Source organism: Pongo abelii, chromosome 13 (genome assembly GCF_028885655.2).
Source record: "Pongo abelii isolate AG06213 chromosome 13, NHGRI_mPonAbe1-v2.0_pri, whole genome shotgun sequence".
Lineage (NCBI taxonomy): Eukaryota > Metazoa > Chordata > Mammalia > Primates > Hominidae > Pongo > Pongo abelii.
In genome coordinates this window covers 92,580,044-92,868,401 of record NC_071998.2, presented here as the reverse complement: position 1 = coordinate 92,868,401, position 288,358 = coordinate 92,580,044, and the positions used below count along the sequence as shown (strand labels likewise).

Genomic DNA, 288,358 nt, shown 5'->3' with positions numbered 1-288,358 from the left:
TTCCTGCATCATTTTCTCCTCCCTTTGGTAACATGGTAAATATATTGTCTATGGGAAGGTGTTAAGCTATAAAAAGGGCAAATGATACTGAGCAGAGGGAATACTCTAATGCAGACTCTATACCTGGAAATGTTTATGAAAGTGTAGGGATGTGGTTTCCAAAAGTTCACTTATTTATTTATTTATTTATTTAGCAAATAGTTATTTGTAGATGTAGCATGACTATTCTTATACCTCTCTATCTACTGAAGAGGATCCTACTCTTCAAGTATAAACAGTGCCATTGACTTCCAATCAATTAGTTTTGATAATATTCAAAAGAGAGTAATCAACCTGACACTAGCCTGAGTAACCGACATCTTACTGGCCGTATTACTAATAATAATAGCATTTTGGCTCCCACAACTTAATATTTATATAGAAAAATATGACCCCTATGAATGCAGATTCGACCCAATAACTTCCGCCCACCTACCCTTTTCCATAAAATTCTTCCTAGTAGCCATCTCATTCCTCTTGTTCGACTTAGAGATCACTCTACTACTACCGCTGCCATGAGCCCTTCAAACAACCAACCTGACACTAATAATCAGCACAGCCCTTATATTAGTTACCATTTTAATCCTAGGTTCATTTATTATGTGCCAGATACTGTGCTAGTTATTAAAAATACAAAGAGAATAGGGTAGCTATTTTCAAATCTGCTTTTGGATTAGCACCTAAATATTTCCCTAGAAAGTTACCCAAGTATACTGATTTATTTAAGGTTCAGATTCCTTACAAATTACAGTTTCTGCTTTTGTTAATGGGTTGGTAAGATCTTCATTACCTTCTAATTAGCCACATATATTCTCTTTCCTGTTCATATTGATGAGCAATGGAGTCATTATTGCCTCCATTTTAGAGTCATTAATTTTATACTCTTCATTTCTTGGAATAATAGAATGGAATGACAGAAAGCAACTTTAAATGTCATTTCAGTAACAATCTATCTGATCCTTGAATATTATACAGCATCTTGACAACTGCATGTCCAGTCCATATTAAATACCTTCCGTCATGGGCAACTTCCTCCCTCCAAGGGCAACTTGTTCAGTATATTTGTCCAGAAAAATACTTATGAAACCACTATCACAAGTTGAATATGATACTAGATGCTGGATATTCCTTGGAGAGTACAACACACATGGTCCTTACTCTCCAGGAGGAAGCAGACAATAAACAGGAGAAAAACTGTAAATATAAATGGTAATGGGTGTTTAGAGGAAGTGAGCACGATGCTCTTATAGTGAAAAGCAAAGGATAGTTAGAAAAAAACTCTCTTCAGAAATAGCATTTATGTCAAGATGTGAAGGATGACAAAAAGCCAACCATGCTAATAGTGAAGTAACAGAAAATTGTTTAAGGAACTGAGAGGAAGCCAGTAATGACTACAGCAGAGTTCACAAAGGAGTAGAGTAGCATGAGGCAAAACTAGAGAAGTAAAGAGTTCTTGTTTAGAATTGAAATTGCTCTCCCTGCCTCCCCACTCATGAGGCCATTTGTCTCTCTTCGGACCATTCAGAACAGACAGATTCAATCTACTTCTAAGAGGCAAACTTTCCAGGATTTCCTGGGCACATCTCTCTTGTATATCACTCCACTAAACTTCCTCATCCTTTTATCCCTCCTTCCTATGAATGGCAGACCACACTTTCAGGGTCAAACTCTGATATCTGCTACATAACAAGCAGGAGGGAGGGTTGCTTCGTTCCTTGGTTTTAATATTCTAGTTTTCCTTTAAGCATCCTCTTTACACCTGGGGATTCCCCAGCTCTCTCCTTACTAAACCTCCCCCCAACAGGATTAGCTTCTATAAAGAGCACCACCCTTATCCCTGGCACCCAAAACTCTCACTCCTTATTTTGTATTCTGTTCCACCCACTCTTCTGCACCACTTCAAATCTCCTCTCGTCTGTGACCGTCTGCTGCCCTCTTTTGACCATAATCCATGCGAGCTGCTGACAAGACACAACCCCTCTGCACCATGCATCTCCCTAGACCCTGAGCCTGGCAAATTTTCACCTTACTGTAAAACATGTCCCCTTAGCACAGTCACATAACAGTTCTTCAGATAGAAGGTGCATTCCCTGCAGGATATTCCAGCTCCACCCACATACTTCAAAAATATACGTGTGTGGGTATGTGTGTGTGTGTGTATGTGTGTGGGTATGTGTATGTGTGTGTATGGAAATATGTCAGTCACTGTGCTGGATTTCTGAAATACATCAGTGGATGAGAAAACTCATGTCCACTAAATAGTATGGCTTAGTGGAAGATATAGCTATATAAACTAGAAATAATATATCTTGACAAGTGCTCTGATGAGGAAATTTTATGATATTATAGAAGCACTTAAAAGGACTATGTAACTATGACTTAAGGGACAAGGAAAGCTTCAGACCTCAGATTGTGATCTGAAAATTGAGATGAAAGGTGTTCCATGTAGTTCAAAGGTTGGCACATAGAACCCAACATTTATTTGCCACTCTGGAGAAAATTGCATCCCTCATGTAGGTCACGCCCTCAAACCAGACCTTGGGCTGTTTATCTCACCTCTAGACCTATTCATCTATCAAAGGCTAGGACTATTGGGCAAAGATAATGCCATAAGAAACACAAGAACTCTAGCCACATAAAGGTTAGAGCCAAGATTGATTATCTAGAAACTCTACCAACAGATAAACCCACCTACTCCAAATCCCTGCTATCTTTAGACAGTACCCAAGGAAAACCTTCTGGTTTGCTATCATCTCCCATGTCAGCACACAATATTCTGTGCTGCTTTTTGCTCAACACAGTCACCTATTGCTACCCTCTATCCCAAACTTTTTCATTATGTCAAATCCTAAGTAAAAAAAAAAAAAAAAAAAATCTTCTGTATCCAGTCCTCTGTTTTCTTCACCCATTTCATGCCTTTAAGTTTGTTTCTCCTCTCAAAATACTGTTGTTTCTGCAGTCCTCTCAAAAGGTTTCTCATTTTCTCATGCTGCAAACTCTTCATTATTACCACCATGAAGAATGTGCCATCAAGTCATAGCACACTCTCTTCTCCTAGTCACTATGAGTCAACATAATCTACTTCTACTTCTTTAAAGACCTCGGCAATAACTATCCACCTCTCCACTCTGTTCTTGCCTGGGAAAGTCAAGATCCATACAAATGATGGGAGCTCTAATGAGTTCATTGGTTATGAACATGAACTCTTCTGGTTTTCCTCCTACTCTCTGGCATCTCCTTCTCAATCTCATTACAAGATTTTCTTCTCTATATGTCCCTGTATTAGCAAACCACATGTTGACTTCTTTTCCTCTCACTTCACACCCTCTCCTTGGTAAATACTGTCTCAGTTAACTGTGGATTCAATTAACATCTATCTGCTAATAAATACCGAACCTTTATCTCATCCAAATATCTCTCATGGGCTCCAGAGATGAATACCTAACCGTCTAAACAGATACTTTTTGATGACTCACAGACATCTAAATTCAATGTGTCCACAGATTTATTCATCATCTTTTCCCCAAATGAGTTATTTGCTTTGAGAGTGATACCTAAATGCTCAAGCCAGAAATACAGGTTTCTTCTCTTACTCTCTTCTCCAGTTTCTCTACACACCCACCTCAAGGCAATTTCTATACTTCCTTCTCCATTTGCCCTTTTTCTAACTTGTCACCATTTTATTCCTCAAGTTCACTGTCCTGCACCTCCTCCTGCCACCGCTTCAATCCATTCTTTACACTGCATCCATCCTGACTGTCCAAATATGCATCTGCTTATATCATTACCCTGATTTTTAAAAACAATGAAATAAAATGCTTAGTGGAACCCTTCTACCCTCAGGATAAAGTTCACATGTCCCCGTGTAGCATAACATACTCTTCTGATTTGGTTCCTTATTAACTCTCCAACCTCATCTCTCATCCTCTCAACACCAATATGCCCCATTCATGCCAAACCACTGTGTGACAGGATCCAATGACAACGACAAATTTCATGAAACAGTTATAATTCTACTTGTATCTAAGGTTAAAGGACTTTCTTATTAAGTGTCTGGGGGTGAAGGATGGGGTTTCTAAGGAAACCTATGTCAATGAACCCCATTTGTGTGCATAAAGATAACCAGTTACATGTAGGTTTGATTTCTGCAGAATATAGGTAATTCCCAAGGGGACCGCTAGAGAAGAAGGAAAAAAATGTTAGCTTCACCAGGCTCCTTAAATGATGACAACACTTACACATGACTGGCCCAGAATTTAGGCTGCAGTGAAGCATTTCTAATGGCTCAATTCCAAGGTTAATAGAGCCAAGCAACTCTGAGGATCCTCTATGTCCTCTCATTTTTTAAAACCCCAGATGCAGCACATAATCAATGCTTAACTATGTTGCAGATCCTTTGCAGGGATTGTGCTCATATAACCTACATTTTCCAGGACAATTGTGATTTCAAATATTCTCCTCTGTAAACCACAGAAATGTTTCATAAATGACAATTTTATGAAAATAATAATGGAGAAGATCAAGAAAGTTAAGTATTGTAGTAAAATTTTAGATGTGAAAAGATGAATAGCACAAAAGAACTGAGATATCAGACGCCAAGGAAGCATTGTGATATATTGTGAAAACACAGTATACTATCCCATGTCATATACATCTAGGTATGTAATGTTAAATGTGTGTAACATGTGGCACCCTCAGATAAAAATAAATCATGTTAAAGTGACATTCGGCAAGGAAGCCACTTTCCTGGTTGGCACAATGTGAGGATCAGAATTGAAATGAAGAGTCAGATAGGTATTGTCTTGTTTTATTGTTTGTTTGTTTGTTTATGTTGTGATTCTTGGAACTTCATGAAAAAATTAATGGAGAAAATTGAAAACCTCAGTGAATTACATGAAAAGAAAACAATATACATTTTACTGTGAAGTTATGTGTAGTAATTTATTACAACTTTTACTATTTTGACCACTGCAAGATATTTTGATAGACTCTTGTGACCTCACTTGTTCAATCCTTCAATGAATATTGAGCATCTCCTGTGTGTTGGACACTGTCCTAGGTACTTGGAATGTGAACCTAATAAAACAACACAGGTCACTGTCTTCAAGAAGCTTATATTCTAGCAGTGGACAGATGATACCAATAGGCTTGTAAATTAGTAAATCACATCAGATGTTAAAAGATGATAAATTTTATGCAAAAATAAATTAGTGTAGGGCAGAGGAATTCAGAGTGCCATTAAGGGAAAAGTGTAAGGCTGTAGTATTAATAGAGTGATCAAGGTAAGATTTATTTGGAAGATAAAATTTGAGCAATCACTTGAAAAAGGTGAAAGAATTAAACAGACAGCTGGGGAAGCATGTTCCAGGCAGAGGGGACAGCTGGAGCAAATGCTCTAGGATGAAAGGACTTTTCACAGTTGTGATTTCACATTTGTATTTTGATCATTGTATTAATCTGCCTCCTTCCTTAGACAGTATCTCCAAAAAAGGTAAGAACCATATCTGCTTTGTTCAATTTTCTCTTAGCATCTAGACCAAGAATGCTCAGAAAATATATATACTGAATGATTAAATAAATGAAGATTAATTTGCACATTTTTCTAATGAACTAGGAAAACTCTTCACCTGGTTTGACTAAGATACTTTCTATTCTAGTCTATTCTAGATTTTGCTCATGCATTCACTTGTGGCTGATTCTAGTGTTTGTGTCCAGCTCCATTACTGACTCATACTAGCCTGTAATTGAATGATACTGCCTTGCATCAGCATACCTATTGCTAATTGCAGAAAATCTGTAGCTTCATTCTCTACCTGATAGAACTTCACTTTAAGTATGAGAGTGCTTATAAACCTTCCAATACCATCTAATAAATGTCTTCTACAGATTTTTTTCCATGGGAGTTCATTTTGGTTTCTCCTAGCATGGCTGAGAAGATTCTGTTCTCTGTTTCTTTATTCTTTGGCTGACTGCCTATGTTCTGTAGAATCAGTATTCTGCTCTGCTGTGTGATGGACAGGGGGTTATCCCACTTCTTTTTGGCAGGAAGAGGGACTTCAAGTTTGGCTCTGAGCTGAAAATGAATAACACACTAGAAAAAATAAGGTCACCACTATTCCTCCTGTGTAACTCGCTATTAAATATTTTCTTCGCATGAATTAGCTCAGGAATTTTAGTGTTTAACTATTTTGAGCCCAGTACCATAAAACATAAATGTACAATATGCCAGTTAAGCTCTGTGAATTCTACAGCACATAAAAAACTAAGCAACTGTCATTGGAAAAAACACAAAATTACATTCCTGTAGTTCAAATTTTTATCAAGTATGTTTGAAAATATTTTATTATTGTATTGCACAATACGAAAAAGTGAGCAGAAATACATAAGAGAAATCTTCTAATACAATATGTGAAAAGGTATACTTTTTCTAAATAATGTGTCCATTTTTATCACATTTGACATAATACACAGAGTTATGATGGAAATAAAGTTTACAAAGCACCTACCATGTTCTAAGAATAAATAATATAATGCACGTAAAGTGTGTCTGTTCATAATGAACCCATAATGTATATAAGATATTATTATCACCATGGATTCACCTTTACTCTGCAATCGTCCATGGGCTAAGTGCAAAATAATACTGAAGTAAACTTCATAGTTGAAGAATTTGATCTCACTTGACATATATAATCTAAGAAATACTAGTAAGCCCTGAAATTTGTAATATACAGAGGCTCAATGAGGGTTTGTATATACACACACTATCTAAAAGATGATTTTGGTCTAATGGAGTTTGTACCACAAAAAGAAATAATTCTGCATTGTAACATTTACATTTCTCAGCTTTGCATGTTGAGAAACAGCATATTTATCAGAGGTAGCCTCCTTGAGTTTGAATCTCATGTCCATGAGAAAGTTATTTAATCTCTCTGAGCCTAAGTTTATTTCATCAGCTAAAAATATTGCCTACCTGTATTAGTCAATTTTATGTATCAACTTGACTATGCTATGATTCCCACTTGTTTGGTCAAACACCAGCCTAGATGCTTCTGTAAGGTAGTTTTAAGATGTGATTAGCATTTAAATCAGTAGACTTTGAATAAGGCAGCTTTTCATAGTACAGGTGGGCCTCGTCCTGTCAATTGAAAACCTTAAGAGAAAAGACAGATATCTCAAGGAAGGAATCTTCTGGCTTCTGACAGTCTTTAGACTCAAGACTGAAAATCAGATCTTCTCTGGTCTCCAGTTGCTGGCCTGACCTGACCTGCAGATTTCAGACTTCCCAGCATCCACAGTCATGGGAACCAAGTCCTTAAATTTCTCTCTCTCTCTCTCTCTCTCTCTCTCTCTGTCTCTCTCTCTCTCTGGGCACACACACACACACACACACACACACTGTATCGTTCTGTTTCACCGGAGAACCTGGAGAAACTTACCTTCCTGCTTATTGGAGTGCTGTGAAAATCTGCTCTGAAATCTCAGCTTTCCTGTGATTATTGTTAGTCTATTTCTCATTTTCTATCCTTTTACTTTTATACTATTTCTGTCTTTATATTTAAAGTATGTTTTATTTTGGTAATATATTCTTAGGTCTTGCTTTTTCAAATCTAACAATTTCTGCTCTTAATTGGGGTGTTTAAAATATTATTTTGTCCAGCTCCATATTTCCATATGATTCATTTTCCTTCTATTTAAAGAATTTTATTTCATATTCTTGGAACACAGTGGTCTTTATTTTTGCCATTTTTTTTATTTTAAGTTCCAGGGTACATGTGCAGGATGCGCAGGTTTGTTACATAGGTAAACGTGGGCCATGGTGGTTTGCTGCACCTATCAACCCATCACCTAAATATTAAGCCCAGCATGAATTAGCTATTTTTCCTAATGCTCTCCCTCCCCTGTCCCCCACCTTTATTTTTTTAAGATATTTCATTGAGTATAATTCTAGGTTGGCATATTTCTTCTTTCAAAACATTGAAGACATTATTCCACTATCTTCTCACATGTATTTGTTCCAATGAGAAATCTGCTGTTATTCTTATCGCTGTTCCTCTGTATATCATATGGCTTTTTGTTTGTCAGCTTTTGTTTTTATCTTTGGTTATGATTATTTATTTATGACGTAATTTGGTGTGATTTTCTTCAATGCTTCTTGTGCCTGGATTCCCTGAGTTTCTTGGATCTGTGAGTTTATTCAATTTGAAAACTTTTCAGCCATTATTTCTTTTTTTTTTCTTTTTTCTTTATTATTATTATTATTATTATTATTATTAGACTTTAGGTTTTATGGTACATGTGCACAATGTGCAGGTAAGTTACATATGTATACATGTGCCATGCTGGTGCGCTGCACCCACCAACTCGTCATCTAGCATTAGGTATATCTCCCAATGCTATCCCTCCCCCCTCCCCCCACCCCACAACAGTCCCCGAAGTCTGATGTTCCCCTTCCTGTGTCGATGTGCTCTCATTGTTCAATTCCCACCTATGAGTGAGAATATGCGGTGTTTGGTTTTTTGTTCTTGCGATAGTTTACTGAGAATGATGATTTCCAATTTCATCCATGTCCCTACAAAGGACATGAACTCATCATTTTTTATAGCTGCATAGTATTCCATGGTGTATATGTGCCACATTTTCTTAATCCAGTCTATCATTGTTGGACATTTGGGTTGGTTCCAAGTCTTTGCTATTGTGAATAATGCCGCAATAAACATACGTGTGCATGTGTCTTTATAGCAGCATGATTTATAGTCCTTTGGGTATATACCCAGTAATGGGATGGCTGGGTCAAATGGAATTTCTAGTTCTAGATCCCTGAGGAATCGCCACACTGACTTCCACAAGGGTTGAACTAGTTTACAGTCCCACCAAGAGTGTAAAAGTGTTCCTATTTCTCCACATCCTCTCCAGCACCTGTTGTTTCCTGACTTTTTAATGATTGCCATTCTAACTGGTGTGAGATGGTATCTCATTGTGGTTTTGATTTGCATTTCTCTGATGGCCAGTGATGGTGAGCATTTTTTCATGTGTTTTTTGGCTGCATAAATGTCTTCTTTTGAGAAGTGTCTGTTCATGTCCTTCGCCCACTTTTTGATGGGGTTGTTGGTTTTTTTCTTGTAAATTTGTTGGAGTTCATTGTAGATTCTGGATATTAGCCCTTTGTCAGATGAGTAGGTTGCGAAAATCTTCTCCCATTTTGTAGGCTGCCTGTTCACTCTGATGGTAGTTTCCTTTGCTGTGCAGAAGCTCTTTAGTTTAATTAGATCTCATTTGTCAATTTTAGCTTTTGTTGCCATTGCTTTTGGTGTTTTAGACATGAAGTCCTTGCCCATGCCTATGTCCTGAATGGTAATGCCTAGGTTTTCTTCTAGGGTTTTTATGGTTTTAGGTCTAACATGTAAGTCTTTAATCCATCTTGAATTAATTTTTGTATAAGGTGTAAGGAAGGGATCCAGTTTCAGCTTTCTCCATATGGCTAGCCAGTTTTCCCAGCACCATTTATTAAATAGGGAATCCTTTCCCCATTTCTTGTTTTTGTCAGGTTTGTCAAAGATCAGATACTTGTAGATATGTGGCATTATTTCTGAGGGCTCTGTTCTGTTCCATTGATCTATATCTCTGTTTTGGTACCAGTACCATGCTGTTTTGGTTACTGTAGCCTTGTAGTATAGTTTGAAGTCAGGTAGTGTGATGCCTCCAGCTTTGTTCTCTTGGCTTAGGATTGACTTGGCAATGCGGGCTCTTTTTTGGTTCCATATGAACTTTAAAGTAGTTTTTTCCAATTCTGTGAAGAAAGTCATTGGTAGCTTGATGGGGATGGCATTGAATCTGTAAATTACCTTGGGAAGGATGGCCATTTTCATGATATTGATTCTTCCTACCCATGAGCATGGAATGTTCTTCCATTTGTTTGTATCCTCTTTTATTTCCTTGAGCAGTGGTTTGTAGTTCTCCTTGAAGAGGTCTTTCACATTCCTTGTAAGTTGGATTCCTAGGTATTTTATTCTCTTTGAAGCAATTGTGAATGGGAGTTCACTCATGATTTGGCTCTCTGTTTGTCTGTTATTGATGTATAAGAATGCTTGTGATTTTTGCACATTGATTTTGTATCCTGAGACTTTGCTGAAGTTGCTTATCAGCTTAAGGAGATTTTGGGCTGAGACAATGGGGTTTTCTAGATATACTATCATGTCATCTGCAAACAGGGACAATTTGACTTCCTCTTTTCCTAATTCAATACCCTTGATTTCCTTCTCCTGCCTAATTGCCCTGGCCAGAATTTCCAACACTATGTTGAATAGAAGTGGTGAGAGAGGGCATCCCTGTCTTGTGCCAGTTTTCAAAGGGAATGCTTCCAGTTTTTGCCCATTCAGTATGATATTGGCTGTGGGTTTGTCATAAATAGCTCTTATTATTTTGAGATACGTCCCATCAATTCCTAATTTATTGAGAGTTTTTAGCATGAAGGGTTCTTGAATTTTGTCAAAGGCCTTTTCTGCATCTATTGAGATAATCATGTGGTTTTTGTCTTTGGTTCTGTTTATATGCTGGATTACATTTATTGATTCGCGTATATTGAACCAGCCTTGCATCCCAGGGATGAAGCCCACTTGATCATGGTGGATAAGCTTTTTGATGTGCTGCTGGATTCGGTTTGCCAGTATTTTATTGAGGATTTTTGCATCAATGTTCATCAAGGATATTGGTCTAAAATTCTCTTTTTTTGTTGTGTCTCTGCCAGGCTTTGGTATCAGGATGATGCTGGCCTCATAAAATGAGTTAGGGAGGATTCCCTCTTTTTCTATTGATCGGAATAGTTTCAGAAGGAATGGTACCAGCTCCTCCTTGTACCTCTGGTAGAATTCGGCTGTGAACCCATCTGGTCCTGGACTTTTTTTGGTTGGTAAGCTATTGATTATTGCCACAATTTCAGCTCCTGTTATTGGTCTATTCAGAGATTCACCTTCTTCCTGATTTAGTCTTGGGAGGGTGTATGTGTTGAGGAATTTATCCATTTCTTCTAGATTTTCTAGTTTATTTGCATAGAGGTGTTTGTAATATTCTCTGATGGTAGTTTGTATTTCTGTGGGATTGGTGGTGATATCCCCTTTATCATTTTTTATTGCATCTATTTGATTCTTCTCTCTTTTTTTCTTTATTAATCTTGCTAGCAGTCTATCAATTTTGTTGATCCTTTCAAAAAACCAGCTCCTAGATTCATTTATTTTTTGAAGGGTTTTTTGTGTCTCTATTTCCTTCAGTTCTGCTCTGATTTTAGTTATTTCTTCCCTTCTGCTAGCTTTTGAATGTGTTTGCTCTTGCTTTTCTAGTTCTTTTAATTGTGATGTTAGGGTGTCAATTTTGGATCTTTCCTGCTTTCTCTTATGGGCATTTAGTGCTATAAATTTCCCTCTACACACTGCTTTGAATGCATCCCAGAGATTCTGGTATGTTGTGTCTTGGTTCTCGTTGGTTTCAAAGAACATCTTTATTTCTGCCTTCATTTCGTTATGTACCCAGTAGTCATTCAGGAGCAGGTTGTTCAGTTTCCATGTAGTTGAGCGGTTTTGAGTGAGATTCTTAATCCTGAGTTCTAGCTTGATTGCACTGTGAGCTGAGAGACAGTTTGTTATAATTTCTGTTCTTTTACATTTATTGAGAAGAGCTTTACTTCCAAGTATATGGTCAATTTTGGAATAGGTGTGGTGTGGTGCTGAAAAAAATGTATATTCTGTTGATTTGGGGTGGAGAGTTCTGTAGATGTCTATTAGGTCCACTTCGTACATAGCTGAGTTCAATTCCTGGGTATCCTTGTTGACTTTCTGTCTCGTTGATCTGTCTAATGTTGACAGTGGGGTGTTAAAATCTCCCATTATTAATGTGTGGGAGTCTAAGTCTCTTTGTAGGTCACTCAGGACTTGCTTTATGAATCTGGGTGCTCCTGTATTGGGTGCATATATATTTAGGATAGTTAGCTCTTCTTGTTGAATTAATCCCTTTACCATTATGTAATGGCCTTCTTTGTCTCTTTTGATCTTTGTTGGTTTAAAGTCTGTTTTATCAGAGACTAGGATTGCAACCCCTGCCTTTTTTTGTTTTCCATTTGCTTGGTAGATCTTCCTCCATCCTTTTATTTTGAGCCTATGTGTGTCTCTGCACATGAGATGGGTTTCCTGAATACAGCACACTGATGGGTCTTGAGTCTTTATCCAATTTGCCAGTCTGTGTCTTTTAATTGGAGCATTTAGTCCATTTACATTTAAAGTTAATATTGTTATGTGTGAATCTGATCCTGTCATTATGATGTTAGCTGGTTATTTTGCTCGTTAGTTGATGCAGTCTCTTCCTAGTCTCGATGGTCTTTACATTTCGGTAAGATTTTGCAGTGGCTGGTACCGGTTGTGCCTTTCCATGTTTAGCGCTTCCTTCAGGAGCTCTTTTAGGGCAGGCCTGGTGGTGACAAAATCTCTCAGCATTTGCTTGTCTGTAAAGTATTTTATTTCTCCTTCACTTATGAAGCTTAGTTTGGCAGGATATGAAATTCTGGGTTGAAAATTCTTTTCTTTAAGAATGTTGAATATTGGCCCCCACTCTCTTCTGGCTTGTAGGGTTTCTGCCGAGAGATCCGCTGTTAGTCTGATGGGCTTCCCTTTGATGGTAACCCGACCTTTCTCTCTGGCTGCCCTTAACATTTTTTCCTTCATTTCAACTTTGGTGAATCTGACAATTATGTGTCTTGGAGTTGCTCTTCTCGAGGAGTATCTTTGTGGCGTTCTCTGTATTTCCTGAATCTGAATGTTGGCCTGCCTTGCTAGATTGGGGAAGTTCTCCTGGATAATATCCTGCAGAGTGTTTTCCAACTTGGTTCCATTCTCCCCGTCACTTTCAGGTATACCAATCAGACGTAGATTTGGTCTTTTCACATAGTCCCACATTTCTTGGAGGCTTTGCTCGTTTCTTTTTATTCTTTTTTCTCTAAACTTCCCTTCTCACTTCATTTCATTCATTTCATCATCCAGGGCTGATACCCTTTCTTCCATTTGATCGCATCGGCTCCTGAGGCTTCTGCATTCTTCACGTAGTTCTCGAGCCTTGGTTTTCAGCTCCATCAGCTCCTTTAAGCACTTCTCTGTATTGGTTATTCTAGTTATACATTCTTCTAAATTTTTTTCAAAGTTTTCAACTTCTTTGCCTTTTGTTTGAATATCCTCCCGTAGCTCGGAGTAATTTGATCGTCTGAAGCCTTCTTCTCTCAGCTCGTCAAAGTCATTCTCCGTCCAGCTTTGTTCCGTTGCTGGTGAGGAACTGCGTTCCTTTGGAGGAGGAGAGGTACTCTGGTTTTTAGAGTTTCCAGTTTTTCTGCTCTGTTTTTTCCCCATCTTTGTGGTTTTATCTACTTTTGGTCTTTGATGATGGTGATGTACAGATGGGTTTTTGGTGTGGATGTCCTTTCTGTTAGTTTTCCTTCTAACAGACAGAACCCTCAGCTGCAGGTCTGTTGGAGTACCTGGCCGGCCCTGTGAGGTGTCAGTCTGCCCCGCTGGGGGGTGCCTCCCAGTTAGGCTGCTCGGGGGTCAGGGGTCAGGGACCCACTTGAGGAGGCAGTCAGCCCGTTCTCAGATCTCCAGCTGCGTGCTGGGAGAACCACTGCTCTCCTCACAGCTGTCAGACAGGGACATTTAAGTCTGCAGAGGTTACTACTGTCTTTTTGTTTGTCTGTGCCCTGCCCCCAGAGGTGGAGCCTACAGAGGCAGGCAGGCCTCCTTGAGCTGTGGTGGGCTCCACCCAGTTCAAGCTTCCAGGCTGCTTTGTTTACCTAAGCGAGCCTGGGCAATGGCGGGCGCCCCTCCCCCAGCCTCGCTGCCGACTTGCTGTTTGATCTCAGACTGCTGTGCTAGCAATCGGTGAGACTCCGTGGGCATAGGACCCTCTGAGCCAGGTGCGGGCTATACTCTCCTGGGGCACCGTTTCCTAAGCCCGTCGGAAAAGCACAGTATTCGGGTGGGAGTGGCCCGATTTTCCAGGTGCCGTCTGTCACCCCTGGAAGGGGAACTCCCTGACCCCTTGCGCTTCCCGAGTGAGGCAATGCCTCGCCCCTGCTTCGGCTGGTGCACGGTGCGCTCACCCACTGACCTGCGCCCACTGTCTGGCACTCCCTAGTGAGATGAACCTGGTACCTCAGATGTAAATGCAGAAATCACCCGTCTTCTGCGTCGCTCGCGCTGGGAGCTGTAGACCGGAGCTGTTCCTATTCGGCCATCTTGGCTCCTCCTCTCAGCCATTATTTCTTCAAATACTTTTCTCCATCTCTTCTTTCAGAAACTCCAATTATATACATATTAGGTGACTTAAAGTAGTCCCACAGCTCATTAATGCTCTGTTTATTTTTATTACTATTAATATCCTTTTTTCCCAACTTTTGCACTTGAAGTTTACTATTTTTTCTGCAATGTCTAACCTGACATTAATCCCACCTAGTATATTTTTCATCTCATTGTATAGAAGTAAAATTTAGATTTTTTAAAATATCTTTTTTATCTCTACAGAAGTTAAATTTAATTTTTGTAAATATCTTCTATGTCTCTGTTTAAAATATTAGCTTTTTAGCTTTTGAACATATAGAATGTAGTTATAATAACTGTTTTGATGTCATTGTCTGCTAAGTCTAATATCTGTGTCAGTTCATTTTTCTCCTTATTACAGAATGTATTATTTCCACTATTTGAATGCCTTATAGTTTTTTATTGGATGTCAGACTTGTAAACTTCTTCCTGTCTGTTGCTACATATTTCTACATTAATAAATATTCTTGAACTTCATTCCAGGATGCTCTGAGTTGTTCTAAACTTAGTTTAGTACTTTTGAGCCTTGCTTTTAAGATTTATGGGGCAAAATCAGAGTAACATGTAGTCTAGGATTAATGATTTCTCACTACTGAGGCCAAACCCTTCTAATTACTCTATCCAATGCCTCATGTATCATGAGGTCTTCCAGTCCAACTAGTGGAAACAGTCACTATTGCTGGCCTTGTGTGAGTTTCAGCTATGATTCCCTCTAATCCTTTCAAGTTGTTCTTTTCCCTGTGCCTCAGTAGTTTTCTTCATAAGCATGTGCTGATCAGTACCCTCTTGAATACTCAAGAAGGAATCTCTGCAGATCTCCAGAATTTTCTGTGCAGCTCCCTCCTCTCTGGTACTCTGTGCTGTGAACTCTAGCTACTGTGGACTCACCAAACGTTCCTCTGTGGCTTTTCAACTCAAGAATTCTCACGGGTTATACCTTGATTCTACTCTTCCTGTACCACAGCATAGAAACACTCTCAGTAAGCTAGGGAAATGATGGGGGTTACCTCAATTGTTTCCTAGCTCTCAGAGGTATTTCTCCGCCAATTGTACAATGTCATGAAAACTGATCATATACTACGTCTGCTATTTTTTAGTTATTTCAAGCAGAAAGGTAAATCTCATTGTTGCTAGTCCACTTTGGCCAGAAGAAGTCCAATGTTGTAAAAAAATCTAATGAAAGAAGGGTACTTGGGAGGATCCCATTGAATATTAGCTATTATTATTATCATCAGAGGTTTGAGCCACTTAAAGTGTACTTTTACACAACCCTCTCATTCTATTAACTCAATTTTCATAAATATGAGGAAAGTGTAGAGCAATGAAAATATTAATAGCCAATAATAACTGAGTGCTAACTGCTTTAAATTAATTGTCCATTTAATTTCAGTCCAACACTATAAAGTAAGATAATATTATGTGCATTTTATAGACGAGGAATCTGAGGATAAAAGAGGTTAAACAAATTGTTCAAGGTTAAGCATCTCCTAAGTGGTAGATAGACAACAAAGCCAAAGTCTATCTAACCCCAAAACCCAATTCCTTTGTACATCACTGCCAGATCACTCCTAAGCAACTCTTGAGAAACATCTTTGCTTCATAGACCCAAAGACTTTGGAAAAGAATTGAAAATTGTGTCTTAGTGTTATCATAGGTTTTACTGATGACTGATATCAGAAAGTAATTTCCAAAAATATGTTATAAAAGTGTGGATTTTAGTTTGGCATTCTTGAGCTTGGAGTCCTGCCACATGGGGCAAATAACAAATGTAATGATGATATTTACTCTCCTCAGATTTGCTGAGGTTTGCTCATCAGCAAATCTCAAGTGTCAGATTTGTTAATGAGGCTGTTAGCACGTCAACAGATAATACAGGTTCCAGCTTCAGTAGTGCGAAATATAAAGGTAATAAGAACAATGTCATGAAACTTTCAGTTAACTGCAACAGAACAGGATCAGGGCTAAGAGACAAAGGCCATGTGTGTAATCATCATGCCAAACAGCTCATCAGATGTTTCTCCAGTTGATATGGTAGCTGTTATATTATAAAATATCCCATTGTTTCTATAGATAAACCATATGAAAAATTAAACTCAAGACATTCTGTGAATTTATCTAAATAATGTTCAGTCAATTTTGTTACATGCAAATGTAAGATTTCCAAAGCCCATGCCTTAACCATGAAATAATACCAATATAACACTTATTAGTTATTTCAATATTAATAGAGAACATTTTAAGGAAAAAAGGCACCCATAATTCTGCTGCTTTGTTGACTTAAAAAATTTAATCTACATATGCGGTTTGAAACTTCAAACGTTAAAGAAATATTCAAAAAAATTAAGCATTCTTTCTCTATCCTTCCCCTCAAAAAGCCTCCACTCTTTTCAGTTCTTTTCCTAAAAGGTAATTATGATGAATATTTGTTGGGCTCATTTCCTGAAAAAAATATAGAAAGCTTTGTAGATAAACATATACAGAAACTGCCTTATTAAAAATCTATTGAAAATACCCTCATTATTTTAAGACATTTTTGAAGATATTATATTACCACATACATTCTTGCTTCTACCACTAATTCAGTCTATTTCAACTATAAGTTATAAAATATTCCATGGTAATATTTTCTAAATGTGAAGGCCACCTGTATCATTCCAGAAAACCAAAAACAAATATCTGAGCTTTTGTTGAAATTTAGACATTGTAAAGTGCAAAAGTTGAAGATACATGTGGTTCAGTAGTAATCACTGCAGTTTGCAACTACTAAGCAAGCAAGGAGGTATGGTGAAGTTCTATGGTAATTGAATAAATTTTTCAAGTCATTTAAAAAAATACACACGCACTACCAACACCTTACAGTTGAAAAATTGTAATTAGATAACCTATGAAAACATGACATATTTTATCTTTTTCCTTTTTTCTTATTATTTGCTTGCTTTTCAGTCTTTTACTTGTGGTTTCTAGCAACATGCTCTCATTTAGGGTCTGTCTGAGATTTTTGTGGGAATCTTTAACTGTCTTGCATTTTGTTTTGTGATATTCAATTAATGAACTCTGACATTAAATAACATCATAATGAGATATGATTATTTAGGAATTTCTCCTTACACAATACTCTCAAGACTTGGATTAACTTGATCACTGATCTGAAACTTACACACTTGAACTTATATATTTTGCAAAAATTAAGAAAAAATAAGACTTTGACCAGGCATGGATCCTATGATTGCCATGATTTTATACTTACCATTCTCTCCTTTGAGAACCAATAAGAGATTCTGAGAAGAGAAAGGGAAAAAAGGGGGAGAAATTGAAACATTCTTTTCACCCTCTTCAAGAATAAAATTACAAGAATGTGGATATGGAGGATTTTCGGTGAATAATCTGGAAAGTATTTCAAGAAACAGGCTATGAAAAACTCAGTTCTGGTACTATTTGAAGTCTATAACTGATTAAGAGATATAATTTGTAAATCTCTTTAATTTCTATACTTTTTTCATTTTTCTCTGTATAACATCCTGTAGTAATAAGTAGAACGTCCAAACAAAAAGTATTCACGTGCTTGTTGAGTGAAGACTTAGTGATACTGCCCTACTAGGTAGATAGTTTTCTAATCCAAGTGATTGCCTGGGTTCAAATCCTGGTGGTGTGATTTAGCATTTGTCTTTGAAAATATTATTTAAGTCTTCTAAATTTTGGTTTCTTTGAACGTAAATAAAGATAATAATTTCCTCACACAGTTGTAAAAATTAAATGAGAAAATTCACAGTAAGCATTTAGTGAAAAGGAAAAAGAAAGAAATATAGAAATCTAATGTTTATTATATGTCAACTATTGCCAGATAGTAGGTATGTTTCTTCCCTACATGGCTTCTAATTCTCACACATGGTAGGCATGATACTTTCAGCTCAAAGGTTATGAGCCAAGAGTTCAGAATTGATTACTGATTGAAGTGCACACATACAGCAGTTGGTATAGTTAGGATTCAAGCCCAGATTTTCTAACTCAAAAGGTTTTTGTTTCATTATACTACAGTGCCTCCCAAGCAGGACAAACCAGTTGTGAATGTGGGCTTCTTGCCTTTATAGGGTTATTTGTGATTGTTGTAAAAAGATAAAAAATCTAAAGGGTTTAGACTAGTACTTAACACAGAAAAAGTACTCATCATCACAATCCCATTTTGCTTTCTAAAACCCTGGTGGAGAGTAGAATTCTGTCTTCCATACTCAAAATTGGTCAGTCTCCACTAAGCTATTTTTTGAAGTGTATCAAAGTTAGTCACCTGACCCATAAGGTAGATAACTAGAAATTCTCATTCTGTTTTAAATACCATGCAATATATAATATCATAAGTAAAACAGATGATACTGCTTTCAGTATTTCATTATTTTTTCCCAAATATACACATACCTCAGATTATCCTGTTACTTCAAATGAGCCAAGCCTGCGGGAATATCTCTAAGTAAAGAAGCCACTAGATTATGCAGATTAATATAAAAATATGAGGATAAAAATAGAGAAAGGGTCCATACCATCCGCAATATTTAATATATCTGAATTTGTTAAGATACTAGGCATTGAAATACATTTCAGAGCACAAATCTGGGTTTTTTTTCTTTTTCTTGTTTGTTTTGTTTGATATGATCTAGATCAGTGGTTCTCAACTGGTGGTAACAGTATCCCTCAGGGGAATTTGACAATTCCTGGAGAAATTTTTGGTTGACATAACTTGGGGGATGGAAAGTGCTATAGGCATCTAGTGAGTAGAGGCCAGGTATGCTGCTAAGCATCCTCTAGCACACAGGTCAGCTCCATAACAAAAAACTATCCAGCCTGAAATGTCAATAGTTCTGAGGCTGAGAAACCCTGGTCTAGATCAGTAGTTCTAAACTGTGGCGGCACATGAGAATTACCTGGGGAACTTTTTTAATGGCAATTCTTCATTAACCCCAAACCCATAAATTTGAACTTAAGTGGTCTGCGGTGGACCTTGCATACATGCAGCTGCCCTAGTTCCCCAGGTGATTCTAATGTACAGTGCAACCAGGATTGTGAAGCACTGGCGTAAATAAAGCTAACTAGTTTTAATAAGGAAATGGAAAAAATGGTTACAATGAGAGGAAATCCTTACTGGGATATTGCCAGAAGGATACCTGCCTTTCTCCCTCTCTAACTTACCAGGAAAGTCCTCAATTTTTTCAGAGATCCTACTAAATTCACTATTTGTTGTAGCATTTTCTAAAACAGCATTCTGACTAATAAAAATAAATCTTATTTTAAAAGAGCCAGACTCAAAAAAACAAAAGCAGGAAACTAGACCTCACCCACACACAAAATACCCCACTGCTGACAGCACCATGTATACAGCTTTTATGCACAATCCTTCCTGTGAACAGCCATGAGGTTGATTTTTGTCTCAAAAAATGTTTTTGTTTACCTCTCTTAACTTGGATCTGCAATGTTACTATCCTTCTGCAAATTCATTCTGTCCTTGGCTCTTTCTTCCCAGGTTCTCTTTGACCCACTGCTTCATTATCTCCTGCTCATCACAGAAACAAACCTCTTCCAGCTAGATTTTCTCGTGGGATCCTAAATCAATGTTCAGTAGAATGTGAGGTCCCCATTAAATTAAATATCAGTGGTTCAGAATCTCTATAGGATCTCCTCTCTGTACCAAAAGTAGCTTATTAAATTACCAGTTATTTTTTAATGGAAAGCCAAAAGGTATAGAATAAGAGGTTATTTAATTTCTCTAATTTCAGTTTATCCGCACAGATTGACTTACAAATCTCACCATGCTGAGTGAAAGATTTAAAAATATACTATGGAAGATGATTTCAGGCACATTTGTAGTAGGGTTGATGATTGTATACAATAAATATACAGGTCATTCCTTCCTCTGGATAACAGCTTTGCCATCGGCTGCTGGAAGTCCAATTTCTGCCAGAGAAGGAAGGTTATGCTGAGCTACTTGACAAAATGGTTTTAACACCTAGAAATAAGACAAGATACTTTAATGCATATCAGCTGTAGACTTTACTGCCTTCTCATGTCACATGCTTCTGCAGAGTAAATAGAAAACTCCTACACTATATGGAACTTAGATGTTTTCTGTTTTTAAAAATGGCAGCTAGCCATATGTAGAAAGCTGAAACTGGATCCCTTCCTTACACCTTATACAAAAATCAATTCAAGATGGATTAAAGACTTAAATGTTAGACCTAAAACCATAAAAACGCTAGAAGAAAACCTAGGCAATACCATTCAGGACATAGGCATGGGCAAGGACTTCATGTCTAAAACACCAAAAGCAATGGCAACAAAAGCCAAAATTGACAAATGGGATCTAATTAAACTAAAGAGCTTCTGCACAGCAAAGGAAACTACCATCAGAATGAACAGGCAGCCTACAAAATGGGAGAAAATTTTCGCAACCTACTCATCTGACAAAGGGCTAATATCCAGAATCTACAATGAACTCCAACAAATTTACAAGAAAAAAACCAACAACCCCATCAAAAAGTGGGCGAAGGACATGAACAGACACTTCTCAAAAGAAGACATTTATGCAGCCAAAAAACACATGAAAAAATGCTCACCATCACTGGCCATCAGAGAAATGCAAATCAAAACCACAATGAGATACCATCTCACACCAGTTAGAATGGCAATCATTAAAAAGTCAGGAAACAACAGGTGCTGGAGAGGATGTGGAGAAATAGGAACACTTTTACACTGTTGGTGGGACTGTAAACTAGTTCAATCCTTGTGGAAGTCAGTGTGGCGATTCCTCAGGGATCTAGAACTAGAAATTCCATTTGACCCAGCCATCCCATTACTGGGTATATACCCAAAGGACTATAAATCATGCTGCTATAAAGACACATGCACACGTATGTTTATTGCGGCATTATTCACAATAGCAAAGACTTGGAACCAACCCAAATGTCCAACAATGATAGACTGGATTAAGAAAATGTGGCACATATACACCATGGAATACTATGCAGCCATAAAAAATGATGAGTTCACGTCCTTTGTAGGGACATGGATGAAATTGGAAATCATCATTCTCAGTAAACTATCACAAGAACAAAAAACCAAACACCGCACATTCTCACTCATAGGTGGGAATTGAACAATGAGAACACATGGACACAGGAAGGGGAACATCACACTTCGGGGACTGTTGTGGGGTGGGGGGAGGGGGGAGGGATAGCATTGGGAGATATACCTAATGTTAGATGACGAGTTGGTGGGTGCAGCGCACCAGCATGGCACATGTATACATATGTAACTTACCTGCACGTTACGCACATGTACCATAGAGCCTAAAGTATACTAATAATAATAATAATAATAAAAAGAAAAAAAATAATAATAAAAATGGCAAATGTAAATGGGAGAAGCAACATAGTTAGAAATTTCAGAATTCTGTTGGTTGCCATGAAGCCAAGGTAATCTCAGTAACACATAATAAGGAGAACACAGCATTAAAAATAATGTGATTTGTAGCATAAAACTATTGATCATTAGTGCCAAAGAGAATCTGAGTGTTTGAACAAGAAATAACTTGGAGTAAATAAACACCCACACTCATGAATTACAAAGGAACTATCCTTTTCTTAGCAATTTTATCTCTAAGCTCTTTGAATTGGGTAAACCTGAAAGGTATTATTTTATAGCAAAGGTCTTTTCTGTAAAGGACCAAATAATAAATATTTTAAGTTTTCAGGACGCACTGTCTCTGTCAAAACAACTCAACTCTGCCACTGTAGTATTAAAGCAGGTACAGACAACACATAAACAAATGGGCTGGAATGTATTCCAATAAAACTTTGAATGTGTTCCAGTAAAACTTTATTTATGAACACTGAATTTTGAATTTCATCTAATTTTCACATGTCATGAAATATTATTCTTCCTTGATTTTTTTCCACCCTTTTAAAATGTTAAAATCATTCTTAGCTCACAGGCCATGCAAAAAGTAGTAGTAGACTCTTTGGCCCATGGGCCCTAGCTTGCTGACCCCTATCTTGCAGTATTTATTTACCATTATTGAATTTTTGAAACGTTTATTAAAAGTTGTTGGAAAACACTTATGGGACTTCCACTTCCGGCATAGGAGTATTACAGAGATGCTAAAAATATCCTGACACTGACACCTAAAAATGTGTAGGCAGAATTTTAAATGGTAGAATGAGGGAAAGAAATATGTTAAATAATCAAATGAGCCTACAAGAAAGTAAGGAAACCTGATGAAGTTAGGAATGCAGTGGAAACCTTAATTAAGGAAAAAGCAAGCACAAAAGCCACTGGAATATCCTGAAGAAAAATACAGATCCCTGGGTATACAGAACTTTAAAATATGAGAGAGACTGGGCACAATGCTTCAGGCTATAGAAACTTGAACCAAGCCACACAAAGCTCACAAGTGTTTCACCTTCAGGAAAAGGGAAATAGAAAAGAGAGAAAGAGGCAGTCAGCAAGAAAGATTGACTTTCCAGCCTATACCTGTGTGAAAACAACAAAAAATTCTCCCCAGTAACTTGCAGACACCAGCCTGGACATACGTGGATTTGGGGACTGAATATAGACTATCTAATGGTTCCAAAAACCACAAACTAATAATTGTAACTTGCAAGCTTGAATTAGTAACTGGCAGAGGCAAACACAAACCTTGGAAGTAGAACCCATATTCAGAGTTCACAGAATTCTCATACATGGAACTTCAACAAATAATTGCAATTATAGTAGTTTCTCATGATAAAAAAAGATTCACAAAATGCACAAGGAAACAAGTCACAATAAGCAAGAAAGAGAGAAATAAAATATCATAGATATATATAATACATAAAGAATTCCCATATTCCTAGAAATTATCAGATAATAAAAGATAAGTAATGTTATTAGGTTTAAAGCAAACAAAGAAGGAATTGAAAGCAGGATCAATCAGTGAAAAGAGTCTCAAAAAATGACCAGGAAGTTCTTGAAAATGAACAAAATAGGATTTTAAAAAACAAAAATGTTAATAAACTGAAATTTAAAACTCAATGAAGGGATAAGATACAGGCAAAGAGAATTAGTGAACAGTAAGGCAGATTTTAAGAAATTGTTCAGAATATAGTACAGAGAGACAATAACTGAAAAATATCAGACTGCTATTACGTAACATGAAGAAAGAAGGAATAAATTCTAATAATTATCTAGCCAAAGACCCAGGCTGTCTGGATAATAGATATTATCCCTTTTATTTATGAATCCAAAAGATAATAAAAGTGAGTTTTTTCAGAATTATTCAAAGATATCATTCATAGATTCAAGAAGCCCAGTAAATCTGAAGAAAGATAAACTTTTAAATTCACAAATAGATACAAAATGAAAACTTTCCTAAAAGACAAAATATGAAACAAGTAGAAATCAAAGATAGATGGAATCTAGTGTCCAGATTGTGCTTAGATTTAAGGGTTCAAAAAATTCAACTCTAGCACCAGAAGGAAAAGCCAAGTATATGGGTGTACACATTGGTGGGTGGGGAGATGTGGAAGACGGAACTTGTACAATTTCTATTCTGAGAACCACTCTCTCCATACAGTTGGAAGCAAGGTCACCAATGGAGAGTAAGGTATAGATTGGTGGAAGAATTGGGGAGGGGGTTAAAAAAGTATGGAATTGTTAAAAGAGTTTAAGACTGAATAGAATTGGAAACTATATTATGAGTGCTGGCAGCATTAATAATCTTCCTGAGGTTTGAAGTCATTAATTTTAAGTAACATCATGTAGCTTCAGAAGTACAGGAAGAAAGTAGGCAAAGAACTGGATTTAACAAGGGGTGGGTTTTGACAATGTGAATAAAATGAATTAAGATAGGAATAAGGAGGACAAAGCTGTTTACAATGGAGTGATTATAATGATTTGGCTAGATAAAGAGAAAAGTGAGAACAGGAAATGGGTGAGAGGTAATTAAAATATGACCAAAACTGTAAATTGTAGGTGTTCATAGAGTCACATAATTGGAATCAGAAGAGGAAAGAGCTTGGAAAGACAGAAGGCAGTGGCCAGAAAGTGGCCTACTCAGAACAGTTTATGAGGGGCTTGTAGTTAGTGTTCATAACAAAGAACTTCTAGGAGAAGACTGTGGGGTTGATGAGCTGGGAGGCAAGTTCACTAATAGGAAGAACTGAGAGGCCAAGAATGTTGGAAAAATTTTCTATGTAGATATTGAAAGCAACAAGAACTAAGATGGAAATTTCTGGAGAGAATGACAGTGAACAAGAGGTAAATGTCCTAAAAATGAGAGGAAATGACCTAAGAGATATTAGGTGACTACAGCATAAAAAGACAGTGGATGTTAGAAATAGTTGACAACAGTTTCAAAGCTGAATTTTAGTGAGGAGGAATGGAGAATGGTCTGTATATATCAGTGAAGGCTGCTCTGTGCATTGTAAGATGTTTAGCAGCATTCCTATTCTCTATTGCCTAGTTGCCAAGAGCACCCCCTTTTCCGAGTTGTGACCATAAAAATGTCTCCAAACATTAGCAAATGTCCCTTGAAGAGGAAAATTGCCTCAAATGTTCTATAGGAAAACCTCACACCAAGTTCATCATGCTTGGTCACTTCAATTCTTCTCTTGCTACTTTCTCACAGTTTTCTTATCTGTCACTCACTTCCACCACTCCACTAAATGTGCTTTTATTAAGGTCACTAGTGACCTCCCCATTGCTAACTTCAGTGTTCACTATTTGGCCTCCCTTATATTCCTCCAGGCATTTGACGGAGTTGATCATTCCCTTTTCCTTGAAACACTTTCTTCACTTGATAACAATATGCTTCACTCACCCAATTTTCATTCTCCCTCAGCAGCTTCTCCCTTTTACATTCTTTCTCAAACCTAAACTTGTTGGTGTGCCTAAGATTTGATCTTTTGTGCTCATTCTCTTTTCCAGTCTCACTTTTTGGTGAGCTCTTCCAATCTCATAGATGTTACCACGTACATATTGATGACACCAAGTCTGACGCCTCTAGCCAAGTCTTCTTTACAGCATGGAGACTTATACAGCCAGTTACGTGACATATTCACTTTCATATTTAATTGGTATGTGAAATTATGTCAAAAATCAATCATCCAATATTTCCCTCAAACTTGTCTCACTGACAGCTTTTCCCATCACAGGTAATGGAAATCCCTGTCTTTCAGTGACTCTGGTCAAAAGTCTTGAGTCTTCTTTACTCCTCTATTCTTCCATGCCACCTCCAATCCATCAGAACATTCTGTTGACTTTAATTTCAAAACATCTATAATATAACTGTATTAGTCCGTTTTTCTGCCGCTAATAAAGACATACCTGAGACTGGGTAATTTATAACGAAAAAGAGGTTTAATGGACTCACAGTTCCGCATGGCTGGGAAGGCTTCCCAATCATGGTGGAAGGCAAAAGGCTGGTCTTACATGGCTGAGGCAAGAGAGAATATGTGCAGCAGAACTCCCCTTTATAAAACCATCAGATCTCGTGAGACTTATTCACTATCAAGAGAATAGCACGGCAATAACCCACCCCCATGATTCAATTACCTCCCATCGGGTTCCTCCCATGCATGGAGATTATTACAGCTCAAGGTGAGATTTGGGTCTGGACGCAGAACCAAACCATATCAATAACAAATTTCCACTTCTCTTGTGTCTACTCTCAATCCAACACATCATCTTCTGGGATCTGAATTATTTTAGTAATAACAGTGAGCAATAGTTTCCCAATGAATCTCCCCTCTCTCTACCTCTGCACCACACAGTCTATTCTAAATGCACCAGCCAGAGGAAATCTTTTAAAACTTAACTCAAATCTTGCCACTTCTCTGTTCAAAGCCCTCCTATGGCATCCCATCTCCTTCAGAGCAAAAGCCAAATATGTTACTATAGCCTACAGAGCCCTAAATGATGTAGCTCCTTGTTTCTTCTTGTACTGGGTTGTAGAGTGTTTCCAAAAAATTCATGTTCACCTAGAACTTCAGGAACTGACCTTATTTGGAAGTAGCCTTTGCAGATGTAATTAGTTAAGATGAGGTCATACTGAAGTAGAATGGGTCCTAACCTATGACTCATTATATTAGAAAAAATAGAGAAAAAAAAAGAGAGAGAGAGAGAGACATACAGGTGTGTGGGTGGGGGAGGAAGCTGGGAATGCCATGTAAAGATAGAGGCAGAGATGGAGTGAGGAGTCTACAAGCCAGGAAACACTAAAAATGACTAGCCTCACCAGAAACTAGGAAGGAGGCATGAAACAAAATCTTGCTCAGAACCTCCAGTTAAGGAATTAATCCTGCTAACACCTCTACTTCAAACTTCTAGCTTCCAAGACTGTGAGAAAATAATTTTATGATCCTCGGTACTTTGTTATGGCAGGCTTGAGAAAATAATACATTTCTTTTATCTTTTTATTTTCTCCTCTTTCACTTCCTCATTCTACTCCAGCTGCAACCTACTTGCTAGTCTTTGAATACCTAGGCATGCCTATGTCCCAAAGCCTTTGTATCTTGTGTTTCCTCTGCCTAGAACACCTTTCCCCCAGATGCTTTGATAGTTCCTCCATTCCTTCCTCGTGTCTATTTAAAAGTTACCTTTGCCTGGCTGGGTGCGGTGGCTCACGCCTGTAATGCCAGCATTTTGGAAGGCCAAGGCGGGCAGATCACGAGGTCAAGAGTTCGAGACCAGCCTGGCCAATATGGTGAAACCCCGTCTCTACTAAAAATACAAAAATTAGCTGGGCATGGTGGCGTGCGCCTGTAGTCCCAGCTACTCGGGAGGCTGAGGCAGAAGAATTGCTTGAACCTGGGAGGCAGAGGTTGCAGTGAGCCAAAATTGTGCCACTGCACCCCAGACTGGATGACAGAGCGAGACTCCATATCAAAAAAAAAAAGAAAAAAAAAAAAGAGTTACCTTTGCCTGATGTCTGATATATTTAAAACTGCTACAGCATTCCCTTCCTTCTCCCCACCTTTATTTATCAATCTGAAAGCTTTCACCTCCCAACAGTCTATGTAATTTAGCTATTTCTAAAATTGTCTATCTCCTTTTATCACAATGTAAACATAATGAGTGCAGGGATTTTTGTCTAGTTTGTTCACTCACATATCCCCAATGTTTATAACTGTAAATGGCACACAGTAACATGTACAGACTATCTGTGATACTTATCACTGATGATATTAATCTTAATCACGTGGATAAGGCAGTGTTTTCTGTGTTTTTCCACTTAAAGTTATTTTTACTCCTTTTCATTGTCTATTCTTTGGAAGCCAGTTGCTAAACACAGTCCACATTGTTGGGGGAAGGTGGTGGGAAGGGAGACAAGTTAAGTTTCACCTCCTGGAGGTAATGTACTTAGATAAATTATCTGGAATTTTTCTCTAAGGAAGCCTCCACCATTTATTTATTTCAATCATTTATTTGTATCAGCTTGTACTCATGCAGATGTATTTTATACTGAGTTATAATCCAATACTACATTGTTTATTTTATCGCTCAAAATGTCCTGGTTTGAGCCATCAGAAGCTCTTTCAGGATGGCCCCTGCAATGGACTACATTGTTTGCATTCCCCTAATGTTTATATGTCAAAGCCCTATCCCCCAATGTGATGGTATTAGGTGGTGGAGACTTTGAGAGGTAATTAGGTCATGAAGGTGGAGCCCTCATGAGTAGGATTAGTGCCCTTTTAAAAGGGACCCCAGAGACCTATCTCACCTTCTTTCCTCCTTGTGAGGACACAGTGAGAAGAGAGTCATCAGTAAACAAAGAAGTGGCCCTTACTAGACACCAAATCTTTTGGCACCTTGATCCTGGACTTCCAGCCTCCAAAACTGTGAGAAGTAAATGTTTGTTGTTTAAGCTACCCAGTCTATAGTATTCTGTTATAACAGCCCTTATTGACTAAGACAGTCTCTATGACTTGATAAAATGCCCCTATCCTTTTGTTCCTTACTCTCTAGAACTATAGGATGCTCCAGTGTTGCATTTTCCTTTTCCATTCTTAGAGTCAGCCATATATCCAAGCACAGTGGGAGAATTTCATATATCTCTCTCAATAATTAGAAAAGAAAAAAGATAAAAGTCAGTAAGAATATAGAAGATGTGAACAGTGTAATAAAGATGCTTGATCTAATGGACATATATAGAATATTACAACAAAGAACTGTGGCTTTTACACATTTCCAAGCATGACAGAAATATTTATAAAGATTGACCAACTACCAGGCCACAAATATAGCTTTAATAAAATTTAGATAATTGTATCAAACAGATCACATTTGCTGAACACAGTACAACAAATTAGAAGATTAATTATAAAAATATGACTAGGCAATCTTATACAGTCATGAAAATTCAAAAGCATTCCTTTAAATGACTCATAGGTAAAAGGCGAAATCATAATGGGAACATTAAAACATTCATAGCTGAACAAAAATTAAAATATGATCTATTACAACTTGGATACAACTAAAATAGTTCTTTGGGAGAAATATAGAGCCTTAATCATTTTAAGTAGGAAAAAAATTTCAGAGTTAATGATCTAAGCATACACAGTAACACATTAGAAAAAGAGCATCAAAATAAAGCCAAAGAAAGCCGATCGAAAGAAATAAAAATTAGAACAGAAAATCACATGCTAGCAACCGAACATGGAATAATGAGATCACTAAGGCAAAATGTTATTTTTTGGGGAAAAATGAATAAAACTAAGAAACAAGAATAACCAGAGAAAGTGAAAATGTGCAAAAAAAAAAACCACAACAAAATTTTTAAGAATGAAAAAGGAGACATACCACAGATGCCGTAAGGAATAAACATATAATAAGAAGGTATTAGGAACAATTCTTTTTTAAAACATAGATGAAATAGACAAATTATTTTCAAATATTAACTGGCCAAAACTGATTTAAGAAGAAACAGACTATCCTAATAGTCCTATAACCATTAAAGAAATTGAACCAGCTAAAAATCTTTCTATGAAGAAAATCTTTCTATGAAGAAAACAAGAATTTTAGGTAGAAATTCAGGTGACTTCTAGCAAACATGCAGAGACAGGTTTTCCAGTCTTACACAAACTACTCCAGAGAATAGGAATAAAGCCAGAGAATAAGAAGAAAGGGGGAATTCCCCAACTCACTTTATGAGGCTAGTATAACCTCGATACCAAAACCTAACAAAGACGGAACCAGAAGACAAAATCGCAATTTCATTATGAACATACACATAAAAAAGTTTAAACTTTAGTGAAACAAATTAATAACACTTAAAAAAGATAAATAAAAAGATAACTAATCATGACCAAATTGGTTTCTCTCAGTTCTACAAGCTAGTCTCATATTAGAAATCAAATAATGTAACACACCAGGAATAAATTAAAGCAGAAAAGTATGATCATCTCAACATATAAGAAAATTACTTTTGAAAACCTTATTATCTTTTCAAGATATTAAAACACGTACACACACACACACACACACACACAAACACAGAGAGAGAGACAGAGATAGAGAGAGAGAGACAGAGAGAGATAGAACAAGACTAGAAGTAATCATCTTTAACCTGATCAACGGTAGTTATCAAAAATCTACCATACATAATGGTGAAATGTTAGAAACATTTGCTGTACTGTAAAATCAGCAACAAAATCTACAAAATCAATAATTCTATGCAGTTTTATATTAGAAGTCCTTCAGTTCAGAGTTTAAGATAAAGTAAATAAAAGTTATAAAAATAAAAAACAACCAAATTGCCAGTACTTGCAAATGCTATAATTATTAATAGCTCTGTAAAAAACCTGGAATGAATCTACAGACAAATTTTTGGAAATACTAAAAAATTTTAATAATGTTGCTCAATGTAAAATCAATACACAACAATCAATTGCATTTTTTAATACCAACAACAGTTTTTAAAATGTGGCTTTGAAATACAACCATTATTCTAGCAACAAAAATATAAATAGGAATAAATCTAGGAATAAAGCTAACAAAATAGTTATAAATAGAACTGTAAAACTTTATTGAAAGCTATTAAAAACAACCCAAACACATGGAGTAATAAACCATGTTATTGGATTAAAAAAACTCAAAATCATAAAGATGTCAATTCCCTCAGGTTGATCTATAGATTCAATGCAATTCCAATTAGAATCCCAACAGGTTTTTTTTCTCTCTCATGAAACTTGGCAGCTGACTCTAAAATTCATATGAGAGAGCCAGAAGCCAAAATTATATAAGACATTCCTATAGAAGAAGGCAAGGCTACAGACTAACAACACTTTATCATAAAGCTATAGGTATTAAGACAGTGTATGCTTCAGTACAGCTAGAGAAATAGACCAACAGAATAGGAGAAAGAGCCCCAAAACAGACCCACACAGAGATAGTATTGCAAAGCAGTAGAAAAAGGATAGACTATTTAATAAGTGGTGCTGCAACAATTGCTTAGTCATATGGAAGAAATGAAATTGGATCCTTATTGCATATCATATATAAAAATCAATTACTAGAGGATTAAAAATAAGTGTGAAAAGCAAACTCATAAAATATTTAGAAGACAATATAGGATAATTTTTTATGAATGTGTGATAAGACAGTATTTCATAAAAAAGTAAAAAAAAAGCAAACTTTAAAAATAAAAGATAGATAAATTTGACCATTTTAAAATTAAAATTAAGAACTTCTGCTGATCAGAGATAAAAAATATGTATACATATGTGGGTACACATAACAAACAAAAGTATTAAAGGATAAGTAGGCATAGAATATAAAACTCTCCAAATTGTTACGTAAAAGACAACTAAATTAGGGGCAGAAGGGAATGTGATGAAAACATGAACAGGTGTTAAATAAAAAAGAAAGCACAAATGGCTCATAATTACATAAAAGATTCTCTACCTCGTTATTCATAATTAAATGTAAATTAAAATCACAAATCTAGGCTTCATATTTAATATATTATTTGATATGTATGATAAAGTTCAGAAAAGCTTATTTTTTAAAAGTCACTCAGTAGCAAGGTAAAGAATTTGCTGCAGAAAAGGTAAGCCAATAGATTCACAATATTACTACCCTAAGCAAGAAATAATGAATGACTAAGCTCTTAAGATAATACTAATGAGAGAAAAAGGAGGAGACATGTCAGTGAATGATATTAAGGAAGACGTTACCACTTTTATTCATCATTTATCCCTAGTAACTAGAGTAGTAACTAAAATACAGTAGACATTTAATGGATATTTGCTCAAAAAGCAAATAAATGTAATGATTTATATGACACAAGAAATATAAGAAGTGAAATAACCAAAAGGATATATAGTAATGTCAACTTATTTTTTATTTTGTTACTTTTATGAGTATAAAATTTTACCTCCATACTTTTTGGTTTTAATTTTTGTACCTGAATAAATTAAGATGTTGAACAGTATTCCATATGTTTCTTTTTTTTTTTATTTTCACTAACAATTTTTTAGTGTTTAATATACACCGTTTCTTTTTTTTTTTTATTATTACTATTATTATTATTATACTTTCGGCTCTATGGTACATATGCGCAACATGCAGGTAAGTTACATATGTATACATGTGCCATGCTGGTGCGCTGCACCCACCAACTCGTCATCTAGCATTAGGTATATCTCCCAATGCTATCCCTCCCCCCTCCGCCCACCCCACAACAGTCCCTGAAGTCTGATGTTCCCCTTCCTGTGTCCATGTGTTTTCATTGTTCAGTTCCCACCTATGAGTGAGAATGTGCGGTGTTTGGTTTTTTGTTCTTGCGATAGTTTACTGAGAATGATGATTTCCAATTTCATCCATGTCCCTACAAAGGACATGAACTCATCATTTTTTATGGCTGCATAGTATTCCATGGTGTATATGTACCACATTTTCTTAATCCAGTCTATCATTGTTGGACATTTGGGTTGGTTCCAAGTCTTTGCTATTGTGAATAATGCCGCAATAAACATACGTGTGCATGTGTCTTTATAGCAGCATGATTTATCATCCTTTGGGTATATACCCAGTAATGGGATGGCTGGGTCAAATGGAATTTCTAGTTCTAGATCCCTGAGGAATCGCCACACTGACTTCCACAAGGGTTGAACTAGTTTACAGTCCCACCAACAGTGTAAAAGTGTTCCTATTTCTCCACATCCTCTCCAGCACCTGTTGTTTCCTGACTTTTTAATGATTGCCATTCTAACTGGTGTGAGATGGTATCTCATTGTGGTTTTGATTTGCATTTCTCTGATGGCCAGTGATGGTGAGCATTTTTTCATGTGTTTTTTGGCTGCATAAATGTCTTCTTTTGAGAAGTGTCTGTTCATGTCCTTCGCCCACTTTTTGATGGGGTTGTTTGTTTTTTTCTTGTAAATTTGTTGGAGTTCATTCTAGATTCTGGATATTAGCCCTTTGTCAGATGAGTAGGTTGCGAAAATCTTCTCCCATTTTGTAGGTTGCCTGTTCACTCTGATGGTAGTTTCCTTTGCTCTGCAGAAGCTCTTTAGTTTAATTAGATGCCATTTGTCAATTTTGGCTTTTGTTGCCATTGCTTTTGGTGTTTTAGACATGAAGTCCTTGCCCATGCCTATGTCCTGAATGGTAATGCCTAGGTTTTCTTCTAGGGTTTTTATGGTTTTAGGTCTAACATTTAAGTCTTTAATCCATCTTGAATTGATTTTTGTATAAGGTGTAAGGAAGGGATCCAGTTTCAGCTTTCTACATATGGCTAGCCAGTTTTCCCAGCACCATTTATTAAATAGGGAATCCTTTCCCCATTTCTTGTTTTTCTCAGGTTTGTCAAAGATCAGATAGTTGTAGATATGTGGCATTATTTCTGAGGGCTCTGTTCTGTTCCATTGATCTATATCTCTGTTTTGGTACCAGTACCATGCTGTTTTGGTTACTGTAGCCTTGTAGTATAGTTTGAAGTCAGGTAGTGTGATGCCTCCAGCTTTGTTCTTTTGGCTTAGGATTGACTTGGCGATGCGGGCTCTTTTTTGGTTCCATATGAACTTTAAAGTAGTTTTCTCCAGTTCTGTGAAGAAAGTCATTGGTAACTTGATGGGGATGGCATTGAATCTGTAAATTACCTTGGGAAGGATGGCCATTTTCATGATATTGATTCTTCCTACCCATGAGCATGGAATGTTCTTCCATTTGTTTGTATCCTCTTTTATTTCCTTGAGCAGTGGTTTGTAGTTCTCCTTGAAGAGGTCCTTCACATCCCTTGTAAGTTGGATTCCTAGGTATTTTATTCTCTTTGAAGCAATTGTGAATGGGAGTTCACTCATGATTTGGCTCTCTGTTTGTCTGTTATTGATGTATAAGAATGCTTGTGATTTTTGCACATTGATTTTGTATCCTGAGACTTTGCTGAAGTTGCTTATCAGCTTAAGGAGATTTTGGGCTGAGACAATGGGGTTTTCTAGATGTACTATCATGTCATCTGCAAACAGGGACAATTTGACTTCCTCTTTTCCTACTTGAATACCCTTGATTTCCTTCTCCTGCCTAATTGCCCTGGCCAGAACTTCCAACACTATGTTGAATAGAAGTGGTGAGAGAGGGCATCCCTGTCTTGTGCCAGTTTTCAAAGGGAATGCTTCCAGTTTTTGCCCATTCAGTATGATATTGGCTGTGGGTTTGTCATAAATAGCTCTTATTATTTTGAGATACGGCCCATCAATACCTAATTTATTGAGAGTTTTTAGCATGAAGCGTTGTTGAATTTTGTCAAAGGCCTTTTCTGCATCTATTGAGATAATCATGTGGTTTTTGTCTTTGGTTCTGTTTATATGCTGGATTACATTTATTGATTTGCGTATATTGAACCAGCCTTGCATCCCAGGGATGAAGCCCACTTGATCATGGTGGATAAGCTTTTTGATGTGCTGCTGGATTCTGTTTGCCAGTATTTTATTGAGGATTTTTGCATCAATGTTCATCAAGGATATTGGTCTAAAGTTCTCTTTTTTTGTTGTGTCTCTGCCAGGCTTTGGTATCAGGATGATGCTGGCCTCATAAAATGAGTTAGGGAGGATTCCCTCTTTTTCTATTGATTGGAATAGTTTCAGAAGGAATGGTACCATCTCCTCCTTGTACCTCTGGTAGAATTTGGCTGTGAATTCATCTGGTCCTGGACTTTTTTTGGTTGGTAAGCTATTGATTATTGCCACAATTTCAGCTCCTGTTATTGGTCTATTCAGAGATTCAACTTCTTCCTGGTTTAGTCTTGGGAGGGTGTATGTGTCCAGGAATTTATCCATTTCTTCTAGATTTTCTAGTTTATTTGCGTAGAGGTGCTTGTAATATTCTCTGATGGTAGTTTGTATTTCTGTGGATTTGGTGGTGATATCCCCTTTATCATTTTTTATTGCATCTATTTGATTCTTCTCTCTTTTTTTCTTTATTAGTCTTGCTGGCGGTCTATCAATTTTGTTGATCCTTTCAAAAAACCAGCTCCTGGATTCATTAATTTTTTGAAGGGTTTTATGTGTCTCTATTTCCTTCAGTTCTGCTCTGATTTTAGTTATTTCTTGCCTTCTGCGAGCTTTTGAATGTGTTTGCTCTTGCTTTTCTAGTTCTTTTAATTGTGATGTTAGGGTGTCAATTTTGGATCTTTCCTGCTTTCTCTTGTGGGCATTTAGTGCTATCAATTTCCCTCTACACACTGCTTTGAATGCATCCCAGAGATTCTGGTATGTTGTGTCTTGGTTCTCGTTGGTTTCAAAGAACATCTTTATTTCTGCCTTCATTTCGTTATGTACCCAGTAGTCATTCAGGAGCAGGTTATTCAGTTTCCATGTAGTTGAGCGGTTTTGAGTGAGATTCTTAATCCTGAGTTCTAGCTTGATTGCACTGTGATCTGAGAGAGAGTTTGTTATAATTTCTGTTCTTTTACATTTATTGAGGAGAGCTTTATTTCCAAGTATATGGTCAATTTTGGAATAGGTGTGGTGTGGTGCTGAAAAAAAATGTATATTCTGTTGATTTGGGGTGGAGAGTTCTGTAGATGTCTATTAGGTCCGCTTGGTGCAGAGCTGAGTTCAATTCCTGGGTATCCTTGTTGACTTTCTGTCTCGTTGATCGGTCTAATGTTGACAGTGGGGTGTTAAAGTCTCCCATTATTAATGTGTGGGAGTCTAAGTCTCTTTGTAGGTCACTCAGGACTTGCTTTATGAATCTGGGTGCTCCTGTACTGGGTGCATATATATTTAGGATAGTTAGCTCTTCTTGTTGAATTAATCCCTTTACCATTATGTAATGGCCTTCTTTGTCTCTTTTGATCTTTGTTGGTTTAAAGTCTGTTTTATCAGAGACTAGGATTGCAACCCCTGCCTTTTTTTGTTTTCCATTTGCTTGGTAGATCTTCCTCCATCCTTTTATTTTGAGCCTATGTGTGTCTCTGCATGTGAGATGGGTTTCCTGAATACAGCACACTGATGGGTCTTGAGTCTTTATCCAATTTGCCAGTCTGTGTCTTTTAATTGGAGCATTTAGTCCATTTACATTTAAAGTTAATATTGTTATGTGTGAATCTGATCCTGTCATTATGATGTTAGCTGGTTATTTTGCTCATTAGTTGATGCAGTCTCTTCCTAGTCTCGATGGTCTTTACATTTCGGTATGATTTTGCAGTGGCTGGTACCGGTTGTGCCTTTCCATGTTTAGCGCTTCCTTCAGGAGCTCTTTTAGGGCAGGCCTGGTGGTGACAAAATCTCTCAGCATTTGCTTGTCTGTAAAGTATTTTATTTCTCCTTCACTTATGAAGCTTAGTTTGGCAGGATATGAAATTCTGGGTTGAAAATTCTTTTCTTTAAGAATGTTGAATATTGGCCCCCACTCTCTTCTGGCTTGTAGGGTTTCTGCCGAGAGATCCGCTGTTAGTCTGATGGGCTTCCCTTTGATGGTAACCCGACCTTTCTCTCTGGCTGCCCTTAACATTTTTTCCTTCATTTCAACTTTGGTGAATCTGACAATTATGTGTCTTGGAGTTGCTCTTCTCGAGGAGTATCTTTGTGGCGTTCTCTGTATTTCCTGAATCTGAATGTTGGCCTGCCTTGCTAGATTGGGGAAGTTCTCCTGGATAATATCCTGCAGAGTGTTTTCCAACTTGTTTCCATTCTCCCCATCACTTTCAGGTACACCAATCAGACGTAGATTTGGTCTTTTCACATAGTCCCACAGTTCTTGGAGGCTTTGCTCGTTTCTTTGTATTCTTTTTTCTCTAAACTTCCCTTCTCGCTTCATTTCATTCATTTCATCTTCCAGGGCTGATACCCTTTCTTCCATTTGATCGCATCGGCTCCTTAGGCTTCTGCATTCTTCACGTAGTTCTCGAGCCTTGGTTTTCAGCTCCATCAGCTCCTTTAAGCACTTCTCTGTATTGGTTATTCTAGTTATACATTCTTCTAAATTTTTTTTCAAAGTTTTCAACTTCTTTGCCTTTGGTTTGAATATCCTCCCGTAGCTCGGAGTAATTTGATCGTCTGAAGCCTTCTTCTCTCAGCTCGTCAAAGTCATTCTCCGTCCAGCTTTGTTCCGTTGCTGGTGAGGAACTGCGTTCCTTTGGAGGAGGAGAGGTACTCTGCTTTTTAGAGTTTCCAGTTTTTCTGCTCTGTTTTTTCCCCATCTTTGTGGTTTTATCTACTTTTGGTCTTGATGATGGTGATGTACAGATGGGTTTTTGGTGTGGATGTCCTTTCTGTTAGTTTTCCTTCTAACAGAAAGGACCCTCAGCTGCAGGTCTGTTGGAGTACCTGGCCGGCCGTGTGAGGTGTCAGTCTGCCCCTGCAGGGGGGTGCCTCCCAGTTAGGCTGCTCGGGGGTCAGGGGTCAGGGACCCACTTGAGGAGGCAGTCAGCCTGTTCTCAGATCTCCAGCTGCGTGCTGGGAGAACCACTGCTCTCCTCAAAGCTGTCAGACAGGGACATTTAAGTCTGCAGAGGTTACTGCTGTCTTTTTGTTTGTCTGTGCCCTGCCCCCAGAGGTGGAGCCTACAGAGGCAGGCAGGCCTCCTTGAGCTGTGGTGGGCTCCGCCCAGTTCAAGCTTCCAGGCTGCTTTGTTTACCTAAGCGAGCCTGGGCAATGGCGGGCGCCCCTCCCCCAGCCTCGCTGCCGACTTGCTGTTTGATCTCAGACTGCTGTGCTAGCAATCAGCGAGACTCCGTGGGCGTAGGACCCTCTGAGCCAGGTGTGGGCTATACTCTCCTGGGGCACCGTTTCCTAAGCCCATCGGAAAGGCACAGTATTCGGGTGGGAGTGTCCCGATTTTCCAGGTGCCATCTGTCACCCCTGGAAATGGAACTCCCTGACCCCTTGCGCTTCCCGAGTGAGGCAATGCCTCGCCCCTGCTTCGGCTGGCGCACGGTGCACTCACCCACTGACCTGCGCCCACTGTCTGGCACTCCCTAGTGAGATGAACACGGTACCTCAGATGGAAATGCAGAAATCACCCGTCTTCTGCGTCGCTCGCGCTGGGAGCTGTAGACCGGAGCTGTTCCTATTCGGCCATCTTGGCTCCTCCCATATGTTTCATAGCTAATGAAGTAGAAATCTCCCATATGTTTGTTTATATTGTTTCCCTCTCTTGTATGAATTATCTTTTTATGTCATCTGTCAATGTATTTATTGAACTTATATTTTGTATGATAATGTTGATGTAAATGCTTTGTCTTCCATTTTATGCAAAATGCCTAAATTCATTGATTTTCATTAAATCAATAAATTTATGATGTTATTTTAATTTTAGTCTTACAAATGTTTAAAATGTTTATATAGTTGAACTTGATTATATTTTTCCAAGTAATACATAGAAAAGTATTAGCTTTCCAAAATTTAATTCTGCTCAACTCTAATCAAAACTGAGTGGGTAAGAATCTAGATAGTCTTTGGCCTTTATACTTATTTTATCTATATACTTACACATAAACTTAGGTTTACAATATAAGGTGTGAATCTGAATTTTTACCCAGACTTCCAAGCTTTTCCCAATTCCACTGTATTGTCAGACAAGAAATTATTATATAAAAATCAAAACCATTTTATCCGTTTTCTGTGTTAGTACATTAATCCACATCTTTATTTTTGAACTTAATTGTAATTTTCCAATAGATCGTCTGATACCTGCTCTCTGTTCTCTCTTCTTTCCTAAAACCTCCTCCATTTTGCACTTTAAAATAAGCTGTTCACTACAGCTTTCTTCTCAGCCCACTTATTCATCCTGTGTATTCTCCTACTGTCAATCATATCTTGGGGACACTGACATTAGAATCTGTAGCCTAAATCTTTTTCTGAGCTTCATATTCATGGATCAAATGACCTACTGGGCATTTCTTCAAGATGTGCTAGAGGAACCCCAAGAGTAACACGTTCAAATAAAATCTGTTTTCCTTTCCTTTTTCTGCAAACATCTTTTTTCATACATTTTCTTTTCTGTGGAAGGTAGAACCTTTGCTTCTGTTACTCAAGAGAGATCAAAAACCTGGGAATACACCTTTATCTACTAACTACAAATGTCCATGCCATCACAAAGTTTTATCTATTCTCTCTCTAATTGCCTTTCAGATAGTAAAAACAAAACCAGCAATATATTTATTGAGCTCTAGGTCAATGACATGTTAAGTATTTCAACATATTATTTCACTGAACTATCATAGAATCTTATGACATGGGGATTAATTGAAAAAATTAAGACTGAAAGACTGTGTCAATTCAGTTCCCCCACAAGCTGGCATCAAGACAAGATTAGCAAAGGATTTCTTGGGAAAATCACCTGTGAGGGGGAAAATGGGATGGGAGACACAGGAGGCTGGGAAAGGTGTCAGATGAAGATGTCACTTCTGCAAATGAAGGAAAGAAGAAAGGAAAATTGAATAGGAAATTCTTAATACTGCAGCGCAGTTATAAGAAGGTTTTGAAAAGCAGATGGAGAGTTCCCAACCTAAATTCACTGTCCAGAGGGGCTCACATCTTCAGGAAAGGGCCTGTTTTAGTATCCCTCCCATGCTCAGTCACTGGCCAGTGAAAGCCCAGGGAAATGTGGCCTCAGAGGGAATGCAGTGATGGATTCAGATCACAGTGGCTGGGGCTGCTACCCTCCCTGCAAGTCAGAGATATAGCACGCACATTTTGTAACCACCGTGAAGAGTGTAAATAATTTGCCAAGATTTCACAGATAAAACATATATAAAGCCAATATTCTACCCCATGCAGTGACTTCACAACTCAAACTGACTACCATGCAAATCTCCTTCCATCATCCCCACTTCAAAGGATGTTGGAACACTCATCTAACTCATTTCCCTGCTTCCAGCCTTGTCCCTAATCCATCCCTCCACACAGAAGCTAAGTAATTATTATGAATGCTACCCACCTTCTCAAAATTATTTAATGCCTTCTACACTCTCTCAGAATAAAATCTAAAGTTTCTAACACAGCATACATCCCTAATGATCTGGTTTCTGTCTACTCAAGTCTTATTTTCTGACACTTCCACTGTTTTTCAGCTCTACAAAAATATTCACCTCTTCATTCTTCACTCATCCGCTCAATAAGCATTTGTGGAGCATCTATCATATGTGACGAGTCTGTTTTAACAACAAGAAATTTCTCAAAGTTAGATTATGCCCCTATTCCCTTTAGTGAGATAATAAGTAGCAAAATTAAGAAATTCAGAGAAGGATAAATGCTATGAATCAAATGAATCAGAAAAAAAATTGTTATAGGAGTAACAAGATTGGAAAGATGGTCCAGAAAGGGCTGAATGATCATTTGGAGGGAGAAGTTTCTAGGAGAGGGGATGAAGATAAAGACTCTGAAGAGGAAGGAGGTCAGTACCTTCAAGGAACAGAAAGAAGGCCAGTGTGTCAGAAGGGGAGTAAGCAGGGGGAGAGCAGACCAGGAGAGACAAAAGGGCTTGACATTGTGAAGCTAAAAGAGTGTACCACGCAGAGGAATGACATAAAAATACTTTTATGTTTTAAAAGGAGCACTTTGGTTGCTGGGTCAAGAATGAATTATAGGGAACAAATACAGGAGCTGAATTTGTAGGTTCCTGGGCATACCACGTTTGCTTACTCATCTCTATTACACCTACAGAAAATTTTTGCTCTATTACACCTACAGAAAATTTTTGCTCATACTTGAAATATCAGCCAAAATATTAGCATCTCTGTGACATCTTCTCTCATTCATCTAGGAAGATCTAAATACTTCTTCTTCTAGAATTCCACTGCATCAGGGGGAGTTCTAGCAAACTGCTAGAACCCATTATCCTTTGAAGAGACCAGAGAATCGTGTAGACTTCTGGTATTTGTACTATTTTTCTTTATATACTAGAGAAAATGCTGGTACTGTCACTGTGCACCAGTTAACTCTGGCTCCCAAGTTGTAGTTGGATGAAACAATTAGTCGGCCTTGGCCAGGCACGGTGGCTCATGCCTCTAATCCCAGCACTTCGGGACGCCGAAGTAGGCGGATCATGAGATTAAGAGGTCAAGACCATCCTGGCCAACATGGTGAAACCCCGTCTCTACTAAAAACACAAAAATTAGCTGGGCGTGGTGGTGCGCACCTGTAATCCCAGCTACTTGGGAGGCTGAGGCAGGAGAATCACTTGAACCCAGTAGGCAGAGATTGCAGTGAGCTGAGATCACACCACTGCACTCCAGCCTGGTGAGAGAGCAAGACTCCATCTCAAAAAAAAAAAAAAAAAAAAAAAAAGAATTAGTTGGCCTTTTAAAGAGATCATAATAATTTCTATTAAAACCAACATATATAAGTTAAAAGAACTTACCAATGGTAAATGCTAAAAGAAATGCCTATGTAATAACTAATTTTGATTTTTTGTTTGTTTGTTTGCAGCTTTTAATACTGATTTCAGCATTATATAACAGATGCTGTCTTGGGCATCTACAGGCATTATTTTATAAAACCTTTCCAATAGTCCTGAGAGGGAAGTCTGCCCTCTGTAATCATTACCAAGTTGATTTCTTTCAAATGCATCACAATCTTGACATATTTATAAAATTAATGCTTCCCAATTTTCAAACTCAGTCTTCAGCAAGAAGTAAAGTATATCCTTGATAGCTCCTTGTAGTAGAAATATTTTTCCTCTGACATTTTAACAAGTTTTCTATTTCATTCTCTTGTCCTCGGAATGCTGCCTTGAGGATTTTTTCATCTTCTAGCCATTGTCAAACCCTAATCCTTCTTACAGGCTTCAAAATCTATATTCCAAACCCATAGATAAAAAGCAATTTCTTCCTGAAGTTTCCTGATGGGAATCACGGTGGACTCACAAGAACCCACATTGGGAAGTATTATGGAAACCTATGAGGCATTACATTCTTTCCTCCAAGTCTGCAGAAAGTCTAAAAACAAATCAATACAGGTTGAGTGTCTAAATGCCTTCCTGCCAGCCAGTTTCTTTAGGATTAAAGGGATTCTCCAACCCCCTCCTTACAAAAAACAAGTGAAGAGCTGCACTGAAACTCTCTATGTCTAATTGACAAATGCATTACAGTGGGAATTCAAGTTCCTTGATTAACATGATGCTTCCCTTTCACCTGCCTTCTAATGACTGGGCCATCCATTGCTTCATTGTCGAATCGTTGCAACTTTGAGTTGCCACAAATGAGAAGTCCTTTGCATAAACACAGTTCCCTAAGTAAGAAAAGCAGCATAGACTCACCAAGTTGTTCAGGGCCAGCTGTCAAATCAGAGATGAAATAACTGATTTTTAGAAGTTCGCAGAGCAGATGAGGAAAACACTTTTAAAGTGCTGTCAAGGTGCAGCTGTCCTTGAAGAAATGGCTTCCTGACAGCTCCTGGTGCCTTCCTTCCTGCCAATGTTTAATTTCTCTGAGAGAATGAGGGCTTTAATTAGGTTCCTAGGGCGGCTAGCTCTGTATCTTTGACCTTATCAAGGATGCAGGATTTCAAAGCACAGGCTTAGATAGGTCTCCCTTCATTACTGATCAAAAGTCTCCCTAGGAACCCTCCTGGGCTCAGACTTCAGTTCCTCAGAAACCAAGGCTGCCTTTTTGTGCTTTCTTCTAAACGGTAGTCTTACACCAGCTTCCCTGACATCGCCAGACTCTTCAAGGGAGAAGGAAGTGTTCAGGTAGCAAAAATTAGATGCAATTCATACAAGAACTTTTTACGTCTAAATCTACTCTCATACATCATTGTGAAGGCCTTCTAAATATTGGAGGAGGTTTACATCTGGTTTACTGACTTGATTTTCAAATGAATAACACTCTGAGCTTAAAAAAAAAAAAAAAAAAGCCTTCAATTGAGTACCAAGATTTACTTTCAACCTGATTGAGAGTATGTAATTCCTCTAAAAAAGACAGATGTTGAATTTTAATAATAGAATTTTTTGGCACATAAAATTAAGCATAGAGCATCTGCTTTTACAATGCCAGCATCTGTTTCTTTGACATCTCTGCCTTCCCTTCTGCTAATCCAACTGTGAATTTGGTATAGAACCTGATATGAAAAATAGATAAAATTGTTCATGATATGCTAGATTCTACAGGGCCAGCATAAACTAGGCAATCAGAATTAGACTGTCATTCTAAAGGAATAAAATCTTGTGAGTCACTCTTGCTCATGATACTCAGATTTCCAACTGAAATCAACAAATGCAATTTTTTTTAAGAAAACAGTGACGTAATTTACAAATGACATTGTGTGTTCTGGGGCTTTCTTTTGGAAAGCTTTTTGAAAAATTATTTAAAAGGCAGCAATTTAAGACTGCCATTAATACTATCACTCATTATATGTTATTCACATAACATCAAGAAAATTCACTCAAGGAAACAAAATTCCTTGATGATAATCTTTTAAAAAGGACATTCAGAAAGACTAAAATCACTTAAAATGGAGCATAGTTGTACAGTAAGAAGAAAATTATCATTAGATAACCATAATGATCTTCTATTGAAGGAAAACAAATACTTGGTTTAATAATGATACGCCAGACTCCCTATTCCTACATCTCTTTAATTCCCATGTATATATTTATTCATTAATCAGATGTTATTAAAAACTAATTCTGTACCAGCAAGGTTAGATATTAGGCATATAGAAGCTACTAAGCCAAAACTTAGGCCCTGAATGTAAGGTCCAGAGGGGAAAACATAGACTTCACATACAAGTAAATACACAATTTAAAACTCTGTTATGGGCGTTGAGTAGAAACTACAAATTATTCTGACATAAATTAAAGAGGGTAGTGTATTTTAGAATGATTAGTTAAGGAAGACATTCAAAGAGAAGGATGCTTAACTCAAAACCTGAAGAAGAAGTAAATGTTAATAATTAGGAAAGAGTAAAATCATCAGAAGAAAAAGATTAGAGCAATACTTAAGAAATTTAAAAAAAAAAAATCCAATGCAACCAGAAAGTATAACTAGTAAAGGCAGGGAAGATGAGATGAGACTGGAGAAATACAACTGGATCCACGTAGATTCCAGCAACAGTCTCAATCATGCCCTAGGTTCCAAAGCCACTGTTGTTTTTGGTCTGGGAGAATGAGGAGACCCAGAGAAGAGAATCTCTGGCCCACTGAGTAGTGGCATGGCCTCACTGCTGGACTCACACTATTCATGTGCCCATGGTCACAAGTCCAGCTTTACAATAGCTCACCTATCACTTTCTCCTTAATGGAGTTTTATAGTTAGGATTCTCATCAAGGTATCCAGCCCTGCTTGCCATGAGGTCATCCCAGCTCTGGCAATGCCCCGAGCTGGTCTTCAAACCTTCTACCATGGTTGAGCATTCTTCCACTATTTCTGTTATCAGAAACAGCAATTCATTCAAGTTCCTGCAAGCAATGGAAGTGGCACAGGAAAACCTAGACATACAGGTTTCAGGAACAGCAGAAACAAGAGACTTGTTTCTTGGTCTGTGGCAGCTGTATGAATCTCATGCCTTTTTCAAGACTCGACTAATTTCTCTCCCTCCTGCATCTCCCTGCTTCTCCACTAGCTTTGCTGTCCCCCAGTCCATAGCTTTTCTATACCTCCTTGTGCCTATTATCCATGGCTCCTGCTCCCTCATAACTGCGGCTCTACACGATTCTGCCATTTCCTCTCAGCATTCTCCAGAGATAGAATCTAATACACTCAATTTATCTTCTGCATTCAGGCCAGTTTATTGATTGGTTGATTTTTGGATTAGTCTCATCCCTTAATCCCATTGACTATGTCCCCAGGGCATAGAGCCTGAGGTCAAAAACATTGCTGCCAAGGGGTTATCTATTCAACATAGATTGTATTGATAGCATGGCTGCTTAGAAAGATCTGTACTGATTAAACACTTTTTACCTCAATTTCTTTATTTGCAAAATGAAAGCAATGCCATCTTTATCTCCTTCAAAAACATATTATGATTATAAAACTCCTATACTCGTGCCTACTAGGGAGGCTGAGGCAGAAGCAGTGCTTGAGCCCAGGAGTTTGAGGTTACAATGAGCTATGATCACACTGCTGCACTCCAGCCTGGATGACAGAGTTAGACTCTGTCTTTAAAAAATCATAAATAATTTTTTTAAATGTGATATGGGTTGTAAAATCACTTTAAGAAGTTAAAACTCACAAACTGTAATTCAGGTATTATACCTAAAATATTATTATCATTATCAAATTTAAAATATAACAACAGAATTCCATCATATTGCTATGATACATTAAGGAAGAAAGATATTTGTGGCCTTCAATATCTACTTTCAGCATCATCTCTCTCTCTTTTTTTTTTTTTTTTTTTTTTGACAGAGTCTCTCTCTGTTGCCCAGGTTGGAGTGCAGTGGCAAGATCTGGCCTCCCTGCAACCTCCACCTCCTGGGTTCAAGTGATTCTTGTGCCTCAGCCTCCCAAGTAGATGGGACTACAGGTGTATACCACCATGCTCAGCTAATTTTTGTATTTTTAGCAGAGACAGGGTTTCGCCATGTTGGCCAGGCTGGTCTCCAACTCCTGGCCTCAAGTGATCCACCTGCCACCCGCCACAGCCTCCCAAAGTGTTGGGATTACAAGCGTGAGCCACCACACCTGGTTTTTATATCATTGTTTATATATCATTTATATCATTTACTATAATATAAGTTTATGTCCTTACTTTTCTCTACTAGATCCTTAACTTGGCAAATATTTCTTATTGATCCAGACACTATGCTAGGAAATCAGCATGCAACAGCAGGAAATATAGAATGGTCTGAACTAAAGTTGCTTATTGTCTAGCCAGAAAGAGAACTGAAAAGCCATACCTACAGACAGTGATAAGCACATGATAGCTTTATATGTCCTCATGAATAGAGAGCACCTGTTCATGGAAGGTGATGACCATGCTAATTCCTATCATCATCCCTTCCAGTAGATAACATCGTCTTGTCACCTACTAGGGCATAATAAGTTTAATAAGTTCAACCTTCTGGAACCCAGCCAGGAAAAGCAGAGTCCAGTCTGGAATTGAGAGAAAGAAATCTCAAGGAGAAAACCTTAGTCAAGGTAGAGGCCACTACCAAAGAATCAATTGCTCAAATCAAAGAAGTGATCAACTGGGTAGCCATTTTGGAAATATTGAACAGAAAGGACATAGAAGTGATAAAATAAAGGTCAAACCACCACCAAAAAAAAATGGAGATAATGGTAAGTAGAGGGCATTTTTCAGATTACTAACTCAATACTAACTCAAAACAGTCAAGCGCTAAATTTCTTTAATAGCGTTTTTCTGACACAATATGTGTGTGTGTGTGTGTGTGTGTGTCTGTGTATGTATTCTATAGAGAGTAATAGGCATATAGTAAGTAGTCAATAAATATTAACCATCATTGTTATTAGTAGTAATATTGCCTCTGGACTACAAATATGACATCATAGTGAAGAACTAAGCCAAGCATTTAGAGGCTTTTTACATTATATTATGAAAGCTACAACATAAACTATGAAAAAAAAGCAAATTATTTGACTCACATTATAATTGAATCAAGGCTAAAATGAGATCTCTCCTAGTGGGGGCTACAAAATCATTTTTATTTCCCTGATTGCCTTTGAAAATGATCCTGTAAATGTATGATAGAAACAATTAGGACAAAGAGGGAATGACCAAATGAGTTCTATTTTGTAAAAACAATGAATGCTCATTGTTTTTAAATTTCCAGGAACGTTATACATTGCATAACTATTGTTTTGCTCTCATTGAATTCTATTAAGTTTGGAAGATTTTTGGTTGGTTATGCTGAATGCTTCTCTTCATTATCCTTAGAGCACAAATAATAATTTGATTTTCAAACTACAAATGCTTTCTTTTTAATCAAGCTTTTGCAACAGCAGAGCTCAAGTTCAAGAGTTGTTATTACTTTAAAAATCTGTTTTAACAACACACATCACCATGGTTTCTAAACACTCTATTGCCTCCAAGTCGTGTTAACATGTGCACCCGGAAACTTGGGTTTTGGGCCAAGTCTTATAAATTTAAACAAAGAACAAAGCAAAGTTTAATGACTATAGCTTGAAAAACAAATATTATGAGTGCCCTGGTTTTAAACACTTTTGGTTATTTTAAAGATCATACAGAAAAATGTGAAGATATTTTATACATAATTGTTCTGAAATTACTAGTTCTGAAGAGTACAAAGAATATCTTTATTGGACATTGGCATGTATACTGATTTTTAAAAATTATTTTATAAGAATAAGATCCTCACAATTTAAGAAGACATCATATGAATAATCCTTTGCCACTATTGAACTTGGTTGCATGGGAGATTTTAGGGTAACAGAACTCAGTTAATGATTAGCCTAGGATCTACTACCCAAGTTAATGGTACATTGCATTGCTTTCTCCAAAAATTCAAAATATACTACACCATATTTGACAACTCTATATGATTTTTGACTAACACTGAGAACTTGATGATTCTAAATTCTGAGATTGCAGGTCTCCCTGTGGCATCATCTAGGGTTTCCATTTTATCTGATTCCTGAATCTTCCCCATAACACCTTGAGAGGCAGTCATCCTGCCTCTGTTTCAACAGCCCCCAAAGTAAGGTGATTTCTACTGCTAAAGATAGCTATATCTGAAAACTGTCTCCTAAACTAAGCCCAGAACCTCCAGAGCTTACCTATGGAAAAAAAAATGTCCAAACAGGATCAGTGATTACATCTAGGTTCTCCTTAAGTTCTACCTTTCCCTCTTGGATCTCACCTTTGGACTTCTGCAGCCACCACCATATCAGCTGTTGGAGATCATACTGCTCTCTCTGGAGAAATATAATTGGATCTATTTAGATCCATGCAACTCAGGAATGGATGACAACCCTTCCCTACAATATCTCTAGGATAGCTGAGCAGTATGAGGATTTCAAAATACTCCCTAGTGTACGAGATAAGTGCACAGAGCGTACAAAGGTTGCAGTCTACATCTTTTTACAGCCAGTGCTCTTCCTGCTCCTTTTATACCAAGCCCAATAAGATGATGCTGTCACGTCTTCCTTCTGCTTCCATCATAATAGACTCTCAGGAGCAACTGGACAGCTTCCAATGCCTACAGAATAAAAAGGAGGCCTGTGGGCTATGAGGCCTTCAGTACAACAATCCTACTGCTACAAAGCCAAAATTGGTCATCATATTGAGAGAAGGGGAGAAAAAGGAGAACATTTAATGGAGGACTCAATGGCAACAATAAAATTATGACAATGCCTATAAAATAGTGTGTCATGATCATACTTGGTCTGGGAAACACATGTGTCATTTAGAAGAATTATTTAGGTCACTTTTGCAGCCATGTCCCATATTCTGGTTTTTAATTACCATAAGTATTTCTTGTGTTTTTCTCATCAATGTCTCCAGCATCACTTTCACTGTGTTTCCAGCTTTTTCCCAGGAAATGTCTGGCCTGGAACCTGGGAAACACATCTCATGTTATTCCCACACTGCTTTTTTCTCAGCTATTTAGTTCCCATACCTGTCCATTTCAGTTGACTGCTTCTTCCTTTCCCAAGTACTTGAGTTCCTTTGTAATAGTTTTCGGAAGTTCACAGTATTCAGAAGCCTGCCTGGTCTGCTTTAGAATCATGGTTTGTCCTGAGGTCAGAAACACAATATCATGGACAATCAAAGGGGCTATCAATGAGCTCTCTACAGGAACATTGAAAACTATTAAATAGACCACTGGAACATCCGGAGTCCAAGGCTCAGCCTATTTGGCATTCAGATAAAATAGCCAGGTTAAGGGAAAATAGTAGATTCAACATTTAGAAGGCCAAGCTAGGCAGCAGAGCAATATAGATAAGAACAGTGGGACTTAGGGCTTGGAAAATTATAATTTGATAAAGCAAGTTTCAGCTACTACTCCATTTGGTGTCTACGTGTATGGCATACATGTCCATGTAGAAGTTCATAATGTTGTGTTTCTTTTTTAGCTAAATTGATGCCTTTATTTATCTTTCTAAAATTTGCTTTTTCAAATTACAGTGTATCTTGTGGATTTTCAAATGTCAGCACATGTGTATATTTACCTGATTGTTTGAAATTGTGAAACACATGGTGTTCTACTGATGTGAGCACTATGATTTATTCAAATAATTACCAATTGATGGATTTTTCTCTTATTATTAATGCTTTGGCACACATCTTTCTATTTACCTTCTACTACTGATTACTTCTCTAAGATAGATACCTAGAAGTGTGATTGGCGCTTTGAAGATTATCCATATGTAAGTTTTTATTAGATGCTGCCAAATTGTCATCCAAAAGGGCTGTACCAATTTGTACATCCAGCAGCAAAGCATGTATGGAACATTTCACTCTATAACTTCATGGTTATCAATCTTTCAAAATTTTGCCAATTTTTAGGTGAAAAAAATATTGTCTTGCCTTATTTGCATTGTCCTGATTATTATTAAGGTTGAGCATTGTTTTATATGTTTATGGAGCATTTATATTTCTTCTTCTGAGTCATGATACTTTTTATTATACATTCTCTATTAGCGTTGTTTTTCTCCTGAGAAGACAATAAAAGAACTGGGCTTTGAGGGGAAGAATGATATTTCAATGGGGAAATGAGTTCAGAGAAATGAAGAAGAAACTGTAGACAAACACATCTTTCATTGTTACTGAATTCTGTACCCAGAACCACTTCGACCAAGGAGAGTCAATGTCATCAATGACTGAATAGATTTAATGCACTAATATATAATAGTTAGAATGCTATGTGAGTTTCACTTAGTAGTATTTGGTAACCTTTGACAAATCACTTAATTTCTCCGTAGTTCAGTTATCTCATCTGTAAAATGAAGACAATATTACCTACCTGATAAGGTAATTTTAAATATTAAATGAGTTTGATATGTATAAAGTGCTTGAAATAGTACTTGGCACATAGTAAATCTATAGAAGTATTCATTATTATATTATAATTTCAGAATGAAAAATGTATAAATGTATAAATCACTGCACATACAGATTTTATGTTTTTTAAAAAGGTGATTTAAAAAGAGCAATGGCAGTCAACAAGCATATGAAAAAAGTTCAACGTCACTAATTGTTACAGAAATGCAAATCAAAACTACAATGAGATGCCCATCTCACACAAGTCAGAATGGCTGTTTTTTAAAATCTAAAAATTACAGATGCTGGTGAGGTTGCCGAGAAAAGGGAATGCTTATACACTGCTAGTGGGAATGTAAATTAGTTCAACCATTATGACAAGAAGTTTGACAATTTCTCAAACAGAAATTCTTAAAACAGAACTACCAGTTGACCTAGCAATCTTATCTTTGGGTACATAACCAAAGGAATATAAATCGTTCTGCCACAAAGGCACATGCATGCGTATGTTCATCGCAGCACTATTCACAATAGCAAAGATATGGAGTCAACCTAAAGGCCCATCAACAATATACTGGATAAAGAAAATATGGTACATATATATCACGGAATACTATGCAGCTATAAAAAAAATACATGAAATCATGTCCTTTGCAGCAAGATAGATGGAGCCGAAGGTCATTATCCTGAGCAAACGAACATAGGAACAAAAAAACAAATACCACATGTTCTCACTTACAAGTGGGAACTAAATATTGAGTACACATAGACACAAAGAAGAGAACAACAGACCCAGGGCCTACTTGAGGGTGGAGGGTGAAGATCAAAAACCTACTTATCAGGTACTATGCTTATTCCCTAGGTGACAGAATAACGTGTACAACAAATCCCCATGACACATAATTTACACAAACCTGCACATGTACCCCGAACTCAAAACTTTAAGAAAATAGAAAAATAAAGTTAATAAAGTATTAATAACAAACATACAAATAAAACAAAGCAGAACCATCAAGCCATTTTAGACTCACAGCATCCCTCCTCCTTTTCATAGGCTGGTTTGCCTTCATACAAAGTAACACCCTGGCATCCACCTTAAAATAAATAAATAAAATGTAAAAATAAAAAACAGCAGTGCATGAATGTTAAAAATGTGTTCTTTTAGCAATTTTGAAATACACAATTCATTATTATTAACAATGATCACCGTGCAGTGCAATAACTTATTCCTCCAGTCTAAATGAAACTGTGGACGCTTTGATCTGCATCTCTCCCCATCCCTCCCTCTTTCCCACAGCCTCTGGGAACCACCTTTCTACGCTCTGTTTCTATGAGATTGACTTTTCCTACCATAAAAAAAACTAAGTTGGTGAGGTGAGGGATATGTTAATTAGCTTGATTGACTCTTTCTATAATGATGCATCTTTCTACATAGATCAAAACATCACATTTTACTTCCATAAATATACACAACTATTGTCAATTAAAAATAAATATTTTTAAAAGAAAATAATTTTAAAAAGAAAGAACAAAGTAATGCAATAATGATATAATAATAATATGTATATGTATATATACATATATGAAATTATCATTATGCTAGTGGGAAATGGGGTAGTGAGGAATGATTATGATCCCCTGAGAGAGGAACAGATATCTAAGAAGTCTGCCTGATGCTGCTGTATTTGTCTTCCTGGGCTGCAGGTAGGTAAGTCAGTGGGAGGGCAGAAACAGCAATTAGCACTGGATATCCCAGGGAGAGCCAATAACACGACCAAGCCATCAAAGCCAATATCCTTGAGGGTGACGTGAAAGCTAGGAGCTCCTCAGACACAATGTAAAGAGTAGGAGAGAATCAGTCCAGTGGCAGAAACCGGACAGGAGTTGAGTCAGAACGAGAACAGACAGTGATAGGAGAAGAGGAGGCAGGACAATTACATCAAATTTGTTGGAACTATGTGCTTCACTTTTCTGGGTCAGTGGCTGTTAGGGAGGCTTAAATGCAAAGGACGGAAGGGTTCACCTAAACCAAATGGAGAATGAATGATCATGACATAGATGGACTAAATTAGAACCACTACTACCTTGAATTTGTAGACGGTTCCTTTGTGCAAAAGGTATGATATGCAGCAGGCACTCTGGATTCAGGGCTCTAATGACTCTGAATATGACCCTAAATATCTCTTCATCACACTAGAGTCTAGGGTTCAAAAACGTGGACCAATTTTATCAGGTATCTAACCAATGGAAAATCCTACATTACCTTATTTCTTCTGCTCAAAGGAAATACTCCACCCCCAGTTGAAAAATGTAAATACGAAAATTATTTTAAAGCTGTAAATAATAAGAGGCTTCTATAACTAGAAAAAAATGGATACTAATGAGCGAGCAAGAGATTGTAGTTTCCCTAGGCCATGAAATGAAATCATTATGAATTCTCCCTAAAGTAAGACAAACACAGTGAAAAGTGTGCTTTTATGCCCTTCTCCTGTCACTTCTAGCCTATGGTTTGTATGCGCAGAAAGGTATCTTTTTTATTTTCTTTTTAAAATTCTGTCTTCATATTTCAGATTGACATGTCCCCTGAATTATTTCTAGAGACTCATACTGGTATTGTGACCTTTCACATTTTGACATATTTGTGTGTGATTGCAACCTTCCAGGGGGTTTCCATGAGTTTAATTTTAGTTGTGGAATTAAGTTTGAGTATCAGGTTTATGCAATTGTAAAATTATATCAACAGTAAAAGTTTTAACAGGAACTTGCCTATATTTTGTCAGGGGAAGGAAAGAAGGGACAGACAGGAAGCAGGTTGTAGGAAATTTGGGGTCAAAAGATCCATGATTCAGACAAGTATCAACACTTACCAGCTAGACAAATCACTGAGTCTCTTTTCTTATAAAATGAAGAACTGCGAAAGGGATTAAAACGCTCAAGTGTGTGAAATTTTCCCATAATAAAAGCTAACACTTCGGAGTGCACACTGTGTGCCAGGAACTCAGCTAAGTGCATTACATGGATCATTTCATTTAATCCTCACAACAACCCTGTGAAGTAGGAATTATTAGTTGCATCATTTTACAGATGAACAGCTTAGAGAAGTTAAATAACTTGCCCAAAGTTACAAAGCTTGTAAGCTTAGTAAGTGGGGTTTCAAGCTCAGCACTAACTCCAAAACTAAACTTAATCACTGTTTTATATACTAGTTCCTTCAATGTTTTACTGGCTCCTAATACACATGTCAGCACAAACTAAGTTTTAGCTGCTGTGCCAACTCTGACTCTCTAGAGTTCTATGTTTGGCAAGGAATTTTCTTAATAAACTACTATTGCTCAATAAAATTCTGTGCTAAGGGCTTTGCATATGTTTTCATTTAATCTTCAACAACTCTGTATTGTAAGATTATCCCCATTTTACAGAGGAGGAAAATGAAGCATAGAAAAATTAATTGAATTCTCCCAATCACATAGCCAGTTATGAGAGTACTGTGATTTGAGCCCAAGTTTACCTGACTCTGGGGTCCATTCAGATAAGGAAAATACTAAATGGAGTTACATCTTATCTGGAGGTTAAGTTCTAAAGTGAGCACATAAAGCAAAAATTGGATATAATCAAAACTAAAATTAAAAATCCCTTTAATCATGGATGAAGTACCATGCATGGTTGTATTCTATGCTACATTGGAGACCAATAAGATCAACACCAGAAATCTTCCTCCAGGATTTGAAAAGATTGCTATTTCTTCAATTCACCACAGATAAAATAGTTCATGTTGAAAGGCCATGTTTTGGAAAAGTAAGTATCTTTAACATAAGAATTATACCCAGCTCAATAAAGTGTATATATCATAAGAAGTAAATGGAAACTGAAGTCAACTGACTGAACAGCAAAGTAATATCTCCCATTTCATGCTCTCTTCAGGGCATATAGCCATTGAGTGAGATGGCTTGCTTGTATTACTAAATTTTTAGATTTTAATGTTTCTACTACATTCTGTGAGGCCACATTAAGAGTCAGGGGAAATAGGATCATCATTAATGATTCATGTAGGTTATGAGTGCTGGAGTGGCAGTTTTGGCCATAACTTTAGTAGGTACTTAAGTATTACCTAAATTTGAAACTCACTTTTTCACATAGTTTATGTTTCTCTTTTATAAAATTTAACACACTTTTCTTATTTGATCATAAGTTTAAAAGTGCAGGAACAACAACTGTCCTGATAATCACTTTATTTTGAAGTCCACGAGAATAGATGGAACACAATAGCCCAACTCAAAAGTTTTCATTGGATAATGAATGAATAAACAAGTAAATGATCATGTTCTCTTTTAAAGTTAGAACCACGCTGCAATGTCAGAAGAACCCATAATATTTTATGGAGTTAATCTTCACCCAGTTTGATTATCTCATTGAGAAGTAATAGAGAACACAATCTATTTGATTTCCTGGACCTCTACATATCAAATACACATAGAACTTTATTATAGATAATGTTCAAAAAAGGCAAGAGAACGAACTCAATAGTCAATTTGCCTGTCAGTGTGTCTCAGCATTTAACTGACCTCTACAAGCCTCAGTTTCCTCATCTGTAAAGTGAATGAGACAATAATTATAACTAGTATTTAAGTATAAATTATATGATAGTTTGTGTGTTATTCCATCATAAATGCTTTTTACTATTAAGCTCATTTAACATTTCCAGATACTCTGTGAGATAGTGTCTCTAAGTTTAAGGATCTTGTTCAGGGTTGCACACCTTAGAATCAGGAAGCTATGCTGCTATTTTTTACCCAGGCACTTTGACTCCAAATCCTGAGTTTATAACCAGTTCTTTCTATTGCCTCACACAGTGATCATGCTTAAAGTGGCTAGCTTCATACAGCATTAGGCACAGTGCTCCATGCGTAAATATGTCTCAATTAAATGCATAAATAGGTCAAGTTGTTAGCTCTGATCATTAATAAATAGCAATAATAATATAATAATTGTGTGCTCTGTATTCTACAGGACATGGTAACCACAGGGAATGCTGTGGTCAGGCCATCCTAGTCCTCCTTCAAAACAGAGACCTCATGATCCCAGTGCACTAGTCTCCAAAGAAACAGAACTAATAGGATGTACAGACAGTCCCAACTTACCATGGTTCAACTTCATGATTTTTCAACTTTATGGTGTGAAAGTGATATGCATCAGTAGAAACCATACTTGGAGTACCCATACAACAATTCTGTTTTTTACTTTTAGTATAGTATTCAATAAATTGAATTAGATATTTAACATTTTAGTATAAAACAGGCTTTGTGTTAGATGATTTTGCCAAACTATAAGCTAATGTAGGTGTTCTGAGGATGTTTAAGATAGGCTAGGCTAAGCTATGATGTTTGGTACCTTGGGTGTATCAAACGCATTTTCAACTTACAATATTTTCAACTTACGATGAGTTTATGAGGACATAACCCCACTGTAAGTTTAGGAGCATCTATATTTATTATGAGGAATTGACTCACATGACTATGGAGGCTGAGCAGTCTCACAATTTGCTGTCTGCAAACTGGAGACCCAGAAAAGCAAGTGGGGTAGTTCAGCCCAAGTTCAAAGTCCTAAGTATCAGAAGAACAAAGGTCTCATGTCTGAGGACAGGAGAAGCTCAAGTAGTCAAACAGAGAGCAAAGTCTCCCTTCCTCTGCCTTTTTGTTCTATTCAGGTCCTCAACACATTGGATGATGCCCACCCATACTGGGGAGGGCAATCTGCCTTACCCAGTCTACAGATTTGATGCTATTATAATTCAGAAACACTCTCACAGACATACCCAGAAGTAATGTTTAGCCAAATATCTGGGCACCCAATGATCCAGTCAAGTTGACACATACAATTCACCACTACACCAGCTATCGGGAATGCTGATGGCTGATAACTCATGACCAAGTCACACTCTGAGAAATGGCCTCTGATAAAGGGATCAAAGTTGCCCAAGGCTCACACCCTGTCTCACAAGACAGCCCTTTTCCCGTGTCTGCTTGATAGGAATGGTTGTGGGGAGGAGCAAAGGGCCTATCCACTTGCCTCAATTTGGGCCAACTCTTAATGGCCCGTCCTGTTGCAGAGCTCCCTGTGGGATCTGCTGAGGCTTCTGTTGCACCTGCATCAGCTTCTCCTTCTGCCTAATCCTGCTTCCCTCAACCCCAACAGGTGCTGCTTCTGAGCACATTTCCCAGTAAACTTCCCGCAGGCAAATCTCCATATCAGAGTCTATTTCTGGAGAACCAGACCTAAAACTGTAACAGAAGAACATACAGTGTCTCACAGCTTCCTGAAGCCATAAGGAACTCCATAAATGCACGGTTTCTCACAGAGAACTGTATTCCAGATCTCTTACAGACTAAGGAGAGTGGGACTCTTCTGTGATAGACCAACTATCTTACTGACCTCATCTTTTCTACCTAGCCTGTTACATTTCTACCCAAACACCTTTCCTAACCCACATGTCTCTCTACCCTCATATTCCAATATTGACATGGTCATAAATTTTTCATTGAAAAGCTGATAACAAAAGTATACAAAATTACTTTGAAAGCATAATGATATAGTTTGGATGTTTGTCCCCTCCAAATCTCATGTTGAAATGTGATCCCCAGTGTTGGAGATGGGGCACAGTGAGAGGTGTTTCAGTCATTGGAGTGGATCCTTCATGAATGGTTTGGTGCCATTCCACTTGGTGATCAGTGCATTTTCATTCTGTTAGTTCATGTGAGAACTAGTTGTTTAAAAAGCCAGGCACCTCCTCCCTCTCTCTTGCTCCCTCTCTTACCATGTGATACACCGGATACCCCTTTGCCTTCCACCATGATTGTAAGCTTGCTGAGGCCTCACCAGCAGCCAAGCAGATGCTGGTGCTCTGCTTGTACAGCCTGAAGAATTATAAGCCAAATAAACCTCTTTTCCTTATAAATTACCTAGCTTCAAATATTCCTTTACAACAACACAAAGTGGACTAACACATATAGTATCAATTCATCTACTATAATAAAAATAAATAAATAAATGAAAGCATGCAAAAATTAGTTTCCAAGGTAGTGTAAAATTTTATGCAATTTAATATGTCTTTACATTTGTTTATTAAGTTTGGTGCCTAAATTGGAGCATCATCTTCAAAGTAATCTTGATTTGATGTATGCACAAATATTAGCTCTCATAACTTAAAAACTCAACTTTGTGTTATTAACACAGTTAGTAAATCATGTAATTTTCCTAATTTGTACTGTAAAAACAGAATCTCCATCTCAGATTAGTCCTTAATGGAGCCCAATTTAGGCGGCAATTTTATATAATCTGGGTTGGCCAAGTTGAGCTTCTGTGACCTGTGTTTAGCTGATCATAGAACAGTTGTAACCTGCTACAATTGCTGCAGGTTATACAAAGAGTTAAATATAGGCTAGTGGAATTAACACAAAGAAAAAAGAAAAAAAATCATCATTCTTCAATGCCTGAGTAGAAAAACACAATGATCCACTCTTAATTATGGCTGAAGATTTATGTGAGTCAACACATAATCTTGAGCAACAACACTTGCTCTGGCAAGTGATATAGTTTCACCTGAAAATTGATCAAGTCTGATTGGAATATTAATTTTTAACGGATCTTGTATTGATGTTATTCAGAAAATAAAAAACCTGTGTATTTTTATCTGTATCCAAACACTTCCTCATATGATAATAAAATAATTTTACACTAATTGGCTAACTGAATATGTGATGTGCTGAAGCGATACCAACAAATAACAAACCAAGAGAAAGAAAAGAGCAAACACAAGCTGTCGTCTCAAGATGCACTTTCAGAGAAAATGCAGCAGACATTTGTCCATGAAGAAATGCCCATGGTCTTCCACTTGGGGTAGACCTCAGCCTATTTTTGGTGCTGTTATAAATTTAAGTTGGGAGACACAAGGGACATTTTGCAGAGAGTTCTCACATCTAAAGATCTCTTCTCTAAACATCCCGCGGAAGCTCTCTGAAGGAGTAGTTTAAGTCTACCTAAAATAAATAAGTGAAGCCTTTCTGCATTTCTTTATCAGAGGAAGGGAATGTCACAACCATTTACATATTACTCAAGATTTCTTAGAATGAACTCTTTACACAAGGCAATTCATCTGACAAGGCTCACTGAATCAGGAATTGGATGATTCAAAGGGCAAGATTCTACAACAGCAACTAACAGTCTCAACACAGTCCAGTAAACCCAGCTGTGATGACTGCCCATTTCTACACAGAACCAACCATAACTATCAGTTTTATTTTCACTGGCAGCTACTTTTATGATTCAGATGTCCCCAGTTTCTCAGTTAGGTTTTCCAGGGCTGCTAAACAATCTTCCTATATTGTCTGCAACCTGACTGGGTAGCAGGGGAGGTGGGGCATAAGTAACTTAAAAACCACCATGAACTTTTGCTATCCTTTTCAGCTAAGCATGTACAGGTCATTTTTCTTGGGATTGTTTGCCAAGTTTATAAGTTTTTAAGCTTACTATATTTTCAACTCCGGCCCAAACTCAAATAATAATGAAATAAATTGCTGTACATTTTTTCAGAGTTGATGATCTTAGCAAAGCTTACAAAGGCAAAAATTAGATGTTATTTTTAGACAGCAAATAACTCTTATCTACCAGCACTTAGAGAAATAAAAAGTATTTAGAAACAAGTGGTTTAAATGAACCTTAGGATATTTACAAGTGTATAAATTATGGGAAAAATAAAAGAGATTAAAATACTTTTAGTTAAAATGATTTGATTTGCTGTGATGCACATTATCATTATTGAACATTTCTATCTTAATTTCAGTGAGCCTGTTTTTAATATGCTTATTTATCACAAGATATAAAAAATGGAATTATACTCTAAGCTCTGCAAAATCTTTAGAAAATACTATGCCAATGAGAATGCAAAAGCTAAGAGTCAGATTGAAAATGTAACTAGGTGACCTCCAAAATCCTTTCAATCCTAGCAGTTTAACATCTAGAAGTTCTTTGTTTGCATTCTGATTATTTTCCTCATCAGATTTAATAAATTTAGATAAATGCATAATGTGTTATTTGCACACTTCTTAATTCTAAGAGAATACACAGCATGGAATTGATATATTGATTGACTGAATTTCTGTTTACTCTTTTCCATAAAGGACTTGAGGCAGCTGGCAGTTAGAAAAAGTGGGAGGGGTTGGGGAAGCATGAAATGCAGTAGCAAAATATACATGAATATAAAACATAAAATCGAGAAATTAATACCAAAGGGAAAAAAGAAAAAAATAGTGTCAATATATTTGGTTTACCTGAATTTCTAAGTTGGTCCTGAGCTTCCTGGTAAAGATAGTGAAACAGGTAATCAGAACCAATTATATTGCTCTTTTTTTTTCAGAAAGGAGGGAGTATTATAGTTCTTAAAAGGAAACCGAAGTTTTTTTTAATAAATTATTTCTAAGAGAATTGCTCACAGAAAATTTTGTATTAGCACACTAAGTTAGATAATAGAGAAAATCTTCAACCTCATTTCCAGCAAATGCTTTAGCATATTTTGTCATAAGACATGTGTAATCTTAACTATAATTTATGATGTGCAATTCTTCAAGAGAATGAACTAATGCAATCCAAATGTGCAGACTTGCAGTGATTCAATCTAATTGAAAGGGAAAGTAAACTGATCTTTGCCCTCTATCACACTCTATTGAAATGCAGCGATGATCTCAAAGACTTTTGAGTTGTATAATACAATTTGCCTATACACTGAAGCTCTATACTTTTCACAGTTCTCTTTTGGGGAAGGAGATTTTATGGTATCAAGTTTCTATTTTCAGTTAGTAATAATAATAGCTAATATTAATTAAGTGCACGCTAAGTGCCAATTTGACAATTCAGGAGTTCAGAAGTTTGATCCATTCAAAAATGTGAGCCTTCTCTCTTACCCATATGCTAGGGGTAGGGCCTAATGTTGATATATGACCCATTCCTTTCCCTCTGCACATCACATGAGTGAACTTTCTTGTTCTAAATTTGCCAAAAGTACCAGGAACATTCCCCAGCACTTGTCACCTTAACACAAAGAAATATATATGTATTAGAACATTTAAACCTGTTTGGGTCCCAGCTGTGGCTTAGTTGTCTATTTGGCCATAGTCTTAAGCTCATCAGTGTATCACAAAAGAGAAGACAAGGATGAGAGATTGTCAACATCTGTAGGCCCTGACCCCAGTAGCTTTTACCAGGTGCTTGTTTGTTTGTTGGTGTGGGTTCTTGTTCTGTTGTTGTTCTTATTGTTTTGTTTTTGTTATGAATCAGTTTTATATTCTTGCAGATTGGGATGACGGGTGGGATGAAAGACCAGAACTGGAACCCCTAGTGGTGCTTGTACCTATTCATTCATCATTCCAAGTATGTGGTATATCTATTTTTCTAATTGCCAGAAAGTAAGTAAAATACGGCATATTCAGTTATCACATAGTCTTCTGCAAGCAAGAAGGTCTGAATTTGCCATTAATTGTTGCACGTCTGTTTAGTATCATACACCAGTTTGGAGAGGTACCAAAGAGTTAAAGCTTTACTTATCATCTAAGGAAGAGTGGATCCCATTATCTCTTTAGGCATACAATCAGACCTGCTTTCTTGGAATTAAAGTTTAGCTTATTAAAACAAAGACATATCAGAAATGCAGTACAATGCATTGAGGTAGTAAATGCCAAGGATGTGTGGTGCGTGTGACCGTGTGCACTTGTGTGTGCTGAAAAAAATTAACAGCACCAAATTATTTCCCTAAGCAGACCTTTTGTGGGTCCTGGATAACCTAGAAAATACCAATTAACCTGGCCAAAAGAACCTTGGAAAACATTAAGTACCCCATGAAGCCAAAAGACAGCATGAGAAGGAATAATGCGATGCCTCGAGCTCACTTCAAAGGAGTGCCATTTGACCCAGGTTAATATAGATCACAGAAGTCTTTTCTCATGATGGAAGCTTTTGATGTCCATTTTTGCAAGCCTTGTCTTCTTTGTAAAATCCATGATATAAAGCAGCACCAAGTAAAATTCCAGAAGTTTCCACTTATTGAGCTTTTCTGGCATGAAAACTGGAACTTTTATGTGAAAAATCTCAGTTTTGCCAACTTTTTTATGCCATGACTGGAATGAGAACCATGTAAACTAAAAGAACTGTGAAGACACAGAGTGGCAAGGATATTCTAAAAGAAAGAAATCAATTTCTATACAAATGTCCATTACAGTTATTTTTTCTTAAAACAATTTCAAACCCCAAAGTGGACATATAATAAACTGTTTATTCAATTTGCAAGCTAGAACATGCAGTGAAAGTAAAGAGATTAATTCAAACTTAGAACACCTGTATTTAAGTTGTATGATCTGGGGCAAAGATACTTAACCACACGTATTCTTCTGTGAGATGAGCACAATAAAAACAACTCAAAGTTTTTGTGTGAATGAAAGGAAATATTTCATGTGAATGCACTTCGTATAGTATAAGATAATGTATAGATCTTATTATTATTAAATTTCTGAGGTTTGCTCCCTCTCTTTTGATTATCTTGTTTAATCTCCTATGGTTTAGGAATCATGTTTGTTAGAATGCTCTGAATGAGAGTTGGATGTGTTCTTCTACAAATAAAATGTGTGAACTTCAGAGCATCGACTCCAATGTATTTTTTGGCTCATTTGATATATATTTGTTTATTTTCTAGTTCCTAAATATGTTTTAAATATGAGAAGTAGCTGGGTAACTATTTGCTAGATTAGCTACACTTTAATTTGCTTGTTACTGTTTCACTTTAAATTGTGTAAATGTGGTACTACTAATGTTTAAAAATGGTAACCATTATTTTTATATTAATATTTTTCTGACCTCCATGTGTAAATGAAGAGTTGACATACAGAATTATAATCAAAGTATATGCAATTCATACTTAATTTTTTTCCAAGGTGATTTACAAAAAACTAAAATTTTTATACTTATCATTTTAACTGACTGGGTGAAATTACATAGAACTAAAATGCCATGAATAATTATTCCCCTATCATTAAATATTTATATTGTTGCCCAGTTTTTTACAATGTTTGAATTGTGCTGTTATAAATATCTTTCTATATACACATTTTAGTTTTTTTTTTCTTTTTTTTGTATTAATTATCATGAATAGGGTAATTTTAACAAAAGGGATCAATAGTTGTGGGGCCCTTCACATGGGTTGATAGCTTGATTTTATTATCAGCATGGGAGTATTCCTATTTTTTCAAATCACCAACAATGTAACTCTGAGCTATATATTTTAATGTTTTTATGTGATTATACACAGCTCCTTAATCTCACTGAAGCATATTAGGTAAAAAGTGAGTTTTCTCAATGTTGACATGTAAGCTTCCAAGAAGCAGTCATTAAATGGTAATAACTGTCCCCACTGTTGTTATGCCTAGTGGGCAAGAATTATACTTTCAAATAACACCTGATATATTTTCCCCTCTTGATAATCAATTTTTTTTAGTTAAGCAACCATTCCACCATTAAAACTGGATGGAGATAAAGTTTATTATTTAATTTAAGAGAGAACAAAGAGGATAAAATCATACTATTGACATTTTAGGTTCTGAGTATACTTTTGCAAAATTACAGCAAAAGTGATCACTCTTAAAGCCCAGATTTTAAAGAGCCAGGCTTGACACAGAAAAGTTTTGCTGTTGTATTTGTTTTGGAATTCTACAAACCTTAAAAGATCTAGAACCCAACCCCTGGAAAGGTTGTAAATTTTTTTCATAGATGGATTGAAGAAAGTATACATGATGATTTAGAAGTTAGCTGAGGGAAGAAAAGCATTACCGGCTAACAGGAAAGGGAGAATTAGAGGGGTTATGACTATACATTTTCTGCAGTGGGCCTCCAACTGTCGTCAGTTCTCCAACTCATTTTGGGTTTTGTGGTGAATAGACTTCAGAGTGGCTCCCATAATCCCCACATCTTGTGTCTATGCCCTTGAATACTCCCTCTCCTTGAGAGAAGGCAGGTCCTGTGACTTGGTTCTAACCAACAGAATATAGCCAGTTAACAGGATGTCACTCCTGTGATTAACATTTTACAGCAAAGGTGGTGAGATATCTCTCCTGTGATTAGGTTATATTATGTATTACATAAGGACTGTGTCTTAATAGAGACTTTCCTTGAGGGATTAATGAAATAAGTGGCCATATTGGAGAAGTCCACATGGAAAGGAACTCCAGGTGGCTTCTAGAAACTACTGCTGGTCTCTAGTACCTGAGGACAGCCAGCAACCAACAGTCAACAAAAATCTAAGGCCCTCATTTTTACAATACCAAGGAACTTCATCCTGCCAACAACCTGAATGAACTTAAAAGTAGATTCTTCCCCAGTTGAGCCTCCAGGTGAGAATACATCCTAGCCAACAGATTGATTGGTAACACCCTGAGAAGAGTACCCAAGGAAACTGTACCTGGACTCTTGACCCATGGAAACTATAAGGTAATAAATGTGTGTTAATTTAAGCTGCTAAATTTATAGTAATTTTTTATTACCATTAATAGAAAACTAATACAGGGTTGAAATTTTCAAGGGAGAAACAGATGGACTACATAAATATTCAATTAGGCTAAGAGAAGCCCACATCAGAAAGAACTCTCCTCCAGCAACTTAGAGCACAGCTTATAAGATTGAAAGCCTTGTAGAGAAACCTCAAGTCTACAAATCCCCTAAGCGTTAGAACAGTGGCTCAAGGAAGCACCTGATTGAGGCCTAAGATCAATCTCCTCAAGTTTCACACTACCCAGTGTTGAATTGATGAGTCTCAGAAAATTCTCATCACTCCCTTAGAGAGACGTAAAAGTGACTGAAAGAGCCAATGGCCCAGAGAAGTCAGGAGTTGGAACAGGGAGGATACAGTACTTAAGGTTTCAACAGAAGGTGCAGGCCCACATCAGGAGTCACCACAGCAAACAAAGAAACCTCAACAAAGTCAACTCCCTTCCTTACACACAAGGACAATTCATAAACCCACTTCCATACTGCAGAAAAGATGAAGGAAAATGAGAGTGAAAGAACCCTAAGGGAATTTGTTTAATCCAAACAGACTAAATGTCTTTATATTTATCTATTTAAGTTTTCCACCATCAGTAGAAATGGATATTTGAAAGGTAAATTAAATTTTAGTTACAGAGAAGTAAAGTGGCATTTTTGCAACCAAAAAGGCCATCCACTTGGGGACTATATAATTTCGAAACCACTATATTTACTATGACAAATAGAAAAATATATATTTATGTATGCATACTTTTATTAATGGTATATTTTGTCTCTATTTTATCCTATTATTCTAATTTATGATTTCTGGCCTATGCTGTAATTTTCCACTATCCACCATTTTTTTTTCATTGATTCTTTTATGTTTGACATCCATACAAAGAACCCAATTGCAATTAAGAATGTTTCTTCTATTTCAAACCTTATTCCTTTATTCCTGTTGGAATGATAAAATTTTCCAGCACTAGTGAGGCTTCCAAGCAGGGACCTTTTTATTTATTTCTGAGTTCTATACCAAACATCTATCATCTTCCTAACACAGAGCTGATTTAGTCTCCACAAGTGATGTGTCAACAGTTATTAAATTATGCGTGTTCTCAGCCTCCATCCTAACCCAAGACACTAAGGAAGATTCTGGCTTGAAGTCCTCAGTCTCCTGTCAACTGAATTCAATCCATTCTCCTGAGGTTTGTTATGCAGAATCAGGAAGAAAGCTAGAGACAGAGAAAGACTGGGAGGCCACAGGCTACAGCTGGGGAAATCTTTAAACACGGAAAGGTTTGAAGATTATAAGTAAAGTTTAGAATGAAAAAAAAATGTAAAAGCAGTTGTAATGAGTAAAGAAAGTGCATGAGAGAAAGAGGAAAACTATTTTTAAATTACTGTGATACATGTATTTTTCTTTGTGCTATCTGAAAGTTACAAATAAAAGATTTTCATTTTAAGATTATCTTGTGACTGGATGTGTTTATTCTAAGCTAAATACCACTTACTCTAGGCACTATATGAATGTATGGAATTATTCTTAATAAATACAACATGCTGAATATGTTCATTTCTTGATGGTTCAAGATCTCCATTGTGTTGGGTCATACAAAGATCATGAATCTGCACTGTATAAGGTTACAGATGTAAATATAAGTTCTTGGACTGCACATGGGCCATCTAGAATATGTCATAGAATTATTTGAAGATTTTTTCTTAACCCCCAAGTCTCTGATTTATCTTTGGACTATTTCTCCTAAAAGTGAACAGAATGCATCTAATTAAACCTTTTCCCCATAGATTTATACATGAAGATCAGTCACTTTGCTGCATAATAGAGAACCACAAAATATTGGGGATGTAAAACAGCATTTATTTCTTGCTTACCAGCCTGTTGTCCACTAAGGTCAGTTTGACTTGGATCTAAGCTGCAGTTGGATCCAGGTCTATTTACATGTCTCTCAAGGTCATTGGACTAGCAGCTATCCAAAGAATGTTCTTTGAATGCAAGGCAGGTGCTCAAGAAACAAAGCCCAGCTGTGCAAGTACGTTTCAAGTCTTTGTTTGCATCATGTCCACTAAAATCTTATTGGTCAAAGTAATATTCATTGACCAATCTTCAACTCAAAAACGGAGGACATACACCCCACCTAGCATAAGATTATACTACTACTATAGAGGAATGAAGATGTGAGGCTAATAATTCAACATATAAGTTTTGCTAAATTACATTTTATTATATATATGGCATATTTTTCATTATCTTGAAGTGAAAACATTGCTAATGCCTTTCCTAATATACTCATAGGATTCCACGTAATCTTATCATTATCATCATAATTTCTGCTCTTGTGAAAAATATGGCTAAAGGTCATATTCACTAGTTTTATTTCTTAAAACCATATTCTCTGGCTATAAAAACAAATAAGACTTGTTAGCATTAGCATCATCAGTATAAAATGATATCTACAGAGCCTATAGACATTGTCAGCCTCTTGAAAACTGTATGTAAAGGAAAAAATGCTGTAGGCAACTTCCTGTACCCATCCCATACACCTGTCTGTGCCTGTACCACCAACTGTGGATGTTGCTTCATACTTATTTCTGATCCCCCACTTTTGGAGTGAAGGTGACTTTTGGCATCAGTTTTAAAAAAATCTTTAATAGCAAATTTAAACCCCATGATAGAGAGGCTGATAAACCCGGAAAATCACAGCTTGATTTAGAAAGCAGCAGGGAACTAGTAGGGAGACTTAAAGAGAAAGATTGAACTGCTGGTACAATAGAAAAAGAAGACTGCTTTTGCTAAAGACCATTTTTGAAACTCCACAGAAACATGACTGTGTCACCAACCAGAAGAAGAACTTCAGGAAAAAAAAACATACCAAGGCAGGAGGAAATTGCAAATATCCCGTTAGAAAGCATGAATGAAGATTCAAGCAGATATGGCCATTATAAACAAATGGACAGTCAGTGTTTTTATTACCAGAAAAGCTCAGCCACCAACTTAACAGCATTAAATGTCAGAATCAGACTAGGATCTTGGCTGAGAGCAGATCAAAGAAGAAACACCAGTCTACATAGTACCCACTTCTCTAGCAGTAGTAGCAGCAGCAGGAGCAGCAATAGTAAAGATTGCCTCCCAGTTTTGACTGGGAGGAAATTTAAGTTCTGCATCTGTGGAAACTTGGGCTATCCATTTATTGACTTTGTCTCAGGTACCACCTGTTAATAATTTATTTAAAACTACATAAATAGATTAATATGTCTACCCTCTTCTTACCAGAGAGAGATTAAGAAAGAAATCTGCAAAAACGTATTAAGCTCTTCAAGAGGGGTTTCAGCCCATCTCAGAAGACAGTAATTATTATTACTTACATTCTGTCTCTTCCAAATCTATCTCATTACACCAGTATTTTTTTTAACAGAGGAAAACGTTTTCCCATTGAGTTCTTGGTTGAGTTCCATGTGGTCATAAGCTAACCACTACTGCTGTTGTTTCAGTCTTCTTCAGTCTGCTCACCACTGTGTATGCTGCAATGATAGTACTGTTGGGGTTATGGGTTTTTTAACCCAATGATAGCACCCCAAATGAAAAAGATACAGGGTTTTTTGATGGGATTTCAAATTCGGAAAGAGGTCATTTCTCCTTCAACAACAATAACTAGATGACTAGCTCTCATTTCAGAGTGGCTTGGTTCCCAGAAGATACAGCCTACCCATGAGATTTTTTTCCAGCACCTAGAAATGGCAAGTCTGTTTAGCAAAAGCTCACACTTCATGATATAAAGTATGTCCAAGCTCATTTTTGAGTAAACTAGTTTATACCATGCAAACTCTTCAATCCTTTGATACAGATAAAAGTCTGTCAATTAGAGTATGTAAATAAGAGGCTTCAGTCTACCTTATAGAGAGTAAGGGCTCCCCTAGAATTGAACTTTTTCCAGTGAGAACATTCCAGAAGCACTATCACAAATCATGCAGATTTTCACATATTAAAATATTTCTTCATATCCTGAGTATGTGGTTGCTGCACAGAGACCCTAAGGAAAATAATAAATTATGAGATCATATTGTCAATGAGATTAAACTGTAGCTAAGGTAGGAGTCATCACAGATGAAATGAACAAATGACATCTGGCTGTATGTTTTGTGGCCCAATAAGAAAATAGAAAATGATGATGATTTATGCCTATTTGTATTATTAAACAATAAGGAAAACATTTTCTGAAATCATCTTAAATATTATAACTTTGAGTTTTCATTTGTATACTCTGATAAGTAATAAATAATCAAATAACTTTGTAATTATGTTTATCCCTGTACACTAGTCAGATAATGGTTCTACAGTCAGCCAAGACCGACATAATGGTTCCACTCATGCTGGAAGTAGAGATGAAAAAAGCATGAACTTTGAAGAAAGAATATAAAATCTGGCTTTGCATCCCATTTCTCAGCAAATGAATTGACCTCACCAACCCTCAGTTTCATCATCTATAAAATAAGGAGAGCTGTCTATTCATGAAATTAAGAAATCATGTATGCCAAGTACCTGGCATAGATGTCACTCAAGATAAAAGCTCTAGAATAATGAAGACTGCATAATTCTTGAACATCATCTGAATGTCTTTCTTGAAGTCTCTTTCTAAAGGACTAAAAACTATGTTTCTGTAGACTAAATGTTTTTATACATGCAAGGCATAAGATCCATGAAGGCAAATAAGCTTTTAGAAAATTTCCAAATTCTTTTGGCTGCAGTTATAAAACTAGTTCTGCAAATTAAGCACAAAAAAAAGTCCTTAAAAATGTCCCAGTCTGTGATGGGCCAAGTTTTATTCCAAAGCTCATTTGGATAAACACTAAATTGAAATGATTATCACACACACAAAAAGAGAGTGATTGAGAAAGGCTGCCATATTAGCTTCTCCAATCCCTATCTGAGTTCCCTTTAGTATGTGGTTTAGAAAAGAAATCAGGAAATCCAAACACTCAGCTAATAATCCTGGTGGATGTTGAAAAGGCCAAGCACTTGTCACAGCTGATGACCGACTCCCCGACAATAAGTAGATTAAGGATACCATAATGTGCTTTTTCATAGCTAAAAGGTAAACAACTATTGGCAGATCCTAATTTACAGATAGGTAATAGCCCTGGCCTGAATTTGGTTTCTTGGGTGTAGGGGATTATGTGATGCAAAAGAAAAGACAGTATCCTTTGTGTTTTCCAGCATAAGGTCAAAGCATAGGCAATATTTTGAATTGGACAAAACAGACTAGATTTTTGCTTCCTCTTTGTCACCCTATTTCCTTAGTTTCTAAGGTCCCTTTTCTCCTGTTTCCAGTTTCTCAGTCTGCCTAGAAATTATTCAGGGAAGTTTCACCTGGATCCTGTATACAATGTGCCTGGTATGTAGAAGTTACTTAAGATAAAAGCTCTAGAGTAATGAAGATTTGTTGCACACCTTCTGAAATTCTTCCTTAAGATCTCTTGTGTTCCCAAAATCCTTTATAATGCAAAATAAACTTCTTTCCCTTCTCTTCCTCCAAAAATCCCAACAGGATATTAATTTTATACCAATCAGGATAAAATAATTTATACTAATCTGTGATTGACTGATAGTCCCAAAATCATGACAGTTATTTGCATTTTTAAAAGAGAATAATTGCCGCCAAAATTAATGCCTAATTAGTAGGATGTAGAACGGTGGTACAAAGTATTGAGTGAATGTAGGCTTATTTTTAATTGGGGGAATGAGAAAAATTATTAGGCTTTGGACAGATGAGCCCTCAGGGTCTGCTCCTCTAAACTGACCTAATTTTTTCTAGATTCATTCCCTCCTAAAATTCTGCACCATAGATTCTCTAAGAGCTCCATGTATTTTTTGTTTGTTTGCTTTTATCCAGGAAGATTCACATGACTACAAGGTCCTTGGCAATAGAAAGAAAGGAGCCAATGTGGAAGACAGCATAATTGGAGACTCTGGATATGCACTAGCTAGGGGAGAACACATTTTTCATCTGAATATTGATAAAAATCTACATAATTACTATTGTAAAAAAAAAAAAAGGCAGACCCAGAATTGGGGACATGCCATTTAATATTATGGCCATTTACAAAAACAAAGATAGATGTGAATGCAACTTGTAATAAGTTAAGGTATAGGAAAAAACACAAGATAGTTTTCCAGACTCACCAGAAGCCTCCCATTCCCATGGAACTTGGAAAGATTCACAGGAGGCTGCATACTGTTGCATCTATATAGCCAACTGTCAAGATCTGTCGCCACAACCACAGTACAGAGGAGGAAGCTTCAGCTGTAAGAGGTTAAATGTCATTTCCATAGGAAAAACAATACTGAGAAGAGAATCTAACTCCTAATTCCCACAGCATCCTTTACTGTAGCCTTTCCTTGGCTACCACCACAGCAATATATCTCAGCTTTTAGTCCATCCATTGCTGGTACCAGAAAACACAGACGTGAACAAAAGCACATGTTAAATTGCGAGCATTTGGATTTGTTCTGGTTTGACTCTCCAACATGGGTTCTTAGATCAGTAGTTCTCAATTTGAATCAGATAATAATTTTTAAAAAGCTTCATCTCTGAGTAAGCCAATTTTGAAATTTGACTGATTTTAGCTACCAACCACACAGCTGAGATGAACTTAAAATATTGAAGCCACAATGCCACTCAGTATATAATGATTTTGTGCAAATAACTCAACTTTTCTCAAATTCAATGTCCTCTTCTTTAGAATGGGGATGATCACAGAAACCTATTGAGGTTGATTTCTATGATTTGACAGTAGTGTTAATTTTCATGTGGCTTATTGCAATAGCCTCATCTCCTTTTCTCATCTTCTGGCTTCCACTCTTAACCACTGTTCATCTATTAGTAACAAAACAACTGTAGCGATCCCATTAAAGTATTAATTCTATCACTCTTCTGCCCAATGTCCCTGCCCTCATGCCTTCTCATCTCATTCAGAGTAGACGCCAAAGTTCTTCATTTGGTTACATTGTCCGCCACCTCTTCATTGCCTCTCTGACCTGACCTGCCACCACTTTCACCCTGGATCATTTTGCTCCAGCCACTCCAGACCCCTCATTATTCTTTAAACCTTCCAGAAACACTCAGAGCCTTGGCATGTAGTTTCCCCTGCTTGGGAATTCTTGCCTAGAGTATTTGCATGAATCACTCCCTTACCTCCCTTTACATCTTTATTCAAAAGCTGTCTTCTCCGAGAGGTCTTCCCTGGCTTTCTCACCTAAAATTACAACCCATCCTCTTCCTAATACTTCCTCTACACTGCTTTCTTTTTCTACTTAGCACAAACTAACATACCCCACATTTATTTACTTATTTGTATATTTTGTTATCTCTTTCACACCAGAATATAAGCTCTATGTTAGCATTTTGTTCACTTATTGACTATGTGATGTTGTGGAAAGGGGAAAACTCAACTTTTATAGAGTTTATTCATCTGTTTCCAGGATGGTCCTACAACAATGCTTGACACATGCTAGGAGCTTAATAATTGGTTGTTTAATTTAAGTGAACTTTGAAAATGATCACCCTTGACACACGAAAAAGGTGGACAAGAAGGAGAAAGGGAAAAGGAAAAAGAAGATTTGGGGAAAGGAGAGAGAACAATTTTGTCAGATATGCTCAGATCACCATGATATGGACAAAGAAAACCAAGCAGCAAAAGGAAAACAGGAAGGATACCAGTGAATTATAATGGAAAAGCCCGGAAAGGAAAGAAACAAAAGGAAGCCCAAGAAGGGAGAGCCATTCTTCGTTGTTCACTCAGTATTCACCAGGTTTAACTAGAGTTTTATCACAACCTGGTGCAGTATTATCCTCAGAAACTTGGGAAGGTCTTCTGTGTAAGAGCAGTTCAGTTACTCCCTCAAGGTAGTCGTGAACTTGTGAAAAACCTAATGCATATACAGTGATTCTAGGAGGCTATTAATGATCAGATCAAACTATTCTCCATCATCATGTGTTTTCTTGGGAACCTAATCTGAACATAAGTGTAATGCCAAGGACTAAGAGTACAAGGACTAAGCATGGTCATAACCTAGAATGTTACACATTATATTCTTCAAAACACACACTCGAGTACAGACAAATATACCTCCTTACTATACAATTAGTAGATACCCAATCTTCCTGCAATGCAAGGACCTCAGACTTCTACACTTTTATTATTCAGATCTCAATCAGTGGAATCCTCTGGAACAAGGGGGAATTTCCAGCACACTAGAGGCAGCTTTTCTCCATTCATGGGATGTTGTCTCAGGCTTCAGGAGGGTTTCTTTCCCTCCTCATTCAGCCCGCTGCTATGATTTTCACTTTTCTCTCATGGGAGACTTTTCTTCTCTAGCAACCCAGTCTTGCAAAAACGATGCTGAATGTCTGGTAAATTCGTTCTGAAATACCTTTAAAGATCTGGGCTGGGGAAAACAGCATTCACTTTGCAACCTTCTTGGGATTTTTACTTAACTAGGGTCTCTTCATCCCAGGATTTAAAACATGATGGAAACTTTAGCTCATGAATCAAAACAACCCTCCAGAGCTAAAAGCCAGCTGTATTTGCATAACAATTTAGCAGATCCAAACAGCAGGGCAAGGTCGGGTGAAATAAATTGCCAAGGTCACGGTCCTGAAGTCGTATTAGACTCAGAAAGGCTGATCCCCAGTGCTCCCTCCATTCCATGGATCTCTCCCACCCTCCTTCTAAACGATAATGTGGGATAAAATAAAATTAATCTACTGTGTATGTGCAAACCACAGGCCTGCCCTTAACTCTTTCCTTACCTTCTGGTTTCAGATTATTCAAATCACGGAGGAAAAGATTAGATGACAACACGTTGACTTCACTGTATTACCATACAAATGAAATAACTTAGTACAAACTGTGATCTGGGGACTCTTGATCTAAACTGGGAACTGCTGTTGACTGCATTTTAAACTCTAAAAGTATTTTGAAACCCTTTAATTTCTTGAACTAAAAAAATTGCTTTGAATTCACTTTGTTTTAATTCTGAGAACCTAAAAACAGGGATTCTTAAAAAAAAAAAAAAATGCAAAGGCCCACATGCCAGAGAGAAAGAAGCTGAGGAGATAAAAATGTGTAAATAATTCTTACTTTAATACCCTTAGCTGGAAAAACCTTAAAAGCGACACATCCAGAAGCTCGTTAAGTCACAGCCTCTTTGAACCTATTTCAGTGAATCGCCGAATTTCAGATCCCTCAGGTGCGACTCCGAATTCAGAATTCTCACCGGCTCAGAGTCTTTTTTTCCTTCTTAGGTTTTAGGGAATTTTGCAAACTACGACGCCCAGCCTTTGAGGGGAGAGGACTTTCCAGGGGCGCGGGATGTGCCACTCGGGAATCTCACCAACAGTGGGCATTTAGCGCAGCCAAGCGACAGACAGGCGCCAGGGCTCAGCTACAGGGAGGCGCTGGCTGAGGCGGGGAGAACTTTGGCGCTCGGAGCAGAGCCACCCTTTGCTGGCCAGTCGCGTTGCTCCTCCTAGGAAGCAAGCGGCGGTGGCGACTCGGTGGAAAAATAACGAAAGAAAGGCAGAGAGGAAGTAGAGAGAGAAGAGAGAAAATGAAGTCAGCGCTGGGGGAGCCTGCAGGAGGGTGGCCGACAGTGGAGCAAGGTGGATTTGGCTTCTTTTCCGCACCCCGGGCGTGAACGCCCTCTCCAACGCGACCCCAGGAAATAAGTGGGTCTCGCCTGGGCAGAAAAGGAAAAGAATTCAAGCGAGAGCGCGTCGCTCCTCTGTCACTGCTGCCCCCGAGGAACTCCGGCTGCTTCTCAGCCCGGCCGCCTCGCGGGGCCGGACGCAGTGCCCGAGGCGCCCTGCAGATGGGGCGGGCAGGGAACGGGCGCTCCAGCCGCGGGTGACAGGGGCCGGCCCGCCCGCCTGCCTGCTCAGTGCAGTGACCGGGCGGGCAGAGGATGCCAGGCGGAGGGACCTGGGAGCGGGATCTGAGACTGCCGAGGGCGCGCTAGGCTCCAACTTGCATGGCCTAGAGACCGCTCCAGCTCCTGGGACCGCTTCACCGAGTGGAGTGAAGCTGCGCGCGGGACCTGGAGGCGGAGACCTCAGGCAGCGGCTGCAGAGGGGCGAGCCAGGCGCAGGAGGGGGCGCGCTTTCTCCCTGCGGGTCTCAGTAATGAGGAGACTGAGTTTGTGGTGGCTGCTGAGCAGGGTCTGTCTGCTGTTGCCGCCGCCCTGCGCACTGGTGCTGGCTGGGGTGCCCGGCTCCTCCTCGCACCCGCAGCCCTGCCAGATCCTCAAGCGCATCGGGCACGCGGTGAGGGTGGGCGCGGTGCACTTGCAGCCCTGGACCGCGGCCCCCCGCGCGGCCAGCCGCGCTCCGGACGGCAGCCGAGCAGCAACCCAGAGGGATGAGCCGGAGCCAGGGACTAGGCGGCCCCCGGCGCCCTTGCCGGGCGCACGCTGGTTGGGGAGCACCCTGCATGGCCGGGGGCCGCCGGGCTCCCGTAAGCCCGGGGAAGGCGCCAGGGCGGAGACCCTGTGGCCACGGGACGCCCTCCTATTTGCCGTGGACAACCTGAACCGCGTGGAAGGGCTGCTACCCTACAACCTGTCTTTGGAAGTAGTGATGGCCATCGAAGCAGGCCTGGGCGATCTGCCGCTTTTGCCCTTCTCCTCCCCTAGCTCGCCATGGAGCAGTGACCCTTTCTCCTTTCTGCAAAGTGTGTGCCATACCGTGGTGGTGCAAGGGGTGTCGGCGCTGCTCGCCTTCCCCCAGAGCCAGGGCGAAATGATGGAGCTCGACTTGGTCAGCTTAGTCCTGCACATTCCAGTGATCAGCATCGTGCGCCACGAGTTTCCGCGGGAGAGTCAGGTGAGAGGAGTCTGGCGCGTGGAGTGGAGATGGGCGCTTCTGGGGGCCGGGGCCATTGCATGAGGGGAGAGAAAACGGCTGGGTAAAGTCGAGGGGAGTTGTTGCTTTATAACTTTGATATTGCTTAACGACTGGGCCATGTTCGTAGGTGGTAGGTAGAAGGACCTTAGTAGAAGTAGAATAGAACATTTTAAGCGCGGATGGAAATAAAACGCGCAGTAAGGTCGCGGCTGGAAGGAAAGAAGTGGGGAGAATATGAGTGAAAATCATATTTTGACCGGCGGGGAGAAATCTAGTAGATGCCCGACGGGAAGTAGAAGTCGAGGTTCAGGACCGTGGAGAGCGGTCAAGGTTCTGAAGAAGGACAAGAGCAGGGTATGGGGGTGGGGTATCCCTGACTCCTGGCTAGGTGTCACACTCCCAAGAGGAACTCTGACAGCATGTGTCGGAAAAGCAGCATCTGCTCTCTCTGACTTCTTCGGAAGGTGTGCCTGAGCCTTAGGCAATGGTGTAAGGAAGAAAGCACATCGCTCTGAATTCCTTTGGGTAAACAGAAAATCTGCACCTAGTACAGAAGCCATAGGTAAAGAAGAGTGGTCAATTAGTCTCGGATATTGGAAAGCATTAGAAATATATAAAAGTGTAAAGATGGACGGGGAGATTTATTTGGGGATTGTTTCTTTGTCCCTACTTTCCTTCTATGTAATGTGGACTCAGAGGCTGGTATTCAGTTGCTGTGTTCAGCCCATTTCTCTCCCCATCATCTAAGAATTTTTTTAAAAAAGGAATTAAATGATTTAGTTTCTTATTGATTAAAAAAGCTAAATATACTTTCAATGAAAGAGCTATTTGTGAAGTTGACGTTGACAAGTAATAATGAGGAGATGAATATTTAAGGACAAGACAGAGTCCTTTTAGTAATGAGTTTTCTGCCTTTTATATGTTACTTTTATCATAATCTCAAGCTGTGTTAAGCCTTGCATAAAGTATCTATGAAGCAAATAGGTAACTGGCATGGGCCCATTTTAAAGACTGAGAAACTGAGAAAAGTCCGGGGACTTGATCAACATTGGTCAGTGTACTAATAAAAAAAGTCCACATTCTGGAGGATTTCTGACTCTACATCATTTTCACTCAACTCTTGCAGCTGGAAAAATATGTATTTCCAATCTTCTTCCACTTCTATTGCCGAGATAAAAACTAAAATGAGTAAGGGCAATATACAATGAAAAGTTTGATAGAATCTATGCATAAATTGTCAAGGGAGTACTAAAGATTTCTTTTTCTAGAAAAAAATAAATCTTACATTTTTAATCTTAGGAAGGTTGAGTACAAGCCATATTCAGCAGTTGCCCGGAAGATTCCTAGCCGAACTACAGAGATTTGATATGTACAGTGCAGGCTAATTAACTTTTATATAAAATATTTCTGTCACCTGAACCTGAATGGTGTAGGCAGCAGATGGGAAGGCATGGAAAACACAGGTACACAATGCTGCCAATGACCAAAGTGTTATAAACATGAAATTGCATCCATAGGGTGCATCATTATTAATATACATGCAGAATCGGATCTAACACAATGCAGGAGTCAGCATCACTTGCTTCTCATCATTGCTTCTTTATTACCTAATACTTCGTAAGTGGCCAATAGTGGTCACAGTCTCCAGACTCCTTTTCATTTGTAGATTGTTTGGCAAGAGTCTTAACTAGCAAGAATTCTTCACCAAAATTCGTGTTCCTTAGTTAGAAGGGAAGTTGTGTTCTAGAATGGATGTGTGCAGCATACAGCACATTACAACAAGGGGACCAGAAAAACCATGAAGCAGAATCCAGAATCTGTAAACTTCAAAGCTCTAAGACCAGGGGTGGTGGGGGTAGGAATAAAGTCCTCCAGGGACAAGCTGACAATAAAATAAATACTCTGTCAAGCACATTTGCTTCTGTATTTCAACTCAGAAACATATTTTAAATCACTGTTGTCACTGTTACTTTCATAGCACACATCTTGAAAGGGAGAGATTATTATATTAACTCAGATCTAGTTCGTTCAACTGACTACATTTTCTTTCATCTCCCTTTTTATTTTAAATTCAAACATATCTAACTTGTCTTACTTTTGGTATATCATTTAAATGTCATTCTATAATATTCTGTATTAAGAATGTTCTGGTCAATGCCAAGTCACTGTAATATGTAATTTTAAGATGACCATAATCTGCTTTCAGTGAAAATAATAACTGATCTTTCCCTTGCTTCTCTGGAAAAGTGGACCTTCCTCTAATGCAGTGATGTGATTTTTAAAAACTTTCTACATATAAAAGGATGTCAAACTCATTTTACACGTTAAATAAAATTGACTTAATCTAGCCACCATCCTCGGAGTCTACTGCCCAGTGACTTAATTTGTTGGTTGTGTGCCACTCCCTGAATAAAGGATTCGAGAAGAAAGTGGACTTTTTCACACAACCAAGTAAAATGAAATTGTGTCTCTTACTTAAATCAAAATTGCTTTCAGAGCAAGAGCAGCAACAGCTGTTTTCTCTCACTTTCTTTTGGGCTGCTGATTACATTCATCTGAAGGTTTTAATTAAAGAGCAATAGTTTTGGTAACATCCTGCCACAACTCTTAAATGGAAAGAGCTGCCACTGAGATGGACCAACCCCTGAGAAATGCATAATAGTTTTATTTCAATAGATTATGTATTCAAAATAAGATAATCACATAAGATCATCACCTTCTAGGGGATCAGCTTCTTTCAGGTAGGGAAATTCATTAAAAGTAAGTTAGTTAACTACATAATTTTGGAAAACATATGTATAACTGCATAATAAAAGCTTAATAAAACATTAAACATAGGATGGAGTCAAAGTAGTTTTCCATCAAAAGAATTCTGACTTCACTACAACACTCAAACCCCACTTGAGGCTAACCTATTTTATTAAAATGATTACTTCTTTGTTCTAAATTCTATTCTTATGACCTTCAAATAATGATGCTGAATATGAACCTAATTCCATTTACACTTAAATTCCTGCAATTATACTTTCTTTCTCTCTCCTTTCCACATGACTTTTTCTTCTACAGGTTTTGTGTAGTTTCTTCAAAGTTAACTCCCTAAAGTTTACCTGCTGAAGTAGTCACAAGTATATATTTTTTAAAAAAATATACACCTCACGTTAACTTCATATTGGTTCTATTAGGCAGAGTTAATGATGTAATATAATTGGCTTAGATCCAAATCCATGCAATTCAAAAGTGACTGCACAGCCAGGCATGGTGGCACCTACATGTAGTCTCAGCTGCGTGGGAGGCTGAGGCAGGAGGACTGCTTGAGCCCAGGAGTTCCAGACTACCCTGGGTGACATAGTAAGACCCCGACTCTTAAAAATGTTTTTTTAATTAAAAAAAAAGGGATCACACTACTATTTTCAACACTTTGTTGAATACACCAACCACAACTTTGCCTGCTTCATGAGCGATATGTACTAACAAATTAATATATGCTTCTTTCATGGAAATACAAGTGTCTTAGATTGTGCATTTTCTCTGACAGTACAGGACTAAGCACTGAATCCTATTTATTAGAATTTGGCTAACACAGCACTATTTTTGCATGGCACAGGGATACCTCATGAGGGGAGCAGTAAGGGATATTTATTTTTAAAACATCTACTCTCAACTGTGTTGGTTTTCTTTGACTTGCTCTATGCAAATCACAGCTCTTTCTCCTCTGGGAGAAATGTATTCTGCAATTCATGATGAATAGCTGATAGTCGCATCTAATTGTTGCTGACTTAAAGAGAAACAATTTCAAATTAAATGTCAAGTGATGCAAAACTTTTTAAAGCAGTGATCTTCTACAGGTTCCTCTTGAAGAACAGAGATCTAGCATTAACTTGGAAGTATTTTTTAATTTAGTTATTTACTTACAATATGTATTCATTTTTCTAGATAAGTAGAGCAAAGGAGACTAGCAGGCACCATTTATTGAGCAATTAGTTTGTCTTTCCCACTTTACTTTGTGCTTGCCAGAAAAGTATCACTTAATCCATGAAGAATATATTTGCTCTTGATTTTGTCTGACAATTATATCTTAGAGTTAATTTATGATCGAATCAGCTGAGGTATCTGAAGACTGATGCCAATTTCTAATTCCTCGTATTTTATCTTCTGGTGCTGCAGAAGGCACCATGGATTTTGTACCATTAGATTTTATTTTATAAATAAACCCCCAGTCAAATTCCAACCACAATAGTTAAAAGAGCACAATGTAATGAAAAGCATATGAAATAGTGGCCAAAATGTTCCCAATCTGCCTCTTTCATTGCAGATGTTCCCAATCTATCTCTTACTAGCTATGTAATTTTGGGCCAGTGACTATCTCTGAGCATCTACACTTATCAATCAAAAGAAGGTACTTTACCAATCTGACAAAGATGTTGTGAATCAAATGAGAAAGTAAAAGTACTTTGGAAGAGTTATAGTGTTACCCAAATAACTAGTGGAGAGGTGTTGGTCATTATCTGATAAGAATCACTTAAGTGTTAAAGTTCAACTAATTTTCTATTAGAAATTACTAATCAAAATGAGATATGATTCACATGTAAAATGTTTCCATTCCCCCTCACACCTTCCTCTTTACCCTCTCCCTCATTTTTTTCTCTTAAAAAAAAGTGGGCTTAGAAATAAACAAAAAACTAGGTTCCTAAGTAGGTTGCACACTTGCCTGGAAAAAGAAGACATGCCACAGTACTGTTTCTGTATTAACAGCAACTTTTAACCTATGGCACATCTAACACAGCTTCTAGAGCCTTAAGTCCTGCCATAGAAATATCATTAAGATGCCCAAGATATTTGAGAAATGTTGGTCCTTCACATTGCTCATAAGTTTTTTCTATAGGCAAACTATCATTCAGGAAATTATGACCATACAGAGTCTACCCCACTCTCACTCCTATTCCGCCAACTACACCACAAAGCAAACATCCAAATTTTTTCATAGCAAGCTTTCTTGATAAGGAAAGCAGTGTGTTGATTCATGCTGACCTAAGCTCCTTATCTCATCATGGATATATAATTTACAAACCAGCTACTTTGAGTCCCATTGCCCTAGATAACTGTATACTCTCTTAGGAAAGTATCGCTCATTTTAGTGGCAACAGTAAATATAGAGATGAGAAATCTCATTGTCTTTTTTTCTGCTAGCTCTGGCTATTGCCACATATACACAAGAGTAGAGGACCTATGTAGCACCAGAAATATGATGCCAAATCCATATCTAGGCAAGAAGAAAGAACATCTCTTAGCATCTGCCATATTACTTTTTGAGTGGATGTATGAATGACAAACTAATAGAAATTTTTAACCTCTCAGTTGTCTTTTGCTGATATTTTCTCTATGAGATCACTGGAGAAAAGAGCAATGGGGAAGAGGTGAGCTAAGAGTAAGCCAACTCTCTCCATTTCCTTCTCCTTTCCTCAACCTGACACCTCAGCCAAATTCTCAGATATTTTGTTTAATTGTGTAAGATTCATGCACTTTCCGGGAGACTGTCAACTGTATTTGATCTCCTGCCTTGAAAAAGTGGGTTGATCCCTGACCTGGCTGGCATTATGTCATGAGGAGTAAACTCTGACATTGAAAGGCTGGTGTCTAATTGGCCAGGGCTGGTTTGTTTATGGAGATGAGCCTGCAAGGGTTCATGTGGTAGAGAATTAAGCAGGATGACTCCTTTTTTAGTCAGGATGAATTACACCTCATCGTTATTCATTTGAAGCATAGATTTAGGAAGAATTTTAATCGTATATATTTTTGCAGCATTTATGTTTTTCAAGGCTTTTTCACAAATGTGCTTAAATAATCTCCTAACAGCCCTGTAAAGTAAATGACTATGTATAGACAAAATATGGAGAAATAGAAAGAACTATGCATTGTAGGAAGTGAGAAGCCATCCAGAAGAAAAACAGACTAATAGCACCTTCTTAACTTAGTCTATTTGTCAGCCTTCAAGCAAAAACAGATTGGATCCATCACAGCTTTTGTAATATCCCATAAAAAAAAGGGATAAAAGAGAGAAGTATCTACTTCCAGGCTGGACTATTAAAAGCATATTATATAATAATGTTCAAAACAATGGGAATTTAATTAATTGAATCATAATTTTTTAACGGAGTACAATGTACTCATTCAAAATGAGGATATATTTGACACAGAAAAATAGAAAAATTTTACAAAAATGTATGTAAAGTGTGACCTTGTTCCTGTAAAATATGAAGTTTAGAACTGTATTTATAAAAATCTTAACAGGGATTATAGAGGGTAAAAGTCTACATTTTTCTCTATTCATGCTTCTATTTTTCTAAAAATAATCATTTTTACCTACAGAATTAAAAAATAATAAGAGAAAGAAGATAAGTTGTCTTTATACTTTCTCATCTAGACTTTCAATACTTCAGTATGAAAATACATATTTTAGAAAGAATAAATTGTAGTGTATGTTTAAATGTATCAAAGCCCTCTCTCATCTCTTTTATAATTTTATCCTCACAGTTACTTTGTGAGGAGAGCCAGACAAATATTATTACGGTTACAATGTAAATGAGGTAATTATAACATATGATGGCGGAAATATAAGGTGGGAGTTAAGAGATTACATTTTTGAGAAGCTCAGAGCTATGTTAAAATCTTGGCTGTACAACTTTTTAGACATCCTACCTTGGAAAACATACCTGATGTCTCCATGTTTCAATTTATTAAGTCATAAAATGTGATTATCTTATAAGTTTATGGTGAGGACTGCACCATATGTACCTAGAGTAGTGTGTTCTTATGATGTTGATAATTGTTCTTTTAGCATAAAGTGTTGATGTGGCAAGATTCATAAAAACTAATCAGAAAAAGAACTCAAATATTCTACCTTATTATGCATTCGCAATGTGTCTATAATATTCAGGCTTAGGACTTCCAGCTCCAGCAAACTAACCCTGAGAAAAATGAAAAAATCTGCTGTTTTGAAGTCCCACTTAGAGCTCTGGTTCACTGAAGTGTAGCTGCAATTTAAGTGTGTGCAAAGTAGGTCAGCAAAGAAGTGAACTTTGAAGTCCAGTTTTACCTAGTTGCTCCTTTATATGGGTTCAGGGTGGTTGGAGTTTTGCAGCAGTTACATCAAGGTTAAGAAGAAGCATGTTTTGGTCTATTAGATGATCTTAGTGAGGAACTCATAAGTCTTTCCTATCTATTGCTATAACTTCTCCTAGGAGGCTCTGAGGAACTAAACTCAGGGAACAATAGAACAGAAATGAGTTTCATTTTATTAATAAATGCATTAATGCCCAGTGCCCTGCTGCATAGGTCTTTAGAAAAAGATTGAGTTGGGACATATGACTTGGGCTTCAGGTTTGTGTGGCATTTCTTAATTCTAAATCTTGATCTTCCATCTCAGCAAACAAAAGAAAGAAGTGGCAGAAGAGATGGAGGACAACAGATATGAGCTTATGAGATAGGAGTGAGCTTGTTTTGGTGTGGTAGGGCTGAGTCCCTGAAAGAGTTCCAAATCTGAATCCTCAAAACCTGTGAATATGTTATTTTTTTATGGCCAAAAGGACTTTGAAGATGTGGTTATGTTAAGCATCTTGAGATAGAAAGGGTATCTTGGATTATCCAGGTGTACTCAATGTCATCACAAGGATTCTTATAAGAAGGAGGCAGAAGAAGTCAAGGTCAGAGGACAAGGCTATGTGACAATGTGATAAAGGAAGTGGAGACTGGAGTGACACACATTGAAGATGGAGAAGAGGCCATAAGTCAAGGAATACAGGCAGTCACTAGAAACTCAAAGGCAAGAAAATGGGTTTTCCCCTCAGAGGCTCCAGAAAGAATGCCACCCTTGACTGTAGCCCAGCAAAACATATTTCAGACTATGACCTCTAGTCACAAGTAATAAGAGAACAAGTGTGTGTTGTTTTAAATCACTAAGTTCTTGGTAGTTTGTTACAGCCACAACAAGAAATGAATACAATTGCCCACACAGACTTATGCAGGGAGGAGGTGACAAAAAGATAGAAAGGGATCTAGCCCACCTTATCCTCGGAAGGCAGGTTCCATTTCAGCTTATACACTTTGCATCTGGAGAAAAATGTCGAGCAAGGTTAAGCTTGGTGATTCCACCCACTGGTAAGTACAACCCAGCTGATATCTGGGGATTCTTGTTAGAAAGGGCAGAGTCTACCTGGACATGGATTGAAGGTTCAGCAGTCTCCCCTTTTTCATACGGGCTTTAGCTGTATCAAAGTAACAATATGGCTTACAATAACCCAAAGATTAAGGGAAAGTAGCACTGCTATAGGCCAGGGCTTTCAGAAATGGGACACCTCATGAAGCAAAATCTCCATGTTTTATTGGATGCAGACTATATCAAAATTGATGCACACAACTTCATGGGACTTTCTAGATGCATATTGCTTTTCTGATTATAAAAGCAGTGCCCATGCACTACTACCTGCGCATTTACACAAATTAACCCTGAGTCGCATTTAATGCTTTTTATTCTTTCAAGGATAATGGTTTAAATTTCAGTAACAGTGGAGTAGAATTAAGAAAAACCCTGTTATCACTCTAACTGGGCACTGGCATCAAAGAACAGGAGAAATAAACAAGTAATTTTTTAAAAATTTTCTGAAAATGCAGATTTAACATGGCTTTTGAAACTTGAGCATTATGCTATTTCTATTTAAAAGGCAGGATTTTCCTTTGTGTTTGCAGTCTATATTTTCATCACACTGCAAGTGGCTGAGTCTCTACGGTTCCAAACAATAGCTCAACTTGTACCTTTCAAAAACATTCTGAGGAGTAACTTAGAAATGGATTGTCACTCCTCTCCTCGCCGTTAGGGGTGGTCATTAGCTGAACTTACTGAACATTTGGGGCAGTAGCAAGCACTTTGATGGCAGTACAACCTGCATGCAATCTATGGGTGTTTTTGGATAGAAGGCCTCAACTAGAAACCAAACAGAAGTTGTGTTAATACTCTCCAGATTGAAAAGAAAAGTTTTTGTTTTCATAAAGTTCAACATTCAGCATGTCTTTGTCTAACAGAATCACAATCTGGCTTAGTTGTGGAGTGCTATTTTTTCAGTCCCAACCATACATTCTTAAACAGAGATTCCTTTAAACAAATAATTTGCTTCTATATATTGTAAATGTAATAATGGGAGCAGATATATACACAGATCCACACACAGAGAGAAGTTATTGTGTTGCTGATACAGGAGGAGTTAATTTGAGTCTTCACACATTGTGTTATACACATAAAGAAATGCTTCAATGTGTACCTGAACATGAATGATAAATCTAGATCCGAATTTATCTAATGTGCCTTCACCTGGCCACAGACACAGAGAGCCATCTAGTGGTTTCCAAAATACAGCTTTAGGCTGAAGCATCCTAGGAATCCAGTTTCACAAGACAAGAAAGGATTCCAAGCAGCTATTAGTTCATTCCTGGTCTTTTGACTGTGGAAAATGTAGATTAATTCACCAAAAAGAAGATCTTCTTCTGCCTTCTACTAAGAAGAAGTTTCATCAACTTCTGCTGTACTGCCAGCCTATCTATAATTGCAGTTAACAACTATAAAGCAAGATATCTCAAAGTGTGTCCAGTGGGGTTGGGAGAAAAATGAGACAAATTCTTACTAACTTTAGAAATGTAGAGTCATTAATTCTTAGTAGCTGTATTTGCTGTCACTTTCATTCATAAGGCAAGATAAAGAGATGCAGCCATTTTATTGTGCTAAGCACATCATTTATTCCTTTATTTCTGATTATAAAAAAATCTGTGCTCTTTGTGGATAATTCTAAGATTTAATAAAATGCCAAAGAATTCAAATCACCTATAAATACACAACCAAAAGATCTACTCATATATGTGTGTTATAAAATTGGGGCCATCCTACTTTATGGATTTTCCTAGCATATTCACACATTATAAATGGCTTCCCATATCGCAAATATTTTTATCCATTATTCGTAATGGCTAGATAGTTTGCCTTTGAATGGGTTATTTCTTGATTTGTTTACCTAGCCCTTGCTGTTTAAAATCAGATTTGCTTCCATTAAAAAAGAAAAAAACACTGTTACCGAAGGGATTTTACTACATTCATCTTCCTCAACATTTTTGTAGTTACTTGTGCTGCGGAACACCCTCTACCTGAGTTTTGTGACACTGTCATTGTTTTCCTTGTTTTTTTCCCCTGTCCTTTCATTGTCTTTTACTGATTATGCTTCTTGTCCTTGATCCCTTATAATAATCACCATTGTACTATGCTGTCTAATATTATAGCCTCTACCCAAATATGGATACTTGAATTTAAATTAAGATTACATAAAATTTGAGTCAGTTTCTCAAGCACATGAATCACATTTCAAGTGTTTAAAACATCTTATGTACCCCATAAATATATATGCCTACTATGTACCCACAAAAATAAAAAACTTTTTAAAAATTTAAATTTAAATTTAAAATAAATTTTATTTTAAAAATTTAAATTTTAAAAAATTTTTAAATAAATTTTTTTTTTAATTTTAAATAAAAATTTTTAAATGGGAACATATGGGTAGTGACTACTATATTGGACAACACAGATATAGAACATTTTCATTTCCATGGGAAGTTCTATTGGATTGTTATGTCAAAGGATGTTCTGTTGCAAAGGAAAAGAAACTCCCACCATGAAGCTCAAAAGCAGGGAATTTGTGCTGCAATCTTACAGGAAAATGACATGAAATAGAAATGCATGAAGTATAGCTGAGCTGTACCACCAGAAGGTGTTTGGGTAGCACCTCTCTTTTTCCCTTGCTCTGGGGCCCAATGGCTCTTCTCTCAGTTTCTCACTTCACATCTGCTACAAACTCCTCTCGGGATACCAGCTGATTCTTCTGCCTTGCCATAGCTTCTCCATGGATGTGGTTCTTATGATAGGACTTAGCCTGACTCTATATGACTTTACAACTCTAATCAACTTATCTGACTACATTTCTTATATCTCTTAGTTCAGATTATCCAGATATCTGATTGGTTTAACCCATATTGGTTTCCCCCATCCCAAATTATATGTCCTCCCTTAATCCAATCAGAAATGCCCAGATTCTTAGGTTGCATGCTCAATAGGAGACTGACTTAGAATACAGCAGTAAATAAAATAGCAAAGCCCAGGATCTCAAAGAACTCCCATTCTAGCAGGGAAGATAGAAAATAAGACATGCAAACAAATAAATATGTAATATATTATCATTAGACAGAGACAAGTGCAATGGAGAAAAATAAAGCAGAATATAAGATTAGAGAATGACTACAGCTGGTAAAGTAAGGTCTGTCTGACCATGGCATTTGAGCAGAGAATGAAGTAAGGAGTGACCCATAAAATCTTCTAAGGAAGGAGCATTGCAAGCCAGGCCAACAAAAAATACAAAGACCCTGAGATAGGAATGAGCACAGTAATAAATAATTGTTGAATAAGTGGACTATTCTTAGTACTACCCATAACACAAATTTTAGTGGGCACTATTTCAAAGGAGGTATCAATAGTCAACCAATAACCAGATCTAGTACGCCCTTTCATACAGGCCTTTTCCATAGTGTCAGCTACTGAATTTATCTCTTTGTGTGTGGCAAGGCCAGGAATTTCTAACTTGAAATTGTGGTTATATCTCCAATTCTCACCTTAAGTTAAAAATACTTAAAGATGTCTTGAAAAAGTGTTTTTCTCTCACCTATAACAAGACTTTTCATAACATCTTTGACTTCTCCCTTTTCTTGTTACCAGGTTCTGTTGCTTTCCTTCATATATTTCTCATAGCCCCATTCTTCCTTCTTATTGTCACATTACCTTCTTGCATCAATTCTTTTGAATAGCCTTTTAATATCTAGCTTCTTTCCACCAGACCATTCTGCACACTGCTGCTAGATAAATTTTCTTAAAGCAATTTTTATTCTTTCATTCATTCATTCAAGAAATACTTATCAAATATAATGCCCTGAGCTTCATGCCATTCCCTTGCTCAAAAACCATTTTACTATAAAAATATTCCCTTTCTTTTTCCATGACCCAACACTTCTGTGGGGTGAAATACACACCTTAATAACAATGACTCACTACAGCATTAATTCACAGAATTGGAGTGGGGTGTGCCACACTCAAGAAACTGTATTAAATTATCTAGATTTTGAGAGTATAATTCAATAAAGCATTCCATCTCCTACTGACATGCCAAGATTCAGACATGCTCCCCATAAAGCCAGAGAAATATAGGTTAATAATCATCAGCAAGTTATAGAATCTGGCCCTCAAGGCCATCCACAAACATGTACTGTATTAGTTCATTTTCACATGCTGATAAAGACATACCCAAGACTGGGGAAAAAAAAGAGATTTAATTGGACTTATAGTTCTACATGGCTGGGGAGGCCTCAGAATCACAGCCGGAGGTGAAAGGCACTTCTTACATGGTGGTGGCTAGAGAAAATGAGGAGAAAGCAAAATCAGAAATCCCTGATAAACCCATCACATCGTGTGAGACTCATTACTGAGAGGTGACAGTGTGCTGGCAGTCCTCACAGCCCTCGCTCGCTCTCGGCCCCTCCTCTGCCTGGGCTCCCACTTTGGCGGCACTTGAGGAGCCCTTCAGCCCACCACTGCACTGTGGGAGCCCCTTTCTGGGCTGGCCAAGGCCGGAGCCGGCTCCCTCAGCTTGCAGGGAGGTGTGGAGGGAGAGGCGCGAGTGGGAACCGGGGCTGCCGGCGGCGCTTGCGGGCCAGCTGGAGTTCCGGGTGGGCGCGGGCTTGTCAGCCCCGCACTCAGAGCAGCGGGCCAGCCCTGGGCAGTGAGGGGCTTAGCACCCCGGCCAGCGGCTGCGGAGAGTATACTGGGTCCCCCAGCAGTGCCAGCCCACCCTCGATTTCTCGCCGGGCCTTAGCTGCCTTCCCACGGGGCAGGGCCTGGGACCTGCAGCCCGCCATGCCTGAGCCTCCCACCCCCTCCGTGGGCTCCTGTGCTGCCACAGCCTCCGCAACTAAGGCCACCCCCTGCTCCATGGCGCCCAGTCCCACTGACCACCCAAGGGCTGAGGAGTGCCGGCGCACAGCGCAGGACTGGCCGGCAGCTCCATCTGCAGCCCAGGTGCAGGATCCGCTGGGTGAAGCCAGCTGGGCTCCTGAGTCTGGTGGGGATGCCGAGAACCTTTATGTCTAGCTCAGGGATTGTAAATACACCAATCAGCACCCTGTGTCTAGCTCAGGGTTTGTGAATGCACCAATGGATACTCTGTATCTAGCTACTCTGGTGGGACCTTGGAGAACCTTTATGTCTAGCTCAGGGATTGTAAATACACCAATGGGCACTCTGTATCTAGCTCAAGGTTTGTAAACACACCAATCAGCACCCTGTGTCTAGCTTAGGGTTTGTGAATGCACCAATCGACACTCTGTATTTAGCTCCTCTGGTGTGGCCTTGGAGAACCTTTCTGTCCACACTCTGTATCTAGCTAATCTGGTGGGGATGTGGAGAACCTTTGTGTCTAGCTCAGGGATTGTAAACCCACCAATCAGCACCCTGTCAAAACAGACCACTGGGCTCTACCAATCAGCAGGACATGGGTGGGGCCAGATAAGAGAATAAAAGGAGGCTGCCCGAGCCAGCAGTGGCAACCTGCTGGGGTCCCCTTCCACACTGTGGAAGCTTTGTTCTTTCACTCTTTGCAATAAATCTTGCTACTGCTCACTCTTTGGGTCCACACTGCTTTTATGAGCTGTAACACTCACCGAGAAGGTCTGCAGCTTCACTCCTGAAGCCAGCGAGACCACGAGCCCACCGGGAGGAACGAACAACTCCAGACGCGTGGCCTTAAGAGCTGTAACACTCACCGCAAAGGTCTGCAGCTTCACTCCCGAGCCAGCGAGACCACGAACCCACCAGAAGGAAGAAACTCCGAACACATCCAAACAGCAGAAGGAACAAACTCCAGAGGCGCCACCTTAAGAGCTGTAACACTCACCGCGAGGGTCCGCAGCTTCATTCTTGAAGTCAGTGAGACCAAGAACCCACCAATTCTGGACACATTACTATCACGAGAATAGCACGGGAAAGACTGGCCCCCATGATTCAATAACCTCCCCCTGCGTCCCTCCCACAACACGTGGGAATCCAGGAAGATACAATTCAAGTTGAGATTTGGGTGGGGACACAGCCAAACAATACCATTCTGCCCCAGCTCCTCTGAATCTCACGTCCTCACATTTCAAAACCAATTATGCCTTCCCTACAGTCTCCCAAAGTCTTAACTCATTTCAGCATTAACCCAAATTCAAAGTTTCAAAGTCTTATGTGAGACAAGACAAGTCCCTTCTGCCTATGAAGGTGTAAAATCAAAAGCAAGCTAGTTATTTCCTAGATACCATGGGGATACAGGTATTGGGTAAATACAGCCATTCTATATGGGAGAAATTGTCCAAAACAAAGGGGTTACAGGGCCTATGCAAGTCCAAAATCCAGCAGGGCTGTCAAATTTTAAAGCTACAAAATAATCTCCTTTGACTCCAGGTTTCACATCTAGGTACCGCTGATACAAAAGGTATGTTCTCATGGTCTTGGGCAGCTCTGCCCCTGTGGCTTTGCAGGCTACAGCCTCCCTCCCAGCTGCTTTCACAGGCTGGCATTGAGTGTTTGCAGCTTTTCCAGGCACATGGTAAAAGCTGTTGGTGGATCTGCCATTCTGGGGTCTGGAGGACGGTGGCCCTCTTCTCACAGCTCCACTAGGCAGTGCTTCAGTAGGGACTCTGTGTGGGGGCTCCAACCCCACATTTCCCTTCTGCACTGCCCTAGCAGAGGTTCTCCATGAGGGCCCTGCCCCTGCCACAAACTTTTGCCTGGGCATCCAGGAATTACTATACATCTTCTGAAATTTAGGCAGAGGTTCCCAAACCTCAGTTCTTGACTTCAGTGTACCCGCAGGCTCAACACCACATGGAAGCTGCTAAGGCTTGGGGCTTCCACCCTCTGAAGCCACAGCCTGAGCTCTACTTGGCCCCTTTCAGCCACAGCTGGAGCAGCTGGGGCACAGGGCACCAATCCCTAGGCTGAACACAGCACAGAGACCCTGGCATTTTCCTCCTGAGCCTCTGGGCTTGAAATGGGAGGGGCTGCCATGAAGGTTTCTGACATGGCCTGGAGACATTTTCCCCATGGTCTTGTGGATTAACATTAGGCTCCTTGATGCTTATTCAAATTTCTGCAGCCTGCTTGGATTTCTCCCCAAAAAATGGGTTTTTCTTTTCCACTGCATCATCAGGCTGCAAATTTTCTGAACTTTTGTGTTCTGTTTCCCTTTTAAAATGGAATGCTTTTAACACAACCAAGTCACCTTTCGAATGCTTTACTGCTTAGAAATTTCTTCTGGCCAGATACCCTAAATCATCTCTTTCAAGTTCAACGTTCCACAAATCTCTAGGGCAGGGGTAAAATGCCTCCAGTCTGTTTGCTAAAACATAACAAGAGTCACCTTTGCTTCAGTTCCCAACACGTTGCTCATCTTCAACTGAGACCACCTCAGCCTGGACCTTATTGTTCATATCACTATAAGAATTCTTGTGAAAGCCTTTCAACAACTCTCTAGGAGGTTCCAAACTTTCCCACATTTTTCTGTCTTCTTCTGAGCCCTCCAAACTGTTCCAGCCTCTGCCCATTACCCAGTTCCAAAGTCGCTTCCACATTTTCGGGTATCTTTTCAGCAACGCCCCACTCTACTGGTACCAATTTACTATATTAGTTAGTTTTCATGCTGCTGATTAAGACATACCCCAGACTGGGAAGAAAAAGAGTTTTAATTGAACCTATAGTTCCACTTGTCTGGGGAAGCCTTAGAATCACGGCGGGAGGCAAAAGGCACTTCTTACATGGTGGCAGAAAGAGAAAATGAGGAAGAAGCAAAAGCGGAAACCCCTGATAAACTCATCAGATCTTGTAAGACTCATTCACTATCACTAGAATAGAATGGGAAAACTGGCCCCCATGATTCAATTACCTCCCTCTGGGTCCCTCCCACAACACGTGGGAATCCAGGGAGATACAATTCAAGTTGAGATTTGGGTGGAGACACAGCCAAACCATATCATGTACTCTTTCCAATTCATGGCATTCTGTTGAGATATAGGTACACAGAAAGCACAGAATTTCTTTTGTTTTACTTCTATTTTAAGTTCAGAGGTACACGTGCAGGTTTGTTACATAGGTAAACTTGTGTCACGGGAGTCTGTTGTACAGATTATTTCATCACCCATGTATTGAGCCTAGTTTTCATTAGTTACTTTTCCTGATCCTCTGCCTCGTCCCACTCTTCACCCTCCAGTAGGCTCCAGAGTCTATTGTTCCCCTCTGTGTTTCCATGAGAAAGCACAAAATTTCTAGAAACAGAAATGTGTGTATGATTTTTTAATCAATACATATAAATCATTATATTAAAAAGCATTTTTCTATTATATATCTATATGGAAAGACAGATATATACCCAAGTTGTCACAATTTGCAGATGAATTATGCTCTAATTCAAAATTGATTTTTCCATTGAAACAATGTTATCTGTGCTTGTTAAGACCTCAGGCCAGGCCTCAAAACCCTATTTGACCCATTATATAGCGGAGTTCTGGTATTAATAATTCTGTAGACACTAAACATCATCTGTAACAGACTCTTTCTGTTTGAGACCAAGGGGATATGGAGTGGGGAGGAGAACCAGAGACCTGGTTTCAAGTTTGGTTTTAGAATCATCTGTAGAGCTTTGGGAAACCTCTCTGAGCCTCAGTTTATAAATAGTCATTCATTAAACAGGTTTTTATTGAGAGCCTACTGTGCCATTTAAAAAACTTAATACAGACTTCAGTGAATTAATACACATAAAAGCAGTTTATAAATTCAAATTTTAAAAACAGATGAAAGGCATTGTTATTGAAACATCTTCTTCAGGAAAACACACTCCTAGCTTCAATTCTGGAAAGTTAGGACATATCTTCCTTGGTACTAATCTGGCAATAGGAACAAACCATCCTTGTTTCATCCTTGTTTCAACCCATCGTTGTTTCATCCTGCAATGGACCAACACAGTCAAACTGTAACTTCTAAATGGTCAGCAGCAGCTGGAAGGGGAGGAAAAAAGAGCAGGGTTTCATAATTCCCAAACGGGGACTTAAAAATGTGTTTATCATGGATGCTCCCATAGTCAGGGAGAAGAACCCAGGGTGCTAGGCTGTTCACCTTAGGCCTGAGGAGGAAGAAGGGAGGTTGGGGAGCCATCAGGATAGGACTACAGCCAGAACACAGGTTAAAGCAAGAGACACTTGGGAAGTCAAGTATTAAAGCTAGGATTGCTAGTTTGTATTCATAAAAATATATTAAGATTTAAGATTGCATCAGTTTCTAAATAGTACTGGGTAGTAGGTTGAAATACTGGAAATGATCATATCCTATTCATATCCTATGAAGCTTACTTCATTCCAACTCTGCCTTTAACACTTGCAGGGCAGCAGCCACTTAAAGTCCTTTCCATCTCCAGCTTTCAGAACTACTTCAGGATTTAGCCCTGAGCTCAAGCCAGGGGAACCATTAGGTTCTCCTTGCAGAATGAGAGACGGAAGTAACACTAGGAGAGATCAGTAATAAATCAGTAAGCTTAACCATGGCCATATCATCTCTGCCTACAGTATTTCAATGGCTGCTAACTGACTTAAGAGGCCATTGAAACACTGAAATTTAAATGGCCTCCTAACCCATCCTTTACCACCTTTTTTTTTTTTTTTTTAAGACGGAGTCTCACACTGTTGCCTGGGCTGGAGTGCAGTGGTGCAATCTCAGCTCACTGCAACTTCTGCCTCCCAGGTTCAAATGATTCTCCTTCTCAGCCTCCTGAGTAGCTGGGATTACAGGCACATGCCACCACACCTGGCTAATTTTGTCGTATTTTTAGTAGAGACGGGGTTTGACTATGTTGGCCAGGCTGGTCTCAAACTCCTGACCTTGTGATCCGCCCGCTTCGGCCTCCCAAAGTGCTTGGATTTCAGACATGAACCACTGCGCCCGGCCCACCACTTCTATTCTCTTGTCCCAGCTTCTGTCAGAAAGAGAATCAGTGTACTAATCTGCTTAAACCCTTGCACTACTCCCCTAAATGGCAGCAGTATGTCCCAAACTTCAGGCATTCAGGTACTGCCCTCATAATTTTTGCCATAACTCTGCATCATCTACTGCTATTAATGTTTTAAATTAACTTGTTGTTTTACCTAAATAAATGCACTTTTAAAAATCTTTTCATGACAACATTAATGAAATACCAGTACCACTTGCCGTAAATAGAAATTAACAATAAAAATAAATACACAGTAAAAACTAAACAATTCTAGCTAGGTACCCTTGCCTGCCTGAGGTCTGAATCTAAGTGCTTTTTTAAAAGAGGACATTTCCAGGTGTTATAAAAGTGTTAAAGACACACTGACACCAAACTGAGGCTTTCCACTTGACTAAACAGATGGATTAAATGCTAATTGAAAAGGGATTAAGTTTCTCACTATGTGATTCAGTGTTATATTAATGTAAAGTTTCTGAACAACCTAAAATCATCTCATGAATCACCTACACTCTGCCAAACAGTAACCTATACGGTGAATTCTAAGCAGCTTAGCGTAGCATTCAAGACCCGTCATTATCTGATCCTCACATCACTCCTCTCCTCATTTATTCTTCATACTAACCCTTGCCCTTTGTACTTTGTGCTCCAGTAATGCCTAAATGTGCAATAGTATTCCAAGCGTATGCACATATTGTTCTCACTGCTTGGCATACCATTTCCCCTTGTGTCTGCCTGAAATTCAATCTTCATCCTTTGCTCTTCTGTGCATGGTACACTGGCCACTCTCTCCCTACCACGATTAACAACTTTCACTTCTATGTAACTTTTCTACAGTCATCTTTCTAGATCTGTCACACAGTTATGTAATTATTTGTTAACATGTGTCTCTCTCCTCCTCTCTCACTAGAACAAACCCTGTGCTCCTCACACAATGTCTGGCTCATAATAGATGCTCAATGCCTATTGGTTAAACTGAATTAATGGTCCACTTTCATTCATTCTAGTGTAACCGCTAAATCACCCCTGTGGAAAATCCATCATCTGTCAAGGTATGGTGATGGGAACCTAAGAGAGTGCAAGGCCCTGTGAAAGAGGGTCCTCATTCACTGCGGTGGACAGAACTCCTGACCACCTAGAATTTACCATGTTATAAGATGTAGAACAAAGCTGGAAAAGTAAGGCCTTGGGGAAATTGATTTTGTAATAAATAGAAAACCTGTTTCTACTACCCCATTAAACTTTTCCTATTTCCTTCATTCTCACCAAATCATTTTTCAATTTGCCACAGACCACAAACGACAGAACTTGACATTGTTCTCATATCTTTGAACCACTGCTTTCACAACTCCTCATTCCCCTCTTCTGCCAATTTCTCTATATTTTATAGCCAGAGATTCGTGACATTTAAAATTAGAGAAAGTCAAAGTTGATGAAAAGTAAATTTACTGGAAATAATCATCAGTGAGAAAGGAAAAGCCTGGAATTGTATTTTACCTTGTTATCTCCTGTCAAACAAAGTATCAGGAAATCAGACAAGAGTTCAAATCTTGCTAAGATTAGCCAACTCTACTCCTAACTTCCCATTTTACTCACTGCTCATCTGTCATTAAGTATGATTCTTTAGGTTTCAGCCACCGGGTGTGGTAGCCATCTGTTTGTTAGCAGCACCCAGATAATTTCAAAATATAGATTCCCAGATTTATCAAATCAGAACTCCTGAGGTTGGAGCACAGAAATCTATTTAAAAAGCAAACAAACAACTTCACACGTGATCTGAGTATCATTTGTTTTTTGGACCACATTATCCTAAGAGTGTCATCCAATGTGATTTTCAAAATATGACCAGGAACCACCTGGAAAAAAAAAATCACATTTGGTAGTTTTTAAAGTATAGAATTTTAGCCTCACTGAATTCCACTATATTATATGCTATGACCTCGTATCTCTGTTTTCTTTTTAACAAACTCCTCCAAGTTATTCATATATGCACAGTACAGTTTGAGAATCAATGACCTGGGGCAGAGGTCTGAAACTCAGATGCCTTTTAGAGGCCATGAAGGTAATGGAAATGTCCAAAACAGTCCCAAATAATACAGTAGGGAGTAGCGATATCATATGTCACCGAAGAGTGCCTGGCCTTTCTACAGCAGCCAGCCAGCTACTACTCAGCTGCAACCAGCTGTTGTTACTCAAAGGGAATGTTGCCAGATATTCTGACTTTTCAAGGGAAGCCAGACTGGATTTTTTAAATGTAAAAATCCCCTTAAATGTTGACAACTTACTCACTTTTTAAAAAACAAACTTCATGCCTGCTAGTGCTGGAGGGTTGCCAGTTCAACACTTCCTGGACTAGGAAATATCGAGGGATTTGTAAAGCAGACAAGTAGTAGCCAGAAATGCCTCACTGCCTGGCTGAGTAATGGCAGATGGCATAGGATAGGGCTGTAGTCATAACAAGTACAGTTCCTTTAAGGTACAGCTAGAAAGAGCTAGAATAAGTATATAATGTAGAGGACAGGAGGACACCCTCATGTGAAAGAAAGAGACAAGAAAGAAAAAAGGCTCTAAAAGATAATGAATATAATCCATTCTATTCATAACGTGCCCATAAATGAACCTTAGAAAACCTTACTCATAAAATAGAAATAATGAGATAATGATAACTACTCATAGTGTTTGAGGTATTAATTAAATAGAATAGCTTATATCAAGTGTATTAACGACAGCAGCTGACATTGAATACGTGTAAAATGTATTCAATTTTTTTAAATGTGAGTCCTTTATTTTCTGTTTCCTCAGGCTTCTGTTCCCTCACACTAAAATTCAAGAGGCACTAAAGAAAAGCAATCTCATGGCAAAAAGCTAACACACTTTCTTTATTTCCATGTGTGTGTTTAAAAAAAAACTGACATTTCTATGATGTGATAATTAACAAGATTGTGAAGACAAAGCCATTCAGTCCCCTCACTGTCCTTTCCTCTCTTAATTCTGCTTCTTCCTTCCACTCTTTAGTGTTTCCAAATTCTATGCGAAAGAAGTTGCTAAATAAATGGACTTGAGAATTCTTCCAGATGATTTGGAAAAAGTGGATAAAGTCTGGGCTATGTTGGTCTACAAAGATTGCTTTCATTTTATTGCATTCTTGATATATCTACTTTTTTAAATATAATTACTTGTATAAAAACAATGTAATGGTGATGTTTAAAAATGTATTTACAAGGCAAAAGATTCACAGTTTCACCACCTTAACATATATTTCCTTCCAATTTTTGTTTTTCTGGGAGGTTACTGTTTTCTGTTTTATTTGCCATTGTAATTCAAGGGTCCATTACACTGTTGTGCTCATAGTAATCACTCAGATATTTGTTAAGGAATGAATGAATGAACCCCTGAAATTGTCATGTACAATTGACTTTGTTTTCTGCTTGCTCACTTTCATTATGTCATGAAACTTTTATGAGTCTCCACAGACTTCAAATGAATCATATCTCTCTACCTGTTTTGCTGATTTTTTTCTAATGATAAAAATCAAAAAAAAAGTGAAACTTTAGAAAAGAAATTTTAATCCCACTATCCAGAGACAATCACTCTTAATTTGTTGAGATATTTTATCCTAGCATTTGTTATATAAAACTTTTTCTTTAAACATGGAGAATTTTGAACTCCTAGCCTTAAGATGCTCCCATTTCAGCCTCCCAAAGTGCTAGGATTATAGGCATGAGCCACCATGCCCAGCCTTAAACATGGAGAATTTCTATTTAGATTATTTCATTTAATATGGCATTGCCAGTATTTCCCATGTAATGGGATGCCCATGGTCCACACCATTATTTTATTAACTGCTTATTATTCCAGGCTCTTGGATATGCATAGAGTGTTGACATTTTCTTTTTTTTACCATTTTTGTAACAAAATGTCCCATGATAAAGGTCTTTATTCACAGGCTTTTATTTCCTTATCATACATTCCTGGAAGAGGAAAATAATACTAGTTGATTGAAGAATGTCCAAGGATCCTTCTCATATTGAGTATATGAATGGCATATTTTCTACATCCTTATGTATCCCAGCCTGTCTTTGTTATTTTTCTTACAAATAAAAGACAGATCGACAGGGCATAAAATTCTTTCCCAAATAAACTCAGTTAGATATCACTTTATGATCATTGGACATTTAATGTAGCAGAACCGAGAAGCCCATGATATTTACATTTATCCCTTTGAAGATTACCTTTTTAGTTTTCCTTCTTCCTAAATATTTGACAGTTTTTCTAATTAAAACATTTTGTCAGACATGTCTATGAATAGTTCATTTGCATTGATTTCGTCAAGATTAATTTGGGTCCTTCAAATTGACATTTTTTTAATCCCAGAAAAAAATTTATCTTGATGTATTTTTCACTAGCATTTCTGTTTTTGTAATGGCTTCTTTCTTAGGGGAATAATTCTTAGGTTGGGGATCTCTTGTTTATCCCCTATACATTGGGTGGCCAAATAGTTTATATCCAACCAGAAAAATGTTGAAAATTAAAAGGGAGAAGTGCTAATAATTACAGGGGACAATAGGAATAAAAGAAGAGCTGTCTGAGTTCTAACTGACACACACAGCCACTTTCCCCTCTTTTCTCTCACTGTTTATAGTTGTTGATCCTTTTGTTCTATATCCTGTAAGATTTTCTTAATTTTGTCTTCCACTTCACTAATTCAATGTTTGCAATATTTACCATGACTTTTATGTTTCCAAAGCATAATTCGAAATCTATTATTGGATTTACTTTTCATGTTTCTTTCCATATCACACTATTTCTTTTCATTCCATCCTATTATTGCCTATCTCAGCATGTTCTCTCGTGAATTTTTCATGTTTCATAAAAATCAAATTATCCTGCTTGTTATGTAAATGTCAGGTTTTTTCTTTTCCAGTTTTCTTTTGGCTTCTAAAGTAAATCATTTTCATAATATGTCCTTTATTTTCTTTGCCTTGTTCTACAGCATTTAGTTTCTTTGCCTTGTTCTATAGCATTTATAAAGGGCCCATGTTGCTTCCTTGTTTTGTTTTTAATTTTTATTTTTCAGAGACAGGATCTTACTCTGCTGCACAGACTGGAGTGCAGTGCCACGATCATAATTCACTGAAACTCCTGGGCTCAAGGGCGAATTGTTTGTTTGTTTTTACTTTTTATTTTTATTTTGTAGAGATGGGGGCTCCACTCTGTTGCCCAGTCTGGTCTTGAACTCCTGGCATCAAGCAATCCTCCCACCTCTGCCTCCCAAAGTGCTGGGATTACAGGTGTGAGGCACCATACCCAGTCTTGGTTTTGGTTTTAATTGGCGGGAAGAATTCTTATTCTAAAAACAATAAGGAACCCATCTATACCCACTGTTTACCAACCAATAGGCTACTTGGACTGCACCATCTAACTTAGGATTCACTTATGTACTAGCTAAATCCCCTTCTAATAAATACAGATAGACTCTAAGTTACCATGCACATTGCCTAAACCAAATCTCAGTTGTCAGCAGCCATCAGGCATGTGGTGTGATTCTGCTAACCCAAGCTGGAATTTGTTTATCCTCTACTGCATTGCTTTCTGATACACAGTTCCTCTACCTAGTCATCTTTTACAGAATACATACCTAGGCTCTATCCTAGACTTCCTGGTTCAAAATCTTAGAAAGCATCAGCTTGTGTATGTAACAAATTTCCCAGGTGTTTCTGATATGCCCTTTTTGTTGGGAATCACTGATCTGAACCAATCAAGTACATTTAAAAATAACACAGCTGTCAGTTCCATGTCCGCTGGGGTGAATGTCTAATTCTGCTACCTCCTATGGTGTTTTTCCTGTGGGAATTAAACCTCTCCCAAACACGTTTTTCTTGGAGATGCCTATATTAAATAATAAAAATGTTCATCAGAGCGGGGAAGTGATTGAATGTCATTCTGACTGCCCCAAAAAGCAGAGCCCATGCAGTAGAGGAGCTGTAGTGACTTTTCCAATTGAACTAAATGGACGAAGGAAAGGGATGGAAGTCTTTAAAGGAATTAAGAGCCAGAGGACCCAGATTACCTGGGTTTGAATCCCATCTCTGCCAATTACTAGCTGAATGCAATGGTTAAGTCACCTAACCTCTCTATGCCTTAGTTTCCTCATCCACAAAGATAGGAATCCTAATCTTAATCTTTTCTCATCCCATAAGATAGAAATAATAGGATCTGTCTCATTGAGTTTTAATAAGGATTAAATGAAATAATTTCTATGAAGTGTTAAGAATTGCCTGGTCCATAATAAGTGTTTCCAGGAATATTAGTTATATCATTGTTGTATGGAATAACAATCTCATATTTTTTATTCTGTTTCTACTGGCTGGTAGTTTGTGCAATATCCTTCTGTTCTAGCAATAAGCTGATTATTAGTAGAAGTTTTTAGAGTGGTGAGCTTTCATATTTTTATGTCTTATTTGATATTTTACTGGGAAGTTGAGAGACACTTCATCAGATCAGTTCCTGCATTTTAGTGGAATCTTATGGATGAGTTCTAGAATCGTGATCCATCACTGTAATTTGGGGTTGAACAAGAAGTCAGTCATTTCATTTCCATCCATGCTTTCCTGCCATTTCCTACTCACTGCCTTGTCTACCTCATTTGTTCTTCCACTTAGTTCTGTAACTTTGAAGCAGCTCTGAAGTACAGTGAAACCCATGACCTGGTTTGAAGCTAGTGAAGTCCAGGAAGAAGTTGCACTCTGTAGTTCAAAAGGCTCTTCTGGGTGATAGTCATTAAGAGAGAAATTTAGCACAAAACCAAGATCTTTCTAGGTTTTCCAAGTAATTAATTAAACCATCAGATAGTAAGTGTATTGGTGAGACTTAGTCAGTTACTTGAAGAGCAAAATTTTAATGAAAAGAATTGTTAATTAAGTACAAAGTTGTTAATTAGGTAGTTGGAAGGATAATAGGAGAACTTTATGATATCATGAATTTAAATTCTCCAAGCAGTTGCCATTCATTGAGCTGAGGAAACAACAAGAGACTGGAAATAGAAATACTTAGAGACTTAGAGGGGTAGCCCCATAAAGCTGAAATTCAGGCATATGAGGAAAAGGGGTGTTGCTCAGCTGGTGATGGAATCGTTGAGCTCCAAGGAGGGACCCTGAAGAGCTCAGGTTCAGACCTTTACCCTGCTGGTTGATGTTGGTATCTCCGAGGGCACGGAATAAAGTGGTTCTACAAATATCGAAAAGTAGCTACTGTCTCTCATTAAAGGTTTTTTGAAAGTCGAGACTTGGAGCCTTAATTATCTTAGCTCTCTAGTTTCCATTCACCCATCCCTACTCTGTCCAGCTTTCCAATGCTCATTTCGCTATCAATTATCTCCAGTTTTTAAAGACAGCACTAGATTCAGCCACTGCCCTGGAAAAGAACCACTAACAAGTTGAAGAAGTATTGCTGGGGTGATGCTTACAGGAACCTAGAGCAGTCAGGTAACCCACAGAAAGAAAATCAAAGACAGGCCAGAAGCAGCAAAGCCTTTCTCTTCAGTCTTGCAGTCTCCCCCTAGTGGCCTCTACTGGCAAAGCCCGCCAGAACCAGAAACGTAATGGGTGGAATACAGTAGTCTCCCCTCTTCAAGGTTTTGCTTTCCAAGGTTTCAGTTACCCATAGTCAACCGAAAATAAACAATTCATAAGTTTTCCATTGGACGCTATTCTGAGTATCATGATGAAATATCCCACCATCCCACCCTGACCTATCGGGATGTGTGAATCATCCCTTCGGTCAGTGAATCCAGGCTGTATGCGCTACCCGCCTGTTGGTTATCAGCATCATCTGCCCCTGACATCCAGCCATAGATGTCATCATGGCTCGATGATCCAGGATCTCCCAAAGCAGATGGTCCTCCTGACGTATGGTCAGAAGTTCAGTAGTAGCCTAATGCTCTGTAACAATGCCAATGCCATTCATCTCACTTCATCTCATCACATAGGCATCTTATCATCTTACATTATCACAAGAAGAACGAGGGTGAGTACAGTACAGTAAGATATTTTAAGAGAGAGAGGCCACATTCACAAAACTTTTATTACAGTATATTGTTATATTGTCCTATTTTATTATTAGTTATTGTTATTAATCTCTTCAATTAATTTATAAATTGAATTTTATTATAGGTATGTATATGAGAAAACATAGCATAACTGCTCAGAGCTGTGAAGACTGCAATTTTCCAATTCATCTGAACTAAACAGTCAAAATCAGACAATTCAAACTTTAGCAGAAATCTGTTAATGTGAATGATTTGCTTTAGCCATCTGCTTTGTCATTCAGAGTGCCTAAAACAATGTCTGGTTGCCAGTCGACTCTGTACCACATAATGTCACTGTAATTGTTTGGCAAAATTTCTACCTGGGATACCTCATCTCCAGAGGTTGACTTTTCTCAGTAGTCCCTCCCTTAGGAAAGCAACTTGAGTAAACTGATTATATAATTTTGCCATAAATAGAAATCCCTGAGTTACAATATGAATCCACAGAACAGGGTGGAAATTGGAAGGTATCGGCCTATTGCAGATCTCTAAACTGGAGGAGTTCTCCATCCGAAGACTAAATTATTACCCTTGAATATGGACTTGGGGCATCAGTCATCTGCCAAACCTTAATATATACATTGATGCCACTGATGTCTGCAAAAGATTACCGGTATTTGCATATATGTGACATTCTCTATACAACAATAAGTGAATTTTTATCTTAATTTGTATTTATGCCTGAGGCTCAATGAGAATTCTCCGAAATAGAAAGATTTGTTGGAATACCAAATAGCTACTATCTGTCATTTAAGATTTTTTGATAGTTGAGACTTAGAGCCTTAATTATCTTAGCTCTCAAGTTTCCACCCACCCATCTCTACTCTGTCTAGACTCCCAATGACTATTTAACTATAATTACCTCTCCTGTTCTTAAAGACAGAACAAATCTAATTTCTGTATTTCAAATCTAACCTCTGTATTTTCTTCTCCCAGACCCCAAAATCACTGAGATTCACCCAGAGTTCTCTAAAACAGGATTTCCAGGAAAAACAATTTAGAGAATAACAGTAAAAGAGACCAATTTTATGTAGAATAGGTTTACGTTCAAGGCATCCAAGCAACACTTTTTGAAATGTTCTTTAAGCCATCATGTTGATAGATCAGAAAATGACATCTATCATTCTCTGAGTCTTTCATAACTGAAAAAGGAATAAATGCAGTGTAGAGTCAGGCTAGAGCGTTTCACTTCCTTGGGGCCTTGGGTACTTGTATAATAATTTTTAAAACATTTTTGTACTTGTATAATACAAATAATCACTCACCTTGATATGCATTTTACAATTTGCAAAGTAATTTCAGTCACTTAACCTTGCATATACGTAAAAACCTAAAACAACTTTGAGAGGAAGGTATTATTCTCCCAAATTACAAATGAAGAAACTGAGCCTTGGGTAATTTATTTTACCAAGCAAGTATTAAAATAAAATTTTCTGATTTTAAGTCCAGTTCTCTCTCCTCTAAATCACTACAGATACAGAGGTCCTTCTGAGACCTTGGACGGCAGTGTGAGCTGCTACAACATCAACTTCGGAAATTCATAGGTCCTAACTTCTCTCCTGACGCATTAATAACCAGGCTCTGCTGCCTCCACAAAACCAGGTGTATTCTACCAAAGGTCCCATAAGCAGAAAGTTGTACTCTGTTTCAATAAATGGTTTATTTTTTAAAGCTGCCTTTAGATTACCCCCTTAGCACCTTGAAACTTTATTTATTATCATCTGAAGCTGGTGACATAGATAAATAATGAATCTTATTTCTTACCAGAAAAGGTCATTTGAATTTCTTGAGACCTATTTGACCTCAAATACACATTAACATATTTATCATTAGCTTCCTTTATCATGTCCAGCCTCTAGAAATGGATAAGCATCACATCTTCCTAGAAAAAATCAATTTCAAAAGAGAAGAAAAAAAAACAAAAAGTTAGAATACAGGTTATGGCTGGGAAAATGTGAGCAGGCTGTTTAAAGAGTGAGTCCATTGCCAAGGGTCATAGGAATATTTTGAAATTGCCTGTGTGTTACGATCATTTAGAATCCTTTCCAAAGATTTCTGAAAACATTTACAAGAGTTAAAGATTCAATCTTGAGCTTTCTACTATTGTGTGGGATTTATAAAATATGTCCTATGACATATTCCTATGTTGGAGATTTACTGCGAAATTTTATGTGACAGTCTGCAAAGTTACTTTGAGGACTTTTAATAAACATCTGGGAGATGTTAGCATAGACCTTATAATGTGAAAGGTAGATGCTCACTCATCTAGCATAAAAATGTCAGGCTAGCCATAGAAACGCATAAGACAAATCACTACTCCATTATTTCTGAAGACTTATGCTTTGAACAAAGATGATAAATTTAATTTTGGATCTCTTAGCCAAAATGACCCATTACCATACTTCTATTACTTCTATAATATAAACAGAACCCTATCATGGTAGGGATCATATACGTATTTCCTAGACCACATTAATATCTATGACCTTGATCTCATTTGGGGGGTTGGCCACAAGACACCATCTCTCCTTTCATATAGCGCTTTCTACTATAATGGCTTAGCAATGCTACAAAATAGTCCCCTAGTGCCAATGGAAGAAAATATGCTGTAATTGGCTTTATCTATAAAGCATCACAAAAACCACATTATCTTATTCAAAAAGATATATAAAAGACATGTAATTCCAGTCTCCTCAACACTGGACAACACATTGCTCCGCATAAATAATGTTAAATTCCTGAGAATCATAAAATCTAATTTGGTATTCAAGTCTTAAAATCAAGATCACATTAGTTACTTAGTGATCCATTGACTACTATTAGCATTCATTCACTGACATGGCCTCAGGACCCTTCTGATTGAAAAATATTTTATTCTTAGCAACTAACTCATTTTGCACTCTTCATCTAAATTGTAGCATTGTTCTCATTCTCCTTTTCTCTAAGTCTATTACATATGTGGTGCTTCCGTAGACTGGCCCTTACCCCCCACGGACCTTTTTGCAATAAGGAGTTCTCTTTTTTTCCCCACTTGATAATCAGCAGGGTGCAATGAGTCAACATTAAAAGGAAAGCCTCGCCAAAGAACTATCAAGAGAGAAGTGAGCAACTTCAGCCTTCATGCTCCTTTCCACTCCCCTCCCTAGCAGAAACATTAAGCTTGAAGAATTGTAGCAATGGCCTTTCCCAGGAGAATTCTGAAAGGGAGTATTCCAAAAAGGAAGCCAAACTTCGCTATCCACTAATCCCAAATCCTAATTCCTTAACTGTGGTTGCTTGCCACAATTAAGGGTACAAATAATTGTCTCAATATTGTCTTAACATTTTAGGCATATATAGTGTTAGAAATGTGTTTGTTATTAATGGGAGCAATGGTAAAAGGCTAAATCAAAACAAAATCAATGTTGCTTAAACTATAGAGATGAGTGTATTAAAAATAGTTTACCTTTAAAATAATATGACCCCCCTCTATATTCATTTCTTACTTCTCAGAAGCTGCCAATCTAGAATACTTCAGAGGACATATGAAGAAGGCATTACCAGGGCAACCAAAAGGGAGGTTTTTCTTGACTGTTTCAAATGTATACTGCATCAGATAATAAAGTAGCCATAAAGAAAAGCAGTCAAATGGATGCTTTTTGGAGTTGGATTTGGATTCTATCATTTAAGCTTATTAGATATAAACAATAATTGGTGATAGTAAATTTATCTAGCCAGCATGTCTGCAGTTCAGTTCATTACACCATTATCATGGACAAAGAAGTACAGACATTTCTGCTGATGTAGCTACAACCCTGGGGCTACTTACAGACTATTGTGCATACTGCTACACTCCATAAGAAAAAATACTTACTGCTGGGAAATTTTGCACTACATTTTTAACCTGCTGTTTGCACAGTTGACATTTCAACATCATGATTGTTTACTCTCCTGGGAGATACTGACATCTTTTGCAAATTTTAGTGGCTGTTGAATAATTGCTGTTAGGATGTTTTTTGCTTCTCATTTGCTGATTTAGTCTCACCACCTCATTACAAGACTGTGGTTTCTTTTCTGAAATCTGTGACTTTCATCTGCAAGTGAGAAGGGAAAAAAGAGAGATCAATCTCCTTGACTTGAGAGACTATAAAACCTGGCCATTTGATAACACATTCACTCTCATTATTTCTCTCCATCTCCCTTGTGTGCAACGTTCCACATTTTTAGGTAAGTGCTGGGGTGAAGAAAGAAATCTGTGTCCAAGGAACAAATTGAAGCTTCCTGGTCCATCTGAGAATTAAATGAGTGGTTGCTTGAAAAGAACCTGTGATGACTTCCTCTGGTAGCACGTTCTAGTGCTCTGCCACCTGGACAATGAGGAAGTTTCTCCTAATGACCAACTTTAAAAGGGGAGGCATTATTTCCCTGAAATGGTTTACTATATAAGTGTCATAAATCAAATGCAGTAATATCAGTCTTTCCAGCACGCTGATTGCATAATCTGATTCTGATATTCTTAAATACCTCCAATCCCTCTCTAAACAATGGCTTTATTTGCAAGTGACTAGAATGGGTCACAAAAGAATCAATACTAATATTATTCACATCTTAAGGTTGCTATTGAAGCTGTCAGAAATTCATGTTCCTCCTGAAGACAGACCATGGCCACCCATGGGAGTCATTTAAGTGCATCTGACCCATATGCATTTGTTCTAGCTTCACATTATGTTAAGCAACAGCAGAGACTGATTACATTGCAGGAAGTGGAAAGGTCGTAAGAATGAATTAACTACCAAATTGTCAATGAGGCACCTCTATCTGTATTTCTTTGAAAAGGAAGTTCAAGTAGTATTAGGTAGGGCAGAACAAGGCTAAAGGGAATAAAATATAAATTCATTAAATCATTTCCATCTCAGTTCTGACATCTAAGAAAATCTTCCCTGATTCCCCAGGCTAAGTCACTTCTTATATTTCTTACTTTAGGTCCATGGAACTTATTATTCTAATTATGAATTTACTTGAAATGATTCTTGCTTCTCCTTTTTTTAACAGTCTCACCAGACAGTAATGATTGAAAATATTGCCTGTAGAGCTTGATTTTGAATTTCATCTTTGCTTCTTACCAGTGATGTGGTTTTAGTTTCTTCCTCTGTACAATGGAGCAACTAGTAGTTACTACATCATAGAGTTGTTGTGAGGATTAAATGAATAAATAATTGTAAAGCACTTAGGACAGTGTCTGGCACACCATAAACGTGCATCCAATAAATGTTAGCTAATTTTTTCACACTCTGATCCCCCTTGCAGGACGTGTGACAGGGGTGTGGCTTGTCTGTTCGGTGGCCGCTGTTGCTCAAACCCCTGAGACGAGGGGGAGCACGCAGATGAACAGGTGCCGGAGCCCAAGTGAGTGTGTGTTACAGTGTGCTGCTTTAGTCTTGCCATCTAGGGACGGCTGTTAACCCCCGGATTCTTGTCCGGCATCCTGGACCAATCAGATCACCGAACTGTTTAAAAGGTGATGAATGCGGAGACTTTATTGAGCAGTGGATGTGGCTTTCAGCGGGATGGGGAGCTGGAGTGGGAAGGTGGAGGCGGGAGAGGTAATCTTTGGAGTTCCGCCCTTCTTCTTGGCGGTCAGCGTGGTTCAGACACCTCTTCCCTCCTTCTCTGCGGCGCTGCCCTACTGTTCTCTGCGCTCTCTGCCTCTCTCTTCTGTTCTCCGCAGCTCTGTTCCTCTGCTCTTCTCAACATTCAGCCGCTTGTGTGTGTGCCCGCTAAGGTCTCAGGTTTATATGGGCACAGGATGGGGGTGGAGAGGCGTGGTAGGCTAGAGTGGTCTTGGAAATGCAACTTCTGGGCACAAAAACAGGAGTGCCTGTTCTCACTTAGGTCTATGGGCACAGGCCCAAGGGTGGAACCCTTGCCAGGGACCTAGCCCTTCTCTACCCAGCATTTCCCTGCCCCCCTTCCTTATCAAATGTATTATCTTGTTAATATCTGCCTCCCTTTTGAGACTCCAGGAAGGCAGAGAACATGTCTGTTTTGCTCATTGCTGCTGCATTCCCAATACAGATGCCCCTCAACATACAAAAAGGTTACAACCCAATGCACACACTATAAAATACACATACCATAAAAATACACACATCATAAAACATCTTAAATTAAATTAAAATATCTTAAATTAAATTAAAAATGCATTCAATACACCTAACCTACCAAATGTGCCTAGCCTAGCCCACGTTAAACATGCTCAGAACACTTCTATCAGCCTATAATTAGGCAAAATCCTCTGGAAACATTGCAGAGTATCAACTGTTTACCCTCCTGATCGTGTGGCTGGACTGGGCGCTGCAGAGCTCACTGCTGTTGCCCAGCATGGCGAAAGAGTGGAGAGTATTTCACCTCATATCACTATTGTGGGAAAAGATCAAAATTCAAAATTCGAAGTATGGTTTCTACTGAATGTGTATTGCTTTTGCTACATGGTAAAATCAAAAAATCATTAAGTCAAATCATTCTAAGTTGAGAATTGTCTGTATATGTCACAGTGCCTAGCACATAGTGGGGATTCAATGCATATTTTCAGAACAAATCAATAAATCTAAAATATATTGCCTAGAAACATGAGTTACTCTGGAAGGTAATATGACCTCAAACATCAAAGGATTGAGTTGGGCCTCTGTATAATATGACATGAAGACATGGAATAGACTAGCCCTATTTTACCAGGAAATCCTAAGTGAGACTATTTTAGGATCTACAGGATATCCAATTTTGCAGTAAAGACCTGTCCCATAATGATTTTTTTTAAATAACAGCTAAAACATCTCATCTTTTGAAGAAATTAACTAAAGCAGCAAGCTGCTTGGATATGATGATAATGGTTTCTAATGCTTAGTAAATATAGTTGTTTGCCATTATTATGCTCATTTTAAAGGAAGCCCTTTTGCTTGTGTTTAAACAAAAGAGAAATACAAAAATAAAGCCTCAAAGGAACTAAATGTTTAGATAAAGATATTAGAGACCAAGATAGAGATAAGATCAAGATGGAGATGTTGATAAAGAGACAGTAGTGGAGGTAGAGGGAGTATCAGACTGGGATGGCTCGAGACAGAGGCAGCAAAAAAAGACAGATTTCTACAGGTCAGCCAAAACGGATTAATAATAAACTCCAGAGTAAAGATAATAAGCCCCCAAAACAATTCCACAAGGACAATTTCTGAGAAATGTGTTATCAATCAAAATGTGAGCTCTTTAGTAGAAAGATAAATTTTAATGCATGATACAGAGACATCCTGAGTCAGTAAGTCAGCCACCAAATGCCACTGAACGTTTTCCTAGGTCCTGAGATTATAGTGAGGAACAAGTGTCTGGACCCTCTAGGGACTTACAGTTTAGTAGTGAGGAATTGTTTAGCAAACTCATGAAGAACTAAGTAAGATAATTTCAGCTATTGACCGTGCTCTGAGGAAGATAAAATAGTGTCATAAAAAGAAAATATGCATTTGATGGTGGGTGGTGCTGTGAGGAGATTGCTAATGTCAGGGTAGAGAGCTCTGAAATTTGAGCTGAGACCTGAATGTGAAGAAAGAACCAGCCACATAGTGATCTAGAGGAAGAGGGTTCCAATCAGATGGAGCAGCAACTACCAGGCTCTGAGACAGGAACTAGCTTGAACCTCAAGGCTTTGGGACCATGTGAGTGGAATAAGTGAGGTGAGAACAGTAGGCAAGTCCAGATCAATTAGGGCAGAGAGTAAAGAGCTTGCATTTTGCTTTAGTTGCAATGGGGAAGCTATTGAAGCGTTTTAAGCAAAGGAAAAATGTGAATTTAGATTTTTTTCTAAAAATCACTCTGCCTGCTGTCTGTGTGTCACACTAATTACTGGATAGGCAGTGGTGGAGGCAGGGATACCAGTGAGTCTGTCACAATAGTCTGTCACCGTAGACCAGGTGATAGACATGGAGGCTTACTCTACAAGCAGGGAGATGATGAAAGTGATTGAATTCAGGATATATTTTGGAGTGAATGGGACTAACTGATGGATTAAGGAGTGACAAGAAGAAAAAGAGAAATTAAAAGCTGATTTCTTCGTTTTTGGCCTGAGCAGTTGGTGTGAGTGATGGTGCAGTCATGGTGACTTGAGAAGGGCTTTGAGAGAAGTGAATTTGGCAGGGGTATCTAGAGTGGGGACAGAGAAAAGAAAGTAATAAATTTGTCTGGACTTCTTAAGTTTCAGATGCCTAACAGCAATCCTAAAGGAGATATTAAGAATGGAGTCCAATATATAAGGTCTCTATGTTGAAGAATAAGGGGTATAGATGATATCTAAATTTAGTGAGAGTGCAGATAAGAAGAGAGGCAAAGACAGTGGCCTGTGGGCACACCAAACTTAGAGAAATGACAGACTGGGAAGAATCAACTGCTGAGATCAGAAAACAAGGCCTATGAGACTGAGAAGCCTAGAGGATGAGGTATTTCAAGAGAGAGTGAACAACTGTGCTGAAAGGTATGTAGAGGTGAGTCATATGTACACTGAAAATCAAACTTTTCAGCAAGATTTGATCATTGATCATTGTTATAAAAGTTGTTTGGATGGATGGTGAGTTTCAAGGCCTGATTGGATAAGAAAATGTAAAGTGAATAAATAAAAAAAATTTTTTTTTGAGATCAGAGTCTCACTCTGTCAACCAGGCTAAAGTGCAGTGGGGCGATCTCAGCTCACTGCAACCTCTGCCTCCCAGGTTCAAGCAATTCTCGTGCTTCAGCCACCTGAGTAGCTGACATTACAGGCATATGCTACCACACCTAGCTAATTTTTGTATTTTTAGTAGAGACAGAGTTTCACCATGTTGGCCAGGCTGGTCTTGAACTCCTGGCCTCAAGTGATTCACTCAATTTGGCCTCACAAGGTGAGCCACCATGCCCAGCGAAGAAATGAAGATTTTAAGTAAAGATAAATCTCAGGCTTGTACTGAAAAAAAAAAGTCTGTATGTAATAGAAGCTGAAGGAGGAAAGTAGATGATACTAAGAATATCTGTAAGCTGATGGGAGGTCTCAGGATAGAGAGAGACTGCTGATACAGATTCCAGAACAAGGTCATTGGGGAGGTAAGAGAGAGGAATGAAAAAACTCCTGATCATCTACATAATTGAAAGTTTGCACAAATTTTCTCCTATTCTGTATGTTGTCTGTTTACTCTGTTGATAGTTTCTTTTGCTGTGCAGAAGCTCTTTGGCTTAATTAGGTCCCATTTGTCAATTTTCGCTTTTGTTGCAATTGCTTTCGGCATCTTCATCATGAAATCTTTGTCCATGCCAATGTCCTGAATAGTATTGTCAAGGTTTTTTGTTTGTTTGTTTGTTTGTTTGTTTTCCTAGGGTTTTCGTAGTTTGGGGTTTTACAGTGAGGCCTTTAATCCATCTTGAGTTGATTTTTGTATATGGTGAAAGGTAGGGGCCCAGTTTCAATTTTCTGCATATGGCTAGGCATGTTCTCACTTACAAGTGGGAGCTAAATGATGAGACTACATGGACACATAGAGGGGAACAATACACACAGCAGCCTACTGGAGGGTGGGAGGACGGAGAAGATCAGGATAAGCAAATAATGGGTACTAGACTTAATACATCGGTGATGAAATAATCTGTACAACAAACCCCCATGACACATGTTTACCTATGTAACAAATCTGCACATCCTGCACATGTACCTCTGAACCTAAAAGTTAAAAAAAAGAAAGAAAGAAAGTTACCAGGCACTTCAGAAACTAATTCTGGGCCCACCTCACTTAGATTCATAGTAATCTGAGCTTTATTTCCCTGTGAAAAAAGTAAGCATTTCCAACATATACCCTTAGTGGCAAATCTGGGGCAAGAAGAGGGGAGAAGTTTCGCGGTAGTTGTCCATGTTTCCTTCTCCCATCCTCCATGCCATGAGTAATTGTGTCTCTAACTCCAAGTAAACAGAGGTCTAATTGCTTTCTCTTTTATGCAAAACACTAAGGTACTTTCTAGGATGCGTAATGATAATAGATGTGTTATTTTAGCATTTAAAATCTTGATAAAACTTCTGACATCTTTCTTTGTCTTCTTCTTTCTCTTAACATTTTCTTCTTTATTTACTGTCATTTCCATTTTTAATTCATTAGGATACCATTCTATGTGGATCACTGAAATTTCAGTTATGTCTCCAGTTCTATAATGGTACCTCACTTTAGATAGCAGATAAATAACTGTAAGGTTGACACAACATTGATACATTCCTATATTGAATTATTTTAAATATATATCAGTGTTGAGCATTTAAACAAATTCTATTTTGAATAATTCATAATAATTATATTATGAATAATTTATAAGGCACAATAAATATTTTCCACACAACCATCTTTAGTATAAAGTAAATGAAGGACACATATTGAGTTTGCACATATCATGATTTGACTGTATTTCCAGCCAGTGCCTCAGACATGTATACACTTGAGCAATTTTGTGAATTCTTTCAGCATTCAGGTTCCAGTTTTCTGATTGACATCAGAAAAGATCTGCGCCATCTGATAGAATATGATTTTATGGGAAAGCAAATCATAATTACTCTTGCCTCTAGGTAGAAATCATATTTGTCAACTTGGAAGGAAAATGACTCATAAAAAATAGACATACTCTTCAGCCAAAGGTCAGCCTTCTTCCTGTAAATCTAAACTACACACCACCGTTTACCCATTTATTCATTCAATCAACAAATCTCTTCTGTGAGTCTGTCATTTTCTGGACACTGTTATTTGGAATTTTACTATATAAAACAGCATCTCTGTCTTCTAAACAGTCCAGAGAAGGAGAGAGATGAGTAGGCTGATAATGACTATACCATGTAATAAGTTATTGGAGGTTGTACAGAGGGTGATGGGGCAGAAGATGAAGAGAGACAGGTAATACACCTTGAGAATGAGGCAGGAAAGGGATGTTTAACCACATAAGAAACCTGAACACAGCCTTGAAAGTTGACTGGGAGTTGACGATGCAAAAAAAAAAAGAGGCAAAGCAAGTTCTGGGCAGAGAAAATGACTTACCTGGGGATGTAGAGGCAAGAGAACTTGGAGCACTTGGGGAATTCCAAGTTTTTTTGGAATGGCTTTGAAGGTCATCAGAAACTAAGATATATTTAGACAATTGAACAAACAGGACAAGAAACACCACTGTTGTTCTTCAAAGAAGATAAGCATGACAGCTAGAATACATGGGGATATATAACAGTCTGCTGTGATGGCTCATGCATAGTCTGGGAAGGGAGGCAAGACATCCTAAGTCTTCAGGATCATCCACGACCCGGACAAGAAAGATATAAAATAAATCATCAACATTATGAATTTAGCATTTTGAGATGCTAGACTATGATATAAGGGCTGGTTAGCAATTCTCTCTTTATCCAGAAATACAGTCATGTGCTGTATCACATTCATGGACCACATATACAACAGTGATTCTATAAATCATAATGGAGCTGAAGAAAACCTATCACCAAGTATTTACTATACTGTTTATTGTTATTTTAGAGTTTATTCCTTCTACTCATTTTTTTTAAGTTAATTGTGAAACAACCTTAGGCAGGTCCTTCAGGAGGTATTCCAGAAGGCAGGATTTTTATCATGGGCAATGACAGCCCCATGCATTGTCATTGAAGACCTTCCAGTGGGAGAAGAGGTAGAGGTGGAAGTCAGTGATATGGATGATCCTGAACCTGTGTAGGACTAGGCTAATGTCTGTTCGTATCTTTATTTTTAACAAAAAGTTTTAAAAAATAAAAACAAATTAATAGAAAAAAGCTTATAGAATAAGGATATAAAGGAAGAAAATATTTTTGTACAGCTCCACGATGTGTTTTATACTGTGTTATTTCAAGAGTCAAAAGGTTTTTTTAAAAATTAGAGTTACATTAAACTAAAGTTAATTTACTATTGAAGAAAGAAAACTTTCTAATAAATTTAGTGTAGGCCAGGTGCGGTGGCTCACACCTGTAATCCCAGCACTTTGGGAGACCACCGTGGGCGGATCATGAGGTCAGGAGATTGAGACCATCCTGGCTAACATGGTGAAACCCCATCTCTACTAAAAATACAAAAAAATAGCTAGGCGTGGTGGCATGCACCTGTAGCCCCAGCTACTCAGGAGGCTGAGGCAGAAGAATCACTTGAACCCAGGAGCTGGAGGTTACAGTGAGCCAAAGATCCTGCCACTGCACTCCAGCCTGGGTGACAGGGTGAGACTCTGTCTCAAAAATAAATAAATAAATAAATAAATTTCGTGTAGCCTAAATGTACAGTGTTCAGATATGTTTAGATACCATTATGTTGTAATTGACTACAGTATTCAGCATAGTAACATGCTGTTCAAGTCTGCAGCCTAGGAGCAATAGGTTATACTATGTAGCCTAGGGGTGTAGTAGGTTATACCATCTAGGCTTGTGTAAGTGCACGCTATGATGTTCATATGATGAAATTACCTAATGACAGTACCCTCATCGTTAAGTGACGCACGACTGTAATAAGGATCTCTCAAGGTCCCTGCTTTGTTTGTCACTGTGTGCTCACTGGACTACTCTAGGAAACGTAATAATAGTCTTTGGAAATTCTTTCCATTTTAAAGTCTAAAAGCTTTTGGTGTAATATGCAAGCATCTCAAAGAAAATAACACCAATAGATGCTAAGTAATGCTAACAAAATGAGCATATTAAATAGCAAACAATTTCAGGCAGAAATAATTTCAGGATTCTTACAGTAAATCTTACGTAAACCCAGAAAATGTATTTGACCAGATTTGGACTTTTTTTTGCACTAACTATATTAGTAATTAATGTTTCTGTCCTCATAAGACATGTGATTGTATGTTTGTCACAGTGGAGAAGAAAAATTAGTAACTTCATAAATCAATGTGTTCTTTATTCCTCTCTTATAAATGGCAATTATTTGTGGCTTAAGCATTACAGAGAGGTGTTAGAGTGTGCATGTTTTAGCTAAGCCAGAATCTTTCCTTTAAAATTCAGGAGGTAAAATTAACCACAAGTATCATTTATATGTATTAAAATTAAGTCATACTCATTAAATATTATATTGAAGACAGCCGATCTCAACTCAACAAATTATTAACCTTTATAATAGAAAGAGACATACCTCTAATGCACTCCTGCCCCTTAATTTGTGGCATTCTATAAACTGTACAAGAGTTTGAGATAGGTGAGCTTTAAGTTCCCTTCCAAACAAATGACAAAGTCGTAAGTGCACTAATTGGTTTCTGGTGGATTGTTGAAACTAAATATTTCTGCCCTTTGTGATTATACTGGGCTTCAGGGGATGCAGGCAATGATTTGACAAGTGAGTTTACAACAAGGGCCAGATGCAACCCAAATGTTATATTTGAAAAGTAGCCAACCAGCCATTTTTTTCATTTCTTATTCCGTAACAATGCTCACGTAGACCTTCCTGAAAGACACAGACCTGTTCATTCAGGATTCATTGTCCTGGGCCTGAGGTCATCAGAGCTGCTTGAAGAGCCTTTGAGTTTGATTACTAATTCATGGGAAAGTATTGCCTTTGTGACCAAAGACTTTAAGAACTAAATTCAACATTCTCAATGTCTCTTTACTTTCAGCCATAATTTGAAAGGTACAAAGAGTTAACTATACTGATGTATTCCACAATTAAAGTGAAACAAAATGTCATTGCAGCAAAGTGTGATCATAATTAATAGATCACAAGTTTTTAAATAAGGTGTTAAAATAGAAATGTATTGAGATACTGCTTAATGTCATGCTAATACTATTTCTAGTGTTAAACTCGTCAATGTCAGGTAGCAAGCAATGAATGTGAATCAATAAAAAGTGTTTGAATTCTCAAACAAAATAAGAATCCATTATACAGTAAAGCTGATTTAATAATTATGAAATTATTCTGAAGTGATAAACGAATATATATAAAAGGCATATTACATCACAATTAGTTGAACTGTGATTTTGACATACAAAACATCCTTATATCAATGTTTTAAATGTCTTGAGAGTACGGAATTGAGAGAAAAAGTTTATGTCAACTATGGTATCAGTTCTAGAGGGTCTTTAAAATAAAAATAATCAGCATTTAGCTGAGTTTTCATTCTTAATGCAATAAAGCGAATTAGCATGTGACATATGCCATCTCTTAATAATAGTTGCAGGCTGCATTGACATAAAGTAATCAAATTTCTATAGGGAATTTAACTTGTATGCTAGACAGTTTAATTATCTGGTGCATATTTCAATAGTTCCCATTATAAGAAAATATGTCCAAGTTTGTCACAGAGAATGTCTATAACAATGATTTTAATATTCAATAAATTTTAATTATCTGGTAAATCAACTGCCTGTGTATGTTCCTTCAGATGTTACTTAATTTGACTAAAACCAAGGTGGTGAATTAGGAACTAAAGTCAGTCCTAGAGCAACATCTTTATTCCAAAAGTTCTTAAAATTCAACAAATAATCTTACTCTTTATAATATACAGATTAAGAAGTTGGCATCGGATTTGAAAATTATATCTAACTTTAACATCCTACTGCAGAAATGCCTCTTTCATCCCTGACTGGGTTATTGATTCCACCATTCCTACTGTCCAGGAAACAGATACGCAAATGCATTATGTCTTCTATTTTTATAATATTCTCCGCTTCATAAAGCACTTTCACATGCATAATACCATGTGGTCCCCACATCACTCCGAAGTAGTTGTTTGACAATTAATATTATTCTCCTTTCAAAGTTGAAAAATGCAAGTCCAAGTTCCCAACAAGAGTCCGGATCTCTAATCCAGTCCTCACCCTCCTCAATGCTACTAATGCTGGTCTATTTCGCCTATGAGATAGTCTCTGATGTATTTTACTCTCATAAAATGAAATTGTAACATGCTAGGTAGGCTTTCTCTTTAGTTCAAAGCATATTAAAAGAGACTGCAAGGGAGTAATGAAGGTAGGCACAGTGACATAGCAAAAGGGATAGCAAGTACCTAACACTGGCAAGAAAGAGAGAAAATGCATTTTCTAAAGAGGCTCAAGAGCTCCAGCATTTCCAAAAGCTTGGCTCCACTTGGTTCAGTCGACATGAAAACCAGTTGTCTCTGTAGCCCCTGAGCACATTATGGTCTGGCTTCCAGGCATAATGACTGCTGTTGACATCAGAATACTATGAGTCATTGGGAAAGGATCAATTACGCCAGCACGAAGAAGTCTGCTAATGATAATTAACAATAGTAATAATAAGGCTAATATTTACCAAGCACTTACTACGTGTCAGGCATGTGATGAAGCTTCCTTAATTGTCAGGTTCTGCTGTCACATTTCCAGCCACCTCCTCTCTTTCCACTCATCTATGGTCCTTTGACCTCCACCTGCAGACTTGGTCTTGCTCTAGTAACCAGGGCTAGTCTAAAATGTAGGCTGGAATGAAGATATTTGTCTCAAATCTAAAACTCAAAAACTACATCACCATTCCTTTTAGACTGGCTCAAACTGGGGGCCTTATTTCTTGTCTGCTACTGTCTTATTCCTAATCTTGTCCTCAATTTGTTTCCTGGTGCTGATAATACTGCCCTCTAGATTTTAAAATCCTGAAAGAAAAGACTGTATTGATTATTTTCACTACTGTAGTCTCAGCAATCAGTAGCCAGTGCCTGACACAAAATAGGTACTCAAGTGCTTGTTAAATGAACTGAATGCACCACCACTCTAGCTCTTGCACATCAGGTCTCTTAGTGTAAACTTCCTAATCTCAACATGGTCACCATCATTATAAACTACCACTTTCTAGGTATGACTGTACTGATGCTTTGCATACATGCTATTCAATCTTTACAAAACTTATAAGGTAAACAGTACCATTTTCATTATGCAAAAGAGGAAAATGTTTTTCACAAGGTCTCACATACATAATTGGTAAATCAAAGAACAATAATTCAAATGAAGACGTGAGTGACTCCAAATAAAGTCACCTCCTTCTAGACACTCCTAAAGATTGCAGTGACTCTCTGAAGTTCTGACCAAGGTTTTGGATTTCATTGCTTACTAATAGTCTTTCTTTATGTCAAATGCCCACATTTCTAATGATTATCTGTTCTTGGATTACCCTTCCCCATGTTGGAACATCTTGCCTGAACAGACTGCCCTCCTAAGTCACCATATGACAAATATCTTCTGTAGCCATGCCCTTTGATCAAAGCTCTCTCATTCCCAAGTATGTTGGTGGAATTTTTTAAGCCCCAAAATTTTATTTGTATGGGGCATAATTTATATGAGTGGGCTGGGAGAATAGGACCCAGAGAATGAGTGAGTCAAAGGCTTTCAAGATTACCAAGGGTTGGGTGAGAGAAACAAAGTGTAACCACACTGAACAAAAGGCAGAAATGGGATGATGTGTAGATGAATGAGTTGGGTATCAATAATTAGGTGGAACTATCATGGGAAAAAATCCATGATTAGAAGCTTGGTGCAGGTAGCTTGAGTGATTATCACCAATCAACCTGTTACGCCGGACACTCCTTTCTGTAAATCATCCTGGGGCTCAGAAGGATTGGTTAGCTCAAAGAATGTAATAAGAATGTAATATGCATGCTTCTGCTATTTCTTCTGCCTGAAGACATGCAATTCTCTATGGCCTGGTATATAATGGACTTTAAAATAATTTGTTGTATGAATAAATAAGCTGGCTGTCTTTGAAGACGGTGGTGTTGTGCATGCCAACACTTTCTTCTAATTGTGTATACTCTATTTTAAGAAGTGGGCCCTGTTCCAGATCACCAAACCTTTCAGCCTTTCCAACGCTGCTGCAATGAAATAGACCATACCTAGCATTGCCAGCAATATTATGTCAACTGCACCATGCAGTGATAATCCTGCCTTCTGAAACATTCATTATATTGTGCTACTCTGTTATATATTCTTTAATATATCAGCCACTCAAAAATCCTGAGAGATATGTGCTAAGATCTTTGCTGACATCCCCATATGTGGTGTTTGAACATAGTCTAGAATATAGTTTTGACCACGAAATTCAGTAAAATTGAAATGAAAACTTTAGGTGAGCTTTTCCAAACTTGCTTACTCTACCAAACACAAAACTGATGTCATTAATTATGCAACTATCATTCTTTTTTAAAGTGTTGTTCATGAATAAATACAAGTTTCCTCATTTCACAAGAATTGCTACATATGGGAGGATGAGTGAAGAAAGCAGCTGGGAAGCCATGTGCACACTGGGCAACAGGCTGGAGACTCTCCCTAACTCCCATGGCCCAGACACACAGGGAATGTCATTCTAACTCATGCCTCAGACACCTTAAAAGTGGCTTTATTCCATGGGCCTTTAGGATTACTGGCAAATAATTGGAAATTATTAAATCTACAAATGTCAAGGATCTACTGCACATGTTGCTCTTATCAAGTAGAGGGAACAGTATAGAATAATGGTTAAAAGCACAGGCTTTTGAGTCCAACAAATTGGGGTTTTGAATCCAGGCTTTATTTTCTTTTTTCCTTTTAGACAGAGTCTCACTCTGTCACCCAGGCTGGAGAGCAGTGGCATGATCCTGACTCACTGCAACCTCTGCCTCCAGACTCAAGCAGCTCTCGTTCCTCAGTTTCCTGAGTAGCTGGGATTACAGGCACGTGCGACCACTCTGGGCAATTTTTTTTTTTTTTTTTTTTTTTAGCAGAGACAGGGTTTCACCATGTTAGCCAGGCTGATCTCAAACTCATGATCTCAGGTGATCTGCCACCTCAGCCTCCCAAAGCACTGGAATTAAAGGCATGAGCCACTACGCCTGGCCCAAGCTCTATTTCTTAGTAGCTGTGCCACCTTGGGAAAATTACTCACTTTTTCTGAACCTTGATTTTGTCTTCTATTAAAGGGGGATGATCATTGCAGTCACCTCATGAGGCCATTGTAAGGATGAAATAAAATAATATGCATAATGCACTAGGGACATCAGTAGGTATTAGCTCTTCATTTGTATAATTATTATTTAAATTACAATTTCTGGGCAGGGACTACACCTTATGCTTGTCTGTGTCCTTAATGTAACCATAAAAACAGTTAATTTATTTAAAATCCTGGGCTGCTAAAGGAATAATCTTTAATTTTCAGAAGAAAAAGTCTTCTGTATAATATAGGTCAAATGAGATGTGAGATAATGAGAAACAGAAAACCTCCTGCAGCCTCTTTGGCTGAGGAGAAGTGATAGCTGTGTAGAAAGCCTGTTCTGAGCCTCTCAAATGTATTTAGTAATCAGCAGATGGATGAAAGCAAGGAAATTTCATCTGTGGTAAAAGCAGTGGAAACATTATACTCACCTGAGCTTTTTGGGCTTTGACCTAGCTCATTTGGTACCCCTTTCCCAGGAAAGAGCTGAGAGAATTGCATCTTTTGTCTTCTCTTAAACCCAGCCCCGTCACCTCTTTTATTCTGTCAGGGAATATCTCAAAGCTCTGTGGCAAACTCTTTCCTGCCGGCAATCCTGTTTTTGAAACTCTTACTAATCCAAAAACTAGCAGAATCTGTGCTCTCTGAGAGAACAAAGATTGATGAGGGATCTCCAGGAGTTGGCACCAAGAATTCCTTAACTTGCATGCTGAGTGGCACTGGAGCTTGTTACTAAAGAAAGGAGAGTTGGTGGCGTGGGGAGGACTCTAGTGTGAACATAGTATCTCCCAAATAAACATCCCCTCCCAACATGATACAGAGCACTTCTGTTTTCCTGCTGAGAAGTTGGTGTAATTTACGTTTGTAAAAGGTATCTATTGCTGGGACCATTGTATGAAAATAGACAAGAAAAAGGAGAAGGAGCAAAAGCAAAGAAAAATACTGTATTGCAGTCAGTCACTTCCAACAGTGACTAAACTCTGTAAGTCAATTGTAACAACTACTACTTATGGGCCCTCACTCTGTGCCAGGCACTTTCCACGCATTCTCACGTTCTTACATTTAATTCTCAAAATGAATCCATAAGTTAGGAAGTAGCATTGTCCTCATTTTAGAGATGAGGGAGATATGACTCAGAGATGCTAAATGACTTACAGAAGGCCACATGGCGCATAAATCATGGAGACAGAAATTAAGCAGAGGTTGCCCTGACTACTAAGCCCTAACCACTATACTGCTTCTCAAAAGAGGACAGAAAAGCCCAACTGCTGAAGAAGACAGTGGCCCCACCAGCAAGGAAAACTTGGAACTTAAGGACACTGTAGAACCTGCTGAAGAGAACAATGCAGAATCACACAGGAAATATAGAAGCAGGTGGTGGCTCCAACCATTTATCTGAGACTAGGAAGATAGTACCCAGTCAAAGAAGAACGGATGGTCAAAATGAGACTACATTTTTAGTTAAATGTGTTTACTTTTATAAATAATTATATATATTTACCTACATAGTGATCAGTTGTTTTCAAATAAATCTCATTTTTTCTTAAGTCCCAATTAGAGAATGCTTGTATAGTACAAATACTCGTCTCTCCCAACCCCTACAAATCATAATTACTAAATTAATATTTCCTAGTTTCTTCTTCCTCTCCTAGTTTTGCCGGACCCTATTATTTCATTTACAGTAATTTTCATGACTTCTAGTTACAGGAAGTGTTTATTCATCTAGTTAGTTACATATTGTCTATCTCTCATCCACTATACAGACAACAGGAAATGCTATGCAGAGGTCATAGCTCAAGGTAGGAGCTTAAAATTATTTTTCCTGATTGAATAAGTGTTCAGTAAAGGATTCTATTTCCTTATTGACTAGTAAATGTTCTATACATTTGGTGAACATTAACTCTTTGTCTACTCAATTTATTACTAATATTCTCTTGTTTTTCATGTTCCTTTATTTTTTATGATAGGTGTTTAAAAGTAAAAATAAGGTGTGCTATGATAATTTAATGTTTTCCTTTTATTATAGTAATTTCTGATACATATTTACCTTTTGGTCTATCTTTTAATGATTTGATACTGTACTTTTAGCTCTTTAATGGCCTGGAATATATTTTTAATATATGATGTAATGAGAAATTTAATTGTTATTTTTCTAACTAATCTATTTTCTCAAATTCTAATCTCCTATTTCCTTCCCTATTTCTTTATTATTTTAATTTATAACATAATAATTTAATATATTTAATTGACTTACTTTTTTATACATTAGCATTTGCTCCATTTATTTACCTATTAGTACTTCCCTGTTTTAATTATTATTGCTTTATGAAAATGACATTTTCTAATGTGTTCTAATATCCACCAAAGCAAGACCTATCATTTTCTTTTTCCAAATACTTTTTACCACTCTTGCTGGATTTTTCTGTATATGGAACTTTAATATTTTTACAGTCTGATCCATAGCAGGTTAAGCAATCTTCTCCCACACCACTGAATGATTTTTTGATGCTTTGAACCAACTTCTTGGTGACTCCTCTCTCTCTGCAGCTCTGCACTTACTTGGGATTTCATTCCACGAGTGCATGGCAGCATGCACATTCCCCAGCCATATTTCCTGCCCTATTCTTTTGGAAATTTCAGGCTCTGAAACAATGTCTAACCAGATTATGATGGAACAAAACTCCCAAAATCAATGGAGTAGAGTGGAGTGTCATCTCCACTAGAAATGAAGATTCAATTCAAAGTGTAGAAAAATTACATTTTAAAATCTTTTAAATTACCTATTTAGCTTGACATATATGGTTTTGTGTATACAATATGAATAATAATATAGCTACATTAAAGTATGGATAATACAAATAATATACCATAATATAATAAATAGCACACTCATTTAAGGGAATGAGAATTATCAGTACTATTTAAATTCACATTTTCTCCCTCCCACCTCTCTCTTCTGAGCCTGTATATTTTAATATATATAAATTGAATGTACCTATAAGGCAGTTTCACTCTATCTGCATGATAGAGACAGGCTTCCTGCTTCTTGAGTTGTTCTGTTTCTGGATCTCTGATTTAGGAGAAAAACAATGTGGAAATTACTTTTAAAATCTTTATATCTTCTTTCAGGCCATGAGTTTGCTCTTTTGCAAACAACAAACCATATGTAAGACACAGATTTTCCTTTTCAATTTTACTCAATAGGTCTTGTTTAATTTTTGTCCTGGATTTTGACAACAATTTTACTATCAGGCTTGAATTTTAGTGTTATAAGTTTTCATAATCTTTGCGTGTGTGTGTGTGTATGTGTGTGTGTGTGCGCACGTGTATGCATGTGCATATGTGTGTGCCTTTGTCCTTATATGGGGAGAAATTGGAAAACACTGCATCTGAGGCTGCTAAATAAATAATATATCATTAGATGCTTCTAAACTATCATTTAATAATTTTCTGAAGAAATATGTCTCAAGTTTGCGTGAGGATTAACTTCAACATCTGGAATTTCTCAGTAGAGTTGTTTGTAGGGGTGAGTGTGATTATATGAATTAATCATTATCCATTGTGGGGGTCTTCATTTCACTCCCATGTCTCTCTCTCTCATGCCTATTGGATTTGTTTCTCTGTCTAACACTAAATGCTCAATATGATTAGCTAATTCAACTTCCTATTTAGAAAGAAAGCAACAATTTCATCCCTGACTCTTAAGCCATACTATTGATTTTTAAATCTGTCCTATGGGTGATTCGGAGGTTATGGTGCAGGAGAATGATATGGTCATATTTGTATTTTAGGAAGAAAACTGGCAACAGAATAGGGAGCTGAAGCCAAGAAAACAGTTGGGAATAATTTGTTCCTGCTAGCTAAATGTAGAGCTTGCCTTCCATTGCTTTTTGCTTCTAGAAGAGGATTAAGACAGAGGAGGAAATAAAAAGGAAGAAGGAAAGGAAGAAAGCTAAAAGAGGAGGGCAAAAGAAAACACGGGAGCAATTTATACAAATCAAAATGAGGAGTGAGGAAATGAAGCTTCCGTTTCTCTCACCTCAAGATCCTGCTGGCGGCTCAAGCCTGGACACCCAGAGCTACCTATTGGATCCTGTCTCCTGGTTTTTGAGACCTTTCTCTCTTTTGCCTCTCACATCTGATCTTGTCACTAAATCCTTTTTATTTTATTCTATTCTATTTTTGAAACAGAGTCTCACTCTGTTGCCCAGGCTGGAGTACAGTGGTGCAATTTTGGCTCACTGCAACTTCCATCTCCCAGGTTCAAGCAATTTCTGGCTAATTTTTGTATTTTTAGTAGAGACGGGGTTTCACCATATCAGCCAGGCTGGTCTTGAACTCCTGACCTCAAGTGATCCTGCCTCGGCCTCCCAAAGTGCTAGGAGTACAGGCACAAGCCACCGTGCCTGGCCAATCCTTTTTAATTTTAAAAAGACTGTTTTTAATTACCCTCCCTACCATGAACAGCAGTAGAACACTTAGCATGTAATCAAGATCCTGAGGGGCTTCTAATTCCCCATCCCTGTTGAATGCTTCCCAATGATGATTTTTCCAACGCTCTGTTTTTGTCATTACAAGCTTTGCTCAAAAGCTTAATTTGGAAGGACAAAAGACAAATTCTCAGAACAAATTTTAAGAATAAATTTTAAGACTCCATCCTACCTACCATCATGAGTACCTATGGTCATAGTTTTCCTCCTGTAAACCTCTGTGGAGTCCTCATTTTTTATTCTACACATATCAAAGTCATTTAAATCCTTCAGAGAGTTTAAAGTGCAGCATAAATTCTATTTCCTGTTACACATTTTTTGGTACGTAGGGACAGGCCACACTTCTTTGTTTCATACAAGGGCTTGAGATTTTACTGAGAAAGCCTTCCTCATTTCTCAATGCATATTATTGAATGTTCAGCAAGCTCTTAAAGTAAACTATCTCAAGGACAAAAAACCAAACACCGCATGTTCTCACTCATAGATGGGAATTGAACAATGAGAACACATGGACACAGGAAGGGGAACATCACACTCTGGGGACTGCTGTGGGGTGGGGGGAGGGGGAAAGGATAGCATTAGGAGATATACCTAATGCTAAATGGCAAGTTAATGGGTGCAGCACACCAGCATGGCACATGTATACATATGTAACTAACCTGCACATTGTGCACATGTACCCTAAAACTTAAAGTATAATAATAATAATAATAAAACAATCCAATAGTTCCCAAAATAAACATAGTTAGTTCAACTCCACCAATATTTATTGTGCCCCTAACATATATAAGACATTGTGCTAAACATTGTCAGGATGTCAGATGCTTGCTCTTGAGGACAACAATTAACAAATGTATTCATTGGAAGACTATTTCCACTTCAATTATATGACTAATGATTTGTAACTTTTCAAATAAGTTTCTCTTCTTCCATGAAGTTTGTGAATTCCACAAGTAGATAAAATTGTGATAGAAGTTACATAAGCGTGTTTAATGGCACAGATTTCACTTTTCACAGCAAGAATCCAGGTTCAGAAGATACAGAAAAGTAATCAAGCCTTTAACATTGCACTGCACACTTAGTTTTGATGTATGTATTGAAAATTATTCTGTACTTATTAGAAGTGTCTTCCTCAAGGGGCTGGAAGTTTAGGAAACTATGATGCATCCATCTTTCACATCATCCTTATAAATATACCTGCATTTTGCTAAGATTTCCTACCATTAATTTTAAAAAGAAGCAAAAGTAATTTCTTCTCATTATTCCATATGAGATGAAAGTTTAACAAATGAGGTCTTAATAGCGATACCAAGAAATGGGAAGCCATAAATGAGACTGCCTATATGGCAGTAGATAAGCTTGACAAAAATCCTAAACCAAATGTATGACTGTGTTACTTCTGATATTCACACCAAGAACCATCCGCCCTCTGGTACTCTTAGCAAAAATTATTAGGAAATCAGTTGTTAGGAATCAATCATTCCATTAGACAGGAAGCACAGTTTTCCAAACTGTGGGAATTTTATCCCAGAAGTATGTGAATATCACAGTGAAATTAAAGGATTAAGCCTCATAAGAAAGCAAAAGTACCCTATGTTAAAGTCTTTGGCCAATGCATTCTAATTCTTCTTTTTCGTATCTTTAAATACAGAATCCCCTTCACCTACAACTGAGTTTAGAAAATTCATTAAGTTCTGATGCTGATGTCACTGTCTCAATCCTGACCATGAACAACTGGTACAATTTTAGCTTGTTGCTGTGCCAGGAAGACTGGAACATCACTGACTTCCTCCTCCTTACCCAGAATAATTCCAAGTTCCACCTCGGTTCTATCATCAACATCACCGCTAACCTCCCCTCCACCCAGGACCTCTTGAGCTTCCTACAGATCCAGCTTGAGAGTATTAAGAACAGCACACCCACAGTGGTGATGTTTGGCTGCGACATGGAAAGTATCCGGCGGATTTTCGAAATTACAACCAAGTTTGGGGTCATGCCCCCTGAACTTCGTTGGGTGCTGGGAGATTCCCAGAATGTGGAGGAACTGAGGACAGAGGGTCTGCCCTTAGGGCTCATTGCTCATGGAAAAACAACACAGTCTGTCTTTGAGCACTACGTACAAGATGCTATGGAGCTGGTCGCAAGAGCTGTAGCCACAGCCACCATGATCCAGCCAGAACTTGCTCTCATTCCCAGCACAATGAACTGCATGGAGGTGGAAACTACAAATCTCACTTCAGGACAATATTTATCAAGGTAGGATGCAAGGTCTCGGTTATATCCCCATTCATAGGGCCACGACAGAGAGTAAAATTCCCCTATCTGTCTGCTTTGCAGAAATCTTGACTCTGAGTAGCTTTAAACTTTAATAATATTTCTTAGAGGATTTCTGGGTATATAGGCTAGTATTTCATGATCTGCTATCTGTAATTTGATCTATAAACTTGTAAGTACATGGTATAGTGGGAGTGTTCAATCCTGCTTTTAAACCTTGGTTTAGCTTCTTACTAGCTGTTGTGTTCTTGGAAAGTTACTTAAAAGCTCCAAGCCTCAGTTTTCTAACTAGCAAAATAGAATAATGAATAGCTTGGTATAGTATAATAAAGATACCATGAAATTTATATATGAAAAGTATCTAATACCATGCTTAGCTTATAGTAGATGCAAAATAAATGTTTCTTTTCCTACCCACTCTTTTCCATATCAATAAAATTAATCAAATTTCTCTAAATCTATACAAAGAAAAAAATTAGTCAAGCAAGAAATGGACTTTTCTCTCTCCTCCCTGGCCTTGATGCTTAAGGCAGTATAGAGTAGTAAAGGCAAAGACTCTTGAACTCAAGTTCAGACCATCTGAACTTGAAGTTTAGCTCTGCCACTTACTACTTGAGTGACTTCATCAAGTTACTTAACTTCTCTGAGCCTTAATTTCCTTTGTTCTATATTCATTTATGTAAAATGGATATAACAGTAGATCCTATTACCCATAGAATCATTGTGATTGATGATTGATAGAGATAATAGATCATAGATTGGTAGTAGACAAACAGGATACATTAATAGAACTAAGAGTTCCATAAGAGTATTATATATATGTATAATATTATTTATTTGTTTATACATTCATAATTATATCTGTTTATTTTTAAATTAAATACATTTCTGCTCTGGTTCCTCAATATGATTCAGAAACTAGAATGAAAATGTCCATTTAAAATAGAGAATAACACATCATATGGAAATGGTTTTAGTGATTCCCGGGAAAGGGGGAATATCCTTAAAGGATATTTCATTAGGGCTTAGACTTTCTTCTGAAAAAGGACCACCTGTGGTCAGAGAGGCCAAGTCAGAAGATTATTATTTCTTCAAAGATGAAGGTTTCCCTGTAGACTAGGCCCTGTTTTTAGGCCATCCTGGAACAGTGGTATCTGACTATGTTGAGGACTACAAGGCAACCTCATAGCTTCTTACCTTTAAAAAAGACATGATAAAAGGTCAAGGGGTGCAAATAGTTGTACATTTAATTATATATATATGTATAAATTGAGCACCTACTATGTACAAGGCAATATGCCAAATGCCATATGTAAGGGAAAAGTGAAAGACTGAACACAACCTGTAAACTTAAAGAATGTTGTTAATAACATAAAATTTTTCAAATATATTTACTACAAATTTATTAATAATAAAATTAGATGTTCTATCATCATCTGAACTTTCCCTTTTTCCCATATTATAATTTCCACAAGATTAAAATCCATGCATATTTTATTTTATAGCCACTCTCCAGATTTAATCTACTGTTTGCACGCTAGCACATAATTAAGGTTCAGAATTTTATCTAAGACAAGAAACATTCTCCTTTACAACAAAAATACAAGCAAAGCTTTGATTTATAATTTCAAATAGTCATTGTTTTGGAAGGACAGTCATAAACAGCAGCCAGGAAAAAGCACTTATGAAAACTACATTGAGTTGCTTAGCATCTTTTTGTCTCATGTAAAAAGGAGAATGCAAGAAAAATGACTCTGTTCGAATCCTAAAAACGTTTAGAAACTACAGAGAAGAATATTTGTTGACTTAAGTTGTATATACCTTAGGGTCTCATTTTACCAAGATCAAACTGATCTTTCTGGCTCCTCAAGATTTAATTTATATTAAAATTATGTTCTTCCTTCCACAAGGATCCCATGGCATTTTGTATATAAAATTATATAATGGTACTTGGCCCATTCTATCATCATTATTTGTCTATGTATCTGACTTCTAAGCTAGAATATAAATTCTGTTAAGTGAAGACACTGTTATTCAGCCTTATCCAATGCCTAGCCTATAGTAGGCACTTAATAGATATTTATCAAAATTGACATAGAGGCCAGAGGTGGTGGTTCACGCCTGTAATCCCAGCACTTTGGGAGGCTGAGGTGGGCGGATCACGAGGTCAACCGATCAGACCATCCTGGCCAACATGGTGAAACCCCGTCTCTACAAAAAAAAACAACAACAACAAAATTAGCTGGGCGTGCTGGCACCGCGGCTGTAGTCTCAGCTACGCGAGAGGCTGAGGCAGGAGAATCGCTTGAACCTGGGAGGCGGAGGTTGCAGTAGCCGAGATCGTGCCACTGCACTCCAGCCTGGCGAGACTCCGTCACAAAAAAAAAAAAAAAAAAAAAAAAAAAGAAAGAAAAAGAAAGGAAGAAGGAAGGGAAGGGAGAGGGGAGGGGAGGGGAGGGAAGGGGAGGGGATTGACATAGAAAGAAAGAAAAGTAACTTTCTGTTTTATTTACATCCTACATTATATGTTGCTGTAGAAGAAATGGGTGGTTGGTAGATATTGTCTAAATTAAGTACTTTTTAATTTTACATAAATACTGGATGATTTCTGTTTGGTTTTCTTTCTCTCTCGCTCTCTCACTCTCACTCTCTCTCTCTCTCTCTCTCTCTCTCTCTCTCTCTTACTCTCTCTCTCTTTCTCTCTCTCCTCATGGTGGGATGTTAGGTTAGTATATAAACTCTGCCTTCGTGGCTATTTATTCCACAAACTTTGAAGCTGTAAAAGAAGATGGTGAGGTTTGAAGCCCAGCAGTAATTTACACCAGGTCAGTGACAATATTTTCATCATGATGAATGTGTTTGAGAAATGAACCCAAAGAACTTCAGGAAGTATGCCTGAGACTTTTTAAACTCCTGAGGGATACAGGCAAAGAGAAAGTTTGAAAAGTGTTCAGGAACAAGTCAAGGGAAATGAGCAAAACCCAGGAACGAGACTTTATAATGAATAACTGAAAAGCTGCCTTAAGCCATAAAACATCTGTGGATTTTCCATCATCCTTATTTATTTTGTTTAATACAGTCTTTCAGAAAGTTACTTATTCTCAGTCCATAAGTCACATCTGCATACAGTAATTTTCTTAATTGTTCTTAAATTTTGTAAGGCTGACCCCACTTCTTCACTGCATAATGAAAGTCGGGAGGATAATGAGCCATGAATAGCGGATGTCAGTTATGCAAGTTTTCATTTCTCACACAGTCATTTTCAGTTTGGGCTGACAGAACTGTTAACATCTTAAAATGTTAATGAAATCACCAAAAACATGGCATTTTCAGCTAGGCTTTCAGATGAGAAAAGTCATTTCTCATGGCAGACTATATACACATAATTACAGGTATTAGAGATTTTATTCTTCCTAGGTCCCCACATGCCATAGCAAATGTCCATCATAACTAAATGTAGACGAAACATTCAGGGACCAAGTTCATTGCATGATCTTCAACAATCTTCAACAATATACTTACAAGTTTTTTTTTTTTTTTTTTTTTTTTTTGAGACGGAGTCTTGCTCTGTCGTCCAGGCTGGAGTGCAGTGGCGCAATCTCGGCTCACTGCAAGCTCCGCCTCCCTGGTTCACGCCATTCTCCTGCCTCAGCCTCCCGAGTAGCTGGGACTACAGGCGCCCGCCACCACGCCCGGCTAATTTTTTGTATTTTTAGTAGAGACGGGGTTTCACCGTGTTAGCCAGGATGGTCTGGATCTCCTGACCTCATGGGCCACCCGCCTCGGCCTCCGGAAGTGCTGGGATTACAGGCGTGAGCCACCACGCCCAGCTACAAGTTTTTTTTTTTAAATGTTAGTTAATTGGAGCAATTATTGGTGGAATATTATTTTGAGAATAACTTTATAAGCGCATATGAATGGATGTTTTTGCCTAGCCAATGACCATGTGTTGAACTACGGTCGGGTAGACAAAATGAAGACTTGAATTCTGACATTTAGGAGCTGACTGTCTAGTGAATGATGTCGAAATGTAAGTAAATGGTTATAAAACAATGGGATGAGTGATTTATAAGAATAGAGATATATTCAGATATACAGAGGGAAATAATTAACTCTTCTCAGATATTTGGTGATGAGGGAAAAACACTGGAATTGGATCCTGTAAATGAAAAGGGGTTTTTAGGTTTGGAACAAATTCACAGACAAAGGAAATGACATGCAAATTCACCAAGACCTGAAAGATAAATTTAGTATGGCTGGAGCATTAATTGCATATGAAAAGGATTTGAGATGATTCTGGAAAAGTAGTCAACTTGATAACATACCACACAGAGCTTGTATGCCAAGCTAAGGCATTTGCATTTTATATGCAGAGCGGATGTCAACTGAATGGCAGAACATTAGCCCTGACATATTTATAAAAATCATAATCCTGTTACAAATTAACCAAATAAAGTAATACAGTATAAAAGCTTTGCAAGTAATTTTTTTTAAACATTAGGATATAAACATTGTTTTTATTTCTTAAAATTGGTTTTAGCCTTGCCCACATTTACTCCCTTGCTCCATTCCGAACATCAGACTCTGGGGAAAGTGAATAGGAGTTTGAGAATTTACCCGCTGTTCCCAGGATTACGATTTGCCCATGCTTGCCTAAAGGCCCTAAGTGCTGATAAATTCATTGTTCCTGCAGAGAAAGCTCCATGGATTTGTCATAATCTGGTCATGAGCACTTATCTTTTCTTTAAGAATCCCAAGAGTCTGGACACTGACAGACACCTTCTTGCTCTTGGCCTAAGAAGTGCCTGACCCCTTGACTAATTAACCATAGTTCTGATAGTTTATTCTAGCTTCTAATTGGGATGTAGAATCCTGCCTTTCTTCTTTGAATAGCTTCTGCAGTTCTGTTCTGTATCCCTTGAGAACTGAATCAAGTAGGCAGTGATTAATTCATTCCTTTGTTCACATATATTTGCTGAAGTTAACTAATATGAGGTCAAGCCCTCGTCTGGAGACACAAGGAATAGAATGTAAGAGGCCGTGCTGTCAGGAAGCCAGCAACCCCCTTCTATTCTTCCACCAGGAGAAGACATGCTCATCTAATTATTCACAGTTTCATCCATTTTCCTTGATCTGGCTGTTTGGTTATTTTTCTTCACTGGGATAACACCCTTTATACCAGTGATTACACTCTGCTGGTGCTAGCATTTCTAGGCCTCCCTCCTCAGTTGACCCTGAATTATGATTCAACACACTAGAGACTCTTTTCTCTCCAAACTATGTTTATCTTTATGCTTACACAGTCAAGCAACATCAATACTCACTGGCCTTTTATTAATAATAAATGTTTTCATTATTGATTCTGCATATATTGTGAAGAACCTATTATGTGCCAGGCATTGTGAAGAATTAGAAAATCTTCAAAAAAATGAATCAAACAAATGTCCATTCAAAAAACCCAACATATAAATTGATAATCATCACAATTTATTCCTGAACATTAGCAGAGTTCCAGAAGAACTTGAGGCTGAATGCTATAATTCTAATTTTGGATATTCTGTCCACTGTCACCATAACTTAGTGGCATTGTGACCATGTTAAAGTTATTTAAATGCCATAAACTTTAATTTCTTTAACTATAAGGATACCTATCTCAAAAAGTGAAGTAGTATGCCTAAGGTCATTCAGCTGCTACTTTGTAGGGGAAGATTTAAACCAGTTTATCTAAATCCATATTCCAGGCTCTTTCAGAATTAGTATAAGCCTTCCTTAATTGGGATCCTATTACTTTTTAATTTATATTCTTTCAGCCTGAAGCTATATAAATCACATCTGCATACAGTAATTTTCTTAATTGTTCTTAAATTTTGTAAGCATTCTTGTCCTGAGGACCTCTACCAACACAAACTGGTTAACCCACGTATTTCAACTTGTACTTAAAAGAAATGCAGTTGCATTAAACATGCAAGCCAGGGGTTGGAGGCTGCTTAGCACTAGCTCCCTGGAGTCCCGAGAAGAACACATTGCTTATGGCTGATCCAGTATACCTAACTATTACTCCCAGGTTAACTTTCTCTGCTAGAGCTACTAAGGTGTTGATACTTCTAGAAAAGACATACTGGGGTTCATGAATCTCAGGGATCAACACTTAAGGTCTGTGTGTTCAGATGTTTTCAATAGGAACTCTTGTCAGTGGAATCATTTTGCTGGAATTCTTTGAAATTACCTCTGCTCCAGGTCACTTAAGTCATGCCAAGAGATGAGTCTAAAATTTTCCCTAAGATACCGTGGGGCGGGGTGGGGAGGACTCACATAAGGGACACTGGAAAATGTATATTCCCTCAAGACTCTAATTTGATGAATACAGCTCAAATTTACTTAATCTAGGATTCAGCAGATTTTAAACTGTGGAATGTTTCCCAATTAGGAGAGCTTCCAAGCTTTTATGTGCCCGAGAAGGAACTGTATTCTTGGTTGACTTTTTCACTTTATATGCATCTACTGTAAAATCTGGAAATCTGCCAAAAAGTATGAAACTATGCAGAGTAATACTGAAGCTCTACTCTGATTTTCACATTTATCTCTCAAGACCACTTCAATCTGCATACCCTACAACCCTTAGGATAGATGTTTGACTGGTAAATACTGCATAATGTCTTATTGCCAGGGCTATGCCAAGGCAATACTTGAAGGGAAACCAACACCTTGGCTAGCACTGGGGCCAGATCCAAAGAGCCAGAATGAATTGAGTTGTGATGTTTCACAGTGTGACCAGGAACAGTTCAAGGGCTAGGCAGAGATCATAATTGTATAGAAGAGTCAAGGTTCATACCAAAAAGCAAAAGGTAAGGACAATGATATAGGGGTATGGAATAAATCAAACTGTTAGGTAACATATCAGAGAAGAAAACACAGAGAGAAAAAAGTGCCAGCTTGCCAGTGACAACACATGGAAGCAAGAAAAAGAGATTACCATGCTTGTGTGTTTGACTTCTTGATGTAGCAAGCCCCTCATACACACCAATAGTAACACAGCACAAAACATGTATTAAATTATGACCCCACCACATGGATTAGTATTGTTCTCTTCTTGGTGAAAACTTCAAGAAAGGTAGGAGCTCTCCTTCCACCCTACAGTTTCACCTATAAGTAATAGAATTTTGCAGATATTGACAAAACATAGACCCAAATGATTCAGATATGTGTACATATATGTTTAATAGATTACTAAATTGCTGTTGACCATTAACTGATAGAAATATTTTTTAAAAGATGAGCCTTGTATGCAATTTTAAAAGATGGCATAATCAGGGATTATAGTGTGCAGGGCCTTCTGTTCTGAGGATGGAAATTTAGCAATTTCCAAACCCTGTTAAACTCCTTCTCATCAGAGAGGTTCCCCATTGAACTAACTTCAATTTTTTATACTCTCCATTATTCAGGAGGAAAATGTATTGAAAGTTTAATCCTTCAAACAATTTGCAAATTACAAATGCAAATGTTTCCTGACTTAGTGAGCCCCATTCTTCTGGCAAAGTGATGAAGATCGCTGTAAGAGATACATGTCTGATTTGAGCAGAAGACATGTGTTTAATTGCATTTACCCCAAAACATTACTGAGCAGTTACCCTGGCCAAGCACTGTGTTGTGCCTAAGAGTCAAAGATGACCCAGTGAGATAGGTACTTACATAAACGCTGAAGCCTCTTTCAGCTTGACAGCCTGCAGTGTTATGAAGCAGAGCAGTGGGGAAGGGAGAACAGCAATTCTGTGGAAGATGCTGCTCTCCAAATCTGGAGTAGGTCCAAATCTATGCCTTTGAGGGCCTTATAGTCTAAAAAGTCAAAGATGAGATAAATAAACTGCCAAATTCTTCTACTTTAGGATAGTAAGAGGACAGTCAAGGAGTCATTTTACGTGTAAGCTCAAGAAATCACCCACATTTAATGTTTAATTTGGAGATCTGTCCCATATATGGAGAAGAAAATCAAACAGAATTGGACCACAGGTAAGCTCTGTGGCTAAAATGGACAAATTCATGTTATCATAAAAAGAAGGCAGATACCACAGGGCTCGGCTTTGGTGAAACAAGTCACAAAATAAAGCTGAACTAGTAACAACTCGCCATCAAGTATAGAAAGGTTCCCTAAAGCTGTAAGAAAAGGGAAAAATGGTAAAAGAGACATTAAAAAAAAGGGAAGTAAATAGATGGATCTCAGAAGGCAATGGGAAGGGAGCTGGAATGGCGACAAACAGTAAATTAACTAACGATGGTCAAAGAGCTGCTTTAAGACAAGATCTCCCACTAACAGGACAGAATATTGGCATTTCCGCTACACAAAAACCACTAAAAAGAAAAGGGGGAGAGGGAGGGAGGGAGAAAAACAAAAAATTCAGAAAAAAAAAAAATAAGAGAAAGAGTATTAAAGAAATAATGAGCTAACTGTAGATTAACCCACATGCCAGAAACAGTGAGAATACTGGAGGGAAGGGAGCCAGAGGAAGAGGTGTAAAATGAGAATAATTTAGGAAATCAGAGAGTTTAGGGGAAAGCCCTGAAAAATTAAGAAATATACACATGGAAAAATACAATGTAAACTATGTATAGTAAATAATTCAGATAACTGGAGGTCTGTGGACATTGTGAAATATCAAAATTGGCTGTAAGAGTTCTAAAAGACAATCCAAAGAGAGAATAGCTTGGGGCTCTTGAATGAGAAAGAGCAGAAAAAAAAAAGACTACATAAGTGTGAACTTGTGACAAATGCAAAAGTGTAGAACTCTGGAGAATGTGAGTTTTTAATTAGAAGATTCATCATAGATATGAATCACATTAAGAAAAGATAGGATTACTGAACATGTATCTCAAGTTTCTCTTTCTCCCAGAAAAAAAAAAAAAAGGAAAAGGGGAAGGTTTAAGAATATTCCTTTGTCTCATATGAAAAGGACTTTATTGAGCTGGGTTTTCTACTACATGCCAATAGTTGGTAGATCCAAAGCTAAATTAAAAGTAACCGAGAAGCAAATATTTAAATTCCATGTATAGGAGCAAGTAATCCTGACAAGTAAACTCAGTAAACATAACAAGAATTAGGTGATGCTGGTAGGAAGGGAGTTTGAGGGAATGTTACTAGTAATAATATTCTTAAAGATTCCTAATCAGGCAAAAGCAAAAAATCAAAATGAAGTTCTCACAGAAAAAAAAATTGATAGAGCTTTATGCAGCAGGAGTAAATCCCTCATTCCTCAGGGAGGAAATATCAAATATAATGAGATGATCATGGGAAAAGAAATTCAGCTTAGTTTTCAAGATATAAGAGAAAGAGGATATTGATATGTTTAATGATACAAAGACAGTGCCCAGGGGGAAAAATTAATTTTAAAGCCTTGTAGTACAAAATAGATATTCACATAGACAGATATGATTAATGGAAGGCAATAAATAGGGGGTAAAAGAAAAGGTAATAGGGCAATTTAAAAGAAAAAAAAGAGAGGTAGATATACAAAGAGACAAATTGATGAATGAAAAATGATTGAAGTAGAAATAAATATATGATCTATAAATAACTAGGTCATGAAAGAAGACACTTGAGGATGGTGATGCATTTAAACAACACAAAAGTGATTAATATGTAGCCAGAAATGAAGGCTGAAAACAATGGAATTATTTCAGAGCTATTTCCACAGCAAGAAATAACACAAATTCATAATAAACATAATACTAATAAAACTTGATGTGTCAAATAAGACAAGAAAAATCAGGGGGGCAACAATTCTTAAAATCTCTAAGAAAAGGGCAACATTATTTGTAGTGGAAGATTTTTATTTAACTTTAGCAAATTTTAGAGCAAGTTACAAAAAGTAAAAATAGCACATGACTAATGTAATTAATACATTAAGATAATCAATATTAACTGCAGTTAACATTTCACAGAGAATGTACACCCATTTTGATTAGTACATAGAATATTTACCCAAAATGGCAGTATTTCAGCATCCAAAACAGGCTATAAACTTAAGCAGCAGATTTTTATATGTATAAAATACAATAAATCAAAGCTCAAACCTTTTAAAATCACAAAAAAAAAACCCTTCTATGTCAACATTGTGCCAGGTCTAAATCCTACACGTATTACCTATTTATCATATGTATTCTGTCTCCTTCAATAGAATATAAGCTGCATAGATTGTGGTCTTAATTCACTGCTACATCCCCAGCACCTAGGACAGTGCCTGGCACATAGTGAGTATTGTGGAATAAATAGATGATTGAATGTGTGATGTGTTGCTCATTTTATGATGAATAAATAAGAAAATACTTTAATTAGGATGTCAACATTTTGCATGCAAATATGCCTTCTAAAATATTTCTTAAATATATTAAATATTGATCTTGCTTATACTGTGAACTATCTCAAAAACATTTTCTAAGTAATTTGCAAAGTGCAGATTTTATCTCAGCTGTTATGCAAATCAACACATATTCTTAATCAGTGACATATTGGGAGATTTTAATAAAGAAAAATTCATTAGTAAGCCTCATTCTTTTAAGGAGAATGGTATCTTGGGAGTTTTGTTGATAAAAAAGATGAATACCTGAACTACTTTGTTAAACACTCACTAAACAAGGTTCTCACTCATGGAGTTAGATTCAGGCCCTTATCAAACCATAGCAAAGATATTGTAAGTGGTCTCTTAGTCACCATTTTTCTTTCCTATATGTGCATTTTACTTGCCTCCAGACCAATATTAACTAATGTAGATCTCTGTTAAGGTCATTATGCTACTCAGTAATCTTCATGGTTCCCCTTTTCCTACTAAAATAAAATCCAATCTCATAAAACAGGTACATGAGGCCTCTATAGTCTAGTTTCAACCTACTTTCCCTATGTTATTTTCTAATATTTTTCTACCCTGCTCTGCAATCAGATTATTATGCTTACTACCTCGTCTTACATTTTCCACCTTCTTACCTTTCTTCGTAACATTCCTGACTCTGGAAGATTTGTTTAGAGTTCATATCCAGGCTGGAGCAGTTATCTGATCAGCACAGAGAATGATAGTATTACTGTTCCCTTTGATCCAGGCTCTAAATTTTTATTAAAGGAACTTAAGGTTACTTTTTTATACCCATATTGCTATATGGGCTTACATTGAGTTTATATTCAACTAAATACTAACAGGTCTTATTTATATGACCTTCTGTCAAGCTGAGTTCCACACATTCTTAGTAAAGTTTGCAACCCTGTACATTTGGCCCTCTTAAATCACTGCTTTCCTTTTTGAAGACACAATATCTCTTGATTATACCATCTCCTCTCCATTTCTGCTACTGCCTTAGCCCTTACCACCTTAAGCCCTTTATGAAACTAGCAGAGAGAGAGTAAGAGAGGAAGCAAAAGAAGGAAGAAGCATTGTTCCTCACATATGGACTTATGTTCAGTCCCCTCCTCCTTCCAAACTATGTCCTATATAACTAGCAAGGAAAAAAATCATTGTAAAATTAAATCGAATGATCATGTCTCCCCCCAGACAAATTCCCCTCAATGCCTCCTTGTTGTCTTCACTGTAGCCTCAGATCTGATGTAATTCATTTCCCATCCCCATATCCCTCATTTTTCATCTTTTATCGTCAAACAGCTCACACTCTCTGTCTCTGGCCTTTGTATTTGTATCTCCTTGAGATGACAACATCATTTCCCAGCTTCTCTTCCTGGCTTACTGTAATTCCTTCTTCAAGACACAGCTCTGGCACTTCCTCCTCTAAGAAGCTTTCCTTGGCACCCTATAGTAGAATGTGCAGGTGCTCTTGCTCTCTGTTCCAGTGACACCAGATTTACCTCTATCATGATGCTCATTAGGCAGGTCTGAATTGCCTGCTCACTTTCTCTCTCCCCAGAATTAGACTTTGAGCTTCTTGAGCTCCTTGAGACCAATGAGTTTGTCTTTCATCCCTGTAACTCTAGTGTTGGAACAGTGCCCAGGAGTTTGTCAGTTTATGGTGCCAGTAAAACTATTCCTGATTTTTCTTCTTGTTTATCCAAGAAGAGTAAAGGGCAAGATAAAAAAGGAATGTGATGGAATTCAATTTAAGCAAAATCAGGATTTCAGCCTTTTGATATTTTAACTAATTTAGTGAGCACTTAAATTTTGTTATGCATTGTCATTCCATTAGTACAGGTGACTATAACTAAAGCTTTCATGAGATTATTTTGATTCACCCTTATCGTAAGACTAAAAATGAAGCAGACACAAATAATCTGTCATAAATGATGATTCTCTGGGACCCAATTTTTTGGAGCCAGTAGTGAAACAAGCATTGGATTTTCTGGGCTGGGAAAACTGGAGACATTCAGGTCCCTATTGATTTGCCTTCTTTGGAAAATGACTGGCTCGAAGACAACTGGGCCTTGTCCCTGTATCATGGCCATCTTAAATGTTATTTAATACCAATAATCAGTAATAGGTTTTACTGGAATGATGAAGTTGTGTAATCTCTGGAAATTTTCTGAAGATTTCTAGTGCCTTTTTCTGATATGGTTTAAGCATATATTTGGTCAAAGGTAGTCTCTCAAGGGTCCATCCAGTTAAGAATCTATAATCATTAAGCCTCAAACATTCTTAAAATAATGAAGGGTTCCTCTTTCCACAACTTCCTCTTTACTTTCCTGATCAGTAAATTGACCAGAAGAAATTAACCTACTTACTACTAACTGTTTATTTCTTATATCAGCAAGTATGTATATGTGTGTGTTTTAACAAATCTAAAAGTAGATTTCTTATAAACAAGTGTATCAGCTTTCCCTTACAGTACCTAGGTAATTATCAATTGATTAATCTGTATATTTTAATGATTTGGTTCCTTCTCTAAAGAAGCAGAAAACTATTTCAAAATCTAAGATAGCTGAGACTTCATTACTTGTTGCAAAATAGAATTTAAATGGTAGAATCCCACTGGGGAGTACTAACATGAATAATTACCATTACACACAATCTTCCAAAATGAACAGTTTCACTGCATTTATTGATAGTAGCATCTTCAAATGTGATTTACATTTATATCTCTAATGAAAATTAGTACATACTTCACACTTTCTGATTTTTCTGTGTCCCTTCTGTGGCAACATAATGTCTTATTACTTCTATTTGCATTTGTAAATTATAGAGTAATATTTGTGACAGGCAATGGGTGAATGTGTTTTGCTAAGAGCCTACACTTACATCACCTGATTTTTCAAAATACCTACTGTGTTCCACTCTACGTTTCAATTTAATTTCTTTTAATTTGAAATGTATCTTGAGTAACTGCCATGGATTTATCATAATGCAATACTTTGTGTTTCCAACTTTTAAAATTTTATTAAAATTATTGGAAAAAGTAACCTGGAGACAGCCTTGACTGAAAAAAACTTGAATGACATTAAGTCAGAGTTACCATATCTGGAATATTTGTTCCATGTTAGATGTAGCATGTGCTTTACATAAATTATTTCCAACTCTTGTAATGAAGGAAGTATTTTCTCTATTTTGCTGGTGACAAAACTAAAGCATAGAGTTAAGTAAATTGTTCAAGGGCCATGTTAGCAGGTGGCTAGACCAATATTCAAATGGGGGTGGATCTGATGCCAAAGCCTGGGCTTTTATTCCAACACAAGGCCACAAGCCACATTAATCTTTATTATTGTCATTAATACGCCACAAGCTTATATGTTACCTCTTACTGTCTAGTGTTCCCAGACTCAAGAAAGACAGAGGCTAAGACCAAGCCATATTAGTCTAGTTTTTCTGTCTAGTCCATATCAGAACATATACTGTAAGTGCCCTAGTTCACAGGGTTAGGAATCACTATATTATTTAGTTGGTAATTTTCCTTTCTGTGGCTTCTGGCATAAGCTCTCTCTAGAACCAGGGCCAATTGTTTCTCTCTAATGACTTGGAGGGAGGCTAGCCTGAGGCTATCCTTAAAACTGCAAGTTGATTTATCATCTTTTTCTTTGTTCCATGGATGAGATCCAACATGCAGCTTCAACTAGCCTCACAGGGACAGATATGTTAACTGATTTCATTCTACAAGAAGAAACATTGGTAACAAGATTTGGCTATTTCATAATGTTATGGATGCAGTGTTTAAGCAATTATTAAAGTATATGCATACTTTTTAATCTCATTCCTTGTGCCAAATATCTAGATAGATTGATAGATACATAGATAAATAGAAGGTGTAGCTACAATTGAACATAGTCGACAATAGAAGTAGGATATGTTAAAGATGCTGAAAACCTCCATAGCTGAAAAGTTGTGAGAATATGCAATTAACAGTTTACAACAGAAAATGGTTAACACATCTCTTAACTAGGAATTAAAACATTTGGAGTAAGACTAAGAGTCAAGCACCTGGCTAGAATATTAGAACCTGAGAGTGAAATCTCATTTGCTTAATGCAATAGGACTTTACTCCTATAATAGAGAATGAGTCCAGCTTATTAACATCTGAAGAAATTATAGGCACTGTCGTTTTAAATAAAAATTCAAATTTATTTTTATTAAGACAAGGAAGCAAAGATGAACACTGCTTCCTATCTTTGGCCTCACTTCTTTTCTTACTTTTTGCCTTTGCTCCTCTTTCCCAGGTTTCTAGCCAATACCACTTTCAGAGGCCTCAGTGGTTCCGTCAGAGTAAAAGGTTCCACCATCGTCAGCTCAGAAAACAACTTTTTCATCTGGAATCTTCAACATGACCCCATGGGAAAGCCAATGTGGACCCGCTTGGGCAGCTGGCAGGGGGGAAAGATTGTCATGGACTATGGAATATGGCCAGAGCAGGCCCAGAGACACAAAACCCACTTCCAACATCCAAGTAAGCTACACTTGAGAGTGGTTACCCTGATTGAGCATCCTTTTGTCTTCACAAGAGAGGTAGATGCTGAAGGCTTGTGCCCTGCTGGCCAACTCTGTCTAGACCCCATGACTAATGACTCTTCCACATTGGACAGCCTTTTTAGCAGCCTCCATAGCAGTAATGATACAGTGCCCATTAAATTCAAGAAGTGCTGCTATGGATATTGCATTGATCTGCTGGAAAAGATAGCAGAAGACATGAACTTTGACTTCGACCTCTATATTGTAGGGGATGGAAAGTATGGAGCCTGGAAAAATGGGCACTGGACTGGGCTAGTGGGTGATCTCCTGAATGGGACTGCCCACATGGCAGTCACTTCCTTTAGCATCAATACTGCACGGAGCCAGGTGATAGATTTCACCAGCCCTTTCTTCTCCACCAGCTTGGGCATCTTAGTGAGGACCCGAGATACAGCAGCTCCCATTGGAGCCTTCATGTGGCCACTCCACTGGACAATGTGGCTGGGGATTTTTGTGGCTCTGCACATCACTGCCATCTTCCTCACTCTATATGAATGGAAGAGTCCATTTGGTTTGACTCCCAAGGGGCAAAATAGAAGTAAAGTCTTCTCCTTTTCTTCAGCCTTGAACGTCTGTTATGCCCTCTTGTTTGGCAGAACGGTGGCCATTAAACCTCCAAAATGTTGGACTGGAAGGTTTCTAATGAACCTTTGGGCCATTTTCTGTATGTTTTGCCTTTCCACATACACGGCAAACTTGGCTGCTGTCATGGTAGGTGAGAAGATCTATGAAGAGCTTTCTGGAATACATGACCCCAAGGTAATACTTCCTTTTACTTTAGCTTTCTTGATTGTCCATTATAATTCCATATGTTGTATCTTCTGCTGTAGTACGCTCATGTTCTTCTATCTAACACACGAATATTCTCTCAGCCAAGTATAGAGACTAGTCCAAAAGCCTGTTGCCTGATTGAACTAAATATTTCATTGTTTGTTTCATAAATGAAACAAAAAGACTGAGAAGTTTTGGGGAGTGTCAAGAAAATTTTGTCTATCCAGGATACCCTTGATATCCTAGACATCTGACCCTAAGGGTAGAAGGAAGAGGAAGTGTAGGGTGCAGGTAAATAGCCAAAGCAGGTAATACTTAGGTAAGGACAGCCATGTCCATGTTCTCTCTGGATTGAACCAGGGCCCCTCTAAGTGACCTGGGGTAGGGAAAATTAGTCCGGCCCAATAGGACTAGAGAGAGGGGACTGTCAGGGACCAAGGCAATTAGAACAGAGCTTGAGGGAGTACTGCAGTCCTGATGGGAAACAGAATGCAGATCTGAAGCTTCAGTGCATTCCAATATGTAGGATACATTAAGCAGAGATTGGAGAAAGGTTCAATTCAGCAGGCACACTCAGGACATAGCATGTTTAAAGCAACTTGAGCTAAGCTGAGCCTTTCCAATTATAAAATATTCACATGCTTTTCCAAATGCCCCTTGTCACACCAAGTCTCAATGTATTGAACTATTTACTATAAGTTACTATTAAACATTTAAAATTAATTTCATAGAGCATCAACAAGTAGGACATTTGTAGCTATCTTTACTAAATGATAGAATGCCCCTGAGGGCTGGTGGCAGCTTTAAAGATTTTTCATAGATGGTTTCAATTGGATTTAAGTTCTGTTTTGCAACCAAAAGAATGTAAGAAATTTGACCCATATATCGCAAACCTCCTGATAAGTGACACGAACCTCATGAGAGGATTCAGCCAACAATGCCTCATTGACTAGGCAAGAAATTTTGTAACTTCTCAATGAATACTCAGGGCTTTATGTTATGAGCTGGAATTCAGTGAACACAAATAAAATCATTAGCATAAATAAATGCATCACCCTAAAGGGAGATGTTGGTGATGCTTCTGCATTCACATTCTGCACTAGCATCAGCAGCCTTTGTTTATTCTTTGCCCCAGGAGTCCTGTAAATCTTCTGAAGGTTTTCAGCCTCACTGGAAACTTAGATTATTTGTGAGAATCTCAACAAAGTGACTCCTAAATTATTAGCTCAAAATTAAAAGTATTTAGTCTGATCTAGTAAAAAAAAAAAAAAAAAAAAAAAAAAATCTAATATATGCCTGTTGTGGAGATTTCAGGCCATTACCTTATGTAAAAAGATGAACACAATACTAACTAGCGTTTCATTTATCAGAACCAGTGATTGCCAAAATTAAGCCAGGGATGCTATGCATGAAAAAGCTGTAACAGTGATTATGCTAAAGCATTAAAAATAAAATTATAAAGACAAGCTATATGCAGCAGTAAAATTATTTTTAAGCAAAAAGAAATAATCATTTCATCTCTGACTCTACCAGAATAAAGAGGTGAAATTTTTTAATAAGTCTAACCCAGTCCACAAGACAAAGCCAGCAGAACTGGACAAAGTCAACTTTGCATTACAACTAGTGAGTTCTTAATGAAATGAGACAAACCTAAATCTAAAATTTTCAATTTGAGATAATAAATGAATTTCCACTAAGTTTCCTAAAAATGTATATGTGTGTACTAGCGTTGTTTCTATGTTAAAATATCTCTTTTGTAGGTTCACTTCTTTCCATAAAAAGACACCCAGGTTACTTAGCTAAGCAACGCTTGACCCCAGGATTTAGGAGGAATAATTGTGATAGAATTTTTTAGTTTTCATCCAAATATGTCGTATTATGTGGACAACATAATGTCCTCACTCTCAAACAGAGATACAAGATAAAAATTATTTCCACATCCCTCAGTCACTCAGAATGTACTCTTATTATGCTGTAGTTACTCACAAGAGTGCTTTTCTCTCCTATTAATGCTAAATTCCTTGAGGAGGGCCTATACCATTTCTTATACTAAATGATGTAGAGCAGTTCAGAGGTAAATGCATCAAATTGTTTGACTTCAATCAATTTGGGAAGAAAAGACATAAACGAAAGGAGAAGCAACTTAGAAGGTTATAAATATGCCAAAGTTTAGCAACAGATGAAATACTGTCCAAGTTCAGGGAAAGAATGATCACCTTCAACTCATTACAATAGAAGAAAGTTTAATTAATAAGGTAATATTTATGCCTATTCTTAAAGAATAGTAAGAATTCAGAATGCGTGTCCAGGAAGGAGAAATGGACATCCTAAGTGAAGGAGCAGAATGAATTGCTTGGAGGTAATACTTTATATTACCTATAAAGTATACATTACCTATTGTATAATGTAATGTATTACTTCCAAGTAATTCATTCTGCTCCTTATAATATAAAGTATATAGGTATAAAGTATAAAGGTAATATGAAGTATAAAGCACAGGCAAGATATGAGGAATCCAATTTAGCTACAGCATAGGTTGCAGGAGTGAAATGAGATAAGATCCAAGTCTGGAAAAAGTAAGCTTAATTGAGACAACAGAGGATCTTTGATGTCAGGTTAAGAAGAGTGAACTTCAATATAGATCCATGGCCATTTTTGAACGATAGAATAACACAGTATAGTGGTATCCATTTAGGATGGCTGCTTCAGCAGCAGGCAAACAAGATTACAAGAGAAAGAAAATGAACAGAGCTGAAATTATAGCTTTGGTCACTGATGTAGATTTGGTCATTGAAGAAAGGATGTGAGAAATATTGTGTTCCAATCAGCAGGACTTGGCAATTAATTGGTTGGGAGAGGCAACAAAGAGTCACACCTTCAGAGCTGCAGGCCTGCGTGTCTGAGAAGATGCTGGTACATTCAAGGAAGCAGAGAAACAACAGTTCATGGGCTAGAAAATATGGCAGTCAGTTCAGTTTCATGCACGGCATTTTTTAAACTTTTAATTTAAGTTTAGGGGTACATGTGCAGGTTTGTCACATAGGTAAACTTCTGTCGTGGGGGTTTGTTGTATAGATTATTTCCTCACCCAGGTATTAAAACTAGTACCCATTAGTTGTTTTTCCTGATCCTCTCCCTCCTCCCACCCTCTACCCTCCTATAGGCCCCAGTGTGTATTGTTCCCCTCTATGTATCCGTGAGTTCTCATCACTTAGCTCCAACTTATAAGAAAGAACATGCGGTATTTGGTTTTCCCTTCCTGTGTTAGTTTGCTAAGGATAATGGCCTCCAGCTCAATAGCATTTTTAAATCTGTTTGGAACATTTAGGTTAAATCCAACAGACATTCGGAAACATGGAGCCAGAGTTCAAGAGAGAGAAGAAGCTAGTAAGAATCCTGGCAGAGGGAGGCAATACTGTTTATTAAAGCCCTAGGGGAGTATGAGATCCCCAGGGGAGAAGGTGATAGGGAGAAAAATTTCTGTTTGAAGGAATGCACCCTGAATAAGGAGTCCCAGGACATTGGTGTATAGGATTTGTGGAGAGATGAGGTGAAAGATAAAGAGGAAAGGAGACTCATAAATTCATGCAGCTCCACAAACGCCACTCTACAGTTTAAATTCTAATTTTTTGAGGTGACTATGGGAATCATCCTATCTGCCATGCCTACCTTCTTGTCAGTGGTTATCAGAAAAAAATAGAGGCAGATTCATGCCCAGAACAAACCATGAGAATTAGCATGCATGCACACATGCATGTGTCTTAATGTCTGATTAAACTATTAAGTTGGTGCAAAAGTAATTGCAGTTTTTGCCTTTGAAAGTAATAGGTTTATGTGATTTAATTTTTTGAGTATTTTTCAAAATTCCCTTTTCCCTTTTCAAATTCACTTTGATAGCATTTTAGTTTTAATCAGAGAGAATTTAGTGCCTATGGAGGAGTCATAGATCTCTGTGGTTCTTTTGGGACATTTGTTTTTCTGCTGTAAGCCAAAAATTCCCCCAATCTCAATGGGAGGTGACATTTTATATGGAGTAATGGCCACACTCTAAAGATTCTTCCACCACTGACTTACTATCTGCTTTACTTCTCTTCATATCCTTTTATCTACTGGATATTAGGATGGTTCCCCTTATACCATGTTGCCATTTTCATCCCGTTTTCACTACATAAAACTCACTTCAGTTAATTCATCTCAGGAAAGTTTTCCTGTGCTTCCCCATTAATGCTCTTGAACACCTGCCTCCTTTCTCCTTTAACTCTTCTTTGGTTATCTTGAGATAATCTCTCCGAGTCTTTCTGTTATAATTGTGTGCCCTAAAACTTTGAAAATGATAGAAGAATTTTACTAAGAAATGTGCTCCAAGGAATTGATGTTTTTACCTCTTAGAGGCGATCTAGGCACCCCAAATCTAAAAATGAAACTCCCCAAAATTCTATCTACTATTTTCTTAAAACTATATTTCTGTTGCATATGATATTTTAAATTATAATAACAGTGTTTTCTTACTTTTGTGTAAATAGTTTATATTTCTAGCTCAAAATTTAAGCTGTTTTTTTGGTATTAGTCTTGGAATCTAAACACCACTTATAAAATATTCATATGGGAAAATATGTTGGGATGAAAAACCTATTGACTTAAAAGGTAAGATTTGTGATCCTCTGTATTTATACACCATCTGTCTGCAAGTTGAGTCCTGGCTACGTATCTGTAACCCTGATAGCAGATAACTTACAATGAATGTAATAGCTCCATTTTTCTTCTTGATCTAATTGTTTAGAATGCTGGCTATACATTTAACACAATTAATAAAACTGTTAAGAATTAAGAGGGTGAATATTTTATCACCATTTTAGGGCTGAAATTCATTGGTTTAACCAAATACTTTGAATCAGAAATAAAATTAAAAGCAAAAGCCTGTGCAAGAAAGATAAATTTATGATTCACTGCATGTTGCAGCAGCCACAAGAGGTTGAAATTTTTTTTTCCTGATAGGGGGTCAGAAGAAAAAAATAATCTTGTTCCTGGCTGCTCTTGCAGATAACCCCAAGGGAGAGGAACTGGCCTGCTGTGAAAATGAGATTGAAGAGGATGATTCTATCCTCACTTAACTCTTTTTGCTATAATAATTTATTTTACACTAAAAGTAATATATGTTGCTTCTCATGGCCTCCTACCAACTCATCTGGGAAGCAAGCTCCACGCTTCAGAGTGGGTGGGCTCTTGAAGCATGAGACCATGAAAGCAGGAACTTATGAGTGATATATTTAATAGAACTTATTTGGATATTTCCTCAATGTAAAATAGCACTATTCATTATAGGCAATGCAGAAAATAAAGTAGACAGATGGAAGCAAGCATCTACTACCTCATCATCCAAATCATGTTATTTTAGCATTTGGGGATGATTGACAAGTGGATAGAAACTGCAGCCATGTTTTTATCCAGTGAGGTCTCTCTTTGGGTCTGCAGTCTAAGGAGTGGATCTGGGCACTCATAGGACCTTTCAGCCATTGGCATCTGTTCTGCTGGCATCTAAGATGGGATGAGAAAATAACTTCACAGAACATAAAGTTCACTGGAATAAAGCTCCACTTCCCCTTATGGAGTTGAACTGGCCCAGCTGAAAGGATACATGAACACTCAAAATTAGCTATTTGCTGATTTTAGTGGACTTTCTAGTACTTCTTTTCCAGCTTCTCCCCTTTTAGCCCTGAGAAGTATCTAATAAAAAAAAAAGAAAAAGAATAATTCAGCTCTGTAGAGGGAATAGGAAGCTAGTGTCATTGTGGTACAGGCAAATGACAGTACTGTTTTAGAAACACAGTCCTGGCGAACATTCAAGTAAATATTAAAAATTAAATAGACATGCTGTGAGGGCAAGGGCAAACTTTAACCAAAAATATTAAAGCAAAGGACATTGGCATAGCCCTAGTAGGAAATGAGAAGCATTTCCCAAAATAAGAAAAACCACCTTTATTGATCGTCATTTAACAGCTTGTGGCTGCCCAATAAAACATATGAATTCATATAATAAAAGCTGGCCATGAAGAAGGGAAGGATGCCATAACTCCAAGGCAAACAAGACACTGAAAATGGAATTTGAGGTGAGAGGAAAGAAACTGAGTTACACCAAACCACTCATTCACTCTTTCTTAATTCATCCAATAACAGCAACTTCCAGCCCAAGCACCATGCGAGATGCCTGGGAATTTAAGAGTAAGCAAAGTAGACACTGTCCTTGCAACATGGAATTTAGTAGGAAAGAAAGACATTAATCAAGGGAGCACATAAATTAGTCAATGATTGATTTAAGCCATGCTAAATTACTGAGAAGTAAAATACAGCATAATCTAGGAGCCTGGCAGAAGACCTGATCTGAATGGGGAAAGAAGGTCTGGCTAAGATCTGAATGAGATAAATGAGTTAAAGGGAAGTTGATGAGGATGTTAGAGAAGAGCATTTTAGGGGGATGGGGCTGCAGGTGCAGAACCCCCGAGGCTAGAGAGAGGGGAGTGCAACTATCTCATCAACTATGACATTGGAAAGCCAGGAAAATGGGAATGAGAGTCAGACAAGTAACAAGATAGAGGGTTTTGATCACTAGACATTCTAGATAAACCATTTCTCAGAAGAAGAAAAATCCAAAGAATGTCATACTGTAGGGAGAGCTGTACTTCCTACAGGCTCCATGTGCTTCCAAATAGAAAACATAATAGAAGAAATATCCTATTCAGTGTAGCAACAAAAGTTCATGATAGATCATGGAAATGTCCTCTATAAAAATTGGGTTAAAAGAAAAAATTTGTTAATGTACCAACACATAAAAGATAGTTGGGATAAAATAACTACCATATTACCAAGTTGGGAGACTGAATACTTAAAGATGTCAAAATTCCTTGATTGGTTTATAGGTTTGAGGCAACTTCAATCAAAATCCCAAAGGACTTTTTTGTTTCTTTGATTAATATTTTAAAAACATATATTCGTATATTTACATATAATATATTAATGTTAATCTTTTCAAAAAGGCTCAAGGTATTTACTTTTCTAGATATTGAAATGCTTAATATTGGTAATAATAAAAGAAAAGCTAATATTCATTGACCATTTCCCACATGCCAAGCACTATTTTAAATGAAGTCAATATAGCACTCCCACCTCCATTAAGTAGTTACAGAGATTAAATTAAATAATTCAAGTAAAGCACCTTGCATAGTGTCTGACACCTAAGGGGCACAAAACAATAGTAACAATAGTTAAAATCTTTTCATATTTTAATACCAATAATTATATTTATCTTGAACAATCATTCTCCCTACCCATTGTCAAGGTGAACACAGTAAGTGACATGATTCCCTTACTGAGCTAACTTATAGAGAGGAGTTTGGAGACAAACTTCTTGCCTACTAAAAACAGATTAATTGTCATTGTGGTATGCATTTTAAGCATCATTCCTGACTTTGTATTTCTTTCTTAGTTCACTCTGTTTTAATTTTTGCTACTTTGTATGTTATGCGACCTTTAAGCTGCCTTAAATCTTTTTGAGAAGATAGCAAGGTATATATAAGTAATGTTAAAATCAAATAAATAAAGAATAGTAACAGTAATTCAGGAAATAAATAAATGCAACAATTAATAAAGAAATTTAAATCATACTTGTAATTAAAGAAATGCTAAATTAAAACAGAAATGAGACATTTTTGCCCATCACATTAGATATTTTTTATTGATATTTCTCAACCTTAGTGGAAGCACATTAAGATGAGCACCAGCAAACACTATTACTGGGAAGCTGGGTTTATGCAATGCTCATAAATCATTTTGGCCATTTGGATCAAGAGCCTTAACAGGGTTTATGCCCTTTCGCCCTTGACTTTCACTTCTAGGAATCTATCCACATAATATAGTATGTGGACAACAACTTATTGCAAAGACTCACTGCAGCCTTACTTAAAATAGCAAAAACTTGGAAACCATATAAGTGTCCAATATGTAGCACAATTACTAAATTATAATATTCCATATGCTATAAAATGCAGCCAGAAGAAATGATATTGAAGAGCCGTTTAAGGTGTCAAAAAATCAAAATATAATGTTAAGTGAAAAGTCAGGATACAAAACCACGTACTACATTTTCAATTTTGTAATGTACGTATGTACATGCTACAAAGGGACATGACTGGAAGGAAATATCATGTAATGCATATAATGCAATGTGTATAAAATATCACAGCACTGATATCTGGGCAGTATAATTAAGGAAATATTTATGTATTATTTCTATCATATTTTTTACAACATTCATGTATTATTTATGTAATGGGAAAATACTTAATAACCCAAGTAAGAATTAGAATATTTCAGACATGAGACAATAGTGGTGACAATATCACAATAGCAATATTTGCTCCACATGTGCTGCTGCTGTCTGCGGCCTCAAGTGAGATGAGTACCTCAACGAGTACCACTCCCACAGCAAAAATTTTTACATTTTAAAGACACTTATACTGTCCACAGAGGCTTTCAGGAGCAAATTTTCATTTCCACCCAGTTTATTCCCCTCCTAGGACTTAACACAATCTGTAATTGTCATGCAATCTGTTAACTGTCCCACTTTATCTTGCTTAACACTGTATCCTCAGAACCTTGCAGAGTGCTGGGTGAACAGTAAATATTCAGTAAATGTTGTTCGACTAATGAATGAAAAATGGCAGCATCATTGGAATAAGAGTATAGTGCTCTGATGTGATTACTTTGAAATCAATGTTTTTGATATGACCTTTCAAAATCATTCTTATACTAGATGCTGTGGAACAAATAGGAGAAAAAACCCCTGTTGGGGGCAATGTAGTATGCTATAAAGGACAATCTGGCATTGGACAGCTCTGTTTGATGTCTGATTCCATTATATATTAGTTTTGCAAAGCTCTGCAAGTTACTTAGCCTCTCATGGCTTCTATCTTCTCATGTGAGAAGATTAAAGAAGATAACGGATGTGAAATATCCAGCTGAAGTTCTGATTCTATCCACCACTAGACTATAAACTCCATGAGAGTAGAGACTAAATCTTTCTTATGCACCCTGTTCCTAGGGCCTAAGCAAATGGCAACTCCCCATTTGGATAACTATTGAGTAAGTAAATGGACTTGATTATGACACCTATTGAAGCAGAGGTGGCCAACATGAGACCAGTAGGATTGAGGTAGAGGGTGGGAGCACCTCTCATTTGCAGTTGAAATTATGTCCAAAGGTGACCCAGAGTGTTGAGCCAGGACATTGTATATAATTATTGTATGTATTTTGCATATATCACTGTATATAATTTGCTTTCATTAAAGCAAATAACACCTAAGACCATGATGCCCATAGTGGAACCAAGTCTCAGAGATGTAGGATCCTTGAGTAGGAAGGCACTGTGAGGGAATACGAGATAGATGATGCTGCCCCAGCCTAGGTAGTTCTGGATCCCTGGTGGTATATTATGGAGTTGGAATAGAATCATTCAGTGGGTCTTATATGGATCAGACACATAGTACACGACAATGAGTGGAAATTGGCGGGGTGGGGGGAATGGTATATTCTTTCCCTTCCTGAATGTTCTCCAATTCAAGAAACCATAGGAAAATCATCAAGGCTTTGCTAATTCAGATTGATAAGTCAAAAACTGAACAAATATACATGTAACTTATTTATTTATTTATTTTCTCACCTACTTCTAAAATAATTTTGAGGTGGCATCTTTACAGAACTTTTAAAATAACTGCAGTTGTATTACTTTCAAATAGATACAGTAATTCATATTAAATACAGCAAAGTGTTTTCAATTAGATACCGTGCTGAGTTTGCCTTAATGAATGTCTAAGATCATTTCCTTTATTTTAATACAAACAGAGAATATGTCAAATTTTTGCTGACCTTTCTCTTCAATTAAGGGAAAATTGGCTTATACCCTTGTTTACATTATTAACCTTCTTAGCAAGTATTAAGATATTTGCTATACCAATACATAGATACTTTCTACGTATAAGTAAATACATAGATACTTTCTACGTATAAGTAAATACATAGATACTTTCTATGTATAAATAAATACATAGATACATACTTTCTATGCCAATGAATGTGTCATAGGATATCTATGAATATTTATGTGTGTGTTTATATACATATATATCTTGGGTAATTATAAACAATTATCAGCATACATGTCTATTAACTCTGTGTTCACATAGACACATTACTATTATTTTAAAAGTTCATGTAGGTTAAATGGACTCACATTTGGAATACAGAGAACTAAGTTAATGATGGTTTTCTCTGTGAAGAATCTTATTTTCATGCTCAATAAATATTTATCTGTGTATGAAGAAGTTGCAGGCAGTCCCCCAAGAGGGCTCCTTTTGTGTCTAAAATATACGTATTTTAGCTCCACAGGTACAGTGTAAATAAATTAAGTTGAAAGTTGGATTTTTATGATTTAGCCTCAACTTGATATTTTGATCTCTAATCAGATCAGAAGCTAGTGTGATTCAACCACTGGTGTATCCAGTGGCAAGTCAAGAATCTTAACAGAGTTCAGGTCTGTTGTGAACTCAATATGGGAAATTTGGCCAGTTAGGACTCAATTTTCTCAGTTGCAACTGAATACAAGCCAACTCCAGCCAATTGCACAGATAGATAGATAGATAGATAGATAGATAGATAGATAGATAGACAGACAACATGTATATAAAATATATGATGTTATTCATAGCTTACTTTCAGAATATTTTGTCAGATTATTAATCTATTAATATTTTTCAAACTCAAGAAGTGAGTTTACCATGATATTCTATCAAAAAACTGCTGCCTAAAAAATGCCAAAAAAACAGAAAATTTTAACAATGCCAACTAAACAAAACCTATCAATGTTTCCTTAAATTATATTTCAACTAGGTTTTTTTCTGTGCATGATCTGAAGGCATATAATTAATGGAGGTAAATCAATTGGCAAATAAGAATGTAAATGAATATGGGTATATATTTATCTCCTACGGTTTGTGTTTTAAATGATGATTAACCATCAACCTAAAGGTGATAAAAGACTTATTTCACTTCATGGTAAGACCATAGATATAATTTCAGGAACAGCAAATAAAAATGTCAATGTCAACAAATAATAATATTAACATGTATTACATACCTGCTATAGTCTAGGGACTATGCTGTCTGCTTTAAATTGAATTTTCCTCACTTAAACTTTACTGCATCCATACAGATGAGGAAATTGGGCTAACAGAAGGTAGATGACTTGTCCAAAGCCATATAGCTAATAAAAGGAAAAGGCAGGATTCATACCCAACAATATCTGATGATAAATTATTCCTACTCACTATTTCATTAACATATGCAGTAAAAATGTTCTCCCCTACCTGATTTATTCCAACAAGCCATTTCCTCACCTCTGGACTTAGGCTGCAAAAGCTGCTCATACCACAAAGATGACTGAAAAGCAGAGACTGCTGCTAAGGCTGTGATATTTGAATCTTTGCACAAATGGTACAGGATTCAGTCTGGGATGAAGAAGCGAAAGAGACACAGATGCAGGCAGGAATAACTCCCACACCTCCACCACCATTACCATCACTACTCCCTTTCCCAAGGAAGTACTGTGGCAAGAATATATCCTCCGGATACTTAATAAACTAAAAAGAAGGAGTTGCTTATCTGCATAGTGTCTTCCATCCACCAACCACTGTGGCATGCTGTCAGTCTCAGATACTGCCCCACTCTCCTGCCACCACCCCCTGTGAAATGGCAGCTTCCCTTCCTTCTCTTTCCCCCCTGCAGTTAGACATCTCCAAATGAAGCTGTAGTGTCTCTGTATGAACTCTGGTGCCAATTAATATTCCCACTGTTAAATCTCTTCACTGTTACTCCACTCTACCTTCAGCACTGCTAATGCTTAACTGACATAAATTTTGCTCAAAGCATGAAGTCCTTCCCTGTTCATTGAAATACTGTTTACACTATTGAAAGGCTAGAAATAATCCATAGTCACCAAGAGTAGCTGGGTTAAATAAAGCAAAGTACATTTCTTCATCGGAATATGGTATTAGTATTAAGGAAAGAAATTGAGCAGGTTGTGAATTATCAAATTAAAAAGTAGATTGTACAAAATATGAAGCTATAATAAAATTCCATACAAAACCATTGTACTAACATTTTTTGTTTTACTGAATTGGCACTCATGAAAAAGGGTTGCTCACCACTAGAATAGAAAAATATCAGAGGCACCTCAAATCTTCTTCCTGCCACATATTCTGGAAGTACCCCCAACAGTCATTTCTTGGAATAAAGAATTTTTTCTCCAGAAGGCCCCTACATATACTGCTTACATTTCAACATAAGACAAATGTTATCTGAAAGAGATGATACTCCTGTTTTCTATATGGGTTACTAATTTAGGTGATTTGATTTTGCTTACATAGAGAACAAGGGGAATATATATCACTGGGCGATTTGATGAATTTCAGGGAGGAGACACAAATTATCAGATCTATAGAAGAAGAAACCAGAAAAAAATGCAGCTGGCACAGCTTCCTGCCAAGATTCAAATCCCTGTCACTCTCTACTCCTCATAGGTGAAGCTGCTTCTCCCTCATTTTCAAGCACTGACTTTTTCCTTGTCTTTCCCCAACAAGGCTCAGGAACCAATCCTGTTCTATCTTAGGGAGAATTTAAGATGCTATATCTGGATCCTTTCTCTTCAGAAGTTTGGTTCAAGGACAAGCAGTTCTGGCATCTCCAGGAGCTTGTCAGAAACGTAGGATCTCAGACCCAATCTCAGGCTCTGCCCTAGACCTACTAAACCAGAATCTGCATTTTAACAAGATCCCTAGGTGTATTCTGCACAATACAATCAGAGAAGCAAAGCTATAGGTCAGTTTCCATATGATCCAACAACAGATCACTACTGCTACTGGCCCCACTCGTATCTTTCACTCTTGAATCTGCGACATTCTAGGACTACATCTAATAATTGGTTCTATTCCCTCTTAACAAGCTTAATGTTCCATTGACTTCCACACTGTGATCCTGCTTAGCTCTGGCCTTCTCCCAGCATCTGGGAGATGCTTTCACTCAGAGTCCTAGCTTGCCAGCTACAATTTTAGCCCAGCTGGTTGACATCTTGGATAACGGACCTACACAATTATCTTTTTCATTGTTCACCTAGAATTCTCCCATCCCACTGCTAAACTGATCTATGCTACCTCTGTGCCAAACCAGCACAAATCAGTCTATCCTCTAAAGAATTTCAGAAAAAAATTCCTTTTGCAAGCCTTTTTACCCTTGTTCTTTCCCCTGTGGAGATAGTAAGCAGCTTTATCAGCTTCTTTGTTGAACCATTATTAACCCATTTCTCACTCTACTCTTCACATTTTGTAAATCAGTTCACAAATCACTCTTCCCAGCTTCTCTGAAGAAATGAAAGATGCTGCCCCTGTATTCACATAATTTTATCATCTGCACACTTTTATACAGGCCTCTCATCTGTGATTGAATGCTGTAAGTGGAAAAAGTGTTACATGCTGAAAATACAAGTTTTATCCTAATCCCATTATTTTCTTTTCATTTTTACAACCTTTTAGAAAATGACTCTTTTGCTTCACTAACATGACAAATAATTATGACACACATCATTTGTAAAGTCCTTCGTTGCCTCCCAAACACTTTCACTTCATCATCTCAATTGATTCCCTATGTCTTTGTGAAGCAGAAAATGCATCTGCTGTTGGAGGAGACTGAGGCTCAGAGGAGTTAAGTGATTTTTCCAGCGATCAAGCTGCTACTTAAACCCAAGTTTTAATTTCAGATCCATCATAATTTTTGGGACAGTGTGCTGCCTCATATTAAACTATATTCAAAACATATTAAGCATGCAATGATAGGAATGCTCACAGCTCTCAAAGCTTTGGTCAGCATTTCGAGAGTGTAGTTTGAGAAGAATAATTATCAGAAAAATAAATTCATAATATGCTCACTTAATTATTGCTCAATGCACATCTAGTACTTGTGAATTACCATAAGTTTTTAGATAGTTTAACTTTCAAGGAGCTGAATATCTTGCAGGTCAAATATGAAATCAAGTAGTCAATCTACCGAGAGCCAAACTGAAGTCCAAAATTGCAGAATATATTTTGCTTTATGTCATGTACCGAATGACTAATAGGCAGCGAAGGTTTTCAGGATTATAATTTTAGCCCAAGGCTCTTGTAACTACATGAAATCTTTGAGTGGTTTATGATACCTTAAGCTGAAATTATAGCTCCCCATGGGCAAAAGTTGTTGAAATGCTTTCAGCCATTGAGTACTGTAATTAACCTGTCCTCTATAGCAATTATAGGAAAAACTATATTGAATGCCTAGTCATAATGACTAACGACTTTAAGTATACACATTACTTTTTAAACGAGAATGGCAGGAAGGAAATTCATTCACCCATCAATTCCATAAATATATATGTCACCATATATATTTTGTCTGTTTGCCATTAAGATAAAGGCTAGGAATACAATAGCAGACAAGTCATATCCCTACCCGCCATTTCCAAAATCTTACACTTTAGCAAGATAATTAGACCTTAAATGACCATACCCATGAGATGAGTGTTACGATGAAGAATGGAATATAATCCCAAATATATTAACAGGAACCTGGCAAACTGGGCTGGATGTGAGGAACACAGTCAGAGAAAGCCTCCTTGAGGAAGAAAACATGAATTCTGAATGATGGATTAAAATTATGAAGGAAAAGAGGAGAGGAAATCTCTCTTAATAGGCAGATAAAGTAAATGAGGAAGAAAAAAGAGACCTTGAAGGGAGTACACAGGGAATCAGTCTCCCTCTGAATGATAGGAAGAGCTGTGTGGATATATGAGAGGAAAAAGTGGGAAACAATCAGAAAATAATTTGTATAAAATAACATAGACTAGACATCAACAAGAAATATGTACGTAAATTTCACATTATGTTACACATATATATGATATGCATATGTTATATACAGTATATAACATAGAGTATTTGTATATCATACATGTATATATTATGTATAACATATAATGGAAAATATAAAGCATGTATAATATAGTACATATGTATATTTGATATGTGTGTGCATAGGTATATATATGTGCATGTGTATGTACCAGAGCAGAATTTGTTATGATAAAACATCAAGCCATTTTCTATAAAATGCCTCATCTTCAGTCACAAGAAAAAAAAACTTAAGACTCAAAGACTAAGATAATATTCAAAAGGTAACTAATTAAGATGACAAAATCAGATAAGATAATAAAACACTGTATTGAATGAAAAAATAGGTACACAATTTTAAAAGAGACCAAGAGGATTCAATGTGAAATATTTACCTGCTAAAGATGTAATTCATTTTGGAGAATACAAAGATTGCCACCAAATGGAAAAGCCCAGAAAGAGCTCCTAACCACACAAGTCAGCTCTAAATATTTCAATATTACTTCAAACAATTACATTATATTATTATTTTCAGTGATAATACAATTTTCATTTGTATTACACTTGACAATATTTTTTCAGCTTAGTGATGAGGTACATATACAATAGAGTTTTAGCATAGTTAAATATAAATTATCAATCATACGTATAAAATGAAAAATAGATACAAGAAAGATTATGTTTCAGAACATCAGATTGTATCAATAATAAGCAGAAGGCGAAAACAAAGTAGAGACACAAACCAATAGAACAAAATATTTAAATATGTGCCTAAAGTTCTAAATAGCAGTTCTTAGATATAGGACAAATTGGTTTTTAGTTTTAGGGTAAGTATTAATCATTCTACTCCCTAAAAGTTGGTTTTACTAGGAAAGCAACATTATTTTTAAAAGTATTTTATCTGTCACACGACAGAGAAAATAAAAAATAATAGGATTTTTGAAGTTTCATCAATGTGCAATTTACAATGGACACACTTAAAACAGACGTAAGCTAAAAAATTAAAAGCTTAATTAACATAGCTCAATAAGTATAGAAATTATTTTGAAATGTATTTTGTCACTTTAGAGTTCATCATAAATTCAAAAATAGTAAAAGTAACCTAAATATTTATTTTCTCTCTGAAAAGCTCTGTGCTAAGTAAGCATTACAATGATATTATGAAAATAATTAAAAATCTTAGGCATTTTTTCACTAAATGCTTCAATATAGTTATAAAAAGAAAGAAGCTAGTCCTTGGCAATTATAATTCTTTTAAATCTTGCTCAGATGAAATTCCTGACACAAGTGGCACATGATGACTGAAGTTTTAATAACCATTCATACTTGGAACATTTTATGCATTAATAATACTTGGAGTAAAAATGAACAGCATTTTCCAAATACAATAACTCAAAAATAAACGGAAACGTTTGTGAAAATGTTTCATTTTTGAAAATCTCCTTGGGCTGAGTCGAACCATGGAAAATTTTAGCCCAAACGAAAATTCTTCCTCTTTCCCAGCCCCCCTAAAAAAAATCACAAGGATGTGAAAACAGGATTATAATGGAAGCTGTCTTGCAACATTAACTGCAATGTTCATTCTCATAAAAGCCATAATTCATGGCTGCTCCACAGCCCTTTTCTTTCAGCAATTATGCATATTAGAGGAAAGTTTGAATACATAAAAACCAAATGCTGATAGAAAAGCAAGCCTCATAAAAGACGCATTTACTCAACCAGTTTTCCCCAAAGGAAAAATGTGAAAGCTAACTAGGCTGCCCCAGTCCAAGGTGTCCCTAGTTCAAGGGAGTTGGAGAAAGCATGAAAACTACAGCTGTGGGGCATTATACAGGGCCTACTGCCTGGGATTTTTTGTCAACGCATTGGCAGTCAACTCCATCACTGGAGGACAGCACCTTTGGTGGAAGGAGGATGTTGGGACCTACTACTGGCTCTCCTGGGAATTTAATGCAAAGTTGCTCTTTTAAAAGGAGAGTGCCAGAAGAGTACCTCAAACACACTCTTTTTTCTTCATTCCTTTTTTCTTAATCCCTGTTTCTTCTGACTTTCATAGGATGTCATGGAAAGCACCACATGAGAACTGCCCATGCCATTTTGATGACCTTCCTATTTCCAGAATCTAGTACAGAGACTGGCACTTGATAAACATTTGCTGGAAAAAAAGAATCAAAGATTTCTAAATCCTGTTTCAAGTCAGAAATCTTGGGTTTGAATTTTGTTTCTGTTCCATAACTGGGTTTTGTGACCCTGGGAAAGTTACTTATACTCTGAACCTCAGTCTCCTCACCTAAAAAATAGAAATGAAAATTATGACTCCTCATGGCACCATCCCCAGACAATAATGAAATAATGTATGTAAAACCTTTTAGCACAGTAGCTGACCTGTTTAAATGCTCTGTAGTTATCTGTTAAATCCAAATTCTTCATTTTGCCTATAATTCCAGAGTTGTAGGAGACTAAATGAATGAAAAAGACAGACTTTATCAAGTTTAAGGGCTCAGAATCCACTCTAGTGATTTTTTCTGATACTTCTAATAATAGGCCAAAACTAAATGCATCCTTGACTTCTCTAGGAAGAATTACAGCCAACATTTATAGCATTCAGGATTTATGCTTTGATATATATCTTTAAAATAAAGCCTACTGCCATTTTTAAATGGGAAATCTCAGAAGAAGCTCAGAAATATTAGCAAGAATTACAAAATTTATTTATAAAATTTACAGACTTATAATAACCCTCCAAGCAAGTAGCATAAATTTTAAAATCTGAAAGGATGACCACACACACACACACACACACACACACACACACACACACAATGGACTTATTGTGTACATCTTCAGATTAAATAATCAACCAGCAAGCTACTCTTTGTGCATAGGGTCTGTGGAGGATACAAAGAATAATGCACACAATCCTCATCTTCAGAAAATGTGTAATCTAATTAACATTAAAATACTGCAATAAAACTAGGAAAAGCAATGCGTTCACCGGAATATCAAATAAGTATGTTAGTATCTCTGACCACTCTTCATCAAAAGTAGCCTTCCCACCTGATTTTCTATCACATCATATCATTTTTCCGTTCCTTTCTTTAATTTTGTATTATCTGTAATTATCTGGTTTGCTTGGTGGTGTTTTTCTCCACAGGAGTAGAGACATTTTCTGTATTATTCATAGGGATTATCAACTGATACAGATTATATATTAATGGGGTCTTTGTTCTTGAACCTATCACTGACCCAAGGACCCTAACTAAGATGGCAGTTAAGACCAAATCAGAAATATGCCTGAAACATTTCATTAAAAAATCATTCATTTCTTCTTCCATGTTATTTTTATATCAATTAATATAATTCCAAAGATATTAATAAGGCACTATGACAGATTCTAAAAAGACTTCAGAGAAACATATTTCCTTGAGAAATACATACAAGTAAACAAATATTTATACTACATTGTGACTCATGAAATAATAAAAAATAGATAAAAGGGAAACATAGTACCCACAAGGATGGCTAACTCTTTCTTGGGAAGATCACAGAAGGTTTGAGAAAAAAGGTGATACTTATTGAATTTTAAAGACACTTACTGTGTTTACCCAGGAACCAAACTTTGAGAAAAAAAAAAGTGTGTGGAGGGGTGGAATTCCAGGCAGAGGTAACAGCATGTGCAAATGCCAAAAGGTAAGACTGGACCAAATGACATGAGTGCTGGGATTAGTGACAGAAGATCTTGGTTTAGTTTCTGGATCCTCATGTATAGTTGTTACCACTTTATCAGTCACCTGTTTCTACAATAATATTGCAAAACAGACAACCATAAAATATTGGCATACAACAAAAAGCATATATATAGCTCACAAGTTTTGCCAGGTTTGGTTGACCTGGTCCAAACTTACTTACCTATTTTGGGATCAGCTGGCTGTTGGATGATACACAGTGGCTTCAATAATTTGCTGCTGTGATGTGGCTCTGTTCCACATGTCTTATCCTCCAACACACTCATTTGGGCATGTCCTTCTCATGGTAATAACAGAGGGCTATGGCACAAGCAAAGATGCAAGCACTTTTCTAAGAGTGTGCTTAGAACATGTTTGCTAACACTCCAGTGACCACTGGCAAGTCACATGGCTAGGACCAGAGCTAGAGGGGAGGAGCCTAATAGTGACATGACAAAGGGTGTGAAACAGAAAGCAGAGAAGAGTTGGAGCCACTAACATAGTCAGTCAACTGCACCTACTTAATCTCTAGAGTTTGGGTTCATTTTCTATAAATGAAGAACAAAACAATTCTTCCCTCCTGATATTCCATGGTTGTTGGGAGGAAATGTATAGGTGTTTTAGAAGTACTTTAGCTGAAAATAAACAGGTAAGTAGCCAAAAAGTTGTCATGGAAATCTAAAAGATTGGTGTTACTCTGTTCATGGTTTCCACATCAGCTAGCGACACATTTAAGTTTCAACTCCTATTCCATTGCTGCAAACAGTGCTCCGCTCTTTGAATCCAACTCACTTCAGGTGGTTCAGCCATGTTAGCACTCTTAGAGACAGAACAGACAAAATGCACTATACTTGTTTGAGACTACGTTTTGTTCCAGAGACAAGGGTCATACATTTTCTAGACTGCAGTCAATAAAAGACATCTAGGTTAGGCCCTGGTGTGCATCAGTGACATCAGCAAAATGGCATAATAGAAAGTTTCCCAGCAAAACTCTCCCAACAAAAATACAGCTAGAAACTATTCAAAAACAAGGATACCTCCCTGAATACACCAGAACTCATAGGAGAAGCACAAAAATCCCCTGGGCCCACAGAACTGAGACAAGCTGCAACCAATAAGAGAAATAGTTATTTCAGAATGCACCACTCTTCCCTCAAGCCAGCATAACACCACTCAGAGAATTTCCCTAGATCCATGGTTGCTGATGTGAGAGGAGAGAATTGGAGGTGGAGGTTCATTCTCCCCACCAGTCTGGAATCTTCATGAAAAGCCCACTCTGGCCCTGTCCCATGGGAACCATTGGGAGTGCTAATATGGCTGAACCACCTGGAGTGAGTTGGATTCAAAAAGCAGGGCACTGTTTGCAACAACTGGTGCACAGATCTTGGAGGTTACTTGGCACTCTAATCAGCAAAGACACCATGTGGCTGATGCTACAGTGCTACAGGGGAAACAACAGGCAGGGAGGCCCAAACCCTAGCCAGATTTTCCACAAATACCATGTGCTCACATGGAGAACTCTCCTGACCCGGAAACAACTATAAGGCAAGGATTAAGTTCCAGTGCTCATTTTAGTCTTCGCCAGACTGTGAAACAATGGCAGGGCAGCAATATAGTTTTATGGCAGCTTTTGAGCTCTGGTGCTCTTGATAAGTTTTCCTCAGAATTAAAAACAATGGAAAGGCATCAATTTAGTTCAAGAGTAGTATTTAAGTTCTGGTGTCCATTGTAACTCTTCCTCTGATGGGGAAACAATGACAGGGCAGTGACTTAAGTTCAATGCAATGTTTTAGTTCCAGTGCTCACTATAAGTTCTTCCCATAATGGGAAAAAACAACAGTCCAGTGTTTAAGTCTGACATTAGAAGTAAAGTTCTAACACCACCAAACAACACCCACAAAAACTGGAAGAGATGGCTGTCTCTTCACATGTACAGGCATTGAAGTAAAGATTCAAAGATTGTGAAACTTGTGGAAATATTAGATCACCAAAAGAAACTAACAAAGCTCCAGCAGTGACAAAAAAAGGTCATTACATAATGATAAACGTGTCAATTCAGCAAAAGGATATAACAATTGTAAATACATGTGTACCCAACACTGGAGTACCTAAATATATAAAACAAATATTAATAGAACAAAAGGGAGAGATTAATGGCAATACTTTAATAGTGGATATTTCAGGATCCCACTTTCACCAATGAACAGATCATCCAACAGAATATCAACAAGGAAAAATTGGAGTTAAATTACACTCTAGACCAAATGAACCTGATAAATATTTACAGAACTTTCCATCCAGCAGCTGAAGAAAACACATTTTCCTAATAGCACATGGAACATTCTCCAATATAGACCACATGTAAGGTCACAAAACAAGTCCACAGATTTTTAGAAATCAAAATCATATTGAGTATCTTTTCTTACCATGATGAAATAAAACTAGAAATCCATAGCAGAAGGAATGTTGGAAACTGTACAGATTATGGAAATTAAACAACATGCTCCTGACCTATGAATGAGTCAATAAAGAAATTAAAAAGGAAATTTAAAAATTCCTTGAGACTAACAAAAATGGAGACACAACACATCAAAACCTATGGGATACAGCAAAAGCAGTTCTGAGAGGAAAGTTTACAGCAATAAACACACCAAAAAAAGCAAGACTTCCAAATAATGCACCTCAATGAACTAGAAAAGCAAGAATAAACCAAACCCAAAATTAATAGAAGAAAAAATGATAAATATCAGAGCAGAAATAAATAAAATTGAGACCAAAATAAAATACAAAAGATCAACAAAATGAGTAGTTGGATTTTTGAAAAGGTAAACAAAATTGACAAACCTTTAGCTAGACTAAGAAAAAAGAAAGAAGATGCAAATAAATAAAATCAAAAACAAAAAAGGAGACATTATAACTGATACCACAGAACTACAAAGGATCAATCAACAGACACCGTTATTAACAACTATACTCCGGCAAATTGGAAAACCTAGAAGAAATTCTTGGAGGTATACAACCTACCAAGATCAAATGATGAAGAAATAGAAAACCTGAACAGACTAATAATAAGTAACAAGACTGAAGCAGTAACAAAAAGTCTCCCATCAAAGAAAAGCCCAGGAGCTGACAATTTCGCTGGGGAATTCAACCAAACTTTTAAAGAACTAATACCAATTCTACTCAAACTATTTTGAAAAAATTGAAGAGAAGGAAATAATTCCAAACTCATTCTACAAGATCAACAGCATCCTAGTACCAAAACCAGACAAGAACACAACAAAAAGGCGAAAATTACAGGCCAATATTTCACTGATGAATCTAGTTGCAAAAATCCTCAACAAAGTGCTAGCAAACCAAATTCAACAACCCCTGAAAAAGATCATTCACCATGACCAAGTAGGATTAATCTCAAGGACAGAAGGATGGTTCAACACACACAACTCAGTAAATATGATACATCACATTAACAGAATCAAGAACAAAAAACATATGATCATTTCAAGAGATACTGAAAAAGCATTCATAAAATTCAGCATCCCTTTATGATAAAACTCTCAACAAACTGGGTATAGCATGAACATGCCTTAAAACATGACAGATTCGCAGCTAATATCATACTGAATGGGGAAAAACTGAAACCCCTTACTATAAGATCTGGAACAAGATAGGGATGCACACTTTTACCACTTTTATTCAACATAGTACTGGAAGTCCTAGTAAGAGCAATTAAGCAAGAGAAAGAAATAAAAAGCATCCAAATTGGAAAGGAAAAAGTCAAACTATCCTTTTTCACAGATTTTTTTTATATTTAGAAAGCCCTAAACACTCTACAAAAAAACTGTTAGAGCTAATAAATTAATTTGGTAAAGTTGCAGGATACAAAAATTAGTAGCCAACAGTAAACAATCTAAAAAGGAAACTGAGAAAGCAATCCCATGTGCAGTAGCTACCAAAAGAATAAAATAGGAATAAATTTAACCAAACAAAGATCTCTAGAATGAAAACTATGAAACACTGATTAAAGAAATTGAAGAGGACAGAAAAAAATGGAAAGATATCCCATGCTCATGGATTGGAATAATTGATATTGTTAAAATGTTCATACTACCCAAAGTGATCTACAGATTCAATACAATCCCTATGGAAATACAAATGATATTCTTCAAAGAAATAGAGAAAACAATTCTAAAATTGTAATGTAACCCCAAAAGACTCCAAATAGCTAAAGCAATCCTAAGCAAAAAGAGTAATACTGGCATCAGCACACTACCTGATTTCAAAATATACCACAAAGCTATAGTAAGTGGAAGCACAATACTGACATAAAAATAGACACATAAACCTTGGGTAAGCAATGTATATTGTTTCAATGCATGTTGAAGAAACAGTCTCTTCAATAATTGGTGCTAGTAAAACTGGATCTCTATATGGAGAAGAATAAAAATAGACCCCCATCTCTCACGTTATACAAAAGTCAAATCAAAATGGTTTAAAGACTTACATATAAGACCTGAAACTATGAAACTACTAGAAGAAAACATTGGGAAATGCTTCAGGACATTGGTCTTAGCAGATTTTTTCGGTAAGATCTCAAAAGCACAAGCAACATGAGGAAAAATAAACAAACAGGACTACATTGAGCTAAAAGGTTTCTGTACTGCAAAAAAAAAAATCAATCAATATAGCAAAGAGACAAAATAAGAGAAAATATTTGCAAACTATACATTCAACAGGGGATTAATAACCAGGTTATAAAAGGATCTCAAACAATTCTGTAGCCAAGAAAAAGCAAATAATCTAATTTTAAAATGGGCAAATGATCTGAATATATATTTTTCAACAGAAGACATAGAAATGGCCAGCAGGTACATGAAAACATGCTCAACATCACCAATCATAAGGGAAATGCAAATTGAAACCACAATGAGGTATTGTTTCACCCAGTTAAATGGCTTTTATAAAATATATATAATATATAACATATATAATAGATAATATATAACATTTAATATATATATTTTATATATATAATCTATATATATGCCATCAAGGATGCAGAGAAATTGAAATTCTAGTACACCCTTCGTAGGAATATAAATTAGTACAGCCACTATGGAAAACATTATTGGGGCCTCTCAAAAAACTAGAAGTAGATCTAGCAATCTGCTGCTGATCCAGCAATCATACCATAAGATCCAGCAATCGCACTGCTGGGTATATATCCAAAAGAAAGGAAATCAGTATATCAAAGAAATGTATCTGCACCTGCATGTTTCTTATAGTGCTATTCACAATAGCAAAGATATGTAATTAACCTAAGTGTCTATCAACAAATGAGTGGATAAAGAAAATGTGGTATACACAATGGAACACGATACAGCCATAAAAAAAAACTTGTTATTTGCAGCAAAATTGATGGAACTGGAGGTCATTAGTTTAAGTAAAATAAGCCAAGCACAGAAAGTCAAATATCACATGTTCTCATTCCAACATGGGGTTAAAAAAATCGATCTCACAGAGACAGAGAGTAGAATGATGGTTACTAGAGGTTAGGAAGCATGGGGGGAGGGGTGATGAGGAGAGATTGCCTAATAGGTACAGAAACACGGTTAGAAGAAATAAGTTATAGTGTTTGGTAGCACAGTAGGGTGACTGTAGTTAACAATAATTTATATTATATTTCAAAACAGCTAGAAGAAAAAATTAGGAATGTTCATAACACAAAAAATGATAAACATTTGAGATGATTAATAGCCTAATCATCCTGATTTGATCATTACACATTGTATGCATGTCTCAAAATATCACATGTACCCCATAAATCTGTGCAATTATTTTGTATTAATAAAAAATAGAGGGAAAAGGGACATCTAAATAACAAGCTCTGCCCCAGAAAATGGGGGCATAGAGAAAGTGAGATGAACTCAAAAATGCTCATGATGACCACTAAAAAATCAACAATGGCTACTTCTGAAGAAGGCTATAGAATTAGAGAGGAAAAAGAGATAATACATTTGTTTATGCTATAAAACTTGTGTTTGAGTTTTACAGTGAGAATGGAGTCATGTATTACTTGTCAGATTAAATAAATGAGTGTGATTTTGAAGAATTTTTATGAAGAACTAGTTAAGTTTTTCCATAATTTCCATTTCAACGGTTCAAACATTGACACAAATATTCAGGGTTATTTTTATTCCATTTTACCTTTACCGATACATATCTATGTATTCACACTGTGTTTTTGTTTGAGTGACTAATGTAATTTCAAGGGGCCAGGAACTAAATTCTGATCTCACCTTTTCAATAATCCAGTCTTTGATCTTGAACAAGTCCTAACATCATCAGTTCTGGTTTCTTCATCTGTAAACAAAAGATTTTTAATTAAGGAGTAACATCACTTTAGGGCTAACATTCTATAATTCTAAGAAGAAATAGTCTACCTGGAAATGAGCCAGTTTATCTGAAAATTATCAGAAAATGAAGAAAAGAAAAATGAAGAGTTGATTTGGAGTTTAATAAGTAAACAAATTTAAAAATCAATTTTTATTTATTCATTTAAAAAATGAAAATTATATACATTTAAGTTTTCTAACATGTTTTAAATATGTGTACATTGTGAAGTGATTTTTAACTATTTACATATCTATAACCTTATACAGTTACTTTTGTTTTGGTATAGTAAGAACATTTAACAACTACGGTCTCACCAAATTTTACATATACCATATACTATTATTAACTACAGTCACCATAGTGTACATTAAATTCCCAGAACTTATTCATCTTACAACTGAAAGCTTGTACTCTTTGACCAGTATCTTGCCATCCTCTCCACAGTTCCTGGCAACCACCATTCTACTCTGCTTCTACAAGTTTGAATTTTTTTTCTTGATGCCACATAGAAGTGGAATTATACAGTATTTGTCTTCATGTGTCTGGCTTATTTCATTTAACATAATGTCCTCTAAGTTCACCCATGTTGTCATAAACAGCATTATTTCCTTCCGTGTTAGAGCTGAATAATATTCGTGTGTGTGTGTGTGTGTGTGTGTGTGTGTGTGTGAGAGAGAGAGAGAGAGAGAGAGACATTTAGGTTGCTTACATGATTTAGCTATTGTGAATAGTGCTGCAATAAACATGAAAGTAGAGATATTTTTTCAAGTTACTGATTTCAGTTCCTTTGAATATATACCCAGGAGTGGAAGTGATGGATCATACAGCAGTTCTATTTTTAGTTTTTTGAGGAAACTCCATGCTGTTTCCCATAATGGCTGTATCATTTTACAATACCTCTGTCAGTGTACAAGGGTTACATTTTCTCCATATCCTCACAAACACTTGTTATTATTTAACTTTTTGATAATAGTCATCTTAACAGGTATAAAGTGATAACTCATTGTGGTTTTGATTTGCGTTTCCCTGATGATTAGTGATCTTGAGCACTTCTTCATATACTTTGTGGCTATTTGTATATCTTCTTTGGAAAAATATCTATTCAAGATCCTTAGCACATTTTAATTGTATTATTTGTTTTTGTTTGTTTGTTTGCTATTGAGCTGAGTTTCTTATATATTTTGGATATTAGCCCCCTATCACATATATCAGTGGTCCCCAACCTTTTGGCACCAGGGACCAGTTTCATGAAAGGCAATTTTTCCACAGATGGTGGGGAAGGAGGGTTTTGGGATGATTCAAGTGCATTACGTTTATTGTGCACTTTATTTCTATTATTATTACATTGTAATATATAATGAAATAATTTCTACATTATGATACACAACTCATCATAATGTAGAATCAGTGGGAACCCTGAGCTTATTTTCCTGCAACTAGATGATCCCATCTGGGGGTGATAAAAGTCAGTGACAGATCATCAGGCATTAGATTCTCATAACAGAATCATTAGATTCTCATAAGAATCTAATGCGTGCCACCTAGATCCCTCACATGCGGAGTTCACAATAGGGTTCATGCTCCTAAAAATCTAATGCTGCTGCTGATCTGACAGCAGGCAGAGCTTAGGCTGTAATGTGAGTCATGCGGAGTGGCTGTAAATACAGATGAAGCTTCATTTGCTCACCCACCACTCACTTCTTGCTGTGTGGCCAGTTCTTAACAGGCCATGGACCAGTTGGCCTATGGGCTGAGGATATGGCTTGGGTATATGGCTTGCAAATACTTTATCTCATTTCGTAGGTTGCCCTTTCATTTTGCTGATTATTTACTTTGCTAGGCAGAAACTGTTTAGTTTGATGGAATCCCACTTGTTTTTTTTGTTTTTTTGTGTGTTTTTTTCAGAGTTTTGGAATGAGAGATGAATTTATTAGAGAGTATTTTGGGTAGAAAATACATGGAGATTCGGAGGACCTCCAAAACATAAGGATTTTTCCCTTCAGTTCCCTTTACCCTATCACTTCTCTCTACCAAACTGAAAATATATATCAATAATTATTTATAAAACCAGAATTTTTCATTTAAATGATCTACTTTAATATTCATAACAACCTTATGAATTATGTAATTCTTACACATGAGGAAGTTAAGTCTCAATGAGCTGTTACAATTTAAACAATGATTTTGAGGCAGAAGCAGGATTCCATTAGTCTATTGTATCTGACTTTAGAAGGCATAATATATCAATGGTCAAATATTGGGAAATATTATTACTACAATATATTACATGCAGTGTTTCCTAGGAAGAATTTTTATTTTTTCTTTCTAAACTAATAACAAAAGGTAAAGTCATGTTACAGAGGGTGAGAATGGAATAAGCAGAAATAAGAAATTTCAAAGATTTTGGATATCTTCAATTTAAATGATTAAGAAAATGTGGCACATATACACCATGGAATACTATGCAGCCATAAAAAATGATGAGTTCATGTCCTTTGTAGAGACATGGATGAAATTGGAAATCATCATTCTCAGTAAACTATCGCAAGAACAAAAACCAAACACTGCATATTCTCACTCATAGGTGGGAATTGAACAATGAGAACACATGGACACAGGAAGGGGAACATCACACTCTGGGGACTGTTGTGGGGTGGGGGGAGGGGGGAGGGATAGCACTGGGAGATATACCTAATGCTAGATGACGAGTTAGTGGGTGCAGCGCACCAGCATGGCACATGTATACATAGGTAACTAACCTGCATATTGCACACATGTACCCTAGAACCTAAAGTATAATAATAATTAATAAATAAATAAATAAATAAATAAAACAAATATGAAGCCACTCAGATTAAAGGATTTTAAGTAACTAGTTTAAGGTCACACAGGTAGTATGCGAGAAGTTATGGCAGATGCTTAGGGTACTTAAATCCAGAGCCGACACTTATCCAAATATGAAATAAAATTTTAAAATGACAGGAAATACTGACATATTTTTAGGAATCCCATTTGTCTAATTTTACTTCTGTTACCTGTGCTTTTAGAGTCATATTCATAAAGTCATTGCCAATACCAATGTCAAGGATCTTTTCCTCTGTGTTTTCTGGTAAGATTTTTATGTTTTCAGGTCTTACATTTGACTCTCTAATCTATTTTGAGTTGGTTTTAATGTATGCTGCCAGGTAAGGGACCAATATTATTCATTTGCATATGGATATTCAGTTTCTCTAATATCATTTATTGAAGAGACTATCCTTTCACTATTGTGTATTCGTGGGACCTTCATTGAAGATTAGTTGACCATATATGCATGGATTTATTTTGGGGTTCTCTATTCTGTTCTATTGGTCGATGTGTTTGTTTTTATGCCAATACCATACTGTTTTGATTACTATAGCTTTATAGTATATTTTGAAATCAAGTATTATGATGCCTCTAGCTTTGCTCTTTTTTCTCAAGATTGCTTTGGTTATTTGGGTTCTGCTGCGATTACAAAATCATCAAATTTTTAGTTACCTTTTAAATGAATACTGGCGTAACAGATGATGATTATCAAACAATCAAATAGCTACCACTCAGTTACTTTTTTAAACCAATGAAATACATTTAAGTGCAATTGTGTAAACTAATTAACATCATGAAGTTTTAGGTTCTAAGTCAACTTTTTATTTTTTTTCTTTTTCTGTGCTTTAGGCTATTCATTCATCCAACACTTAGTAAGAATTTACTGATACTATCTAGTCACCAGAGAGACAGTTCATAAAGCTCATCTGCTCTTTCAGTTTTCACTTAGCCTATTTCTCCACATGAATTGTAAACTCCACATTTCATGTTTAGTCTGTGTATTAGCCTGTTTTCATACTGCTGATAAAGACATACTGAGACTGGAAAGAAAAAGAGGTTTAATGGACTTACAGTTCAACATGGCTGGAAAGGCCTCACACTCATGGTGGAAAGCAAGGAGGAGCAAGTCATGTCTTACATGGATCGCAGCAGGCAGAAAGAGCGAGCCTGTGCAGGGGAACTCCTCTTTATAAAACCATCAGATCTCATGAGACTCATTCACTATCACAAGAACAGCATGAGAAAGACCCACCCCCATGATTCAATTACCTCCCATTGGGTCGCTCCCACAACACATGAGAATTGTGGGAGTTACAACTCGAGATCTGCATGGGGACACAGCCAAACCATATCAGTCTGTTTGCTGTGAGGATTACACAAGGTAGTGGAAACAGAACTAACATTCTGGTTATGTCAAATGTATGTAAGCCATAGTTCTACTTCACTATCTAATCTTGGCCAAATTGCTTAATCTCACTAATCCTCATTTATCTCAACTGCAAACTTTACAAATCATTGCATGTGTTTTTTGTTACTGATGCATGAAAATTTTCTCAAATTTGCAAAGAAAGAAGAAGGAAAGTGTCTTTTTTACTCAGCTGACTGCTGCCTTCAGATGCTTGGCTCACAAAGCAAAATGTCACTTTAGTTGTGCTGCTCTTGTGATTCATGTAGCAGAAGCAAATGTGCTGAACAGAAAAGAAAGATAAGCAAACACTAGATTAGTCACAAACTGGGAGATGGTCTCAAGTGGAAATGCTGGGTAGAAAGCTACAGGCTTTATACTATATACTATACAGTATATATAGTATATGTATACTGAAGGAGGCGGGGGAGAAGGGAGGCATCCACTATTCCTAAATGTAGTTATTCAGAATAGATGCCTGAATCTTTGAGGCTTCCTCCATAATAATGGCTCACTCACTGATTCTCTGAGCATTCCAGAACAAAGACAAATTGACTATTTAGCCATGACAAACAAAATTATGAGATACAGCCAAGTCACCCCCAAGAGCTAGCCTAAGAGAAAAATAAAGCAAGAGGAAAGGATTTTTCTTTTTATTGTTATTCAGTAGTTTATCTTTCTGTTTGTCTGATGATTTGCTTTTAGGAGCCTGTGAGGCTGGTTTCCTGGGGTCTGTGCTGTATAATTGCTTACCTTTAGGTTAAACCTTCTACTGATATTTTTGTACCCAGCCCATCTTGAATGAAGGCCAAATTGGACATGCTTTAATATTTAATCCTTCTGAGTTATCTAATTAAGTAAAAACTGGCATTTTAAAAGTTCCCATGCCATAAGGATTTGAGTAGCTGTGCCAAAAGGCTTACATCACTAGACTGGAGGTAAATTTATAGCTGTTTTTATTCATTTGCATTTCATCAGCCCAAAATTGCTGACTCTAGGTTCGGCAAGGACTTTACTACCTGCTCAGTCTGCAGGGTATAGTACACTGCTGGTGATGGGCAATGACTCAAGAGAGAAGTTTGAGTTCCACAGTCCACAGGTCATTTTTCACCTTGAAGTTTGGCTGTATAGCAAGTCAATTATATAAACAAAAAGCCGGGGTTATTCTGATACCATGGGCTGAAAGGGATCCTCCTTTTTTTTTTTTCTGTAAGAAGCTCTATAGCATCAGTTCTGGCCTCAGCTGACCTAGTTCAGCCCCAGTCCTGACAATTACAGTGAAATCACATCTTAAGGTGAATAATGGGTCTAAGGTAATTATATTATGATCATAATTACTTTAAAAGTCTCATGTAAGACAGTATCGTACATGGTAGTTGGGTTCTAGAATCAGCTTATAAGTATGTAAAACTGACTCCAACAACATAGGCTGAAGAGCCTGGAGAAAGTTATCTCATGTCTCTAAGCTTCATTTCACTCATGCTTGAACTGGAGTTATTAACAGAGCCTACCTTGTAGGGCATAGGAAGTCTGAAATGAGATGACTAATGTGGAGGGCCAAGCACATAAACCAGCACAATCAATGATAGCTACTAGTATTAACAGATTGTTATGGGCTAGTTAAACTCCTAAAGTGGGTTTTTGGCTACATGTACAATGGCTGAAGTCTTTCAATTAGCCATTTTACAGATAAGGGAACTGAGTCCAATGCCAAGCAATTAAGGGGATAGCTAGTAATGCCAAAAACTTGTTTACTGTGTACTATAGTAATCCAGGTCGCATACAATAGAACCAGCTCTGCCCAGTTTTGTCATTTACTGTTTCCATAAACTTACAGAAGTTTATATCACATCCTAGAATCCTTAGAATTTTAAATCACATTGCAGCAGAATAGCAATGATTCCTTTGTTGAAATTCTATAATTTGTTGGCTTGGTCTCCATAGTATCTAAAAGTAGACAGATACTTCACTTGGAGACCAGGATGATAGTCTCTACTCTTTCATTACAATAAATGAGACAGAAAAATACTGAGGTACATCCAGAGGCTCAGGAAATGAGTACTGCAGAGCTATTTCACGGATGTGGCTGAGCAAATATAATTCAGAAAATTTTTCCTTAGAAAAGAAAATAAAGACTAGAAACTTATTTTATAAATAGTAGATGGGGTGCATGTTGAACATAGGATACCAGAGAGAAACAAGGAACAATTATTTTTATTAGCCATATTCATGTAGGGAGGAGACAGATTGTATTTAGCCCTGAGTTAGGATTTTTCAAACTCACTCTTACATTACTTTTTGTGACCTGGAGCAAGTCCCTTCTTCACACTTATTATGGGCCTAAATCGCCTTCCTGCCTAGATCAGGAAGCAGGATAGTATAATGTTTACATACAAAGGCTCTGGAATTAGATTTAGTTCAGAACTCTCCTTTATGCCTATTTCCTGAGTTATCTGGGACACGTTAGTTAAATTCAAGCCTCAGTTTCTCATGTGAAAGTTGGAGATTGTAACTAAATATTGCTTATTTAGTATTGTTGTTAGAGGTTTAAATCATATAATTCACGTTAAGGTGTTAGCAAAATGCTTGAAATATGGGAAGTACTTAATAAATGGGAAATACTTAATAGATGGAAACTACCTGTATTGTTATCTATAAAAATAAAAGAATGGACTAAAACATCTGTAGCATCTCCTCTAGTTACTCATTGTTTACTCTAGCCCATGCTCCATATTTTTACAGCCTCCCAACTTTGACATCTCTCTTCTAGTTTATTCCCTAGCTCCCACCTGTAAACCGAGTGGAAAAAAGAAATGCTAAATGTCCAGTGCTTTGGGAGACCGAGGTGGGCGGATCACAAGGTCAGGAGATCGAGACCATCCTGGCTAACAGGGTGAAACCCGGTCTCTACTGAAAATACAAAAAAATTAGCTGGGCGTGGTGGCGGGCGCCTGTAGTCCCAGCTACTCAGGAGGCTGAGGCAGGAGAACGGTGTGAACCCGGGAGAAGGAGCTTGCAGTGAGCCGAGATGGTGCCACTGCACTCCAGCCTGGGCGACAGAGCAAGACTCCATCTCAAAAAAAAAGAAAAAAAAGTCCAGTGTAGAAGCAGAAATGTGTATGAAGGAAGAAGGAGCAGGTCTCAGTCCTCCTACAGCCACCACTAAGATTGCTAGAAGTTGAATATAAATGTTTGAACCCCAAAGGGCACATAAGGAATGTCTTGTTTTTAGAAAATATAGCCGATATATTTAGCTTGTTTTTTACCTTTTATGAATGAATAGGACACGGAAGCCATCAGACTGTTTGTGACTTGTGAATGAAATAATATGCATGGATGCATTTTGTAAACAGCACTGTTCAAATGGTGCTGTTGTTGCTGCTGGTGCTATAAGTGTGATAAGCATATTGTTTATAAACCCAAAGGTTATGGGCTATTTGTCTTATTTCTATAAACTGGCACTAGTTTTTTGGATTAAATTATCATTAGGTTTGAGTAATGCCTATCTTATCTACAGCTTCTCTAAGAAGAGAAACCTTTCCTGGAGGCAGTTATATATTAGAGAAAAATTTAAAATAATATACTCGAGATAACAATATATACTAGAGGTAAGTAAACTAGAGATTAATAGTGCAAGTTCTCAGGTTTCTGGATTCATGTCCTTGATCTGCCACATTCCAGTTTTGTGGCCTTGAGCAAGTTGCTTAATAGCTCCAAGCTTCAGTTCCTCCATCTTTAAAACGGAGAAAACAACTGTGTGTACCACAAAAGAATGCTGTGAGCATTCAACAAAGCAATGAATTTAAGATCCTGGCACAGTGCCTGGAATGAAGGAGGCACCCAATAAAGGTTAGCTATTATCATTATTAAAATAATAGAAGACATAATATAGAGATAATAAATATCTCCACTTTAATGATATGGCAGATACACAAAGTCTGGACGAAAAGGATATGGAATCGAGGAAAGTGGCAAAGAAGAAGTTGGAATGAATAAAACTCAGCTGAAGTGAGTGCAGTGGCTCACGCCTGTAATCCCAACACTTTGGGAGGCCGAAGCAGGCAGATCATTTGAGGTCAGGAGTTTGAGACCAGCCTGGCCAACATGGTGAAACCTCTTCTCTTCTAAAAACACACACACAAAAAAAATAGCTGGGTATGGTAGTGCATGCCTATAATCCCAGCTACTTGGGAGGCTGGGGCACGATAATCGCTTGAATCCAGGAGACGGAGGTTGCACTGAGCTGAGATCGTGCACTCCAGCCTGGGCGACAGAGTGAGACTCCATCTCAAAAATAAATAAACAAATAAATAAATAAAGTGAGTAGGTGGGCCACTGGCCAATTTTTATAACCTCAGACTTACAGGGTCTGCTCTAAAAGCATCTGTCCCTGGGATAGAATCTAAAATCAGTCCAAATGTCATACTGTTGCTTCAGTTTGAAATTTTGTGACCAGAGTCTTCCTATTTCTAGTCCTAAAAAGAAGCAAAGAGCTGCAGTAGTCAAGACCTCCAGCAGGGAGACTGATACTCCAGCTCAGCTAGAAATAAGGTGTGTCATCACACTACAGCCTAAATCTGGACAGTGCCAGGAAGCCTGCTGAGATTTGTTAAACCTTACCTCTGTTTATTTACCTGCAAAGATGACTCTTTCTAAGTGACCATTGGATTTTAGAATAGAGAGAAAAATTTGAAATATGGGAGTCAAGAAGCTAGTTAGATTCAAATTGTCTATATCAGGGGACAGCAAACATTTCCTGTTTGGGCCAGGTGGTAAAGATTTTAGGCTTTGTGGGCCATATGGCTTCTTTTGTACTTACTAACCTCTACTGTTGTAGTGTAAAAATAGCCATAGACAATACATAAATAAATGGGCATGGCTGTGTTCCCATAAAACTTGATTGACAAAAACTGGTAGCAGGCTAGATTTGGCCCATAGACCATAATTTGCTGACCCCTAGTCCCTACAAGAGACTTGATGCAATGACTCAAGTTGTCAGAAGAACCTGGGCTAAGGCTCATATAAATCAAACATGATGTCGAAGAATGTTGTTGACTAGAGATTAGCTGACCTAACGTAGAAGGCTTCAGAATGAAGAAGGGAGAGGCAGCAGACTGCTTAAATTTAAATGGAGGAAGCAGCTTCTGTGGAAGAAAATAGGAATAACACGAAAAAGAACTGCAGTATAAGATGTACTTAGTAATTCACATTAGAAAAAATACAGGGTGGACCTCAGCAACACTCTTTTTGGCATTGTTTTTCTGTATTCTAATATTCAGAGCATGAGTAAAAACTAGGGTAAACATACATACTTGTTTTCCAGGACAGTCCTAGTGTGTTTTTTTGTCCTTGTGTGATCATCAATAGTGTCCCCCTTTTAGAGAACTGTCCTAGTTTGCACTATAAATTATATGATCACAACTATAATAATTGATTCTGAAGTTGCAGCACAAATAGGTATATATTAGTTGGTATATATTAGTTGGATAGGTATATATTAGTTGGATTTTCACAAGACTTGGACAATAATACAAGTCTATAAATGCAGAGTGTAGTGCTAGATAAGGGTATGTTAAGAACTTCAAGTCAGGGTTGATTTTAAATCCAACTTTATCACTTTCTGATCATCTTAGACAAGGTGTTTAATCTCCCTGAATCACAGCTCTTCATATGTAATAATAAATGATAAAAGTAGCAATCTCATTAGATATGAATTTATTAGCATATAATAAATATTATAAAATATTAGCTGTTATTTTATTATGACTATATATTCAGATAGAATCAATTGGTTGTGTAGAGACAAAAGTCACCTTTCATTTACAGAAGACATGCCTCAAGAGGAGTAATTTTCTTTTCTTTTTTTTTTTTGAGATGGAGTCTCGCTCTGTCACCCAGGCTGGAGTGCAGTGGTGCGATCTCAGCTCACTGCAAGCTCTGCCTCCCGGGTTCGCGCCATTCTCCTGCCTCAGCCTCCCGAGTACCTGGGACTACAGGCACCCACCACCATGCCCGACTAACTTTTTGTATTTTTAGTAGAGACAGGGTTTCACCGTGTTAACCAGGATGGTCTTGATCTCCTGACCTCGTGATCCACCCGCCTCGGCCTCCCAAAGTGCTGGGATTACAGGCATGAGCCACCATGCCCGGCCAGGAGGAGGAATTTTCTTGTCACTGGAGACAGTCAAGCAGAGACGTAACAGGCACTCCATAGGAATATTATAAGTAAAATCTTGCTACTCAAAGCCTGGTCCATAAACCATGACATTTGCATCAATTAGCAGCTTGTTGGTGCAGAATCTCAAGCTTCCACCTAGACCTACTGAATCAGAATCTACATTTTGAAGAAACCTTAGTCAGTACATTTAACCTTGCTATAAAGCAGCAGTCCTCAACCTTTTTGGCACCAGGGACCAATGTTGTGGACAATTTTTTCATGGATGGGTTGGGGGTGGGTAGTAATGGTTTGGAGATAATCCAAGTATATTACATTTATCATTAGATTCTCGTAAGGAATGTGCAACCTAGATCTCTCACATTTGCAGTTCACAATAGGGTTCATGCTCCTATGAGAATCTCATGCCGCTGCTGACCTGACAGGAGGCAGAGCTCAGGCCATAATGCTCACTTGCCCATGGCTGTGTCACCTGGTTCCACCAGACCAGGGACCATTACCTGTCCATGACCCAGGGGTTTGGGACCCCTGCTAATCGTCCACTGATGACTCAGACATTAGTGGATGATTAGACTTACAAAGCCCCTTCCATCCCTGAGACCACTTGATACTATAGCATCCACAGGTTATAAGTGGATAAAGTAATGCCATGGAAGGGAGCTGTGAATTCAATACATACTATATCCTATTCCATTAGGCAAGTTAGGAATAGCCCTTTCCACTCAACTCCAAAGTACATAATACCAAGTCCAGTGACTATATTTCACTGATGAATTAAGTACTAATCTCAGATGGGTACAGATGAAGACCTTAAGTGAGTATACTCAGCATTGGGATTATTTTTTAATCTGCAGCATTACCTCTACCTTGGACATAGCAACTTGATTATTTCCTGAGTTTGCCTCATTTTGTTTTGAGCCATTTCTCTGCTTTCTGGGGAATGTCTGTTTGATTATTCTCCACGTAGGTACTCTGTGTAGAGTTCAGTATTCCATTAATACTAAACAATTCACCTACAAATAGACAGTTTAACCTTAGATATTTCCCCAAGGCCTAAAGAGGTGGATGCAATTATAAACAGAATCGGAAGAGCTGGTGAGGTATTTAGCTGAAACTTTAAAGAAATGCTTCTCTCACTGGGACTTCTTGGTGATGGTTGTAATGCACCTCAAATGCTTAAGCTGTTTGTACACTTTTATCCTTTTTCCTTGATGCAGGCTTTCTGACATCCCTGGCTGTCTGAATTACACACAGGGTAGACTATCCTGGCCCACTGGGTTGCATCAATAGCTTCTTAGATCCCTTTTCTGATTCTATTATTTTATGACTGCTGAGTAGCCCATGGTTATTTTTCAATATTATCTCACACACAGAAAGAAAGAAAGAATATATCATTTTGAAAGAATTAAAGTAAAAAAAGAAAAAATTAATTTTAAGGAGAAAAAAGACAGCAGGAGGTGTGATAAAAACCATCAAATTTTTAATGTATCTAACCTAAGAGAATTTCATTAATTCTCTTAATAATGATGATAATTCATTTATTATATCATTATTTATCAAGCATATACTATGTGCTAAGCACTGTGTTTATTGCATAACAATGATAATAATAATAGCAGCTAACATTTGTTAAAGACTTACAACCACATGAATGAGACCACTATGGGCACCATCCTTATGGAAACTTACAATCTAGCAGGGAAGGCAAACTATAAAAATAATTCCAAGTGTTGTCAGTGCTATGTGAAACTGTAGGTATAATGGGAGGGTGTTACAGGTCTAGGGGACAGTGAAGGTTTTCCTCAGGAAGTGACATTTAAGAGTTAGCTAGACAAAGAAGCAGGGATGAGGAAAAAGTGTCCCAGGCAGACTGAAGACTATATGCAAGAGCTCTGATCAAGCAAAATGTTTGTTTTGGAAATGAGAGAACTGGCCAAAGCTTGGAAGGCCAGGAGGAGAACAGGATGACAAGGCTAGGAAAAGGAAGGCAGGAGCCAAACATGCCGAACCTTAGAGGCCATGTGAGGAGTTTGGACTTCATCCCAAGGGCCATGGGGGAGCCATTGATAGGCATTAAGCAAGTGAGTGACATGATCAGATTTGAATTCTAAAACTTCTATGAGTGGATCAGAAAGGAAGAAAGGGAATATGTGGATGACAGAAATGATGGTGACTCAAATAAGAGCAGTGGCAGTGTTTGCAAAACATCTCCATGTTAGAGTGAGGTCCCTGTCAGGCTAATAAGATGCTTTCTCTCCTGGAGTCTGCTTATTTGCTAATCCTTGAAGGAACTTTCCATTCTCAGAACCTCAGAACCTTTGCCTTCACAGAGCCAATAAGGCAGATATGGGAGCTGATGAGCAAATACAAAAGAAAGTCATGCAAAGGAAAAACACAAAGAGACAGTCCTCCACCAGAATTCTGAGCCTGGATCTGCTGGTTCCCTGATTCCTTCTATGCTTTGGAAAGGAACAATGTGCTGGTGCATTCAGAAAAGAAAATGAGACCCAGAAAAGCAGGATTTCCCTAAAAACAGGTCATAGGCCATAAAAGTATTATCACAACATAATGTAAAGAATGTACTTCTGGAAGGAATTCTGTTTCTATATGAGAGAAAGGTATTTTAATTAATGATTCTACAGCCCTTTTACCTTAAAGAGAGGGTTTATTTAGAAAGCTTGAGTTGTAAGCTATACTGTTAGCATAGTTTGTGCTAAGTGAGATGACAAAGCTGTCACCTTCCTCTAAGTTCAAAGAATAGTTATCAATTAATTACTCATCAAGTATTTTCTTGAGCAACTACACAACGAAAGGCATTAGAAATACAAGGATAAATTAAAATTAACATTATTCTTGTTTACATGGAGCTTCCAGTTAGTGAAGAAACTGAGAGTCTAGACTCTAATCACATGATACCTAACTAAATTTAAAACTGCAACTGTGATAGATTCTACAAAAGATAGGTATGTGTACTGTAAGGGCTTACGAAAAAAGAATCTGGCCTACACAATAAGTTAGGGAAGTAATTACTGAACTGAGAGCAGAAGAATGCATATAAGTTAAATGGATAAAGCAGGATAGAAAAATAGACGAGATAAAATGAATTAACTTGACAAACAGATATAGACTACCTGCAAGGTGCCAAATGTCGTGATAGGTAACTGTATTACACAAGCAAATGAAACTTGGTCTTCAAGTTACAGAAAATCAGATGGGCTGAAGCTTGTTCATTCCTAGTTGTGAGAAGTTGGTGTTACTTTAACTATCCAAGCCTCAGTGTTTTAATCTGCAAAATAAGAAAATAACATCTATCTTGTAAGATTATTGTGAAAATTTTAAAAGCCCTTAGCTTACTGTCTGGCATACAAGTAGCAAATTTTGTAATGACCAGACAGAGGGAGTCAGTATGATATAGTATCAGAAGCAGTGTTCCACAGTTGTCAAAAGCTGAATGTCTTTGATCAGGCTGAATTCAAATCCCAGGTACAATTACTAGCTTTGTGACCTTGGACACTTTCTAATCTTCAGTTTCTTTATGTAAAAAGATGATAGACATACCTGCCTCACACTTCTTGGTAGGATCAAAGAAATTAATGCACGGAAAGGTCAAAGATTGCTTAAATAAATATTTGCCTACATATTTTATATGTACAAGCTACTATATCAGCACAGATAAATAAGTAGTTATGTTTTTCTATTGTTGTTGTTTTGGGTAGGAGGGTGAAGCTAGACAAGACCAAAGGCTTCACATAGAAAATTTTCACCTAGGTCTTTGCCTACATATTTTATATGTACAAGCTACTATATCAGCACAGATAAATAAGTAGTTTTATTATTGTTGTTGTTCTGGGTAGGAGGGTGAAGCTACACAAGACAAAATACTTTACATAGAAAATTTTGACCTAGGTCTTGAAAAATTAATAGATGTTGGACAGACAATGCTGATAAATGTGCCTTGCGCAAGCCATACGACTGCGATTTGCTACTATGAGAACAGCCCTGGGGGTTCAAGGCATAAGGATGATATTTTTAAAAGCCTGGTGAGTTCCTCCTAATAAACATCATCACTTCAGTTGTTGTCATGAGCTAGAATGCAAGATGATGTAGTAGATAATAGCATATGCTTTGAAATAAGATAGACATGGGTTCTGAGCCAGTCCCTGCTACTTACAGCTGCATGACTTTAAGCCCATTACTTCACTTCTCTGAGCTTCAGTTTACTCATCCCTAAGAGGAAGTAACAACAGTGCCCTCTTCACGAAGCTATTATGAAGATTCAGCACAATAATGTATGTAAAGCTCTAAGTATCATGTTTGGCGCATGATAAGTGTTTAATAAATGTTAAATATTGTTATTATTGTTGATGTGGCATTAAGGTTATGCTGGCATAAAACATTAGAATTTGTTCAGTGCATGGAACAATTACATTAAACTCAGAGTAAGCTGCATTACTTACTTAACAGTGGAATACCAAAGAAATACAATGAACAACCAGGTTTTAAGAGTTCCTATATGGGATGGCTGGGTCAAATGGTATTTCTAGTTCTAGATCCCTGAGGAATCGCCACACTGACTTCCACAATGGTTTAGTTTATAGTAACAGTGTAAAAGAGTTCCTATTTCTCCACATCCTCTCCAGCACCTATTGTTTCCTGACTTTTTAATGATTGCCATTCTAACTGGTGTGAGATGATATCTCATTGTGGTTTTGATTTGCATTTCTCTGATGGCCAGTGATGATGAGCATTTTTTCATGTGTCTTTTGGCTGCATAAATGTCTTCTTTTGAGAAGTGTCTGTTCATATCCTTTACCCACTTTTTGATGGGGTTGTTTGTTTTTTCTTGTAAATTTGTTTGAGTTCATTGTAGATTCTGGATATTAGCCCTTTGTCAGATGAGTAGGTTGCAAAAATTTTCTCCCATTCTGTAGGTTGCCTGTTCACTCTGATGGTAGTTTCTTTTGCTGTGCAGAGGCTCTTTAGTTTAATTAGATCCCATTTGTCAGTTTTGGCTTTTGTTGCCATTGCTTTTGGTGTTTTAGACATGAAGTCCTTGCCCATGCCTATGTCCTGAATGGTAATGCCTAGGTTTTCTTCTAGGGTTTTTATGGTTTTAGGTCTAACGTTTAAGTCTTTAATCCATCTTGAATTAATTTTTGTATAAGGTGTAAGGAAGGGATCCAGTTTCAGCTTTCTACATATGGCTAGCCAGTTTTCCCAGCACCATTTATTAAATAGGGAATCCTTTCCCTATTGCTTGTTTTTCTCAGCCATCCAGCCATCCCATTACTGGGTATATACCCAAAGGACTATAAATCATGCTGCTATAAAGACACATGCACACGTATGTTTATTGCGGCACTATTCACAATAGCAAAGACTTGGAACCAACCCAAATGCCCAACAATGATAGACTGGATTAAGAAAATGTGGCATATATACACCATGGAATACCATGCAGCCATAAAAAATGATGAGTTCATGTCCTTTGTAGGGACATGGATGAAACTGGAAATCATCATTCTCAGTAAACTATCGCAAGGACAAAAAACCAAACACTACATGTTCTCACTCATAGATGGGAATTGAACAATGAAAACACATGGACACAGGAAGGGGAACATCACACTCCGGGGCCTGTTGTGGGGTGGGGGGAGGGGGGAGGGATAGAATTAGGAGATATACCTAATGCTAAATGGCAAGTTAATAGGTGCAGCACACCAGCATTGCACATATATACATATGTAACTAACCTGCACATTGTGCACATGTACCCTAAAACTTAAAGTATAATAATAATTAAAAAAAAGGGAAGAAAGAAAGAGGAAAAATATATCAAAATTTAAAAATGCAAAATCAAAAAAAAAAAAAGAGTTCCTATATGGCAGTGGTTATAGGTATTTATCTTTGTCACCCTAGTAACTTGGAGAGCTGTACAGAGTAGGCCTTCAATAAGTGTTGAATAAATGAATGAATTTGCTGATTTTAAAATATTTTTTTCTACTTATAAACATGGTAAGTGTTTCTGCAGATAATCTGTAAATAAAAAATACATCTGTAATTTCAACACCAACATGTTTTCTTCCAAGGTGTGTGTGCATGTGCGTATGTGTGTGTGTGTGTATAATATATATGGGAAATCATAGCATTTAAATAAATGTATACATATTTAATTTTGATCATACCATATGAAAGCTTTTTTCCACTTGTCATATGAGCATTTGCCTTGTTTTATGAAACATACTTTACAAACATGATCTATATGTTGCATTACACTCTATAAGAATATGCCATATAATTTATTTAACTATTACCATATTGTTACACCTTTACTGTGTGCCAAAACTAATTCCTCTCAAATATATGTTATTTGTCACCACATTCAGTGAGTTCTTAATCATTTTTAGGGTAAACAACTTAAAAACCTAATTATTAAAAAAAGTACTCTGTATTTTCTCCCTCCTAGATGAAAATTACAAACACATTTATAAAAACTATTGCCTACTATTTCAAGAGGTTTATAGACTCCATGAAGCCCATCAATAGATTTCCGTCCCCAGGGATTCACATCAGAACTAATTATATAAAATGTTAATATCAAGCCAAACAAAAATGTGCAAAAACTTGACTATAATTATTGTGGACATGTATAATCTCTAAAATATTGCTGACTACAGTAATGTGGCCCAATCCCAGTTCATTCTTATTTTTTAAATAGTGCTTTAGATTACACATTAATGCTTCTCTACAACTTTCATTGAATAGTAATGTTTCGTGTGATATATCTTTATTCTCCTTAGTGACAGAAAGTCTCTGCAGGACTCCCAGTGCACAGTCTTTTCTCTTTTGGCTGAGTCCCCATCCAAATATCATCTTTAATTGTAGTTCCCATAATTCCCATGTGTTGTGGGAGGGACCCGGTGAAGATAATTGAATCATGGGGTGATTACCCTCATGATTTAGGTTACCTGTTCTAGTGACAGTGAGTGAGTTCTCATGAGATCTGATAATTTTATAAGGAGCTTCCCCCTTCATTTGTCACTCATTCTCTCTCCTGCCGCCCTGTGAAAAGGTGCCTTCTGCCGTGATTTTAAGTTTCCTGAGGCCTCCCCAGCCGTGCAGAACTGTGAGTCAATTAAACCTCTTTTCTTTATAAATTACCCAGTCTCAGGTATTTTTTCACAGCAGCGTGAGAACCAACTAATACACGCAGTGAGGTCTTGCATCCTGGAAACCTATGAAATTATTAGGTCTACTCCTGCCACTGCCCCCGCGTCGCTCCAAGTTATCTTAAATACCATTCCATTTGAGCAAATACACAGCATGACTCAGCATTGGATAATACAGTTATCTGAAGGAAAGAGAATATTTTATGACAACACCAAAAATAAATGCAATAAATAAAATGTAATATAGCCTAAAGGTGGCTAAACACAAAAGTGATATAGTCACAGCATTATGCAGGTTTATTGTAATCTCAGGATGCAAGGTTTTAACTTGGCCTTTATGTTATTCTAACCAAGGAGTATCATAATCTTTATTATGAATGTACACTTTGTCTGATATGCAGTTTACAATAATGAGACTAATTCTACATGCCAATTTGCACAGCTTCTAAAGAATTCTAATAGGTTCCAATATAAAGCAAAAAAAATTGTTTTGTATTTTTTGTTTGTCATTTCCATCTGTTTGCTTCTAAAGATAGAACAATTTCTGATGTAAAAAGCATGTAGCCATGTCTGCACATTTCTATGTACATGTTTCTGCCTGTGGGGGTTAGAAAAGTTCCGAATTACTATTAAGTTTCAAAGAATTATGAAAAAAAAGTTAAAAAACACTTCTAAGAATAATTTTTATTTAAGCCCTTTCTTTTTCTCCCTCATAGTTACATCATCCCTCCCAAGGATTCCGCTTTGGAACTGTCCGAGAAAGCAGTGCTGAAGATTATGTGAGACAAAGTTTCCCAGAGATGCATGAATATATGAGAAGGTACAATGTTCCAGCCACTCCTGATGGCGTGGAGTATCTGAAGTGAGTGTCAGCCTCTTGGGTCCAAAGAAAAATTCTCACTGAAGAGAAGTAATCTAGCTACTGACATAGTGTATGTTCGTTTCTGAAAATGACAGATGAATATACCCACGTTGTGTTAAGTAATACTTTACACTGTGTGAGATCCCAGAAGACAGTGTGAAATAGTGTGTATTTAATTATGTGACCTAGATTACTTGTGACCTGCATAGTCTCAAGTTGGTAGTAGCTTTGTTCAAAGAGCCAGTGGGGCCATTAGCATAGCAGATGGTAGAGGAAATAAATGTTGGCTTTATATCACTTGAGAAAACAATGGTGCTGAAATAGTCAAACACACAGGGAATATGGCCAGAGGATAAAGTGTCCCAAGGCAACTTTTTCCTTCACAGTGAATATATCTCTAAGCCCATGGAATACCTCCTCTTGCCATGAGGAAATGGAATTTATCTTAGAGATTTCCTGTAGAAAGGAAATAAGATAGAAGACAATGATTCCCATGCCTGCATTCTTCTCATTAGAATTTATGAGAAGCAATCATGAGAAATCACACTGCCATGGCAGATTATCAGAGCCTGTAATTCAATGAAGTTGAATACAAAGGCAGACGGTGCAGTGATGGGTCTGCTCTGTCTAGTCTTCCTGAGAAAAGGGAAAGAATGGTTCCTGAAAAACAGGAAGGCATGAGGGTGAGCAGTCCTCTCCCTCCTGCTCGATGGAATCAAGATAATAGCAGACATCCACACCTCCAATTCCTAGAATTGTGCAGCATCAGGAAACTGGTTTCTCCATGGTCAGCATCAATAATCTCCCTAATGGACAGCAGGACCTGCCACCTCAAATTCTTTTTTAAGAAAGAATAGAAATAAACAAATAATTTCATGGAACACAAGGGTTTTGTCTTTCTCAACAACTTTAGAAACATGCCACTTAAAAAATTTTATGGACTTTTAACTATAGCTTAGAGAAAAAGCCTTGTTCTCTCATATTTGCAAAATTACATATGATGTGTAAGTATTATGAAATGCCACTTTTAATTTTGTAGGAACATCAACACATTACAGTCTCTCTCTGACATGAAGTTTAGAGTCCCTTTGCCTCCCGGATCTTCTTGTGTATTCTCTTCTTCAGGCGAATTTATGGTTGAGAGAAACAATAAGATGTCAGAGTAGCAATGGCTTCCAGCTCAATAGAAATAGCAGACAAACTAGGCTCTGCTGACAGTGTGAAAAAGGATGAGATGAGCTACTGCTGCAGTCCCCAGCAGTTCCACTCCACTCAGGGCATTCATGTGACTCAGGAGCTTTACCTGAGAAGGCCCACATGCCCAGCACTGGCTCTGCCCTAGCCTGAAGAGAAGCAATCTTCGGGAAAGCAGCCACAGATGAAGGCCCAAAACAAGTCCATTTTCCTTGGTAATACAACTAGTGAGTGGCAGAGTCAGGACTAGGACCAGATCTCTGAAATCCAACCACTGCTTCAGACTAGTCTAGGAACCATGATGAAAGAGTAGGCCCTTGATATTTGCAGAATAGTCCATGTTCCAGCAACATCTATGTTCCAGCAACATCTATGTTCCAGTTGGTATCTGAAAGCTAGTTAGAAATGCAGCAACTCCAGCCTTATCCCAAACTTACTGCATCAGAATCTTCATTTTAACAAGCTCCCCAAGCAATTCACTGATTGAGGTGAAACTGGAATCTAGGCAGAGCTTATCATTAATGCCCTCTCACCACTTGTCTCTGGGCCTTAACTCTCCACTTTCAGCCTAGTCATTTCCTGTGCCCTTAGCCACCACTTCCCACAACCACAGTCTTCATGTTACCTCCCAGAGCTCTGACCTACAAGGCACAACCCCTAGCATTGCCTGTGCAAGGAAGTTTTCTACATATTGAACCTGTCCTTTCCCTCTCCCATCAAAATTCTGCTGGACTTAATTCTGCTCTCTCAGGGCCCTGCTTTCTCATTAACAGTTTTCCAAAAAAATTAACTCCCACTAAAATGCTTATTCCTTTTATTACGTTAATATGTGACTGGTTTTCTTGTGGTGTGTGATATGTATTTTTAAATAATGCTTAAGAAAAGACAGGGCATGAATCTATAATAGAAATAACCATTGGGGGCCCTGCGAACCGTTGTGATTCAGCCAGTCTAGAAGTTACTTGTAACTGGATCCCACTTGGCCATTTCCTCACCAGTGACTCAGGGTCCCATGGGAGTCTGAGAGCTGACTGCTTTTCGCCTTTTCACGTAATTGAAATTTATCATAGCTATCTGCACTTTGCAGTCCAAAATCAAGAGTAGTTATTTAAGGAAGGATCCCAGAGACATTAGGCTTTATGAATTACTGGTTTTAAAAAACTGAAATGAACCTCATCTTTTTTATTGTCATATTGCTACCACAAATATTTGTGGAATATTGGCAAGTGATAACTTGTTGCTAGGTAGCTGTCAAGGTACATTGTGGTACTGTGGCAGCTGAACTTTGATTGGAGGAACAGCTTTCAGCTCAATTTTTATTTTATTGCCAGGATTCCATTAAGATTCCTTATCAACTTCTAGGAGACAATCCACATCCCCAACACTTTCTAAAGCTTCCCATTACTGTAGAGCTGGGAGGTGCTTCATTTTGGTTAAAGTTAAATGTGGGCCTCATTGTAACTTAAATCCGATACCCCTTGGAAAAGGGGATGCATTTTAAATTGGCTGTTTCACTTATTTGAAGAGTAGGATGAGAAAGCAATGGTTATTGATACCAAAAAGGGAAGCTGACCTGCCGACTATGTGTCTACACATGACCCAGACAAAGCCATTCATGTAAAGATGTGTTTCCTGCCCACTGATGAATCTTCTGGGTGTCTAGGGATATCTTTCTCTTTTTGATTTTCTATGAATCCTAGTCATATTCTCCTCTGTTTAGAAGCCACACTGTGTTAAAAATTAGAACAGCCTCACCACTGGATCTAAGAAAGGAAGGACTGAGCTCAGAAGGGATAGAAAAGAGTTATTCTTTTTGTAAAGCTGTTTGGACAACTCTAAGGGTAAAAAATCCTTTCTTTTTTTCAAATTAATAAATATTTTTATTTTTAAAAAATACCTACACCTGCACAATAAAAAGGAACTGAGGTAGTCATTGCATGAGATGGAAAGAAGTGTAATACAGAGTTCTTATTCTCAAGAAACTTACACTTTAACTGGGGAGATAATATAGTGCACAAAATTGTTGCTTTTCTGGTCTTCACAGAATATATTCCCTCTTTTGGGTCACAGCATCCTGCATTCCTTCATCCCTCTTCTACTCTCACTGATTTACATGCGATGAACCCCACCCCTGGCTCCAGTTGACACCACCTAGCCAATAAGAATAATAGTCCATTTCCATGGTAACAATATCCAGGGATGGGCTCATGACATAGTCACAATAAAAGCAAATTAGAGTAAGAGTGTTTCTGAAACTTTTGCTGATAGAAAATCCTTTCTTAAATGGATGTATGTCTTTCATCTTTCCAAAAAGAATTGGAAGTGGCTGAAAACAAAGAAATCGTTGCATGTATTTTAGACAGTTATTTCCTTTTAAAACTTCTCCTTCCTTGCCCTCTTTGTAGGTGGAAGTTCAGCCTATGCTGAGACTCACCCTTCATTTGAACCTGGTCCCAACACTTACTAGCTGTGTAACCTGGTTTAAGTTACTTCAACCCTCTGAGTCTCAATTTCCTCATCTGTTATATTACAGTCATTCTGAGCGATAAAAGATATAGAGAACAATGAATGCAATGCCTAACAAGAAGTCACTCTAATAGTGTAACAAGAATAAACCTTCTCTATGCACTTCCTATTCAATTCAGAGTGGCTCTGGCTTTACTGATGGATTTAGAAGTAATTAAAGGAGCTGGTAGATAAAACCATTGGAAAGATGTCATGCTCTCTTATAAGAGTGCCTGTCTCCCCTGGTCTGTAGTCTAGAGGTCAGTGAGAAGCCAAGACAGCTAAATCAGCACCTAGGTAGCTTGTGCGGCCCTTAGTGTCCAGGTTTCTGTCCCCTAAACAAAAGCCAGCTGTCAGCCTTCATGCTTCCTTCCCATTAATGAATCATTTTTACTTTTCTCCTCTGGTCTTAAATATAGGAATGATCCAGAGAAACTAGACGCCTTCATCATGGACAAAGCCCTTCTGGATTATGAAGTGTCAATAGATGCTGACTGCAAACTTCTCACTGTGGGGAAGCCATTTGCCATAGAAGGTATTAATCAGTCACTCTTGATTCACTTTTACTCAGGATGTGCTCAGTTTGCCAACCTAGAAAGTCACAAATGCCAAAGTCAGAAACAAAGAGCGATGCATCTTCCCTTGTTTTCATTTTCAACTCATAAGCACTTAGCTATTAAGTTGCTGAAGTTAGGAATTTATTTTTCACCTATTCAACAAATATTTATTTACCCAATTGTTAGGGGGAAAAAATCATTGTTACCCATATGATGTTGCTTCAGATATCTGGGAGTGGTGGTACAGTGTAATAAATTTTAATTTAATCTGTATTGTGTGTGTGTGTGTGTGTTTTAGTGGCAGGGTGTTGCTATGTGCTATGTTGCTCAAGCTTGTCTCCAACTCCTGGCCTCAAGTGATCCTCCTGCCTCAGCCTTCCAAAATTCAGGGAAATCTGTATTTTCTAACAGCCAAATACTCTAGCAAATCTGACAGAAAAACTAGAATGATTACATTTTACAACTGGGAGGGCCCCAATATCGATCTAATCCAATCTACTCATTTGATAAACAAGAAAGCCCAGGGACATTACATAACATTTTCGTAATTGTACAATTAGATGATAATACTGGGACTGAAATCTAAAGCTCATGGTTCTTAAATAAGTATTCTTCCACTAGTTGGAAAATAAGTAGAAAAAAAACTCATTCTATAGTTTAATGCCCTTTAAGGTCCCAAACAAAACCTTGGGATCCTTGTTTGGGATCGCAGGTCTTTTTCTCCACTGGCAGCAAATGTTTCCTTCTAATGTGATCACCCAATCAATCAAACTTCAGAACCAAAGAAAGATTGCTTTGTCAGTAGCTCCTTTCATTCTGAATGACAGTTGATATATGGAGCTGATAGTTTGAACCAGCAAATTTCACTTCTCCCAATTCCCAGCTTCCCTTTCCTGATAGTGCATGCTGGCTCTCGAGACAGCCATGCTCACTTGACAGAAAACACTTCGGCTTAAAACAATCCCGTGGGGGTGCCCAACGGCTATTTCCAGAAATCTGTACTTTCCTGTATGTTAACTAGGATATCAAGACTATTCTGATTTCAATTTCCCAACCACAGTTAGTCTCTGTCTCCTCTAAATGTATCAGCAGATTAAAATGTTTACCTCTGTCTTTGTTTTCATGATAAATGAGAATGTTACAGCTGATGCTATTTCTCCACATCTTCTCCTAGCAGAAATCAGTCGCCTCTCCAGGCAAAGTCACCCCCACCTGAAGCAGGGATGGAACTCAGAAAGAGAGGCAATTAGCAGTAGTGGTCTTCTATTAAGACTACCGTCTAAGATAGCAAAGGGAGAAAAAGAAAAAGCTAGAAAAATAAACAACATTCAGTATATAATCCCATTTTAATGTAACAATGAAAAATTTCTCCTTTTTTGTGGCATCTGGGGATGTTACATTTTATTTCTGTCCTAGATGCACTGGGTAACTGAGATCCCTTCTGCCATTAGGAGCTACTAACAATGAATCATGGGTAGAGGACATAAGAATGAGGGGCTCCATTTTCCATCTTTATCTTCAGGGGACAACTCTATCTTGTCAAAAGACAATGGTAAGATGGCTTGTTTGCCTCTGCTGGACCCTAGTGCCAGATGCCACACAATTAACTCCCCACTGGTTTCCTGTTTACATTTCCATCTGTGTTCCTGAGACTTAGTGTCTTGCAGTTCCCATCATCTCTAGACATCACATTGTTTTCAAAGGAGATGATCACAAAATGGTGCATGGAAAAGCCCTCCCTGCAAGAGAGTAGAAATACTGTGGGTTTTAATTGAGAGATTATTGTTATCATTGTGAGGTTATTCTCAAAATGGATGGGGTACACATCAGAAAATTAATTCAATTCTACTTCTGACAATAAGTTCATACCCCAAAAACATAACTCAGTAAAATACAAAATGATACGTATAAATTACACAAAACAATGTGGTAGAAATACTAGTCAAAGTCTTGATTGTTACTTTTCTTAAAAATATGAATTTCACAAGTTTTTTTTTATTTATTTTTATTTATTTATTTATTTATTTTGAGACTGAGCCTCACTCTATCGTCCAGGCTGGAGTGCAGTGGCACAATCTCAGCTCACTGCAACCTCTATCTCCCAGGTTCAAGCGATTCTCGTGCCTCAGCCTCCCAGGTGGCTGGGATTACAGGTGCCTGCCACCACAGCCGGCTAATTTTTGTAGTTTTAGTAGAGATAGGGTTTCACCATGTTGGCCAGGCTGGCCTCAAACTCCTGGCCTCAAGTGATCCTCCCGCCTCAGCCTCCCGAAGTGCTGGGATTACAGGCGTGAGCCACCTACAGTCTAAATATTAAAGCTCACATTTTAATAAGTTTGAGAAACTTAAATGTTATTAGAGGATAGCATATATTTTTAACAATTTAATTGAGAGAAATAATTTCATGAATTTTTAAGAAAATATTTCTCTCAGTTAAATTGTCAAAAATATATGCTATCCTTTGACAACATTTAAGTTTCTTGAACTTACTAAAATGTGAGCTTTATTATTAAGTTAGACTGTATAGGTATAAAAAATCATCAAAGCGGTTTATGAGCAATACTTGGTCATTTAGGTTACAGAAATGTTTTATATGCTTACCCATATCTTTCACAGGGCCTAGTACAATGCTAGACATATAACATTAATGTAATAAGTGATGTATTACCTATTAAATAACTAATTAGGTTTGAAATAAGTATCTAATTCACTCACTTAGGTAGTTAATAGCTTGTACTTATACTTTCCCAAATGCTTAAACGTACTTAGGAAAGAAAACAGAGTGCAACGATTCCTTCATGCTGAATGTACCATCACTGTATATAGTAGTAACACACTCAGTACTATACGTGTGACACTCAGTGTAACTACTGCTGTGGTCTGAATGTTTGTGCCTCCCCAAAATTCATATGTTGAAACCTAATCCCCAAGGTGATGATATTAGGTCATGAAGTTTCCACCCTAATAAAATGGAATTAGTGCCCCTATGAAATAGGCTCAACGAAGCTCATTCACCCTTTTCAGCATGTGAGGACCTAGCTACACGGCACCATCTATGAACCAGAAAGAGGCCCTCACCAGACACCAAGTCTACCAGTGCCCTGATCTTGGACTTTGCAGCCTCCAGAACTATAAGAAACAAATTTCTTTTGCTTTTAAGTCACCCAGTCTATGATATTTTGTTATAGAAGCCTGAACAGACTAAGATAACTATTAACTATCCCTCCCAACTTCACCATTCTGCATTTATTTTGACTTAAAAGGGAAAATAAGGCAAATAAGAAACAGTGGCTCCACACTGAGTTTGAAACCCTTTCATGAGTACTCATTGGTACAGAGTATATAGCAAAGCAAACCAAAACTATTAAGGATTCGAAAGCATGTGGAAAGCCTTTGGTCGAATGAAATACCATAAACCAGGGGCACAAATACATATTGTGTGCAGGGGAGAAAAAAAAGTGTTGAGATAAATGAATACATGTCTCCAATTTGTGCATTGGAGTTAGCTGACAATAAAGCCCAAACAAGGAGAAAGAGTAATGTAACTGCACAATAATGATGTGTGATCTTTCTGCCAAAGATCTTTGCCTGCTTTTGAGTTTGTTCTTTTACTTGCTTTCCAATAATTATTTAATACAATGCTTGGAACACTGGCTCTGGAGTCTGAGTACTTGGGTTAGGATAAAATTGCTGTTATTAACTGGCAAGTTATCTAATCTACTCTTCAGGTTCCTCACCTGCATAATGGGGAGATGAATAGGAAATTTATGATAGAATTGTTGTGAGGATTAAGTAATACATATAAAGAATGTACTGTAGGAACTTGTTTGGCACATAAGAAGTGCTCAACAAATTATTGTTATATAGTATATTGATTAATACATTGAGACCAATTAACTGTAAAATTCTTCCAGGATAGTCTTCATAAGTCTCAACTTATCCCACACATTTCTCTCCCCACTTTGATGTGCTGAGGCTAAGGGAAACCCATTTTATAGTACTTTTATAGTTGGGACCATTACAGTATGTTCTCAACCATTATGCCAGAGTAGCTAACTATGGTATTCCAAGGACAGACTGCAAAATTGAATAAATCTTTCACCCTGAAGCCTTTTTAACCCTATCTGAGATGCTATTTTCAAAACATCTCTTTTCCAACCACATTTTGGAAGATTCTTTTAGTCTATGAATTTCTAACTATACATTTGCTAGCTAAAATATATTTCCACCACTCTTAGCTGAATAAAGCTGATTTATCCATGGTGAAAAGATCAGGATTCTATTCTGAAAATTGTTCTCTTGGGCTATTAAGCTGTATCCAATTTCCAGGATGCCTGATGCCTTCATCTTTAGGGTTGAAGGATTCCATTTTGCTTCATTCATCAACCACAAAATAGTCAACCCTGTCTTTATTGCAATGCCATGTTTCTAATAATAATGAAAGCAACTCAGGCTGCTAAGTTGAGTCAGCAATTTAAAAATGAGAATTCTTTGACCAATGAACACTAGCAAATTTGAAAAGCAACTATAAATGGGGACAGAAATAAAACCCTCAAGGTTTTATTATTTTACGTTTTTGAATAAAATGGATTTTTATCTCTTTTAACAAATAAGTCTTCTCATCATCACATAATTTATTTTCCTATTTTTCCCATCATTCCATATGCATAGTTTGTTTTCATTAGCTAAAGATGATTATTATTGCTAGAAATCATTAAAATATCAATATTCAATACATGTGTTAAAGCAGAAATTTTAAAGGGATAGTAATCTGTTTTTAGCAACTGCAAATTAACCTAGACGTGATCGAGTGGAGTGATTTAACATTTATTATTTCTTGTGCAACATTTTTTATAAATGTCTCTGAAACTTCAACATAGCTTTTTCATTAGGGAATCTTAACACTTTTGTTGTAGTGCCAAAATTCTATTCTTAGAATATGTAGATTTATCATAAGTATGAAGTTAAGAATTTAAAACTTTCTTATCATATACTTTTGTCTTATCTACCAAAAATATCACAATCAAGAACCAATTCAAGATGCCATCTTTGATCCTCTCCTCTGGTACCAATCTCTTGTTCCTCTGAATTTTCACAGAGCTTCGCCTATCCTCATTGTGTCCTAGGCATTATATTTTACCTAGAATTTATGCCTCACTAATCTTTTTTTACCAAGAAAAGTCAACTAACTTTCTACCAATTTGTGTAGTTTTTTTTAATGTATATCTCATTTCATTCATGCCACCATAAGCTTCTTATGGACAGACTCTGTGTCCGCTTTAACTTGGTAACCTCCATAGCTTATGAAGGAGTGCCTGACACAGAATAAGCACTCAACACATGTTTATGGAATTAATCAATAGATGAATAGGTGAGCAATAAATGCTTATCAAATGAAAAACAATTCTGCAATGATTACATTAATGTGGGTTGGAATGATTAGCTTTAAGAGGGTTTTAGGAGAAACAATTAGTGAGTGTCCTTGCTAGTGAATTTTCTCATATATACAATCATACACAAGTTAGAGCTGTTCTCACACTATTTCTACATAACTTATTGAAAAGTTTATAAGTAAAATCTGCCTGTGAATAATGTATATTTATGTTTATTAGAAACAAACCAACAGTTTAGATTATTGTGTTTTTTAAATGAATTACCTGGTTTAAGGCATTACATCAATGTGAATATAGTGTTGAGGCCTGCATTAAAGGGAAAGAAATAAGTATTTCCTTGACATGGTCACATGTTGTAACGGACATGGTGGGAAGAGCATGGGTTTTAGAATCAAACAGACCTACTTTAAAATGCTAGCTTTGCCAGCTACTAGCTGTGTGACCTTGGCAGTTTATTCATTCAATCTTTTTTTTTTTTTTTTTTTTTTGAGACAAAGTCTTGCTCTGTGGCCCAGGCTGGAGTGCAGTGGCGCAATCTCGGCTCACTGCAAGCTCCACCTCCCGGGTTCACGCCATTCTCCTGCCTCAGCCTCCAGAGTAGCTGGGACTATAGGTGCCCGCCACCATGCCCAGCTAATTTTTTGTATTTTTAGTAGAGACGGGGTTTCACCATGTTAGCCAGGATGGTCTCCATCTCCTGACCTCATGATCCACCTGCCTCGGCCTCTCAAATTGCTGGGATTACAGGCATGAGCCGCTGCTCCTGGCCTATTTATTCAATCTTTAAGTCTCCAAGTAATACACATTCTGGCATGGGTTCATGTAGGGATACATGTGGAATAGTGCTTGGCACACAGTAGAGCCCAGTATGTCCTAGTACTTATTATTAGAATCCAAGGATGATTTAACCGAGCTGTGTGCCACAATCTGTTGTTGTTGTTGTTGTTGAAAACTATTGACCCAGGGAGGAAAAACACACTGATATTCGGCAAACCTGGCTAATTATCCTAACCATCAACCCACTTTCTACCAGATAGTAGCAAGTCCTCCTACACTTTGTTCTTATATGGCCCAGTTCTCCCTTATGGTGCCTATCTCAATTGTAATGAAATAATAATTATGCTGTGTCTTGTTTAATATCTGTCTCCCCTGTAGAGTGTACATTCCATCACAGCAGAGACCATATCCACCTTGGTCACTGCTAAGTCCTGACCACTTAACATGGTGCCTATTTACTCAGGGAATATTTGTTGCATGAATAAATGAGTGAATGAATAAATGAATGTGTGAGTGAGTCAGTGAATCAGTGAATATTATGATATGCTTGTGCCTAGTATTGTGCCCGATGTGCAAATAAGTCCTGAATAAATGTTTGTGCAGTTGAATTGGCAACAGCATTCATTATGTTTCTAAAAAAAACTGATTACTTCCTTCTAATAAATTATCCATTATATTTTAAAATGTTATTTCATAATAACATCAGCAGAATCAAAAGCTACCCATCCAAACTCTTTTGTTTTCAGTCCTGCCTTTCAAACCAAAACTACTAGGCATAAAACAGGCACTCAAAATAGTTCTTTGAATGGAAAATTCTAATCATGCTTTTGACATTGTCATCATTTTCTTGACTCCCTATTGCTAAGGAACAAATAATGTTATTAGAAAAAAAATACAATCCATTAAAACTCAGTTTTTTATGCATTATTTCATCTCTTTTATTGGTTATAAACAAAGCTCAAATCTTTTTTTTTTTTTAAAGAAAAAGATTGTGTATCTGCATTAAAAAAGGAACAAAAGGGTCGGGCGCAGTGGCTCACGCCTGTAATCTCGGCACTTTGGGAGGCTGAGGTGGGCGGATCACAAGATCAGGAGATGGAGACCATCCTGGCTAACACGGTGAAACCCCGTCTCTACTAAAAATACAAAAAATTAGTCGAGCGTGGTGGCCGGTGCCTGTAGTCCCAGCTACTCTGGAGGCTGAGGCAGGAGAATGGCGTGAACCCTGAAGGCGGAGCTTGCGGTGAGCCGAGATTGAGACTGTCTCAAAAAAAAAAGGAACAAAAATCTGTGTTCTTGAAATTGAATTGTAAGATAGAATAATTATAGGAGATATTTGTTTCCGTTAAGTATCTTTGGATACTTGACAATCTTTTAGTCTTTATCCACGAAAAAGGAACTATATTTTTAATCTCTCTTCCTCAATCATGTTGAAGGCAAAAAAAAAAAAAGTTTGGGTTTTTTTTTTTACTATTCTGTCCAATAGCTGAAACAAAATGTAGCTAATTAGCTTCTTTGACATAGCTCATCAAAGAGATTAACAGTATAGTAACATTTTGGAAAGGAAGTAAAGCTACACAGTGTGAGGCTACAGAGTCTAAGCTGACTAATAAAACTCTGACAAAAATTAACTCCATCTTTATGTTCCTCCCTCATTCCTTCCCCTGCCTCCCTTGCCCTGCATTACCGCCACCCTTTCATTTATCATATCCTTGGTTTGGTTAAAAATAATAATAATAAGTATTATCACAGGCTGGGCACGTGGCTCATACCTGTAATCCCATCACTTTGAGAGGCTTAGGTGAGTGGACTGGTTGAGTCCAGGAGTTCAAGACCAGCCTGGGCAACACGGTGAGACCCTATCTCAACAAAAAATACAAAAATTAGCCAGGGTGGTAGTGTGTGCCTGTGGTTCCAGCTACTTGGGGGGCTGAGCCGTGAGGATCACTTGAGCCCAGGAGGTCAAGGCTGCAGTGAGTCATGATGGCACCACGGCACTCCAGCCTGGGCAATAGAGCAAGACCCTGTCTCCAAAAAAAAAAAAAAGAAAAAAGTATTATCACATGTATATGCATATATATGTATTCCTAAAACTCTATTGTTTGGTTTTGAATGTTTTAATATTTACACAATGAATTCATGCTGCAAGTAATCTTCTGGAACTGACCTGTTTCACTCAATGGCATATTACTAAGGGTCATCCATATTGTTGCCTCTAGTTCTAGTTCGTATAGTTTTGATTATGTAATATTCCATCTGTGCAAATAGTCCACAGTTTCATTACTCATTCTCTTGTCAAAGAACATTTGGGTTGTTTCCAATTTTTGCTATTATGAACAGTTCCTCTAAGAACATTTTTGTACATATCTCCTGATATGCTTGTGGCTGAGATCTTTGGGAATGGACTCAGGAACAGAACTGCTGGTCTTAAAATACGTAAATGTTCAACCATATAAAATAATACCAAACTGCTTTCCAAAATGTTTGTATCAATTTTCAGTTTGTATTACAGCAAGCAATATATAAACAATCTTACTGATCCTCATCTTCTCTAACACTTGGCATTACTTCTTATTTATTTATTTTTGGACTATTTAAGTTGATTTTTATAAGTACCTGTTGATGTTTTAGTTCTCATACTGTATTGTTTATTCACATGGTTTTATTATATAGTTCAAAAATTAAAAATAAATTAAAAAATTAAGAGAGGGTCATGCATTAACACCGATAAGAGAATGTCGTCAACCACAGACTAAGATTAATCTGATTTTGTGTATTTAAGGTTCAGAAGAGGGGTTCTGGAAGAGGTAGATAGGAAATCCTAGCCCTGATAAAGACCTCAAAGATTACCTCGAAGGAAGGTCTTAATGGGAAAGGCAGAAGATCTTAAAATTTTTCACTAATACACTGTGCACAGCCCATTCCTCTCCTTTTCCAACTCAATTCATCTACTCAGAGATGCAGCTGATTTAAGGGTAATCATGACTAGGAATGTCTTTGAGTGCTTTGAAAGAAAGTTGATGAAAACTCATCGCGCCCTATTTTTTGGTCTGATGGCAGTATCACACAAATATGTACTGTGGTGGCAATCTCTCAGGAAGGGTGTAAAAAACTCATCTGAGATTGTACTTTCTCCTAGGATACGGCATTGGTCTCCCACCCAACTCTCCATTGACCTCCAACATATCCGAGCTAATCAGTCAATACAAGTCACATGGGTTTATGGATGTGCTCCATGACAAGTGGTACAAGGTGGTTCCCTGTGGCAAGAGAAGTTTTGCTGTCACGGAGGTATGGAAAGACTGCTGAAAATGGTGACAAGTTGTATAGCTGTACCTCAGAGAACATAAGGAAATGCTATTACTTGTGCCTCATCATCTAGGTTATTGCATTTACTAGACTCTTGCATAATATTTGAATTATTTTTTACTTTGCCCAAAAAGAGTCCATTCCTATAGGAATTTACAGGGAAGTGGGTTTGTCTTAGATTTAAATGCGATGCTATTTTGATGAGTAAATATCTAAATTTCTGCTTTTCCCCATAACCTCTATCCACAAGTGCAGAAGAAATGCTGTTCTGAATTACAGCAATAGTATCTGAGATTGACATGAACAGTGTTGAATTTAATGGTTAATTGATGGACATGATGTGTACTTCAAAATATCCTGCAAAATCTAATCAAAACATTGCTAACTTACAAGTGGTTACCACCTAAAGATAAAGCCTTTGTGGATGTAGAAAAATAGACATACCTTAGTGAGTACTTCTTAGATTACAGAGTTATAGATTTTTGAAACTGAAAACAATCAATTCCCTTCTTTTATAGTTAGGAAAAGAATACCCAGAGATAATCAGTGGTTTCCCCAAGGCACACAAATAATCAGAATCTCTTTCTATTGCAGTACTCTGACTTTACAATGTAATTAGAAAGAAACCTATAAAATAAGGCAGAAATCGGATGATTAAAATTTGAGACTGGAAGGTATAACCAGAGTCACAGGCTCAGATATTTAAAAGAGGAGCCAAATATACCTGAACAAGGTCAGCTTGACAATTAAAAAAAAAAAAAACCCCACCTAAAGTGAATAATAATGGTTTCAAGTAGTCTCTATTTGCCAAGAACTCCCAAATTTGTATTTCAACACAGACCCTTCTTCTGAGCTCCAGGCCATATATCCACCTTCCTATTTGACATCTCCACTTGAATATCCTCCAGGCATCTCAAATTTAACTTGTCAAAAGCTGAACCTTGATCTTCCCTCCTAAATCTATTTTTCCTCCTGTGCCTCACATCTTGGTAATGGCTCCTCTGGCCATCTAGTTACTCATTCTGGAAACTGGCAAGGATTCTTAATGCCTCCCGTATCTCATCTTCCGCATTCATCAACAAGCCATGTCTTTTCCTTCTATAAAATATGCCTCGAATATGCCCATTTATTGTCATCTCCACCGTTGTCACTCGAGTCCAAGCCATCATTCTTCACCTAGACCACTATAAAAGTCTCCTAACTAGCTCTCTGCTTTCACTCCTGCCTCCTCAAATTTGTTTTCCATGTGGCAGGCCATTCTTCTGCTTAGAAGCCTGCAGTGGCCTCCCATGTTAATGGGACGAAAATCTGAAATGTTGGCACGGTCCACAATGCCCTGTGGGACCTGGCCCTGCCCACCTCCCAGCCTCATCCCAGCCACTTTCCTCCTGGCTTCCCTGCACATGCTGTTGCCTCCTCTTCCTCAAATACTCCATCCTCTGACACTTGCTCAGCTGAATCCTTTATATTATAAACTCCCAGCTGAAATCTCCCTTCTTCAGACTCAGATAATCCCAGACCAGTATGAATCATATCTCCCTTTATAATCTCATATATCTCACATTATTTCATAGCACTTGTCATAATTTATAAATCATACTATTTCTAAACATATACTTAATTGAGTTTTTGTTTTAGTGTGTCCCTTCATTAAACTGTAAGAACTTGGTGAGGGACAAAGATTTTCTTTACAACTGTATTGTCAATGTCTCATATATAGTAGCACTCAGTAAGTGATTGTGGAATAAAGAATTAGAGAAATTGAACAGCATACCTGAGAAAACATTGGGGAGCAGAAGGCAAAAGCATACCTCAGAAGTGAAATTGGTAGTGTACTGGGACAAATAGTGTCCCCCCAAAATTAATGTCTGCCTAGAACTTCAGAATGTGACCTTATTTGGAAATAGGGTCTTTGAAAATGTATTTAATGAAGTTAAAATGAGGCCATACTGTAGTCAAGTGGGCCCTAAATTCAATTATGGGTATCCTTATAAGGAGACCCTGTGGAGAGACACACAGGGAAAAAGTCCACATGACAACAAAGGCAGAGACTGAAGCGTGCAGCTACAAGCCAAGGAAATGCTAAAGATTGCCAGCAATCCTCAGAAGCTAGGAGAGAAGCATAAAACAGGTTGTCCCTCAGAGCCTCTAGAGGGAACTAACCCTACTGACACCTTGATTTCAGACTTTTGGCCTTCTAAGCTGTGAGGTAATAAATTTCTGGTTTTTTTGTTTGTTTGGTTGGTTTTTTTGTTTGAGACAGAGTCTCACGCTGTAACCCAGGCTGGAGTGCAGTGGCATGATCTCGGCTCACTGCAAGCTCCGCCTCCCAGGTTCATGCCATTCTCCTGCCTCAGCCTCCCAAGTAGCTGGGACTACAGGTGCCCACCACCACACCTGGCTAATTTTTTTTTTTTTAGTAGAGACGGGGTTTCACCGTGTTAGCCAGGATGGTCTCGATCTCCTGACCTCATGATCCACCCGCCTCGACCTCCCAAAGTGTTGGAATTACAGGCATGAGCCACCGCACCCGGCTAAATTTCTGTTGTTTTAAGCCACTAAGTTTGTGGTAATTTGTTACATCAGCCCTAGGGAGCTAATACAGATAGCTGATATACATCTAGATGATAAGGATAAAAATGTAGACAGATAGATGATAGATAGATAGATAGATAGATAGATAGATAGATAGATAGATAGATGCAAGCTGATCAATGCCCTTGGTAATTAAGTTTACTTCTGATTATCCTGGAAGCCATGACAAAAAGGAATATAAGATGGGTTGGAAATGTTTTTAATTGGAAAAAGAAGAAGAAGTTAACCTATCTTTAGTTCTAGATTCTAAAATAATTCTTTTTCAAAAATAACATTGAGTAACAGCGTTAGCAATGTTTACAAGTTGCAAAAACATTTCTCCTCTGGATAACTTTTATATTGATCAAATGTTTGAAGGAAGTATAGAGGAAAATGGGGACTTAGGGAGCTAGCACGTTCTGTTTCCTGCCATGTGATAGAAACCATACAAGGAACATTAACTTTGGTTCTCACTACAACCCTGTAAGGTAGACATTTTTATCTTTATTTGGAGAGATTTGCATGGCTTTTACTAAAAGAAATGAACTTGGGCCTATACCAGTCAATTGAGTTAATTCAACCAAGGAAGGAAACAAACCAGTTGCCTAACCTATGCCAAATAACAATCACTTGGTGTTTTCTGTCATTTGTTGTGACCATAGCTGACTCAAGTTAACATCTTCAAGTGATTCAGAATTGACAGCAAGACAAGGCTGGGTGCAGTGGCTCATGCCTGTAATTCCAGCGCTTTGGGAGGGCAAGGCAGGCAGATCATTTAAGCCCAGGAGTTCAAGACCAGACTGAGCAATGTAGTGAGACTCTACCTTTACAAAAAAGATTTTTAATTTGAAAAATTTGAGAGCAAAGCATTAAGAGAAAAGGAGCCTCCCAATCCTGTCCCCAAAGCCAGAATTACTGAATGATTTCAACCTCCCTGATCACATGCAAGCCTCTAGGCTGTTGTCATTTCAGAGGATCACCTGACCAAGACTTCAGCTGGAAGGACCATATGATTCCTAGGTAGAGGAGGACAGACAGCTCTGCAGACTCAGAACCTAACTCTACCTGGACACACAGAAGGGAACACACTATTGGAGACTTACCAACACAATTATTAACATAAACCTATGTCAAATTTATTCCAAAGTAAAAGTAACTAACCTAAAACAAGATACATTTGAAGCCATACATTTCTGGATTTGAATCCTGTCTCTATCAATTAACAGCTGAATTACTTAACTGCTCTTAAGTCTGAGTTTCCTCATCTATGAATAGGTATGATAAAACCTGCCATCCCATTTTGTTCTAAGAATAAGAGGTCATTTATGGAAGCACAGCATGGTGAATAGTAAATAATAGAAGTACTAATTCTTCCTCTGCCTACATTAGGATATCTTCAGGTGCCTTTCTATGGCTCTTTTTAAAGTAAAGAAATATTACCAGAAATCCTCCATTAGATTTCCTCATATTTCATTGGCCAAAATTATATCTTCTGCCTATGTCTAAGCCTATCATTGGTGAGGGAATGGGCTTGCCATGATGGATTAGGCCAATCATGACTCATCCCCTAGCATTGGCAATTGCACAGCCTCCCTTGAAACACAGGGTCAAATCACGAAGTGTGAAGGCCTAAACAAAAGCAGGGTTCCCTTAGGAAGGAGGAGACAGAAGAATACATGTTGAATAAGCATCCAACCACTTCTACTCTCACTCTGCAGACTTTGAAATCTGCTTCTTCTCTCATCCCACCTACCACTAGCCGTCTGCACAATGAGGTATTTTGATTTAATCGTCTGCAAAGCAAGTCCTCCCAGCTTTGATACAGTGATTCTGGCTTCCCTTAATATTATCCTAAAATACAAATATTCAGTATTCTATACAGTAGAGTATAATGGTTAGAAACATGGGCTTTGAAGACAGTTCTATATTTGAATCCCAGCTCTACCAACTGTGATACCAGGACATATTATTTGAGCATTCTGAGGCTCAGCTTCTACAAACTGGGGAGATAGTCATATATACTTTATAGGATTGTGGTAAAAATGAAGTTCGATAGTGCTTTTCAAATATTGAGCATATTCCTACATATGATAACCACAAAGTTACCCATGTTCTTAAGGATTATGAGGTTTCACCATATATGTTACAGGGCTATATGGATTTATCAGCAATTTCAAACAAAATCAAATTAAGTATAGACCAAAAAAAAGATGTTTTGAAAAACAAGTATCAGTGAAAGCCATAAACTGTTGAGATGATGCATCTAAAATACAGCAAAATTTTTTCCATTGCAGTTTTTAACAGGCCAAATTCAGGGGAATGGCAGTTAGGAAATTCTAGATGTAGTCAGCTGGAAGCATTGAATAAGAGGCTAATATCAGGATCAAGTTGTGCTTGTCAAGGCAACGTTGGGCCCACATTCCAGGTCAGCTAAATTTGAAAGAGAACTAGGAATGAGAAGAATGGAGGAAAGTTGTGCCCTTACTGGAACTTCAGAGACAGAAATAACAGAGTTCTGGTAACATCAGTGTGTGTAGAGATAGGAGGGCCACACACACACACAGAGCTCTTCTTCCTCAGAGATGGTGGTCAGCTGTATGGTGTATCTTGGTCTATGGAATAGGAAACTATTTTGTAATGATGCTTACCTGGGTACATTTAAACAGCAATGCGTATTCTTGTGTGACATTTTTGTTTTGAACAACCTAAGACAGAATTTCAGGATTGTCCTTACAGAACCTACAGATAGAACATAAAACCAATCTTCAGTTCATTGACTGAGCTTGGTCTCCTCTGCACAAAGACCCTCTGCCTGCTGGATTTCCCATTGCTCAATACGTTAAGTCTCCAACTGCTATTTTTTTCTCAACTTTCTCCCAGAAAAGGTCAGAAGGAGAAAGCATACTTAATAATGCTTCGCTTGCCATCCCTTTTGCCTCAAATGTCATACACTGCCGGGCTCTGTTAGTGTGGGGAACCAGGATTAGCTTTGAAGTCAGACAAGCCATCCTTGAAGCCTACTTCAACCACCAGCTTACCTTTGGCGAGTGCCTTAATTCAGCTCAGCTTTAGCTTCTTCATCTCATCAGTGGCTCTTGTGTGGAGTAAATAAAATGATGGTCTCATACACACGGCCCTGCTCCTTCTCCCTGCTCAGGGGGTGGAGTGCAAGGCACAGTGCGGAAGAACCAGGTAAATACTCTGGATGGTTCCCCTCCCAACAGGTGCCCCGACCCCTGAGGATTCCATTCTTCGGTTTACTTTTTATCTTACATACCATTTTGCTAGTTATAGTTCCTGTGTAAGTCTGTTGCTATAGAGCAATTAAACACTTTCTTTCACTCTGAAAAAAATTCTAGTTTAGATAACAAATTATATGGTGACCTAGTAATAAAATTACTAGGTGCCTTTTTCCCCCATTTCTGGCAGTTGGACATTAGTACTTGGCCCAATGTGAGAACCTTAACCTATTCACCTTCCATCTCTTTGCAGCCCCAGAGCTATCTAGCCGCAGTTTCTCTGGAAGATAAACTCACTTTTTTTTTCTTGAATTCCAGGGCTTTATCTGCTCCCCAGAGTCACTTAGGAAATTGCAGGTCCAATTCTGCTGACCAGACTCTGGCAATTTTCAAAGAGGAATTTTAAATTGACCTCAGATGTTTCCCCACAGTCCTCCCTGCACACCTGTGCCTCTGCCCACAGTGGACTCATTGTCAATCAGTGCCATCAGGGAAAACATATGGCAGGGTGTAAATTTCCTTCGTTTTCTTTTGATTCAGCAGAAAAAAAAAAAACGTAATTGTTTTCCACTCCCCAAGTGAATTTAAGAGCTCCAGAGCAAGAGTTTTATGACATCGCTTATTCGCAAACCAGGAAAGCAAGGCAGCAGACCACAGTTTAGCAACCTCTAAAATTCTTCAAGGGATTACTAACATATCCAGATGATAACTTCTTTCTTTTTGCAAGCCTCCTTTAAATCATAGTTTGAATAATGCACTTTTTTACCAAATGGAACTAGTCAGGAAGAAAGAGGAAACAGTGGTCTTGGTGGGAAGCAGATAGAACACTCCAATGATCAAAGGAGAATTTTAAAGAAACTGTTTGCAAAAGTATGATTTAAGGAAACCAGTGAAGATACTACAGTCTCCCAGGGCAGGTGAAGTGAGGGAGCCATTAACACATCTAGGTTCAAAGGGAAGAATTAAGAGAGCCATTTCTAGAACCCAGGGAGAAATGGGAGAGGGCTTTCTAAGAGCCATGGCCATTTGACCAGGGGTACAGCCATCCCACAGCGACCTGCCTGGAAGACACCCAGGGAATAAATACCTGAGTTTGGTCTCCTCCTACCCTTGCATCTTCTACCTCAAGTCAAGGGAGCCTGTCGATATGGTGCAGAGAGGTCCACTTCCCAGGGCACAAAGCAGGAGGAAGAAAGGTGGAGAGTAGATCTGGAAGGGCAGAAGAATGTCCAGCACCGTCCCTCATGGCAGATGAATGTGTGATGGGGTCAGCCACAGAAAAGTGGCTGCAACCCAACCAGCTGAGAGTGTGCAGCCTCTGCACCTCCAGACAGGGGTCCAGCCTGCAGGGAGAGAGACCATGCCTTTGCACACTTGTTGGGAAGGAGAGAGAAGTACAATCAAGTCCATTTAAACGACCTTGGTCTTGGGAGTCAGACCACCCTGGCTCTCCCATCACTATGAGGAGGCAGCTCTGTGTCCTTGAGAAAATTACCTAACCTCTCTGAGCCTCAGTTTAATGCATATCTTACTTGATTGTTACAAGATTTTCTTGCTGAATCCAGGGATCTCCTCTGTTGTTATTGAGTACTGAGGGAAACAAATACATATTAAGCAAGAAACCAAACATTAGAGTGAAAACTCTAACCTTGGAACCCAGAGACCTTGATTGCATGGGATAGGGAAAAGGAGAAGCATATTTTGAAACAGTCCAAAAGTAAATCATTCAACTCTCCAGTGATTTTATTATCAGGGGAAGTGCGCAGCAGGAAACAGTGCCCCATATCTGAACTTTCCCCATCTTTTGCCTCACCCTATTCCTGAAACCACCAGCCTCCATCTGACCTTCAGTCCATTCTTGAGCTTTCCTATCCTCCCTTTACCTTCACCCACTAAAAGATGGATCCATAGGGCACGGATGGAGTGAAGATGTCTATTAACCTCGTTGTGAGGTAGTTTTAAAAATGGAAGTTTAAATGGTTTGTTTTTAAGGAGCATAGTATAGGTGCAAAAGTAAAATTAACCATGGTATCAAAACATTCACATCAAAATGTCATGAACACAAATTGCTTAACCTCCCTGACTTCCCTACACTGCAAAACTGAGATATTTTATGTTTCTGGCTTGGTATAAAGAATAGAGAGATAACATACATCAAAGTGCCTGACACATAGTAGGTGCTGAATGGATAGTGTTAATCATATTTGTCCTGACACTGCTGCGAACCAGTTCCATGACCTTTGACAAATCACTTCACTTCTCTAAACTTGTTTCTTTGCCTTAAAATAAAGGACCATGTACCATGGCCAGCAAAGAGACGCTGTGATTCTCAAGTAGGATTGTTTAAGAGGATTCCTGGCCTAACTAATTGAAGATATGGATCCCGGGGTGCAGAGGAGGACAGTGGACTGACCGGCCTCCATCCTGGGCTGCCCATCCCTGGCCAGGGACCCAGACTTGATTCCCAAGGACCACCAAAATGCATATATGATATATTAATATGTGTTTACCTATTAATATTTATTGAGAAAATGGAGTTCTCTCACAGCAGATCCATTCTTTCCTCTGTTAACTTCTTGGAAGGGGAAAGGGAAGGGTTAGTCAACTATACATTGAAAGCCAAAGGGAATCCCACAAGTCACATTGAGAACCTTCAATGCCAGTTGGTTTTTTCTGACCAGTTTATCTTTAATTCATATTAAAAACTCAAAGGGAATGGTTAGGGCAGTGGGGGAGGGCAGTTTTAATGCAGTATTTTCTGCTCTTGACAGCTAGCCCACATCTCAACACCCTCCTGCCCCTTTCTCATTCCTACCCCTTCTCTTTTCCATTTAAAATGTCACTGTCTGCTATTCAACCTGATGAAAGTTATGGGGAGGCAAGGAGAGTTAATGACTGTAGATTGCCTTAAATTGAAAACTCGTGTATATCAAGAGCCACCTTGACAGCTGAGTGCTTTCCTTAGCATAGCCTAAGTAATTAAGTTTAATATTTAAGCCAAGCATAAGGTCAGATGGAACCTATCCAGGTAGTGTGTTCTGAAAATCCGAAGAAGCACAAAGTTGTACGTGTATTCTTTTATGACATGGAGTAAAATTGGGCCTGAAGAAAGGGAAGCCAGTCTGAGAAAGACCTCATCTTCATCTGTCTTGCTACAAGAACAATTTCCAGATTGATTCGTTCTTTCTTTTGCTTCCTTTCTTCCTGTCTTTCTTTCCCTTTTCTTCCCTGTCTTTATTTTCCTTCCTTTCCTTCATTCCTTCCCTTTCTTTCTTTCTCTCTTTCTCCCTCCTTCCCTTCCTTCCTTCCTTTTCTTTCTTTCTCTTCCTTTTTCCCATCCATCCATTAGCAAAGATGTGTTGAATTCCCACGTACCATGTCCCATGCTGGGTGCAGCCAATGCAGAGATGAATGCAGAGCTCATAAGCAGAGAGCTCATAGGAGCTCAAGAGAGACTTTTGAAAAAAACCCAATTCCACACCGCCACAGAGGCAGCAATAGATGAAGATATAAGGTAAGCTGTGACACAAACAAGGCCATAATTCACACATGGAAGAGCTAGAAGAAATCAAAGCAGGCTTCCTGGAGGAGGTAACCCCTGTAGCAGAAGAAGCCTCCAGGCAAAACCAGAGTAAAACACTGAGGCATGAAATTGTAAGCAATGCAATTTGGCCTTGCCCTTCAAAGACACTGCATCCAATCATACTGGATTGACAGAATTGTATGCCCTCTTAATAGTGCCCCTTCCCCAGGAATTCTAAAATTACAGGTGGCTGATTTCTTTGGCCCGCTTGTTATGCAGTCACAGGTGGACCCACAAGTAAATTATAGGCCTTTACTTTTCCTGTGCTCGGCCTTGTAGCTTTCCTACTACCTCCTCAAAGGCAGGGACATCTTTTCTAGTCTTATATGGAAGGCAGTCTAGAATACAGAAGAATTTCAGCTCTGGAAGCAATATACCAGGACTTGACTCCCAGCTCCACCACTGTGTGTCTGTGCAAGCTGTGCAACTTCCAAAACTTCAGATCTTCCTCCAAACCCAGGAATAATAATAGGGCCTGCCTGAAAGTGAAATATATTTAATGAGATCGTTTATGGCAAACACCTGGCTTGACAAATGTTCTCTCCTCCTTCCCTGATTATAGAACCATGCACGCAGAAAAAATATATATATTTGGTGAATAATAAGCATAGACAAGAAATTACAGTTGGTGCACCCATCCTCTTAGGCCCGTCTTGGTCCCATCTCGAAAAAAGCAGGAGCATCTTACCATTACAAGCACCTTCTAACTCTGAGATAAACACTCTTTTATGTATTGCTTATGTATGTTATAGAACCAAATAATTTTTTATTGCAAAATGAGAAATGCATGATTCTGGAACTTTCTACTTTTCAAAGTGCTGGTTTAACTAACTTTTGTAGTGTTGTCTTCTTTCTTTCCTCTAGCTCAGTGTCTAAGTATGAGTGGGAAAACGTGAAGATGCTTTATACAAACCATTAGGCTGCACTTAAAACAGATCTTTACAGAAAAAATGGTAACTTAGTCTTTGCATGTAGTCAATTGTATTTCGAAGTTAGGCTCCTGTGTGAACAGGCCCAAGACCTACAATTCTCTAGTCTTGTTTTCCCCTCCCTCCATATCATCACAAGATTAGGGCTGCTTCTCTGTTGATTTCTGGCTACTATAAATAACACAAGTTTGGATTCTGAGAGAAGGAAAACTAATTTCAGCAAGTGTCTCCTTCACCCTTGCTAATGACCAAGTAAACAGATCTCTCGGAATAAGAGTCCCCTCTTTTATATGCCAGAGATACTTGGGCATAAATTACACCCAAGACCACATACTGTTAAGAGTTCTTGCTTTTCCCCTGGTTAAATTCAGCAAACTCATGAATATTTATGAAATGCTGTTTACTATGCAACTAAAAGGTATGAATGGTGCTCAAACTGATTAGGACTATTGTGAGAGACAGTCTTCGTTCCATTTTTTTAGACTTCCATGCACTAAAGTCTGTGGGGGATCACAGGAAATGGGACTCCTCACTCATCTCTATTCCCTACACAGAGAGGAGTTGCCTCTGTGCTCTGAGGATTTGGGCTTGAAGAAAGCAGAGTAAGCATGGAAATGTGTGAAGATTGCCATCTAGTGGCTCTTGATGCGAGTTGTTACAAAATACTGCAAAAGCCATCTTTTTTCTTTCTCACAAAAGGCAAAAACCAAGTCTAAAATTGTGAGAAATTGCCCTGACATTTCCTCCGGGGTATCTGAGGACAATTCCTCCCCATGCGGCTGTGGGAGTTGGTAGAATTTCAGGATGTGTTGGATGAGAAGGCGACATCATGAGAGAGCCCTGGAGCCTTTATGGAGATGCCCCTCTTCTCACACAATATAGGTGGCTTCCTGCAACATGAAAGCTTAGGGCTAGCTGGCCAGGGAAGCCAATGCACGCACATTTGGGGCCTCCTCTGAGCTCCTTCCCTCTGTCCTTCTATCCAATAAGACTTCAGCCTAGTGTTATGGGTTGGATTGTGTCCCCCAAAAAAGATATTGAGGTTCTGAGGTCCTAATTCTCAATACCTCAGAATGTGTTCTGGTTTGGAAATAGGGTCATTGCAGACATGATTGGTTGAGCTGAGATGCAGTCATATTGCAGCAAGAGTGAACCCCGAATCCAGTATGACTGGTATCCTTATAAGAAGCCATCTACCACACAAAGACAGAGACACTCACGGAGAGCACCGTATGATGATGAAGGCAGAGACTGGATTTATGCATCTGCAAGTCAGGAAGGCCAAAGATGACCACAAACCACCAGGAGCTAGGAGGAGGCAAGCAAGGGTTGTCCTACAGGTTTCAAAGGGAGCATGACCCTGCCAACTCCTTGATTTCAGACTTCTAGCCTCCAGAACTAGGGGACAATAAATTTCTGTTGTTTAAGCCACCCCGTTTGTGCTGCTTCATTACAACAGCTCTTGCAAAATTATTAATACGCTCCACATTTTACTTCTAGTGCCTCTTGCATCCCAGCTCAGGCTCTTCTAGACAAGCATTTGTAGTTGTCATTGTTTCCTAGCTGCTCTCCCAGATACTGGTCTCTTGTCCTGTTCAATCTACCCACAATGCCAGATTAATCTCTACAAAATATAATTGTGATTAAGTTGTTCTTTTGATAAAACTTGTGCTTTCCCTACTGGGTAGAAACTAAATGTCTTAGCCAAACGTTCAAAACCCAGCTTCATCTGATTCTGTCTAGCTCATCTTCTGCTACTTTGCTCAAGTACTTCAGCCATTATAAGCAACTTGCTAATATCTACACCTGCACTCTTTCCCACTTTGTGATCTTTCTTTCTGTGATTATAGCTCTTTCTGTGATTATAGCACTTGTTCCCTTTTCTCCCTCAGGATCAAATACTTCTTGAAAAAAGAAAAAAAGTCTTCCTCTATTGTTCCCAGCAAGAAGTAATTTCTCAATTCTCTGAGTTCTTATAGTTCTTTTCCCTTACCTCTCTGATGACATGTTTTGTTGTCCATCTTGTATTATTAATTATAACTCTTTAATGCCTCAATTCACTCACTGATCAGTAAGCTTTCTGAGCAAACACCATCTCTGAATGTCCCAATGCTTTACATGTTAAAACATGATTGAATAAATGATGCCCTATAAAGAATAATTGAGTAAATGTTGTCTTTTCTTCAGTGTATGGGGAATGGTCAAACCATCTTATCACTTCGTCCAATACCATGCTCTCCCTTGACCTCCCTACTCCAGTCACACTGGCATTCTTTCAGTTCCTCCTACTTATTTTGTTCCTCCTGCCCTAGGGCCTCTTTGCACATGGAGTTTCTTCTACCTGGAACACTCATTCCTTCCCAGAACATCTAGTTAACTTCTTCTGCTTCTTGAGATTGTAAATCAATCATCATTTCCCCAATAAAAGTTTCCTGTTGTCCAAACTCTCCAGGCACCATGTACTTCTCATCTGTAACACTCAAGGCAGGTGCTCCTTTACATCTATGGACATGATAATTTGGTTAATGTCCATCTTCCTATCAAAACTGTAAGCTCCAGGAGAACAGGGACAACAAGAAAAGTATCCACTTTAGGTCAGTATTATATTCTTCTCACATAGTAGATCCTCAATAATTATTTGTTGAGAAAACAAATAAATAGCTGAGTATATCTGTGTGCATGTATGCATACAGTCTATTTGAGTTTTTAGGCAAGTCTAAAGTAGGCAATAATTATAATCTCTACCATTCCTGTACCTACTATGTGATAGGCATTGAGCATACTTCTTCTTATAATCTATCTCATTTAATCCTGAAAGTGATGCTATGAGTTAGCAATCATCATCCTTGTTTTACAGATGAGTGAAAAGATTCAGATAAATAACTCTGCCCAAGATCACAAAGTGTTTAAATAGCAAAACTTTGATTTAAAACCATACATGCCAAAATTCATTAAACACCATCTCAGTATTACAAAAGAAAACCAAACAGATGACAAACCTGATGCTCAGAAACAGTTTAAACTCGGGCTATGTGGTTCCACAGTCTAAACTGTGGCTAACGTCGGTACACTTAGATATTAAATATGGTGACCAGCAATGCTACAGAAAGGTGAGAGCTTCCAACCAAATGTCAAGGACCACCTGCATAGCTTCTAGAACAGCTGTGTGACCTGGTCTTCTGACTGGCTTGAAAAATGAAGCCTTATATGAACCTCAGGTCTCATTTCCATTTCCGTTGGTTTGATTTTCCAATGTCAGTTATTTTTACATGTGACCTACTCATATTTCTTTATCTGAAAACTTTTGAGGGAAAAAAATGACACGCTGAAATAGAGGTGCCATCAAGGCTCCTGGTTTCTTCCAAAACAGTTAGTCAACCCGTTTAATTTACTTGCTTCAGTGAATGTCCTACAGTCCACATCAATCCACAGTGATGAACAGAAAAGTAACAAATAGTGTTTTCCATGGAAATTACTAAGAATCATTTACAGAGAAAATCAAAACAATGGTGTTGAGTCCCATAATAATGCTGAACTACATAGTTTATGAAATGTAGAACAATGGGAACTCAACTTCACATTGACTAAAACTCCAGATCTAGCATAATGTTACATCCTCTATAGCACAGAGTAGAATGGTTCTGCTTGTACACCTGAATTATTTCAGTGAAATGGTACCATCTTCCCAATACTGTCTGTGTAGCCATTCAATATTCCTGTGACAAGATTTCACCTCTTACATAACATTTCTATATACGCTACCTCATCTGACTCTTACAATAACACATCAGTAGATACAGCATGTGTAAGTATTATTACCATTTCACAGATGAGGATGTTGAGGCTGGTACAGCAATGGCTTCACTCAAAGGCTCACAGCTAATAAGGTAAAAAGCTGAGGCTGGAACCAACTATTTACCTCCTATGCTCTCTCCATTACCCTTTCCTGCCTCCTAACCACACACTCACATAGGGAAATACAGCTGACTAAGAGTTTTCACACTGAGAGCTCCTTTCTAAATGACTATCAAGGAATTACTCAGGAGAATGTCAGTGAAGAATCCAAAAGAGTGCCTGATGGGCCAGTGATGTTGGTTACTGCGTTTCTCAAGTCTGCAATGGAAGGTCTGTAATCAGCCCTCAAAGAGTTTTGAACTGGAGGAGCCAACTTTTACACTGGTATAGTGTGTGAGCAACCTGTGGCATACTGTAACCAATACATGAGGAGTGTTGTTAAATGGCTATATGTACACTTAAATTTCCAGGGCAGGCTGGTATCCTTTAAGACTTCATCTGTACTAGCAGGGTTAAGTAACAATAAAATTAGTAATAGTAGCAATAATGATAATGACATTATATTGACTAACATTAGCTTTAATACTCACAAAAATGTACAAAATATGTATTATTAGCCCCATTTTTCATATGGGAAAACTAATGTCAAGCAACTTGTCCAAGGTCTTACTGCTACTAAGTGGACCGTTAAGATTTGATGTTGGGTTGTCCCATTTTGAATCCTTTCTACTTTATAATATAATACCTAATTAATAATACCTAATAATACCTCTTTTTAACCTAATTAATTCAGTCAATTGGGCTAATAATTCAACCATCAAATATTTTAGCCTCTAAATCTTTCCTTTTCCATTAAACTGTCTAGATCTGTGCTGTCCACTATGATGGCCACATGTAGTTACTAAGCACTGGGAATGTTATGAGCTCTAATTGACATGCTGTAAATATAAAATACAGTACAAAAAAGTATAAAACAACTCATTCATAAATGATAATATTGATTACATGTTGAAATGGTAACACTTTGGATATATTGGGTTAATATAAATATATTATTAAAATTCACTTTTTTGCTTTTTAATGTTACTAAAAATTTAAAAGTACATATATAATTAGACAGCACTGCTATAGATTATTATTTCAAGATTCATCTACTTTATCCCCACATACAGATCTCACAGAGAATCAACCATTATGAAAATGTTTTTGCTGTTGAATTATTCTCATGGCTCATGAGCCTATAACATAAGATATCAAAACACTACATTCTATAGTATATGTCAGACTGTCTTTATTTTTTACCATAATCCAAGCAAGAAAATATGTCATATTGCAAACCCAGAATGACCTGGTATTCCTTTATCATATATATACTATATTTAGTTTTACAACTTTATGAAACTTTTTACAACTTTATAAACAACTTTATGAAGTAATAGTACTTCCCCTTACTGATTATATTTTCTCTTCAATTATCTGCTGTTCTATTTTTTTGATGTTTGTAACTCACTAAACCAACTTCATCACTCACTAATGTGTTGTAACCCACAGTTTGTAAACACAAGAGTGTCTGCAAGTGAGATACTAATTCTATCTACACAGAGGTGAAGGGATTTTTTAGCAAATAATAAGATGGACCTGGCAGTAATGAATGAGCTAGTGGAGGCCTGTAGCTATAGCAACAAGATCTGTGGCCTATTCAGTTGGCAAAACTGAAGGGAGTTCAAAACGCTTCCTCTCTCCTATAGAGTCAGCACTAATGGACCTGTCTAATGCCCATCTGTTGTTCTGTCTGCTCAGCATTACCCTGTTCTTATAAGGAAGAGCATGTGCTTCTTTTGGTACCTGCTCTTCCTATGCAGCCCCCAATTCCCCCTGACCAGCTCCATCCATGAGGTTCAAATGGAAGCTCCCATATGTTATAAGCCATGTCTGATGGCTCATAGGTGGGAACTCAACCCAAGTGAGACCAATCAGAGCCTGTTCCTGGGATTTGTGGGCATCTAACTAGAACAGGGAAAAGTTATCCCCAAAGTCTTAACTTGGAATCTGTCCGTGGTTGTGTCCTCTGCAATGTGGAAGAATTGCTTTATCATAGGAGAGAGTGAAGGAAAGAGAAGCAGAGGTGAAAGGCACAGAGAGGTCTACGGGCCCAACTCCTTGCAGGGTCAGCTTCATGGGCATGTGGCCCATGCAGTCTCATAAGGTCCTATACTTGGTTTAATGTTCTGCTGTGGCCATCTTGAAGCTCTCAATCATTTTCAAACAAAGGACACTGCAAATTACATAACTGGTCCTGAGGCATTGGTTCCAATTTTTCCTTAAACCCAGAGTATCCTCACCCTTCCTAAGACTGAATCATTCAGCTCTTCTTTAGATTATGTGAGATTCTTCCAACAAATTATCTTTTGTGCTAAGCTTCTTAGAGGTAGATTCTTTTACTTGCAGCCAAGAAACTGGACTACACTGTGGTCAAAGTCACAAGATGAGAGAAATAACATAGAGGCTCCCAGCCCCACTGCATGCCCAAAAGATAGAGTTCTGTCCTTGCCCCTGAGGTTTCTGATTTTTTCAGAACTGCACCTGCAGGGCCTGGATATTTCCCCCAGAGAGTCCAGAAAGGTCTTTGTGCTTTAGAAAGAACACAGGCTATAGTGGTTGGTATCATTTAGAGACCAACACTGATTTTAGGCATCTTGTAATATAATTTAAGGTGGTATCCTTAATATTGCAAATTCAATAGGTTTATATGCAAACTGTACCATGCTCATTTCTCTGAATAACTGAAATGCAAGCAAATAAGTAAAATAAAACACATTCCAATATAACAGTCTAATTGGGAAAGGGGGTTTCATTTGTGTAATGCCCATAATCAGCTTTAAAACATATCCATGGATTAACATTTGTTTATAGAGGAAAGTAAAATGGCCAGACCTAATGAAAAGGTTATCAGTGGCTTAGTTTTGCTAATTCCAGCATGGTTATCTTTAGACTGATATTTTGGCTGAACTATAGAACACAGAACTTGCCAACATTTTTTAAAGCGAAGCAGTGTTTGCCTCTTTCAGTTTGATTTAGTGGCCTGAGGTTCCCTCAAGACCCTTTGAACTGTTTGCTCTTGAACCACATTTGTTTCTTATGCATTTGGAGTAATTGATGTGCTCCTAAAGGAAGAAGGAATAGGAGGGAGCATGTGAGATTACTCTTCAACAGAAAGAACAAATCTAGTTGAAACAAAAGGAGAAAAGTGAGATCATCCAGAGGCTACTGTCACTCTCAACACACACAAAAGGCTTCTTTGGGCACATTGTAGACGTTCCCCCAAGGTATTCTGCAGAATAGCCACCAGGCACCAACAACAAAGATGTGACTTGGGCATGAGGTGATGGATTCGAGGGAACAGAGTAACGGAGGTTGTGTTCTTGAGACCTGTGTCATCTTGAAAAACGCCCTGAATTCAGCATCGTTTATATTCCTCGGGAATATGTTAGTGCCTGTAGGTGATCCATGTAAGAAATTCTGCGTGGTATCTGCCTGGTCTCTTACAAACACTCTGAATCCTATGTCCTGAAAAAGGTACAGAAGGATGTCAATCCCGGCTTCCCCTCCCAGGGAATCGTGGAAAACATACTATATCAATGCCTTGATGGTGGTGCTTGGGTGGTGCTTGTAAGAAGCACCTTGTTTCGTCCTTACACTAGGTCTGTAAAGCAAGTATACAGTGTCCTTGGTTGCAGTTCAGTCATTCGGCATATATTTATTAAGCACATACTGCCTGTGAAGCACTGTGCTTCTGGGATACTGCAGCGAATAATACAGATGCGACCCCTTCTCCTTTGGGGTTTACTTTCTCAGAGGAAAAATAAAAGGAAATAAGTAGATAAAATAATTGCCAGGGGAATTGGGATTATCATGGAAAGGTACAAGGAGTTTGAGAGAAGGAAAAAGAGAAGGGGCAGCCCAGCTTTCCACCTCTGCCTCTCCCGGGCACCCCCAGGCTCCATTCTCTCCTCCCCTATACCCCTGCCCAGACAGCACCCACCTCCCCTTCCGCCCCCTTTTCCCTCCTTCTTTCCCTCCTCTCTCCGCTCCCTCTCTGACCTGCCGCCCCTCCCTCCGCTCCTCTGCCCTTTTGCTCGACCAGGGCCCCCGGGAGCCCTCTACCCCCACCCCATGGCCCAACCGTCCGGGCACGCGCCCCGCCCGAGCCCACCGCCCCTGCTCCCTCCTCCGACCCTGTGAGCCGTGGCCGTTGCCAGATGTCCACAATGGGAAACGAGGCCAGTTACCCGGCGGAGATGTGCTCCCACTTTGACAATGATGAAATTAAAAGGCTGGGCAGGAGGTTTAAGAAGTTGGACTTGGACAAATCAGGGTCTCTGAGCGTGGAGGAGTTCATGTCCCTGCCGGAGCTGCGCCACAACCCGTTGGTGCGGAGAGTGATCGACGTCTTCGACACCGACGGTGATGGAGAAGTGGACTTCAAGGAATTCATCCTGGGGACCTCCCAGTTCAGCGTCAAGGGCGACGAGGAGCAGAAGTTGAGGTTTGCGTTCAGCATTTACGACATGGATAAAGATGGCTATATTTCCAACGGGGAGCTCTTCCAGGTGCTGAAGATGATGGTGGGCAACAACCTGACGGACTGGCAGCTCCAGCAGCTGGTCGACAAAACCATCATCATCCTGGACAAGGATGGCGATGGGAAGATATCCTTTGAGGAATTCAGTGCTGTGGTCAGAGACCTGGAGATCCACAAGAAGCTGGTCCTCATCGTGTGAGCCTTTTTCTTACAAGCACTACCCAACAACTTCTGCTTTCTTCCCTATCTCTTTCAAGATTTGCTCAAGACGTCCAGCTGTCTCTCTGACTTATCTGGAAGTATTTCTTTTTGTGAAGCCATATGTCCTAACAGGAGCTTCATCACCAACTCAGTGCTATTAATTCTCCTTCTCTGAATGACTCAGGGTACCCTATAGGGGGAAGAGCAAGTCAAATGAGCATAGTGGGGAAAGAAAAGGAAATGGCTTTTATAAACATCTTTTACTTTGTTCTGATTCAAAGACCAAACTAGAACTTTAAAAGTTCAAAAATAAGAAAACATACATGTTTGCTGTTACTTCTCATCATTTTGTATGTGGGAGGAAATTTATAATTTGCATGGGTGTTAAGTGAACTGTTTTCATTTGCTTGTGTTCAGATATCTTGCCAGATTGTTAACTTCCTGTTGTAGCAACAGGGACAAATATATTTGTCTTTGCTGGGCATCTTCTAATCACTTTTCTTGGGGGACAGAATCCCATCTTTTCCTTCGGCAGATTGCAGCCCCATTCCCCACAATGTATGCAGAAATCTCTGTGCATGTTTGAGGGGTAGGAGTTCATTTGGCCTCCTCCTGACTCATTGCTCCAGCTCCTGAACAGAAACTAGCTTCAGGGCTCTTATAGGGCATGCTAAGCCTGGACTAAGTGCTCAGCTCAGCCGTCATCCTCATTGGCAGTGGGTTTCCAGGGTTGGCAGCCCACACCAGGATTAAGTTCAATGAAGGGGACCTCCAGCTAAATAGGGCAAGGAAAGTGTTCTCCCAGAAAGTGCTCTCACCTCCGACACTGGTCCCTACCCCCAGGTGGAGAGAATGGGACGTTTAGTTAGTTGTCCCATGGAGGAGAGGCAGTAAAGAGTCAGGCTGCAGTGGAATCTCCCTAGGATGCCGAAGTGGCATTATGTCTGTTGCTCAGAGATGCAGAGACTGACAATTGTGTCTCCACAGCAGAGGTGGATGCTGGCTACACTAGCTATGCTGATTTTGAAAATCAGATCTGGAGCCTAGCAGAGAAGCTGAGAGCTCTCTCATTCCAGAAAGCCTTTTCCCTAGTGGAACATTCAGCGCAGAAGTCCTCACACCCTAATAGATCTCCACCATTGGGTGAGCTGCAGCCTGTGGTTCTGGGGGAGATCAAGAATGCATGTGTCTCTTCCCGCTCATTTATGTCATGTTGGTAGCTTTAGATCAGCCATGGTGAGAAAAGAACAAAAGCTTTTAGTTGTTCTTGTTTTGTTTTGGAGAATCGATTTACCAGTAAATACATCACTGCCTGTACCCCAAATGTTACCAGCTCCCTGACGTCCCACATACTATTGTCAGTTCTCAGAGCACGAACTGTCCTCAGAAGAGCAGGGCTAGGACTTGTCCCAGCATCTGTGGCTCCACACCAATCCTCTTTCTCACAGAGAACCACTTTCCATATAAGACGCTTAAGGCTCTCAGAACAGCAGAACAATGAAACATATTCTCCCTACACTTGCTTAGCCAAGGGATACCACTCAGGTAACTTTTTTCAGGACATGGAAGATCTGTTTCAAGGAGATTTACTGCTATTTTATTTGGAATACGCTGGCAACCGGTCTTGACCAAAAATAGAAAAAAAAAAGTCCACAAATGTAATTACTTGTAGGGAACCCATCTATCAAGGCACCCTACCATATACTTTTGTATTTAATAAATTACTTAGAAACCACAAAAATAGGAATCCTTACCCCTTCAATTCCTGTTCAACCCTAAAAATTGTGATAAATGCTCCCAACCCTGTGGTGATCAGGGTTATGCAATGTTCAAAGATTCAGACACACCTGGGTTTGGATTCAGTTGCAACTGGGTTGTTATCACACTCACTTCTTTTTAGCTGTGTGAGCATGAATAATTTTCTTAGCCTCTCTGTGTCTTTCCACCTAATTAAAAAGAGGAGTCATCCCAGGGTTATCCTGAGGATTCAAAAAGGCATGCAACACACCTGGAGCACAATTCCACTTTCATTCAACTAATTCCTTTCCCTTCCCCCTTCCTCCCCTTCTACAAGATCAATATGTAAAGGAGACGTGAGGCTTACTGGTTACTTTTGAACACTTACTTAGTTCTTAGCTACACCCACACTAAAATTAATGGGACATTTGTGTACAGCCCATGTCCAAGCCCAGAGAGAAAACAATGGGAACAATTTCAAGGTCCTCCCCACTCCTTCATTTGCAGAGGAGACAACAGACTTTCTGACTTTAGAACTGGAGAATTTTTAAAAGAAAATCTCTCATTCCAGCCCAACCTATTTAACTTTTTGTGGAAGAACTTTATATGCAGAAAGTGAGCACATGTCATGCTAGCCAAGAGGACATTATTGTCATTAAAGAGAGACATTATTTATATACCCTGCAATGTGCACATTAAAATATGGAAATTTTAAAATTATGACCAAGGGTTTAAAACATATTGGATTACATGCTTACATTTAACAAAGAGAGGAAATATATTTCAGTTTCTGGAGTGGCTGGAATTTACAAGCTAATTGTTCAATAAATCTACTCAAGATAGTTACCTAAGGCTTTGTGGCAATGACCTTGAACTGAGAGCCTGTATCTGGATTTAGCACTGGAAAGATCTAACTGGATATTTGGGTTAAAAGAATCACATTTATTCCCAAATCAGAATGCTTTGTTTTTCCTGTCAGTTAATTGCCAGTTGCCAACAAATCTAGTTCTATACAGTTTCTTGGGATGATGATAATAAACATTTATTGAGCAATTGTCCCATAACTTTTGATATAACCTTTGTTATACATATCATTTAATCATCATAACAACACTGTGAGTCTGGTGCCATTATTTCAGCGTTACAGATGATGCCATGTAGAGATCTAGCATGTTCTCCAAAGTCACCCAGCTGGTAAGTGGCAAAGTGTGGATTTGAACCAGGCTTTCTGACCCCAAATCCTGAGCTTTATTTCTACCTCTCTGCATTTATCTTATTTTTATAGCTCCTATATCTACCTGTTACAAATTATTTATTGTAGTCTTAACCATGTAATCAAGCCTCAGTTTTCATAAATGATGAAACTGAAGCCCAAAGAGGTAAACTGCTTGTCAAAGAACAAGCAGCCTCCACCTCTTTGGTTCTATGCATTGCAATGAAAGAGATGTTAGACAAGACAGTTTTAAACCATGTTCCACCTTTGGCTCATCTTGAGAAACAGGTGACAGTATTTAGATTAAACCGATAACACAAACCAATATGCTCTGAGGCTATAGAGATCAGTCACGATATGTTGTTATGAATCCTATGTTAATGGATTGTGTCTGCTCTCTACCATATGTTGTAATCCCTAGACCACTAGACACTCTTTTTGAAACAGAGAAAAATATGGCCTCAGCAAATTCAATTTAGCTTTGGTGTATATTCTATCATGGTTTAGAAACATTCTCAAGGAAAAAGTATCTTCCAGACATTTTTAATTACAAATTCCTAAGCCACTGTCTGAGGAACAGTATGAATTTTTTAAATGAAAACAATTTTTTTATTTAAAAAATTACAAATTCCATTCTCCACTTATACTACTGATTCTCTCTGTTAAGAGATAGAGTAGGTAGTTAGTCTGCTATGGTGTTATGTCTATTTTGAATACTTTGAACAGGAGGAGGCTCGGATGTTTTTAAAAACAGAGTGTCGGCCAGGCACGGTGGCTCATGCCTGTAATCCCAGCACTTTGGGAGGCCGAGGCGGGCGGATCACGAGGTCAGGAGATCGAGACCATCCTGGCTAACATGGTGAAACCCCGTCTCTACTAAAAATACAAAAATTAGCTGGGCGTGGTGGCACGTGCCTGTAATCCCAGCTACTCGGAAGGCTGAGGCAGAAGAATCGCTTGAACCAGGGAGACAGAGGTTGCAGTGAGCCGAGATCGCACCACTGCACTCCAGCTTGGGTGACAGAGAGAGACTACATCTCAAAAAAAAACAAAAAAAAAAACAGAGTGTCATTTTGGTAGAGGAACAAGGCCACTAGACTGAGAATCAGACTGGACTCCTCTGCTGTTGTGTCAACTACCATACCTACCCCCGTAGCCAATGACTGTGAACTGTAAATCATGAATCATCAGGAATTAGCCGATTCATAATGAAAAATTATAACACTGAAAGGTCACCGTAGTAGCAATCAACTTGTGTAGATCAGAAGACAGTCTGACCACTCACAGGCTAACTCTGACATACAAATGTTTGCTTTTGTTGTTACTGGTTTTACATGGTGTTTGTCCTCACAATGCTTTTTAAAAATTACCAATATTTTAAAAATCTGAAGATTTTAAATAAAAACCTAAATTACTACAAAGAAATGCAAGTCACTCTAATATGGAGGTAGCCTTTTATTGACTAAGGAGTCTCTGAAATATTGAGATGAAATTAAGAGTTTCAGTGAAGAAAAATTAACATAGTTACACTCTTTGGCACAGAAGTTCGAAACGGACTGAAGTGTTCACTATTTTTCAAAAATATAACACTGGACACAAAATATTTATTCCCACAATCAATATTTTCTAATGCCTGAAACAGTAGAAAAACGTACAATAATCAAAATAAGTATAGCTGTGTAAAATTTCAAACTTTTATATAATAAAACAAAGATAAATATATCTTTGTTATCTCCTATGTTTAGAACTCTGAAAAATATGTGTGCATATGGTCATTGTTCAGAAGAGAAAATGGAGAATTGAAAGTAATTGTTTTATAGTACAAGGATTATGGGTAATCTCACATTTAGTTTTTAAAAATATTTTTCTGAGTCGTTTTAATAATAAATTTTTCAAAAAACTGCACAACAGAGCTAATGTGGCAAATTAAGTACCATTTCAACCCTAATAAAACAAAATAAAACAAAGATAACAAGAAAACATAAAAAAGGGGAAACAACATGTTAGCAAAAGGGTTAGCAGTTTTTCAACAAAAAGCCTCACTGTGTCTGATATGCATAAATAAATATGCAAAAAAGTCATATGATTCATACAAAAGGAGATAGGTAAAACAAACATGGAAAAATAGCCTTGCTAATTCAATAAATACAAATTACAATATTTAAAACAGGAAAAATGATTAATTATAAAACAGAATGGCAAAATTAGAAGCCTTCTAGGCATTGCAGTATCTTTGGTGGCATTAGGAATGGCTTCCACCCTTTTTATGGGTCATTTTACACATCACAAGTCATCAGAACAGTTGTATCCTTTGACCAGGTAATCTCACTCATTGCAATATATATCTCAAATAAATAAAAATATTTTAAAATGCTATACATGGCCAGGCGCGGTGGCTCATGTCTTTAATCCCAGCACTTTGGGAGGCCAAGGTGGGTGGATCACTTGAGGTCAGGAGTTCAAGACCAGCCTGGCCAACATGCTGAAACCCCATCTCTACTAAAAAATACAAAAATCAGCCAGGCCTGGTGGCACATGCCTTTAGTCCCAGCTACTTGGGAGGCTGAGGCAGGAGAATCACTTGAACCTGAAAGGCAGAGGTTGCAGTGAGTCGAGATCGCTCCACTACATTCTGCCCTGGGAGACAGAGTGAAACTCCATCTCAAAAAAAGAAAAAAAAATGCCATACACAAAATTTTTATTGTAGCAATATTTGTCGTATATACAATAAATTATAATATTTAAAAAATTAAACACCTGCAGTTTGGGAGTAGTCAAGTCAATTATAACAAAAACAATAGGTGATAGTATTAGGCCACTAAAGTTAATAAATAAAATAATATTTAGAAAATAATATTTTTAGAAATTAATATTAAAATAGTTTATTATGTAAGAAAATAAGTTCTTTTAAAAGCATAATGCAAACTTGTTATATCCTATGTTTAGAACTCTGAAAAATATGTGTGCATATGGTCATTGTTCAGAAGAGAAAATGGAGAATTAAAAGTAATTGTTATATAGTACAAGGATTATGGGTAATCTCACATTTAGTTTTTAAAAATATTTTTCTGAGTCGTTTCAATAATAAATTTTTCAAAAAACTGCACAACAGAGCCAATGTGGCAAATTAAGTACCATTTCAACCCTAAAAGATGGTCGCCCAAGCTTAGAAGAGATGGGGGCTCAAGAATCCCAAGAAACAAGGAGAGAGAAGCATCTTCGCAGCAACATGGGCAGCACCATGTTGATGAGCCACTAAGCAGTTTCCAGGTTAGAGAGTGCTGTCAAAATCCTTGTTTATTCAAATGTGTGAGCACTACTCACTTAGGCTCATGCAGTGTCTCCCTGGATTTTGTGTTAATAAATTATCTCCTCTTCTGTTTCTTTTTTTAAGTGTGATCTTTCACTATGTCTTGGTTAATGAGAAAATTCCAGTTTCTCTGAATGAATCTCTTTTTTCTCCCTCTTCATGATTCTTGTTAAATATATATGTTTTAATTTCAAATGATTGCACCGCACAATCTTACCTAACTCGCTTCAACCAGAGTCTCTCCCCTGGGAAACTCTGTCTTTGGTACATCTGGAGCCCACATTTCATGTGGATAGCATTCTCCTACTTCTCCACAACAAGGGGCCATATGTACAGACAAAGCAATGAATCTGCCAAGTTCTTTTGAGCAACTAACTACTCTTCTGGGCAAAATAATCAGGAGGCAATAAATAAATAAATAAATAAATAAATAAATAAATAAAATAGATACCAGGTCTTCAGAATTAGAAATAGCATTTGCTTCTTCCTTGTCCTGCTTCCAAGCATCTATGAGTCATCCATATTTCAGAAGCACCATAGCCTTTTTCTTTTCCTTACCTGTCATTAAAATCATTATTCCTCCTCCTGCCACCAGCTCTCTTATTAAGGAAAACAATTTTTGAACATCAGTATTTGGCTATGCAGATCCAGAGAGGAGATGATACAAAGCTTAGTGCATTAGGTCACTGAAAAATACAATTATTTTCCCAGGTTCTTGCAGTCATTTTGCTCTGGGGAAAAATATTTAATAGGGAATGTCAGAGTAAATGTAATTAAGTTACTTTTCAGACATGTGCTTTTTATTTTTTATTGAACACTTACTATATACTAGGCTGCTGGAGACAGGCAAAAGCAACACAGCCTTACCTTTAGGAAGTCAGAGAAGACTTCCTAAAACAGGCTCCACCCATTCATTTCTGAGATCTGTGTCAGGATACAGTCTATCTCAAAAGAAGTTATATTCACACCTTGGAGCTAGAGGACCTTAATCCCTTAAACAGTACATATATTGAATCAGATTATTTGGTTGCAAGCAACAGATTTTTTTTTTTTTTTGAGATGGAGTCTCACTCTGTGGCCCAGGCTGGATTGCAGTGGCACAATTTCAGCTCACTGCAGCCTCTGCCTCCTAGATTCAAGCAATTCTCCTGCCTCAGCCTCCCGAGTAGCTTGGACTACAGGTGTGTGCCACCATGCCTGGCTAATTTTTGCATTTTTAGTAGAGACAGGATTTCACCATGTTGGTCAGGCTGGTCTCAAACTCCTGACCTCAGGTGATCCACTTGCCTCGGCCTCCCAAAGTGCTAGGATTACAGGCGTGAGCCACTGCGCCCGGCTGCAACAGACTTTTAAACTTAAGCAAAAACCTATCAAAAGAATAATGGGAAAGCTCAATGTTTTGAAGTAAGAAAGAGAGTAACAGATGAAGCCTCAAACCACAGCACTCCAAGGATGCTAGTGCAGGAACTAGGGGACTGTCTTTGGGGCACTGACACTGGAAATGACTCATCTCCAAACACCTTTGATACCCAATGTTTCTGCTTCAGATTCACATTGGCTGGGCTTGCCTGGTGAACAGGGAGCAGGGAGTCTGTGATTGGTAGACACATCAAAACCACGTGAAGCAGGAAGAGGGCAGTTCCCCAAAGAAAGTATCCTAAGAAAACAAAATCAATACATTCCACCTGAAATTTTTGCATTCAGTTTCCAATGTTTTACTTCAGTAATTCTAAAAATTTTTTGTCCCAGTTTCAACAGTAAATCCTTAGATTGGTGAATATTAGCATGATCAGGTCAGGCTAGCAAAACTGGGCCTTGTTTCTTCTCCTTTTAATTGAGAATGTCCATCTCCACCCTTCTCTCTTAAAGAACTGTTCTAGGAAGCTTCTGTGATATAATGAGACTGTTTGGGATTGGGGGTGGGGGGAATTATGCAAATTTATTTTATACAAAAAAATCCTAGTTTTCATATGCTTTCATTCATTCATTTAATGACGAGTTAGTGGGTGCAGCACACCAACATGGCACATGTATACATATGTAACAAACCTGCACGTTGTGCACATGTACCCTAAAACTTAAAGAATAATAATAATAATAAAAAAATAAAAAAATATTCACAGTGCTGAGCACTGTTCTAAGCAATTAGAGTGTGTATCGAGCAAAATGGACAAAACTGCTGCCCTCCTGTAGCTTACATTCTACTTTGGTGGGGAAATAGGCAATAAACAAATAAACACATATTATGTCAGGAAAGAAATAAAGCAAAGTAAGAGAGATAGATTGGATCTGAAAGAGGAGGGAAGGGGGAAGAGAATTTGCCTTTTTAAGCACAGTGATTAGAGTAAACTTCATGGATAGGTGACATTTGAGAAGAAACCTAAAGAAAGTGACGGAAGGAGAAATGTTGATTCCTGGCAGAAGAGTTTACAGGCACAAATAGAAAATGAAAAGACCCTCAAGTGGCAAGTTGCTCAAGAAATTTAAGGAACAATAAGGAAGCCCAAGTGGCTGAGCAAAGACAACCAGTGAGAGAGAAGAAGGGTATGAGTAAACAGATCTTGTAAGGACTTGTAGCCCATTGCAAGGACTCTGATATTTACTTTGCAAGAGACAGAAAACCATCACCAAGCGTTGAGCGCAGGAGTGACAGGACAGTCATTCTCACTACTGTGAAGAAGACAGAAGGGGTTAGGCAAAACAAGTAGAAGGCTGTCTCAATAATCTAGGTGAGGTGAGAGGGGATGGTGGCTTGGATCAGGGTGGTTGGTGGAGGTGTCAGGATGTTGTTGAATTCTGGATATACTTTGAAGTTCTGTTCCACCGTATTTGCAGAGACACAGGGTAAAGGGATGCTACAGAAAGAGAGGAATCAAAGGTTGTTCTATTTTTCCCTGTGTCATGGCAAGGATGGAGGTTCATTGAGATGAGAAAGACTGTGCAAGCAGCAGGTTTCAGAAGGAAAATTAGGAGTTTGCTTTTAATATATTATCTTTGAAATATCTATTCATTACCTAAGTAAAGAGGCAGAGTAGGGAGTTAGGAAAGAAAAGCCCCCAACTCTTGGGAGTCATTGACATCTGGGTGGTATTTAAAGCTAACTCTGAATGAGAACATGAGTGTAGCTGAAAAACTGAAAGCATGCCTATGTTTACAGTGAGAAACATAAAGAAGAAAAGCAAAAGAGACGAAGGTACAACAAAGAGAAAGAAGTATCACAAAAACAAAGTTAAGAAACTATACCAAAGAGGATGGAGTAATCAATGCCATCCAAGCTGCTGATACATGAATAAGGTGAAAACTGACCATTAGATTTGGCAATATGGAGACCATTTTTTACTTTTACAGGAATTGTTTGACAGGTGATGGGAGGGCACAAAAGTCTGATTGAAGAGGGTCTAAGGGAGAATGGGAGAAAAGGAATTAGAAGCAATGAGTATAGACAACACTCTAGAAAACCAGAGAAATCAGGTGGTTGCTATGTGTTGGGAGGTGTGGAATGGGCACAAGGAAGGATTAGCTGCATAGATCTTGATTAGTAACATCAAAAACAAATGATGAGTGAAACACTTTATCTGCATTTCTTGCTGGAGACTTGAGAACTAGTCACTAATCGAGCCAGCTGTCAGATGTTTCAAGTGATGACATCTGAACAAAATACAAAGCAGGGTTTGGGCAACAACAAAGTTTATAATCTTATCCTCTACATGTTACTGATCTGGTCAGAGACCACACCTATGATAGTACAAACATCTCCTTTTATCTGAATTTGATCCATTCCTAGAAATGTGTTGGCTAGTAAATTTATAGATGGTGGAAGCCCTTTCCATTATTTCAAATGGAAAAAATAATAAAGTATTCCTATTTCATCCAAAAATCTCAAGCAGTTTCCCTAAATTTGCTAAAACACTCTTAGACACCTATAGGCATTTAATATCTAATGCACAATGTATGGATATGTGACAATCTACAAAGAATTTCTGCATAATATAAAGCATTTAAAACATTAGTTGTATAGTGCATAATTTGTTGGTATTCCTCAATGCAACATGCAGAGTACAGTATCAGATACAAACTATGTTTTTTCTTCACAGTGTAGTAAATATATACTAATGTAAATTAAAAATAAAATGCTAAAGAAACATAATGAATATAAATAACCTTTAGAAAAATGAAATACATAAGCAAGGCAATTTTTTGAATGATTACTTACTAGTCAAAGAGTTGCCTAAGTGAGATGGGGTGGGCTAGAGTAAGTCTGTGAAGGACCGAGTGGAGCAATAAATGCCTGAGATTTGTCCCTGGCTCAATCCTGGGACAAGCCGGGTGCAGTGGCTCACACCTGTATTCCCAGCAATTTGGGAGGCTGAGGCGGGCAGATTACCTAAGGTGGAGAGTTCAAGCCTGGCTAATATGGTGACACCCTGTCTCTACTAAAAATACAAAAATTAGCTGGGTGTGGTAACACACGCCTGTAATCCCAGCTACTTGGGAGGCTGAGGCATGAGAATTGCTTGAACCCGGGAGGCGGAGGTTGCAGTGAGTCAAGACTGTGCCATTGCACAGTATGAGCCTCAGAATGAGACTCTGTCTCAAAAAATGAAATGAAATCAATCAATCCTGTGACAGCCTTCTCTCCTGGGCCCTTGAGTCTCTGGAAGTGTGTGGCTATGAGCTAGCAAATGAAACTGCAGCTGAAGCAATGGGATAAAGGGGGAAAAAACAACAACCTCAAAACGTATGTTTGTTTGCATTCTTTTTGCATTCATTTACATGGCTCTTGACAGCATGAGACTGGACTTCTGCTTGCACTTCCGAATGTGCTACCACTCAAGTCACTTGCAGCTGCAATTATCATTTTGTCTGCATCACCTGAGTGTATTTTAAATATTTGATATTGAATATTCATAACTCCTTCTTTTCTTCCTCTGACCAATAATGAGTACCAAGTTGAGCAGTTTTTTACTAGAAAGAAAGTTTTCACTTGATAATATGGGGAAGATGCACATATGCATAGCACATTTAAACAATGTGATCCTAGGGGAGGAACCGCTGAATTACAAAGGCAGCTGTATATCTTGTCACTCAGACTCAGACACAATTGAAACATTTTCTCTGGTGTTCACAGGCAGATGATAGTGGATATTCCATTCCAATGTGAGTTTTAAATAAAAAATTGTGATAGTTGTTATAGTGAATAGTGAGGATTCAACTAGAAAAGGATACCTTATAGGTATGGTGATTGCTTGAGAAGCATTGTAGGCTTTGGTATCAGACGGTCCTGGATCCGCAGCCTGGATCCTGACTTAGTAGCTTGCGTGATCTTGGCTAAGTAAGGTTATTAACCCCTATGAACCTCTGCTTTCTCAAATGTGAAATAAGGATAATAACACAACTTACAGGGTAATTATAAGATCATAATACAGGTATATTGTATCTGGCATATGTATTAAATGCCAAATTTAAAAACAATAACTACTTCTGTTAGTCTATCAGCATGTGGGTATAAATAACAGAAGTTTAAAGAAAAAAATGTATAATATAAACAATACGGCCTATTTGTTATTGAGGTACTAAGAGAAAAATAAGACTAATTATTGTTATGCACAAGAAAACAGAGGGAGCCATGTCCATAAAGGCAAGATGACTCACTGCGAGTTACATCTTTCCTCCTCATCTTGGCAGTGTCTTTTATATAAAAAAGCAGTGCCCATCTGCTCAGAGTTTAACTGAATGTTTGATGATGTTACAGTCCAAACTAAATTCTCCCAGTCTGTTCTTAATCCACAGCAATAACTCACTGAATCCTTCATATGATAGCCATATCCTGTACACATTAAAATAGGCCTAGGTCAAGGACTATTTTCAGACACATTTGTATGTACTTTCTGCATGTCAGGTTTATATAACTAGTCACCATTTGCACAGAGATGTCCCAGGAAAATCTCTAGTACATCTGAAGCCCTTGGAGTCCAATGTGCTTCCCTACCAAACCCTTTCCCAGACCAGCATTCCTTGTTTCGTAGGGCTGGGCTTCGGCCTGCATTCCCAAGTCATCTGCCCAGTTTTCCTGCCTTGTGCCAGTCTCCGAGCCCCTGCTCAGCTCTAGTCTTTTCTTTTCTAGGGACCCTAACACTGGTCTTTGATTCACAGCCTGCAGTACTGGCATGGAGGGCAAGAGATTTCCTGAGTTAGGCTCCAATACAACCTGAAATCTCTGAGCTTTGCTTCTGAGTCCTGACCCCCAGATAGACTTCCCTATGCATCCTACGCCTGAATCATGTCTGGCCAGCTGTTTCTCCAGAATCGAGGTAGAGAGAGGTGGGGAGAATGAAAAGAAAACCTTTAAAGAGAATGGGAGGATCATTCATATCAGACAAATGAGTCAGTGAAGACTGTGGGCTCTGAAAACAGACTGCATGGGTTTGAATCCCAGCTCTAACCTTCACGAGCTATGTGACCTTGGACAAGTTATTGAACTTCTTTGTTGCTCAGTTTCTTCACTTATAAAATGGAGATTATACCAGAATTTACCTTATAAATTGTCATAAAGATGAGGCAAGTTGCTACATTGATAAAGTGCTCAGAATTGTGCCTTACATATATTCAGTGCTAAATAATTATCAATGATAATGATGACCAAAAGCTTCCAGCAAAGGGATAACACCCAGGCTCCTTAGTACGGCGTCTGAGGATTTGCCTAGTGTGGCCCTGTTTCTCTCTCACTGCATATCTTTGTCCATGTGTGCCATTATAACAAAATACCTGAGACTGGGTACTTTATAAAGAAGAGAAGTATATTCCCCACAGTTCTGGAGGCTGGAAGTTCAAGATCAAAGCACCAGCAAGTTTGTTGTCTTAGTAAGGGCCTGGTCTCTGCTTCCAAGATGGCACCTTGTTGCTTGTCCTCCACAGGGGACAAATGCTGTGTCCTCACATGGTGAAAGGCTGGAAGAGCAACAAAAGGGACTAGCTAGCTTCCTCAAGCCCTTTTATAAGGGCACTCATCCCTTCATAAGGGCTCTTAATACCAACCCTTGGAGTTTAGGTTTAAACATATGAGTTTGAGAGGGACATATACATTCAAACTATGGCATTATTCATGCCTTGTATACTCTTCCTTCAGCCACAGCAGTCAGTTTCACAACACTATACCACTGTCCAGGAAAGTCATGTCTTTTTTCCTTTGTTTATGCTACCTTCAGGTTAGTATATTCACTTTTCCCACCCAACCTCCCCATCCTGCCTCTCTTATTCAAATGTTATCTCATGAGCCAGCTTCCCCACAAATCCCAGGAAGCATGGATCAAAAGTGTCATGGAGGTATATGTTTGTTTTCTCCCTAGACTCAAGCTGTTTAAAAGGAAAGATATAACTTCCTTCTATCTCCATCCCATGGTATGCACAAGAGTGCCTGGCACCTAGTATTAACTCAATATATTAAGTATTTTTACTTCTACAGGATTGACTCTTGTCATTGATGTCAATGGCTAAATAATGGCTGTTTTAGACTATATGTGAGGGTTTTCTTAATCTACACAAATCACTTAGCAAAGTACTGGCCACAGATATTTATTGTAGCTACTATTGTTGCTATAACTGCTGCTGTTTTGGTGTATAGCAGTAGAGCAGAAAGAGCCCAGGCTTTGGAGCTGAACAGAAATGGACTGAAAGACCAACCTTGCCACTTAAAAGCTGCAGGAACTCCACTTTCCTTAGTTATAAAATCGAGGTTATAATATCTATTTTAAGGTAAAACACTTGGCAAAAAGTAAGCAACCAATAAATATCATTAGGTTCCTTCTCTTTCTCTTCTATGCTTATTTTTGTGGCTTGGCTCAATTTACTACACTTCTCTGGTCTCACTTTCCTCCTCTGTAAAAATGAACTAGATGATTTCCATGTTCCCTACCAGATCCAAATTCCAAAGTCACTGAACTCACCATCTTTTTCCCCTTAAATCTACTCATTCTCTTCCCTGAGGGACGTTCTTTCCTTGATATTTACCCAGTATATTAAATTGTTTCAATTCTCTATCTCTCTCTCTCAATCTCTCTCTAAGAGACCATAAGGTGGTCCAGACCCAGGGCCTTGGCACAACTCCAGGGGCCATTTGCACAGTGGATTAACATACGAATAGCACCTGTCAACTGAAGAATCATGAGCTTCATAAATTTGGCCAGGAGATCTTTATTTCTCATAAAGGGTTGCAGCCGGCAGGCCAGCCATCCTGCAGAATGGGAAGCATAGCTTCAGCAGAAGCTGAGAGCAAGCACTTCAAGGGAGGGCTAAAAGGGAAGAGGAATTTATGCTGAGTGGGGTGGCTGAGTATACGTATTGAGGAAGCTATAGGAGGAGTCATACATATTTATGAAAAGAGATACATGCACATGTGCAGTTGAGCTTCATGCCTCCTCCTGGGCCCATGTTCAAAAAATGGTGGTGTTAGCATGACCCGAGGGTGGAGATTTTGGTCTTCTGATGTCCAAATGTGAAGCAGAGGACATGAAAACCCTCATTATGCATCCCCCACAAGTTGGCCAAAACCATCTGGAGATTGTGGTCATTTTTTAGGAAGGGTGCATTGGGAAACTGGTGAGCTGTCACACTGAAACTGCAAAAAGGGAGGGAGAATGTGGTTATGGCCTTAGATGATTAGCTAAAGGTGATAAAGCAATGAGTTACCGGTTTCTTGTTTTCCAGAGCTAGCTTCTGCTTACTTCTTAAGAAAGAATTATGGCTAAAGGTTAATAAGGAAGGGACATACTGAGGCATGACAGACCTCCCATCCTATCAAGGCCAGGAACTCAGTTTTTAAGGTTTCTTCGGAGTCCCCATGGACAAGAGAAAGTTCATTCAGTCGGTTGGAGAGCTTTTAATTTTATTTTTATTTCTCACCCTCTAGGCATTGGGTGCTCCTCGGCAGCCCTCAGTCCAACCCTGGCTGAATTTCTTTCATGATGTATAATGAAGGTCACAGAACACACAGGGAGAAATAGTCTCCAGCTTTCCTTGAGCCCAGAAAAAATGAATATCCATCCGAAAACCAAAGAGTACACAAGCATTGGGCCAGGTATATCATTGTATTCACGGCCTTTTCTTTCCTATTCTGTCACAGACTTTGCAAATGGGCATCAAACACTTCTCTGGACTCTTTGTGCTGCTGTGCATTGGATTTGGTCTGTCCATCTTGACCACCATTGGTGAGCACATAGTATACAGGCTGCTGCTACCACGAATCAAAAACAAATCCAAGCTGCAATACTGGCTCCACACCAGCCAGGTGAGTGCCACAGGTGTCTTGCTCCAAAATTCCTAAACTGTAGAATTCCTAGTGATGGGAGGATCCAGAGCCCTATGTCAGACTAATAAGTTATGTTACCACAATAACGAGGGTGGGGTAGGCACTCTCATTAGAGCAGAAAGAATTCTCTCTATCCCATTAATTCACTTTTCCCTTAAATTAAGCTATCCCACAGTGCTCCTTCCTTTCCTATAACCCTCCACTGTTGCTCATAATAGAAGAAATAGAACTTTTTTTAACCAGGTTTCACTTAATAGTGACAGTCTGAAAAGATGGTGTGAAAGATTTATTTCCTAGGTTCTTTTCTTGCCAAAATTGAAACCTATTACATGAGTTTAAAGTCCCTGGTCCCCTTTAAGTGACCCCACTTGCCCCTGTTCTCTCTGCTTTTTCCCTGGTCCAGAGAGGTTTGAGACCCACTGGGGCCAAGGCCAAGCTTCATAAGGCTGCAGCTCTCTCTTGTTATCTAGACATCAACGCACTGATTTACAGGGAGAACTGAAACTGTCAAGCAGACTGGTGATTCAAGCACACTCATTTGCACATCTCTCCCTGAATGAAATTGGCACGGAGACCCAAAATATAGTCAGAAGGCTTCATAATGATGGAAGAACTCTAACAAAGGGAGTGGTTTCACCTGACCACAGCAAGGCTGGATGAGCCATCCTGGCCCCTCCTGTGGTGAGACCGCCTCCTGCCCTCCAGTGTACCATGGATTACCTCCCAGCAGGGAGGCTGTCACTTCTTCTGCATTTACCCTATTCATGTATTCATATACCCTCATACCAAACTCCTCACTTTGGTAACACTTTTTTTTTCTAGATAGGTTACTATCATTGGTTTGGTTACAGTTGAACCCTGTTCTTCCTACTTTCATCCTGGGAAGTATTTGGTCTTCTAGGAGAACTCCGCAGATCTTCCTTATTGTATGCTAATATGATTAACTTAATTCTCAAGAGTCCTCCTTCCCTTCTTTGTTTTGGTTGTCAATAATTGTATACTTTTTACTCATCTTTAGCAATTGTTGAAGGCCTTTTGCTACACATTAGTTATGATTGTGCCTCCTTATATCACATACCGTTTTATAATACTGAGCTTTCCATCAGAATACTTTTTTGTTTCTCCAGGTGGAATAATAACCTCTAATTAGAATTTTTGTTCTCTTGAGATTTGAGGCTGAATGTTGATCTATTTTTAGACATTTCTGGAATTTGTTTAAAGAGGCCAAGGTTTGTAACGACTACATATACTGTTGAATCTCAAGTGGTTCTTTGTTCCCTGACCTATGTGTTTCTCATAATTTCTACCTGTGAATCTGTTTTCTCCACCAGAGATTACACAGAGCAATAAATACATCATTTGTAGAGGAAAAGCAGCAGCATTTCAAGACCAAACATGTGGAAAAGAGGTGAGAAGGGGCCAATGGCAACTGTCTTTATGTTTGTAAAATAATATTTACAGATCTAACTGTATAATTATTCAGATCAAATCAGGGCAATTTATCAAAAGAATCAGTATAAATAGAGGGAAATAAAACATAAAATAAAAAATGTATATGGACACTAAAATGCAGTGTACACAATATACTGTCATGGTTAGAAGTGTAGTCATGGACTCTAGGATCAACTCTCTGGATCCAAATCCTGTCTCCAAGACTTATGATTATGTGTTACTTTGTGTAAGTCACTTATTTAATCTCTCTGCACCTCAAGTTCCTCATTTGTAAAGTTGAGATAAAAACAGTACCTATTTCCTAGAGTTGTTGTAAAGATTAAATGAGATCATACATGTACATCTCTGAATGAAAGGAAATGCCTAATAAATATTAGCTATTATTATGTAAAAAATACATGTAAGAATTAATGAATACTGCAGGCAATTAATTCCATGTTTTACTGTCTTTTTGGCACATTTCCACTCCCTACTCCTTTCTAGCACTCCTAGGAACAGAGTATTGGAAATACGAAACAGACATGTCATGCCTAATTCATTTCCTGGCACTTTTCTACAAACTCCCTAGCAAAGAGCATCTTATTAATAGGAAATAACAAACATTAAATGCATTGATGACATCTGAAAATCGAAGCTCTTCACTCTCACCACACCAGGCTGTGGATGACTGTTCTCTATTTCATGGTGACTAAAGATGTCAGAAGCACTTGGGTCTGGTTCCTGGCTGGTCTCTGCTGCCTGCTGCCTAAGGCAACCCTATGATTCTTTCGTACGCCCAGAGGCCTCAGATGAGGGCACACCTCTCATCATGACAGAAGAAAAAGGGATGGAAAACAGGATTCTTTTTGTTTGTATCTCCTCTGGGACTGCTGCAGTCCCCTTCTACGCAGTCTCCATCTAGCTTGTGGGAATCATTTCCTTTATCTCTTGAAGTATCTCTTTCCAGTCAATGAGCACTCTCCCCGCCCCTCTCAGTCTGTGGTATTCCTGCATCATATTGCAAGTCTGTTAGTGACAAGCTGTATACTAGTCCAGTCACAGCTGTTCCATGACCTGTTACATCTATTTTTTCTATTTTTAACATAAATTTTTAATAACAGTAACCCAAGAAGACATAGCAGCAAATGTATCATCTTACAGTGACAAAATATTTGTTTTCCAGCTATAATAGAAACAGGAAGCCCAATGATCCCACCTCCAACTCTGATATGATTCATATTCACATCTTTCTCACATAAATTGAAAACCATTTGTGTCTTTTGATGCAACTTACCCACTTTTCTTGGCAGATTCCCTTCCTGAACCCCTTATTTTGAGCATCTAAGGAGAACAGGTGTTCATGGTTTAGCTTGGGCTCACATTTCCTGTGCCTACCTCTATACAACCCAACATTAGCAACGTGTCAAACACAATGAGTGTTTGGGGTACCATAGTCGTCATGCCTCTTTGGAATAGTCCAGTGGAGTATTGAACCTCAGCGTTACATAATTGCTCCAGGGAAGCCTATTTTACCCATTTTTAGTGTTAAATACAGCTCACTCACTGGTCATGTAACACTCTAAGACTGAAGAAGGCTTGAATCAAAGCAAAGCCTAAATGTTATTGAGGCTAGGAGTACAACACCAGCCTTGGGTTATTTTTTCCAAGTAGACACTGAGTCTTACACTCAGCATTTGTCACCTTGCACTCATAGGTACCCACATCAAATATCAGATGCCTGGTGATACTAGCAACTAGAATTTGGCACAAAGTCCAGCATTTGTTTATTCTTCTATATTATATTACCAGATAGATATACAAAGCTCTGGAGAAGACCAGTCCAGCTATCTTTACTTATCACTGTGCCTGTCTAGACAGTCGAAGAAAATGTGTAGATGCTCTACTCTCAGGTTTTCCCTGCTATGAACCATTGTAGGGCATTAGAATGCTCTCCCTCTCTTCTCTTGGAAGTATATCTATGCAAATGCTCATGCATGCTACAACTTGACATCCCTCCTCTGTGCCCCATATTTACTGAACAAATAAAAGAGCAAATAGATAAATGAAAGAATTATTAACATGGGTTTGAGGAAATGCTTGGAGAAATTTTGGGCCATGATATGGAAGTTGGTATTGTCCTTTTTTCATTCAATGCAAAGAAAATAAGGTACATATTGCAGGAGACGATTTATATATAGCCCTGGGTTTATTCAACATGTGATTTCACATAAGGTTTTGGTCTATCCTTCATCTCTCTGGGTTCCCAATCAATACACACCACCCCCATTTTCCCTTTCCTCTCACCCCAAGACACACAAAAATTACAAACTACATAACAGCACAACCAAGATTACTTTAAGATTATTCGAATTCAATAGGAAAAGATTTTAAGAAAAAAATTAAAGGGAATTATAACGCTAGAAGGAAAATCTCCTCTCTGATTCAGGTCTAAAGCCAATGGAACTATAAATGGGTTCATTACAGAACTTTTACCCAACCCAGGATACAAGAAAACTGAGCTCTGGTACCCTCTGCTCATTTATATAAAACTTAGACTATGAGGCATGTTAAAGAACCACAGGGTGGTTTGGAGTGTGTGTTTCAATGGCTTGGGTCATGTATAAGTTGGTCTTTGCTACGCGATAAATCATCCCAATACTTAATGTTTTAAACAACAGCAAGTTGCTTACTAATTCATGGATCAGCTGTGCAGTTTGTTGATCTGAGCCAGACTTGGCTGAATTTGGCTGGGTTTGCTCATATGTCTGTAGCCAACTTTGGGGGATGGGGAAAGCAGCTAATGGCTGTCTGGTCTATGATGGCCTCAGCTGGTCAACTGGGAAGCCTGAGGATTCTCTCCATATGGTCTACCATCATGCAGCAGGCCATTCTGGACTTGTTCACATTGCAGCAGCAGGGTTCCAAGAGGGTGGAAATGTGCAAGACTTCTTAAAAGTTTAGGCTTGGAACTGCCACTCTGATATGTCTGCCACTTTCTGTTGGCCAAAACAAGTTGTGAGAACAGTCCTAACTGAAGCGGGGAGGAAAGCAGATTTGACATAGCTAAGAGCTACAAAGTCACATTACAGAGGGCATAAATGAAAGGAGAAAAGGTTTATGGCCACTTTTATATAAAGACTTTATTATTCTTCTCTCTCCCCTTCTCCCTCCAGATTGTCCCCTTCTCCTGGCAAGTAAGAGTCCAGGAAAAAAGTCAATTCAGTTACATGAATGGGAACAAAAACACAATGGCTTGGTAGGGTGTTTCTATTCAGTTTTGTCCTGTGGCAGATTGCAAAAGTTGTCATAACCCTCCTACTCCTCCTCCTGCTTCTTCTCCTATGGTGGAAAACATCAGCAGCTATGCTGCTTAAGGCTCTAATCTGTTCTTGTAGTGAGAAACTCTTCTTATCGCATAAGTGTCAAAGTGTATTTCAGAAACAGGATCAGCCTCCGCCTGTGACTATTTGGCAATAATTCTCATGCTGTCTGTAGCCATCTCTCCACGATGGTAGTACGTCATACGATGCAAGCCTAAAACAGGATCGCAAATTCCTTTCTATATGACTTTCATTATCCCAGCAAGAAACTGAGGGCTTTCTCAGGATTTTTTTAAGCATCGGACCTGATCTGTCATTCTCAACTCACATAAAAATCATCCCTATAGTAAGAAACACTTTGCTGAGACCTGTGGCTTATATGTTTTTATTCTCCCCAAAATCAAGTAGTAAACATCAGGATGGTCCTGTGGGACTAAGGATGAGCCATGTTATGAGATCTGTCAGCAGGCTGATGCTCAGAACCCAACAAGTGAATAAATAGATTTTGCTTTTATTAAAGCATCATCTTTCAAATCATCAAACGTTTCAAGGTGTGGCTAGTTTCTGAGCTTCCCTTGTAGAAAGGAAATTAAAAGCCACCTGAGGTTGTTCGCAAAAAAAAAAAAATGTGCCATACCCCGTCCTATCATCCCTTCAGATGACACCCAATTCCAGTTTCAGAGCAGCATCGGACTTGAACTTTTGTATATTCATGACTCTTTATTGCCCCATGACACCCTAGCAGGTAGTCTGTCCATGGCTTTGTTACTTCATCTCTAAATGCACACCCAGTTCCGTATTATTGACACAGGAAATGGCTAACAGATGAAGACAGCACCTTGAGAGCTGCAGAATGGAAAGTGAATCTAAAATTTCTGTTTCCTAGGTCTAATGTGGGACTCCGTCAGCTCACCGTATGGAATACTTCCAATCTGAGTCATGACAACCGACGAAAATACATCTTTAGTGATGAGGAAGGACAAAACCAGCTGGGCATCCGGATCCACCAGGACATCCCCCTCCTTCCAAGGAGAAGAGAGCTCCCTGCCTCGCTGACCACCAATGGGAAAGCAGACTCCCTAAATGTATCTCGGAACTCAGTGATGCAGGAACTCTCAGAGCTCGAGAAACAGATTCAGGTGATCCGTCAGGAGCTGCAGCTAGCTGTGAGCAGGAAAACGGAGCTGGAGGAGTATCAAAGGACAAGTCGGACTTGTGAGTCCTAGGTGACCACACTGCTTCCCTTTCTCAGTTCCTGACCTTCCTCTGAGCCCTTGAGACACTTTGTAATGCTCTTTTGTAACTATCAACAAAGGTGTGGGGAAGCTGAGGTCTAGGTCTTCTTAGAGGTCAAGTCTGCTCTCCCTAGCCTAAAGTGCAACAGCAGCTCCTCTCAAGCTCACTCCCTAGGTCTCCAGGGTAGGAGTGTTTTTCTAGCAAGAATCTTAGTCAGGAGTAAGCTCTGTGTGAGAGATCTGTGAATAACCAGATAACCCCAGCTCCCATTAACCTTTTCACCAGGTGCCACAGTAATATTTCTGGTTTTTAGCCCTTTCTCTGCACTATCAACAAGAGATAAAATTGTTACTCATACTTATGTCTTACTGGGTTGTTGGTTTTCATCGTAACACAGAACGAGGTTATCTAGGGTTGTAGCTTTTGATACAACTCCCTGATCTAGATTTATTCCTACATTCTGAATGGGGAGCAGGTAAGAGCAGAGCACCTCCCGCTGGGGGTGGGGTACTTAAAAATTAACTCATTAGTATCATAAAGGTCAAGGACTGATTGTACCAGGCAAGAGCCATGTTTTTGAGACGGTTCTGGATCTCTGACTCCATCCTGACTGTTTAGTAAGAACATGCTTACATGCTACTGTGAAAGGGGGAGGGGATGTGGTAAGCGGGAACAGAAGACAGCCAGCAGAGGCATTAAAAATGCATACCATGCTTTCAGAACAAAAGCTCTGGGCCAGAAAGGCAATTTGGCTAAAAAATGAATAAGACTACTTCTAATATAACTAAGCATCTCCACTATGGTGTGTGCCTTTTATAAAGGAAAAGAGAGAAAAAGGCAAAGCAAGGTTGTGGCCTTAGGTTGGACCTGGAATATCCCTGCTTATTGCCTATTATGGAATATGTGACACTGTCGGTGAAATGTTCTACACACCACACACTAGGCCATTTTCAGATCAGCAGTCACCCATCGCTTAGCATAGAAATCCCAAAACCTCCAGCCTGGGAATACTACAAGCTTCGACCATTCAGGAATCTGCCCTGCGCTTTGCATATCTGTATAGAAAATCAAGTCAATCCCCCATCCTCACACCCACTCATCTCTGAGGAGCTATGAACTGGTTTTGGTCCCTCTAATGATCCTCCAGCCTCATCTAATGCCCCCCAAAGACTGATACAAGTAACCGCCCCTCTGCTTAGGTGCCGCTTTCTCAGCATATCATGTTTAGGCAGCAAGGGAAAGGAATATGGGTCAGTTCTCAAATGTCAATGCAGACAAGAGTCATCTAGTAGAGAACTCATCAGAGTGCGGATTGCCAAGACCCTTCTCCAGAGATTATGGGGTTGGGGGTGGAGGTCTAGAGGTGAGCTCAGAAACCTACTGTTAACAACCCCCAAGTGACTGACACAGGTGGTCTAAAAATTACTCTTCTAGAAACACCATTCTGGAAGTTTGGCTGCCCACAAGCAGGAGGAGAAGCATAAAGAGAAAACCTGTTTGAGAAGTTTTGTTTTGTTTTGTTTTTTAATAACTTTAGCACACATCTGCTGATTCTCCTTCAACATCCTCACCCCCACCCCTGGGCACCATTTAGGACAAGACTTCCTTATTTATCAATTACTTGATTTATCTTCTCAGGACTCATTGTTCCACCCCCAACCAATTTGAATGCCTACAATAAGTTCAGGAGCTGTGCCAAGCACTTTCCTCTTTTACAGCTGGAGATCACTGGAAAGGTGTCTCAGTCACAAAACTTCTCCCTCTACTACTGGATGAAACGTCTGCATTTCCACCAAAATCCACCCAGTCGCGCAGGGAATAACAACTTAAGCTGTAGTTAGATAACACCTAGTGATTAATTGGCTGAGAAAAGCCTGGAGGGGAGGGAGGCTCAGAGATACTGATACGGATGTGGGAGGGCTCTAAAGTTAGAGGTCACCAACTCCACAGATGAAACAGTTCAATAATGAGGAAACAGGTGAGCCCTGAAAACACAAAAGGACAATTCTGTGTTGAAACACCCCATCCCCTCACGTTCTCACCCCAGGCCCAGAAGTAGGTTGCAACTGCCTTTGGAAAACTTTGCCCCTTAGCCATCCCCACCCACTTGTACCAGCTAAGAATGCTGGAGACTCTGCCACCATGCTCTGCGTGCCCCTGAACCTCTGTGCAGCCCGGAAGGCTGATGTACAGGTGTACCTCAATCCACATTACAGCCATGCTCCTAATGTACATTTTTGTAACTCAGCTCATATTCTGACTGTATTTGAGAAGTTGGCTGTTTAAGGGAACCCAGAAGTGAATTCTTTTGTAAAGTAAAGCACCCTTTTGTAATGCAATTAATTATCCCTTAATGTATCTGTTTTGTAAGTCTGAATTTTTGTATATCGGGTTTACCTTAAGCTTCTCTAGTGAGGCATTCTGAGCAGTGGTGATCACATGCCAGATCGCCCTGCCTATCCACAAAGTAGATGACCAATGCACGCTCCTCAAACATCTTTGGAGGAACTACCTGGCCAAAACACTGGCCAGGATGCAGCAAGCAGCAGCAGGGGCTGACAGCAGGCTTACTGCCATCAACATTGCTTGAAATGCCTCTATGTTCTGAATAAAGAAAAACCATAATTGCTTGTGGTGAAACAAAGCAGTCTTCATGTTAAGTAGCAATGGTTATTTTTATTGGTAGTAATTGAACAGTGTTTTGCAATTTGTGAAACAGTGTATTGTGTTTTGTAAAATGATGTCACGAAATGGTGGGTCCTTGGAAACCTCCTTTCTGTTCAGCTCCACCTCTGTTCTTTCAACTCCTTTCAGGCTCAAAAAAAACAAAGATCAGAAGCCTTCAGATAGAGGGTGGTATTCTGGTAAAGAAGAAAGAGATAAGGGATGCTACCTTGCTTTTCTGGCACAGGAAGCACATAGTAAAGCATGCTCAGATGAGCTAGAACAGATACAGCTACCTGGTTCGTGTAAATAAGAATAATAAAGGCCCCAGAGTGTGTATGCTTCCAGGTGGAAGAGAAAGGGGAATCTCCCAAAATTTAAAAACAAATTGGAAGAATAACCAGGACAGCCAAGTGAGGCAGCCACAGGGATCCAAGCAGTCGAGGTCTTTAATGTGCCTGGAGATGACTCTCCGCTATTCATGAATCTTGCTGTTGCACAAACCCTATCAGGAGCTGCTGCTTCCCTTCCAGCCAGAGAAGTGGTAAGCGGAGCAAGTGCCAAGTAGAACAGACCTTATCATCTGGGTAACAGACTTCTCAGTGTTGGTGCTGTGTCTGTTAGAGCCTTAGAGCAAGTTAAGCACTTCCTTGGTGTGGGTAAAGAATAAAGGGGAAAGAAACTACTTTAGAGCCTCTTTTACTCTCAACTCATATTTTTGATAGGAAAAACAGAAAACCCATCCAGTTCTTCAGAAATTGCTTCCTAGGCATTAATACTACTTTACTATCTATACTGTTCAGTTATTCCTTTCTTTACCCACCTAAACTATCCATCTAATCCAGGATTCCCTCACTCTGTTTTTAGTTAGTTACTAATCATTTTATGAAAATAATGTATTTATAAGTATTTTCTTAAGGTTTGTGAAGAGTATTTGCATTGTGTCTTCATTTTAATGTGTTTGCAATCGCTCCGCTCCAGGAAGAACGGAAATGCTGTCTTGTGAGCATGAAGTGAACGGGCTGTTTTGCTCCAGCCACTTTTCTTGTACAACCACATGGATGGATTAGATGTCCTCAGGTCTTTTCCATCTTCAGTTTCTATGACTGTGGAATAAATGTTCAGATAGAAACTTCACTTTTGGATGTACTGCTGGCTTTGTCTTTGGGGATTCAAATGTTGACATGATACCAGTTCCTTCCTAACAGGACACCCATTAATGCTATGATTTATGCTTATTTCCTTGCTATAGTCCAAAGAAGAAACACAAGATATGCTGAGAAAACTCAGAGCTCAGGCATCATGAAGTAGAACCGAAATGGCTTCATCTGAGATAGACATTCAAGGAAAAAGCACAAGTCCAGAGGTCTCTAAAATCCTGTACTGTTCACCCTCATTAGTAATTCGACAAACATTTGCTAAACAGCTTCCATGTACGTGCCAAGTGCTGGAGACACAATAGCGAAGAAGATAGGTATGGTCCTTAACTTATGACCTTTTTTTTTTTTTTTTGAGATGGAGTCTTGCTCTGTCGCCAGGCTGGAGTGCAGTGGCGTGATCTCGGCTCACTGCAACCTCTGCCTCCCGGGTTCAAGTGATTCTCCTGCCTCAGCCTCCCAAGTAACTGGGACTACAGGTGACCACCACCACGCCTGGCTAATTTTTTGTATTTTAGTAGACATGGAGTTTCACCACGTTGGCCAGGATGGTATCGATCTCCTGACCTTGTGATCCACCCACCTCAGCCTCCCAAAGTGTGAGGATTTCAGGCGTAAGCCACCGCGCCCACCCTCAATCTGACCTTTTTACAACCTATAAACAGGTAATACTATATAACAACTAACATATATTGGGTACTTATTATAAGCCATGATCTCATTTAATCTTAACAACCCCACAAGATAGGCACTATAGATGTAGCCTTAAGTAGGTAAATGAGACCTCCAGTTTACAGATAAAAAAACAAGAGTCAGAGAAACTATGTAACTTGCCCAAGGTTGCAGAACTAGTAATAGTAACAGAGATTAGTACAACCATACAGGATTCCAGTCACTGCCTCACAATTTTCTATTCTTCCTTGAATCCTCTTTTAGTCTTTCTGCCTTATTGCTTCTTTCCCATGCCTTGGCCTGGCCCCTAGCTCCACAGAACAGAGAGGGAAGCGGATATTGTAACTGCACCTTCATTGGTCCATTTAACTCAACACTGTAATACCTATGTCTCATAAAAATAGCATTTCAGCATCTTTTCTTTCTGCTTTCTAGCCCAACCAAGAACTGATGCAAACACAGTTACAAATCAGCAGCAGCCCTGCAGTCCCAGACATACTGGCAGTTTCTGATAACCCAAGCAGTTTTAGCTGCAGGCAAATTTGCCTTCATGAATCTGCTAGCCTGTTGCCTTCTTCACACACATTTTTTCTGAATAGAAACAATCAAATCTCATGAAAATGTAAATCCACTATAACTTAATTCAACTACCTACTTACCTAAGGATGTTTTTGCATTACTCAATCATTCATATTTTGGATGCCTATTTGTACCCAGGCATTGGGGCCAGTTGCTGGAAATAGACAGATAAAAAGAGCAGATTCTGATCCCATAGAGCTCAGTGTAATGAAAGGACACAAACTGACATTTTATGGTGTGTACTCTAATAAGGAAATGCACATCGGGTACTATTGGAGCGAAGAAAACACTGTGTGTTATGTGTGCATGTGGGTGTAGGTGTGTGAGGTGAAGAGACTCGGTGGAGGGTAACAGGCAACTAAAGTAAAAGAAAGCATGTACAAAATTCCAGATTTGGGAAACCATGGCAATCAAGAAACTGGGACCTTCGAATCATTTAATATAACAGAAACACACAGCTTAAGGTGGATGACAAACTATACGAACTGGAAAGAGAAAAGCAGAGGCAAGATCACTTGTGCTAAATTGGATTTGTGTCCTGAAGACTACAGAAACCACCAAAGGATTTTAAGCTGAAGAGACAACTAGTAAAAGAACAGGATCCTCACCACTAGGTGGAGCTGGATGTCACTCACATGCATTTTAGTTGTAGGACAGTGAACAGATAAAGTTAACTTTTTGAAGTTTTGGAATGAGTTGGCCATGACATCATTTACCAGGACAGGCAGACTAGAGATAGACAGACATGGATAAACATGTATCTTAGATTTCAGGGAAGATGTCAGTGTTTTGTTTTGTTTTTTTCCCTAGAAATAAGAAGAAAATGTAGGTGGAAACAAAAGTTGATCTATCGATTTCTTTATTTGCTCAACAATTATAAAAGTTAGCATTTGCTGAGCATTTACTAGGTGCCAGGCGCTGTGCTGAATGTCTCCTGTACAATGATTCATTTCATCCTCCATACAATCCTATGATGCAGTTATTATTTTATAGATGAAGAAACTGAAGCATAGAGACATGAATTAACTTGCTAATAAGTAGCAGCGCCATACCCAGGCAAGTCGGACTTCATGAGAAATATATTTAACACAATGCCTGGAATCACAATAAGCACTCAGCAAATGCATATGATTGGGACAGCAGGAAGAAATCTAAGATCCCTTGATTCAATTCTACTCTACAACAAGGTGCTAAAGGAACTCAGTGAATTCAGAAACAAAATGTGGTTCTAATCCAGGGCCTGGCAAAGAGTCTAGTTAGATTAGAATGATCAAGGATAAGTATAGTGGGTATATATAAGTCTTTAGAAGACTTCAAAATGACTCAGAAAGTATTTTCACTTATTATCTACCTGACGACATGTACTCTATTAGTACAGGTCTCCAATTGGGATAAAAGAACAATGGAGGTCTCATAGTAGCATTTCAATCCTGTGGCTAACCTGAGTGGCCCTGGAAGCTATTTCCTCACTTCTAAAATAAGGACATGGTCTGAGTTCCCTTTCAGCTCTAATATCCTCAGAGCATATTATTATTTTATTAATGTGAATATAGCTTCCCTCAAAAAAAAAAAAAAAAGGTTAACTTACAATAAATGAAGCCTTTCTGCAGGTTTCCGTAGTGTAGTGGTTATCATGTGTGTCTTGCAGTAAGTGAAGTCTCAGCTATCATGGGCTGCCACTACAGAAGTGCTAGTTTTAGAATTCATAACAATTCCTTTTATTACCACAAAATAAATTAAAACTGTAGTTATATATTTTCGGATAATACAAATTTGAAGGGTTACTTCAATATATGCGGAAAGATTGTTTCTTCTTAGGGGGTGAAAAAAAGAAAGAGTAATAAGGTTTGAATCACACACTGGCACAGTAAAGCAGACTTCTGAAGATCTGGCAGTAGAACCATGAAGCAGAATTAACTTAATCATGAAAAACTTTACTGACTACTATGTGCCTCTGCTAGATATTAGGGATTAGACTGTTAAGACATTGTTCTTTTCATGTCCTTTAGTAATTGTGAAGTAGGCTATAAATAAGACCTTAATAGCTAACATTTGGAACAGACCAAACATGGGCAGGAATCCCAGAAGGTAAAGCTCATTCTTTCTGATAGGACAACTTTTAAGTATTTCCAAACTTTAAGATCTAGAAAATTTGTAAGTATTTCTATGCCATGGGTTTCCTATTGTGCAAACCCAATCTAACCTACATATAATCCACCATTTTTCTACTAATCTCAGTGTATCTGTCTTATCATCAGTAAAGCAGACTTCTGCAATAATGACTGATCAAAACTTTTCTGCAGATCCACTGGGACATGGGTTTATCTGGCAGTCCTCAGATAAATCTTCAAAGAACAATATGTAAAGGCATTCTACATCCTAGCAAATGACAATGGGAATAAAGATGAGAGCAGCATATGCTTCCAGCAAGTGTAAGCATCACCATCCTAGTAGGTTTAGAAGACTGATGATTATTTATTGTCTAGAATCTGCACAAAATCAAATCACAGTCATCACTCTAGTGGCATGTACATTAAACTATTTGCATCAAATTCCGTCCATTGAAGAACAAGGAAGCCTACGGATCTGGACAGAGAAAAAGGAAAAGGAATTGCAATGGAAATTCATGTAAGAAAACAATTGCAGAAACAGCTCAATACCTTTGAAAAAGATCCCTATAGTAAGTAAGAAGATAAGATCCAAGCCATGTAGTTATGCATGCCTCAGAGCACACCTGACTTTGGTCAAAATCACTAAGAAATTTCCAAGGTAACAATGAAAGAAAGAAAAAAGAGAGGGAGAGACCATCCCTACAAAATCTGAAACGGTTTTTGTTTGTTTTTGAGACAGGGTCTACTGTGTCACCCAGGCTGGAGTGCATGGCATAATCACAGCTCACAGCAGCCTTAACCTCCAGTGCTCAAGCTATACTCCCGCTGCAGTCTCCCAAGTAGCTGGGACTACAGGTGTGTACCACCACAGCCAGCTAATTTTTGAAATTTTCTGTAGAGACGGGGTCTCCCTATCTTGCCTGGGCTGGTCTCAAACTCCTGGGCTCAAGCGATCCTCCTGTCTCAGCCTTCCAAACTGCTGGGATTATAGGTATGAGCCATTGCACCCAGCCTGAAGTGTTTTTAAGAAATGAGAAGCCTCTAGGATGTCTACAATAATCTTTGAAATTGGCATTTATAAGCACTACCTTAAAGAAATTACCCTTTAAAGTTCATATGGATCAAGGGCTGTGATTGCTAACTAGGATCCAAAAAAGCTACGAATAATGTACATACAATACAAATAAAATTTGGTATGCAGTTTGGGAGTATTCCTAAAGTGCATTCATTGACCTCTTCTGTAGTGAGAGAAGCCAACTGCCAAAAAATCACCATCATTTTTGGTTGTTATCTGAAAATGACCTTGAGAGCTCAATTTGTATTGCCGGGACCTCAAGTCGGTTGGGATCAGGGGCTCCCTCCTCATCTCAACTAGAGGAACTTCCTCTAAAACCAACTTCCCATGGGGCCAGTGGTTTCCTCCACAACATTCCACAGGCCTTATGGTCCCCTGGTGCTGGGCAGCTGGCTTTCTCAGCCAATTGTCACAAACAGCCAACAGCCAAGCCCAAACCACCTGTTGACCAAGCAGTATATCTGCACCCAACCAACAAAGTTATGCTCAAGCTTACCCTATAAGAAGAGCAAGAAGCAAGGGGAAAGTGTCCTATTACTAAATGAAAACTCACTGTGTCCAGAAGCAGGAGCTAATCCTGTCATGATGGCTCTGTCGGGGTGGGGATGTTTGCTGAGCAGGGGGATCAAGGGACCCACGACCTCTCTTGATGACCTAGTAAGATTCTCCAATTAGACTCATTGCTTAATTCATACCACATGACTTTGTGGAATTCAGTGCAAATCCTGTTGATTATAGCTGGTGACCACAAAAAGACACAGAATTTGCTCTTACCTGTCTTCTAGGACAGGTGGTGATCAAGAAGGATCCATTTTACACAACCCCTTGCCAGAGATTTATAAAACCTCTGGTTTGCTGGTTACTATAACACATAACGCAGCTGGGCATGGGGGCTCACACCTGTAATCAAAACACTTTGGGAGGCCAAGGAAGGCGGATCACCTGAAGTCAGGAGTTTGAGATCAGCCTGGCCAACATGGTAAAACCCCATCTCTGCTAAAAATACGAAAATTAGCTGGACATGGTGGTGGGCACCTGTAATCCCAGCTACTCGGGAGGCTGAGGCAGGAGAATTGCTTGGACCCAGGAGGCGGAGGTGGCAGTTAGCCAAGATTGTGTCACTGCACTCCAGCCTGGGCAACAAGAGCAAAACTCCATCTCAAAAAACAACAAAAAAAACCCACCACCACATGATGCAAGAACTCTCACCCTAAAGCTAGAGGCAGCAATATGCTCCCCCAAAAAACAAACTATAGTCTCTTATCCCACATAATGAACTATGAAAGATAACTGAGTAGTCAAATAAATTAATCTTTTAGGCATAATTTCTCCATAGAATAGACTCAATAAAAGAATTGGGAGAAAAGTGCTTCAATTAAGCAAAGATCTAAATACTTTAAACAAGGCCAACTGCTTAACCTAAGCTGATTACTTCCATGCAAGAGAATTTAATTCTATAACTGCAGATATAAAATCAACTCGTAATAATAAAGACAAAAGTTTCAAAGAAAAACCATAAACACAAATGCAAACTGAATCCTGCTTTAATTCAAGCATGTGGAGAACAAAGTCCTACAGAAACATTCCACAGAATTTTCTGGAAAAGAGGGATCACAACAACCCCTGTAAAAAGGAACCGACAGTAATTCATAGCTCACCAAGTTCTCTCCGTATCAAATTCCCAGAATACCCACAAGATTTCTTCACCAGCTCAGTCCTGACACACCCTCTTCAATCTTTATTTCATTAGAAGACAAAGGGTCATATTATTTAAAATTATTCTAGTCTCAAGAAATTTAAAGACTTGAAGTAGTAGAGCATTCAAAACTTAAATAACTTTAACAAGAAAGCCAGCTGATCTTAACAAGTTACTCCTCTAGTAAATGGGAAATAGACTGAATCATCCTAGACATAATTTCATTAGGGCTGCAAAGCACCCAGGGGAGAGGAGCACAATTATACCATTTTGTAATCCACATTCACAAAAAGTTTGCTACCCAAATGAAGAAAACTTTGTGCCCATAGACAACTTATTTTTTAAAATATCACTCCCCAAAAGTAGCCATGTTTCCACTTTTGTTCCCTTCTCCACATCAAAAATACCAACTTGATTTCTTCAGGAGGAATGGACAATCCAAGTTTATACAGTGGGCTGGAAAAAGAAAACACTGAAAAGTCTAAAAGCGCAAAATAAACAAAGCTGGGAGGGAAGACAATAAGAGTTATTTGTTTCTAATTCATTCTGAAACCCAAGGCTTGTATTTACCAGTCCTTTCTGCTAAAGTCATCCAGCTATTGAAGAGGACAGCCTGGAAGTAAAGTCTGGAGGAAAGGTAGTTGACTGATAAACTGTCCTACAGGTGACAGTCAAGGAGAGAAGAGGTACAGGTTTGGTGGTTAATGAATAAGTTCCTGACTAGCCAGCTCCTCTTCTTCTCTTGACTTAGATCAACCAATGTAGATGCGATGAAAATCATTGGCACCAAAAGCAGCATTACACTTGGGACATTTGCGCTGGCGGGTGTCATAGCGTGTCTTCACACACTCAAAGCAGAAGACGTGAAAACACTTAGTAAGAACAGCATCCTTTTTACGCATGTTACAGCACGGACAGGTCAAGCGTGCCTAAAAAGAAAAGATGTCAGAGTTTGAGTAACCATGAAAGTTTATTATCCAAATGGCTCTCATATAGTACACAACCAAGAAGAAAACCCACAAGGCACTAAAAAAAGAGCATCATTTCCCCCCGCCCGCCAAAATAAACCATTCTCTGGTTACTATCATGCAAATTATTCTCCCAGTCTATTAGGCCACTTAAAGCCTTGACAAAAAACAAATCACTGAGGCATTTTTTCTAACCTTGTAATCCTTAATCTCTTCCATCAGAATCTCATCACACTTGGGTACATTGTCTGGTTTCTTTGTGGTCTCCAGCTTCCTGCGAAGTCTAGAGATGTCCTCCTGTGGTAGGATAGCATACCCATTAGACACACTTACCCAAATCTATCATTTTTTTTTTCTCAGATTTTACTTTATTTATTTTTATTATTATTATACTTTAAGTTTTAGGGTACATGTGCACAATGTGCAGGTTAGTTACATATGTATACATGTGCCATGCTGGTGTGCTGCACCCATTAACTCGTCATTTAGCATTAGGTATATCTCCTAATGCTATCCCTCCCCACTCCCCCCACCCCACAACAGTCCCCAGAGTGTCATGTTCCCCTTCCTGTGTCCATGTGTTCTCATTGTTCAATTCCCATCTATGAGTGAGAACATGCGGTGTTTGGTTTTTTGTTCTTGCGACAGTTTACTGAGAATGATGATTTCCAATTTCATCCATGTCCCTACAAAGGACATGAACTCATCATTTTTTATGGCTGCATAGTATTCCATGGTGTATATGTGCCACATTTTCTTAATCCAGTCGATCACTGATGGACATTTGGGTTGGTTCCAAGTCTTTGCTATTGTGAATAGTGCCGCAATAAACATACGTGTGCATGTGTCTTTATAGCAGCATGATTTATAGTCCTTTGGGTATATATCTAGTAATGGGATGGCTGGGTCAAATGGTATTTCTAGTTCTAGATCCCTGAGGAATCGCCACACTGACTTCCACAATAGTTGAACTAGTTTACAGTCCCACCAACAGTGTAAAAATGTTCCTATTTCTCCACATCCTCTCCAGCACCTGTTGTTTCCTGACTTTTAAATGATCGCCATTCTAACTGGTGTGAGATGGTATCTCATTGTGGTTTTGATTTGCATTTCTCTGATGGCCAGTGATGATGAGCATTTTTTCATGTGTCTTTTGGCTGCATAAATGTCTTCTTTTGAGAAGTGTCTGTTCATGTCCTTTGCCCACTTTTTGATGGGGTTGTTTGTTTTTTTTCTTGTAAATTTGTTTGAGTTCATTGTAGATTATGGATATTAGCCCTTTGTCAGATGAGTAGGTTGTGAAAATTTTCTCCAATTTTGTAGGTTGCCTGTTCACTCTGATGGTAGTTTCTTTTGCTGTGCAGAAGCTCTTTAGTTTAATTAGATCTCATTTTTCAATTTTGGCTTTTGTTGCCATTGCTTTTGGTGTTTTAGACATGAAGTCCTTGCCCATGCCTATGTCCTGAATGGTAATGCCTAGGTTTTCTTCTAGGGTTTTTATGGTTTTAGGTCTAACGTTTAAGCCTTTAATCCATCTTGAATTAATTTTTGTATAAGGTGTAAGGAAGGGATCCAGTGTCAGCTTTCTACATATGGCTAGTGAGTTTTCCCAGCACCATTTATTAAATATGGAATCCTTTCCCCATTTCTTGTTTTTCTCAGGTTTGTCAAAGATCAGATAGTTGTAGATATGCAGCGTTATTTCTGAGGGCTCTGTTCTGTTCCATTGATCTATGTCTCTGTTTTGGTACCAGTAGCATGCTGTTTTGGTTACTGTAGCCTTGTAGTATAGTTTGAAGTCAGGTAGCGTGATGCCTCCAGCTTTGTTCTTTTGGCTTAGGATTGACTTGGCGATGTGGGCTCTTTTTTGGTGCCATATGAACTTTAAAGTAGTTTTTTCCAATTCTGTGAAGAAAGTCATTGGTAGCTTGATGGGGATAGCATTGAATCTGTAAATTACCTTGGGCAGTATGGCCATTTTCACGATATTGATTCTTCCTACCCATGAGCATGGAATGTTCTTCCATTTGTTTGTATCCTCTTTTATTTCCTTGAGCAGTGGTTTATAGTTCTCCTTGAAGAGGTCCTTCATGTCCCTTGTAAGTTGGATTCCTAAGTATTTTATTCTCTTTGAAGCAATTGTGAATGGGAGTTCACTCATGATTTGGCTCTCTGTTTGTCTGTTATTGGTGTATAAGAATGCTTGTGATTTTTGTACATTGATTTTGTATCCTGAGACTTTGCTGAAGTTGCTTATCAGCTTAAGGAGATTTTGGGCTGAGACAATGGGGTTTTCTAGATATACAATCATGTCGTCTGCAAACAGGGACAATTTGATTTCCTCTTTTCCTAATTGAATACCCTTTATTTCCTTCTCCTGCCTAATTGCCCTGGCCAGAACTTCCAACACTATGTTGAACAGGAGTGGTGAGAGAGGGCATCCCTGTCTTGTGCCAGTTTTCAAAGGGAATGCTTCCAGTTTTTGCCCATTCAGTATGACATTGGCTGTGGGTTTGTCATAGATAGCTCTTATTATTTTGAGATACGTCCCATCAATACCTAATTTATTGAGAGTTTTTAGCATGAAGGGTTGTTGAATTTTGTCAAAGGCCTTTTCTGCATCTATTGAGATAATCATGTGGTTTTTGTCTCTGGTTCTGTTTATATGCTGGATTACATTTATTGATTTGCATATATTGAACCAGCCTTGCATCCCAGGGATGAAGCCCACTTGATCATGGTGGATAAGCTTTTTGATGTGCTGCTGGATTCGGTTTGCCAGTATTTTATTGAGGATTTTTGCATCAATGTTCATCAAGGATATTGGTCTAAAATTCTCTTTTTTGGCTGTGTCTCTGCCCGGCTTTGGTATCAGGATGATGCTGGCCTCATAAAATGAGTTAGGGAGGATTCCCTCTTTTTCTATTGATTGGAATAGTTTCAGAAGGAATGGTACCAGTTCCTCCTTGTACCTCTGGTAGAATTCGGCTGTGACTCCATCTGGTCCTGGACTCTTTTTTGGTTGGTAAGCTATTGATTATTGCCACAATTTCAGATCCTGTTATTGGTCTATTCAGAGATTCAACTTCTTCCTGGTTTAGTCTTGGGAGCGTGTATGTGTCAAGGAATTTATCCATTTCTTCTAGATTTTCTAGTTTATTTGCGTAGAGGTGTTTGTAGTATTCTCTGATGGTAGTTCGTATTCAGTGGGATCAGTGCGGACTTAATAGACATCTACAGAACTCTCCACCCCAAATCAACAGAATATACATTTTTTTCAGCACCAAATCTACCATTTTTGAGAAAAATAAGAGACTTGAGTTTTCTGTTGTGAAAAGAGAGGACTTTCTGTCCTTTTATGGTGAATTATCTTGTAGAAATGTAGAGAACTGCAAACAGCAGGATATTTTCTTTTGTTTCAGAAGAGGCAACCATAATTATATCCCCAAATTAGAATTGCATCTAACTATTACCAATTCAGTCCTGTGAAAACACATCTAAGAGTTTAGAGGATAGTCTATTTTGTTTTATAGTAATTAGTTTTAAGCTGAAGGTAGAATGGTTTAAAATAATTCAGAGACTTATGGATAAGGACAGAAAGACATCATGAGAAACAGCTAGCATGACAAAAATAGAGACATTATACGAGAACTTGAAAATCCTCTACTGCTGCTATGCTGTTACTTCTTTAACAATTTACTAATTCATTAATTTAACAAATATTTATTTTGTGCCTACTAGGTGCGAGGCACCATAAAAGAGTCTGAGGATATGGTAGTGAAGAAAACAGACTTACTCTCTTCCCTCAACAAACTCCCTCAAGTCTAGTAGGAAATGACATACATTGGACTAATGATTCTTTCATGATATGGGTCACTTCCGACCTCAGAAAACACCTAAAAGGTGACAAGAAAAGACAATTGCTTTTACCTGGGCTCGTTTGAAATTGAACATGTCCTTTTCTTTGGTAACACTGTTCTCCACGATCTCATCCTGAAAATCATGTAGCTTCTTCTGAGCCAACTCCAGTTGTGCTTTGAGGTCATCTGCAAGCTGGGCTGCCTCCATTGCCTATGTAGGATGTACAAATAAGTAACACCATTGTATCACCTATTATTCCCAGTGAGGCAAAATGTTAGCCCAAGTTGAAGGAATAAAGTGAACTTATAATCTCAACAGGGTTATACTTATTTGTTCCGCTGAGACTAACCATCATTAGATTAATCAATCATACCTTGCGTTTATTCATCTCTAAGGCTTGGGTCCTAAGACCCAGCTCTTTCTCCCCTGTGCCAATGTTGCTCTGTAACAGATGCTCCTTCTCTTCCAGCTTCCTTACTACCTGTAGCTGGGCATCAACCTTTGAACAGAAAATCAGATTTTAACACAAATGAAAAGATAAAAAAAAAAGAAAAAAAACTATTCTATTAATCTATAAGCCCACAAAATACAATATGTTAGAAATCTCAAACTATTACTGATTTTGCCCATGAACCCTTCAAAATACATCAAGACTATGATAACTGAAAGCTTTACTTTTAATATAAAATATTGTGGAAGATGCAATAAGAGTCTGAAAAATGACTGAAAAGATTCTTCTCCAAATTGCCAAAAATAGAGAATGCATGCTAATGCTTAAAACCTGGCAATTCATACTATAACATATAAATTAGAACTCAAACAAAGTCCAAGAGTATTTCCTTCAGAATGGCTAGACATTCTAAAAGAGTCTTTTTTGAAATTAATGCACAAAGTAGAATCAAACAATATTAAAGTGTAAAAAGTAAAATCACAAACACCCACCTCCTAACCTCACCCACAACTCATCCCAGTATGTGGAGGTAACCATTCTAACAGTTTCTCACGCTGCCTTCAAAAAGCATATCAAAAAGATAGTCCACCATGATCAAGTGGGTCTCATACCAGGGATGCAGGGATGGTTTGACATCCGCAAGTCAATAAATGTTATACACCATATAAACAGAACTAAAAAAAAAAATCACATGATCATCTCAATAGATGCAGAAAAAGCATTTGACAAAATCCAGCATCCTTTTATGATTAAAACCCTCAGCAAAATCAGCATAGAAGGGACATACCTTAAGGTAATAAAAGCCATCTATGACAATCCCACAGCCAACATTACACTGAACAAGGAAAAGTTGAAAGCATTCCCCCTGAGAACTGGAACAAGACACAGATGCCACTCTCACCATTTCCATTCAACATGGTACTGGAAGTCCTAGCCAGAGCAATCAGACAAGAGAAAGAAATAAAAGGCATCCAAACTGGTAATGAGGAAGTCAAACTGTCACTGTTTGCTGATCACATTATCATATACCTAGAAAACCCTAAAGACTCATCCAAAAAGCTGCTAGAGCTGGTAAATGAATTCAGCAAAGCTTCACTATACAAAATTAATGTACACAAATCAGAGTTCTGCTATACACCAACAGCAACCAAACTGAGAATCATATCAAGAACTCAAACCCTTTGACAATAGCTGCAAAAAAAATAAAATAAAATACTTAGGAATATACTTAACCAAGAACGTGAAAGACCTTGACAAGAAAAATTACAAAACACTGCTGAAAGAAATCATAGATGACACAAACAAATGGAAACACATCCCATGCTCATGGATGGGTAGAATCAATATTGTGAAAATGACCATACTGCCAAAAGCAATCTACAAATTAAATGCAATTCCCATCAAAATACCAACATCATTCTTCACGGAACTAGAAAAAACAATCCTAAAACGCATATGGAACCAAAAAAGAGCATACATTGCCAAAGCAAGACTAAGCAAAATGAACAAATCTGGAGGCATCACATTACCTGACTTCAAACTATACTATAAAGCCATAGTCACAAAAACAGCATGGTACTGGTATAAAAATAGGCATGTAAACCAATGAAACAGAATAGAGAACCCAGAAATAAAGCCAAATACGTAGTCAACTGATCTTTGACAAACCAAACAAAAACATAAAGTGGGAAGGGACACCCTATTAAACAAATGGTGGTAGGATAATTGGCAAGCCACATGTAGAAGAATGGAACTGGATCCTCATCTCTCACCCTATACAAAAATCAACTCAAGATGGATCAAAGACTTAAATCTAAGACCTGAAATCATAAAAATTCTAGAAGGCAACATTGGAAAAATCCTTCTAGACAATGGCTTAGGCAAAGACTTCATGACCAAGAACCCAAAAGCAAATGCAACAAAAGAAACGATAAATAGATGAAACTTAATTAAACGAAAAAGCTTCTGCACAGCAAAAAAAAAAATCATCAGGGTAAACAGACAACCCATAGAGTGGGAGAAAAAAATCTATACATCCAACAAAGGACTAATATCCAGAATCTACAAGGAACTCAAACAAATCAGCAAGAACAAAACAAACAATCCCACCAAAAAGTGGGCTAAGGACATGAATATACAATTCTCAAAAGAAGATATACAAATGGCCAACAAACATAAGAAAAATGCTCAACATCATTAATTATCACGGAAATGTAAATCAAAACCTCAATGCAATACCACCTCACTTTGCAGGAATGGCCATAATCAAAAAATCAAAAAATAATAGGTGTTGGCATGGATGTGATGAAAAGGGGAACACTTTTACACTGTTGGTGGGAATGTAAACTAGTACAACCACTATGGAAAACAGTATGGAGAGTCCTTAATGAACTAAAAGTACACCTACCACTTGATTCAGCAATCCCACTTCCAGGTATCTACCCAGAGGAAGTCACACCATGGAACACTACTCAGCCATAAAAAGGAACAAAATAATGGCATTCACAGCAATCCGGATGGAATTGGAATTGGAGACCAATATTCTAAGTGAAGTAACTCAGGAATGGAAAACCAAACATTGTATGTCCTCACTCATAAGTAGGAGCTAAGCTGTGAGGACGCAAAGGCGTAAGAATGATACAATAAACTTTCGTGACTTGGTGGAGGGAGGCAAGGGACAATAGACTACACACTGGGTACAATGTACACTGCTTGGGTTATGGGTGCACCAAAATCTTGGTATCACCACTAAAGAACTTATTCATGTAACCAAACACCACCTGTTCCCCAAAACCTACAGAAATTAAAAAAAAAAAAAAGTAAAATCACACATACCTCCTAACCTCACCCACAACTCATCCCAATATCCAGAAGTAACAATTCTAACAGTTTCTCATGCAGCCTTCCAGAAATTTTTAAAATATACAGCACAGGAACACAAGTAAACATACACTTTAACTCAAAAAGGATAACAAAACAAGTCACTTGATTTTATTTCAGACATGTTTCCATATTAGCAGATCCATATTTGACAGCTACACTGTACTCTTTTGTAGGAATAACAGTAGAGATGTATAATTTATTTACCAATACCCTAATGATGAACATTTAGTTTTCAAATTTTTTTCCAACCACAAATATGTGCCACAATAATCATTCTTATATCATCACGTAGAAAGCACCCTATTTCAACAGAATAGAAAGCTCTACTCATCCTAATTACCTGAGTCTTCAGAGTCAACACCTGGTCTGCCAGCTCCTCCTTCTCTTCTTTAAGCAACTTATGGATCTGATTGGACTTGATACGCTCTGACATAAGCTTGAAATTTGCATCATCCTTCTCCCGCAATTGCTGCATCAAACGGATATTTTGCTCCTGCATGTCTTCAAAGGCCTGGCCTGTGACATCCATCTCAGAGAGGAGTGCTTCTTCTTCCTAAAGGATGGAGGAAGAGATTTCATTTTAGAAGAATCTTCCAACTTCAATGGAAGAGCACAGGAAACTAAACTTTCCCACTGTTCATTTAGATATAAATTAATTTAGTGACAGAGTTTTAAGAAGCTGTGTTTTGTCACTAGGCATACAGAAGCTCTATTATCTGAAGTCATTGGCACCAATTGTTGGTCTGATACTTATTAGTTGATCTGTACTCAACGTCAGTTAAAGTAGACAATAAGTGTATTTACCTTAATCTAGACAAACGGATCAAGCAGCAATTGGTTAAGAGTACTTTCATCATAACCTCTCACATTTTCTCATGCTTTTCCACAATTAAAATACTGGATCTACAGGATTTCCAGCAGTTGCAAACATCTAAAGCCTTGTAACAATCTGATAGGTGAAGACTGGTATCTAATAATAGGTTTACTTTATATCTATCTCATTATAAGTGAGACTGAGCATCTTTTCATATGGTTAAGACCACTTGTATTCTTTCTATAACCTACTCATTTCTTTTGCCTATTCTTCCATTGGATTCTTGAGTTTTTTTCCCTATTTTGGAGAGGTTTTTTTGTATCAGATAAGCCTTCTTTGTAATAAGAGTTAAAAATATTTTTTACTTTTTGTCATTTAATCTTTTGACATGGCTAACAGTGTTTTTTGCAATGTAGAAGTTTTGCATCATTTTAAAAAAAACTCAAAATTATCAATTTTTTGTTCATGTTTTCTAGCCTTTTATTCATAGAAAGGTCTCCACTCCAAATTATAAAGGAATTTATTAATGGTTTTCTTCTAGCTTTTTGATAGATGCATTTTTTAAAATATATCTATGATCCATTTGGAAATCATCCTAGTGTAGAGTATTCAAGTATGTATCTAACTTTTCTCTAATATTATTTTTTTTAATTTTGTCCCATCACATGTCACATTTTTTCTTTTTTTTAAATTAATTAATTTATGTGTTATTATTATACATTAGGTTTTAGGGTACATGTGCGCAATGTGCAGGTAAGTTGCATATGTATACATGTGCCATGCTGGTGCGCTGCACCCACTAACTCATCATCTAGCATTAGGTATATCTCCCAATGCTATCCCTCCCCACTCCCCCCACCCCACAACAGTCCCCAGAGTGTCATGTTCCCCTTCCTGTGTCCATGTGTTCTCATTGTTCAATTCCCACCTATGAGTGAGAATATGCGATGTTTGGTTTTTTGTTCTTGCGATAGTTTACTGAGAATGATGATTTCCAATTTCATCCATGTCCCTACAAAGGACATGAACTCATCATTTTTTATGGCTGCATAGTATTCCATGGTGTATATGTGCCACATTTTCTTAATCCAGTCTATCATTGTTGGACATTTGGCTTGGTTCCAAGTCTTTGCTATTGTGAATAGTGCCGCAATAAACATACGTGTGCATGTGTCTTTATAGCAGCATGATTTATAGTCCTTTGGGTATATACCCAGTAATGGGATGGCTGGGTCAAATGTCACATTTTTTCTTTTCCCCACTGATTTAAAACTATGTATTTAGCATATAATAAGTATCATGTGTACTTTCATCTATTTCTCAAGTTTCTATTCAGTTCTAATAGCCTGTCTAGTAGTCCCAAGCTATTTCATCTACAGAAACTTTATGTTTTAACATATGGAAGAGATCCCAGTGCTGTTCTTTTTCAATTTCTCTTGTTACTCTTGTTTACTTCTCCACATGTACTTTAAAACCAGTTTGTCTAGTACCAAAATAAACAAAAGCAAAACTTAAATAAAGCACTTTTATGAGATCACATTACGTTAATACATAAACTTAGAAAGACTGAACATTTTTAAGATAGTCATCCTATACAAGAACATAGTGTCTTTCTTTCTGCTTGTTCTAGAACCTATAATAGTATAATTTCCTGATAATTACCTTAAGAGAGAGGGAAGAAAAAAAAAGTGGCATTTATCAGATTTAAGAAAAGTCAAAATTACACTTTTTTTTTTTTGAGATGGGAGTTTTGCTCTTGTTGCCCAGGCTGGAGTGCAATGGCGCAATCTCGGCTCACTGCAACCTCCACTCCTGGGTTCCAGCAATTCTCCTGCCTCAGCCTCCCAAGTAGCTGGGATTACAGGCATGCGCCACCAAGCCCAGCTAATTTTTTTTTTTTTTTTTTTTTTAATAGAGATGGGGTTTCTCCATGTTGGTCAGGCTGGTCTTGAACTCTCGACTTCAGGTGATCCATCCACCTCAGTCACCCAAAGTGCTAGGATTACAGGCATGAGCCACCGCGCCCAGCCCAAAATTACACTTTTTAACAAAAGGAATGTGTATAGGATCTAATGAAGTTCTTCTTTTGAAGGCACTTCATGATCAACTTAACCATTAAACCTACTCCATCTCACTGATAGTTTGCTATTTCTTAGAAACAATGAAGGTGTACTAACAGAGAATACATATATGGTTTTTTCAAGCATTTTCAGTATCTTTATTATTGAATGTTAATAAAAATTCACTGGCATTTAAAAATAAATACATATTCATTATGAGGAGGAGAACAATCTCTATAGTTCTATGACCCCAAAATAGCCATAGTTAACATACTGCTTAATCAATGTTATTATATTGGTTAATAGATTATATCCTCATTATATATAAATCACATATTTATAAGCATAGTTTTTCTATGTAGTATATGTACTACATAGAAATATATAATGATATATATTTATAAGCATAGTTTTCTTAGTTTCATATATTTGTAATCATAATGCATATAAAATCTTACATCTTATTTTTCATTTTATATTCACTATAACCCTTAATTCCAGGTCAGTAAAGAAAGACTAGATCTTCAATAAATGTCTGAACAATAGCAGAGAACGACTAGATCTTCAATAAATGCCCATTTAAATAAAAGTAAATTTCTTGCCTCACAAATACACAAAACAAAATAACAGAAAGATTAAAGACTTGAAGGTAAGAATTAAAACACACACACAAAAAGGAAAAATACATATTAACAATCAAAAAAAGACCAAAATAAAAAAGCAAATTTCACTGGCAATAACTTACTGTCAAGTAACATTTACTCAAAAAGTCAATTAAATAAAGAAAGTGAGTCTACCTGCTTGGCCATGGCTAGCTTCTTCTGTAGGTATTCTATCTGCTCTTCCACTGCCCGGATCTTCCTCAAGGCATCCTCATCAGCCATTTTCTTGTTCTCTTTCTTCTCTTTATCTTCCAGATCCTTGAGTCTTTGCCTTAGATCTTCCAACTATAAGAGGAAAGGAATTGCACAAAAATAAAAAGTTATAATACATTTTCAAAAATCAATTAATACTGTGCAAATATAGAGGGTCCATAATACCAAGAGTCTTTACAGAATTATAGAACAAGATACATAATATACTAAAACATCACATAACACCATCTGTTTTAACATTACTCCATTCTTCTATGACATGCTTCTATAAGCAACACTTTTGAGAAGTGCACAGGTACCTTTCTTTAGAATAGTGGTTCTCATCCTTTTTTTTAGGCCTCAAAATTTTAAGAGCAGAAGACATTCCTTCCAAAAGTAATGAAAAAGATTATCCCTGCAGCAATGAATTACATAGGAAAAACAAGGAATAAATACTTTGGAAAGCCTACTTATAACCCCAGTAATTCAGATATATTTTACCATCCTATGGAGCATTTTAAAATCTCTACTTCAGATGGTCTTTGAAAAGGCAGAAAATGTTGCACTTAAACACTTATTTTAAAGATAAAGAAATTATATCGTTGGCAAGTATAAAGGAAAATCTCACAAATGAAGATTTTAACCAGAAGGATAGGTAATAGCAGACTAGAATACCTCTGCCTTAGACTTCTTCTCAGCTGCCATCAGCTGAACTTTGTCTCTCTGTTCCTTTGGGGCAGAACGGTACATATCCAGCAATAGTTTCATCTCCTTTTGGCTCTCCTGTGCCTTCCTATGACAGGCGTAGTAGAGGGAGGAGAACAATGTAACAAGAAAATAAAGGTCATCAGAGCAAGGGAATTTTGATTGAGCAGAATATTTTAAAACAGTTTCATTTTACATTTCATATCACACCTAAAAGATAAAATTTTGCACAGACTATCAAAAGACTTTTGGATATGCTTAGAAAGTACAGAAAAGTAAGCTGTATAAAAATGAATCATTTCTCCCTTCAGACAAAGTCCTCTAACAAAGTTATAAAACAGACATTTGTGTACTTGTTATATAGGCAAATTTCTGTGGCCCCCAACCCTGAGTAACTGAGATTCAGTAGGTCTGGGGATGGAGTCCAAAAATTTAAACAAGTGATTTAAACAAGTCACCCAGATGATTCTGATACCACACCAGAAAAAAAAAAAAAAATGCCTTAGGGAGTTCAAGAGGGAGAAATAAAAGAGAAAAATTTGAAAGTCTGAGATATACTGTTAATCCTAGATTTGACAGCTGAGTGATTAACCATCAGCCAAAGACTAAAACTTCGCCTCTTATTAAATTACTAAACCTCTTAACTATACTTTTATATACCAAAAGAGTTCAAGCATTTCGAGCACAGTGGTCCCTGAAGTCCAAACATCAACAAAGGATCAACCATAGAAAATAAGGAGCAAGAAGTAAGCCGTTCTGCCAGAGAAGTTATTGGTTATACAGGAGGAGAAGGGCCAATGCATAAGGTTATGACACAGAAAAATTCACCAAGTTAAAGGTCTATCTTAGTGTGTCAATGTCTATAGGAGTAAATCTCCTAAGAAAGATATGGCATATTCACAAACCAGTTAACTCTCAGGCAAATAGATCAGATATTGTTCAAGTTACAGTGATATATAAATACTTCACTTAATATCATTTAAATTACAATTAACACCAGCAATCTGCTCAAATCCAGTGAAAAGCAGTAGTTAATTTCCAATAATTCTCAGAAGTATTACCTCAATCACGACATTCTTTTCCTTAATTTGGATTCATGAAAAATAAGGCTGCAATCATCGGTTTACTGATACTCGATCACTGAACCAAAGTACTAAACGGCCATGCAAGCGATTTTGGCTGTGCACTTGAACTAGACTTGAAACCAAATTAATTGTACAATCTAAAACATTACAACGATCAGACAAGCCATGCCATCAACCAAACCTTTCATGCATGATGTCTTAATCTTAGCTTTTCAGTCGAAACTGTTACTCTAAATGTGGCTCTTACTTGAGTTCAATCTTCAATTGTTTGATAATTTCTGCTTCCTTTTTCCTTCCATCATCATGTTTGCCTTTCTCTTTATCCTTAGCAGAATCTCTCTCTTTTTCTGACTCTTTTAGCTTCTGCTTCTCTCGTTCTCTCTCCTTCTCCTTCTCCCGTTCTCTTTCTCGTTCCCTCTCCTTCTCCCTCCTTTCTCGTTCTCGTTCTTCTTCATCCCGTTTAGACTTGATTTCATTGGCATCCTCCTGAGATGCCTTTGAAGCTGAGGACTGGGAGGATAAGTCCTCAGAATCTGGTTTTAGCTCTGCAGGCTCATCCTTAGGATCCTCAGTACTAGACTGGGACTGGAGGAGGGCACTACCACTACGCAGACGTGTCTGGGAGAATAAAGAAAAGAAAGATGCACATCTCTTATGATAACCACATTGCCCACCTCATTCAAAAACAGCTTTACGACATTAATAGCAATGATATTTATTCTATTCCTTCTGGTTACCTTGTTCAGGTCAGACTGGGCTTCTCTCAATTTCCGCTTATATCTCAGGACCTCCCCTTTCAGCTGGTGATTGTGATTCTGGAGGCTACTGATGAGGTGGCGCATCTCCCTGTTTATAGGGCCTTAAATACAGGAACAACAATGTTATGAGGAACCGTGGTAAGAGCAAAGGCACAAGGAGAGAAAGAACAGAACACATCAGGAGGCACTGAGAAATAGGGAGAATTACCAAATAAAAGATTCCTTCTCAGAAGATGAAAACAAAACTGGTCAACTTGAGTTAAAAAACAAACACCCAGGCTGTGAACCAAAATGAATTATAGGATTTAAGGTACTTAGGACTTCTGAGTTGAAGTCAGCATGAACAAACCCTGGGGTCTGTGTTGTATCTTTCAAGGAAGGTATTTACAGCAAACTACAGCATGGAGTGAGAATCATTATACCTGCTTGTTCATTGGCAGCAAGGGTCTGCTCAAATTCTATCCTCAGCATTTCATATTCCTTGCGGACCTGGGCCAGTGTATCTTCTAGCTGAATTACTTCAGTCCTCAGCTTCTTATGAAGACTAACCTCATCTCGCTACACACAGATAAAGGAACCAATAAAAAAATTCTTATTAAAATGTAGAAATATCATCATATTCTGTCTCCTAAATTTGATCTATAAGAATCTAAAAAGAGAAAAATATATATCAATAACGGATTACTCTGAAAATTTCCAGCTCAATCTATACATAATTAAACCAGATATCTACAAAAGACTAATTTGGAAACTGACAGGATACTGAAAAAATAAAGAAAATGGCCACCAATTCTGAGAATATTAGAATTTAGTTGGAGAATTAAACTATAAAACAGTATATAAACATATGTAAAATAGTATTCAATTCATTTGTCAGGCATATATTAGAAGACCAACTATTATAACCATTACCTTAAAAACTATGGAAGATACAGAAATGAACATATGAATAAAAGTTTCTATCTTTTAAAAATATCATCTACTGGAGCCATTATATGCTTTCTGTTTAAGAAATGTAAGTAATTTTGCAGCTTCTACCCACTATTTTCTCGCATACACGTAAGCTCTAGCCATATTAAACTATTTCTCATGCTCTCTCATACCTTTATATATGCTGTTCTCATGCTGGGAATTCCTCTTCTCCTACTTTCAACTACCAATAATTTATCCTTAATATTCATACCTTACTTTTTCAAGTGGAATCAGGAAACTTCCACAGTCAAATCAGACACTCTTTTCTCATGTATCACATCTTTTGGCTATGCTGCCATTGTACCACATCGCATTCTAATGGATACTATTCTCCCACTACTGCAGACTACAAGATCTATGAGGGCAGGAATTCTGTTGTCTCATCGTTATATGCCCAATACCTACCAGAGTAAAGACCTACTGCCACTCTATGAATGACAGCTGAACAAATGAGAGATTAATTGCACGTGAGGAAGTAAAACTGTAAAATTTAGGAGGCAGGAAAGCTTATATACAAAAGACAAGGCAAGGCTGTTACCTCAATGAGCTCAACCTGGTGCTGGTGGGTTCCCCTGGTGCCATGAAGCAGGGTCCGAGCCTCATCCAAGTGTGCTTTCAACTGTAGGCTCTCATTATACAGGACGGAGAACTGTGACTGCATGCAGCGATATTCTGGAGTTTCCTTAACGACTTGCTCCACTGCACTCCGCAATTCCACCTTAGGAGGGCCCAAAGCAAAGTCATAAGCAGAATCTAGCATTGCCCCAGAGGCTAGACAGGAAGTAAAATTTTGAACTCACTGATGTCCTACACAAGAGAGACAATTTTATAAAGATTATTAAGTTATCTACCCATTGCTCTAATTATGTAAAATCTACCCCAAAATTAAATTAGACTAACTAGGAGATGGTACCTGGATATACTGTATTCTTTCCTCCTAGAATTGTTTTGATATGTGTTTTATATTCTGTGTCAAATGAGCCACCAGAAGAGTGAAATTTGTCAGGATATTTATTTTAAAAACATAGTTGAGGACCCCAGTCACTAACTTGTTCTCTTTAATAACAGTGACAGAGAAAAAAATTGACAGAGTATCAAAAATAGTTATGCCTCTCCTAAGCAACTATCTGCTTTAATTACTCAAACATTTTTAACTGATTTAACTTAGGTTGTTTTTGTTTTGTTTTTTATTTTTCAGTTCAAACATCTTTATTCATATCATTTAACCTAGAAACAAATTATAAAATAGAGATGACTATGATCGAAAGAGGAGTGAGGAAGACTTCCAGAATCTCTTTTCTTCTCCTAAGAACCTAAGAAGAAAATTCTTCTGGGCAGGTTTGAAGACCAACAGGATCACCAATCGTGTTTCTTTCTCTGTTTTGGTAGCAAAAAACTGCAGAGCCAAATCTGTGGAACCACTTCGGTAAGCACTGACATGTGAATGGCCTCCCTTCCACAGTATATATACACCCCCTGCAAACATCTTGTATACAAGCCCCACTTCAATGCATTTTGGATCCTCACCCTAGTTTACCCTACTTCTCATTTTTCTCAACAACTCCTACATTAGAGCACCTTGATTTAGTCTACATATCTTTGTACGTTGCTTTAAATCCTTTTCAGGACAAGGCAGGGTACATATAATAAGTAAATATGTAAGTAAAGAAGTAGATATATCAACAAAACTTAACATTTTTTCTTTGTTCCCCCCAGCTTTATTAAGGTATAATCAACAAATAAAAATTATACATATTTAAGGTATACAATGTGATATTTTGCTATACATATACACTGTGAAATCATTACCACAATCCACCTAATTAACAAATCCATCACCTCACAGTTATCTTTTTGTGTGTGGCAAGAACATTTAAGATCTACTCTTAGCATATTTCAAGTACACAATACAGCATTAATTACAGTCACTATGCTACACGTCACCAGAACTTATTCATCCTGCATAACTAAAACTTTGTACCTTTTCCCCAACATCTTCCGATTTCCCCAACCCTGGTAACCACCATTCTACACTCTGCTTCCAAGAGTTTGACTTTTTTAGATCCCACATACAAGTGAGATCACGCAGTATTTGCCTTTCCGTGCTTGGTTTATTTCAGTTAGCATAATGTCCTCTAGGTATATCCATGCTGTTGCACATATACACACACACACTCACAAACAAACACACACCACATTTCTTTATCAATTCAGTGTACAGTTCTTTCATCTCCCTGGTTAAGGTTATTCACAATTTTTTTTAATGCTATTGTAAATAGGATTGTTTTCTTAATTTCTTTTTTATATAGTTTGTTGTTGGTATATAGACACACAATTGTTTTTGTATGTTGATTTTGTAGCCTGCAACTTTACTGAATTCATTTATAGTTCTAACAATTTTTTCGTGGAGCCTGTAAGGTTTTCTATATATAAAGTCATGTCATCTATAAACAGAAACAACTTTACCTCTTCCTTTCTGATTAAGAGGCCTTTATTTCTTATCCTTGCCTAATTACTCTGGCTAGGACAAAAGTAATGAGAATGAGCATCTTTATCCTGTTCCTGATCTTAAAGGAAAAGCTTTCAACTTTTCGCCATTGGGTATAATGTTAGCTGTGGGCTTGTTTTATATGGCCTTTATTATGTTGAGGTACACTTCTCTACACCTAATTTGTTAAGAGTTTTATCATAAAAGGTTGTTGGATTTTGTCTACATTTCTCTTATCCCTCATAAATATGCAGATTCACAACTATGTATATACGTGAGTTGATCAGCAAAACGTCTGATTTTACTGCCCTTCAGGGATGCGTTCCTACCTTCAGCTTTTCATTTTGTGTAGTGACCTCCTCAAAGTCTTGCCGAAGTTTCTCCAGCTCACAGAGACGGTTCTGAGCCAACTCTTTGTTCTCCTCAAGCTCTGCATTCATTTCCTCAAACTGGAGAGAAGCAGAAAAATAGAGAATAAATAAGTATTCTTCTTAAATCATTTCTAAGCTTCCTATCTTCACTGATTCACCATTCCAGCAAAATCCCATGATGTCCCTTGTGAACACAATCCTAAGTAGCTAAGCATGAAGGCTGACATAAAGTCCAAAACATGTTCTGAGTCACTGATTTTACCTTCCGAGCATTGATAGTGATTGTGCCGCCATACAGACTGCTCCCCGCTCCATACACCTTATAACCTTTGGAATTCACCTACAGAGAAGACAAAGATTCTTTAGTGAGAGACTCTAAGATTTCAGACTATAACCAATGTACCTTCAAAGGATGAGTTTTTTCCCTCAAGTACCATGCCCCAAGGTGAGTGTTCCTGAGAACACTCCTTAAAATGATTCTAATCTCCAAGCCATAAAACAGCACTGACCCGTTCTAGGACTTCTGCTAAGTGTCGGTTGAGTCGCTGTTCCCTCTTTCGAATTTTGTCAATATCCCACTGCAGGTCATCAATCATGGACTCCAGGACAGACACTCGTGATTCAGCTGTCTCCACTTTACTCTGCAACTTGGAGAACTACATCCCAAAGACAAACATTCAGAAACATATAGCAAAAGAAGACCAAATTCCACAATATTAACCCTTGCTTATGTGTAATTATAGAAAAGAGTCAAATAGAAGATACTTCACCCTCTTCCCAATGCATGATTATAAAAATGAAATCACAGATTCCTCCAACAATTCTGGGTCAGTTATAATCATGCAAACTTTAAGTCTAAAGTCTATGAGAACTCTCACACAAAGAAAAGACCACCTAAGATTCAATAATTTTTCTACCTCTGAAAAGCACCATTTCTCTGGACAGACCACAAACTCATAAAAATTTTGTAATTTTTGAGAGATAAAAGATAATACCTTTTGTTTTGTTAGGTATATATTTTTTTCAAAAAAACCATTTTTACCCCCAAATTTCTCTCTCCACATTCCCACAAAAGGTAATCCATTCAGAACAAAAGGAAAACTTCCATACTCTTTTTTAAGCTCACCCCAGAGCAATCTAGAGTCAGATACAATACAGTATAGATTATACTATAATCTAGAGTCAGATACTCTAATTAGGAGCTATACACCAGCTAACACTATTTTAGTATTTTAACTACTAAACTATTACATGTTCACATTAATCTATATATACCCTTTGTGCTAGGTTTTAAAACATGACACAAAAATCCTTTGAAAGTCCTCCGAACAAGAGGTGGGAACTTTGTTCCCTCCTCTTGAATCTGGGTCAACTTTAGAGTCCCAGTGGAAATGGCACTACACAATTTTGAGGCTATATCAGAAAGGCCATGAAGGTTCTACCTGGTGATCTTGGGATGCTCACTGGAAGAAGTCAGCCAACATGTAAAAATTCCAACCATCCTGAGACTACCATGATGGAGAGGCAACCTGTAGGTATCCCAGTGGACAATTAACCCAGCTGACAGGCAGCATCAACAGCCAGCCACGAGAGCCAACAAGGATATCACAGTTTAGCAAACAACTGCCCTCCAGGTTAGTAATACTATCTGAGATTTGTCAAAGAGCTAGAAAAGGAAGACCTCTCCATCTTGGTAGCACCTAGTCAATGTCTTAAAACATGATAAAAATATTCTATTTTCTTACTAGACTCCAGTTTATTTATAAGGGCTACTACAGTCTAACCCCTTTGAAGGTCCAGGATAATCCATATGAATTAATAAATTCCCCAGATGACATTCACGCAACCAGGCCAGCATGGACCTTAACACTGGAGTTTAGTAAACAAAGGCATATGAAGAACAAGAGCTTTGAAGTCAAACAGACCTACAGTCACAACACAGTTCAATCACTTTCTAGCTATGTGCCCTCAGAATAATCACTAACCTCTTTGAATTTGTTTCTTTGGCAATAAAACGGGAGTTGTTTTGCCATGAGAGATAACATTCATAAAGTGCTTAAATTCTAGGCACTAAGTAAATGGTAACTACTAAATTACTAATTAGCATGAGAATTCAGTGGCCAAACTAAGGTAGGGCAAATTCCAGTAGAATATATTTTGAACTAAATCAAAATGATCATCAGAAGTATCAGAAAAGTCGTTTAAGGACTATCATCACTTTATCTTGATCATTTTGTGTAAATAAATAAATGTCCAAATCTTGGCATGGTTTAATCATGGCATTATTTGCACCCAAGTTTAGACTGAAAATTGACATTCCTCAAATTCCTACGACATCATCAATACAGTAGTTTCTACTTCCCCATTCCCTGTGGAATTTCTACCACACCATTCCTCAATAACATTATACAGTCTTTTATATTTAGGGTAATTCATTATTTGGAGGTTTGGAGTTATGTTGTGTTTTACAAAATCCCCTATGATATGATAGGCCTTCTAGAGTAAGGTAATCTTTGAGGTGCTCAGAATTGTAAGTCAACGTCTGCCACAGCCCACTAGACACAGCCATCTCTCCTTTTTGGTTAAGTACCTCCTGAGACATGGTGCGATGCTTTTCCTGAAGAAGATCTGTCAATTCCTGTAGCCTCATATTCTCCTGTGCGAGGAAAGAGTTCAGCTCCTGCACTGCTTCCTCCACTATCAGAGTATCTGGGGAAGAAGAACTATACTTTAATTTAGCATCTATAGTATCTTTTTTTTTTTTGTTCTTTTTTTTTTTTTTTAGACGGAGTCTTGCTCTATCGCCCAGGCTGGAGTACGGTGGCACAATCTCGGCTCACTGCAACCTCTGCCTCCTGGGTTCAAGCCGATTCTCCTGCCTCAGCCTCCAGAGTAGCTGGGATTACAGGCGCGTGCCACCACACCGGCTGATTTTTGTATTTTTAGTAGAGATGGGGTTTCACCATGTCGGACAGGCTGTCTCGAACTCCTGACCTCAGGTGATCCACCACCTCAGCCTCCCAAAGTGCTGCAATTACAGGTGTGAGCCACCGTGCCTGGCCTATAGTGTCAAATTTTAAAACTGTGTATCCTTGGCCAGGTGTAGCAGCTCACGCTGTAATCCTAGCACCTTGGGAGGCCAAGGCAGGCCGATCACTTGAGGCCAGGAGTTCAAGACCAGCCTGAATAACAAAGCAAGAATCATATGCTCTTATCACATATTCTCATATCATATATTCTGAAATACTATGTTAGGGGCACTTGTGAAGCTTAAAAACCAAAATGTACACTACTATTTACAAAGCAGGTAGGCAAATCCACAGAACTTATTACACCAAGTTCATATGTTTAAAATTAGAGTTGCAAACACTATAGCTGAAATCCAAATGTTATTAAATGAAACCAGATACTCTCAGGATATATACCACCCGTCAGAGGGAGTTATCAGGAAGAAAAACATGCTTTCTCATATCACCTCTTGGCATTACTCTTAGTATCAATACAGAACAGGTTGGTCATATGGTGGTTTTCATGGTTTTCAAGCTAGGATTGCCCATCAGAATCACTTGTGGAACTTTTAAAATAGACATTTCCCTAGGACCTATCTCATACCTACTTAATAAGAACCTCCATGGGCAAAGCTAAAAATAAGAATATGCTCAGAAAACTCCCAAGGTGATTCTGATTCATAACCTGAGTTAAGAAGTAGAGACTGAATTTTAGTCCTCTCAATATCCTAAGCACTGAGGACAGGGCCTAGAACACAATAAAAGTTCAATAAATGTTTAGTGAATTTATAAACAAGCCCATAAATGCAATTCTTTTGAATCAAAGACCAAACAAACATGTGAGGGGGGATGAACTTTCAAACAAGTTACAACTGATACTATAATTCATACTTTATACATCTTTATCTCTTAGAAAGTTCAGTTTACCAATGGCAATTGCCTTTTGTGTTACAAATAATGGCATGGCTATTTGTAATGTTTCTACTTTTTAACTTAAACCTGACCTTAAAATGCATGCCATCAAATAGTAATTTTAAAGTCATTTGATATACTACTCATTTTATTCCCTTTTTAAATAAAACAATTGTTTCACTTGATATACATTTATGAAATCAAGTTTAACATAGTCTATGCACATGGCATATTAATTACCATATTACTAAAATTTAACAGTACCTTCTAACTATTCAATTAGAGCCCAAGCAGAAAGAAGCATATGTGCATACACAAAGCACCATTATTTTATATTAGGTGAGAGGGAGGTTCACATTCATTCATTCCCCATTGACTAAACATCTGCTAGATGCCAGACGCAGTGCTAGAAACTAGAGAAACAAAGAAGAGTGAGCCAAACTACTGAACCAAGACACAGTTTAGCTGGGGACATGCAAGTAGATGTAATATATTAATACAAACGTACAAAAGTCTGAGAGGACATAAAACACATTGTTTAGAATGGTTATCTTTGAGAAATGAGAATGGGGAAACTTTTGTAGTCTACTTATTTGTATTTCTGACTTGTATATTTTTAAACGAGTATCTGTTTTCCTTATAATAAAATACACAAATGCATAATCTAATGGAAAAGCAAAAGAAACCCTTGACCAAATTTTCACAGGCCTTCTACAAGCTGCTTAATTCTGTTGACAACTTAGCCCAATTACCCTTAAAAGCAAAATTACAGAATAATACAATTCTTATATGCTCATCCAATGGTTCAACCTCCATTACATTCAACTTATTTCCTTCAGAAATGAAAGGTTAAACATCTTAATGATAAGCAGGGAAATTAAGATATTACAACTAGACCATGATTATTATTGAAAACATGAAATCAAGGCATTTTTTTTGCATTTGAGCAAGGTATTTATGCCACAAATGACTAAAGATGTAACCTAGCTACACAAATACTTTACTATACAAATACAAATTTTTGCATTAACTCTAAGTAACACAATTATTCCAAATAATTATTTTATTTCAAATACTCTTTCATCCATAGAATATTTTCTAACAATCCTTTTAACCATACAGATCATATGTCAACTCTAAAACCTGCGCCAACTCTTTTTGAAAACATTAGAGATAATGAAAAATGAAATAGTTAAGTAAAAATTAACTTTTTCAAGTCAAAATTCTGTAACTAATAAATTATTAAATAATACAGTTGCTATTTAAAATAAAGTATTATCACTGTAAATCAATAGCCTACATACACGATAAAAATATCCAGATATCAGAGCTGTTTATTAAATAATAAAGTTAATTCTGCTATTTACAAAACTGTCATTAATAGAGTGTATCAGTATAGAGCTGATAAACTCTTTCCTCAGCTTATTAAAGGACTGTCATGTGGCTCAAAATGAGAAGCATTGATAAAAGATTAATATGCCATAATGAAGACATTACCAGTAACACTGAAGGTTGGAATTTTTAAAAATTTAATTAAAATATGTAATCCAGGCACAGTGGCTCATGCCTGTAATCCTAACACTTTGGGAGGCCAGAAGAGAGGATCTCTTGAGACCAAGTTTGAGACCAGCCTGGGCAACATAGTAAGACTTCCTCTCTACAAAAAGGTTAAAATATTAGCCAGGTGTGGTAGTACGTGCCTATAATCCTAGCTATTCGGAAGCTGAGGCAGAAAGATTGCTTGAGTTCAAGGATGCAATGGGCTACGATGGTGCCACTGTGTTCCAGCCTGGGTGACACAGTGAAACCTTATCTCTTAAAAAATAAATAATAAATAAAAATAAATACATAAGCTTGCAAACTACAAATTAGCATGCAAAAATGAATTCTTATTCCTCCTCCACTACTCCCGCCCTCCAGGGTCTTGCCTCACCTCCACTGTTTAGTTTCCGGGATAAGAGCTCCACTTTTTCTTGCAATTTATCATAAACAGTCACAATCTGGGAAACGGCTCGGCGGGAAGACTCCACACGTTCCTGCAGCTGAGACTCCATCTCTTCACTGGAACTGCTGGCCAAAGTAGCAAGGAAAGAGAAAGCTGGCTCTTGCCCTTCCCCTGAGGACACGGGGGAAAAAAAGAAGCCCCCCAAAATTATAAACTGGAAATAACAAAATTCATTTTTTTTCCATCAAATGGAAAGCCTCAAAGCAGAGCTCTACTTCAAAAACCCAGATAGCATGCAGTGATAGAATCCATCACGAACACTTGCCTCTCTCTCGGTCATCTTTACGCTCCTGATTGCTATCAGAGTCTGGTTCTGGTTCAGGCACAACAAGGGCTTTTCGTTCTGTGAGTAGGTCTCCCAAGCCCTGCTCCAGATCATAACGTTTAAGGATGATACGGATGTTTTCATCAAACTGGAGAAGGGTAGGTACAATTATGAAGAAACAAAGAATACAACTTTGGAAATGATGAGAACAGTAAGGAGAACTAAATTGGTCAAATAAAAATCTGAGCAAATAAACAAGTTAGCTACCTGACTCCAGTATCGGTTGACAATCAATAGTGAGGCATCATCAGTGGCCTGTCGTCGTTCCAGTTTTTCAATGTGCTCACGAAGTTCATCTTCAATGGCCTGCCGCTGATCCAACATTTCTGCCAGCTTGCGATTTTTGGTTTGCAGTGTTCGAATGTCTAGCTCCTCCTGCCCAGTAAACCAATCGTATTAGTCTCCACAAAGAAATTAGAAAAATGAGCCGTTAAACTCAACAAGGTCACAATTATTCATTAGTTATTTTCTATGAATAAAGCTATTGACTTTTTAAAAATCTTACAAGTAATTAAGAAGTAGAAGCAGAAGAGATAAACAACAGGTATATGATGGTGTGAGGAAAGAATAATACACACAAATACACCAGAACCTCAACCCATCTCGCTGTTCTAGTCACATGAACATCTACAAAGTAATGCTATTTTAAGGCCACCATCCAGCTAGATCACCTTCGACTCCAATCAACACTGTCATCTATCTCCTAAGCACCATCCTTCCTTCATTAAAGACTTCAGCACCTGGGTCCCTGTCTATCCCAGTTCCTGCCAATATATCTGGTGACTTCACCATACATGTGGACAAACCATCCAATCCTCTAGCATCTAGGCTGTCAGTTTTTCCAGTTCCTTCACTCCAATGATTATCTCCTCCACTGTGCTTCAGCCATGCATTTCAAAAGACACATCTCAGACTTTTGTCATTATCTGGAACTGTACCACATCTGAAATCTTAAATTCCAACTTCCCATTCCCTGAATAACACCACGTCTTTCCAGGTATCTCATGCCCTTAACCCAATATACCAATCCCTTTACCTCATCTAGATCTCCAGAATGTTGAATTCTTTTCTTTCTCCTTTTCGGTCTCCTTCTATCTCTGCTACCTTCAATATCTTAATCATATGCTATATAGTACATTCCTTCCAACACCTGCCTAACAGCCTCCTTGGTTCTCTGCCCTTAATCCTTTTATTCTATCTCTGTGAACAAACCCCAATCTGAATTAATCCAGTTATCTGGCTATTCCATTCCTGTACCCAGTATGCTGAGACTTCTAGAGAAGTTCATCAAACCACCGAAACCGGTGCCTTCACAAAATGAATTCTGAGCCTAAACAGATTTTATAATTGGTCCAGAAATATTTCTTTATCAAGTGAGCTATCACCCATTCTCCACCAAGGCAACATCAACCTCTACCAAACCCTGCTCCCTTTTACATCATACAAAACAGATGACTTTACTTCCTATTTTAATGAGAAAATAGAAGCCATCAGATGGAAAACACTTCAATTCCCCATCTCTTTGACCCATTCACACAATTATGCACACATTCTTAAAACCTCAGCTTGTGCTCAGGATCCTGTTCTCTTCTGTCTCTACAAAACTCTCACTCCATTAGTAATTTCACATCCCTCTCAATATTTTTCTCTCTCCAGCTCCTTCCCTAGGACAAGCCAGGGAGGGGTTGGTGGGAGGTGGGATGGGGGATATAACAAGCAAAGAACCAGCATGTGGAAAAATAGTCTTACTTTTCTACGGAATTAATGAAATCATTATTTTAAAGTAACAATTGTTTATTACACCACCAATTTTTGTTTCATTTTTCTCTTTTCCATTTTAATTAAAACATTCCTAATATGCCAAAGTAGTCAACAGTTTTCCCACTGTACCAGTTTATTAACACTATTAATAAACTATATCCTGAAGCTCTTCTCTGAACATTGCCTTTCCCTTCTTGCTCTAACTGAAACTTGGATGAGAAACTGTTTCCCTTCAGGCTTCTCCAGTGGTGGCTATTTCTCTTCCACACCCCTTGAAGCCAGAGAGGGATGAATATCCTCCTTATTTTCCATTGCCACTTCCAGGCCATTACCCCACCTTCCTCCCTAAAACCTCCTACCTCTGCAGCTCATGCCATTAGCCTATACCACCTGCCGCCATGCTCTGTTGAATTCATCTGTAAATGCCCATATCGTTTCCTCATATTTCTCAAAGACTTAGCACCTAGCTTATTATCACTCTCCAATACTTTTCCTGTCTTCATTCTTAATGATTTCAATATCCGTATAGACAACCTTTCCTGTACTTGAATCATCAAGTCATTGACCACCTCTTCACCAATGATCTTGTCTTCTACCTCCTTCAGCCACCAACTCCCACATTTAGTCTTACTTGTACCTACATGTCCTCTATAAGCTCAATTTCAAACACCTCATTCTTCACAACTACCACTATTTTTCCAGCTCACTCTCTCCAGTTTCCTTACTCCAAAAATTCTTTAACCTCTCCAGGATCTACAATCCATTGGTCCTATACCTTTCACTTCTCTCACCTCCTTCTTTACTGAACTTAAATTCTATGATCAGTCATTATATAGTCATCTACTTTACAGCGATACTCCTTTATAAAGCATTGTCTCTACTCTCTTTTTCCTAATTCCTCTCCCCTCATATTCTCTTAAGCTCACTGAAAACAGGGTGCCATCCCCACTATTTCACCAACATAGGTGTTTTGGTATCTCCAATGAACTCTCTATTATTAAATATAACACCTCAGTCCTCCCTTTACTCCCTTTGTTCCAACTGAAATCTGAATGAGAACACATCAGCAGCACCTAATCAGCTCCTTCTTGAAATACTTTCTTCATTGAGCTTCTGGGAACCCATTCTCTCTTACTACCCTCTTATCTCATTGGTCCCTCTTTGTTTGTATCTTTGATTAGTCCTTTCTCATTCCTTGACATGAAAATATTGTAGTGCCCCAGCAGACCTCTTTATGCTTATTCATTAAAGGAGTCTGTAGTCTCACAGATGTAAACATGACTTACAAAATGACGATTCCCAAATGTACAGCTTTAGCCCAGACCTCTCTCCAGTATCCAGCTTATTAACTACCTATCCATTCAGAGGTCAAATAAATATCTCAAACTTATATGTCTCAAACCAAACCAAACTCAATTCATCCTCCATGACTCCCAAAAATCTGCTCCTCTCATACACTTCTCTAGCTCAATAAGTAAAAACTCCATTACTTTCAAAATCCTGGGATGATCCTCCCTCCTATCTTTCATGTGAGTTATCCAATCCATCAGCAGATCTTATCAATACTACCTCCACAGTGGTCGAAGCCACCATGATTTCTCACTAAGATTACTGCAAAGGCCTCCTATAGCAAAAACTCTGTGCTAAGTCCTGTCAGCCTGCCAGATTTCAGCACAGCTGTGGTGGACAGCTCCACTTACGCTGCCATTGTTCCCACTTCAAGCACACTTTGGAGACTCAGTTTTTCTGTCCCGCAATCACAGCTGGCTCATAACAGTAATCTCAAAATGCACAGGAGGGACTGCTTTCAATGGCAACCTTCAACCAACTGGAGCGGGGATCAGTGGATACATGCCTCAGATCCCCACCTTTGGAGAGATGCAGTTATAGCGAAAGAGAGTAAAAAGGAGAGAAGAAAAAAGTCTGCTAACTGGACTCTTGTTTATAATCCTTGCTCTTCTATAGTCTCCAAACACAAGTCAGAGCATGTTAGTCTCCTACTTAAGACTATCCAATAACTCCTCATTGCCTCTGGATAAAGTCCACACTGGGGTGTGTGCTATGTGCTTCCCATAAGTATGTGCTTATCCCTGTGAACAGCACATATCCCACTCTAAACAGTCTATTCCCTTGTCAGTGCTACCCTACAAACTAAAGTCTAGGGGCTGTCTTCAGTGTAAAGCACAGTGTCTGGCAAATAACAAATACCCAACAAATATTTATATATTGAGTGAATAAATGCCTTTGGAATGCATGATGCAAGGCAGTGCTAAGACAAAAATTACTTCCTGCCAGCAATATTAAGTACCAGAACCCCAAGCAGCCTCAGAAATTGCACTTCATCAACAACTCACTATGAATGTTCCCATTATCCTGACTCAAAAAAAAAAATAATCAGCCTCTCTAAAATAAACCTCAGCCTCAAAATCAAATTATAGATGTGGTTTTGCAAGCCATACAAATGTAAAGCATTTTAACATCACATCCCCATGTCTGATTTTCAAAAAAGCAAAATCTTGATGTAGATCAAAACCTGTAAACTTCTGACGTCTAACAGATATAAAACATTACTATGAGATTTTGGTATATAATACTCATTTTGTCAGCTCCATAAGAGCAAGGATAATATCTATGTTATGCACCATTATATTATCTAGCCCAATACTAGCTATGAATGGCTCACATTTATTGACTATTTACTATATTAAATGCAAAGTGTTAGCCCTTAACAGGGACTCTCATTTTATCTGCATAAAAATCTAATGTAGCAGGTACTCTAATTACATTTTACAGACAAGAAAACAGGCAAAGGAAGGGTAACACAAGGTCAGCCAGCTAGGAAGTGGTACAGCTCAGAGTCAACCCCAGGCAGTCTGGTCTCAGACTCTCACTCTTCACCATACTCTCCATGATTGCTAAACTGTGTCTTAGAATCTGGTACTGACTTTTTCAATGAATGAAAAATAAATGTATATCTTCCCACTGCTAAATACCTACAGTTAATGTTGTATCAGGCACCACATTCCCAGATTCTAGAAAGAATACAAGTACACCTTGAAAACAAAGAACTGTCAATCTACCTCTCCTCCAGAACTGACTACCACATCATTTTACCTACTTTCAGCCTGTATTGTTTCCCTCTTCTTTTCAAATAGCTTCCCCATACTCCAGAAAGCTTCCATGAATTTTTAGTTTCAAGTTGCAACTGACAGAAGAAAAGCACACTTTCATGGCACTGTTTCCTCATACCGTTGAAGAGACACCTCCTAGCTTAATTGTTTCCACTGTGGTCCCTGAATCTTCAACAGCTGCCTTCTTCTCAGGAGGCATGGAGGTGCCAGGTTCTCCAGCTGCTCTTTTATTGCCAATTCCTGACATTTTGGCAGAAGATGAAGCGGTTTTCCTGATAGAAAAAAAAAAAAAGGCAGAAACTGACATAATATATGTAAGGAAAGCAACAATAGAGTAAAACATAGAGTAAAAACTAGCAATTTTTCTGGCCAACCCTTTAACCTGGATCCATTAATTCCACAACTATCCCCATATTCCTCTTGGAGGAAAAAAAAAATTAAATCGTAGAGTAAAAGTCAAGGCAGGCTGGGCGCGATGGCTCATGCCTGTAATCTCAGCACTTTGGGAGGCCGAGGCGGGCGGATCACGAGGTCAGGAGATCGAGACCATCCTGGCTAACACGGCGAAACCTCATCTCTACTAAAAATACAAAAAATTAGCCAGGCGTGGTGGCGGGCGCCTGTAGTCCCAGCTACTCGGGAGGCTGAGGCAGGAGAATGGCGTGAACCCGGGAGGGGGAGCTTGCAGTGAGCGGAGATCGCGCCACTGCACTCCAGCCTGGGCGACAGAGCGAGACTCCGTCTCGAAAACAAAAAAGAAAAAAAAAAAAAAAGTCAAGGCTAAATTTACATGACTATAAATTTCTAAATAGGATGGTGATAAGAAATGAGACAATGGGCAAAGGGTGAAGAGACCAAAAATAAAGTTCTGGAATCTACCTTCCTGTAATGCCAAAATCAGAAAAGCGCAGTTTGATTATGCCAGAAGTTAATACTACAGTGTTGAAAGAATTACAGAGCTGAAAGAGATCTGTGAAATGCCTACTAAAGTCATTAATACTAGACAAGTCAGTTATCATCTCTGAGCCTCAGTTTCCTAGCCCAAGAATAAATAACCACAGTACATACTTCCTATGCTTATTATAAAATAAAATGGATGATATAATTATAGAAAGAATTTGGCACAATGCCGAACACAAAGCAAGCACTCAGAAACCCCAGCTCTTCCTTAACGTTTGCAGTGTTTTCCCTATTTCCAAACGCTCTCTCCACTGTTTTGTGCAACCCTACGTTAGTTAGACCTGGGTGCGAATCCCAATTCTGCCTCTCAGAGGCCGTGTTGCTTTGAAACAGTGAATTCGCCAAAAGCTTCAGCTTCCTCACCTGCACAGTATTAACGAATATATTTTTCGTCTGCCCTGCCTACCTCCCAGGGTGCTCAAAGGAGGCGTAATGGATCCTAAGCACTTTGGCTACTTCAGGAAACAACCCAGCCATCACCGAGACTAACAAGACTACTCTGCTTCCAATTCAAGCTCCAGAAGAGGAGTATCGCTGGCAACAACCTCGTCTGGAGAGAGAAGAGACAGAAGTAGAACAAGGCTGCAATCCAACTCGCGAAAAGACCTCAGCCTCAGCGTGGATAATTGCAGGCCCAGGAGACTGACGGCTCCCAGAACTGGAGAGGGTGGAGACTCCTGAGGCCCGGCACAAACCTGTTGGGCCCTAAGCGTAATCTAACCTAAGTTCCTTGAACTGGCGCCGCGCAGGAACAGAATTCGCAGCAGTTACTCACCAAGGCCCGTGCAGCGATTCCAGCTTTCACCCTTGACCCGCGGCGGGGACTGGGCAGAACTTCCGGGAGGCGGGGCCACGAAGAGGAAAAAGGGAAAGAAAAAAGGAAGTCGCTTCAACCCAGCCCATAGGACTATGAGACCCCGCCGGGCGGAAGTGACGTACGGAGAGGGCACGAGAAGCTTGATCAAGCGCCGCCTCTCTAGCAACCCTGGGCAAGCGCGGGACCCTTTCCTGGCTACGACCTCCAAGAGCACCTGGGCCTCGCTGATGCCCGACGGAGAGCCCTTGGCTTTTGTTGACTTGTTGACCTTTGCCACTGCGATCTGGTTTTTCTGCGGGTATAAAGTTCTTCATTCTGTTGCTTGTCATTGGGGTTAGCATCACTCGTTCAGACGGCCGATTGGCTGATGGTCCCGTCAATCTCCGGGGAAATGACTAGCCTCAGACACCTCAGAAAATTGTTCGTTGGGGCCCCTTCGTGCTGAAATGAAGAGTTCTGGAGAGAATATGAGGGATTTGAGGAATTTCAGATGTTGGGGATTTTTCCCCCGCACAAGGAACGGTATTCTGCCCTGTCTACACATTAGAATCACTTGGCCTGGACAAAAGCTTTTTTAAAAAAGCGTTCCCCTCATCTTCTCCCCCCAAAACCCCACATTTCCACCCGCTAGATTCTAATGCGTAAACAGGATTGACAACTACTGCTCTTGTGCTTTTTTGGGAACAAGAAATTGTCCAGGGAAAAGATAAACGTCAATTAGTCTCTGATCTCAGTACTAATCTATTTTAAGCTAATTAAGCATTGATTTTTTTTTAAGTTTATGACAAACTGCTATTTTCCATTCAGTTAAACTAAATGGGTTTTAATGATAGGACGGTAATTAATCTAACCTATTAATGAAAAGCTGTGTGTCTCGCAGAACTATGATAAACTACCTAATGACGTCAGCTAAGGATCTAGAAATGGAAGAATGATCGCTATATCTTTTTTAAAAAATAGAATTTAGGCATCTTGGGGAAAAAAGAACCTAATCTACACTGGATTTCTGTTAGTGTGAAGACTTTTGTCCCTGTACCTGCTAGGGCTTACCTGTAAATGAAGTAAGATGGTCAACACCAGGAAAACAAGTGTTCCTGGTGCCTGGCAGTAGAACACCTTGACTATCTTGGAAAGAATTAACTGGCCCCAAGTGGACTTCACATCTCATTCCGTGAAGTGGGAGCCTGAGAGCATGTGAGTGGGGACACACCTGCCGAAAAGCATTGTATGAGACAATGACACTCATTCTCTCATCTTCTTTGGTTCCTCTACTCTTAGCAAGCCTTTCATTCATAGAACTACTGAATGGCAAGTAATGATTTCTCTAGCCCAGAGCTTGTAAACTAGAGGTTCACAGACTGCATTTAGCCAACAGTTATGCTTTGTTTATTTTAGATAGTATTGGCTGTCCTGCGTGGTTAAAAACAAGAACAAAAATGAACTTAGTTGCCAACATTTAAAATATGGCTATTTTACATACAAATCCAAATTATCAGTTTCTCTAGAAAATGTTGATGATCTTGCAACAGAAGGGTTATATTTTTGCATGGTCACATTGCTTAGAGCAGAGTAGTGGCTTCTTTTTTTTTTTTTTTTTCTTTTTTTCGAGACAGAGTCTTACTCTGTCGCCAAGGCTGGAGTGCAGTGGCACAATCTCGGCTCACTGCAAACTCCACCTCACAGGTTCAAGCGATTCCCATGCCTCAGCCTCCCAAGTGGCTGGGATTACAGGCACACGCCAACACACCTGGCTAATTTTTGTATTTTTAGTAGAGATGGGGTTTCACCATGTTGGCCAGGCTGGTCTCAAACTCCTGACCTCGGGCGATCCACCCACCTCACCCTCTCAAAGTGCTGAGATTACAGGCCTGAGCCACCGCGCTCGGCGTGGCTCTCTTTTATTAATGGATCATGTATTCTTGTTTACCATAATCCCCACTATTCTTTACTGGTTCCTTAGCACTAGTGTAGTTTAATTTGAGTATCATCACTTGTGTGTTATATTGTGATAAATCAATTGCTGGTACTAGGTAAGTGTCTGGTGGACATTATTGGTGATCTACCCAACATCCATTCCCCTTCCCTCACCTTAGCAGAACCAGGATTTTTTTCATGTATTCATATAGCACTTTGATTCCATAAGTCTTAGGGAAAACTGATTTCACCCCAATCTCCAAGGATGGTCTTAAATACTAAATTCCATTTCCCAAGCCGAAGTCCTAGTCAGCAATTGACAGTTTAATCAGGGTGAATTTCTTTGAATACTAGAACTGAAGCAGTTTTTTATCTTCCAGATCTTTTGTGTGAGGCTGAAACTGTTGGAGGCTTCCTGATACCATTCTTGAGAATGGAGCGACCACATAGGGGTGAGCAGAACCAAGAGAATCTCAGGGAAATGGAGCCACATCAACTGAGTTAGGTCACCCCTAACTTCAACCCACACTTAAGAGTGTTAGAGAAGATTCTACGAAAAGAGCAGACTTTTCTAGTACCTTTCAATTCTCACCATGTAGGTAACCATATTCTCTAGCAACTGGGATATATGTCTTTCTCAAAAGTTCCAATTATCTAACACCTTCACAGGTGTCACAGCTCTCTAGAAAATAAAATCAACTCTGTGTGTGTGTGTGTGTGTGTGTGTGTGTGTGTGTGTGTGTGTGTGTGTGTGTGTGTGTGTGTAGAAAGAAATTTGAGAAAGAGAGAGAGAGACATTTTAAGGAATTGGCTCACAAGATTGTGCTGGCTGGAAAAACCAAAATCTACAAGTCAGGTTTGCAACCTGGAGCCCCAGAAAAGATTTGCAGTTTAAGTCTAAAGGCAGTCTGCTGGCAGAATTCCTTCTTGCTCAGGGGAGGTTAGTCTTTGTTCTATTAAGGCTCTCAACTGATTGGATGAGGACTACCTACATTTTGGAGGGTAATCTGCTTTAGTCTACCAATTTAGATATTAATCTCACCCAAAAAAAAAAAAAACACCTTCACAGAATCATTCAGAATAATGTTTCACCAACTATTTGGGCACCGTGGCCGAGCAAAGTTGACACATAAAATTAACCATCATACTAGGTAACCATATTCTGCAGCTACTGGTGAGATCTGTCTTTTCTGAGCACCTCAGTCAGCCATCTGACGTCTTCACAGTAGCCTGTCTCACTCTAGCGAATTGGGAAAATAGAATAGATGAAGAGGATTATAGCAGAGATCTCTCTCATTGAACACATTACCCATTCATTTCTGACCAGCCACCTTCTGTTCACCATCTTAATCAAGAGAAAAAGGGACATCCCTGGAAAAATAAGTTTTTCTCCCACTTATGAATGGGAAAACAGCATGAGCAATGATAAAAAGAATACTTAATATTTTATTTCACTTTTAAAGTCTCATTGCTTATATCAAAAGCATAATTTAAGCAAAAAGTAATCTTTTTTAAAAGGAGAAAACAGACTCAGGTTTTAAGTGATTTTTTTTTTCAAATGACTTAATGAGTATTTGTTGAAGGACCCAAGTCATTTGACTTCCAGCCGGTCTTCATTAACTACCCAATTCTGCCACAAGGTGGCATAAGGTGACACGCCTCCTTACCCAGTTCCCCTTCTAAAGCTTTGGTTGCAGAGTACTGTGCATCAGTCATGTCCTGTCTTCACCTTAACTCTTAGAAACCTGGACAGCTACTGAGGGTAGGCTTAATGCTCTCAAAATGGACAAAATTAAGATATTTTGGATTTTTGTTTATTGTTTTTTTCTATACTCCTTAACAAAAGTTTTGTTCTAAGATTGTTGTATCTCCATGCATTCCATTATTCCATGAACTCTGGATTGGGTTGTGTGCCAGACATAATTCAGGAACTCCCTTATTTTAAACAAGTTGTATTTTACTTAGCATGATATCACTTGTTAAACAGAAACATTTAGATACCATAGCGCTTGCTCTAGACTTGCTGAATCAGAATTTCCAGGGGAAAGCTCTCTGAAAATGCAAGTTCTTACTTTTGTAATTATGCTTCCCATCTGGGCACATTTAAGGAACACTGCTCTAGGTAATGATGTCCAGGTCCACCTGAGAGTGTCCTACAAAAACGAGCCCCCTCCTCTTGTCCTCAGCTTTCCCTTCTCCTACCATTCACTCCTGCCACACCTTTCTCCTTCATTTCCATACCCCTGCCTCCTTCTCCCCAGATCACCTGGCCCACTATACTACATCATACTCAGCCCTCTTACTTTGTTATTTCTGGAGACCAGGGAGGTGGCTTACTCAGGGGAGCTAGAGCCAGGTCTCTCTTTTTTAAAGAGTGAGGACAAGGTGTCCTAACAGTCTATGGAAACATGAGAGCTAATTGGTAGTCACAAATTGTCAGAGGAGCCCCATTTAGTTTAATGCTCTCTTAAAAAGCTGAGAGAAGGCCGGGCACGGTGGCTCATGCCTGTAATCCTAGCACTTTGGGCGGCCAAGGCGGGTGGATCACCTGACGTCAGGAGTTCAAGAACAGCCTGGCCAACATAGTGAAACCCCGTCCCTACTAAAAATACAAAATTAGCCGGGCATGGTAGTGGTCACCTGTAATTCCAGCTACTCGGGAGGCTGGGGCAGGAGAATCACTTGAACCCACGAGGCGGAGGTTACAGTGAGTCGAGATCGCACCGTTGCACTCCAGCCTGGGCAAAAAGAGTGAAACTCTGTCTCAAGAAAAAAAAAAAAAAATGCTGAGAGACACCATGCAGCTATAAAAAAGAATGACATCATGTCATTTGCAGAGACATGGATGCAGCTGGAGGCCATTATCCTTAGCAAACTAACACAGGAACAGAAAACCGCACATTCTCACTTATAAGTAGGAGCTAAATGATGAGAACACATGGACACGGAGAGAGGACCAACACAAGCCAGGGCCCAGTGAAGGGTGGGAGGAGGGAGAGGATCAGGAAAAATGACTGAGTACTAAGCTTAATATCTGGATGATCAAATCATCTGTACAACAAACCCCCATGACAAATTTACCTATGTAACAAACTGCACATGTGCCTCTGAACTTAAAAAAAAAAAAAAACTAAGAGGTATCTATGTTACAGTCATATAATTGGTCTCTTATGTCCTTATGCCCAGCCATGTGACAGTCTATGTTTGGGTGTCTAACATTTTTATCATTTGTATTTCTATGATGCTTTTGTGTTTGGAAAGCAGAAGCCAGGTTGTCTTTGTAAATTTTCACTGGGTAGGTCTACTCTTCCATATTACTGTTACTGTGCAACTAGAAACCCACCTGGCCTTGGAGGAGAAAGAACAGCATCACTGAAATGCTTGCGTCAGGCATTGGGGATGGGGATACAGCATGCAATTACAAAGGTAAGATTCGGAATTTCCATTTCCAGAAGCATGGCATGACCATCTTTCAGAAAGCAAGCTGAGGACTAAAACTGGGTTTCAGCTGAGGGCATTTGTCAAACTAGGTAAAGGAGAATTTAGGTTTTCATGGCCTTGGTAGGCAAGCAGAACAGGAGACAAAGCCCAGGGACTATTATGATTGGGTGCATATTAGAGACCCCTCCCCGTACAAGCAAGGCAGAAACAACTACTTCCAACTGAAAGAAAATTGCCTGTCTCAAACTTTGGTATAAATACTTTTGCTGACTGGTACAGAATTCTAGAAGGCACTTAAAAAGAATTTCCAGAAATGTGGAAAAATAGAAGAAAGGCCCAAAGAGGCCATGGGCAGTGCCTATGATCTCATTTTTATTTTTAAAAGTTAAAAAATGCAATAAGTCTTATCCTGACCCTGGGTAATTGTGCTTATTTAGTACAAATCTGAGTACAGATTTTGGGGCAACAGTACCTAATTAGGCATACCCAGGCACACCCTAACTTACCCTTGGAGCTTACAGGAGTTCCAAGAAAATCCACATGGATAGAGATTGAGCATCTTTCCCAATGGGCAGTCAAGATGATGAGATGGATCTCTAAATTCCAAAGAATCTATGTCATGCTGTATACACACAGCGAGGAGGGCCTTAATATTAGCAAAACAACATCAAGTGTCACATTAAATAAATGTTGTTAACTTTAAGCTTATTTGGCTCTGTAGCCTTGTTTATATTTAATTTGTAAGCATATTTTTGTTTGTAAGCTGTATAAGCATAAGGCATGCATACCAAGTTTATATTTATACATTTTAACATTGCAATTAAAATATTTTAAGTAAACATTAAATGGCCCCTGAGAAAATTGTTTTCCTTTGAAAGAGGGGTCTGTATATTACTTAAGTTTGTAAAACATTTATTACTTAATTGTGTATCTACTGTCTTGTGTGGCTCATAATTATGTCTAGTCTTTTCATTTTCTTTTAAATTATTCTAGGAACAATAAGGGAGAATTGATATAAATATAACTGATATAGTATATCAGTTTAAACATGTATTGACTCCAATAACTACATGTATTAAGATACGAATTTCTGGTGCCCTAAGGCATGTGGCCAAATTCAGTTAAAAGGAGGTCTTACAGCAGTAGTATACGGCCAGGAATCCACGAATGTTCGGAATCTTGCCTCATCAGCACCCCTTTCCTGCCTCAGAAGAAAGAATAAGGCTGATTACATTGATGACTAATGCAGTTACCTAGAGAGTTATGAATTCAACCAGAATCTCAGCGCTTGTAAAGCCCTTCCAGGTGGGGCTGCCATCCTCGTCAACCCTGTGATACTTGTAGCACTCAGCCAACTCTCTCTTCTCACTGTCACAACTTCAGGAAACACTTTGATCTTAAATATGCACATGCCGATATATAGTGAATTCAAGCTTCATCTTTATTGCAGGATGACAGTAGTATCTCGTCCCAAAGGCATTTATAAAACAGGAGACACATGAGTTAATTTGGAAGAGGTGGAAGGAAGTTCAGGATTTCCTGACATCCCTTCCCTGTTCTTCCTCCCAAGCATAGTTCTGGTTGGTATCATTTACTTTGGAAAAATGGAATAAGTCATTATGCTTCACTTATTGAACTAAAACTTGAAATTACAATTTATGCACAACCCTAGAAGCTGGATTCATTTGCAACATGCACTTGAATAAGGTTTTAAGAGTAACTGGGGCCAGGCGCAGTGACTCATGCCTGTAATTCCAGGACTTGGGAAGGTCAAGGTGGGTGGATCACCTGAGGTCAGGAGTTCAAGACCAGCCTGGCCAACATGGTGAAACCCCATCTCTACTAAATATACAAAATTAGCCAGGCATGGTGGTGCACACCTGTAGTCTCAGCTACTTGGGAGGCGGAGGCAGGAGAATCACTTGAACCCAGGAGGCAGAGGTTGCAGTGATCCAAGATCACGCCACTGCTCTCCAGCCTGGGCGAGAGAGTCAGACGCCATCCCAAAAATAAATAATAAAAATAAATTTTAAAAAATAAAAGTACTGGATGCCAGGGTAATAGGGATTTCAAAAGAATAGAGAGAAAGATACTTTTAATGGACTATGTCCAAACCATGCAGCAAATTTTGACATTACATTGACATTTCAAATATTCAGTTAACCTTGAAGACTATTCCCTTTCTCTTTTTCTTATTTGTGCTTGCTTTTATTAATAATCTAATAATTATGTGGGTAGCCACTTACAACAGATTGATGGCCAAGCCTAATTAGATGAGTGTGTTTGAAATGTGATCTTAACATTTAGAAGAACAGCAAGGAGATGTGTTTTTTCAACCTGTTAAATGCTAAAATATGTGAAGTACTGAACATCTTGTTTTGTATTTTTTTCTTCTTATGAAAACTGTCCTTTTATAAATAAATGTCAGTTTGTACCAAAAGCCTAAAATATGTCATACCCAATGATTCAGCTATTCCAGGTTTGATTATATGCTTGAAAAAAATAGAATCACATACTTGTTTAAATATGACTGTACAAAAATGTTTAACATAGCATTATTTATTGCTTAAAATTTTTAGAATCAATTTAAATAAATCATGAAATGTCCTTGAATATAGAATTCTATGTAGCCATTAAAGTTGTGATATAGATTTGTATTTCTTAACATTGAAATATAAAAATATGTTGTTGAATGGGATAAGTAGGTTTCAGGAATATATGCATAACATTTATTTTCTCTCTCTCTCTTTGTTTTTTTGAGACACTCTGTTGCCGAGGCTGGAGTGCAGTGGCGCAATCTTGGCTCACTGCAAGCTCTGCCTCTCAGGTTCAAGTGATTCTCTCTGCCTCAGCTTCCTGAGTAGCTGAGATTACAGGCACCTGCCACCACACCCGGCTAATTTTTGTATTTTTAGTAGAGACGGAGTTTCGCCATGTTGGCCAGGCTGGTCTCGAACTCCCGACATCAGGCAATCTGCCCACCTCAGCCTCCCCAAGTGCTGGGATTACAGGCATGAGCCACTGCGCCCACCAACATTTATTTTCATAAGAAATAAAAAACATTTAAAACCAATATATTACCAATTTTAGATGTACACAAATTGTCTCCAGTTGTAATCTCTGCTTCCTCATCTCCTATTCACTCTATTCTCCAAATGAAATATTTCATCAGCTATTTACATGTAAATAAATATGAAGGGGGTTTAATATGTAAACTAAATAGCAAGCACAAACCTAGCT

At 38.1% G+C, this 288,358-nt stretch overlaps 3 protein-coding genes and 2 long non-coding RNA genes across 10 annotated transcripts; 3 read left to right on the top strand and 2 right to left on the bottom strand.

The window, feature by feature from the left end:
• Positions 1-72,838: 72,838 nt before the first annotated feature.
• On the top strand, positions 72,839-242,766 carry GRIN3A (glutamate ionotropic receptor NMDA type subunit 3A). Its single transcript, XM_009244706.4, has 9 exons — positions 72,839-74,205; positions 124,521-125,125; positions 139,773-140,820; positions 184,286-184,431; positions 188,550-188,665; positions 197,997-198,148; positions 232,448-232,612; positions 233,965-234,041; positions 238,271-242,766. The coding sequence occupies exons 1-9, from the start codon at positions 73,507-73,509 to the stop codon at positions 238,608-238,610; spliced, it is 3,348 nt and encodes a 1,115-aa protein (XP_009242981.4). The 5' UTR covers positions 72,839-73,506; the 3' UTR covers positions 238,611-242,766.
• Positions 187,495-206,554, bottom strand: LOC129047961 (uncharacterized). The gene is made up of 6 exons (XR_008509900.2): positions 206,490-206,554; positions 205,067-205,322; positions 203,779-203,889; positions 203,389-203,479; positions 189,794-190,426; positions 187,495-188,721 (listed from the first exon to the last, which is right to left on the bottom strand). It is a non-coding gene; the product is annotated as an uncharacterized LOC129047961 (long non-coding RNA).
• On the top strand, positions 216,431-217,551 carry PPP3R2 (protein phosphatase 3 regulatory subunit B, beta). Its single transcript, XM_054520383.2, has one exon. It carries the CDS (start codon positions 216,546-216,548, stop codon positions 217,065-217,067), a length of 522 nt encoding a protein of 173 aa, XP_054376358.1. The 5' UTR covers positions 216,431-216,545; the 3' UTR covers positions 217,068-217,551.
• A 5,638-nt stretch (positions 242,767-248,404) lies between the features above and the next one.
• On the bottom strand, positions 248,405-279,810 carry RNF20 (ring finger protein 20). 5 transcript variants are annotated; one of them, XM_054520380.2, is made up of 21 exons: positions 279,668-279,729; positions 279,353-279,496; positions 278,105-278,258; positions 273,302-273,469; positions 273,035-273,182; positions 272,698-272,880; positions 269,435-269,553; positions 267,354-267,500; positions 267,107-267,184; positions 266,803-266,922; positions 264,524-264,703; positions 263,436-263,571; positions 262,993-263,114; positions 262,503-262,873; positions 261,141-261,258; positions 260,409-260,558; positions 257,078-257,290; positions 253,777-253,902; positions 253,473-253,613; positions 249,738-249,839; positions 248,405-249,503 (listed from the first exon to the last, which is right to left on the bottom strand). In XM_054520380.2, exons 2-21 carry the CDS (start codon positions 279,421-279,423, stop codon positions 249,327-249,329), a joined length of 3,024 nt encoding a protein of 1,007 aa, XP_054376355.1. In that variant the 5' UTR covers positions 279,424-279,496; positions 279,668-279,729; the 3' UTR covers positions 248,405-249,326. The 5 variants fall into 5 exon arrangements, with proteins under 5 accessions (XP_054376355.1, XP_002820093.2, XP_054376354.1 ...); XM_002820047.5 differs by lacking the exon at positions 279,353-279,496 and having other exon boundaries at positions 279,722-279,810; XM_054520379.2 differs by having other exon boundaries at positions 279,353-279,729.
• A 62-nt stretch (positions 279,811-279,872) lies between these two features.
• Positions 279,873-287,731, top strand: LOC129047960 (uncharacterized). Of its 2 annotated transcripts, none has more exons than XR_008509897.2 (4): positions 279,873-280,061; positions 282,058-282,272; positions 284,977-285,103; positions 286,112-287,731. It is a non-coding gene; the product is annotated as an uncharacterized LOC129047960 (long non-coding RNA). The 2 variants fall into 2 exon arrangements; XR_008509898.2 differs by having other exon boundaries at positions 279,882-280,061; positions 282,058-282,129.
• Positions 287,732-288,358: the final 627 nt, after the last annotated feature.

What these genes read in the sequence shown, in the direction of transcription:
- PPP3R2 (XM_054520383.2), top strand. Translation starts at nt 216,546, where the DNA reads ATGTCCACAATGGGAAACGAGGCCAGTTACCCGGCGGAGATGTGCTCC.
- RNF20 (XM_054520379.2), bottom strand. Translation starts at nt 279,423, where the DNA reads ATGGCTGGGTTGTTTCCTGAAGTAGCCAAAGTGCTTAGGATCCATTAC. An exon ending in CAATTGAAGATTGAACTCAA is followed by an intron (nt 261,259 to 262,502) that starts GTAAGAGCCACA and finishes CGCCTGTCATAG; the next exon opens with GAAGGCACAGGAGAGCCAAA. An exon ending in AGAAGAAGTCTAAGGCAGAG is followed by an intron (nt 260,559 to 261,140) that starts GTATTCTAGTCT and finishes TTCCTCTTATAG; the next exon opens with TTGGAAGATCTAAGGCAAAG.
- GRIN3A (XM_009244706.4), top strand. Translation starts at nt 73,507, where the DNA reads ATGAGGAGACTGAGTTTGTGGTGGCTGCTGAGCAGGGTCTGTCTGCTG. An exon ending in AGTTTCCGCGGGAGAGTCAG is followed by an intron (nt 74,206 to 124,520) that starts GTGAGAGGAGTC and finishes CTTTAAATACAG; the next exon opens with AATCCCCTTCACCTACAACT. An exon ending in TCAGGACAATATTTATCAAG is followed by an intron (nt 125,126 to 139,772) that starts GTAGGATGCAAG and finishes CCTCTTTCCCAG; the next exon opens with GTTTCTAGCCAATACCACTT.